Source organism: Scyliorhinus torazame, chromosome 7 (genome assembly GCF_047496885.1).
Source record: "Scyliorhinus torazame isolate Kashiwa2021f chromosome 7, sScyTor2.1, whole genome shotgun sequence".
NCBI classification, from domain to species: domain Eukaryota; kingdom Metazoa; phylum Chordata; class Chondrichthyes; order Carcharhiniformes; family Scyliorhinidae; genus Scyliorhinus; species Scyliorhinus torazame.
The window spans coordinates 211,551,079-211,780,613 of record NC_092713.1 but is presented as its reverse complement, the minus strand read 5'-3'; the positions used below and the strand labels follow the sequence as shown (position 1 = coordinate 211,780,613).

At 50.6% G+C, this 229,535-nt stretch overlaps 2 protein-coding genes and 1 non-coding gene across 3 annotated transcripts; all 3 read right to left on the bottom strand.

The window, feature by feature from the left end:
* Positions 1–14,961: 14,961 nt before the first annotated feature.
* Positions 14,962–127,560, bottom strand: LOC140427388 (T-cell immunoglobulin and mucin domain-containing protein 2-like). Its single transcript, XM_072512930.1, has 5 exons — positions 127,434–127,560; positions 124,156–124,503; positions 68,415–68,494; positions 60,255–60,363; positions 14,962–15,450 (listed from the first exon to the last, which is right to left on the bottom strand). Exons 1-5 carry the CDS (start codon positions 127,558–127,560, stop codon positions 15,419–15,421), a joined length of 696 nt encoding a protein of 231 aa, XP_072369031.1. The 3' UTR covers positions 14,962–15,418.
* trnan-guu (transfer RNA asparagine (anticodon GUU)) lies at positions 47,771–47,844 on the bottom strand. The gene has a single exon. It is a non-coding gene; the product is annotated as a tRNA-Asn (tRNA).
* Positions 127,561–145,227: 17,667 nt separating the features above from the next.
* Positions 145,228–212,186, bottom strand: LOC140427437 (hepatitis A virus cellular receptor 1 homolog). The gene is made up of 5 exons (XM_072512963.1): positions 211,898–212,186; positions 210,222–210,569; positions 191,700–191,776; positions 155,311–155,419; positions 145,228–145,752 (listed from the first exon to the last, which is right to left on the bottom strand). Exons 1-5 carry the CDS (start codon positions 211,947–211,949, stop codon positions 145,733–145,735), a joined length of 606 nt encoding a protein of 201 aa, XP_072369064.1. The 5' UTR covers positions 211,950–212,186; the 3' UTR covers positions 145,228–145,732.
* Positions 212,187–229,535: the final 17,349 nt, after the last annotated feature.

Below are 229,535 nucleotides of genomic sequence, written 5' to 3'. Positions count from 1 at the left end.
AGTGTCACAAGTAGACTTACATTAACCCTGCAGTGAAGTTACTGTGAAATTCCCCTTGGCACCACACTCCGGCACCTGTTCAGGTAGGGCAGCACAGTAGCCTTGTGGATAGCACAATTGCTTCACAGCTCCAGGGTCCCAGGTTCGATTCCAGCTTGGGTCACTGTCTGTGCGGAGTCTGCACATCCTCCCCGTGTGTGCGTGGGTTTCCTCCGGGTGCGCCGGTTTCCTCCCACAGTCCAAAGATGTGCGGGTTAGGTGGATTGGCCATGATAAATTGCCCTTAGTGTCCAAAATTGCCCTTAGTGTTGGGTGGGGTTGCTGGGTTATGGGGATAGGGTGCCGGTGTTGACCTTGGGTAGGGTGCTCTTTCCAAGAGCCGGTGCAGACTCGATGGGCCGAATGGCCTCCTTCTGCACTGTAAATTCTACACTGAGTGAGAATTCAGAATATCCAATTCATCTAACAAGCACGTCTTTCGGATCTTGTGGGAGGAAACTGGAGCACCCGGAGGAAACCCATGCAGACATGGGGAAAACATGGAGACTCTCCACAGACAGTGACTCAACAGTGCTACCCACTGTGCTACCATGCCACCCAAATATGTGTCACTCTACGACAGTATGTACCTTTATTTTCATTTTGCAGATTTAAGAGGAAAGAATTTTAAGAGGTCAGTTGTGCTGAATTTGGGTAACTGATTTGGAACTTGTGTTACCAATTCTCTGTAATTCTGACACCACTGTATTCTGCACAAGTCCACTCATTATTATATCTGTTGCAAATCTCATGAGAAATGGGAATAATGTGATGGATGCCTGGAAATCTGGCTGCACTCTTTAAAAAGTCAACCTTCACTGAAGAATAGAGCATCAGGTTGGGGGAGCGATCGGTAAGTGGGAAAATGTTGGGCAGAGTGAGTTATCTGCCAGGTCACTGTTTTGTTGCACTTCTGAAGAGTGGCTTCTAATGAGAGAAAAAGAAGGACACAGGGACAAAAATGAAGAGAGTGAGGAAGTGAGAGAATTTAAGAGCATAAGAACATATGAAATAGGAGCAGGGTTTACCGTTCAGCTCCTCGAGTTTAATCCACCCTTCAATACAATCATGGCTGGTCTTCTTCCTCAATTCCACAGTCCACATCAATTGATTTGCTGAGAAATGAAAAATCTGTCTATCACAGACTTGAATACATTCAATGTAGGAGCATCCACAATGGTCTGAGGTCGAGGGTTCCAAAGTTTCACAACCTTCTGACTGAAGAAATGTCTCCTTGTCTCAGTCCTAAATGATTGATTCTTTATTCTAAGGTCATGCCTCTGAGTTCTGGATTTTCCAGGACTGGAACATTATAAAACACAAAACAAAAGCCAGATCCAGACACCAAATCCTTTATGAAATCGTTGCGGAGGAAGGAGGTCGCATGACCAGTTTGAACTCTCTATCTCCAGTTGAGAACTCAGAAACAGGCCAGTCAGTTGATTTATTTCCAACCTGTAACCCTCCAACAGCAAAATGCCAGGCTGACCAAGCAGCCTGCAACATGCCATCCTGAGAGCCTGTATTTCTGGAAGCCATTGGCCACCATCTGCCAAGCAGACTAAGTGTCTGACTATCAACCTCATAGAATCATAGAATCATAGAAGTTTACAGCATGGAAACAGGCCCTTCGGCCCAACCAGTCCATGCCGCCCAGTTTTTACCATTAAGCTAGTCCCAGTTGCCCGCACTTGGCCCATAACCCTCTATACCCATCTTACCCATGTAACTATCTAAATGCTTTTTAAAAGACACAATTGTACCCGCCTCTACTACTACCTCTGGCAGCACATTCCAGACACTCACTACCCTCTGAGTGAAGAAATCGTCCCTCTGGGCCCTTCTGAATCTCTCCCCTCTCACCTTAAACCTATGCCCTCTAGTTTTAGACTCCCCTACCTTTGGGAAAAGATGTTGACTATCTACCTTATCTATGCCCCTCATTATTTTATAGACCTCTATAAGATCACCCCTAAGCCTCCTACGCTCCAGGGAAAAAAGTCCCAGTCTATCCAGCCTCTCCTTATAACTCAAATCATCAAGTCCCGGTAACATCCTAGTAAATCTTTTCTGCACTCTTTCTAGTTTAATAATATCCTTTCTATAATAGGGTGACCAGAACTGCACACAGTATTCCAAGTGTGGCCGTACCAATGTCTTGTACAATTTCAACAAGACGTCCCAACTCCTGTATTCAATGTTCTGACCAATGAAACCAAGCATGCCGAATGCCTTCTTCACCACCCTGTCCACCTGCGACTCCACCTTCAAGGAGCTATGAACCTGTACTCCTAGATCTCTATGTTCTATAACTCTCCCCAACGCCACACCATTAACTGAGTAGGTCCTGGCCTGATTCGATCTGCCAAAATGCATCACCTCACATTTATCTAAATTAAACTCCATCTGCCATTCGTCGGCCCACTGGCCTAATTGATCATGATCCCGTTGCAATCCTAGATAACCTTCTTCACTATCCACTGTGCCACCAATCTTGGTGTCAAAGGATGTGGAAGCATTGGAAAGGGTGCAGAGGAGATTTACCAGAATGTTGCCTGGTATGGAGGGAAGCTCTTATGAGGAAAGGCTGAGGGACTTGAGGCTGTTTTCGTTAGAGAGAAGAAGGTTAATAGGTGACTTAATTGAGGCATACAAGATGATCAGAGGATTGGATAGGGTGGACAGTGAGAGCCCTTTTCCTCGGATGGTGATGTCTAGCACGAGGGGACATATTTAAATTGAGGGGAGATAGATATAAGACAGATGTCAGAGGTAGGTTCTTTACTCAGAGAGTAGTAAGGGCGTGGAGTGCCCTGCCTGCAACAGTAGTGGACTCGCCAACACTAAGGACATTCACATGGTCATTGGATAGACATATGGGCAATAAGGGAATAGTGTAGATGGGCTTTAGTGTGGTTTCACAGGTCGGCGCAACATCGAGGGCCGAAGGGCCTGTACTGCGCTGTAATGTTCTATGTTCTATAGTGTAGATGAGTCTGTTCTTAAGGGCAGCACGGTAGCATTGTGGATAGCACAATTGCTTCATAGCTCCAGGGTCCCAGGTTCGATTCCGGCTTGGGTCACTGTCTGTGTGGAGTCTGCACATCCTCCCTGTGTGTGCGTGGGTTTCCTCCGGGTGCTCTGGTTTCCTCCCACAGTCCAAAGATGTGCAGGTTAGGTGGATTGGCCATGATAAATTGCCCTTAGTGTCCAAAATTGCCCTTAGTGTTGGGTGGGGTTACTGGGTTATGGGAATAGGGTGGAGGTGTTGACCTTGGGTAGGGTGCTCTTTCCAAGAGCCGGTGCAGACTCGATGGGCCGAATGGCCTCCTTCTGCACTGTAAATTCTATGATAATCTATGATTAATCTAGGACAAAGGTTCGGCACAACATCGTGGGCCGAAGGGCCTGTTCTGTGCTGTATTTTTCTATGTTCTATTCATGTTTTTGTCAAGATGCCCCTTAAATGTCACCATCGTACATGGTTAGAACAGGGACAGGAATGATTGTTGGAAGTTCCGGGGTATAGATGTTTCAGTAAGAGTCCGGAAGGTGGTAAAAGAGGTGGAGGAATAGCATTGTTAATCAAGGATAGTTTAACGGCTGCAGAAAGGCAGTACGAGGGGGATCTGCCTACTCTCACTACAGTGGCATCATCTTAAAGTAATTCTGTACCACTGCCTTCAGCATGGAACTCACCTGAACTGGAACTTCCTGCGAGGGAGCCCCCTCTGGATTTCGACTTTCTGCACTTTGGAAAACTCATGAGCTGATATCCATTTCTGTGGTTCTTTTTACAGTAAGGTCATCATAGTTGTGAAACCCCTCTTTTCTATCCCTCCTACTTCATGTGTGTGTGTGAAATTGTGATGGTTCCCTGAGTTTGAATGTATGAGTAAACTAAACTTCTGATTTAATCCAAAATGCATTTGCTGAAAGTTACTTTAAAGTGACTACACAGACCAAGGCTTATTGGGATAAGCATCACAGCCTATTTTAAGACAGAAAACACCTCTGTTTATGGACAGATGGCAAGAGAGCAGAAGAGTTCAGGTTTGCCTCTGTCTCCCGCCGCAAGGCATGTTTTCAATTTTGGTGTGCTCCGTCCCATATTAAACAGGAAGATGTATTTGCTGAGTTCAGACACTTCTACTCCCAGCCACCCTGCCATAAACTAGCATCCACTGAAGATGATGAAACATTGACAGTGTACCTAGCTGATCAGTGTGCCTTTGATCTTTGTCAAAGCTTTGACAAAGAGTCATCGGACTCGAAACATTAGTTCTTTTCTCTCCCTACAGATGCTGCCAGACCTGCTGAGATTTTCCAGCATTTTCTCTTTCATGACTGGTGATAAAGTTCATCCTCACTGCACCTGCTTATGTATAGGTTGAATAGAACACACGAAAGAGGTGTCCCTTTATGCTCTATCTTATCTATGAGCAGTTCTTCACAATATGAATTGACCAAATGGATGGGCGAATTGTTACATCCAGTTTTGAAAAGCTTTCCAGATACACAGCGAAGGATTCTTTCATATTACTATACCGGACTTGCATATCAATAGCGATGCTGTGTTCATGTGTTCATTTAACATTGCTGACTTATTCATTAATGAACCGCTCAAAGGAGCCATAGACCACTGTGGCATTACGTCGTTGCCACCTAGACCCACCACCATTGCCTGAATCAATATTCATGGAACTTATGAAGTCAGTAACATGCGCAATTGAGGTCCGTTTTACCAACGCCATATATGTCCAAATATACGGCATTGCCATGGGATCTTTTCTTGGCCCAGATGTCTTTTCTGGGTTCCACGCGAAACGTGTCTTTGATGGAATTACACCTAACCTCCTACCCCTTGCATATGTGCAATAGATAGATGATCTGTTTGCTATATTTAAATCTGCAGCTGCATCTAAGAATTTCTTTGCACAACTGAATGGGCTCATTCTGCATCCAAATTCAATTTTGCAATGGAGCAGTCCAATGAGCTCCCTTTCTTGGACATGCCTGTTGAGAAATCTGCCAATGGGGTCCCCACTACTGTCTGCAAACTTTTGTGGTCAATATACGCATTGCGATTCGTAAAGTTCCACATGCTGTAAGATTGACCTTATTGGCAACCTCATAAATAGAGTCCTTAATAATTTTCTCACCATGGAATATTGATGCTAAAATAGATGCATCAAAGCCATCCTGTGACACAAAGGTTACGCTGATCAGATCATTGCGATCTGTATATCGCACAAACTCATGAAGGGGTCTAAAGCTGTCACTTTCAGTCCTGAAAAGTGCCCAGTCTACCTCAGATTACCCTGGAAGAGCAAGGTATCTCAAAACTCTGAACAATAGGTCAAGCTAGCGGTTTCACACTGCTACTGTGCGGGAGCAACAACAGTGGTTTTTGCCTCTGATAGGATGCACTAGCAAGCCAAATATACTGCTTATCACACAAATGAGCAATGTGGTATATGAATTTCCATGCCAGTGTGCAACCAATATGCAGGCCACATGTCCCAATGAGTGGAAGATCATATCAAACAGCACATCCCTTCGGCTGTTTGCAACAGAAGTACTGACTGTGCCCAACCAGCAAGTGCTTGCAAAACACAAAACACAGTGTCCAAGATTAGGTGTGATTATGTGATTGGACAGCATTTGCTAAATAATCCAGATTGTGGCACGAATTAAACTGACACCAATTTAAGATTATCAGTCAGGCTGGCGGGATCAAGGGAAATGCCGATTTGGGAGAATCATAGATTTGAGGCAGGGAAGTGGGATGGGAGTTTTCGGAGATGGGAGGAGAAGCGAGTCAGGACATTAAAGGATTTTGTTTCTGGGAGGCTGGTTTGCGGGATTAAAGGAGCTGGGGGTGGAATATGGATTGGGGCAGGGGGAAATGTTTAGGTAAATGCAGGTACAGGTACATGGAGGGAAGGACGCCAACCACGTTCATATGTTTTGGTCCTGTCCAAAGCAGGAGGGGTATTGGAGGGACGTGTTCAGGGTCATTTCAAAGGTGGTACATATGAGGCTTGAGCCGGGTCCTCTGGAGGCCATATTCGGGGAATGGGATCGGCCGGGGTTGGAAGCATGTGCAGAGGCAAATGTTTTAGCCTTCGCCTCGATGATCGCCCGAAGGCGGATCCTGTTGGGTTGAAGTTAGTTCTGTGCCCTGACGTGGCGGGGGGATCTGTTGGAGTTTTCAACACTTGAGAAAGTGAAGTTTGAGTTGAGGGGAAGGATGGAAGGGTTCTCCAATTCATGGGCCTTGCTTGTAAAGCACTTTCAAGAATTGGATGACATTGAACATGGTTGGGGGGGGGGGAGAGACGCTGGGGGGGGGGTTAGATTGGGGGGTTCAACTGTGTATGTTGTTGGGGATTATTTTTGGGTGGATTGTGGATTTCTGAATCCTTTTTTTTGATGTTTGTATTTAAAACCGGAAGTGAAGCCCCGGCCTCGATTTGGAGCCGACCCGGACCTCGGAGCACCAAACCCGGCATAACTACCGATCGCCTTGCCCAGTCCCCGGAGCTCCCGACCCGACCTCCGACGGCAAGACCCGGCCCAACGCGATCCCCAGAGACCCGCCCAGCGACCCAACCTGGAGAGGTCCGCCCAGCGACCCGACCTACCTGGTGATGGAAGAAAGAAAAATCTACGTGGAGGCTCGACCGGGCCTACTTCAAGATCCAACCGCAGGAGCGCCCAGGGAATGAACAGACCACGGGACCCAGCCCAACCTGCCTCAGGATGCCCCTGCCCACGACCCAGGACCCCCGAAATGGCGGAGACCACGCACGAGGACCTGAACGCGCTGCAAGGTATTCCCACGCCCGCAGAACGCCGGGACCCATCCAGATCGCAAACATGCACCCCTAACAATCCCTCTACCTCAACCAGTGCCCGGGACCCTGCCAGACGCGACCCCAGATACGTAAACAGCGCCCGGGTCCCCGCCAGCACCCTGGACCCCGCCAGACGCAACCACCTACCTTCCACAAGAGCTGACATCGGCCATCGGATCCCAGGATCATCCAGCAGCAGCCGCCGACCGAGGAAACGAGGTGGGAATTCGAAGCTGGGTGGGGAGGAAGTGTTTTTTATCCCTGATAAGTGACTGGTAAGTAGTGTTTCTGTTTTTCTGTTTCTTTTCATTGGTATATTTATTTATTTTTTTCTTCATTGTTTATTTATTTATTTAAATTTTTTGGGGGGGAAATTGAAATTGTTGAAGTTAACCGAAGGTTTAAGACATGGCAGGAGATCTCAGACCCGTGTCATGCTCCTCATGTGCGATGTGGGAGCTCAGGGACACGTCCACTGTCCCTGGCTCCTTCATGTGCATGAAGTGTGTCCAGTTGCAGCTCCTGTTAGACCGCTTGACGGCTCTGGAGCTGCGGATGGACTCACTTTGGAGCGTCCGCGATGCTGAGGACGTCGTGTATAGCACGTTTAGCGAGTTGGTCACACCGCAGGTGAAAGGTACTGAGGGAGATAGTAAATGGGTGACCAAAAGACAGAGCAAGAGTAGGAAGGCAGTGCAGGTGTCCTCTGCGGTAATCTCCCTGCAAAACAGATATACCGCTTTGGATACTGTTGAGGGAGATGGCTCACCAGGGGAAGGCGGCAGCAGCCAGGTTCATGGCACCGTGGCTGGCTCTGCTGCGCAGCTGGGCAGGAAGAAGAATGGCAGGACTATAGTAATAGGGGACTCAATTGTAAGGGGAATAGACAGGCGGTCCTGCGGACGAAATCGAGACTCCAGGATGGTATGTTGCCTCCCTGGTGCAAGGGTCAAGGATGTCTCGGAGTGGCTGCAGGACATTCTGGGGGGGGAGGGTGAACAGCCAGCTGTCGTGGTGCACATAGGCACCAACGATATAGGTAAAAAACGGGACGAGGTCCTACAAGCTGAATTTAGGGAGCTAGGAGTTAAACTAAAAAGTAGGACCTCAAAGGTAGTAATCTCAGGATTGCTACCAGTGCCACGAGCTAGTCAGAGTAGGAATGTCAGGATAGAGAGGATGAATACGTGGCTCGAGAGATGGTGCAAGAGGGAGGGATTCAAATTCCTGGGACATTGGAACCGATTCTGGGGGAGGTGGGACCAGTACAAACCGGACGGTCTGCACCTGGGCAGGACTGGAACCGATGTGCTGGGGGGGTGTTTGCTAGAGCTGTTGGGGAGAGTTTAAACTAATGTGGCAGGGGGATGGGAACCGATGCAGGAAGTTGGAAGGTAGTAAAACAGGGACAGAAATAAAAGGCAGTAAGGGGGAAAGTGTAAGGCAGAGAAGCCATAGTCAAAAATCAAAAAGGGCGACAGTACAAGGTACAGTGACTGAGGGGAGCTCAGTGAATAGGACCAGGAATACTAAAAGAAATAAAACGGGAAGTGAAAACATTAATGGTAAGCGACGCGGCAGGTTGTTACAGGATGATGTGGGTTCGACGACAAGGAAAATTAGGAGAAAGGTTAAGAGGAAATATAACTTAGGAGAGGTTACTGATCGAGGTGTTAAGATTAAGAACAGAGGTAAAAAAGCCAACATAAGTGTACTTTACCTGAATGCTCGTAGTATTCAGAATAAGGTAAATGAGTTGATGGCGCAAATCATCGTGAATGACTATGATTTAGTGGCCATTACTGAAACATGGTTAAAGGATGGTCACGACTGGGAGTTAAATATCCGAGGGTATCAAACCTTTCGGAAGGACAGAGTGGATGGTAAGGGAGGTGGTGTAGCTCTGTTATTTAAGGATGACATCCGGGCAACAGTAAGGGATGACATCGGTGCTATGGAGGATAAGGTTGAATCCATTTGGGTGGAAATCAGGAATAGTAAGGCGAAAAAGTCACTGATAGGAGTAATCTATAGGCCACCAAATAGTAACATTATGGTGGGGCAGGCAATAAACAAAGAAATAACAGATGCATGTAGAAATGGTACAGCAGTTACCATGGGGGATTTTAATCTACATGTTGATTGGTTTAACCAGGTCGGTCAAGGCAGCCTTGAGGAGGAGTTTATAGAATTTATCCGCGATAGTTTCCTCAAACAGTATGTAATGGAACCTACGAGGGAACAAGCGGTCCTAGATCTGGTCCTGTGTAATGAGACAGGATTGATTCAGGATCTCATAGTTAGGGATCCTCTCGGAAGGAGCGATCACAATATGGTGGAATTTAAAATACAGATGGAGGGTGAGAAGATAAAATCAAGCACTAGTGTTTTGTGCTTAAACAAAGGAGATTACAAACGGATGAGAGAAGAACTAGCTAAGGTAGACTGGGAGCAAAGACTTTATGGTGAAACAGTTGAGGAACAGTGGAGAACCTTCCAAGTGATTTTTCACAGTGCTCAGCAAAGGTTTATACCAACAAAAAGGAAGGACGGTAAAAAGAGGGAAAATCGACCGTGGATATCTAAGGAAATAAGGGAGAGTATCAAATTGAAGGAAAAAACATACAAAGTAGCAAAGATCAGTGGGAGACTAGAGGACTGGGAAATCTTTAGGGGGCAACAGAAAGTTACTAAAAAAGCTATAAAGAAGAGTAAGATAGATTATGAGAGTAAACTTGCTCAGAATATAAAAACAGATAGTAAAAGTTTCTACAAATACATAAAACAAAAAAGAGTGGCTAAGGTAAATATTGGCCCTTTAGAGGATGAGAAGGGAGATTTAATAATGGGAGATGAGGAAATGGCTGAGGAACTGAACAGGTTTTTTGGGTCGGTCTTCACAGTGGAAGACACAAATAACATGCCAGTGACTGATGGATATGAGGCTATGACAGGTGAGGACCGTGAGAGGATTGATATCACCAAGGAGGTAGTGATGGGCAAGCTAATGGGGCTAAAGGTAGACAAGTCTCCTGGCCCTGATGGAATGCATCCCAGAGTGCTAAAAGAGATGGCTAGGGAAATTGCAAATGCACTAGTGATAATTTACCAAAATTCACTAGACTCTGGGGTGGTCCCGGCGGATTGGAAATTAGCAAACGTGACACCACTGTTTAAAAAAGGAGGTAGGCAGAAAGCGGGTAATTATAGGCCAGTGAGCTTAACTTCGGTAGTAGGGAAGATGCTGGAATCTATCATCAAGGAAGAAATAGCGAGGCATCTGGATGGAAATTGTCCCATTGGACAGACGCAGCATGGGTTCATAAAGGGGAGGTCGTGCCTAACTAATTTAGTGGAATTTTTTGAGGACATTACCAGTGCGGTAGATAACGGGGAGCCAATCGATGTGGTATATCTGGATTTCCAGAAAGCCTTTGACAAGGTGCCACACAAAAGGTTGTTGCATAAGATAAAGATGCATGGCATTAAGGGGAAAGTAGGAGCATGGATAGAGGATTGGTTAATTAATAGAAAGCAAAGAGTGGGGATTAATGGGTGTTTCTCTGGTTGGCAATCAGTAGCTAGTGGCGTCCCTCAGGGATCAGTGTTGGGCCCACAACTGTTCACAATTTACATAGATGATTTGGAGTTGGGGACCAAGGGTAATGTGTCCAAGTTTGCAGACGACACCAAGATAAGTGGTAAAGCAAAAAGTGCAGAGGATACTGGAAGTCTGCAGAGGGATTTGGACAGGCTAAGTGAATGGGCTAGGGTCTGGCAGATGGAATACAATGTTGACAAATGTAAGGTTATCCATTTTGGTAAGAATAACGGCAAAAGGGATTATTATTTAAATGATAAAAAATTAAAACATGCTGCTGTGCAGAGAGATCTGGGTGTGCTAGTGCATGAGTCGCAGAAAGTTGGTTTTCAGGTGCAACAGGTGATTAAGAAGGCAAATGGAATTTTGTCCTTCATTGCTAGAGGGATGGAGTTTAAGACTAGGGAGGTTATGCTGCAATTGTATAAGGTGTTAGTGAGGCCACACCTGGAGTATTGTGTTCAGTTTTGGTCTCCTTACTTGAGAAAGGACGTACTGGCACTGGAGGGTGTGCAGAGGAGATTCACTAGGTTAATCCCAGAGCTGAAGGGGTTGGATTACGAGGAGAGGTTGAGTAGACTGGGACTGTACTCGTTGGAATTTAGAAGGATGAGGGGGGATCTTATAGAAACATATAAGATTATGAAGGGAATAGATAGGATAGATGCGGGCAGGTTGTTTCCACTGGCGGGTGAAAGCAGAACTAGGGGGCATATCCTCAAAATAAGGGGAAGTAGATTTAGGACTGAGTTTAGGAGGAACTTCTTCACCCAAAGGGTTGTGAATCTATGGAATTCCTTGCCCAGTGAAGCAGTAGAGGCTCCTTCATTAAATGTTTTTAAGATAAAGATAGATAGTTTTTTGAAGAATAAAGGGATTAAGGGTTATGGTGTTCGGGCCGGAAAGTGGAGCTGAGTCCACAAAAGATCAGCCATGATCTCATTGAATGGCGGAGCAGGCTCGAGGGGCCAGATGGCCTACTCCTGCTCCTAGTTCTTATGTTCTTATGAAACGCGACGGTCTGCAGGTTAGACTGAAGCAACGCGGTTTCAAGACCCCTCTCCCCAGCATACTCCTGGCAAACGTCCAAGCGAGCGAAAACGAGCTGGATGAACTTAACGCCAGACTTACCTCTCAGAGGGAAGTAAGAGACTGCTGTGTGCTCTGTTTCACAGAGACATGGCTCACCCCTGCCTCACCAGACTGTGCCATACAACCTGAAGGCTTCTCAATTCACCGGGCTGACCGCACGGCATCATCAGGCAAAGCGAAGGGTGGAGGGGTTTGCCTCCTCATCAATTCCTCCTGGTGCTTGGATTTGACGACTCTGTTGGCCTACTGCTCCCCAGACCTGGAATACCTGGCCGTGAAGTGCCGCCCATATTATCTTCCACGTGAATTCACTTCAGCCATTATCACAGCAGTCTACATCCCACCCAGGCAGTAGTGAGGAAGGCGCTGGATGAACTATACACAGTAATAAACAACTACGAAACAGAACACCCGGAGGCCTTGTTCATCGTGGCCGGAGACTTCAACAAGGCCAAGCTCAAGAGTGTACTGCCAAAATTCCACCAGCACATATCCTGTCCCACCAGGGGCGACAACACTCTTGACCACTGGTACTCAAAAATCAAGGGCGCCTACCGTTCCATCCCCTGACCGCACTTTGGGAAATTAGACCATAAGACGGTGCTCCTTCTCCCGGCATACAAGCAGAAACTCAAGCGGGAGAATCCAGCTAAGAAGGTTATGCAGTGCTGGTCCGCGGAGACAGAAGAGCTCTTACGTGGCTGCTTAGTGATAGTGGACTGGTCCATATTTAAGAACTCAGCGACCAACTTAAATGAGTATGCCACCACCGTCACAACAGACTTCATCAGCAAATGTGTGGACGACTGCGTGCCAAAAAAAGCAGTACGTGCGTTCCCCAACCGGAAACCATGGCTCAATCGCGAGATTGACTCCCTACTGAAGGACAGGTCTGAGGCATTCAAGGCAGATGATCCTGACCTATACAAGAAATCCAGGTACGACCTCCGCAAAGGCATCCGGAATGCCAAGAGAGAATATCAAACCAAGCTAGAGTCACAGACAGACTGTCGGCAGTTGTGGCAAGGACTAAACAACATAACGGGCTACAAAGCGAAGCCGAACAGTATCTCTGGCAGCAGCGCACCCCTCCCCGATGAACTCAATGCATTCTATGCCCGGTTCGAGCAGGTAACCAACAATCCGCTGGCGAGTGCCCCAGCAGCCCAAAATTCTCCCATACCCACCATCACAGCTTCCGAAGTCAGATTGGCCTTCCTGAAAGTGAACCCTCGGAAGGCGACGGGCCCAGACGGGATCCCTGGTCGTGCACTCAGAGCCTGCGCGGACCAGCTGGCAGAGGTATTCATGGACATCTTTAACCTGTCCCTACTCCACTCCGAGGTCCCCACCTGCTTCAAGAAGACCACCATCATACCGGTACCAAAGAAGAACCAGGCAACGTGCCTCAATGACTACCGACCAGTGGTCCTGACTTCAGTCGTAATGAAGTGCTTCGAGAGGCTGATCATGAAGCGCATCACCTCCATACTCCCAGAACGCCTTGATCCACTGCAATTCGCATACCGCTGCAACTGGTCCACATCAGACACCATTTCCCTGGCCCTACACTCATCCCTAGAGCATCTCGAAAACAAGGACCCCTACATTAGACTCCTATTTATTGACTACAGCTCCGCCTTCAACACCATAATCCCAGCCAAGCTCCTATCAAAGCTCCAAAACCTAGGACTTGGCTCCCCACTCTGCAACTGGATCCTCGATTTTCTGACCAACAGACCACAATCAGTAAGAATGAACAACAACACCTCCTCCACAATAGTCCTCAACACCGGCGCCCTACAAGGCTGCGTACTTAGCCTCCTACTCTACTCCCTGTACACACACGACTGCGTGGCAAAACTTGGTTCCAACTCCATCGACAAGTTTGCTGACGATACGACCATAGTGGGCCGGATCTCGAATAACGATGAGTCCGAATACAGGAGGGAGATAGAGAACCTAGTGGAGTGGTGTAGCGACAACAATCTCTCCCTCAATGCCAGCAAAACTAAAGAGCTGGTAATTGACTTCAGGAAGCAAAGAACTGTACACACCCCTGTCAGCATCAACGGGGACGAGGTGGAGATGGTTAGCAGTTTCAAATTCCTAGGGATGCACATCTCCAAAAATCTGTCCTGGTCCACCCACGTCGACGCTACCACCAAGAAAGCACAACAGTGCCTATACTTCCTCAGGAAACTAAGGAAATTCGGCATGTCCACATTGACTCTTACCAACTTTTACAGATGCACCATAGAAAGCATCCTATCAGGCTGCATCACAGCCTGGTATGGCAACCGCTCGGCCCAGGACCGCAAGAAACTTCAGAGAGTCGTGAACACCGCCCAGTCCATCACACGAACCTGCCTCCCATCCATTGACTCCATCTACACCTCCCGCTGCCTGGGGAAAGCGGGCAGTATAATCAAAGATCCCTCCCACCCGGCTTACTCACTCTTCCAACTTCTTCCATCGGGCAGGAGATACAGAAGTCTGAAAACGTGCACAAACAGACTCAAAAACAGCTTCTTCCCCACTGTCACCAGACTCCTAAATGACCCTCTTATGGACTGATTTCATTAACACTACACCCTGTATGCTTCATCCGATGCCAGTGCTTATGTCATTACATTGTATATGTTGTGTTGCCCTATTATGTATTTTCTTTTATTCCCTTTTCTTCTCATGTACTTAATGATCTGTTGAGCTGCTCGCAGAAAAATACTTTTCACTGTACCTCGGTACACGTGACAATAAACAAATCCAATCCAATCCAATCCAAATGTTGAAGGTTATTTGGGGGTTGCTGAGAGGGAGGAATTGTTGGTCACGGGATTGTATTTGTTACCATTCATTCTTTGTTGTCGGTGTAAATTTGGATGAAAATGTGAAAAAGGAGGAGAATAAAAATATTTTTTTAAGAAAGATTATCAGTCGGGCTAGCAGAATGGCTCAGTTACGTGTGCTAGAAACTACATATATTAAAACACAGGGCCCTGTCCTTTGTAGACAGAGAGAATGTGTACACACATTGTGCCAAAACAAAATAGGCCACAGGCATTCCCTGGCTCATTTCCCAGGCCAATGCCTTGACCAATAAGAATCAACCTGCCTGGTTTGAATGTAAACACAGCTTGGCATTTAACTATTAGTTATCAGTTAGCTGCTGCGTTGTCTATGGCAATACCTCGACCAACAAGTCAATTTGCCAAACAATTTGCACTCTCTCCTCACCCAGTATAAATTGTTATCCTTTTAACAATTTGTTATTCTTGTAAATTGTTCTGATGAGTGCATGATGAAAAGTTTCAACAATGTGTGTCTTGTTTCAATAATACCATGGTTTAATTCATATATTAACCAGAATATGTAACATTTTCACAACAGATATAGTTTTTTTTGAATGAGTCAGTAGAAACAAAAGACATTACATACAGGTACAATGCACATTGCATTTACCATTAAAGTTAACTTCTATTTTGGCTGCACAATATTTTGGCTGAAATTCCCTGATCAAAAATACATTCGGCGCTGTAAAGTTTATGTTCTCCCATTAAAATCTTCACAAAGTCTTTCCCATGTCCATTTTAAATGCACAGCGCAGTGTTTATCAGTAGTATACTTCTGCTGCTGATTGTGGAATAATGCAGCATATCTTCCCAGGCTTGATCCTCTGGTTCAAACAGGTAAACCTGAGTTGCAGTAAGGTCACAGAACACTGAGGGAAGAACATCACATCGTTTGCTTGAATTATGCAGGATACGCAGGCATGGACTTAACCTGGAGAAAGTCTCAACTCCTTCAGAACAATGGAAATGTTTCATCATGACAATAGTTCCTTTGTCAAAAATGTACCTAAAGGTCAGAAACAAGAGTGTTAAACAACTCAGACACAGGTTAAACTTCGCAATATGATAGAGCTCAGTAAAACACCATACGGCTTCTCAAGCCTGTTCCGCCATTTACTCTGATCATGGCTCCATTATCTTGCCTGATTTCCAAATCCCTTAATTCTCCAAGTGACAGAAAATCTATCTTAGCCTTAATTGTATTCATCAATAGGTGAATAGATAATGGAGTAGAGAATTTCAAATATTCACAACCGTTTGAGTGAGGAAATATTTCCTCATCCCAATCCTAAATCATTAGCCTTTATCTTGAGGCTGTGCCACCCCTCCCCCTGTTTTAGATTTTCTGACCAATGGACGCAATTTCTCAGTGTCTGCCCTTTCAAATCCCTTGAGAACCTTGTATTTGTCTAAAGAAATCACCTCTCATTCTCCTGAGAATGTAAACTCCATTGTTATGGAGTATGAGCAGGAAAGTGGAGTTGAAGCCGAGCAGTGATCAGTCAGCATCGTATTGAATGGCAGAGGGAGCTCAAGAGGCTGAATTGCCTACTCCTGCTCCCAGTTCTTCTGCGGGGTTCTCCGTCGGTAGGATCCTCCACGCCAGAAAACGGGGCTGGCGAGGCGGAGAATCCCGCCCCTATGTTTGCTCAACTTATCATAGGACAACCCGCCCATCCCAGAGACTAATCTTGTGAATCTTTGCTGTACTGATTCTGTGCAAGTATATCCTTCCTGGTATATGAAGACCAAAATTTCATAAGGTAAAGTGTGTACAATTATAGCAGGACATCTTTATTCCTGTACTTGAATTTTATTTAACCTTTATTCAGCCAAGAAAACCAATTCTTATTTACAATAATGACCTAGCTAAGAGGCTAATGCTGCAGTGACAGAAATTACATGAGAATACACTAAAACACTAAATACTAAAAACAATAAATATAAATTAGCCATGAGAGAGAGTTAACAGTTTAGGAACTACAAATATCAGTCAACTGGACATCAACGCTTTTGTGAAAGGCATCCATAGTAATAATGTTAGTGAGCTTCAGCTTTAGTTATTCCTCGTTCTGGATATTGACAGCTGCAAACTGAAATTAATTAAACTGAAGACTTTATTCACTCTTGGAGCGTGCAATTTGATCAAGTCATATGACCTCAGATTATAAGAAGAGACAGTAAAATGTGACAACCTTTCCAACTAGAACAAAAAACAAAGAACAAAGAAAGGTACAGTACAGCAACCGGCCCTTCGGCCCTCCAAGCCTGCGCCGACCATGCTGCCCGTTTAAACTAAAATCTTCTACACTTCCGGGGTCCGTATCCCTCCATTCTTATCCAATTCATGTATTTGTCAAGATGCCCCTTAAACGTCACTATCGTCCCTGCTTCCACCACCTGCTCCGGCAGCGAGTTCCAAGCACCCACTACCCTCTGTGTAAAAAAACTTGCCTCGTACATCTCCTCTAAACCTTGCCCCTCGCACCTTAAACCTATGCCCCCTAATTATTGACTCCTCTACCCTGGGAAAAAGCCTCTGACTATCCACTCTGTCCATGCCTCTCATAATTTTATATACCTCTATCAGGTCGCCCCTCAACCTCCGTCGTTCCAGTGAGAACAAACCGAGTTTATTCAACCTCTCATCATAGCTAATGCCCACCATACCAAGCAACATCCTGGTAAATCTCTTCTGCACCCTCTCTAAACCCTCCACATCCTTCTGGGAGTGTGGCGACCAGAATTGAACACTATACTCCAAGTGGCCTAACTAAGGTTCGAAAGAGCTGCAACATGACTTGCCAATTCTTATACTCGATGCCCCGGCCAATGAAGGCAAGCATGCCATATGCCTTCTTGACTACCTTCTCCACCTGTGTTACCCCTTTCAGTGACCTGTACACTTAGATCACTCTGACTGTCAACTAGGCAAGTGTTTTCCATAACGAGGTTCAATTTTCTGCCTCTACATCTAAGACATTAATATAGATTGTAAATAGCTGAGACCCCAGCACTGATCTTTGCAACACACCATTAGTCTCAGCCTACCAACTTGAAAATAACCCAATTATGCCACCCCTTGATTTGTTAACCGATCCCCTATTAACATATTCTCCTGTCCTACCTTTGCCACTATTCACACTCTTCAGTCCCTAATGTCACCATTTGGAACCCCTTTGTCTCATGTCCATGACATATTTGTCAATCTCTCCTCAACCCTGACCTATCACTGACTTTCCATTCTGCCCCATTGAGACACGATCAATTGGACTAAAGACGATAGTTGAATCCGAACTGAGGCTTTATTGCTATCAGATGTGTGGCCTCCCACAGCAGCTGGCAAAATGTCTGCTCGCTGGAGGCCATGCATATTTATACCCCGCCACTTGGGCTGAGCCAGCAGACATGGACTACCGGTGAACCTGTAGTGCAGGTTCTACCGTACATCCTCTAATATAGGTACAACAGTGGTTTACCACATTCACCCCCTGTTAAAAATTGAGTCCGGTGGGGGTAGTGGATAACTATATACAATAATGAGATAATATTTAACAAAGCAAACAAATGTCCATTGACGTCCGGTGGATCGGTCAGAGGTCTAGCCGGTCTGGGGCCTTGATGTTCCTCTGGGAGCGACAAAGTGGTGTTGGCTATGTTGGTGCTGACCTGGTCGAAGGTGACTCCGGGAGCGTGCCAAAATCCTCTTCGTCGACGGGCGTGAGCAGGTGGGGGAGGTGCTGTTGTGAGCGACGGGGGAGGGGAGGGTGGCGCGGGGGGTGAAAGGGGTGGTGTGGGGGGTGGAATCTGCTGGTGCCAGGTCCCTGAGGGAGACAGTATCCTGGTGGCCGTCTGGGAATGCCACGTAGGCGTACTGGGGGTTTGCGTGGAGCAAGTGTACCCTCTCCACCAACGGGTCCACCTTGTGGAGTCGCACATGTTTACGGAGAAGCACGGTTCCCGGAGCTGTGAGCCAAGCCGGGAGCGACACCCCGGAAATGGACTTCCTGGGGAAGCCAAAAAGACGTTCATGGGGTGTATTGTTAGTGGCAGTGCAGAGTAATGAGCGAATGGAGTGGAGTGCATCAGGGAGGACCTCGTGCCAGCGGGAGGCTGGGAGATCTTTGGACCGTAGGGCCAGCTGGACAGCCCGCCACAGCGTCCCATTCTCCCTTTCTACCTGTCCGTTTCCACAGGGGTTGTAGCTTGTCGTTCTGCTGGAAGCGATACCCCTGCTGAGCAGGAACTGACGTAGCTCATCACTCATGAATGAGGATCCCCTGTCACTGTGGATGTAGGCGGGGAAACCGAACAGAGTGAAGATCGAATTGAGGGCTTTAATGACGGTGGCAGACGTCATGTCGGGGCATGGGATGGCGAAGGGGAACCGGGAGTATTCATCGATCACACTGAGGAAATATGTGTGATGAACGGTGGAGGGGAGTGGCCCTTTGAAATCCATGCTGAGGCGTTCAAAGGGGCGGGAGGCCTTCACCAGGCGTGCGCGGTCCGGCCAGTAGAAGTGCAGCTTGCACTCCGCACAGACTTGGAGGGGTGGGCCGTGCATTTGGGGGCGTAGGACTGGACGTTGCACAGAGCGACCATCATGGAGGCTAGCGTTTTAATCTCTGTGAGGTCGCGCAGGAGCCGCTGGCGTATGATATCTGACCCAATTCCAGTCACAAAGGCATTCCGCATAAGGAGGTCTGAGTGCTCCTTGGCCGTGATGTTCTGGCAGTCACAGTCCCGGATTAATGGGATTAGGGCCAGCCAGAAGTCTTCTATGGACTCACCAGGTAGTTGAGAGCGAGTGGCGAGTGCGTGCCTAGCGAAGAACGTGTTTGTCTTCTGCTCGTAGTTGTCCTTGAGTCGAGTCATGGCTTCGGCGTAGTTCGGCGCATCCTGGATTAGTGGGAAGACATTGGAGCTCAACCTGGAATATAAGATCTGGATCTTCTGAGCCTCCGGAACAGGGGTTGGTGCCGCGATGATGTATGCTTCGAAGCAAGCTAGCCAGTGCTGGAAGTCCTTTCTGGCGTCGCTTGAGTGCGGATCCAGTTGCAGGCAATCCGGCACTCTCTCCGATGTTGCTGCCAGACCTGTTGAGTTTGTCCGGTATTTTCTCTTCTCCTTTCAAATCATCCTATTTTATTTCCAAGGTAATATTACATACAGGAAGGGTAAAAACTACAGCAAATTGGGAAAACAATTTAATCACATGATTGGTCTCTTTTAAGAGTCTATATAATATAGAATGAAAAAATGTTTTTACATGAGTGGTTGCGGGCTCGAATGCAACGCCTGGAAGTTTACATAGAAACATACATAGAAAATAAAAGCAGGGAGAGGCCATTCGGCACTTCAAGCCTGCTCCGTCATTCATCATACGACCATAAGACATGGAAGCAGAATTAGGACACTCGGCCCATCGAGTCTGCTCCGCCATTCAATCATGGCTGATATTTTCTCATCCCCGTTCTCCTGCCTTCTCCCCATAATGGCTGATCATCAAGTTCAATACCATGATCCAGCCTCTCCCCCCCCCCCGTATATCCCTGGATCCCATTAGCCCCAAGAGCTATTTCGAAACTCCTTCTTGAAATTACACAATATTTAGGCCTCAACTACTTTCAGTGGTAGCGAATTCCACAGATTCACCACTCTCTGGTTGAAGAAATTTCTCCTCATCTCAGTCCTGAAAGGTTTACTCCTTATCCTCAGACAATGACCCCCCTCGCCTGGATTCGCCCACCATCTAGAATATTCTTTCTGAATCGACCCTGTCTAATCCCGTTAGAATTTTATAATTTTCTATGAGATCCCCTCTCACTCTTCTAAACTCCAATGAATATGATCCTGACCGACAGTCCCTTCTCATATGACAGTCCTGTCATCCCAGGAATCAGTCTGGTCAACCTTCGCAACTCTCCCTCCAAAGCAAGGACATCCTTTCTCAGATAAGGACACTAAACTGCACACAATACTCCATGTGTGGCCTCACTAATGTGCTATATAATTGCTATACTCTAAACCTCTTGCTATGAAGGCTAGCATACCATTTGCCTTCTTTACTGCCTGCTGTACCTGTGCGCTTACTTTCAGTGACTGATGCACAAGGACACCAAGGTCTCACTCAGTGTCCACCTCTCTCAATTTACACCCATTCAAATAATAATCTGCCTTCCTATTTTTGCTACCTAAGTGGATAACCGCATTATACTGCATCTGCCATGCATGTGCCCACTCACTCTGCCGGTCCAAATCCCGCTGAAGCATCTCTGCATTCTCCTCACAGCTCTCCCTTCCACCCAATTTTGTATCATCTACAAATTTGGAGACAATACATTTAATTCCCGCGTCCAAATCATTAATATATAATGTGAACAGTTGGGGTCCGAGCACAGATCCTTGCGGTACATCGCTAGTCACTGCCTGCCAATCGGAAATAGGCCCATGTATTCCAACATTTCATTTCCTGTCTGCCAACCAGATTTCTATCCGTCTCAAGACACTACCCACAATCTCATGCACTTTAACGTTGCATAGTAATTTGCCGTATGAGTGTGGTAGTCACTACTGTTGTATTGTATATACTGCATACGAGGGTATTACGGTAAGGCCCCTGTACTACAGATACGGGGGTAGATCCCTGCTTGCTGGCTCCGCCCAGTAGGCGGAGTATAAATGTATGGGCCCTCCGAGCTGCAGCCATTTTGGCAGCAGCTGCGGGAGGCTCCACATCTCTGCGTAATAAAGCCTCGATTACTCTCTACTCTCGGCTCGTCGTAATTGATAGTGCATCAATTTATTACACAGAGATTTTGCAACAATGGATCTCCGCATCAAGCCTGATCGCCTGCAACTGCACCCTGTGGTAATCACCACTGTTGTACATATTAGAAGATGTGTGGTAAGACCCTATGCTACAGGTACGGTGGTAGTCCCTGCCTGCTGGCTCCGCCCAGTAGGCGGAGTATAAATATGTGTGCTCCCTATACAGCAGCCATTTCGCCAGCTGCTGTAGGAGGCCACACATCTTAGAGTAATGAAGCCTCAGTTGTATTCAACTCTCATCTCTGTGCAATTGATCGTGCTTCACACCCTCAAGCAGACAACGCCAAGTCGGCCTTCGCACATTGGCTAGCTCGCTTTGAAGCATACATTGGATCTGCGACTGAACCACCCTCAGAGGCACAGAAGATCCAGATCCTCTACACGGGGCTGAGCTCCGATATTTTTTCCCTCATCCGGGACGCGCCGACCTATGCTGAGGCCATGGCGCTACTGAAGGAGAACTACGCTCAGCAGACTAACAAAATCTCTGCTGGCACCTCCTGTCCACGCGGCATCAACTCCCCGGTGAGTCTGTGGAAGATTTCTGGCGTGCCCTGCATGTCCTGGTGAAAGACTGCGATTGCCAGGCCTTTTCGGCTGCTGAACATTCTGACCTGCTACTTAGAGACGCGTTCGTTACGGCAATAGGGTCGGCCTATATCTGCCCGCGCCTCTTAGAAGGGGTTACCCTCGACCTCGCGGCGACCAAGAAATTAGCGCTCTCACTCACAGTCGCCTCACGCAATATAAAGGCGTATGCCCCCGACCGCACGGCCCACCCCTCCTGGGCATCGTGGACCCCGCCAGCGAACATCCCACCATGGACCCCATCAGCGACCTCCCCCAGCCAACCCCAGGCCTGCGCCGCGCGGCAGCCAACCAACCCCGGGGGACCCAAGTGCTACTTCTACAGACAGCCAAAACACCCCTGGCAGCTCTGCAAAGCCTGCGGGAAGAAAGAACATTTCGCTGCTGTGAGCCAGGCCTGCTCGATCGCCACTATCGTCCCTGCACCCCCCACGTGCGACCCGTGGGCACCGCTATCTTCCTCGCCTCAGACCACGTGCGGCCCATGGGCGCCGCCATCTTGCTCCCCTCACAATACGTGCGGCCGGTGGGTGCCGCCATCTTGCTCGCATCACAACATGTGCGGTCCGTGTGCGCCGCTATCTTTCTCACCTCAGGACCCCTGCTCGTCGGGCACCTGATCGTCCTGCTCATCGCCAGCACCCGCAGCCGACCAGCCATGTCTGGCCTCCATCACGATCGACCAGTCCCGACCGCACAAACTCGCGACCGCGTCGACGACAGTGAAGGTCGGCGGGCACAAGATGTCCTGCCTTCTGGACTCCGGGAGCACTGAGAGCTTCATCCACCCCGATATGGAAAGGCGCTGCTCCCTCACGGTACACCAGAGAATCTCCCTGGCCTCCGGGTCCCACTCCGATCCTCTATTCCCATCCTATTCATGTATTTGTCAAGATGCCCCTTAAATGTGACTATCGTCCCTGCTTCCACCACCTCCTCCGGTAGCGAGTTCCAGGCACCCACTACACTCTGTGTAAAAAACTTGCCTCGTACATCTACTTTAAACCTTGCCCCTCTCACCTTAAACCTATGCCCCCTAGTAATTGACCCCTCTACCCTGGGGAAAAGCCTCTCACAATCCACTCTGTCTATGCACCTCATAATTTTGTAGACCTCTATCAGGTCGCCCCTCAACCTCCGTCGTTCCAGTGAGAGCAAACCGAGTTTATTCAACCGCTCCTCATACCTAATGCCCTCCATACCAGACAACATTCTGGTAAATCTCTTCTGCACCCTTTCTAAAGCCTCCACATCCTTCTGGTAGTAGAAGGTAGTAGAATGAAATGAAAACCGCTGATTGTCACAAGTAGGCTTCAAATGAAGTTACTGTGAAAAGCCCCACATTCCAGCGCCTGTTCGGGGAGGCTGGTACGGGAATTGAACCGTGCTGCTGGCCTGCCTTGATCTGCTTTCAAAACCAACGATTTAGCCCAGTGTGCTAAACCAGCCCCTTGACGACCAGAATTGAACACTATACTCCAAGTGTGGCCTAACTAAGGTTCGAAAGATGACTTGCCAATTCCCATACTCAATGCCCCGGCCAATGAAGGCAAGCATGCTGTATGCCTTCTTGACTACCTTCTCCACCTGTGTTGCCCCTTTCAGTGACCTGTAGGCCTGTACACCTAGATCTCTCTGACTTTCAATACTCTTGAGGGTTCTACCATTCACTGTATATTCCCTACCTGCATTAGACCTTCCAAAATGCATTACCTCACATTTGTCCGGATTAAACTCCATCTGCCATCTCTCCGCCCAAGTCTCCAAACAATCTAAATCCTGCTGTATCCTCTGACAGTCCTCATCGCTATCCGCAATTCCACTAACCTTTGTGTCGTCTGCAAACTTACTAATCAGACCAGTTATATTTTCCTCCAAATCATTTATATATACTACAAACAGCAAAGGTCCCAGCACTGATCCCTGTGGAACACAACTGGTCACAGCCCTCCAATTAGAAAGGCATCCTTCCATTGCTACTCTCTGCCTTCTATGGCCTAGCCGGTTCTGTATCCACCTTGCCAGCTCACCCCTGATCCCGTGTGACTTCACCTTTTGTACTAGTCTACCATGAGGGACCTTGTCAAAGGCCTTACTGAAGTCCATATAGACAACATCCACTGCCCTACCTGCATCAATCATCTTTGTGACCTCCTCGAAAAACTCTATCAAGTTAGTGAGACACGACCTCCCCTTCACAAAACCATGCTGCCTCTCACTAATACGTCCATTTGCTTCCAAATGGGAGTAGATCCTGTCTCGAAGAATTCTCTCCAGTAAGTTCCCTACCACTAAAGTAAGGCTCACCGGCCTGTAGTTCCCTGGATTATCCTTGCTACCCTTCTTAAACAGAGGAACAACATTGGCTATTCTCCAGTCCTCCGGGACATCACCTGAAGACAGTGAGGATCCAAAGATTTCTGTCAAGGCCTCAGCAATTTCCTCTCCAACCTCCTTCAGTATTCTGGGGTAGATCCCATCAGGCCCTGGGGACTTATCTACCTTAATATTTTTTAAGACGCCCAACACCTCGTCTTTTTGGATCTCAATGTGACCCAGGCTATCTATACACCCTTCTCCAGACTCAACATCTACCAATTCCTTCTCTTTGGTGAATACTGATGCAAAGTATTCATTTAGTACCTCGCCCATTTCCTCTGGCTCCACACATAGATTCCCTTGCCTATCCTACAGTGGGCCAACCCTTTCCCTGGCTACCCTCTTGCTTTTTATGTACGTGTAAAAAGCCTTGGGATTTTCCTTAACCCTATTTGCCAATGACTTTTCGTGACCCCTTCTAGCCCTCCTGACTCCTTGCTTAAGTTCCTTCCTACTTTCCTTATATTTCACACAGGCCTCGTCTGTTCCCAGCCTTTTAATACTTACAGATGCCTCCTTTTTCTTTTTGACGAGGCGTACAATATCTCTCATTATCCAAGGTTCGCGAAAATTGCCGTATTTATCCTTCTTCCTCACAGGAACATGCCGGTCCTGAATTCCTTTCAACTGAACTTGAAAGCCTCCCACATGTTAGATGTTGATTTGCCCTCAAACATCCGCCCCCAATCTAGGTTCTTCAGTTCCCGCCTAATAATGTTATAATTAGCCTTCCCCCAATTTAGCACATTCACCCTAGGACCACTCTTATCCTTGTCCACCAGCACTTTAAAACTTACTGAATTGTGGTCACTGTTCCCGAAATGCTCCCCTACTGAAACCTGGCCACACATCTTCTTGCAATAGATCCACAGTTGTATGCAACCTGAGTTTTTGTACAATTGATCGTGCATCAATTTATTGCAGTAAGATTTTCTAGAAGGTGGACCTCTGAATCAAACCAGATCGCCTGCAACTGGACCCGTAGTCTAGCGACACCAGAAAGGACTTTAATCACTGGCTAACCTGCTTCGAGGCCTATATCAACTCAGCGACCACCCCTCTGACAGAGGCTCAGAAGATACAGATCCTGTACTCAAGGTTGAGCTCCAGCTTCCGCTGATCCAGGACGTCCCGAACTACGCGGGACGCCATGGCGCTCCTCAAAGAAAACTACGCACAGAAAACGAACACGCTCTTCGTCAGGCATGTACTCGCCACTCGCTTTCAACTCCCTGGTGGGTCCATTGAAGACTTCTAGCGGGCCCTAATCCCACTCATCCGGGACTGTGACTGTCAGGCCGTTACGGCCACCGAACATTCCAACCTTCTTATGTGCGATGCTGTTGTAACGGGGATTGGGTTGGACGTCATTCGCCAAAGGCTGCTTGAAGGGGCCATGCTCGACCCAGCGGGGTCTAAGAAGCTAGCACTCTCTATGACGGTCGCCTCAAGTGATGCTCAGGCCTACCCCTCCGGCCGCGCGGCCCACCCCTCCTATCACTCGTGGACCCCACAAACGGCCACCCCAGTGGGGGCCTTACCCAGCCAATGCGCCTGCACCACACGCCAATCCGCGCACCCCGGGGGTCCCCGATGTTACTTCCGCAGCCAGCAGAAGCACTCTCGCCAACGCTGCCCGGCCCGCACTGCCATTTGCAAGGCTTGCAGCAAAAAGGGCCACTTCGCTACGGTGTGCCAGGCCCGTGCAGTCGCCGCTATCGCCCCCTCCCCTCTGTCCCACACATAATGGGTGCCGTCATCTTAGTCCCGAGCCACGCGCGGCCAGTGGGCGCTGCCATCTTCACCTCCCGGGGCCACGCGCGGCCAGTGGGCGCCGCCATCTTCACCTCCCGGGGCCACGCGCGCCCAGTGGGCGCCGCCATCTCCCCCCCGCAGTCCACGAGTGGCCCATGGGCGCCGTCATCTTGTCCAGCCCCTGCAACGTGCGGCCCATGGGCACCACCATCTTGTCCAGCCCCCGCAACGTGTGGACCATGGCCGCCGCCATTTTGTCCCCCGCAGGATCTTCAGGCGCCGCCATCTTGCCTTCCCCACGGGGCATGGACGGCGACAACATTCCACGACCTGGGCCCCCCACACTCTCCATCTTCGAGCGCCAGCGACGACCAATCGCAGTTCGCCTCAATGACGCTCGACCAGTCTTGTCCACATAACCTGGCACCCGCCTCGACTACGGTGAAAATCAACAGCCATGTGACCTTTTGCCTGCGGGACTCTGGGAGCACCGAAAGCTACATCCACCCGGATACGGTAAGGCGCTATGCACTCGTGGTCCACCCCGCCAATCAAAGAATCTCCCTGACTTCCGGATCCCATTCCGTCCCGATCCGGGGGATCTGCACGGTCACTCTCACAGTCCAGGGCGTAGAATTCAGCGGCCTCCGCCTCTACATCCTTCCTAATCTCTGTGCTGCACTACTACTAGGCCTGGACGTCCAATGCAATGTCCAGAGCCTCACCCTCAAATTCGGCAGGCCCCTACCACCCCTCACTGTGTGCGGCCTCGCGACCTTAAAGGTCGACCCACCCTCCCTCTTTGCCAAGCTAACTTCGATTGCAAACCCGTTGCCACCAGGAGCAGATGGTACAGCACCCAGACCAAGACCTTCATTAGGTCCGAGGTCCAGCAGCTGCTTCGGGAGGGCATCATCGAGGCTAGCAACAGCCCCTGGAGAGCTCAAGTGGTAGTAGTTAAAACTGGGACAGAATGGTCGTGGACTACAGCCAGACCATCAATCGGTACACGCAGCTCGACGCGTACCCCCTCCCATGCATATATGACATGGTTAACCAGATTGCACAGGACCGGGTCTTCTCAACGGTGGACCTGAAATCCGCCTACCACCAGCTCCCCATTCGTAAATCAGACCGTCCATACACTGCTTTTGAGGCGGACGGTCGTCTCTATCACTTCCTCAGGGTTTCCTTCGGCGTCACTAACTGGGTCTCGGTCTTCCAAAGGGAGATGGACCGAATGGTCGACCAGTACGGTTCGCGGGCCACCTTTCCGTACCTAAGCAATGTCACCATCTATAGCCATGATCAGCAGGACCACGATGCCAACCTTGCCAAATTCCTCCGCACCGCCACTCTCCTCAACCTCACCTACAACAAGGAGAAGTGTGTGTTCAGCACAACCCGCCTAGCCATCCTCGGCTATGTGGTCCAGAACGGAGTTCTGGGGCCCGATCCCGACCGCATGCGCCCTCTCATGGAGCTTCCCCTCCCCCACTGCCCCAAGACCCTCAAACGCTGCCTGGGGTTCTTCTCCTACTATGCCCAGTGGGTCCCAAACTACGCGGACAAGGCCCTCCCACTCATTCAGTCCACGCACTTTCCCCTTACGGCCGAGGCACAGCAGGCCTTCGCCCGTATCAGAGTTGATATCGCCAAGGCCGGGATGCACGCAGTAGACGGGACACTGCCCTTCCAAGTAGAAAGCGACGCATCAGACGTCGCACTTGCCACCACCCTCAACCAGGCAGGCAGGCCCGTGGCATTCTTTTCCCGCACCCTTCATGCCTCAGAAATTCGGCACTCGTCCGTCGAAAAAGAGACCCAAGCTATCGTTGAAGCTGTGCGGCATTGGAGGTATTACCTGGCCGGCAGGAGATTCACTCTCCTCACTGACCAATGGTCGGTGGCCTTCATGTTCAGCAACACGCAGCGGGGCAAGATCAAAAATGATAAAATCTTGCGGGGGAGAGTCGAGCTCTCCACCTATAATTACGAGATTTTGTATCGCCCCAGCAAGCTCAACGAGCCCCCAGACGCCCTGTCCCGAGGTACATGTGCCAGCGCACAAGTAGACCGACTCCGGGCCATACACGACAACCTTTGTCACCCAGGAGTCACACGGTTGTACCACTTCATTAAGGCACAAAACCTGCCCTACTCCGTCGAGGAAGTACGGACAGTCACCAGGGACTGCCAGGTCTGTGCGGAGTGCAAGCCGCACTTCTACCAGCCGGACCATGCGTGCCTGGTGAAAGCCTCCCGCCCCTTTGAATGCCTCAGCGTGGATTTCAAAGGGCCCCTCCCCTCCACCGTCCGTAACACTTATATTCTCAGTGTGGTCGATGAGGACCTCAGGTTCCCATTCGCCATCCCCTGCCCCTATATGACGACTGCCACCGTCATCAAGGCCCTCAACACAATCTTCGCTCTGTTCGGCTTCCCCGCCTACGTCCACAGTGACAGGGGATCCTCATTCATGAGTGATGAGCTGCATCAGTTCCTGCTCAGCAGGGGTATCGCCTCCAGCAGGACGACCAGCTATAACCCCCGGGGAAACGGGCAGGTAGCGAGGGAGAACGGGACGGTTTGGAGGGCCGTCCAACTGGCCCTACGGTCCAGGAACCTCCCAGCCTCTCGCTGGCAGGAGGTCCTCCCTGATGCACTGCACTCCATCCGGTCACTACTGTGCACCGCTACGAATAACACACCCCATGAACATCTTTTTGCCTTCCCCAGGAAGTCCACTTCCGGGGTGTCACTCCCGACTTGGCTCGCAGCTCCAGGACCGGTCCTGCTCCGTAGGCTCATCTGACTCCACAAGGCGGACCCATTGGTGGATAGGGTGCACTTGCTCCATGCCAACCCCCAGTATGCCTACGTGGCGTACCCCGATGGCCGCCAAGATACTGTCTCCCTCAGGGACCTGGCACCAGCAGGTTCCACTCACACACTTCCCCGGCCCGGCGCCCCCCCCCCCCCCCCCCGGCGCTCCCAACATCAACCCCACCAGGACCATCCCTCCTTCCCCTGCCCAACAAGAGGATGAAGAGGATTTTGGCACGCTCCCGGGGTCACCCGACATCAGGCCAGCACCGACGTCGCCAGCATCGACATCGCCGCCACCGTTACATCGCTCCCAGCGGAACGTCAAGGCACCAGACCGGTTGAATCTCTAACTGGCACCAGACTTTCAAAAGACATTTTCTTTCTCTCCTAATAAAACATGTACATAAATTCACTACTGTATATAGTTCTCCACCAGCCTGGCCGGACTCATTTTTAACAGGGGGTGAATGTGGTAAACCACTGTTACACCTGTATTAGGTGATGTACGGTAGGACCTGTACTACAGGTTCGCCGGTAGTCCCTGCCTGCTGGCTCCGCCCAGTAGGAGGAGTATAAATATGCATGTCCTCTATTCAGCAGCCATTTCGCCAGCTGCTGTGGGAGGCCACGCATCTTACTTCAATAGAGCCATAGTTGTATCCAACCTGAGTCTTTGTACATTTGATCGTGCATCAAGCGGCATCTGGCTCTACGTCCTCCCCAACCTCTGCGCTGCCTTGCTACTCGGCCTGGACTTCCAGTGTAACCTCCAGAGCCTAACCCTGAAATTTGGCGGGCCCCTACCACCCCTTACTGTCTGCGGTCTCACGACCCTTAAGGTCGACCCACCTTCCCTGTTTGCGAACCTCAACTCGGATTGCAAACCCGTCGCCACAAGGAGCAGATGGTACAGCGCCCAGGACAGGACCTTCATCAGGTCGGAGGTCCAGCAGCTGCTGCAGGAAGGTATCATCGAGGCCAGCAACAGCCCCTGGAGAGCCCAAGTGGTAGTTGTGAAAACTGGGGAGAAAAACAGGTTGGTCGTTGACTACAGTCAGACCATCAATCAGTACACGCAGCTCGACACGTACCCCCTCCCACGCATATCTGATATGGTCAATCAGATTGCACAGTTACGGGTCTTCTCGACAGTCGACCTGAAATCTGCCTACCACCAGCTCCCCATTCGCAAGACGGACTGCCAGTAAACCGCGTTTGACGCGGACGGCCGTCTTTACCACTTCCTTAGGGTTCCCTTTGGCATCACTAACGGGGTCTCGGTCTCCCAACGGGAGGTGGACCGAATGGTTGACCGGTACGGACTGCGCGCCACTTTCCCATACCTGGATAACGTCACCATCTGCGGCCACGACCAGCAGGACCACGACGCTAACCTTTCCAAATTCCTCCACACCGCCAAACTCCTCAACCGAACCTACAACAAGGAGAAGTGCGTGTTCAGCACAAACCGATTAGCCATCCTCGGCTATGTGGTTAAGAACGGAGTTCTAGGGCCCAACCCCGATCACATGCGCCCCCTCATGGAACTCCCTCTTCCCCACTGCCTCAAGGCCCTCAAACAATGCCTGGGGTTCTTCTGGCACTACGCCCAGTGGGTCACTAATTATGCGGACAAGGCCCGTCCACTCATCCACTGCACCATTTTCCCACTGACGGCCGAGGCTCACCAGGTCTTCAACTGTATCATGGCCGACATCGCCAAGGCCGCGATGCACGCGGTCGACGAGACGCTCCCCTTCCAATTCGAGAGCGATGCATCAGACCTCGCTCTAGCCGCCACCCTCGACCAGGCAGGCAGGCCCGTGGTATTCTTTTCCCGCACCCTCCATGCCTCCGACATTCGGCACTCCTCTGTCGAAAAGGAGGGCCAATCTATCGTTGAAGCTGTGCGGCATTGGAGGCATGAGGCACGATCAATTGGACAAAGACGATAGTTGAATCCAACTGAGGCTTTATTGCTATCAGATGTGTGGCCTCCCACAGCAGCTGGCAAAATGGCTGCTGGCTGGAGGACACGCATATTTATACCCCACCTCCTGGGCGGAGCCAGCAGGCAGGGACTACCGGCGAACCTGTAGTACAGGTCCTACCATACGTCACCTAATACAGGTGCAACAGTGGTTTACCACATTCACCCCCTGTTAAAAATTGAGTCCGGCAGCGGTGGTGGATAACTATATACAACAATGAGTTAATATTTACAAGACTTGAGCAAACAAAGGTCCTTTGATGTCCGGTGGACTGGTCAGTGATTTAGCCAGTCCGGGGCCCAGATGTTCCTCTGGGAGCAACGCAGTGGTGTCGACGATGTTGGTGCTGATCTGGTCAATGGTAACTCCGGGAGCATGCCGTAATCCTCTTCATCGTCGGGCGACTGCAGGGGGGGAGTGGATGGTCCTGGGGGGCTGCTGTTGGGAGCGATGGGGGAGGGGAGGGTGGCGCCAGGGGCGGAGTGGGTGTAGGGGTGGAACCTGCTGGTGCCAGGTCCCTGAGGGAGACAGTACCCTGGCAGGCGTCGGGCAATACCACGTAGGCGCACTGGGGGTTTGCGTGGAGCAAGTGCACCCTCTCCACTAACGGGTCCGCCTTGTGGAGTCGGACGTGCTTACGGAGACGCACGGTGCCCGAAGCTGCGAGCCAAGTCGGGTGCGACACCCCGGATGTGGACTTCCTGGGGAAGGCAAAAAGACGTTCCTGGGGTGCATTGTTAGTGGCAGTGCAGAGTAATGACCAAATGGAGTGGAGTGCATCAGGGAGCACCCCCTGCCAGCGGGAGGCCGGGAGGTTTCTGGACCGTAGGGCCAGCTGGACAACCCTCCATACCGTCCCATTCTCCCTTTCTACCTGTCCGTTTCCTCAGGGGTTGTAGCTTGTCGTTCTGCTGGAGGCGATACCCCTGCTGAGCTGGAACTGATGCAGCTCATCACGCATGAATGAGGATCCCCTGTCACTGTGGATGTAGGCAGGGAAACCGAACAGAGTGAAGATTGTGTTGAGGGCTTTAATGACGGTGGCAGACGTCATGTCGGGGCATGGAATGGCGAAGGGGAATCTGGAGTATTCGTCGATCACACTCAGAAAATATGTGTGACGGTCGGTGGAGGGGAGGGGTCCTTTGAGGTCCACGCTGAGGCATTCAAAGGGGCGGGAGGCCTTTACCAGATGCTGTAGCCACCTGGGTTGGCCACTTCCCGACTTAAAATGGAGAACCGCAAAGGGTGAAGGGAATTTCAGCCAATACAGGCAAAGACTAGCAAATACAGAAATCATGTATATTGGAACCTGCAAAACAGCCAGACAGCACTGAAACCAGCAGCCACCTGCATAGTAATGCAGCAGCCCTCTACATAGTAATGTGCGATTCCCAGGCACAATGGCAACAGTTAAGGTAACCAAAGCCAAGCCAGACTCCTCGGCGCCAGCAGGAGCCAAGACAAAGGAAGGCCAACGGACACTTAGGGACCGCCCAGCGATCAGGGAATCGCTCCAGCATTGGAGAAATCGATCCAAGTGATCAGAAAGTAGTTCAGTCACTTGGAACCAGGTACAGGGTCCGCCCCGAAGGGCGGGAAGCCCCTGGGGACTATAAAGTAAAGCCCCCAAGTTCAAATCGTTCTTCTTTGGCAGGGTCACTCAGCAACTTGAAGCAACTCGTGACAGTGACCTGTCTCAGCTGCCGCCAAGCAAGTAAATCTCCAGTCAACGCTCGCTACGAGGTAGGCGCTCCTAGCTACCAGTCTATACCAGCTTTTGAATCCCGCAGACTCAGGACCTGAACGAAAGGCCATTTGTTCCCCTGACCTGGTGGGCCAGTCCGAAGCTAAGTATAGGCCTTTTAATGATAAGAATAGCCTAGAAAATAGAGTTCATGCATGAGTAGTGATTTACTGTGTATAATAAATGTGTTTTGATTTGAATCTTACTACTTGGTATGTTGAGTCATTGATCATTACTTGAACTTGAACCTCGTGGCGGTATCATAAAGATACCTGGCGACTCTAGAGCAAAAGTTATAAAACAGAGCCAATTGAACCAACCAAAAGTTAGCAACATATTACTGGCGACATCCTGACGGGACCCAATCTAGAAGTGGCTTAACCACTCCGGGAGAACCCAAAAATTTGAATTAGAAATCCAATTGGGAACAGAGAAAAACCACAAGTGTTCAAGCAGTTCTGATCAATCCTCATAATTCGGAAGCGTGTTAATGCATGCGTAACTAACAGGGCTATAAGGTAAACTGATAGATTTTTGTTGCGACAAAACTGTCGGGAGTTTGTATTCCAGAAAATAGCGAAAGCCGTACCCGTAATTACAGCACCGCCTTAGTCCCCCTGTTCCAAATTTTAAGAGAAGTATTTAGAGAGGAAAGATGGCAATGCCGGCAATGCAACGCCTCATGAACCCTGAGGAATTTGTGGTCGCAGCGACCAGCAGTAGAGTAGGACAGTGTCCCGTTTGGGAAGAGGAAATCAGAAAGTACCTCAAAGGGAAAGGATGGACCCTTTGGAGCAAATTCTGTGAAAATGAGGAAACAGGTCCTGGGAGTATAGGACATACTTGGTGGGAGAACCTGAGCGAAATCCATAAGAAAAGCTTGGGAAACGCTCGCAAGCCGATGGCAATCGTGTCCTGTTTGGCACAATTGTGAGGCACAGAGGAGGTCGTTCGGATGCTCCGTAAAGAGATAGAGGAGACACATCAAATGAGTAAGGTCGGTGTGGGCGAGATAGAGAAAGAGAACCTAGAATTAAGAAGGAAGTTAGCAGCGAAGGACGGAGAGGTGGATGATGCCAAGGAGGCACACCAGTCTTGTCTGGCGCATTTAAGCAGCTTCCAGACACAGTACGAAAAGGCCTATCAGGACACGCAACGTGCAGTCCTGGTAAGAGAGGAAAGCACTCCAGAATATCACCACGGAGCACAGATAAAGCTCATTAGATCACACCAAGTGCCGGAAGCATATTGCAGAACTACAGTCTTTACTTTCAGTTCAAAATGGGTTCCAGAACACCTTTGGATCCAAATTAGATGAGGAAGACGGCCCGGATTGGGAAGAATTAAATGAGACCTCGCATAGATACGTTCAAGGAACATGTGCGCAAGGAAAGCCCCAGAAGAGAAAAGCGCCCCAACCCCCCACAGAGCATATAGTTCAGGCACCAATGAACCCAGGAACCACCCACCGCACAGTCACGTCGGACGGAGATACAGAATTTCTTTATACCACCCCCTTAACCATGACCCAATTACGGGACGCGTGCGAGAGAACCACACCGTTCCTCCCCACCTCAGACCCCCACCACTTCTTTGCCAGAGTAAAGCAGCAGGCGACCATGTACGACCTGGATGAGCGTGAGCAAGTGAAGCTCACAGTTTTGAGTTTAGACCCTTCGGTCATAGCAGCCCTTCCCGACCCACAGAATATAGGAGGAGGCACCCTTGCAGAGATGCACACAGCGATCCTGGACGCGATCGGCTACAACAGAGGTGACCCCGTAGAAGGCCTGAATAAATGCAGGCAGAAAAGGACAGAACACCCCACAGCGTTTGCTGGACGCCTGTGGATTCATTTCACAGCAGTTTTTGGAAATTTAGAACGCGCCCATTTGTCCCAAGACGGTATGGCCAAATGGACCCGCACCCTTATCTCCCATGCCACAGAAACAGGACAAAAAGCCTGTGCGAATTATGACCCCTCAGAGGAAGCCCACAATGAGAAATGGGTTTTAAAAAGATTGTCCCGCACCTGAGAGCAGTCTGTACAAAACAAACCCGCAGTTAGGAAACCCGAGGAACAGCAGGCAGAAGCAGACATCCAAGCGGTGAAAACGCACCAGAACCCCACCGAAGGGGGGTTGGGTGAACAAAGGCACGAACTGCCCCCCACAAAAGCCACAGGAGTGTTGCAACTGTGGAATTTAGGACACTTTGCACGAGAATGCAATGCCCCACGAAAGCCACAGAGAGCCCAGCAGGCAGGCACTCTGAATAAGAATAGGACAGAGCCCATACATAGTGTGAGCACCTGTTCAGACCAGACAGACCTGAACGGAACGGACTGACGGTGTTCGGGCTCCCCCAGTTGGGTCTGCGACACCCTTTGGGATAGGTCCGGCCGACCAGTAGTTGCAGCAAAGATACGGGAACAAGCCCATTGAATTTCTCTGGGACACAGGAGGGTCCCGCACCACAATATATTCCTCCACCATATTCAAGAAAGACACGTGGCCCACGACAGCCACGATCGCCCTCAGCGGCTTCATAGGCCACTCACAGCAGGGACACATCACAGCCCCTGTACCCATTCAGATTGGCAATATCACCACCAAGCACCCCATTGTCTTAGTCGATCTACCCCACACAGCAGAACACATTTTGGGAATTGATTTCATGAATTCCCACAACCTGTCCTTTGATCCAGTCAACCAATGTCTTTGGAGAATGGCAAAATCCGCAAGAGCCCTCGCAACGTTCACAATAGGAGAATATGCAAACAAGATAAGCGCAGTCAGCGAATTTTGGTTTGACCCGACCACAATTAGCACAGACAAGCAGGTTAGGGCAGTTCTGCAGAAGCACAGGACAGCATTTGTGACCCACAAACACGACTGTGGCCGGATGACTGGTTCCGTTCAAATCACAGGACCTGACCCTAGACCCCAAAAGAATTTCCACAAGAGGCAGAGGGAGAAATCGCAAAAGTTATCGACAGCTTATTAGAGCAGGGCGTACTCAGATCAGTAGCCTCCACTAATAATGCCCCGATTTGGCCAGTGAGAAAGCCCGATGGATCATGGCGACTGACCATCGATTACCGGGAACTCAACAAAGTCACCCCCGCAGCAGCCCCCACGGTAGCCACAAGTCCTGACGCCATGCTCAAACAGGGACTCAACTCACAATATTTTACGGTTTTGGACGTCAGTATTGAATTCTGGTCCATTCCATTGGCAAAAGCATGCCAATACAAATTTGCCTTCACTTTTAAAAATCAGCAGTACACGTGGACATGCCTTCCACAAGGATTCCACAGCTCCCCCTCCATTTTCCACCGACAGCTGGCAAATGGATTATCGAAATGTTCTCGCCCCGAATGTCTGGTCCAGTATGTGGACGACCAATTACTGCAGACAGACACAAGGCAGAGCACATCGAGCTTCTCGCTGAACTCCTGGAATTCCTACAGAAAATTGGTTGCAAAGTAAACCCCAAATAGGCCCAAATTTTGGAAAACAAAGTGATATATTTGGGTACGATTATCACGCACGGTAAACGCGAAATCGAGCGCAAAAGAATTGACTCGATTGCCAAATTGCCCCTTCCCCAGAATGTTTCAGCCCTCCGGTCGTTTTTAGGACTGGTTGGCTACTGCCGAAACTGTCATGATATTCAAACACACACATCATGATAGACACACCAACAGACAAATCAGAACACACAACACCACAACCAATGACAGAAAGATATAAAAGCACAGACACGACCCCCGGTGGTCAGTATTAGCTGAGAGGAGAACCAGGACACATCTATTGCCAAACACACTCAGGGAGACAGCACGTGCAGAGTATCCAGAACGAACTGTATTATAAGAGTTATAATAAAATAGAGTTGTACCACATACAACTGTGTTGGCTCATCTGTGCACCAGAGCACCCAACACCACATGGTACAGGAGTGGATCGATACCTGCCGGCATACCTCAGTGTACAGAGACAACCAGCAGTGCCCAGGCATGATGTACGAGCTCCCGGTTCCGCAGGCGCTCCAGTGCGACGGCGACCTCCACGAAAACTGGCGGCGATTCCGGCAAAATTTCGAATTGTTCCTGGTGGCAGCTGAACTCAAAGACCTGGATGATAGGGAAAAAATTGAATTTCTCCTCACCGTCGCCGGTGCAAGGGCAAGAGCAATATTCAGAAGGTTCAGGTTCTTCAGGAGGCAGCAAAGGTACGATTACCAGGCAGTCCTGGGCAAATTCTCCAAGTACTGTGAAGAATACGCAATCCAATGGGCACTTAAAGGTAAGAAAAGCTGCAGTACTCACCTCGTGGCTGGGATCCCGGAGCCCGAAATCCCGGGCCTGAGAAAAGGCTGGGTCGAGGTCGGCGGCCATCTTGCTAAAGGTATAACGCTAGCACAGTTGCGCGAGAAGTGCGCAGAACCGGAAGTTTCGTTTGCGCATGCGCGAGATGCTGCGCATGCGCAGTCAAGAAAACGGCCATCGGTAAAGGAACAGCGATCTGAGCATGCGCAGTCGCTTCCTACGTGCTACATACCGAGCGTCAGGATGTCAGAGGCCCCAGACTGCACCAATTTAAAAGGGAAATGTCCCAAATCCAATTTAAAAGGGAAACGTCCCAAATCAAAAAAACAAAAATCTGTTAAAGCTGTAAAACAACCTTCCCTCACCTGGAATGACAGCACAGTGCCGCAAATTGACCCAGGAGATGAATTTGACCTCCGAAGAACCCTCCGACAAGCAGTTACCTACGCACAAGCCGATGATTCCGACCTTGAATACTTCGATGACGATTTTTACAGGGTTTCCGGACCTCGCGAGCCCAATGATAGCTCCGTGGTCCTATATGACTATGACTCGGACGAACCTTTCGTGTTGCACATTGGCGGCCCCCACATTGAATCCGACGCAGATGCGGATTCATTTTTCGGATTTGAGGATCTTCAATCCAGCAGATATGACGTTCCAACTTATCAGTACCGGATGATGCTGCAGCCTGACATTAACAGACAGGGAGCGGTGCAAGCACACGGAGAGTGCCCTGCTGCCACACAGAGCGTGGTCCACGTCCCGCTCAACGTTCCCGACTCTATGAAAGAAGACATGCAAGACTCCAGAGTGCAGTCCTCGCATGAACCAGAAGTGACTCCAGTGTCACAAGCTTCCACAGCAAGCTCGTGGACAGACTCCACAATTGCAGAAATGCAAGACTCCAGAGCGCAGTCCTTGCACGGACAAGAAGTGACTCCAGTGTCACAAGCCTCCACAGAGAGCTCGTGGACAGCCTCCACGATAGAAGCAACGCAAGACTCCAGAGCGCAGTCCTTGCACGAACAAGAAGTGACTCCAGTGTCACAAGCCTCCACAGAGAGCTCGTGGACAGCCTCCACGATAGAAGCAACGCAAGACTCCAGAGCGCAGTCCTTGCACGAACAAGAAGTGACTCCAGTGTCACAAGCCTCCACAGAGAGCTCGTGGACGGACTCCACGATGGAAGGAACGCAAGACTCCAGAGCGCAGTCCTTGCAGGAACAAGACCATGAGGGTCTAGCAACCTCTCCTGACCAACCAGCGGCAGACGATGCAAGTCTGCCATGCTCACGTGAACAGCAAGAAGGCTATAACAGCCTACCATGCTCCACTACACAGCAGCATGACCATGACGGTCTCTCATGCTACAATGAAGGGCACAGCGCTGAAGACTGTTCAAGCCCAACTGAAGACAAGCCAAAGGAATCGCCTCGTCCAAGCCCGAAGAAAAAAGGTTTATGCGCTGACCTTCAGGATCATTGTAGCCGAACAGAGATTAATAATGCTGCACGGCCACAGAAGGATGCTGAGGATTTGCTAACGAAATTAATTGAATGTTTAACTTGCAAGGAGCAGACTGAGAATTGCCAGTGTTTTAGTACGGATCGAAAAAATGGACAAGACATTGATCCTCAGGTAATGGAAATAACACAACCTGAATCATATCTACAGCAGGGACAAATGTCTCCCTTCAACACAATGCCGCAAAATCCCAACTTCGGAGACCAGCAGTTAGTCAGTAATGACTCTTCAAACCTGGAGGGGAACATTAATTGCATTGAACCTATACACACTCCACTGATTATTGAGCAGAACATTGGAGCAAGAATCCTGAGGACACCGACATCGAGTAGCCAGATAACGAATTTGAAACCCACAGCAGTTTCAAGTGAACCAAGTGTGCTTTCCACTAATGGTGAAGATGCAGATAAGGTCGACCCGATTATCCATTGTACCACACTAACCCCAGTGATTAAGCAGTTATGTATGGGGAGTATAATGTGGGCAATTGAGAACAGTAAAAGAGAGACTGTGACCATGCCAGTCCCAGCAAAATCAGACCCAGAGACCATGAAGGCATGTACATTAAACAAAGTTACATATGAGGTACCTGAGAAGAAAAGTGAAACGGAATGTTCTTTGGAAAATGGTACAATGTCGATAGAAACAGTGGATCCTATATTCGAGACCATACATATGGGAGAATTTGGGGGTAATAAACAAGGTTCTGCAATGTCTGGGGGAAGATTTAAAGTTCCAAAGAAGAAAAGCCCAAATGAAGGACAATGGCAAGACAATGACAGTCCACCGACATGGTGTGCACCACCAGATGAAAACTCTGACAATTTACCCAACCCTAGTGAACAGCAAGCTGCTAATGACGATCTATCCACGGGATGTGAGACGAGTGACGACAGCATCCCACTTCCCATGCAAAAGGTGCAAGGTGACAGACCTCGCCTAGTGCGTACCGAGGCACTCGACGATCACGGTGGGACCACTGACGACTGCGGTGGCGGCGCACCGCTTCCACCCTCGATGGCTCGAGCCTCTCCACTGGTTGGTGCATTCCTGCATGTTCCGACTCCAGAAGTGCAGCTTCAGGGAATCTCGGCTGCCTCCAGTGAACCTGTTGGGACTCCGGACGGGGGGCATCGACGGAAGGCAGACCGGACTCCAGATGGGGAGCAGCCAAGCGCCCACTCTGATTTGCGCACGCCAGACCTCGCTCCGGACGGGCGGGATCGCGGCCTCGGTGATGGCACGCTCAGGGTGACGGCAGATGCCACGGCGACGGAATGGATCGCGTGGCAGTCCCACTGGGTCGGCAGTGGCAACCAGCACCGGCGGTCCAAGATGGACACACCAATTCGCGCCATCGCCAGACGTTGATGCGAGCAACAATTCTCTCTCCAAGGCGACATGCTTCGACGTTTCTCTGCGGAGTCGCCCTTCCGGCACAGCAGGTGGCCGGAACCAGCGTACACGGTCTCGGCCAACTTCCACATCTGGCACAGTCATCGCCTTGCATGATATTAGTGATGGTGCTACTTCGATGGCAACGACCCATCGGCTACAAGATGCCGTCCACCACAAACATAAAAAGAAAACAGACTCCACCTTGTTCCTGGCATGCAGGGCGGATGGATTGGTGCGTAGGCGCAATCAGCGGGCTTTGTGCCGCCTTCCACGCTCGCAACTGCACCGTACGCACACGCCGGATCCTCCACTGGTTCCCAAGGATGACTTCGTGGAGATGCCACGGATCATGCCCCTTCCATCGCCACCAGAACCAAACCACAGCCAGGGCACCACTAACAAAGATGTTGAATGTTATATTTGCACGAATGAAAAAACCAAGCACTGCACGGAGTACAACAAATGGTAAAGTAGAGACTTCGGCAACAGCATCACCTCCAACAGTCCAAGGTGAACCAGTGTGACCCCAAATCTCCACAGCTGAACCGGCTTGAGGACCAGCCCATTCTTGAGGCGGTCACCCATTAGACTGGACTTATAACGCTGTTCATACGTTCAAAAAGTCAAACACTTCTGTATTATAACCTGTTGTTGTTTATTGTTCCAGATATCGTCTGACCGGACCAATGTTCAAGTTTTTTTTTCTCTCGCATCCAAGTTTTGTTATGGTACAACCTTGTTAGTGTGACGCACCCGACATCGCCCCATGTAAATAGTTACGTCATAAACACACGCTGTACACAACACAAACACACACTCTTAGATGCACTCACGACACAATTATATTTATAACCACGTAGGCACTTATCTTTGTAAAAAAGGGGGGATGTCATGATATTCAAACACACACATCATGATAGACACACCAACAGACAAATCAGAACACACAACACCACAACCAATGACAGAAAGATATAAAAGCACAGACACGACCCCCGGTGGTCAGTATTAGCTGAGAGGAGAACCAGGACACATCTATTGCCAAACACACTCAGGGAGACAGCACGTGCAGAGTATCCAGAACGAACTGTATTATAAGAGTTATAATAAAATAGAGTTGTACCACATACAACTGTGTTGGCTCATCTGTGCACCAGAGCACCCAACACCACAGAAACCACATTGACGGTTTCGCAAGCAAGGCAGCGCCCCTCTCAGACCTCCTAAAGAAAGGAGCCCCTTGGGAATGGCTTCCGCAGCATACGGATGCTGTGGATGCTTTGAAATGAGCCCTCATTGCAGCCCCCGCACTACAAATTCCAGACCCACTTTCCCCTTATGCTATAGAGATAGCTAGTTTCGGCCGTGCTCCTCCAGGAACGGCTTACGCCTCCAGACTTTTGGATCCTGTGGAGCAGAGATTTTCGGCCTGTGAAAGGCACCTGCTCACAGTTTCCTGGGCAGTTCAGTATTTTTCTTACAGAACCGGACTAAACCCCATCACAATCTTCACAGAACACACTCCCACCCAACTTTTACTTGACGGACGTCTCAAGGACGGTACAGTTGGTCAAATTAGAGCAGCTAGATGGACCCTTCTTTTGCAGGGACGGGACATCACTGTAAAAAGGACCAAGACCCACACTTTTTTAGCCGATAACCTTCAGTACCCAGGCACCCTGCACGAATGTGAAATCATCTCACCGCACCACAACACAGGCCCCTTTATTGCAAAAACACCCCCCAGAAAGATAGGTAGTTCACCCCAGAGCCCCCAGCACACAGACACGTGTGCACCTTGAAGGATATATGTGGATGGTTCTTCCACGATATTAGAAGGGAAGCGCATTATAGGATGCGGCATTTATGTTGGGGATGCGCAGGGACCCACCCCAGAAGAGATCTCCTTAAAGCTACCAGGCCACTTAGGCGCGCAGGCGGCAGAACTAGCAGCCGTTGCACACATTGTGGACCACCCAGATTCCTTCCCCAGCCCGGCAGACATATTCTCGGACAGCCTCTATGTCTGCAATAGCCTTACAGAATTCCTACCCCTGTGGAAAGCAAGAGGATTTGTTTCCGCAGACGGAAAACCCCTCCCTTCAGCCCCATTGCTCCGTCACATTTTAGGAAAAGCACAGAACAGGACATTCGGAATTGTCAAAGTTCGAAGTCACCACTGTTCCTCCCCCCCTGGAAATGTAAAAGCCGACGCACTGGCAAAAGCAGGTTCCAGGCATGGATATTTTGGGACACCCCCGAAAGCGCACCGGTGAATGCAGTTCAGGTCTCGCAGACTATTATCAAGGATTTAGTGCAGGCCCAGGAGCAGGACAGCAATCTCAGGGAGATTTTGCAAGGAAACTATCCAGCCCCCTATGATAGATTTAAAAATGCACTGACCACACATGACGGTGTGGTGTTAAAAGACACCCTTTATGTGGTTCCTGAACATGACAGGAATCAACTTATTTGTTTATTCCATGACAGTCATGGACATCAGGGAATTGATCCCACTACAGCCCACCTCAGGCAGCTCTGTTGGTGGCCAAGTTTAAAGGACGACGTAACGCACTACGTTGAGAATTGCCTTATCTGTGCCCAGAACAACCCGGACAAATACGCAAAGAAAGCTCAACTTAGTCACACCCGCCCCGTTAATGGCCCCTGGACTAACCTCCAGATCGATTTTATAGGACCATTGCCCCCTTGCAGGAATGGTTACAAGTACGTAATAGTCGTCATAGACACTTTTACAAAATGGGTAGAAGCATTCCCATCCAGAACGAACACGGCAAAGACCACCGCAAAGATCTTAACCCACCACATCTTTACGAGATGGGGACTCCCCCGCAGCATTGAGTCAGACCAAGGTTCCCATTTTATAGGACGTGTCATGAAGAGCGTCCTCACGATATTTGGCATTACCCAAAAATTCCACATCGCATACCACCCCCAGTCAAGTGGTATCGTGGAGCGCATGAATCGGACCCTAAAATCCACCCTCAGAAAAATGGTCCAACAGAACACCACTTGGGATTCAGTCCTCCCTTTTGCGCTGATGTTTTTAAGAAATACTGTCTCGACATCCACAGGTTACAACCCACACACTCTCATGACCGGACGCCCCATGGAAGGCACAGAATTTTTATTAGAATTGGACTTGACCAGCCCCGAAATGACGGCCCTCACACACGAGAACGCAGTAAAGCAGTTAGTGGAAAATGTAAAAATGGCTCAGCTAGCAGCCGCAGTAAGATTAGGCAAAGAAAGAAACAGAGCAAGGCCTGTTTTGATAAGACAGTGCATGCGACTGAGTTTGAGGTAGGACAGCAGATCATGTTCTCAATTTACAACCCCAGCACATTCCTGTCACCGAAGTATTCGGGTCCGTACTCCATTGCGGACAAAGTAAGCCCCTCCGTCAATAAAATGAAGTACCCCAACGGAAAGACTGTGTGGTTCCATATTAATCAGCTTAAGGCATATGGCCCACAGTCCAACCCACGTCATGCTCGACGCAGCAGACCACACCCAGCCCACAGCCAACGTATACCTACCCTCCCCCAACACGCCCACCACATCCACGGACTCGCCCTCGACTCCACCCCCGAACTCTAGACTCCGCCACGGAATGCACACAGACAGCAGCAGCAGCGACAGCGACTGTGACTCAGACAATAGCTACAGCACGCTTCCCTACTGTCCCCATGCAACAGGACCCACACCCAGCGAATCTGACCACGATTCGAGTGATCCCTTCCCCATCACTTTCCTCAACAAACGCCACCAAACACCACCGCCCTATGATGACGATTCCGTCCCCACAGAACTAGCATCACCTTTTGGCACCGCAACAACTCATTCAGGCTCCTCCGGAATGACAAGATGGACCCCAAATCACACCATGCAGCCCTATCAGCACTGATACATTCGAGAGTATGGCATCCGGGAGAAGATGACGACTTTGAGTCTGACTCCCAAAGCGAGAACCCCTTTGCGACCCTGTTCGCAACCGATAACTGAGGTGTCCAGATGATGTTTTATAAAGGAACCGCTTGGGAGAAAATGGTGTCCTTTCTGATGGAACCTGCAGCATGTTAAATGTTGTTTGTAAGATCGGAATTTTTTTTTCCACGGCCCCACGCCTTATTTGTCGGCAGAAACCTTTGAGAACTTGCCAGCACACTCATCGGCCGAAACCGTTGAGAGCTTGCCAGACCCCCGTTCATAACTGCTCTTCTGGTTCGAAGGAAGAACCAATAAGGCAATCCCCCACGATGACTACATTTTTTGCCCATTCTTGCCGGTTGCTCAGGCAGTGGAGAAACGGCATTGGTCTCCGCCCTGCCTGAGGACCCCCCTTCTGGTCAACTACGCTCGGGTAGAGCACACAAGGCATTGGTCGCCGTCCTACCCGGGGATTCCATCCAAATCTTACCCGTCGCGGCCCATACGCACCTCATTTCGGCACTCTTGGTTCAAAAAGTTTTGTTTTGTTTTCCGGCAACCCTTAGGTTGCCATCCCTATGCTATTTACATCCTCAAACATTTGGATGGTAAATCGCACAGCCTGCGAGACGGCTCGCACGGTTTCAGTATTTTCAAGTGTGTCTTGTCCGGAATATTCGGTTTAAAAAAAAAAAATGAGGGAGTCACACATGGTGACAAATTGTAAAGGGAGAATTGGCACCAAAGGACAGACATACTAACAGACGAGATGTTAAACCAAGATAGCAACAGACACTATGCTTGATCCCACAGAACCCCAGAAGCTCCAGGAAAAGAGACGAAACGGAAAGGAAGAGAAGAGAAAAGAAAGAAGAAGACAACAATGAAGATGGCATACGTGTTTTTCGTTATTGCAATTTGTACCCGGTTGCGCGCGAATGCGAACCCACTGAACCCAACGCCCCCCAGCCATTAATGATTCACTTCCCCATAGCACCCCGTGCCCAGTAACAGGCAACACCACACCATCATGGTGTGATAAGCTCATAACATGGTACTCCCTTTCCTATGTAGTCGAATCCCTATTAGTGTTGGCGATACTCTGCAGCATCGTGCAGACTATCCGCAGGAGGAAATGGAGAAGGAGAGCCTACCGCGCTCGCACCCCGGTATACAGAATAAGATCCCCTATGTTCAGTTATCCCCAGGACCCCGAACCCCTCAACCTATAATAAAGGACATGCGTATGCATTCTTTTTGTAAATAAAGAAATGGAAAGATTGTACACCCCGTGCTTGACTGCCAAGCCAGGAAAAATGTAAATGCTGCTATTAATTTTGTATTGTTTAGGAAGTTAGTATGATTGAATGTTGAGTAAGTGTAGTTTATTGAGGACAGTTAGAGGTACCGTTTTTTTTGTTTTGTAATGCATGTCCCTGTTTTGACATAGCGCCACTTAGAATGTTAGTTAAAAAAAATTCTTGCATAGTTATGGTCAGTGTAGAGGCCATAGAAGAGTGCTCGCTGGGTCAGGGAATGAAGACAATGCAGTTATGTGATCCTTCACGCTTCGCGTTAGGATCACAAGGAGGGCGTGTAGCCACCTGGGTTGGCCACTTCCCGACTTAAAATGGAGAACCGCAAAGGCTGAAGGGAAATTCAGCCAACACAGGCAAAGACTAGCAAATACAGAAATCATGTATATTGGAACCTGCAAAACAACCAGACAGCACTGAAATCAGCAGCCATCTGCATAGTAATGAGCGATTCCAGGGCACAATGGCAACACTTAAGGTGAATAAAGCCAAGCCAGACTCCTCGGCGCCAACAGGCGCCAAGACAAAGGAAGGCCAACGGACACTTAGGGACCGCCCAGCGATCAGGGAACCGCTCCAGCATTGGAGAAATCGATCCAAGTGATCAGAAAGTAGTCCAATCACTTGGAACCAGGTACGGGCTCCGCCCTGAAGGGTGGGAAGCCCCTGGGGACTATAAAGTAAAGCCCCAAGTTCAAATCGTTCTTCTTTGGCACTCAGCAACTTGAATCAACCCGTGAGAGTGACCTGTCTCAGCTGCCGCCAAGCAAGTAAGTCTCAAGACAACGCTCGCTACGAGATAGGTGCTCCTAGCTACCGGTCCATACCAGCTTTTGAATCCTGCAGACTCAGGACCTGAACAAAAGACCATTTGTTCCCCTGACCTGGTGGGCCAGTCCAAAGCTAAGTATAGGCCTTTTAGTGATAGGAATAGTCTAGAAAGTAGAGTTTATGCATGAGTAGTGATTTACTGTGTATAATAAATGTGTTTTGATTTGAATCTTACTACTTGGTGTGTTGAGTCATTGATCATTACTTGAACTTGAACCTCGTGGCGGTATCACAAAGATACCTGGCGACTCTAGAGCAAAGGTTATAAAACAGAGCCAATTGAACCAACCAAAAGTTAGCAACAGCGCGTGCGGTCTGGCCGGTAGAAGTGCGGCTTGCACTCCGCACAGACCTGGCAGCCCCTGGTGAGTGTCCTTATTTCCTCGATGGAGTAGGGCAGATTTCGTGCCTTAACGAAGTGGTACAACCGTGTGACTCCTGGGTGACAAAGGCTGTCGTGCAGGGCCCGGAGTCGGTCTACCTGTGCGCTGGCACATGTACCTCGGGATAGGGCATCTGGAGGTTCGTTGAGTTTGCCGGGGCGATACATAATCTCGTACTTATAGGTGGAGAGCTCGATTCTCCACTGCAAGATTTTATCATGTTTGAACTTGCCCCGCTGTGTGTTGTTGAACATGAAGGCTGCCGACCGTTGGTCAGTGAGGAGAGTGAATCTCCTGCAGGCCAGGTAATGCCTCCAATGCCGCACAGCTTCAACGATAGCTTGGGCCTCTATTTCGACGGATGAGTGCCGAATTTCTGAGGCATGAAGGGTGCGGGAAAAGAATGCAACAGGCCTGCCTGCCTGATTGAGGGTGGTGGCAAGTGCGACGTCTGATGAGTCGCTTTCTAGTTGGAAGGGCAGTGTCTCATCTACAGCGTGCATTGTGGCCTTGGCAATATCAGCTCTGATCTGGGCAAAGGCCTGTTGGACCTCGGCCGTCAGGGGAAATTGAGTGGACTGTATGAGTGGGCGGGCCTTATCCGCATAGTTTGGGACCCACTGAGCGTAGTACGAAAAGAACCCCAGGCAGCGTTTGAGGGCCATGGGGCAGTGTGGAAGCAGGAGCTGCATGAGGGGGCGCATGCAGTCGGGATCGGGCTCCAGAACTCCGTTCTGGACCACATAGCCGAGGATGGCTACGCGGTTCATGCTGAACACGCACTTCTCCTTGTTGTAAGTGAGGTTTTGGAGCGTAGCAGTGTGGTGAAATTTAGCAAGGATGGCTTTGTGGTCCTGCTGATCATGGCCGCAGATGGTGATGTGTCTAGGTACGGAAAGGTGGCCCGCAACCCGTACCGGTCGACCATTCGGTCCATCTCCCTTTGGAAGACCGAGGCCCCTTGTGTGACGCCGAAGGGGACCCTAAGGAAGTGGTATAGGCGGCCGTCTGCCACGAGGGCGGTGTATGGCCGGTCCGATTTACAGATGGGGAGCTGGTGGTAGGCGGATTTCAGGTCTACCGTTGAGAAGACCCGGTACTGTGCAATCTGGTTAACCATGTCAGATATCATAGATTATCATAGAATTTACAGTGCAGAAGGAGGCCATTCGGCCCATCAAGTCTGCACCGGCTCTTGGAAAGAGCACCCTACCCAAGGTCAACACCGCCACCCTATCCCCATAACCCAGTAACCCCACCCAACACTAAGGGCAATTTTGGACACTAAGGGCAATTTATTATGGCCAATCCACCTAACCTGCACATCTTTGGACTGTGGGAGGAAACCAGAGCACCCGGTGACCCAGCCGGAATCGAACCTGGGACCCTGGAGCTGTGAAGCAATTGTGCTATCCACAAGGCTACCGTGCTGCCCCAAATATTTCATCCTTGGGAGGGATATCATTTCGTCTCTGGGTGGGATTGAACCACCAACGTTTCGGTTAACAGCCGAACGCGCTAACCGATTGCGCCACAGAGACGACAACTAGGCGTAGTTGTCCTATGCGTGGGAGGAGGTACCCGTCGAGCAGCGTGTACCGGTTGATGGTCTGGCTGTAGTCCATGACCATTCGGTGTTCCTCCCCAGTTTTAACTACTAACACTTGAGCTCTCCAGGGGCTGTTGCTGGCCTCGATTATGCGGTCTGAAGCTTTCGGTGCTCCCGGAGTTCAGCAGGCAGGAGGTTACATGTCCGTCGACTTTCATGCTGGTGGATGCGTTGGTCAGGTTATGCGGATGAGACTGGTCGATTGACATGGAGGCGAGTCTTGGTTGGTCGGCGGGTAATGGGGCGCCTGGTAAGCCCGGGTCCTGGAACACTGGTGGTGCCCATGTGCTGAGGAGTAGATCTTGAGGCGCCCGAAAATCTTGAGGGTTACAAAATGGTGGCGCCCATGAAACGCACATTGCGGGGGTGGAACAAGATGGCGGCGCCCATGGAACGCACATGTCATTGTCCGTGACCGAGGGGGGTGTGGGTGATAACGGCTACTGAGTGGGCCTGGCACACCGCGGCGAAGTGGCCCTTCTTCCCGCAAGCTTTACAAAGGGCAGTGCGGGCCGGGCAGCGTTGGAGGGGGTGCTTCTGTTGGCCGCAAAAATAGCATCGGGGGCCCCCGGGGTTCGCTGGCTGGCGTGCAGTGCAGGTGTATTGCGTGGGCAGCGCCCCTGCTGGGGCGGCTGTCTGTGGGGCCCACGAAGTGTAGGAGGGGTGTGCCACGCGGCTGGGAGGGGGTAGGAGTGGATGTTGTGCAGGGTGACCTTCATGGCGACGCTAGCGTTTTATTCTCTGCGAGGTCACGCGTGGCCCCTTCGAGGAGTCGCTGGCGTATGAGATCTGACCCAAATCCAGTCACAAAAGCGTCCCACATAAGGAGGTCTGAGTGTTCCGTGACCATAATGGCCTGACAGTCACAGTCCCGGACTAGTGGGATTAGGGCCCGCCAGAAGTCTTCTATGGACTCACCAGGGAGTTGAGAGCGAGTGGCGAGTGCGTGCCTGGCGAAGAGCGTGTTCGTTTTCTGTGCGTAGTTGTCCTTGAGTAGAGTCATGGCTTTGGCGTAGTTCGGCGCGTCCTGGATTAACGGAAAGACTTTGGAGCTCAACCTGGAATATAAAATCTGAAGCTTCGGAGCTCCGGAACAGGGGTTGGTGCCGCGTTGATATACGCTTCGAAGCAAGCTAGCCAGTGCTGGAAGTCCTTTCTGGCGTCGCTTGAGTGCGGATCCAGCTGCAGGCAATCCGGTTTGATACGGAGGTCCATCCTTAGAAGATGATAGCAATAAATTGAGGCACGATCAATTGGACAAAGACGATAGTTGAATTCAACTGAGGCTTTATTGCGATCAGATGTGTGGCCTCCCACAGCAGCTGGCGAAATGGCTGCTGGCTGGAGGACACGGATATTTATACAGGCAGGGACTCCCGGTGAACCTGTAGTACAGGTCCTACCGTACATCACCTAATATAGGTGCAACAGTGGTTTACCACAAGGCATTACCTGGCCGGCAGGAGATTCACTCTCCTCACTGCTGCCCTGGCATCACCCTCCCTCCCCCCAGCGCAACCCACCACAGCCCACGCTCCAGGATGATCCATCCTCCCCTTGGTCCCACCCGGGGATGAAGATGAGGTCGACACGCTCCCGGAGTCACCGACGACCGAACCGACGCCTGAATCACCACCAGAACTGTGGCGCTCGCAACGACGGACCAAGGCGCCCGATCATCTAAATTTGTAAAGTATTTCTAAAATTATTAACAACCTGTATGCAAATAGTTTTCCACCACCCCCGCTGGACTCTTTTTTAACAGGGGGTGAATGTGGTAGTCACCACTGTTGTATATACTGCATACGAGGGTATTACAGTCAGGCCCCTGTACTACAGGCATGGAGGTACATCCCTGCCTGTTGGCTCCGCCCAGTAGGCGGAGTATAAATGTGTGTGCTCTCCGAGCTGCAGCCATTTCGGCAGCAGCTGCGGCAGGCTACACATCCTGCGTAATAAAGCCTCGATTACTCTCCACTCTCGTCTCGTTGTAATTGACAGTGCATCAATGAGGCCTTGTCGATAGGCTTCCAAAAGTCTAAATAAACCACATCCACTGGTTTGGTGGAGGCAGGTTCAAATGTGGCATTCAAGAGGGCATGAGATGATTATTTGAGTAGAAACAATGTGTAGGTGTATGGGGAAAAGACAGGGGAATGGCACTCAGCCATGATGCTTGTTTGGTGAGCCAGTACATACGTGTGGGGTCAATAGGCCTCCTTCTGCACCATAACGATTCAGTGATTCTGTGCTTACCAGTCAGGATCTCATGATGGTATGGCCTTCCTGTGATCTCGACTTATCACTTTGGTTTTCTTGTCATGAAGGTGCATTGGCATCCTGTGTGTTGTCAGAGTGTTGATTGTTTTCGTACTAGTCTTCCACAATTTCACTTTCCGAGTTAAGTCCCGTACCAGCCTCCCTGAACAGGCGTCGGAATGTAGCGACTAGGGGCTTTTCACAGTAACTTCATTGAAGCCTACTTGTGACAATAAGCGATTTTCATTTCATTTCATTTCAAGTTAGGATGTTCAAATGCAATTTGAATGCTGGGTGTTATTCGGTTGTTCAACTTAGCTGGCTTTTGTTTCTCCTTGACATCATTCTGTGCTGTGACCTCATAGGATCAAGGTTCACTGTACCCTTTGGATACTTTTGCAGGTTACCAGATTCTCTTGGAAGGTACAACCTGAATCTGTTGTCCTACACACAGAGTAGGAACTGATCTGCATGCCGGCCGGGTGCCGTATTCATTCTCCCTGTTTTTCCAGAAGTGTTTCCTGTATTTGTGGGAGTTGGGGCAGGTGATGGCTTCTCCTAATCTGCCTTTCAAATATATTTTACGGCACTAGCCACCATAAAGCATCTAAGTTTAAGGCTGCATTTCCTGCCAATGTCGGCCCCCCGTAGTTCCTGCGTGTTGCTCCGTGACATCATGTGAAGCGACAGGACCAAAGATGGCGTTGGCCAAATCATCACACCTGGGCTGAGGTAACCTTTTAAAGTGAAATGGAGAAGAGGAAAGGAAACGAGAAAACAGGCTTCCCAGCCATTGTTCCCAATTGCAGTATGTCCGGTCCACAGGACACCCTGTCGTAATTCACAACGCTTTTTTGTGAAAAAGAAAGTTTCACACACATTGCATCGCCAGTTCTGAGGAGACAGTGACATCCCCTTTGTTGTATTGCAGAGAATGGGGACGAACAGACAACATGGGTAGTGAATTAAGCTCTTTCAGAATAATCTTGCACATGGCCACAGGTGGCATCAACAAGCTGGCGAGAAGTTTTACCTTCCACTTTGCAAACTGCAGCAAATGAAACACCCCAATTAATACCTTCTGTGAAGTTCGACAAGAAACTTCTTGGGTTGTGGCATTGTGAAACACGCATCACTTCTGACATTGCATGTCTAAGTGATTTGAACACAAGTTGATCATCCTCCTGTCGTACATATGGAACATCCTTCCTTAAGAGTTCTTTGTGCTGACGCTCAATTGACAAAGTTGGGTATGGATGCCACTATGAAGTTGAAAAATCCAAGCCATTTTTGCCCTGGGTAGTAAGCATGTTTTGTAGGTCGTCCAGTTTGCCAGGGTCAGGACAGATCCCAAAACGTGAATAGACAGTACTGAAAAAGTTAATCTAAGCTGCACTCACCTGGCATTTGTACTGCTGAAGATGAGTCACAATGAGCTGCTGCCATCAGTGAGTGTAGATTTCTGTCATGCTCTTTGGTTTGGCTCGTCACCATGGTCATCGGCAATGCACACACATCCAGGGACAACTTCTGTAATTCTTGTCCACGTGCACTGCTGTAACAGATCCTGACTGATGAATAAGCCTAAAGGTGCAGTATCTTTCACATGCTATCTTGAACGTAGTGACTTCTTGAGATCCTTCTGCCAAATGGGCCAACCAATATCGTGTTTAGCGTCCAACTCGGAGAAGAACTTTGCTCCTGTGAATTTGTGAATAAATTCTGTAATGTTGTAATCTTGTCTGGGCATCTCCTTATAAAGCGAGAATAAGATGTACTGTGTGCATGCCTAGATTGTGCCATCTTTTATCAATACGTACCATGTTGGAACTGGAGCCAGATTTCTCAGGCGAGTCTGATGTCCTTTTACACCTCGTACCTCGCAAAGATCTTGGAACACAAGACAGCTTTGTGTTGGACACAAATAAACCACACTTTCCACATGACTTGCTTGCTCTCTGTGTCCTAGCTACTGCACCATCACTGGCCGTTGCGTGTAATGCTAGTGTTGTTAACAGCCAAAATGGCTTCATATTTTCTGCCATCATTTAGCGCTGTGCCAATATTGTGGCCTCTCTTTTCCTCCAAGTAGCCTTTTTTGGAAGTCTTTGATCGGAGCTATAACCAGCTCCATTATCTGTTCAGGTAACTCGGCTTTGAAAAAACAGCAGTTCTTCCTGATTAAACTGATTAATTGATTCTTGTGGCTGTTGTCTGCAACATGAGCTCCAAGGAGTAAATGAATCCTGAAGTTTGCTGTCATACAAAGCTGATCTTCCAGCATGTTCCATACTTTAACAGAGTCCCTCTGATCCTCCTCAGAAAGGCCCAAATTGTTGAATCTGTGCAACCCCTTATATCCAATGGGTATCTTTATTTTCATGGCATGTTTATCCGGTTCTGTGACTGATAAATCTAAAAAGCAAAGTTCCAACCTTTGTTTAAAAAGCCTTAACTTGAATAGGACATCTGTGGACTTGCAATTCAACCTGGGGAATTGGGTTGCCTGGTTCCTGATGTTCCCTGGCTTTTACGAATGCTCCCGATGTGTTGGGATTTCTTAACCTCTGCTGTGTTTTTTTCTTCTCTTTCCTTTTTTTTTGGCTACAGTTTAGGTATTTTCTGTTTTGCGTACTTTTATCTTTTCCCAAGGGATGGCACCCGAGAACATAGCAAAGTTCCTGCAGCTTGTACTGCCCGATTTAAAACCGACTTCAGAGCATGCCTCTGAACTGATTTATTGCTCTCATTAACCACTGATCTGGCTATTTCACAGATAGGGGACGGGATTCTCCAACCCCCCGCCGGGTCGGAGAATCGCCGGGGGAGTGGCGTGAATCCCACCCCCGCCAAATTCTCCGGCACCGAAAATTCGGCGAGGGCAGGAATCGCACCGCGCTGGTTGGCGCGCCCCCCCCCCCCCCCCCCCCCCCCCCAGCGATTCTCCGGCCCGAAGTCCCGCTGCTGTCATACCGGTCCCGCCAGCGTGAATCAAACCACCTACCTTACCGGCGGGACTGGCGGCGCGGGCGGGCTCCGAGGTCCTGGCGGGGCGATCTGGCCCCGGGCGGTGCCCCCACAGTGGCCTGTCCCGCGATCGGGGCCCACCAATGCGCGGGCAGGCCTGTGCCGTGGGGGCACTCTTTTCTTTCCGCCTCGGCCTTAGCCTCCATGATGGCCGATGTGGAAGTGACCCCCCGCCCTGCGCATGCGCGGGGATGACGTCAGCAGCCACTGACGCTCCCGTGCATGCGCGGACTTCCGCCGGCCGGCGGAATCCCATCGGCCCTGGCTGGCGTGGTGCCAAAAGCCTTTCCCGCCGGCCGGCGGCGCACCAACCACTCCGGCGCGAGCCCCTCAAGGTGAAGGCTTAGCACCTAAAGGTGCGGAGCAATCCGCACCTTTGGGGCGGCCCGATGCCGGAGTGGTTCCCGCCACTCCATCCCGCCGGGAGCCCCCGCCCCGCTGGGTAGGGGAGAATCCCGGCCCAGGTACTCACTGTTCTGGAAAGCACTGTCCATAGAAAGACTCGGCCTCACAGGGTTTCAATGCATTTACAGCTTCTCGGTTACACCAAAATTTGTCTGTGGCTCCCCCTATGATCTTCAAACATATATCACATGGTGGGCGGTATGGTAGCACAGTGGTTAGCACTGTTGCTTCACAACTCCAGGGTCCCAGATTCGATTCCCAGCTTGGGTCACTGTATGTGCAGAGTCTGCACGTTCTCCTCATGTCTGCGTGGGTTACCTCCATGCTCCAGTTTCCTCCCACAGTCCAAAGATGGCCAGAGGTTAGGTGGATTGTCCATGCTAAATTGTCCTTTGTGTCCAAAAATGTTAGGTGCGGTTACTGGTTTACCGGGATAGGGTGGAGGTGTGGGCTTAGGTAGGGTGCTCTTTCCAAGGGCCGGTGCAGACTCGATGGGCCGAATGGCCTCTTCGTCACTGTAAATTCTCCGATTCTATGATTACTGCTACCATGTTGTGTTTGTGTGTGAAAATTACCAACCTCAAACCAGGACTGATAAAGTATACATTGGTCTGGTTTATTTGAAGGTCGATTATAATAATCATAATCTTTATCAGCGTCATGAGTAAGCTCACATTAACACTGCAATGAAGTTACTGTGAAAATCCCCTAATCCCCACATTCCGGCGCCTGTTCGGACACAAGGAGGGAGAATTCAGAATGTCTAATTCACCTAAAAAGCACGTCTTTCGGGACTTGTGGGGGGAAACCGGAGCACCAGGAGGAAACCCACGTAGACACGGGGAGAACGTGCCAACTCCGCACAGACAGTGACCCAAGCCAAGAATCAGACCCGTGTCCCTGGCGCTTTGAGGCAACAGTGCGAACCACTGTGCTACCATGCTGCCCATGTTTACACCCAGTTACACGCGCAAGAGAGAGCAGGAAAACAAGGATAGATTAGGTGAATGAGTGGCTGGAGAGATGGTGTAGCCAGGAGGGATTCAGAGTTTGAGGCACTGGGACCGATTTTGGGGAAGGTGGGACCTGTACAAACTGGACGGGTTGCACCCGGGCAGAGCGGGACCAATGTCCTTGCGGGGGCTTTTGCTAGTTCTATTGAGCAGTATGAACTAGTGTGGCAGAGGAATGGGATCCCAGGGGTAAGATGAGATCGGCCAAATTCAGGGGCGTCATTCTCCGACCCCCCAGCGGGTCGGAGAATGGCCGTTGGCCGCCGTGAATCCCGCCCCCGCCGGTTGCCGAAGTCTCCGGTACCGGAGATTGGGCGGGGGCGGGAATTGGGCCGCGCCGGTTGGCGGGACCCCCCGTTCAATTCTCCGGCCCGAATGGGCCGAAGTCCTGCCGAGAAATTGCCTGTCCCGCCGGCGTAAATTAAAGTAAGTATTTACCGGCGGGACAAGGCGGCGTGGGCGGGCTCCGGGGTCCTGGGGGGGGGCACGGGGCGATCTGACCCCGAGGGGTGCCCCCACGGTGGCCTGGCCCGCGATCGGGGCCCACCGATCCGCGGGCGGGCCTGTGCCATGGGGGCACTCTTTCCCTTAGAAATAAAAAAGGGGAAGTCACAGTCCTGGGAGTACACTGCAGACCCCCAAATCTCTGCCTAAAAGAACAAGAGGGCAATAATAGTTGGAAATTTTAACTATCCCAATATCAACTCAGATTCAAACAGTGTAACGAGACTTAAGGGAGAAAAATTCATGCACTGCGTCCAGGAAAATATTTCAACCAATTAGTAACAAACCCAATGAGAAGAGATGCAATTCTAGACCTAGACCTGGGGAATGAAGAAGGGTAAGTGCATGAAGTGACAGTTGGCGACCATATCGGGGATTGCGACCACAATTCAGTTGGATTCAGTATTACCATGGAAATGGACAGAGATAAAGCAGGAGTAAAAATTTTGAACTGGAGGAAGGCAAATTTTGCAGAAATGAGAAAGGACTTGGCTGAGGTGGACTGGCCAGCACTGCCAGAGGATAAATCTGTGGACAGGAGAAAAAGGGAGGCATACGACAGATATTGAGGGCTTAAAACAGAAAAAGCCCAAGAGGTGTATAGAATGTGCAAAGGGAAACTTAAAAAGGAAATTAGGAGAGCAAAAAGGGGACATGAAAGGATACAGGCAGGTAAAATAAAGGAAAATCCAAAGTTGTTTTACAAGTACATTACGGGTAAAAGGATAACTAGGGAAAGAGTAGAGCCGATTAAGGACCACAATGGTAATTTGTGTGTGGGGCCGGAGGATGTAGGTAGTATTCTAAATGAATACTTTGTGTCAATGTTCACTCATGAGAGGGACAGTGTGGGTATAGAAATCAGGGAGAAGGACTGTAATAAAATTAAAGAAATTAACATAGACAAAGAGGTGGTTCTGAGTGGCTGGCAGGCTTAAAGGTAGACAAACACAGGGCCAGATGAAATGTACCCCTGGCTGCTGAGTGAGGCAAGGGCAGAAATAGCAGGGGTGCTGGCAATAATTTTCAATTCCTCTCTGGCCACAGAAGGGGTGTTGGAGGACTGGAGGATAGCCAATGTGGTACCATTATTCAAGAAGGGAGAAAGGGATAAACCAGGAAATCACAGATCAGTCAGTCTAACCTCAGTGGTGGGGAAACTATTGGAAGCAATTCTGAGAATCAGAATTAATCTGCATTTGGAGAGGCAGAGATTAAACAAGAACGGTCAGCATGGTTTTGTTAAGAGGAGGTCATGTCTGACCAACTTGCTTAAGTTTTTCGAAGAGGTAGCCAGGTGTGTCGATGAGGGAAATGCATTTGACGTAGTCCACTTGGACTTCAGCAAGGCTTTTGATTCGGTCCCACGTGGGAGACTGATAGCGAAGGTAAAAACCCATGGGAATCCAAGGAAATTTGGCAAATTGAATCCAGAATTGGCTGAGTGGCAGAAAGCAGACGGTGACGGTCAAGGGGTGATTTTCTGACTGGAAGCCTGTGTCCAGTGGAGTCCCGCAGGGATCAGTGTTGGGGCCCTTGATATTTGTGGTTTATATAAATGGTTTAATGTGAATTTAGAAGGGTTGATCAGTAAGTTTGCGGATGATCCAAAAATTGGTGGGGTGGTAAATAGTAAGAAGGATATAGATGGGCTGGTCAGATAGGCTGATCAGTGGCAAGTGGAATTCAATCCGGATATGTGTGAGGTGATGCACTTGAGCAGGACAAAGAAAGCAAGGGAATACATGATAAACGGCAGGACCCTGGGAAGCACCGAGGATCAGTGGGATCTTGGTGTGCATTTACAGCGGTCCCTTAAGGTATCAGAGCAGTTGGATACAGTGGTTAGTAAGGCATATGGTATATTTGCCTTCATTAGCCGAGACATAGTGTTTAAGAGCAGGGAGGCTATGCTGGATTTGTATAAAACGTTAGTTAGGTCACAGATAGAGTATTGTGTGCAGTTCTGGAATCCACATTATATGAGGGTCAAGAAGGAGGGTCAGGAACGGTCATCACTGGAACGGGTGCAGAGGAGATATGCCAGGATGTTACCTGGGCTGGAGAATTTTAGAGATTGGATAGATTTTCCTTGGAGCAGAGGAGACTGAAGGGGGACATGATTGAGATGTATAAAATTATGAGTGGCATAGATAGAGTCAACAGGAAGAAACATTTCCCCTTGCTGGAGAGGCATAGATTTAAGGTAAGGGGCATGAGAGTTAGAGGGGATGCGCAGGAAAACCTTTTACCTAGAGGGTGGTGGGAGTTGAGAATCTTCTGCCTGAAAGGGTGGTGGGAGCAGAGACCCTCATAACATTTAAAAAGTATTTAGATGTGCACTTGCGACCCCAGGGCATACAAGGCAATGGCCCAAGTGCTGGAAAATGGGATTAGAATGGTAAGGTGGTTGTTTTTGACCGGTGCAGACGTGATGGACCTGATCAACAGACTGAAGAGATTGAAAGGTGCTAAGCACTGACCATCCAGCAGGATGGCTTCAGGAAAGGTGTTTATGATATTCCGAAACATCATAAAAAGGACAAGATCGAAGAGTCTGGCACTGCAGTCAAAAAGGAGGGTCAGGAACGGTCAACCTGACTCGCGGACCTATAAATCTGGCCAGAAGGCCAACTGCATAGGGGATTGTAAGTGAGCAGCCAAATCTGAGAGGTATTAGGGCTCAGACTGTGAAAGTACATCCAAATTCCAGGGGGATTTGGGTTTGAATTGAGGAAGGTTTATGGAGAAATGTGAGGTTTTGCCTGTGTTTATTAAGTTGAGTCTTTCTGATAAATTGTGACAATTTTATGTTTGAAGTGAAAGCCGAGGTTAAATTGTGGAAGGATTTAAATCAGACTAACCAATTGACTGTTGTGTAGCATCATTTACTTTATGTCTGAGCTCTTTGTATTTGGGCATTAGGAGTTTAACAAACAACAAGTTTGCAATTGAACCAAACCCTGTGTCTGTATAAGTTTGTCCATTATAAAATCCGAAAGTCAATAACCATCAATAAGGAGAAATGGAAGTGTGAACCTCTTACAATTCCTCAAACTCTTGCGTAGTGTCAGTGGGCGAAATTCTCCCCCAACGGCGCGCTGTCCGCCGACTGGCGCCCAAAATGGCGCCAATCAGACGGGCATCGTGCCACCCCAAAGGTGCAGAATGCTCCGCATCTTTGGCGGCCAAGCCCTAACCTTGAGGAGCTAGGCCGACGCCGGAGGGATTTCCGCCCTGCCAGCTGGCGGAAATGGCGTTTGTTGCCCCGCCAGCTGGCGCGGAAATGACATTCGGGGCGGCGCATGCGCGGGAGCGTCAGCGGCCGCTGACAGTTTCCCGCGCATGCGCAGTGGGGAGAGTCACTTCCGCCTCCGCCATGGTGGAGGCCGTGGCGGAGGCGGAAGGGAAAGAGTGCCCCCACGGCACAGGCCCGCCCACGGATCGCCCCGCGCCCCCCCCCAGGACCCCGGAGCCCACCCACGCCGCCTGGTCCCGCCGGTAAATACCAACTTTAATTTACGCCGGCGGGACAGGCAATTTCTGGGCGGGACTTCGGCCCATTCAGGCCGGAGAATTGAGCAGGGGGGTCCCGCCAACCGGCGCGGCCCGATTCCCGCCCCCGCCCAATCTCCGGTACCGGAGACTTCGGCGGGCGGTGGGGGCGGGATTCACGGCGGCCATCGGCCATTCTCCGACCCGCTGGGGGGTCGGAGAATGACGCCCAGTATTCCTCCAATTATGAATTTTATGAGCTGTTTAGCTACCAAATAGGAGTTATCTAATGAAACATGTTAGTATCGTTAAAATATTACTAAATATTTTATGGGTGCAAATTTGTAAAAGGCAAGTCCAGTCCTGCAGCCAGATATCACACGTTTTTACACATAAATAAATCATTAACTGAATTAAATGAAAATCGCTTATTGTCACAAGTAGGCTTCAAATGAAGTTACTGTGAAAAGCCCCTAGTCGCCACATTCCAGCGCCTGTTCGGGGAGGCTGTTACGGGAATTGAACCGTGCTGCTGGCCTGCCTTGATCTGCTTTCAAAGCCAGCGATTTAGCCCTGTGCTAAACAGCCCCAGGAACACAGTAAGAAGTCTTACAACACCAGGTCAAAGTCCAACAGGTTTGTTTCAAATCACTAGCTTTCGGAGCACTGCTCCTTCCTCAGGTGAATCCTGAGGAAGGAGCAGTGCTCCGAAAGCTAGTGATTTGAAACAAACCTGTTGGACTTTAACCTGGTGTTGTAAAACTTCTTACTGTGCTCACCTCAAGTCCAACGCCGGCATCTCCACATCATTAACTGGAACAGTACTGAGAAAACGACGGGTTGGATTCTCTGTCGCCCGACGCTGAAACCGTGATCGCTGATCAGGCAGGTAATGGATTCCTACGCCGGAATCATGGCGGCCAGGATAGACGCCAGTCCGCCATGCTCCGCCCCCTCCAGCAGCATCATTGGGACGTATGGCGCGCGCCATTTCAATGCCGTTGACACGTCATTGGCCGGGCAACCCGCGATGCTCCGCCTCCAGATTGGACGGGTTCCTGTCGGCGAGGGCCACATGTGGACCCAGAGGTCAGGAACCCAACGTGCTTAGCGCCGCCACACTCGTCCGGGATCCATGCCACTGGCCGTGGGGGGGGGTCTTCTGCCAGGGCTGGGGGGACCGGTGGGGGGTTTCCAGGGGGTAGATTGTGGAGTCACGGTTGGTTAGGGTTTGAGCACGGCCGGCACCATGTTTTACAGCACGACCAGCGCAGGTCGTCAGCCCTGCGTATGTGCAGCCCAGGACCCGCCTGTTTTTGGCGCGATCCGCGGGAGTTTCACGCGGCGCTGGTGCTAGCCCCTCACCGGCATCGGAATCAGTGAGGGGTTCGCACCAATTTTCCTGTTGTGAACTTCACACGGATTCTCCATTCATGCCAACACTCAACCTCAGAAACAGAGAATCCAGCCCAACATGTTTCCATAGAAGGGTGAACCAGTACAGTCTACATGTCATCTCTTTCCTCTGGTTATCTTGGTGCAGAATCAAAACATAACACATGTGAAAAAATAAAGTGCCTGTATAAAAAAACTTCAAGTGTTTGCGGATTTAGGCAGATTATTAAATGGTGGTACTTACATTTCCATTTACACAGGAACACAGTGATTACAATGAAGCAGATTAAAACTGAAGCACGAAAAGCCAATAAAACTGGACCAACCAGGCTGCGAGCGAACTCTTCTGGTGCCTGAAGCAGAGAAATAGAATCAGAGAACAGGAGCTTTCTTTGCAATATGAAAAACCACTGTCATGAATATCAGTTTACAAAGTGATTTTAATTGACCATTGAGCTTTACTTGGGGTCATTTTATCACCGAGCATCAGAGTTTCATATCAACCATGTCAATGGGATGTAACGTAGTCGATACCAAGTGATGCCCATGGTATGATTAGCCGAAATTCAGCATATTCTGCCATCTCAGTTTCACTTCCCAGTTTCAAAGGTCTCTCTCATCACATTCTTATCTATTGCCAAGTCCTTCGGCCTGGATTTTCAATAAATCCACTCAGAAAGGTTGGAGTGGCACTTCCATCTGTTTTCTGAATCAGGAGCTATTGCACATGAGATGGGAGGGTACACAGTGGAATCACTAGCAGCAACAGTGAGTTTGCCATTCATATCAGGTGGTGTGGAGAAAGGAGACGGACTATTAAGGAGGCAGATGGGCTCCTTAAATTGGGTTAGTAAGGCATATGGTATATTTGCCTTCATTAGCCGAGACATAGAGTTTAAGAGCAGGGAGGCTATGCTGGATTTGTATAAAACGTTAGTTAGGTCACAGATAGAGTATTGTGTGCAGTTCTGTTAAATGGTGAGACCCAAGGAGCTGGTCAGCCGGGGGTCCTGCTCTTTGGTGTTCACAGGTTGGATGTTAAGCAACAGACTCCGTGTGAGGCCAAATATGTAATGTCAATAACGTCCAAAAAGCCAAAGGCATGAGTCATGTGACATGGTCCATTAATGAGCTGATCGCAGCTTAAAAATCAGTTTATAAGGGGTCTGAACAATGAGGTGTGAGATTCTGAGATAAGAATTATTTTGTTCTTGTAATTGCTGCTGGAACTTTCCAGAAAATATTGTCAAGCTTGTGGTCAGGTGGCCTGTAGCAGCCAGCTTATGATTTAGCAAAGTCTATTTTCAAAATACCAAAAAGTAATAAAACTTGAAGTACACATTTTTTATTTATTTCATATCTACTGGGCATGATATTTCCTTTGACTCTTCTTACCCACTTCCCCATTTCACTTGCTCAAACTCTATTATATGTCAAAACAAAGAACAAAGAAAAGTACAGCACAGGAACAGGCCCTTCGGCCCTCCAAGCCCGTGCCGACCATGCTGCCCGACTAAACTACAATCTTCTACACTTCCTGGGTCTGTATCCCTCTATTCCCATCCTATTCATGTATTTGTCAAGGTGCCCCTTAAATGTCACTATCGTCCCTGCTTCCACCACCTCCTCCGGTAGCGAGTTCCAGGCACCCACTACCGATGATTCCTCAGCTCTGATGGGAGTCATTGACCCTGAAGCATTAATTCTGTGACTCTCCACAGGTCAGCTATAGGTGTTTCCAGCATTTTCTGCCCTTATTTCAGATTTCCAGCATCTGCAATATTTTACTTCTGCCCTGGTCATCAGAGCTAGCTCAACCACCGAAGAAAACATTTTACCACACCCCCTCTAAAGACAAATAATCTTATCACCTGCAGGCCATCATGGGGGGTTGGAGCCGGAGTCCTTTCCTGTGCTACAACCAAATGAGAACCCTACCCTGCACATCTTTGGGTCGTGGGGGCGAAACCCACGCAGACACGGGGAGAATGTGCAAACTCCACACGGACAGTGACCCAGAGCCGCAATCGAACCTGGGACCTCGGCGCCTTGAGGAAGCAGTGCTAACCACTGTGCCACCGTGCTGCCCTAAGAAGTAAACATTTAAGGTGGTGGATGGGGTGTCAATCAAGTGAAATGCTTTCACATGGATGGTGTTGAGCTACTTGAGTCTTGTTGGAACTCTGTTCAGCCAGGCAAGTGGAGAGTATGCCATTACACTCCTGACTTGTGCCTGGGAGATCGTGGTAAGTCATTGAGGTGGCAGAGAGTAAGCAACTCATTGCAGAATACCTAGCCTCAGGTCTGTTCCTGTAGCTACAATGTTTGCATGCCTCATACCGTTCCGTTTATGCTTAACATTACGTGACCCCAGGATGTTGGTGATGAAGTATTCCGAGATGAGTACCCCATTGAAAGTCAAAGGGAGGTGGTTAGACACCTGCTTGTTGGAGGTGTCTATTACCTGGCACATGTGTGATTTGAATGTTGTGTGAAAATCAACATCCTGATATCCCTCTTAAATCTCCCTTTTACTAATTGAATCTCATGTCTCTTTATTCAAGTCTCAATTTAATTTGGAATAATATTCTGGATTTACCTTTCCATTAGCATCTAACATACCTCCAGAAGTTCACTCTCACATGTCTCCTTTCAAGCACAAGTTTCCACAATCTTTCCTCATAGATCGGGCAATACAGTTCAGTAATGTCCCTCTTCATAGTGCCCTTGGTGCTTGCTTATCTATTTACTATAAACTACTTGTACCAAAGTCAGCACTCTGCTATTTCAGCAGATGTTTTAATTGATTCCTACAATATCACAAACTTTAATTGATATCTTTTAACCATTATTGGCAACCCACTTGATAAAAGTACGTAGAGAATAAACTTCCAGTCTAAAATGATTATTTCATGTGCTGTGCTTTTTGTCCACAGTAAAATTGTCAAGAGCCATGCAGAGAAATGGGGATTAACATTTTACGCAACAAGTGGTTAGGATTCGGAATGCACTGCCTGGCATGTGTAACAGTGGAAGCCTTCAAAAGGGAATTGGATGAATACTTGAAGGGAAAAAACTTTGCAAAGTTACAGGGAAAGAGCAGGAGAGACGGAATAATTGGATCTCTTGTGAAGAACCCACACGGGCACTGTGGGTCAAATGGCCTCATTCTGTGCTGCAAAATTCTATGATTATATTCATGCACATTTGATGCAGTTCACAGTTATGTCCATTTTTGTTCAACCATTGCTGCTCTGAGTAATATCTAGGCATTTATGCCATAAAAGGGATTCCTTACAAGACTTTTCTTGTCTACTGCAGCTTCACTACTTAATGGAAATTATGAATGAAATAACTTGTGATAACTTAACAGAATACCCTGGTTGCCCAGCGTCGCATTTAGGGTGTACGCCAATAATGCGCTGGGGAATCCCTCCAGGAAGTTCCCATGTAAGGGTTTACCATCCAATTGTCCAGAAGCGCTAATATCTCCTGAACAATTGCACTGGGCTGAGAACCATCCAATAAAAGCGATTTAAATCGCAGATTTCGTATGGTTCTTTCTGATAGTTACTCTGAAGGAGATAGAAGGGACAAAATCAGTTCAAATTCAGTGTAACAATTTAAACACCTAGACTGAGCCTCACACGGAACACTTCGCACACACACGAACCCCCAGCAGAACCCCCACACCACCCCCATGCCAGACCAGATACCTCCCTCCCCCTGCCCTCCCGGCCTGACCCTCCACCCTGGCCCGACCCGACCCGACACAGCTTGAGTGAGAAAGGTTGGGTTTGAAATTTCAGTGATGGTAAGTTCCTCCAGAGTGGCAATCACCAGCAGAAGTTACGGGCTTGGAATCAAGAAGATTAATGTAATAGGGTACCAACTAAATGGAACTGGGACAATGCATTTAATAATCTGTCCTTTAATGAATAGAGCCAATTTTTTTCACTATCCCTTTACTTTTCAGAACTCTACAAAAAAATCATCTTTTCTTTGGTGATCACTCACTACCGAGTATGATGGTCCACCTCGGAATCTCTGTGTTACTGATCATGGGTTCTGTGGGTCCTTGTGTGGCTGATGAACCCGATCCTAGAGCCGCATCTTCAACCACACACTTGGCAAGTGTTTCTGGGAGGTGGAGTCAGTGGACTCTAGGTCGCTGGTATTCCTTTCTCAGGCTCCTCTTCTAGGTCTCCTCTTGCATCAGGTGCCCTTGAAGAATTGTGCCCCTTCAATCAGGGGGTTCTTCCAAGTTTTTCTGAGCAAGTGTCTTCCAGGTGTTGACAACTATGTTGCGTTTCTTGGGGTAAGCCTTCAGGGTGTCTTTGTCACGGTTCCTTTGTCCTCCTCTTGTTTGGAAGTCTCCCTTGAGCTGGGCAAAGAACATTTGCTTTAGCAGTCGGAACTCTGACAACCTAAGCATGTGGCTGGCACAGAAGAGTTGATTTTGGATGATCATGGCCTTGATGCTGGTGCTCTTGGCTCCTTCAAGGACACTGATGGTAGTGTGCCTGTCCTCCCAGCTGATGTAGAGAATCCATCTGAAACAGTGTTAATAGTACCTCTCTAGGACATTGAGGTGGCGTCTGTATGTGGTCCAAGTGTCAGAGCCATATGGAAGAGTTGGGAGGATGACTGCCTTGTACATGGGGATCTTGGTGTCAGCACGAATGTTACGGTCATCAAATACTCTCATCCTTAGGCTTCCAAACGAGCTGCTCGTAGGTTGGATACGATGTTTGATCTCCGCATTGATGTCAGCCTAAGATGAGAGGTGGCACCCCAGGTAGGGGAAATGTTCCACGTTTGGGAGGGTTTCTCCATTGATCTTGGTGGAGGGAGAGACCAGGGGCTGGATTCTCCCGTCGCCGACGCCGAAATTGCGTTCGGCGATTGGCCGGAGAATCACAGTTCCCGACCAAATCGGGGGCGGCACCGCTTTCGCGATGCTCGGCCCCCTCCAAAGCGGCATACTCGGAGAATACGTGGCGTGACGTATCGACGGCTTCAGCACATTGCCTGAGGCCCGCCCCCCGATGCTCCATCCCCGATCAGCCGGGTTCCCAATGGTGTCGGTCGCATGTAGTCTTATCCATCGTCAACTCGGCGTGGCAGTTGCGGACTAAATCCAGCATCGCCACAATCGGAGGAGGGCCAATCCGCGTGCAGGGGTGACTTTATCAGGGCTGGGGGCACTGTGGGGAGGTGGTCCGGGGCGCGCAAGCTGGCCAAAGGGGGGACACTATTTGGCGGGCCCGGTCCACGAGCGGCTGCCGCCATGTAGCACAGCAGGACCGCTGCAGGCGGCCACCGTGTGCATGCGCGGCCACGGACCCGGCAATTCTCTGAGCCATATCGGCAGCTAGAGCCGGGTGTCAAGTGTGACTTGGAGATTCACTTCTGAGATTGTAGACAAAATCATCCACGTACTGAAGTTCGACAAGCAATGACCGTGTCATTTTCTTCTTAGATTTCAACCGGTTCACAAGGCAAACAATGATGGCGATTAAGATGGAAAAAACGGTGGGGGCGATGACACATCCCTGCTTGACTCCAGTCTTGACCTCGAGTCTTATTTCCATTGGTGAGGACTGTCACTGATATTTTGTGGTGGAGGAATCGGAGGATGTCGATGAATTTCTCTCGACAGCCGGCCTTTGACAGAGTCTTCCATAACACTTCCCAATTGCCTGAGTCAAAAGCCTTGGCCAGATTGATGAAGGCCACGTAAAGTGGTTGATGTTGCTCCTGGCATTTCTCTTGAAGCTGACAAGCAGTGAAAATCATGTCTGCTGTTCCACGGTTTGGTCAGATGTCACACTGGCTTTGCAGAAGGATTTATTCAGGGACTGGAAGAAGGTGGCTGGCGAGGATTCAGGCAATGATCATCCTGATGATTGAGAGTAAGGAGATTCCTCGGTAGTTCCCACTGTCCACTATGCCTCCTTTCATGAAGATGGTGGTGATGGCGGCATCTCTAAGGTCGGCAGGAATTTCTTTGTCCCAAGTTCCAAAATAACACTGGAGCCTGTCCACTCTGCGGCTTTTCCATTCTTCATGTGTTTATGGCAGCTTCGACTTTGTCCAAGCCCGGAGCAAGTTCATGATCATCTTTGATGGGGAGTTGGGGGATTTTCTCAAACACATCCTCATCTATGCTTGTATCACTGTTTAGGAGTTCTTTGAAGTGATCTCTCCATTGGAGGCTGATGTTTTCTCCATCTCTCAAAAGTGTTCCATCCTTTCTACCCACAGTTTGAAGCCTAGGGTGCTGGGTACATATATTGCCTTGGTGGCACTGAAGAGGCCCGGGTGTCGTGCTTGTCTGGGAGGAGTTGCAGTTCTTTAGCTTTCTTAATCCATTATTGGTTCTTGATTTCCTTAGTTCTTCTTTGTACCTCCACATTTGATGATTGATGAGCTTTCCTCTTTGCCTTACTGTTTATGCCGTTTTGCCAGCCGCGGAGAGCCTTCCTCCTCTTGTTGATGAGGTCTTGGATCGTGTGGTCTTGGTGTTTCCTGGTCTTGTAGCTGATTGTTTCTTAATTGTTTGAGATGATAGCTGTCTCCAGCTCTTTCCAGGTTTTTCCACTCCATTAGAATGGATACTTTGGAGATTTTGGAGAAGATATTGTTGGAAGCAGTGTGTGTGTTGTCTGTGTGTGTGTGTGGGTTGGGGGGAGGGGGTAGATACCTGGTGCAGGACATCTTTTAACGTGGATATGCCTTTGCAGATCAGCAGATACATGGTCCTTGACAGAGGGTAGGTCCAGTTCCAGTGGCAAAGGGACCTCAACGACTGGGGATCTCCCTACTGCTGCAGCCTTATACCTATATCGCAGTCATTGATACCATGAGAGTATTTTCTGCCTGAACTGCCTTTGAGCACATGTTTTGGATTACGCTTTGTCTTTTTCTCCGATTCTACCATCATAGGTGACTCTGCCAGGAGTTCAAGACTCCCAACAGCATTGTTCTCAGGATCAACGAAACGTTCAAGCCTCTCCACCACAGCAAGGTGGCAATCCAAGGAAATGTCTACATCAAATACCCCACCCCCAATCCTCAGCTCTTTCCTTTACCAAATTCATCTTTTTCCAAAACAGCTCAATAATTTATAGCACATCTCACATCCTTCTTTCCTCCAATTACACCCACGTGATCTCCAAACTAACATATAAACACTTACTATCACCAGGATCATTCCATTCCTTCTTGTCATGATGATGGACCAAAGCCCGAATTATGTACGGACGTATTGGCCTTTTAATTAAAACATGTATTTTTTTTAATGGACTTACGAGCCTTAGACGGCTGAGAATTTAAATTCTGAGAATGTAAAATTCAGCAACTGTCTGAGAGGTTTCTGTATGGGTGATACGAAGAGAGAGACATAGGAATGTCACACACTTTCCCAGACCGACATTTCAAAGAAGGAGCCATGCAACAGTGAACTGCCATCTCCTGTGGAGATAACAGAAGCTGATTTTCATCTCAGCAGGAATCTCATCCTATAAGTTATATGCCTGACCAGTTTGGGGATTTCAGCCTTCCAAGAGCACAATAGGAGACTGGGATAAAAAGCCAGCCTCAGACCTGGTCAGCATGGACTAGTGCTGGGTGTGTCAGAGTGTGTGACACAGAAGCAAGGAACGAGAGCAGCAGTCACCCCTGTTCTGGCAGGTAAAATAAAAGTCCCGCTCTCCCTCTGATTGCTGAAAGCAACCAAATCAGCAAAGCCACAGCTGAAAAGGAAGCAGGACAACTCCCCTCAGTTAAACTGCAGAACCCTGGTATCGGGCAACCAACTATTCAAGTGCTGAAGTTAACATTGCTGGAATCACGAATCTCAAACGGCCGTAACGTTTCGCCATCTGCTCTAACAGACGAGACAGACTGATTCATATATATTTTAAAACCTATTTATAGATTCACTTCTCATTTCAAATCTGTGTGAATGTATATACATGTGATATTTTTTATTTCCTCACTTTTTGTAGCTAATAAACTCGCTATTTCTTTAATTCAAGAAAGCTTGATTAAATTATCATAAATACTGGGAGAGAAAGCCTCCTTTTGAAGGGATTTTGTTGCGACCAACTGAGGACGTCGAACAAAGAAACGGAGCCAGTTCATCGTTCCTCACCAGAGGCATAACAATTTGGGGGCATCCCATCCAGAATTTAACAAATTGAAGCTCACGCTGAGACAGCTCGCATAGAGGGGATGGAGGGTAATAAACTTGGGCACCTCATCCAGGAAACAGGCATAACACTTACCCAACATTGTATCCTCTGACAGCCTATCTGTACTGGGGCAGGAGATCGACCAGCAGCAAATAAATACAGAGACAACTAAAGTAGAAGTACATTGAGAAAAGGTAATTGCTCACAGTTGAATGTGGAGTTTGAGTTGAATTTTGCTTAGTCGGTGAGATGGATGGTGTGTTAGTGGAAGATGAAAACTTGTTACCTGAAAAAAAAGAACAAAAAAATGATCAGGTGTAAATGATCCAGAAATCCTGACAAATGGCAACTCTCTCATCCACACAGCGCTGGAGGATCCCTGAACCTGAAAAAGCAGGAAGCTGAACAAGCTGTTATCTCAATTGGATATGGGAATAGGGCCGGAAAGTGGGAATGAGATGGAAGATTGTTGCCTTTTCTTCTTATACTCTTTCACTCGGGCCTTTCTGTGGCGCTGTTCCAATTATGGGATTCAGTGAATTTTCCCTTCTTTCTATGTTATCTATGTTCTAATGCTTAGAGTCGCCAGGTATCAAATGATACCACCACAAGTTTCAACCAGCTATCGATCAAAGAGCCAAACACCAGTTAATTAGTTCAAGGTTATGGGTACTTTATTTGCACACAGTTAGTCATGCAACATAAACACTACTACTTAACTACACCTATCGACTAAGACAACCTGTACTTAACTTCGGGCACCCGGCTTAGGTCAGAGAAACAGTGGCCGCTGTTCGATTCTGGATCTATCGAGTCCGAAGGAGTAACTGCTGCTCAGCTGGGCTGATCCGTCTGGTAGTGAGCGTTGAACTTGGACTTGCTTCTGGTGTTGTTGCACTTGGAGATGGCTGTGACCGGGGTACCAGGTCCAAGAGAGGACGGACATGTGGCGAACTCTTCTTCTTATACTTGGGGGTTTTCGCGCTCTTTTGGGCGGTCCTTCAGTTTGGGCCCTATTAATTGGGTGATCCCTGATCACTCCGTTCAATTCCTAACCAATAAGTGGGCAGGGATCTGGATGGCTGGGCGTGTCCCAAGCGGTCACTGACCCCGTTGTTTGCATTTCCCTTGAACAGGGAGTGGCGCCGAAATGTCTGGGGCTGTCCCGGTTGCTTGAGTACCAGTCCTTTGTTTTGGTGAAGATGGGCCATCAAATGCTAATCAACCCCATTAAAATGCTAATTTGTCGTAGTTTTGATACCGTCTGGACTTTTTGCTTTAAAATATGCATTTCAGGCTCTGAGCCTGCCTGAGTCTTGGCTTGTCCATTTTACCCGCTAGGCTTTGCGAGTTTCTCTGTACCTAGTTGTAAGTGGCCATCCCAGGTGGCTACAAGATCCGTCACCTTGTTAGATGACAGAAGGGCTCAAGGTGCTTGATGATCTACTCCTACTCTTATATCTTACGTTCTAATCGCTGGGTTGGATGGGATGGTTCCTTCCAACATAGGCTTCATTTGACAGGATTATTCATTCCCATTCCACAGAGCCAGAGTGAATGGATCCTTTAACCAGGAACTAATTAGATAATGTGAGCTTCTTTTTTACTGCAGGTACAAATGTGCTGCAATGGATCACAGAAGCACATCACCATAAGTGACATTATCACTGTACTAACTCATTGACAAGGCCACTGATGCAGCTTTCCACTATCCTGTTTCACAAGAATGGCCTGCTGCATGAAATCATTTGAAACTTCATCCTTCTGCCCGTTGACACTTTATCTCACCTTAAACTTTTGCTGTTTAATTAGCAAATTGTCAGAATCATACCTTTTGAATTAGTATTTTCTTTTAAAATATGGTAAGCCAGTACATGGTACTGTAGTAGCATGGTAGCACAGTGGTTTGCACTGTTCCTTCACAGCGCCAGGGTTCCAGGTTCGATTCCCGGCTTGGGTCACTGTCTGCATGGAGTCTGCACGTTCTTCCTGTCTCTGCGTGGATTTCCTCCGGGTGCTCCGGTTTCCTCCCACAAGTCCCGAAAGCCGTGCTATGAGGCAATTTGGACATTCTGAATTCTCCCTCAGTGTACCCGAACAGGTACCGGAGTGTGGCGACTCGGGGCTTTTCACAGTAACTTCATTGCAGTGTTAATGTAAGTCAACTTGTGACAATAACAAAGATTATCATTATTATCACTATTTGGACACTGGGATTTTAATTTAAAAGGGTTATTTGGGTCCTTTGGGTTGGGAGCAAATCTGCCTTTTCCAAGAATTCACCTGACCAGCATGGTACCTTGATGGGGGAGAGCTCTTTGCTTGTTTGCACTGCAATTATTTTAGTCAATGGAAAAAACTGGTTTAAAAACAAAGACCCGTGATTTACTGCATACACATGACAAAGATGAGCTTTCAGTTTTGAACGTTTTTTCAAAATTCAGTTCGAACTGAAGTAGGAAGGGAAAATGCTAACTACCTTGCTTGCTCTTCGCCTTACCTGAAACTGTGTGATTCTCAGTATCCAGCTCGGAATCCTCATCTCAGTGGAACCTGTCTGTCTTTGGAACCCCAAGAGGCTGAGATAAGAAGCATTGATCTGGCTCTATTTCCCTCCATGCCAATGTGTCATTGATGATAAGAGCCAGGCCTCCCTTGGGACTAGTGACCTGGCTTCACATGGAGAAGCTCTAGATCAGCAACATCAAAACCCTGTGAACTTCATCCATTTTTTATATAAAGTCAACTCTTCAACTGCCATCTCTGCGGAGACCCCTATCTGTTTATTCTTTGTTTGTTTTCATATTTCAAAAGGAATAGTTAGTTACACCCACAGGTGACAAACTGTGCGTTAACCAGTTCTTGCCACTTGATTTAAAAAATAAGTTTTGTTTTATAATAAATCAATCATTTATTGAAAGACGCCTGGTTAAAGTAAAAGGAAATAACTGGCCATTTTGGTGAATGAATTAAACTTTTAAACTAATGGTACAACCTGTGGAGTAGTGGGGCTAGATAAACTGCACACTCCTCTCATCGGGTCATAGCAATATGTGATCTTTAAAATGACTATTCCTTGAGAATAGTCGCATAAAATTTCCCTTAAAATTCGATATCAAATGTCTAAATTTGTGGTAACGGTTCAACAAATACAATCAATGTATTTGTTCTCATTGCATTTGTTATGCTCACCGTGTTCAGCAGTATGGGTCATATCAGTGATTGGCGGAATCGTTACTGGGGAAGAAGCTGTGATAGATTAAAAAAAGATATTACTGACAATCACTTTAGCAACAATTTAAAACTATGGTGGCCTGAAGCTCTACCAATACTATTCATCTATGTCTAAAATATACCCGTGTATATATATATATATATATACCAGCCAACTGGAAAGACAGAGGAAATGGTAAAGCAAGTGGAGTTGCCTTGATAAATAATGGTGATATCACTTCAATTACAAGAGAGAATGTAACAAGTAGTAAGTGGGCAGCAGAGAATTGATGGGTAGAATAAAGCGATAGAAAATTATTTAGGACTGTAGTAGGGATGATATATAGGTACCAAGTCATGGCTGTGAAGTGATATCTGGCACAAATGCTAAGATTAAACAAGCATGTAGCAAAGGAAGAGTCGTTTTAATGGATAAGTTTGACTTCCAAACAGATTGGAATAAGCAGATTAGTGCATGACATGTCATGAGCACAGCTAATTTCTTGAGTGTAAATGGTGAAATCCAGTAATGATTCTAGTCTGCAGTGCAGTTTCCCTCAAAACTGCACAGCTGTCTGGAGCCTATCCAGCTGGGGACAAACAGCCCGCATACAATCTGCACACCAAGAGTAGTCCCTTTAAGGTGTGTCTAAGTGTGTCCACATGGAAATCTTAAAAGGGACTGCAACAAATGGACTAAGCACCACAAAGGGAAATTAAAGGGAACATTGCTCCTGGTCCTAATTTCCACCATCCTTTCTGACAGTCTATTAAAGAACATATCAACCCCCTGCATAAAAAATACTCTGCAGGTCGCTATAGTTCTTTGGCAATTGCCTTATTCTATGTCTTTGGTATCTGACCGTTCTGGTATTAGAAACAATTCTTTCCTTATGTATTCTTTCAAGACCCTTCAAGATTTTGAACACCTTTACCAAACCTCAGCTTAATCTTCCCTGTTCTAAGGAGAACAATCTCAGGGTCCAATTCTCAGCACAAAACTGAAGTCTTTCATATCTAGCGTTGTTCTAGTAAATCTCCTCTGCACCCTTGCAAAAGGCCTTGACTTTACACCCTTGCCTGTGGTATGCAGAACTGGCTACAATACTATTGCTGGTGTCTGATCAGTAATTTATTATGGTTTAACATAGAACATAGATCATAAAACATACAGTGCAGAAGGAGGCCATTCGGCCCATCAAGTCTGCACCGACCCACTTAAGCCCTCATTTCCACCCTATCCCCATAACCCAATAACGCCTTCTAACCTTTTTGGACACTAAGGGCAATTTAGCATGGCCAATCGACCTAACCTGCATGTCTTTGGACTGTGGGAGGAAACCGGAGCACCTGGAGGAAACCCACACAGACATGGGGAGAATGTGCAGACTCCGCACAGACAGTGACCCAGTGGGGAATCAAACCTGGGAACCTGGCGCTGTGAAGCCACAGTGCTAGCCACTTGTGCTACCGTGCTGCCCGGTTTTCTAATTTCTGCCCATAATTTCCATGGTTTTGTACTTTATATATATATTCATAAAGACTGTGTGCCTTTTGACAGCCTTTTGACAAAATTTAGAAAAAAATGTATAGAGAGAAAGAAACGAGAGACAATAATCCTGTGAGGCAAGAGCTGTGGCTATAAGTTTAAAAAAATAAAATTTATGTTAAAAAAATGAGAGTTGCTGCAAAGTTTTTTTTAAAAGTGCAGACAGAAAGCAGCAACTTGTACTTCTACCTTCAACGGTTTTAGCGCACACACATCCATTTTCACAGTTCCTGTACCCCCTTTAAATTGTTCCATTCTATTTTACTACATTCCCTACCAAACTGAAGTAAACTGTGAAGCAGACTTCAGGAGGACAGACAAAATGAAGTACTTCACTGTCCTCATTAAATTTCATCTGCGCAGTGTGTGCTCATTTCAATGATCTGTCTGTGCTCCTAAAGTCTGCTTCACAGTTTACTACATTCCTGAGTTTTATGCCAACTGCAAACACTAAAGTCATGCTGTGGTGATTGTCCCTTTAAGGAAAGCACTGCAGGGTAATGGCTACATGGTTTTATGGATCAACTGGGACTCAGAGTGGGTCATCACCCCAGGCGGTGGAGTCCTCTTTGGCAGGAGGCATGTTGGGAGCTAGGTGCAGCCATGAGGCTGCTATTTCTTATTAAAAAATACTTTTTGTGTTCATAAACAAAGAATATAAAAGTGCATCTTTACATGTAGCCCTGAGAATAAAATTATCAAGGCACTGCCTCTGGCCCGACACCTATGAGTATCCTGTTTTAGTCAAAGTCTGAACAAATACTCAACAGAATGCCTCTCTTTGGGCAAATATAGCCATTTGAGATGTTGAGATATTGCAAGCCCCTGAGTAATATAGAATCAGAAAAGATGGACAGTTACAAGACGCATGAGCAACAGAGAGAACACAGCAAGGTCTCTTGGTTAGAATCCACAAGAAGGATGAGCGAAATGCAGAAATGTACTTCCTCTTACATTCTAGACTAGGAGATGGTCCGGGAGGTTCAGTGCATTGGAAAGACTGAGGGCCAGACACAGAACAAGCCTGAATTGGCTGGCACAGTCAAACGTTTAGAAAACATGTATAGAGAGAAAAAACAAGAGAAAATAACCCTGTGAAGCATGAGCTGTGGCTTAAGTTTAAAAATTAGAACTTAAGTTAAAAATAACACAGTTGCTGCAAAGTAATTTTTTAAAAGAGCTCAGAGAAAGCAGTGATTTATGTTGGAAAACTGCAGGGAGATGTCTCAAAATACAAGAAAAATCACGGAGCCGAAACTGACAAGTTCCCAATGTGCAGGAATAGACCCTGTGGGGTTCTGTGGCAACAATCGGCTGCACTGATGTGCTTTAAGAAAAAGAAGAAAAGTTCTCAATCTTTTAAAAAATAAGCTAGCAAGCGTTAAAAGAAACAACAGGCCCGATTGGGCCACACCAGGGGCGTCATTCTCCGACCCCCCGCCGGGTCGGAGAATGGCCGTTGGCCGCCGTGAATCCCGCCCCCGCCCCCGCCGAAGTCTCCGAAGGGAGAAAAGTCGGCGGGGCGTTAATGGCGCCGCTGCCGCGGAGAATGTCACGGGTCTGCGCAAGGCAGCCGATTTTCGGCCTGCCGATATTCTCCCTTCCGGATGGGCCGAAGTCCCGTCGACGTGATGACCGTTCACGTCGACGTGAATCAAACCTCCTTTTCATCGGCGTGACCCGGTGCTCCAGGCTCACGCCGACCAGCGAGGAGGTGAGTGACGGCCTGGGGGGTTGGCTCTGGGCAGGAAATGGCGTGGCCGCAGACTGATTGCCTGAGGAGAGGTGTGTCTCGGCTTGTGTGTGTGTGCGGCGGGGGGGGGGGGGGGTGGTTAGAGTAGGCTGGGCTCCGGGGGAGGGCCGGGAGGGGGTCCGTGCCGGGGTGGAGGTTGGGGGTTGTGGAGGGGGTCCGTGCCGGGGTGGAGGTTGGGGGGGGGTCCATGCTGGGGTGGAGGTTGGGGGTTGGGGAGGGGGTCCGTGCCGGGGTGGAGGTTGGGGAGGGGGTCCGTGCCGGGGTGGAGGTTGGGGAGGGGGTCCGTGCCGGGGTGGAGGTTGGGGAGGGGGTCCGTGCCGGGGTGGAGGTTGGGGAGGGGGTCCGTGCCGGGGTGGAGGTTGGGGGGGGTCCGTGCTGGGGTGGAGGTTGGGGGTTGGGGAGGGGGTCCGTGCCGGGGTGGAGGTTGGGGGGGGGTCCGTGCTGGGGTGGAGGTTGGGGGTTGGGGAGGGGGTCCGTGCCGGGGTGGAGGTTGGGGGGGGTCCGTGCTGGGGTGGAGGTTGGGGGTTGGGGAGGGGGTCCGTGCCGGGGTGGAGGTTGGGGAGGGGGTCCGTGCCGGGGTGGAGGTTGGGGAGGGGGTCCGTGCCGGGGTGGAGGTTGGGGAGGGGGTCCGTGCCGGGGTGGAGGTTGGGGAGGGGGTCCGTGCCGGGGTGGAGGTTGGGGAGGGGGTCCGTGCCGGGGTGGAGGTTGGGGAGGGGGTCCGTGCCGGGGTGGAGGTTGGGGAGGGGGTCCGTGCCGGGGTGGAGGTTGGGGGGGGTCCGTGCTGGGGTGGAGGTTGGGGGTTGGGGAGGGGGTCCGTGCCGGGGTGGAGGTTGGGGGGGGGTCCGTGCTGGGGTGAGTGTTGGGGAGGGGGTCCGTGCCGGGGTGGAGGTTGGGGGGGGGGGGGTCCGTGCCGGGGTGGGTGATGGGAGGGCAAATGAGTTGGTCCACCTGGCCAGGTGCCAGCCTCCAACAGTTGGACCCATGCGGTCCATGCCACCTGGCTGGGGGGAGGAGGGGATATGGGCAATGATGACATGTCGTCGTTCCCCTCCCCCCCACCAGGCCGTCATGTTTTCAGACCATCCAGTGATGTTGGCCGCCGTGGTGGCAGCCGCTCATGTCTATGTTGCCCTGGATGAGGAGGAGGAGGAGGAGGAGCGTGCCAGAGAGGCGGCGCAGGCTGCCGCAGAGGGGCAGGCGGCAGCCGCCCAGGCTGGAGGGACACCTGACCGACAGGACGAGGAGGGGGAGGAGGACGTCGCGGCCCCACGGCAACGGAGGCACCCGAGGGCGCCCCGTGTGTACCGGCCCCGGCAGTCATACCAGGACCTCACGGACCGGGAATGCAGGAGGAGACTCCGGATGAGCCGGGAAACCGTGGCACACATCTGCCACCTGCTGGCACACCTGTCACCGCGTGGCACTGGCGGGGGACACCCTCTCCCCGTGTCCGTCAAGGTTACGGTGGCCCTGAACTTTTATGCAACGGGGTCATTCCAGGCACCGAGTGGGGACCTGTCCGGCATATCGCAGACATCGGTGCATCGGTGCATCCGGGCAGTGACAGATGCCCTTTATGCCATGGCGCACCGCTACATCCGCTTCATCGTGGACCGGGCCAGCCAAGATGCCCGGGCCGTGGGCTTCTCTGCCATTGCCGGGTTCCCCATGGTCCAGGGCGCGATCGATGGGATGCACGTCGCCGTGCGGCCACCTGCAGATAACAGGGCCGTGTTCACTAATAGGAAGGGGACCTATTCGATGAACGTACAGGTGGTCTGCGACCACCGCATGATGATCCTGCACGTCTGCGCCCGTCACCCAGGCAGTGTACACGACTCATTCGTGTTGTCGCGGTCATCCATCCCCGGCATGTACGAGGGACGCCATCCCCGGCTGAGGGGCTGGTTGCTGGGCGACAGGGGCTACCCATTGCGATCGTGGCTGATGACGCCTATACGGAGGCCACGCAATGAGGCGGAGAACCGCTACAATGATGCCCATGTAGCGACAAGGGGAGTGATCGAGAGATGCTTTGGTGTGCTGAAGATGCGTTTCAGGTGCCTGGACCTCTCTGGGGGCGCCCTCCAGTATCGGTCAGATAGGGTCGGCCGCATCATTGTGGTGTGCTGCGTCCTGCACAACATAGCCCAGCAGAGGGGCGATGTGCCGCAGGCAGAGGAGGGCGGAGTGGAGGAGCAGCAGGAAGAGGCCCAGTCCTCCCCAGATGAGGGGGATGGGGGCAATGGTCAGGGCAGACGGGGTAGACACAGACGGGTGGCTGTCCACCGTTACCGGCTGGCCCAGCGGGCACGGGACAGACTGATAGACGCCCGCTTCACTGACTAGATGGGCGTGGGAATCGGGTAGTATGGCCACAGACCGCACACCATGACAACAGCCGACCACCCACACCCCCCACCCATCCACCCACCCAGCACCCTCACCCCCCTCCCCAACCCCACACACCCCACCCGCATGCACACCACCCCCCCACTCCCAATTGCCGATCCACCGGCGGCACAACGGGCCGGGCTCACCCAGTTGCGGGTGGACGCGTGTCTATCGCAGGCCATGGAGAATGATGACAACCCGCCTCCGATGAGCTCCTGGCTCTACATCGTTGGACTATGTCTGACCCATGGCCACAGTACCACCATCCACCCGGACCATCCCTGCATGCGGCTGTGACACTGCAGCGCACGGTCCCGTCCTCTGCCCGGGGGATGTTGATGGCGGCCCAGGGGGAAGGGGGCAGACTCACCTGGGGCTGAGGTAAGACCACCCCTCACACACACACTTGCGCTCAACGTACATGACACCCCCGCACACTTTGGACAGAGCACAAAGGCAGCTTCGGTAGGTGTAACATTGACTTTAATAACCAAAGGAGTTCATGCACGTGCCCTAGCGCCTAAAACTCATCTGTGCCCTGCACCCGTGCCAACTTACTCAGTGTCTAATTGTTTGGCCTTACGGGCCCTTTGACTACGTCTACGTGGTTCCCCAGACGGTACAGCAGAACTGGAGGTGGACTCCTGTGATTCCTGCCCTCTGACACTGGATCCCTTTGGCGGCCGTTTCCTGGGGCGTCCTGGCCTAGATGGGCCAGGCTGCGGCCCGGGCGACTGGAATGGCGAGCTGCCAGCCTGTCCTGCCCGTTGCCCACCCGATGCACCTGGGACGGAAGGGGGGGAGTCCGAGGTGTCGCGGTGTACCGGGACCTCCCCTACAGAGGGAGCCGGGACGGACCACACCACCTCCTCCTCCCTCGGGGTGCCCGATGGCCCCCAGGCCTCTACATGGGTGGGGGATGCGAACGGACTGGCCATCCGACGCGCCCCCGACATCTGGCGCTGCCAGTCCTGGAGGCCCGTGCTGGTATCGACAGGGGTCTGCAGGTTTGCAGCCATGGAGCCCAGGGGGTTGTCGAACCCTGTCTGCGACAGTGCGACGCCAGCTCGCACATGGCCACTGGCGCCGATGCCCTCAGCGATGGCCTGCTGAGACTGGGCCATGGCCTGCAGAGACTGGGCCATGGCCTGCAGAGACTGGGCTATGGCCTGCTGAGACTGGGCCATGGCCTGCTGAGACTGGGCTATGGCGTTGAGCGCCTCTGCCATCTGGCGCTGGCACTGGCTCATGGCCTCCTGTGAGAGGGCAGCCATTTCCTGGGCCACAGACGCCGCCTGCACGGAAGGCCCCAGGCCTCGCAAACCATTCCCCATGTCTGACACCGTCGCACCCATTGCCTCCACCGCGGACGCCACCCGTGCGGTGTCAGCCTGGGTGGCACGCATGACCGGGACCACTCCCAGCTCCTGGACGCGGGTGGACTCCTCCACCTGCGACCGCAGCCGCCGCAAGCCACCCGTCACCCTATTCGCTCGTCTCCGTGTCGGTGGTTGCATCGGATCTATGTGTGGGTGTGGTAACTGCAGGAACCCGGGATCCATCTGGGCGGCAGATGTTCGCTTGGCCTGGGCTGCCCTCCGACCGCCCGGTCCCTCTGCTGCTCCTACCTCCACCTGCTGTACCGGGACGGCTGTGTTGTGCGCACCAGTGAGTGTACCAGACGCCTCATCACTAAAGTGCCCAACCGTGGTGAGTGTTTCTGCGATGGTGGAGGGTGTTGGTGACAGCAGTGGCGTTGTGTCGTGCTCTTCGTCCCACTCTGAGTCCATGGCACTTTGGGGTGGGGGTTCGTCTCCACCCATCCACTCTGAGTCACTGTCCGGTATTTCGTCTTCCCGGGTAGGGGTGTCCTGGGTAGTGCTGTCCCGGGTAGTGCTGTCCCGGGTAGTGCTGTCCCGGGTAGTGCTGTCCCGGGTAGTGGTGTCCCGGGTAGGGGTGTCCTGGGTAGTGGTGTCCCGGGTAGGGGTGTCCTGGATAGTGGTGTCCTGGCTCGGATGTGACGGGGGCCTGTGGCTGCCCCCCTCATCGCTGGGTGGTCGCTCCCGCACGTGATGGGGGTGTCGTCTCCCTGTTGCTCCAGGTCTCTCCGTCTCCCGTGGTCTCCGAGGGGCATCCTGCGGGCGTCGCATGCTGGAGGGTTCGGGTCTCTCCGTCTCCCGTGGTCTCCGAGGGGCATCCTGCGGGCGTCGCATGCTGGAGGGTTCGGGTCTCTCCGTCTCCCGTGGTCTCCGAGGGGCATCCTGCGGGCGTCGCATGCTGGAGGGTTCGGGTGTCTCCGTCTCCCGTGGTCTCCGAGGGGCATCCTGCGGGCGTCGCATGCTGGAGGGTTCGGGTCTCTCCGTCTCCCGTGGTCTCCGAGGGGCATCCTGCGGGCGTCGCATGCTGGAGGGTGCGGGTCTCTCCGTCTCCCGTGGTCTCCGAGGGGCATCCTGCGGGCGGTCTGCATCTGCGGGGATGGGTGCCTGGACGTTTGGTCCTGCGATACACAATGAAGCATGCATGGTTAGACATCAGGCAGTGATCAGGTGATACGGGAGAGGGGGATATAGGGGAGGGGGGTTATGGGGACGGGCTGTTGGTGGCTCACTTGCTCGTGGGGCCCCGACCTCTGCATCAGCAACCTCCCGGTCCTCAGGTCCGCCAGCCAGTTCCAGGGCCCTTTCCTCGCGTACGGTCAGTGGCCTCTCATCAGCGGGCCCTCCTCCAGTCCTCACATGCTCCCTATTGTTGTGTGCGCAACAGTAAAAGGCAACAGTGTTAGGCAGGTATATGAATGCACGCCATCGGTTGCGCGTGCATTGCAGAGGTTAAGGTTAGGGCTGGATTCACTTGGGGATATGGGGGATATGGGGGAGGGGGGGATATGGGGGAGGGGGGATATGGGGGATATGGGGGAGGGGGGATATGGGGGAGGGGGGAATATGGGGGATATGGTGGAGGGGGGATATGGGGGATATGGGGGAGGGGGGATATGGGGGATATGGGGGAGGGGGGATATGGGGGAGGGGGGATATGTGGGAGGGGGGATATGGGGAGGGGGGGATATGGAGAATATGGGGGAGGGGGGATATGGGGGAGGGGGGAATATGGGGGATATGGGGGAGGGGGGATATGGGGGAGGGGGGATATGGGGGAGGGGGGAATATGGGGATATGGGGGAGGGGGGATATGGGGGATATGGGGGAGGGGGGATATGGGGGATATGGGGGAGGGGGGATATGTGGGAGGGGGGATATGGGGGAGGGGGGGATATGGGGAATATGGGGGAGGGGGGATATGGGGGATATGGGGGAGGGGGGATATGGGGGAGGGGGGAATATGGGGGATATGGGGAGGGGGGATATGGGGGATATGGGGGAGGGGGGATATGGGGGAGGGGGGATATGGGGGATATGGGGGAGGGGGGATATGGGGGAGGGGGAATATGGGGGATATGGGGGAGGGGGGATATGGGGGAGGGGGGAATATGGGGGATATGGGGGAGGGGGGATATGGGGGATATGGGGGAGGGGGGGATATGGGGGAGGGGGGATATGGGGGAGGGGGGATATGGGGGAGGGGGGATATGGGGGAGGGGGGGATATGGGGGAGGGGGGATATGGGGGATATGGGGGAGGGGGGATATGGGGGAGGGGGGGATATGGGGGAGGGGGGGATTTGGGGGAGAGGGGTATGGGGGATATGGGGGACGCTCACCCTGCCTGCTCTGACGAGGTCGTTCACCTTCTTGTGGCACTGGGTGCCTGTCCGTGGTGTTAGGGCCACAGCGGTGACGGCCTCTGCCACCTCCCTCCACAGACGCCGGCTGTGGCGTGGGGCAACTCTGCGGCCGTGCCCGGGATACAGGGCGTCCCTCCTCTGCTCCACCGCATCCAGGAGCGCCTCCACATCGCGTGACTCGAACCTCGGGGCTGAGCGACGGCCAGCCATCAAGTCGGGTGTTGCGGTCGGCTGTTCCGGTCGGGTGGGGGGGAGCTGCGCGGCCTTATGAGCCGTCACGCCGTGCAGCGCGTATGACGCTGCACGGCGTGAACCACTGCGCAAGCGCGGATCCCGTTACGTCGCTGCTAGCCCATTTCGGGCCGCAGACTATCGGCCCATTTTTATGACGTGACGCAAGTGGGATTTGCGCCGTTTTTTGCGCCGATTGGCGGAGTTTCCGCCGATAACGGAGAATTTCGCCCCAGGTCTCCAAGTGAAATAGAAAGTCGGCAGCTGCTGACAGCTGAGTGAAAAAGTAATTAGTCTTAAAGCGGTAATACCAATAAAGGAGCAGTACAATTAAAGTGGGAATGCACTTAAAGTGGCAACCACAATGGGGAACAAATGGCTATAGACAGGAAAATTGGAGAAGACCCCAGATAGACGACAACTCTCAAAGAAGATCCATAAGCAATGAGAATCTCAAGGAAGAGGTGATGGAAGACCACAGAGGAGGCAATGAAGCCCTCAAAGAAGAGGCAAATAAGGCCTCAGCAAAGAGGTAATAGAACACCCCAGGAAGTGGGAAAAGAAGGCCCCAGAAGGAAGGCAATGACAGATCCCAGAGAAAAGACAATAAAACACCCCAGAAGAGGGCAATGAGAGAATTGCAGAATGGAAACAAGTCAACACTTCATCGGGGACAGACCTGACCAACAGTGAAGCCAAAAAGGGTTTGGCTAAAGTTAAGACAAGAAGAAATGAAGGTTTAATTTGTGAACTGTATATGTCCAGTAAGAATATGATGGATTCTCCTCGGGAGAAAAGCAGAATTAGACTTCAAAAGAAACTAGGAACTATTGAACATAAAGAGGAACCAGCAAAAAGAACTAAAGCTGTAGAGAAGCCATTTAAAGAACAAGATGAAATGACTGACAGCAAACTTGGAGAATAAAGAAGTTGCAAAAAAATGACAAGGTGAAATAGAAGGAGAACTTAATGAGACAATGGAGAATAAGATGAACTCAAGGAAGAGCAACTAGAATATAAGAGCAATTCCAGTGAAGTATTGAATCGGAAGAATAAGAGCTTGAAGAAGAGAAGCTTGGCAATGAGAAATTAACTGAAGAGGTAAAATTGGCAGCAGAATCAGCAATTCAGACACAGAAAGAAACTGAGATTAGAGTGCCTTGGACAAAATTTCTGCAATGGTCAGACTAATAGAACAGCACAGTAAGCAATGTGATAAAATGGTCAATGAAAAATATGTTAAATTAAAATGCTGGAAAGAGACTTCCAGGTGCGGCTATGCAGAGCTAGGTCGCATATTCGGTAGCTCCTGCTTGGAACGGACTTTTGGGCTCGTTACAGGGCCCCCACGGCATTTGTTTGCCATTTCCCGGTGTGAGAAGAAGGCTGCAGCATTCCCCCGACAGTGTCCCCCAGGAAGGGTATGTCTCTTGGTTGCGAGACACGGCAGAAACAGTAAAAGATTTGGCTGCAACTGCAGGATAAGTAGGGCCTCTTCCAGCATGCAGGCGGGGGAAGGGCAAGCTTAAAGCTGCAAGCTGACCTGAGGGCCTGTATCAAAGGTGAATTCTAGCAGCAGAGGGAACAACTGTGAAAAGATCTCATCAAGGCCACTGAAGGGACTTCCGGTTGCGGTGATGCCTAGCTAGCCGCACGCTTCGGCGGCTCCAGCTCCGACGGACCTTCGGGCTCTTTTAAGAACCCCAATGGGGAATTTTTCGACGACGCAACCCGGTGTGGGTTGTGTGAGAAGGGAGTCCCCCCCAAACGAAGGAGGAAAAAACCGGCGGCGGCGGCTGCAGCGCGAGGAATCGTCGACCAAAGGGTCAGAAAGAGAGAAGTACAGGATGGCGGCGGAGAAAGCGCAGAAGACATGGGGGCCTGAGCAGGATGAAATTGTGAGACGGTGCGTGGAGCTGCTGAAGAGGGAGGTGCTGACCCCGATGCTACAGGCAATTGAGGGGCTCAAGGAGACATTAAAGACCCAGGAGACTGAGCTCCGCGTGGTGGAGCAGAAGGTGACAGATATTGAGGACGAGATCCTGGGCCTGGCGGTTAAGCCTCAGATGCATGAGGCACTTCATAAAAAGTGTACTGAAAGGATCGAGGCCTTAGAAAACGGAGCGCGAAGGAAGAACCTTCGGATACTAGGTCTCCCTGAGGGTGTGGAAGGAGTGGACTGTGGAGAGTATGCAAGTAAGATGCTGAGCTCACTGATGGGTGCTGAGGCCCCTGCGGGCCCCATGGAGGTGGAGTGGGCAAATCGGATTCCGGCGAGAAGACCAAAAGTGGGAGAACCACCGAGGGCGATAATCGTGCGATTTTACCGCCTTAAGGTCAGAGAAGAGGTCCTGAGATGGGCTAAAAAGGTGCGGAGTAGCAGATGGGAGAATGCTGTGGTACGGATATACCAGGATTGGAGTGCGGAGGTGGAGAGAAGGAGGGCGAGCTTCAACCGAGCCAAAGAGGTGTTGCATAAAAGGAAGGTGAAGTTTGGGATGCTGCAGCCGGCAAGACTATGGGTCACGTATCAGGAGAGACACTATTATTTCGAGACGACAGAGGAAGCATGGTCCTTCATCAAAGAAGAGAAATTGGACCGGAACTGAGGGACTGATGCTGCAGGAAATGTTATTGTTATTGTTTTTGTTAATGTTACAGTGGAAGTTAATTGAGAAGTAAACAGGGAAGGGGGGAGACATTGGGGAAATGTGGGCGCCGGTGAGGGGGGAAAGACGGGACATAGTTGGAGAATGGGGAAGGAGGGGGGAGGGGAAAGGGAGCTGCGCCATAAGAGGCGGGTCAGGTAAAGGGATGTTCCCGTGCCAGAAAGAATAAGGCGGGAAGACAGGCGCAAGGCGGATGGGAGTTCCCCCACACGGGGGGGGTCGAGGAGTGAGCAGGGGTAGCCGGGGTCAGTTGAAGTCAGCTGACTTACGGAAGTGATATGGGGGGAGCAATCAAGCTAGATAGGGATCTAGCGGGGAGGGGGAGGGGGGAGGGGGACAACTGGGTTGCTGCTGCGGAAATCCAAAAGGAAATGGCTAAAGAGTGGGTGGGCGGGGATGGTGTGCGACGCTGGGGGAGCGAGCGGGAGTGCGGAGGCGGGATATGGGACTGGCCTAGAGAAGGTAATGGCTAGTCGACACGGGAGGGGTGCAGGTAGCCCCCTAGTGAGGCTGATCACGTGGAACGTGAGAGGCCTGAACGGAGCGATAAAAAGAGCCCGAGTGCTCGCGCATTTGAAAGGACTAAGGGCAGACGTGGCTATGCTCCAAGAGACGCACCTAAAGGTGGCGGACCAAGTTAGGCTAAGGAAAGGATGGGTGGGACAGGTGTTCCACTCAGGACTGGACGCAAAGAATAGAGGGGTGGCCATTTTGGTGGGGAAACGGGTAGCATTTGAAGCAAAGAACATCGTAGCAGATAGCGGAGGTAGATATGTAATGGTGAGTGGTAGGCTGGAGGGAATGGAGGTCGTGTTGGTTAATGTGTATGCCCCAAACTGGGACGATGCGGGATTCATGAGACGGATGCTGGGGCGTATACCGGACCTGGAGGCAGGAAACTTGATTTTAGGAAGGGACTTTAATACGGTGCTGGACCTGGGGCTAGATAGATCCAGCTCAAGGACCGGAAGAAGGCCGGCAGCGGCCAAGGTACTTAAGGGGTTTATGGACCAAATGGGGGGAGTGGATCCATGGCGATTTCTTAGACCTAGGGCTAGGGAGTTTTCCTTCTTCTCCCATGTCCATAAAGTGTACTCCCGGATAGATTTTTTTGTGTTGGGAAGGTCGTTGATCTCTAGGGTGGAAGAAGCTGAGTACTCAGCCATAGCGGTTTCGGATCATGCCCCACATTGGGTGGACCTGGAAGCAGGAGAGGAAAGGGAGCAGAGAACACTCTGGCGATTAGATGTGGGACTGATGGCGGATGAGGGAGTGTGTGCAAGAGTGAGGGGGTGTATTGAGAGATACCTGGAGGTCAATGACGACGGCGAGGTCCCTGTGGGAGTGGTCTGGGAAGCATTAAAAGCGGTGGTCAGAGGAGAGCTGATCTCTATTGGGGCCCACAAAAGGAAAACAGAGGCCAAGGAAAGGGAAAGATTACTGGGGGAGATTTTAAGGGTGGATAGGGAATTTGCAGAGACCCCAGAGGAGGAATTGTACAGGGAGAGGAGACGACTCCAGACGGAGTTTGACCTTCTGACCACCAGAAAGGCGGAGGTACTGTGGAGGAAGGCACAGGGGAGGAGGTATGAATATGGGGAAAAGGCTAGTCGCCTGTTGGCGCATCAATTGCGAAAGAGGGCAGCAGCGAGGGAGATAGGAGGAATTAGAGACGAAAGGGGAGACACGGTGCGAAGGACAGGAAAGATAAATGAGGTGTTCAAGACCTTCTATGAGGAACTGTATAGCCTCAACCCCCAGAGGGAGAGGAGGGGATGCGGCAGTTCCTGGACCAATTGAGGTTCCCGAAAGTGGAGGAGCAGGAGGTGGCAGGCCTGGGGGCGCCGATTGAGGTGGACGAGGTTATTAAGGGACTGGGAAGCATGCAAGCAGGGAAGGCCCTGGGGCCAGACGGGTTCCCGGTGGAATATTACAGAAAATATGTGGACTTGTTGGCCCCGTTGATGGCGAGGACGTTCAATGAGGCCAGGGAAGGGGGGACTCTACCCCCGACGATGTCGGAGGCGACGATATCGCTAATTTTGAAGAGGGACAAAGATCCGTTGCAGTGCGGGTCCTATAGACCTATTTCACTATTGAACGTGGACGCCAAATTGCTGGCAAAGGTACTGGCATCGAGGATAGAGGACTGTGTCCCGGGGGTGGTGCACGAAGACCAGACAGGGTTCGTAAAAGGGAGACAACTGAATGTTAACGTGCGACGACTATTAGGGGTGATAATGATGCCCCCAGTGGAGGGGGAGGCAGAGATAGTGGCGGCAATGGACGCAGAGTAGGCATTTGATAGGGTGGAGTGGGAGTATTTATGGGAAGTGTTAAGGAGGTTTGGGTTTGGGAACGGGTTTATTAGCTGGGTTAGACTTCTTTATGGGGCTCCAACGGCAAGCGTAGTTACAGGTCGACATAGATCGGAGTATTTCCGATTATATAGGGGAACAAGACAGGGATGCCCGCTGTCTCCATTGTTGTTCGCGTTGGCAATTGAACCTCTGGCCATGGCATTGAGAGACTCCAGGAAATGGAGAGGGGTGATTAGAGGGGGAGAAGAACACCGAGTCTCGTTATACGCAGATGACCTATTGTTATACGTGTCGGACCCAGCGGGGGGGATGATAGAGGTTATGCGAATTTTGAGGGGGTTCGGGGAATTCTCGGGGTATAGGCTAAACATAGGGAAGAGTGAATTATTTGTGATACATCCAGGGGACCAGAGTAGAGAGATAGAAGGCTTACCGCTAAGGAAAGTGGAAAGAAAATTCCGATACCTGGGGATTCAGATCGCTAGGAGCTGGGGAACCTTGCACAGACTTAATCTGACACGGCTGGTAGAACAAATGGAGGAGGACTTCAAGAGGTGGGACATGCAGCCTCTATCGCTGGCGGGCAGGGTGCAGGCAATTAAGATGATGGTCCTCCCGAGGTTCTTATTTGTATTTCAATGTCTTCCTATACTAACCACCAAGACCTTTTTTAATAAAATAGACAGGAGCATCATGAGCTTCGTGTGGGCAGGGAAAGTTCCGAGAGTAAGGAGGGGGTTCCTTCAGCGTAGTAGGGACAGAGGAGGACTGGCACTACCGAACTTGGGTGATTACTATTGGGCCGCCAATGTGGCAATGATACGTAGATGGATGATGGAAGGTGAGGGAGCGGCGTGGAAAAGACTGGAGAGAAAGTCCAGTAAAGGGACGAGTTTAGAGGCGCTGGTGACGGCGCCGCTACCGTTCTCACCTAAAAAGTTTACCACGAACCCGGTGGTGGCGGCAACACTGAATATCTGGGGACAGTGGAGGTAACAGAGAGGGGTGCGGGGAGCCCTGGTGGGGTCCCCTATCAGGAACAACCATAGGTTCGCCCCAGGAAGAATGGATGGAGGATTTCAGAGCTGGTACCAGTTGGGAATTAGCAAGGTGGGAGATTTATTTATAGATGGGACTTTTGCGAGCTTGGGAGCATTGGAGGAAAAGTATAAGTTGCCCCGGGGAAATTTCCTGCGATATATGCAGGTGAGGGCGTTTACTAGACAACAGGTGAGGGAATTTCCGTTGCTCCCGACACAGGGGATACAGGACAGGGTGCTTTCAGGGGTGTGGGTCGGAGAGGGCAAGGTGTCAGAGATTTATAGAGAGATGAGGGAAGAGGGGGAGGAGTCGGTGGGCGAACTAAAAGGAAAGTGGGAAGAAGAATTAGGGGAGGAGATAGAGGAGGGTATGTGGGCTGATGCACTAAGCAGGGTAAATTCCTCTTCCTCATGCGCCAGGCTTAGCCTGATTCAATTTAAGGTGCTACATAGAGCACACATAACGGGGGCAAGATTGAGCAGGTTCTTTGGAGTGGAGGACAAATGTGGGAGGTGTGGCGGGAGCCCGGCAAACCACGCACATATGTTTTGGGCGTGCCCGGCACTGGAAGGGTATTGGAAGGGAGTGACGGGAGTGATTTCGCAGGTGGTGAAGGCCCGGGTCAAACCAGGCTGGGGGTTAGCTCTATTTGGAGTTGCGGAAGAGCCGGGAGTGCAGGAGGCGAAAGAGGCCGATGTCGTGGCCTTTGCGTCCCTAGTAGCCCGGCGCAGGATCCTACTCATATGGAAGGAGGCGAAACCCCCCGGACTGGAGGCCTGGGTAAATGATATGGCGGGGTTCATTAAACTGGAGCAGATAAAGTTTGCCCTGAGAGGATCGGCTCAAGGGTTCACCAGGCGGTGGCAGCCATTTCTCGACTACCTAGGGGAACGTTAGAGGGAAGACAGATGACCAGCAGCAGCAACCCAGGTGGAGGGGGGGGGGAGGGGGGGGGGGAGGTTTAGTTTAGTTTAGGTCAATAGACAATGGGGTTTTGTTACCTGTGTATTGTTAAAAATTTCTGTTTTGTTATTGTTTCGTTTGCTTTGTAAGAGGGAAAAATTGTTGTTTGGAAAAAAATTTCAATAAAATATATATTTTTTTAAAATAAATAAAATGCTGGAAAGAGACAAAACCAGAATCAGAGCACCACAATCCACTCCTTCGCACGTGTCAGGCCACGATTGCGAAAGAACTGTCAAGAGAAAGGAAGGATTCTCTGCTCTTGGGATTAAAGTGCAGAATTTGTGACGTTCCACGACAGCAAAACTGGCGCTGCACCTGGACCAATTCAGCAAGTGTTGAGGGGCTAGCACCGGCACCACGTGGAACACAATCGATTCCAATGGGAAACGGTGCCAGATTCGCCGGTAATGTGATTTACACTCAGGAGGCTGACAAGCCACATATACACATTGCACTCCGCACGCACACCATCCCAGCCAACAGGATGGCAGCGAGGAGAGCGGTACCACATTTCACGGATGCCAAGCGGGAGACCCTGCTGGACGAAATGGAGGATAGGCGAACCATACTGTACCCCAGCCCGGGATGGAGGCTGCCAGCCACCACCGTCCGCCCTGCTTCGACGCAGATGGCAGAGGCCATCAGCGCCTCGAGCAACACCATCCGGACAGGCCTGCAGTGCCGTAAAAAACTGCACAACCTCCTCAGGGCAGGCAGGGTGAGCAGGCAACACTGTGCCCCTTGCACAAACCCCTGTCCCACACACTGGTAACCCTAAGACCCCCCCCCCCCACCCAGAGGGTGGCCGAACCCCCACCCTACATCACATGCCGGCACCCATATCGGCCGCCATGGCTGGGTGCCCTGGCCACTGATGCCACCAGCTACCCACCCACTGGGCTGCATGGTCGGACTGTCTAACACTGTCATAACACCGCATGGGTGGCATCCACGGTGGAGGCATTGAGGGCAAGGGCTTGGCCAAGGTCTGGGGAATTCTGTGCAGGTACTGGCCGGGTTACCGCCTCACAGGTAGCCACATGCCCGAGCCACCTGGAAATTGCAGCGGTGCTCCTGAGCATGGGCCAGTCACAGCAAGCCATGGCTGAGAACGTCGGCGGCATTGCCCAGGTTTGGATGATGTGGCGCAGATACAGAGGGAGGTGATCCAGTCCCAGAGGGAGATGCATAGTCACTGGCTTATGTGACACAGGCCCAGGAGGTGGTGGCACAGTCAATGGGTGATATGGCGTAGTCTCAGACGGAGATGGTCCACTCCCTGTGCTCCATGTCCGTGAGCGTGCGGATCCTGATAGAGACCAGAGCAGACCTCCAGGAGCCGCAGTGTCATGTGGTGGGGGTGCCTCAGGGGATAGCTCCACTCACACCAATAGCAGTCGCATATTAGAGTAGCTCTGTAGTATCTTAGTGTAAATTAGTGTTAGTAATAAATAGTTTTATTGTAAAACAAAGTCAATGTTCTTTGTTAACACTACCACATCAAGATTCAACATCAGCAAAATCAAAGAACTTTACAGTCACCACCAGCGTCACCCCAGGTATTTGATGGGATCATGTGGTGGAATGGCCAGCTTGCATGCAGGGATTACCCAGGTGGACAGTGGAAAGTGCTAACGTGGGCTGGAGTCAGACGTTGTCAAGCCATGTGGAACATCAGAGCTCATCACAGAGCGGGTTGTCACCATCCTCCATCCAATGGACCAGACGCAGGATCCGCACCCTGTAGTGCATAGGTATGTGTCTTGGAGGAGGTTGTAGGTGGGGGGGGGGGGGGGGGGGGTTTCCAGGGATGGGGGGTTGGGGGAGGGGATGCAGGGGTGGGATGATCTGGCAGATATGTCGCCCTGTCTCCCTGCTCAGACGTCATGCCTGGTCCGGCAGATCCTCGAATGACAGGCTCTGCCGGTACACACAAGGCCTCATGCGATGCCTCCTTTGCACCTCCTCTTCAGCCTGTTGGGCGGTCGGCTCTCCATCCTGGGCGGCTTCCACCTGTTCCTCTGCGGCATGCTCTGTTGTTGCACAGTCTGCTGTTGCAGCTTCCGCCTCCTCGAGCATTTCCAGCTCATATAGCCACAGTACATCTCCCAGGGCTGCGGAGACAGCAGGAAGATCACCATTGCTGATTGAATTCCAATATCCATTGTCTGCAGGGGGTGAAAGATCGACATGTTGCATGGTGCGTACCCCCGTGCCCAACCAGGCCCACCGGCTACATGGTGGTCCCGGATGGCACTATGGGCTCAGCTCCCGCAAGCCCCACCCCCCCCACCCACCATCTCCGCACCTTTGGCCCCATTGGTGCCCTGCGCGATGCGGGCCTCTGGCCTTAGCACCTGTCTCAGCTGCCAGGGGTACCCTTGCCAGTGGTATGCTCCACAGCCCCTGTCCGGCACTCCCGTAGGGGCTACAGTGGGTGCTGCCCTGGTTGGACCGCCTGATGACCCGCCGGCATTTGGCGGCTGGTTGGGTGGTGGGGGTATGGCGGTGGATGGGGTGGAAGCGTGTGTGGTGAAGGGTGGGGTGTGGGGGCGGGGAAGGCGATGGCACCCATACAGCTGATGTCACTCTGCAGAACCAGGGCCCAAGGTGGTTGGTCAGTGGGATGCGCAGCAAGATGGCTGTCTTGCAGGCCACGACAATGGCGGTCCATGCCTGAGCACCACCCAGTTCCATGGGGAGTCACCCCAGCCTCATGGCCCTTATCCTTCATCATCCCCCCCATTCCGGTCCTGGCACAGCAAACCCTTCCAGCCAGTCCGGCCAGTGTCAGGACTGGCAGCCCACGATCGCGCCTCTCTGTGTCCTACCTTCTCTCTCTCATCAACCACAATGCTGGTTTCTAATTTCTGATTTTTAAAAGCACAAGTGAACCGCGCCATCAGGAATTCAGCCCATCGGAGGAGGAGAATCGTGGAGGCCCTGGAGAATACCAGGTCAGGTCCGCCAATGATATGCAAACGATGTTTACTGTACATGCGTTCCGGAATGCATTACGCTGCTGTCGAGGCAATGGAGAATAGTGATTTGGTGTCAAATCAACTCCCGCCCAATTTCGGCGCCAGAACTGCTTCTTCGCCCAATCACGTTTCCTGAATTCGGTGTCGGCCGACGGAGAATCCCGCTCAGAGACTTTGTTATAATGTTGATGCACGATCAATTGCACAAAGACTAAGGTTGGGTACAACTGTGGCTTTAGAACATAGAACATAGAACATAGAACAATACAGCGCAGTACAGGCCCTTCGGCCCACGATGTTGCACCGAAACAAAAGCCATCTAACCTACACTATGCCATTATCATCCATATGTTTATCCAATAAACTTTTAAATGCCCTCAATGTTGGCGAGTTCACTACTGTAGCAGGTAGGGCATTCCACGGCTTCACTACTCTTTGCGTAAAGAACCTACCTCTGACCTCTGTCCTATATCTATTACCCCTCAGTTTAAAGTTATGTCCCCTCGTGCCAGCCATATCCATCCGCGGGAGAAGGCTCTCACTGTCCACCCTATCCAACCCCCTGATCATTTTGTATGCCTCTATTAAGTCTCCTCTTAACCTTCTTCTCTCCAACGAAAACAACCTCAAGTCCGTCAGCCTTTCCTCATAAGATTTTCCCTCCATACCAGGCAACATCCTGGTAAATCTCCTCTGCACCCGCTCCAAAGCCTCCACGTCCTTCCTATAATGCGGTGACCAGAACTGTACGCAATACTCCAAATGCGGCCGGACCAGAGTTCTGTACAGCTGCAACATGACCTCTCGACTCCGGAACTCAATCCCTCTACCAATAAAGGCCAACACTCCATAGGCCTTCTTCACAACCCTATCAACCTGGGTGGCAACTTTCAGGGATCTATGTACATGGACACCTAGATCCCTCTGCTCAGCCACACTTTCAAGAACTTTACCATTAGCCAAATATTCCGCATTCCTGTTATTCCTTCCAAAGTGAATCACCTCACACTTCTCTACATTAAACTCCATTTGCCACCTCTCAGCCCAGCTCTGCAGCTTATCTATATCCCTCTGTAACCTGCTACATCCTTCCACACTATCGACAACACCACCGACTTTAGTATCATCTGCAAATTTACTCACCCACCCTTCTGTGCCTTCCTCTAGGTCATTGATAAAAATGACAAACAGCAACGGCCCCAGAACAGATCCTTGTGGTACTCCACTTGTGACTGTACTCCATTCTGAACATTTCCCATCAACCACCACCCTCTGTCTTCTTTCAGCTAGCCAATTTCTGATCCACATCTCTAAATCACCCTCAATCCCCAGCCTCCGTATTTTTTGCAATAGCCTACCGTGGGGAACCTTATCAAACGCTTTGCTGAAATCCATATACACCACATCAACTGCTCTACCCTCGTCTACCTGTTCAGTCACCTTCTCAAAGAACTCAATAAGGTTTGTGAGGCATGACCTACCCTTCACAAAGCCATGCTGACTATCCCTGATCATATCATTCCTATCTAGATGATTATAAATCTTGTCCCTTATAATCCCCTCCAAGACTTTACCCACTACAGACGTGAGGCTCACCGGTCTATAGTTGCCGGGGTTGTCTCTGCTCCCCTTTTTGAACAAAGGGACCACATTTGCTGTCCTCCAGTCCTCTGGCACTATTCCTGTAGCCAATGATGACATAAAAATCAAAGCCAAAGGTCCAGCAATCTCTTCCCTGGCCTCCCAGAGAATCCTAGGATAAATCCCATCAGGTCCCGGGGACTTATCTATTTTCAGCCTGTCCAGAATTGCCAACACCTCTTCCCTACGTACCTCAATGCCATCTATTCTATTAGCCTGGGACTCAGCATTCTCCTCCACAACATTATCTTTTTCCTGAGTGAATACTGACGAAAAATATTCATTTAGTATCTCGCCTATCTCTTCAGACTCCACACACAATTTCCCATCCCTGTCCTTGACTGGTCCTACTCTTTCCCTAGTCATTCGCTTATTCCTGACATACCTATAGAAAGCTTTTGGGTTTTCCTTGATCCTTCCTGCCAAATACTTCTCATGTCCCCTCCTTGCTCGTCTTAGCTCTCTCTTTAGATCCTTCCTCGCTACCTTGTAACTATCCATCGCCCCAACCGAAACTTCACACTTCATCTTCACATAGGCCTCCTTCTTCCTCTTAACAAGAGATTCCACTTCCCTGGTAAACCACGGTTCCCTCGCTCGACGCCTTCCTCCCTGTCTGACCGGTACATACTTATCAAGAACACGCAGTAGCTGATCCTTGAACAAGCCCCACTTATCCAGTGTGCCCAACACTTGCAGCCTACTTCTCCACCTTATCCCCCCCAAGTCACGTCTAATGGCATCATAATTGCCCTTCCCCCAGCTATAACTCTTGCCCTGCGGTGTATACTTATCCCTTTCCATCATTAACGTAAACGTCACCGAATTGTGGTCACTGTCCCCAAAGTGCTCTCCTACCTCCAAATCCAACACCTGGCCTGGTTCATTACCCAAAACCAAATCCAACGTGGCCTTGCCTCTTGTTGGCCTGTCAACATATTGTTTCAGGAAACCCTCCTGCACACACTGTACAAAAAACGACCCATCTATTGTACTCGAACTATATCTTTTCCATTCAATATTTGGAAAGTTAAAGTCTCCCATAATAACTACCCTGTTACTTTCGCTCATATCCAGAATCATCTTCGCCATCCTTTCCTCTACATCCCTAGAACTATTAGGAGGCCTATAAAAAACTCCCAACAGGGTGACCTCTCCTTTCCTGTTTCTAACTTCAGCCAATACTACCTCGGAAGAAGAGTCCCCATCTAGCATCCTCTCCGCCACCGTAATACTGCTCTTGACTAGCAGCGCCACACCTCCCCCTCTTTTGCCTCCTTCTCTGAGCTTACTAAAACACCTAAACCCCGGAACCTGCAACATCCATTCCTGTCCCTGCTCTATCCATGTCTCCGAAATGGCCACAACATCGAAGTCCCAGGTACCAACCCACGCTGCCAGTTCCCCTACCTTGTTTCGTATACTCCTGGCATTGAAGTAGACACACTTCAAACCACCTACCTGAACGCTGGCCCCCTCCTGCGACGTCAAATCTGTGCTCCTGACCTCTATACTCTCATTCTCCCTTACCCTAAAACTACAATCCAGGTTCCCATGCCCCTGCTGCATTAGTTTAAACCCCCCCAAAGAGCACTAACAAATCTCCCCCCCAGGATATTTGTGCCCCTCAGGTTCAGATGTAGACCATCCTGTCTGTAGAGGTCCCACCTTCCCCAGAAAGAGCCCCAGTTATCCAAAAATCTGAAACCCTCCCGCCTGCACCATCCCTGTAGCCACGTGTTTAAATGCTCTCTCTCCCTATTCCTCATCTCACTATCACGTGGCACGGGCAACAACCCAGAGATAACAACTCTGTTTGTTCTAGTTCTGAGCTTCCATCCTAGCTCCCTGAAAGCCTGCCTGACATCCTTGTCCCCTTTCCTACCTATGTCGTTGGTGCCAATGTGGACCACGACTTGGGGCTGCTCCCCCTCCCCCCTAAGGACCCGGAAAACACGATCCGAGACATCACGTACCCTTGCACCTGGGAGGCAACATACCAAACGTGAGTCTCTCACGCTCCCACAAAATCTCCTATCTGTGCCCCTGACTATAGAGTCCCCAATTACTAATGCTCTGCTCCTCTCCCCCCTTCCCTTCTGAGCAACAGGGACAGACTCCGTGCCAGAGGCCCGTACCCCATGGCTTACCCCTGGTAAGTCGTCCCCCCCACAAGTATCCAAAGCGGTATACTTGTTTCTCAGGGGAACGACCGCAGGGGATCCCTGCACTGACTGTTTTTTCCCAGTCCCTCTTACAGTTACCCACCTATCTCCAATCTTTGGTGTAACTAATTCCCTGAAGCTGCTATCTATGACCCCTTCTGCCTCCCGAATGATCCGAAGTTCTTCCAACTCCAGCTCCAGTTCCCTAACTCGGTCTTGGAGGAGCTGGAGATGGCAGCACTTCCTGCAGGTAAAATCAGCAGGGACACTAACTGCATCCCTCACCTCAAACATCCTGCAGGAGGAACATTGTACTCCCTTCCCTGCCATTCCTCTAACTTTCTACCAAGATCTGGCTAACAACTAAATTAAATTTTTATAAAAAATAATAATAATATAATAAAAATATGGTACTTACCTCAGACCAATGGGTTTTATTATTAGGTTAGAGGAGGAGGGCGGGTGGGAGACACTACACGTGCTTTATTGCAGTTAGATGCGTGACCTCCTGCTGCAGCTGGTGGAATGGCAGCTGAATGGAGGACACGCATATTTATGCTCCTCCTACTGGGTGGAGCCAGCCGGCAGGGGCTACCGGCGAACCTGTAGTACAGGTCCTACCTTACATCCCCTAATAAAGGTGTATAGTGGTTCACCACATTCACCTCCTGTTAAAAATGAGTCCGGCAGGGGTGGTGTGGAACTATATACAGTGTTGAACATGATTTACAGTGTCGTAGAAACAACATGAAGAGAGAGAGAGAAAAAAAAATTGTCCGTTTTGAATGTCCAGTTAATGGTTCAATCTGTCTGGAGCCTTGACGTTCCGCTGGGAGCAGCGTAACGGTGGCAGCGACGGTGGTGCTGGCAGTGCTGGCGTGCTGTTAGATGACTCCAGGAGCGTGCCGAAATCTTCGTCGTCCTCTTGCGTGGGCAGGGGAAGGAGGGATGGGCCTGGTGGGGACAATGATGGAAGCGCCTGGGAAGGGGAGCATGGCGCCGGGGGAGTGTTCGGTTGGAACCTGACGGTGCCAGGTCCCTGAGGGAGACAGTATCTTGGCGGCCGTCGGGGCATGCAATGTAGGCATACTGGGTGTTGGCGTGGAGCAAGAGTACCCTATCCACCAACGGGTCCGCCTTGTGGAGTCGGACGTGCCTACGGAGCAGGACCGGTCCTGGAGCTGCGAGCCAAGTCGGGAGTGACACCCCGGAAGTGGACTTCCTGGAGAAGGTAAAAAGACGTTCATGGGGTGTGTTATTTGTAACGGTCCACAGTAGTGACCGGATGGAGTGCAGTGCATCAGGGAGGATCTCCTGCCAGTGAGAGGCTGGAAGGTTCCTGGACCGTAGGGCCAGCTGGACGGCCCTCCAAACCATCCCGTTCTCCCTTTCTACCTGCCCGTTTCCCCGAGGGTTGTAGCTGGTCGTTCTGTTGGAGGCGATACCCCTGCTGAGCAGGAACTCACGCAGCTCATCACTCATGAATGTGGATCCCCTGTCACTGTGGATGTAGGCGGGGAAACCGAACAGAGCGAAGATTGTGTTGAGGGACTTGATGACGGTGGCAGACGTCATATCCGGGCATGCGCTGGCGAAGGGGAACCTGGAGTGCTCATCGACCACACTGCGAATATACGTGTTACGGTCAGTGGAGGGGAGGGGCTCTTTGAAATCCACGCTGAGGCGTTCAAAGGGGCGGGAGGCCTTCACCAGGCACACACGGTCCGGCCGGTAAAAGTGCGGCTTGCACTCCGCACAGACCTGGCAGTCCCTGGTGACAGTCCGTACCTCCTCGACGGAGTAGGGCAGGTTGCGAGCCTTGATGAGCTGGCACAATCGTGTGACCCCCGGGTGACAAAGGCTGTCGTGTAGACCGGAGTTGGTCTACTTGTGCGCTGGCACATGTACCTCAGGAGAGGGCGACTGGGGGCTCGTTGATCTTGCCGGGGCGATACAAAATCTCGTAATTATAGATGGAGAGCTCGATTCCCCACCGCAAGTTTTATCATTTTTGATCTTGCCCCGCTGCGTGTTGTTGAACATGAAGGCTACCGACCGTTGGTCAGTGAGGAGAGTGAATCTCCTGCCGGCCAGGTAATGCCTCCAATGCTGCACAGCTTCAACGATAGCCTGGGCCTCTTTTTCGACGGATGAGTGCCGAATTTCAGAGAATGAAGGGTGCGGGAAAAGAATGCCAGGGGTCTGTCTGCCGATTGAGGGTGGCGGCTAGGGCGACGTCCGATGCGTCACTCGCTACTTGAAAGGGCAGTGTCTTGTCTACTGCGTGCATCCCTGCCTTGGCTATATCAGCTCAGATACGGGCGAAGGCCGTGAGGGGGAACTGGGTGGACTGTAATAGGGGTGGGCCTTGTCCGCATAGTTTGGGACCCACTGAGCGTAGTACGAAAAGAACCCAAGGCAGCGTTTGAGGGCCTTGGGGCAGTCGGGGGGGGGGGTGGGGGGGAGCTCCACGAGGGGCGCAAGCGGTCGGGATCGGGCCCCAGATCTCCATTCTGGACGACATAGCCGAGGATGGCTAAGCGGGTCGTGCTGAACACACACTTCCCTTTGTTATAAGTAAGATTGAGGAGAGTGGCGGTGCGGAGAAATTTAGCGAGGTTGGCATCGTGGTCCTGCTGATCATGGCTGCAGATGGTGACATTGTCTAGGTACGGGAACGTGGCCCGCAAACCGTACAGTCGACCATTCGGTCCATCTCCCTTTGGAAGACCGAGACCCCATTAGTGACGCCAAAGGGAACCTTAAGAAAATGGTAGAGACAACCGTCCGCCTCGAAGGCAGTGTATGGGCGGTCGGATTTACGGATGGGGAGCTGGTGGTAGGCGGATTTTAGGTCAATCGTTGAGAATACCCGGTACTGTGCAATCTGATTGACCATGTCAGATATGCGTGGGAGGGGGTACGCGTCGAGCTGCGTGTACCGATTGATGGTCTGGCTGTAGTCCACGACCATTCGGTGTTACTCCCCAGTTTTAACGACTACCACTTGAGCTCTCCAGGGGCTGTTGCTGGCCTCGATCACACCCTCCTGAAGCAGCCGCTGGACCTCGGACCTGATGAAGGTCTTGTCCTGGGTCCTGTACCGTCTGCTCTTGGTGGCAAACGGGCTTGTAATCTGAAGTAAGATTGGCAAAGAGGGAGGGGGGGTCGACCTTTAGGTTTGCGAGTCCGCGCACAGTGAGGGGTGGAAGGGGCCCGCCGAATTTGAGGGTGAGGCTCTGGAGATTGCACTGAAAATCCAGGCCTAGCAATAGTGCAGCGCAGAGGGGAACAAAATGGCAGCACCCATGGGACGCACGTTGCGGGGGTGGGACAAAATGGCAGGCCCGTGGGCTGCACATTGGTGGAGCAGGACAAGATGGCGGCGCCCAGGGGCCGCACGTGGACAGAGGGGGAGAAGATGGCGGCGCCCACTGGTCGCGCGTGGCTTCGGAAGGTGAAGATGGCGGCGCCCACTGGCCGCGCGTGGTCCATGGGGGTGAAGAGAGCGGCGCCCATTGTGCGTTTGGCAGGGGGGAGGGGGCGATAGCGGCGACTGCGCGGTCTTGGCACACTGCAGCGAAGTGGCCCTTTTTACCGCAAGCCTTGCAAATGGCGGCGCGGGCCGGGAAGCGTTGACGAGTGTGCTTCTGCTGACCACAGAAATGGCATTGGGGTTTTGCGTGTGGTGCAGGCATATTGGCTAGGCAGGGCCCCAGCTGAGGCGATCATTTGCGGGGTCCTGGAGGGATAGGAGGGGTGGGCCGCGCGGCTGGAGGGGTATGCCTGAACATTACGGGAGGCGACCGTCATGGAGAGCGCTAATTTTTTTGTCTCCGCTAGGTCGAGTGTGGCCCCTTCCAGCAATCGTTGTCGGATGAGGTCAGACCCAATCCCCGTTACGAAAGAATCGCGCATGAGGAGATTAGAATGTTCGGCGGCAGTAACGACAGACAGTCATAGTCCCAGACGAGTGTGATTAGGGCCCGCCAGAAATCTTCGATGGACTCACCAGGGAGTTGAGAGGGAGTGGCGAGTACGTGCCTGGCGAAGAGTGTGTTCGCTTTCTGCACGTAGTTCTCTTTGAGGAGCGCCATGGCTTCTGCGTAAGTCGGGGCGTCCTGGATCAGCGGGAACACGCTTGAGCTAACCTGGAATACAGGACCTATATCTTCTGAGCCTCCGTCGGTGGGGTGGTCGCTGAGTTAATGTAGGCCTCGAAGCAAGCTAGCCAGTGATTAAAGTCTTTTCTGGCGTTGGTCAATTGCGGATCCAGCTGCAGGCGATCTGGTTTGATGCGGATGTCCATCCTGTAGAAAATCTGACTGCAATAAATTGATGCACGATCAATTGTACAAAGGCTCAGGTTGGATACAACTGTGGCGTTATTGCAGCCAGATGTGTGGCCTTCTGCTGCAGCTGGAGAAATGGCAGCTGAATGGAGGACATGCATATTTATACTCTTCCTACTGGGCGGAGCCAGCCGGCAGGAGCTACCGGCGAACCTGTAGTACAGGTCCTACCTTACATCCCCTAATACAGGTATACAGTGGTTCACCACAAATATGATGATATGTATTTGCATGCACTGCATTGTCCGTAGGTGGGGGATGTGCGGCAACCTCAAGCTCACTTAGAGATCGGGGCACTCTTTCTAAATGGCGCCCCAATGTCTGAGGAGTCGGTTTCACTGGCGCGTCCAGCTCCCCACCGCTGAAATCATTTCTCAGTGCGGGCTAAGCCGACGAGAAACTCCCCAAGGCCCAGAGAAATGACTAGAGTCGTGATCTATCGGCTGCACCGCGCCGGTCGCTAATCCGAGTGAGCCGTAAGATTGTGGGAGAGCCCGAAATCGGGAACTGCGTCAGGCGCCGAACAATTTCCGATCTAACCGGCCTGCTCCCGTTGACGAGATCTGGATCCCGCCGTGGTATGGCAGGAAACCAACAATTAAGGCTAATTAATGGGAAGGACCCTGTCTAAAGGCCTCCCGAGATATAACCAGCTCCCCAGCAAGCAGTCACATTGGTGCCATTTAGCGCACCTATTTAAAAATGTGAAGCTAGCAAAATGGCTGCAGTGGGTCTCGCAGGAGGCGAGAAGCCATCTTGGAAAATGGGCTGTCAGCCCGGGACACTGGAGAGGCCACCCTAGTGCCAGAGGGTTGGTTGGGGGGGGAGGGGTGGGGGGGGCGGCTGCCATTGGTGGGGGGGTCGCCCCTGTGCTGGGGGAGCGAGGGGCTCAGCACCTGTGGGTCCGACATACTACCCCCAGAATCACGTGTACCCATATCAGGGGCAACTTCAGCTTCTGCCTGATCATCCCACCGAACACCCCCAGGAGAGAGCTGATCCCAAGATGCGCCACTGCCAGGAGGAGGGGGCTCAGGAGAGCTGGTGACCACAGTCGTCTCCTTGTAGGATGGCTCCGGGTCATGCTCCAGTGCTCCCTCCTCCCAGCCGATGCCTGTAGGGCCCTGGGGGTCACCCTGGGATCGAAGGGCAGCTAGACTGAGTTCCAGAGATCCCTGCATCATCTGGCACTGCCATGCTTGGCGGCTCCCCACTGTGTGCACCATAATGTTGATGCTCTCAGCGATGCCCCTTTGTGACCGGTCCATACTCTGCAGTGTCTCACCAATGTCTATCTGCATGCGGGGCATGCTCCTCAATGCCCTGCAATGCCCAACTTAAACTGGGATGTGTTCCGCAGGACCCCCGCAATGTTCACTTCTGACTGGGCCCCGGCCCCCAGCGACTGGGAAATGCTCTGGAGCGCCTGGGCAATGCTCACCTGAGACTGGGAAATGCTCTGGAGCGCCTGGGCAATGCCCAACTGAGACAGGGACATGCGCCGCAGCACCTCAGCAAAGTCCACCCACGTCAGGGACATGTACCCCCGGCAACCAGGACATGCAGTCAAGGTCCTCATTGACTGAGCCACGCCTTGGACACCACCACTCATGGTGCTGATGTCATGCTCCAGGCTTTCTACTACGATCGCCACCCTAGCAGTGTTGCCCTCAGTGCCACGCATTGTCGGCACCCGTCGCCTTTGGGACTCCTCCAATCGGCTATGGACCCGCTGGACTGTCACTGACATCGCCCTCTGAACATCATGGTCGCGCCCTAGTGTCTGCATCAGCTCTGGGATAATCTGGTCCAGAGGCTGAGCATTTGACTGGGACGCAGCAGGGTCCTGGGGTCCAGCAGTGATTTTTCTGCCTTCACACGAATCAGTAACATAGAACATAGAACATGGAACATACAGTGCAGAAGGAGGCCATTCGGCCCATCGAATCTGCACTGACCCACTTAAACCCTCACTTCCACCCTATCCCTGTAACCCAATAACCCTCTTTTGTGAGGGCCACAAAGGATCCAGCACGAGTTTTAAGGATACAAAGAAATAACATTTATTTACTGTGTGGGTGCTCATCGGATTGTGCCCCAGAAGACTGTTCATTACTTTTGCTCAGCGAGGTGTGTGTCTCTGCACTGGTGGAGGTGGGAATGACAGCTGTGATGCCAGGGTGTGTTGGAGCACAGATGTGGTATTGTGTTTGGGCGGTTGGGGGAGGGGTGCTGGTGGGTGCTAACCGCAGGGCGGTGGTGAGGTGGGCAATGGGCATGTGGGGTGGAGTGGCAGGCGGACCAATGCGGGGTCTCCCGACTGTTATCAGCTACACTGCGACGGAGCGAGCTGCTTTTTGGGCGCAGCCTGGTCATTGGATCACACCCTGCACCATTTTGGGGGTGAATCGCGCCTGCAGTTAGCTTTGTGAAGATTAATCTGTTGTATAGAAACAGACTTGTACCACTTTTCATGACCGGCAGATGTACTTTTGAATTGTGTTTGTTGTTGTAATGTAAGCAAAATGGCAGACCAACTTACATCCATATACAGTAATGTGATGTTGGACAAATAATCTGTTTTTTTGCAATGTTGACTGAGGGATAAATATTGGCCAGAAAACCAGGCTTAACTCTCTTTGAAACTGTATCAAGAGTTCTTTTACATTGAATTGACAGAGCAGACAGAGCCCCCATTTGACATCGCATCCAAAAGGCGACAGCTCCAATGGCGCAGGAATCCCTCAGCGCTACTCTCAGTCGAGATTTTTGTACTCAAGTCCCAGAGAGGAACTTGAACTACAACATTCCGACTCAGCAAAATCGCTGTCAGCTAAACCAGAATTGACACGGGTGACCTGCTGTCCTGTGATTGTAATTTGCTGATGTCTTTTTTTTTAAGTCACTCATGTGCAGGGTTATAGGGAAGAAGCCAGGGTGTGAAACTGTGGTGCCGGATAGAATTGGACAGCTCTTTCAAAGAGCTAGCACAGGAATGGCAGGCTGATTGGCCTCCTGCCTGGCTGTAAAAGTTTCAACATGCATTTAAGTCCTGTGCTGTCGCTTCACCAGGATAGCACTTCATCAACAGATATACCTGATGCTGCTCCTGACATGCTTTTGTGTACCCGTTGCACCAGAGTTGGTCACCTGGCTTGTCGGCATCAATTTCAAGACCATGGGCGCGATTTAACGGGAAAAACAGAATGCCATTTTGGGTGCGGGTAGCAGGTTGCTTCTCGGCATGCCGAGAACGACCCCGCTATCAAACGGGACTCGGCAAGGGAGAGAGAGAGAGAGGGAGAGAGGGGGAGAGAGCTGATGTGCTGAGCTTGTCGATGCAGGAAGAAGTGGGGGTGTCCTTTTTTTTAAAAAATATTTTTATTGAACTTTTAACATTTTATACAAATCAAAACAAAGCAACAGGAAAACATGTATCAATGCCCAAAAAGACAAACTCCTATCAATAACTATAATAACCCCCCCCTAAATAAAACCTAGAACATCCCCCCTCCACTACACCCTACCCCACCCTGCACTAACAGCTAACAGTGCTTCGAGGCCTACCTCGCATCTTTCAATGAAGACTTCACGGACCTCCAGAGAAGCAGGTGCTCCATGCACGGGTGAGCCCAAGAGTCTTTAACCATTTCAGGGACGCCCCCTCGTACGCGGAGGCGATAACGCTGCTAAAAGGACATTATGTGAAATCCGTCAACCAGGTATATGCGAGGCACCTCCTCGCCACAAGACGCCAACGCCCTGGGGAATCACTCGCGGAATTCCTGTGCGCCTTGCGCATCCCCTGTCAAAACTGTGACTGCCGGGCGATATCGGCTATCCAGCACGCAGATCTGCTGATCAGGAACACCTATGTCACGGGCATGAACTCGAACTATATCCGCCAGCATCTACTAGAAGGGGGGACCCTCGGCCTCCCAGAGACAGTACAACTCTCCAACTCACTGGAGATGAACTCCCAGAACATGGGGACCTACACCTCCGACCGCGTGGCACCCTTGTGGGCCTCATGGGCACAGCCATCAACCGACCCGGGCGCAACGCAAACCTGCGCCGCGCAGCGGCCCCCAACGCCGGAGGCACGAGGTGCTACTTCTGCTGCCAGGGTACTCACCCCCGACAATGGTGCCCGGCACGGAATGCGACTTGTAACGGCTGTGGGAAGAAGGGCCACTTCACAAAAGCCTGCCAGGCCCGACCCCCCCTAAAGCTTCTAGGCCCAGCAGCGCTGCCTGCTGCCGGTCGGGGCCACCCCCAGCTGCCGCGCTACCCGCCATGTGCGACTCGTGGGCGCCGCCATCTTTAATCTCAGCTGACACGTGCGACTCACGGGGGCCGCCATCTTGGACACCATCTTACACCTCGCCCGCCACGCGCGACCCACGGGGGGCGCCACCTTGGACGCCATCTTGCACCTCGCCCACCACGTGCGACTCATGGGGGCCGCTATCTTGGGACCCCTCCACTACCTCCCGGGAACCCAGCTCACCCGACACACTGGCCGCCGCTACCACCAACCGGTCCGCTAACCGTCTTCCGACACTCGGCTCCGTCACACTGGACCAGTCCCAGCCGCACCACCTCGCAAAGTCTACAATGACCGTCCGGATCAACAGGCACGAGATGGCCTGCCTTTTAGACTCCGGGAGCACAGACAGCTTCATACACTCAGATACGGTAAGGCGCTGCTCCCTCCCCATCCTACCTGCGACCCAGAAAATCTCCCTGGCTTCTGGATCACACGCAGTGGAGATCCGGGGGTACTGTGTCCTCCCCCATCTCTGCGCTGCCCTATTACTGGGGCTCGACGTCCAGTGCCACCTCCAGAGCCTTACCCTAAAGTTCAATGCCCCCCCCTCACCATCTGTAGCCACGCAACCCTTAAGGTCGGCCTACCCTCCCTCTTTGCAAACCTCACCCCGGACTGTAAGCCCGTTGCTACCAGAAGCAGACGCTACAGTGCCCAGGACAGGACCTTCATCAGGTCGGAGGTCCAGCGACTCCTGCGAGAGGGGATCATTGAGGCTAGTAACAGCCCCTGGAGAGCCCAAGTGGTGGTCATCAAGACTGGGGAGAAGCACCGCATGGTCATCGATTATAGCCATAGAAGTTTTTAGAATTTACAGTGCAGAAGGAGGCCATTTGGCTCATTGAGTCTGCACCAGCCCTTGGAAAGAGCACCCCACCCAAGCCCACACCTCCACCCCATCCCCACACCTCCACCCTATCCCCGTAACCCCATCTTACCGCAGCTTTTTTTTTTTTTGGACACTAAGGGCAATTTAGCATGGCCAATCCACCTACCCCTGCACATCTTTGGACTGTGGGAGGAAACCGGAGCACCCGGAGGAAACCCACGCACACACGGGGAGAACGTGCAGACTCCGCACAGACAGTGACCCAGTGGGGAATCGAACCTGGGATCCTGGCGCTGTGAAGTCATTGTGCTAACTACTATGCTACCATTCTGCCCTTCAGCCAGACCATTAACCGGTACACGCAGCTCGATGCGTACCCCCTCCCCCGCATATCTGACATGGTCAATCAGATCGCACTGTATTGAGTCGTCTCTACAGTTGATTTGAAGTCTGTGTACCACCAGCTCCTTATCCGCCCAGAGGACCACCAATACACTGCCTTCAAGGCAGACGGCCGCCTCTATCACTTCCTCAGGGATCCCTTCGGCTTCACCAACGGGACCTCGGTCTTCCAAAGGGAAATGGACCGAATGGTTGACAAGTACGGGCTGCGGGCCACGTTCCCGTACCTAGACAACGTCACCATCTGCGGCGGTGACCAGCAGGACCATGACGAGAACCTCCGGCGCTTCCACCACACGCCGAAACTCCTGAACCTCACTTACAATAGAGAGAAATGCGTCTTCCGCACAACCCGCCCGGCCATCCTCGGCTACGTCGTGGAACACGGAGTCCTAGGGCCCGGCCCTGACCCCATGCACCCCCTCCTGGAACTCCCCCTTCCATACTGCCCCAAGGCCCTGAAGAGATGTCTGGGATTCTTCTCTTAATATGCCCAGTGGGTCCCCAACTACGCGGACAAGGCCCGCCGATTGACCAAGTCCACCACGTTTCCCCTGGAGACTGAGGCCCGACTGGCCTTCAATCACATCAAAGCAGACATCGCCAAAGTTGTGATGCACGCTGTGGATGAGTCCATCTCTTTCCAAGTGGAGAGCGATGCGTCGGACTTTGCTCTGGCCGCTACACTCAACCAGGCGGTAGGCCCGTGGCTTTCTTCTCCCGTGCCCTCCATGCCTCCGAAATTCGACATTCCTCCATCGAAAAAGAGGCCAAAGCCATCGTAGAAGCTGTGCGACATTGGAGGCATTACCTGGCCGGCAGACGATTCACTCTCCTCACTGACCAACGGTCGGTAGCCTTCATGTTTAGCAATACACAGCGGGGCAAAATCAAGAACGACAAGATCTTGAGGTGGAGGATCGAGCTCTCCACCTACAGCTATGACATCTTTATATCGGCCCGGGCAGCTCAATGAGCCCCCAGATGCCCTCTTCCACGGTACATGTGCCAGCGCACAAGTAGACCGACTCAGGGCCCTCCACAATAACCTCTGTCACCCGGCTGTCACCCGCTTTTTCCACTTTATCAAGGCTCGCAACCTGCCCTACTCCATCGAGGTGGTCAGGTCTGTGATCAGGGACTACCAGGTCTGCGCGGAGTGCAAACCGCACTTCTATCGGCCAGACAGAGCACATCTGGTAAAGGCCTCCCGCCCTTTTGAGCACCTCAGCATGGACTTCAAAGGGCCCCTCCCCTCCACTGACCATAACGTGTACTTCCTCAACATCGGTGATGAGTACTCCAGATTCCCCTTTGCTATCCCCTGCTCTGACATGACATCTGCCTCCGTCATCAAGGCCCTGCACAGCCTTTTCACCCTGTTCGGGTTCCCCGCCTATATCCATAGTGATCGAGGCTCCTCCTTTATGAGCGACGAGTTGCGTCAGTTCCAGCTCAGCAAAGGCATCGCCTCCAGTAGGACGACCAGCTATAACCCCCGGGGAAACGGACAGATGGAGAGGGAGAACGCAACGGTCTGGAAGGCCGTCCTTCTGGCCCTACGGTCGAAACGTCTTCCAGTCTCCCGCTGGCAGGAGGTCCTCCCCAATGCGCTCCACTCCATCCGGTCGCTTCTAAGTATGGCCACTAACCAGACTCCTCATGAACGTATGTTTGCCTTCCCCAGGAAGTCCACCTCCGGGGTCTCGCTTCCGTCCTGGCTGACAGTCCCGGGGCCCGTTCTTCTCCGCAAGCATGCGAGGAGCCATAAAACTGACCCCCTCGTCGAGAAGGTCCTGCTGCTCCATGCGAACCCCCAATATGCCTACGTGATACACCAGGACGGGCGGCAGGGCATGGTCTCCCTCCGGGATTTGGCTCAAGCAGGCTCCCCGGCGACAATCACCACCATACCCCACCCTACACCGTCTCCCCCCATCTCCGCCCACCTCCCTCATGAACTGACTCCCGCAGGCCCACCGAGGACAAGCAACACCACCCCCGCCCATACACCGCCCCCCCCCCCCCCCTCCCTTCGCCGACTCAACTTCCGGATGCGCAGGCCTCGACGCCGGCGCCCACACCACAGCCGGGACTGAGACGGTCACAGTGGAAGGTCAAGGCCCCCAACAGACTTGACCTTTAACACCACTTAACCCCCGCCGGACTTTTTTTAAACAGGGGGTGAATGTTGTAAACCACCTTATTGTGTTCATTGTATTATATTCACTGTGCTGTGTTGTACATGCCTGGGCTTGTCCAGGCTGGCTCCGCCTGTGGCTCCTCCCCTCAGGGCTTCTGGATAAAAGTGGCGACCCAGTTCGGGTCCAGAGGCAGGAGGCTTACTGTTTAGTGTATTAAAGCCTCAGTTACGTTTATCACTCGTCGTCTATTATTGATGGTGTATCACTACTCAAGGTACAAAAGCTCCACCAAATCACTCAGCCACAATGCAGCATTGGGTGACATCGCCTGCCTCGAACTCAGCAGAATCCGCCGCTGAGCCAACAACGAGGAAAAAGACAAAGCATCCACCTCCCACACCCGTCCTCAATTCCGCTGGTCAGACACCCCAAATATCACTACTAATGACAGGACTCCAGATCCACTGTCAAGAGTGTTGTTGAAAAAATACCCCAAAAACCCACCAACTTGGGGCAGGGGCAGAACATGTACGTTTGTTTCGCAGGCCCTCTCGAGCACCGCTCACACCTATCCTCAACCCCCTTAAAAGATCGACTGATTCTGGCCTTGGTGAGGTGCGCCCTGGCCACCAGTTTTAGTTGTATCAAACTTAACCTCGCACAGCATGACGTAGTGTCAAACCTGCAGAGGGATTCACTTCACACCTCCTGCTCCAAAATGGGTCCCACTTCCTCTCTTCACCTGGTCTTCACCTCCTCAGCCAAAACCTGGTCTTCACCCATGATTCATCCGTACATCCCGGACATGCTGTCCTCCTCCGAACCCACACAGGAGAGCGGCTCCTCTGGAAACATTGAAAAAGTCGGCCGAACCCAGTGACAGTACCTGAACATATCCACCCACAAGTCCTGCTTTCTCCCTCAGCACATAATAATAATAATAATGATAACAATAATCTTTAATAGTGTCACAAATAGGCAATGAAGTTACTGTGAAAAGCCCCTAGTCGCCACACTCCGGCGCCTGTTCTGGTACACTGAGGGCGATTTCTGAATGTGCAATACACCTAACAAGCACGTCTTTCAGGACCTGTGAGTGACATTCCGGCTGTGCCCTCACCAGCCTGGCACTGCCACTCAGGTGCCCTGGTAGGTATGCCCTGGCAGTGCCGGAGTGGCACTGCCCAGTTGACCAGTTGACACTGCCAAGGTGCCAGGCTGGCAATGCCAATTTGTCAGGGTGGCAGCAGGAGTGCCAGGGTACCACCCTGCCTAGAGCCCGACCACCCGAGGGCCTCCGATAGTCTGGGAGACCCCCCCAACTGCTGTTATGCCTCATCCACGTTTGTGTGGACAAGTGCTAAGCGGCACCCTGGTGAAGTCTCCCAGGTGCATGCGTTTGATCCAGGCCTTGGGAGAAGCATAACTGCTCACTTAAATATGCAAATCTGGATCCCACCCAATGAGGGATCACGTTAGATCTTGCGAGGCATCCGAGCGTTGCAAATCTCGCATGAGCCCTCTCACGGGATTTAATGGCCTCGTTGGGCGTGACAGGTCTGTTCAATTGGGCCCATGTCTATTCACACTTCCTCTCGACACATGTCTTGTTTCTTGATTTGTCCAATTATGGGCCCTGCTGCTTCTCCTGTTTCTGGACCTCTTCTTGCCACCCCCACCTATAACCCCTTTAAACCTCCCCATCACATCCTTCGCGTGCCCAGATTTGGGAAACATTGCCATATGTTTGGGGCTATGATTTGATTGTAGTTAGGTTTGGGTTAACCTTTATGGCAACCTGACAAGGCTTACTTTTGAGCCCGATTAAATTGGATATCCTAAATCAAAGAATTGAACACTTTAAATTTAACTACAGTCCAAACCTAAGGCAGGCTGATGGGAATTTGGACTTAAAAGGCACAATACACAGACCAACTGCCAGAAACATGTCTGGAACAAACTTGTCAATCACCCAATAGGAGGTCATCGCACCCTATTAATATGCACCAGTCTATTGTCGGTAACCCAGATCGAGCCAGACGCTCAGGCCCACCGAGCTCCTGCCATTGCCTTATATAGCAACAGGTTATGTGCCAGCAACACCACCGGAGATGGGCACCTGGGGCTGTCACAATATACACCAGTATATCATGGTGCAGACACACACACTGATGGACACACAGCAAGACCAATCAACACACACACCATAGCCAATCACCAGTTAGAGCACACTCACTATAAAGACAGAGGACATCAGAGTTCCCGCTCATTCGGGATGCAGCCTCTCAGAAGGACAGAGCTTACAGTACAGATCTTCACTGAGTGCATTGACTGGTTAGGACAGGCATAGGTCTGGTCATGCGAGAGTGCCTTTAAGAACTGGATGTTTCAGCAATGTACCTTTAAGAAAACAGTGATGTCAGAGAGTGGGTGGGGTTGAGTTCAGTTCAGCAATTTTGCAGTTTGCTTTTGCAATTTAAAAAGTGCTGGCTGGTTTTGCTGAAAGCAGTTTAAAAGTGCCTGGTTGTTTTGCTGTGATCAGTTTAAAAGTAGAAAGCCAGTTTGAGACAGCAGCTTGAGAACTTCTGGTTTGCTGTGAGTGCTTGAAAGGAGAAAGCCAGATTTGAGAAAGCAGCTTGGGGTGTGCCTGTGTGTTTCCAGAGAGTTTGCAGGAAGAAAGCAAGGTGCTGGAGCTGAAGTCGCCCAAGCTAATATATTTCTGCCATTCTACAGAAAATATATATATCCTTTAACCCGATGTGATACTGTTTAAAGGTGTTAAGCCTCATGGAAGTTTGAAGGAACATTTTAAGGAGTTATTTACTGTTGCAATATTTTCTGAGTTATCTTTGAAGTAAGGGGTGTTAAGAGATCCAATGTTTATTTAAGATGTTAAGTTGAGTTCATGGAATAAACAGTGTTTTGTGTTTAAAAACCCATGTGTCCATAATTGTAATCCCACACCGAGGGAAAAAGCCGTGTGCTCGGAAAAGCAACAAATCCATGAAAGGGAGAGGTTGGTTGAACTCCATGATACATTTTGGGGTTTGAAAACGCCTCGCCCATAACAATTGGGGGCTCGAGGGGGATAAAAGTCTATCTATTGGATTGGCTTTTGTGAACTTAGACAGTGAAGGATTGTTGCTTTTCCAGTGTGGTAGTTTAGTTTAAGTGGGGAGAGTGTTGTGAACAATGGCTCTTTCAGAGGCTCAGAAGTTTGTGGGGGTGGAGAATGTCACACGTAGTACTTTACGGACAGAAACGAAATGCAGACTGTTAGATTTGGCAAGAACATTGCAGTTAACATTACCTGACAAAATGCGAAAAGTGATGTAATTATGGCGGTGGTTAAGCATTTAAAGTTGCCTGAGATAGAGTTTGACTCATTGGAAATGGCAAAAATTCAGTTGCAAATTAAACAAATGGAACATGAGAAAGAATGAAAGCGGCTGGAATACGAGAGTGAGAGAGAGGAAAGAGAAAGAGAGAGAGAGGAAAAAGAAAGAGAAAGAGAGAGAGAGGGAAAAGAAAAGGAGAGAGAAGAAAGGAGAAAAGCAAGAATAGCCCTAGCAGAACAAAAAGAAAAAGAAAGGGAGATACAGATCAGGGAAAAAGATAAAGAGAGGGAGTTTGAACTTCAGAAAGTGGCCTTGGAACATGACAATCAGTTAAAATTGGCAGACGTAACGGGAAACATACAGTTGGATGATAGTGATGAGGATAGTGAGAAAGAGCGTCATAGTCGAAGGCTTGGTGGGGATCTATTTAAATATGTCCAAGCATTGCCAAGGTTTGAAGAGAAGGAAGTGGAAGCCTTTTTTATTTAATTTGAGAAGGTAGCTAAACAAATGAAATGGCCACAGGACATGTGGGTGTTACTGATTCAAACAAAGCTGGTAGGTAGAGCTAGTGAAGTGTTTGCATCACTACCGGCTGGAACCTTTGAGGAGGTGAAGAAATCCATCTTAAGTGCATTTGAGCTAGTGCCTGAAGCTTACAGACAAAGGTTTAGAAATTTAAGGAAAGAATTTGGTCAAACATACATGGAGTTTGAAAGGCTCAAACAGAGTAATTTTGATAGATGGATACGGGCTTTGAAAATAGACCAAAACGTATGAAGCTCTCAGAGAAATTATACTTTTGGAGGAGTTTAAAAATTCAATTCCTGATGTAGTGAGAATTCATGTGGAAGAACAGAGGGTTAAAACTGTGAGATTAGCAGCGGAAATGGCAGATGATTATGAATTAGTTCATAAATCAAAGATTGGTTTCCGACATCAGTTTAAGCCGGTGAGGACATGAGAAATACTCAAGTGGTAAACGTAAAGGTGATCTGATGGGAGACAATAAAGAGAGTGTACCTCAGATTAAAAAAGAAATCCAGGAGGGTGGAAAAGAAATGAAAAGTTTCAAATGTTTTCACTGTAATAAACTAGGCCATGTAAAGTCACAGTGTTGGTGGTTGAAGAAAAGCACTGGGAAGGCTGATGTGGTAAAACAGGATAAGATAGTGGGGTTTGTTAGAGTGGTCGAGGAAAGCCCAAGGGAAGCGAAGGAGGTGCGAACGATTGTACAGCCTGTTCAAGAAGTAATTGTTAAGAAGGTGCCACATGTCTTTAAAGAATTTACCTGTGTGGGTAAAGTTTACTCATGTGTATCAGGAGGAGCAGGTAAAGAAGTCACAATTTTAGAGATACAGGGGCTAGTCAATCTTTAATGGTAAGAGATGAGGAATTATGTAGTTTGGGAAGAATGTTGCCAGAAAAGGATGATATGTGGAATTCAGGGTGAGAGGAGTAGCGTTCCATTATATAAGGTAAGGTTGGAAAGTCCAGTGAAGCGTGGTGAAGTGGTAGTAGGAGTAATAGTTAATCTATCTTGTCCAGGATTACAGTTTATCTTGGGTAATGATATAGCTGGATCGCAGGTGGGAGTGATGCCTACTGTGGTTGATAAGCCAGTGGAAAATCAGTCAACTGAAGTGTTGAAGGACGAATATCCTGGGCTTTTTCCGGATTGTGTAGTAACAAGGTCGCAAAGTCACAGATTAAGACAAGAGGAGAAATCAAAGAGTGAAGATGAAGTTGAAGTGCAATTATCAGGAATGATTTTTGATCAGATGGTTGAAAAAGAACAAGAACAGGTGGAGGATGAGGCGGATATTTTTAGTTCAGGAACATTGGCGGAGTTACAACAGAAAGATGTAGAAATAAAACAGATATATCAGAAAGCATATACGGAAGAGGAATCTGAGAGTATACCAGAGTGTTATTACCGTTAAAATTATGTCTTGATGAGAAAATGCAGACCTATACATATGCAGACAGATGAAAAGTGGGCAGAAGTTCATCAAGTAGTATTGCCGGTAGGGTATAGAAAGGAGGTGTTGCGAGTTGCACATGAGGTACCAGTGGGAGGTCATTTTGGAATAAGGAAAACTCAAGCTAAAATACAGAAACATTTTTATTGGCCTGGACTACATAAAGATGTAGTTAAATTTTGTCAATCATGTCATCCATGTCAAGTGATAGGGAAACCTCAAGCAGTGATAAAACCAGCACCCTGAATACCCATTCCAGCATTTGAGGAACCTTTTACAAGGGTCCTAATCGATTGTGTAGGACGACTTCCGAAAACAAAAAGTGGGAATCAATATCTTTTGACTATAATAGATGTGTCTACTAGGTTTCCAGAGGCCATTCCAGTACGTAATATTGCAGCTAAAAGGATTGTGGAGGAGTTACTTAAATTCTTTACTAGATATGGACTACCCACAGAAATTCAATCGGATCAAGGAACACATTTTACTTCAAAGTTATTCAAAGAAGTTATGGATAGCTTAGGAATAAAACAATTTAAATCAACTGCGTACCATCCAGAATCACAGGGAGTGTTAGAAAGGTGGCATCAGACATTAAAGACAATGTTGAGGGAGTATTGTTAAGATTATCCAGAGGATTGGGATAAAGGAATCCCATTCGTATTGTTTGCAATTAGGGATGCACCTAATGTGTCTACCGAATTTAGTCCTTTTGAACTAATTTTTGGTCATGAGGTGAGAGGACCACTTAAATTGATTCAGGAAAAATTGGTGGGTGAGAAATCGGAAATTACACTATTGAATTACGTGTCAAATTTTAGGGAACGATTAAATAGAGCAGGTGAATTGGCTAGACAACATTTGAAAGTTGCACAAAATGTGATGAAACGGGTAGCGGACAAGAAATCCAAAGTTCGTAGTTTTCCCAGTGGGGATAAAGTTTTCGTGTTGTAGGGGAGCCTTTAAAAGCTAGGTTTTGTGGACCGTATCAGATTGAAAGGAAATTAAGTGAGGTGAATTATGTGGTAAAAACACCAGATAGAAGGAAGACTCACCGAGTGTGTCATGTGAATATGCTTAAAAGGTACTTTGAAAGGGAAGGAGAGAAAAAGGAGGTTTTAATGATTCCAACTCAAAGTGATGAACCAAATCCAGATGACTGGGAATTTGACATACCTCAAACTAAATTGGAAAATGAGGATGTTCTTAAAAATTGGGATGAATTGTTAAGTTACCTTCCAGAGGAAAAACGAACTGACCTGAAAGAGTTATTGATATCACATGGGCAAGTTTGAAGAGATAAATTGGGAAGTACTAAAATAGCTATACATGATGTAGATGTGGGAAATGCTATTCCGATCAAACAACATCCATATAGACTTAACGCTTTAAAATTAGCACAGGTTAACAAAGAGATTGAGAGTATGCTGAAGAATGGCATAATTGAAGTGGGTTGCAGCCAATGGAGCTCACCCGTAGTGATGGTACCTAAACAAGACGGTACCCAACGGTTGTGTGTGGACTATAGAAAGGTGAATGCAGTTACAAGAACGGACTCTTATCCTATCCCACGTTTGAAGGATTGCATTGAGTAAGTGGAACAATCTGCTTTTATTTCCAACTTCCAGACATGGAAAGAACATTTTAAACATCATATGGAGTTCTTCGATCGACTTCAGGAGGCGGGTTTGGTGATGAACCTAGCCGAAAGTGAATTTGGAGAAGCCCAAATCACTTTCCTTGCGGAGTTTCCGATACCCTCAGGACAAAGGGAAATAATGCGATTTCTTAACATGAATGAATTTGATCGAACCTTTGTGCAAAAGGTGGCGTGATTACTCCACTGATGGACTTGCTAAAGAAACCCAAAAAATTTCAATGGACAGCGGACTTTCAACAGGCTTTTGACTGCTGAAAGCTGTGATCACCAATGCTCCTGTATTGGAGAATTGTAAGGGACTCTGTGGTCAGATTGAACTAAATTATCTGATTCTGAAGAGAAATGCCGAGGAGTAGAGGAATGGATGGATCGTGCAGAGACTTTGCTCAAAGAGACTGTCAATCGAGAAGGATTTCGGTTGGAGGAAGAAGAGCAAAGAAAAATGGTCATGAAAAATGGTTATTATGCCTGTTTGCGTGTGTTTTTTTTTTAAACGTAAAAGTATTTTTACTGTGTACATTTCTTAGTGGATAGTGCAAAATTGAAAATTTGAAACCATCTTGAAGTTGATGGTTAATTTTTTTTTCTTGGGGGGGTGGTGTCATGCGAGAGTGCCTTTAAGAACTGGATGTTTAAGCAATGTACCTTTAAGAAAACAGTGATGTCAGAGAGTGGGTGGGATTGAGTTCAGTTCAGCAATTTTGCAGTTTGGTTTTGCAATTTAAAAGTGCCGGCTGGTTTTGCTGAGAGCAGTTTAAAAGTGCCTGGCTGTTTTGCTGTGAGCAGGTTAAAAAGAAAGGAAAATGGGGACAGAGATGGTTTTGTGATGGATTGGGATAACGGTTGGGATGACGGTCAGAAACCCCCAGCGACGTGGTTTGGAATGTGCAGGGGCTGAATGGGCAGGTGAAATGACAGAGGGAGATTGTGAAAAGTTTGAAGGCGGAGATAGAGTTTCTTCAGGAAACACATGACGCACTATCAATTACGACGAGACGAGAGTAGAGAGCAATCGAGGCTTTATTACGCAGAGACGTGGAGCCTCCCGCAGCTGCTGCCGAAATGGCTGCAGCTCGGAGGGCCCACACATTTATACTCTGCCTACTGGGCGGAGCCAGCAGGCAGGGATCTACCCCCGTACCTGTCGTACAGGGGCCTGACTGTAATACCCTCGTATGCAGTATATAATATAACAGTGGTGACTACCACATTCACCCCCTGTTAAAAAAAGAGTCCAGTGTGGGTGGTGGAAACTATTTACATTCAGGTTGTTGGAAACTATTTACATACAGGTTGTTAAAAATTTTTTGAAAGAGTCCACAAATTTAGACGGTCGGGTGCCTTGATCTGCCGTTGCAAGCGCCGCAGGTGTGGTGTTGATGCTGCCATTGGTTCGGTCGTCGGTGACTCCGGGAGCGTGTCGACCTCATCTTCATTCATGGGTGGGACCAAGGGGAGGGTGGATCGTCCTAGAGCGGGGGCTGTGGCGGGGTGCGCCGGGGGAAGGGAGGGTGGCGCCGGGGCGGGGGCCAGCTGGTGCCAGGTCCCTGAGGGAGACTGTGTCTTGGCAGCCATCGGGGTACGCTACGTAGGCGTACTGTGAGTTTGTGTGGAGTAGCTGTACTCTCTCAATCAACGGGTCCGCCTTGTGGAGCCGCACGTGCTTGCAGAGGAGAACGGGTCCTGGAGCTGCCAGTCATTTTGGGAGCGAAACCCCGGAGGTGGTCTTCCTAGCGAAGGCAAAGAGACGTTCATGGGGAGTTTCGTTAGTCGCAGTACACAGGAGCAACCGAATGGAGTGAAGGGCGTCGGGGAGGACCTCCTGCCAGCGGGAGGCCAGGAGATTTCGGGACCGTAGGACCAGCTGGGCGGCCTTCCAGGCCGTCCCAATCTCCCGCTCCACCTGCCCATTTCCCCGGGGGTTGTAGCTGGTCATCCTGCTCGAGGCAATGCCCCTGTTGAGCAGGTACTGGCGCAGCTCCTCGCTCATAAATGAGGATCCCCGGTCGCTGTGGACGTAGGCGGGGAAACCGAACAGAGCGAAGATGGTGTTAAGGGCTTTAATGACAGTGGCAGACGTCATGTCGGGCATGGGATGGCGAAGGGGAATCTCGAGTACTCGTCGACCACATTGAGGAAGTATGTGTTACGGTCGGTGGAGGGGAGGGACACTTTGAAGTCCACGCAGAGGCGTTCAAAGGGGCGGGAGGCCTTCACCAGGTGTGCACGGTTTGGCCGGTAGAAGTGCGGTTTACACTCACCACAGACCTAGCAGTCTCTGGTGATAGACCTGACTTCCTCGAGGGAGTAGGGCAGCTTGCGGGCCTTTATGAAGTGATAAAAGTGGGTGACCCCTGGGTGACAGAGATTGTCGTGCAGGGTCCGGAGTCGGTCCACTTGTGCGCTGGCACATGTACCTCGGGATAGGGCATCGGGGGGTTCGTTGAGCTTACCGGGGCGATACAAAATCTCGTAATTGTAGGTGGAGAGCTCGATCCTGCACCTCAAGATTTTAGCATTTTTGATCTTACCCCGCTGTGTGTATTTGAACATGAAGGCAATCGGCCGTTGGTCTGTGAGGAGAGTGAATCTCCTGCTGGCCAGGTAATGCCTCCAATGTCGCACAGCTTCTACAATGGCGTGGGCCTCCTTTTTGACAGAGAAGTGCCGAATTTTGGAGGCATGTAGGGTGCGGGAAAAGAATGCCACGGGCCTGCCTGCTGGTTGAGGGTGGCGGCCAGAGCGACGTCTGATGCATCGCTCTCGACTTGGAATGGTAACGTCTCGTCGTCCGCGTGCATCGCGGCTGTGGCGATGTCGGCCTTGATACGGTTGAAGGTCTGGTGAGCCTCAGCCGTCAGGGGGAAAACGGTGGAGTGAATGAGTGGGCGGGCCTTGTCCGCATGGTTTGGGCCCCACTGGGCGTAGTATGAAAAGAACCCCAGGCATCGTTTGAGGCCCTTGGGGCAGTCGGGGAGGAGGAGATCCATGAGGGGGCGCATGCGATCAGGGTCGGGCCCTAGAACTCTGTTCTGGACCACATAGCCGAGGATGGCTAATCGGTCCATGCTAAACACACACTTCTCCTTGTTGTAGGTTAGGTTAAGGAGTTTGGCGGTGTGGAGGAATTTGGTAAGGTTAGCATCGTGGTCCTGCTGGCCGTGGCCGTAAATGGTGACGTTGTCCAGGTACAGGAAAGTGGCCCGCAGTCCGTACCGTTCAACCATTCGGTCCCTCTCCCGTTGGAAGACCGAGACCCCGTTTGTGACGCCGAAGGGAACCCTAAGGAAATGGTAAAGGCGGCCGTCCGCTTCAAATGTGGTGTACTGGCGGTCCACCTTGCGAATGGGGAGCTGGTGGTAGGCAGATTTCAGGTCTACTGTCGAGAAGACCCGGTACTGTGCAATCTGATTGACCATATCAGATATGAGAGGGAGGGAGTACGCGTCGAGCTGCGTGTACCCATTAATGGTCTGACTGTAGTTAACGACCATCCTGTTTTTCTCCCCAGTTTTTACCACTACCACTTGGGCTCTCCAGGGGCTGTTGCTGGCCTCGATAATACCTTCCCGGAGCAGCCGTAGTAGGCGACGGGTTTGCAATCCAGGGTGAGGTTCGCACACAGGGAAGGCGGGTCGACCTTAAGGGTCGCGAGGCCGCAGACAGTGAGGAGTGGTATAGGGCCGCCGAATTTGAAAGTTAGACTTTGGAGATTACACTGGAAGTCTAAACCTAGGAGTGTGGTCGCACAGAGGTGGGGAAGGACGTAGAGCCGGTAATTTTTAAACTCCCTTCCCTGGACTGTGAGGTTTGCTACACCAAGCCCCTTTATATCTACGAGTGAGAACCGGAGGCCAGGGAGATTTTTTGATTAATGGGGTGGACGAGGAGAGAACAGCGCCTTACCCTGTCGGGGTGTATGAAGCTCTCCGTGCTCCCAGAGTCGATTAGGCAGGACGTCTCGTGCCCGTTGATAAATACAGTCGTTGTAGCAGTTGAGAGTGTTCAAGGCCGGGACTGATCCAGAGTCACCGAGGCTAATCGCAGCAGTTGAGTGTCCTCTTCGGGCAGTGTGTGGTCAGCCGAGCTGGGGTCCTGGGGGTCCATCAAAGATGGCGGCTCCCATTAGTCGCACATGGCTGGGGGTGCACAAAATGGTGGCGCCAATCCATCTAACGTGGCGTCTGCGGGACAAGATGGCGGTGCCCAGGGGCCGCACGTGGCCCTGGAGTAGGAAGATGGCGGCGCCTGCTGGCCGCACAGGGACCGTGGAGAGGTTTGTGGTGGCGGTCCGCATTCGCCGCCAGAGACTGCGGCAACCGCACGGGCCTGGCATACCACCACGAAACGGCCCTTTTTACCGCATCCCTTGCAGGTGGATGCGCAGGCCGGGCAGCGCTGGCGGGGGTGCTTGGCCTGCCCGCAAAAGTAGCAGCGGGGCCCCCCGGGGTTGCCAGGCTGCCTTGCAGCACAAGCTTGTGGGGGAATGGGGGATGTCTCGGGGTCGGCTGCGGAGGGGTTCCACACTGCCCAGGGGGCTGCCGGGAACATAATCGCAGGCGTTTCTGGAGGCCACATCCAGGGAGCCTACAAGGACCCGTGCCTCCTTGAGACTTAGAGTGTCTTTTTCTAGCAATCGCTGGCGGATTTGGGAGGACAGCATACCTGCCACGAAAGTGTCCCGGACCAAGGGTTCAGTGTGTTCGCTCGCCGAAATTTGCGGGCAGCTGCAGTTTCTCCCCAACACCAGGGGCGCACGGTAAAATTCTTCCAGCGATTCCCAGGGATTTGTCGCCTCATTCCTAGCAGATGTCGGGCGTAGACCTGGTTTACCGGGCGAATATAATGTCCTTTTAGCAGCTCTAATACCTCTACTACCACACAGGGCACTTGGGGACAGGAAGGAGAGGGCCGCTCAGCAACAGTTGATCGACTCCATAGTGGATGTGGATCGGCGGTACTCCACAGCCCCGAACATGGAACTACTCGTAGAGAGGAAAAAGCTACAAATGGAATTTGACCTGCTCTCCATCGGGAAAGCAAAGTACCAACTCCACCAGACACGAGGGACAATTTATGAATGTGGTGGTATGTATTAGGGGTAATACGGTACACCATGAATGCCGAGGAGCTATTGGAGGACAGATTGGATCTGCCGCCTACTGGGCTCCACCCAGATAGGCGGGGTATAAGAACCCGGTTTACTCCCCGCAGCTGCATTCTGTGACTGAGCTGCTGGGGAACAAGTGTTGCTCTTATTAGCCTATGTTTTATTAGCTCTAATTCTGTCACCTTTGCTCACGAGTCGCCAGGTATCTTTCTGATACCGCCCCGTGGTTCAAGCTCAAGTAATGATTAATAATACAGCACACCGCTTAGTAAATGTTAAATCAACGATCATTTATTATATACAGCAATAAATACTTACACAATAATACTACCTCTAGACTATTACCTACCACTAAAGGCCAATACTTAACTTTGGTGATGGCCCACCAGGTCAGGGAAACGAATGGCTTATCGAATTGGGTCTGGCCTGCGGGATTCAAAAAGGCTGGTATGGGTCGATAGTCTGGAACACCTATCAGGTAGCGATCGCTGGAGTAAGACTTACTTGTTCTTTCGTTGAAGGGTCTCGAAGGTTGCGAGTAGGAGAAGAAGGGTCGATCTGAACTTGGTCCCTATCTTTATAGTTCCCAGGGGCTTCCCGCCTCTCGCGGCGGACCTTGACCCTGGTCCCAAATGATTGGACTTGGTCCCGATCACTGGGTTCGATATGTTCCAATAATGGGGCGATTCCTTGATTGGGGGGGTGGTCGTTCACCTTTCTTTGTCTCGGCCACTGCTGGCGCCGAGAGGTCTGGATCGGTTTTCAATTGCTAATTTGTAGCAATTGTTCCCGGGGATAGCCGATTAAACTGCAGATGGCTGGGTTGATGTGCTGCTAATGGTTGCATAAATCGGTCTGGACCGACTTCCCCAGAGCCGAATTTACTGTTCTGTCTGCAGCTGTCTGTTTGAGTCCTGTTGGCTGATTTTCGCATCAGCCTTTTCAGTTCGCCATTTTACATCGGGGTTTGGCCAAATTAATCGGGAATCAGCCATTTTAGGTGGCTACACAAGTCTGCTCAATAAAGCCTCGATTGAAGTTCTCTACGTCTCACCTCGTGTGTGATCGATGGTGCTACAATGAACATGGAGAAAAAGCCAGCCACCTTCTGGCTAACCGGCCGAGAAAGCAGGTAAAACACAGGAACGGCAACCTAGTCACAGTGTCTGGAAATACGAGCGGTAGGAAATCATGGAGAGTATCAACTCAATGCAGTTGGGGAAGGCACTGGGTGGGTCCACACGGGTTCCTGGCAGACTTCTATAAGACAGCACTGGCCCCGCACCAGCGGGAGATGCTCAATGACTCGCTATCAGTGAAGAGCCTGCCACCCACGCTGTCAAAGGCTTCAATATCACTGTTCCCTAACAAAGACAAGGACCCGTGAGTATGGGTCATACAGACCCATCTCACTCTTAATCACTGATGCCAAAGTCTTGGTGAAGGCCCAGGCGAGGTGACTGGAGAGTTGAGTGCCAGAGGTAGTCGCGGACGGTCAGCCATGCTTTGTCAACGGCAGACAACCACCAGCGAACATCAGACGCCTGCTGAATGTGATTATGATACGACCCAGGGTGCAGAAACCAAAAGTGATCAGCTCCCTGGATGCAGAGAAGACCTCTGACAGAGTCAAATGGAGGCACTGGAACGTTTAGGGTTTGGGTCAAGGTTCACCTCATGGGTGAAACTACTGCAAAGCAGTCCCATGGCGAGTATTTGGATAAACACCACCAGCTTTGAATACTTCCAGCTGCACAGAGGTACAATGCAGGAATGCCCATTATCCCTGTTGATATTTGCCCTGGCATTGAGCCACTGGCCATTGCTCTCAGATCAGCGAAGGGGTGAAGAGGCATCCAGAGGGGGGGGTCAGAGAGCACAGATTCTCATTCTGTGTGGATAACCTGCTCCTCTATATCTCAAATCCCATAATCAGGATGGGAGGAATAATGGAACTCCTGCGGGAGATCGGAACCTTCTCAGTTTACAAACTCAACCTGAGCAACAGCGAAATATTCCGCATGAGCCTGTGGGAGAGGCGGGATCAGAGCTGGGAAACTTGCCATTCAAGCTGCCCCAAACTAAATTCTGATACCTGGGTATCCAAATAGCCTACGACAAGATATAGATCTAGAAATAGAACCTGTCGAGTCTGATGGAGGAAGTAAAGAGGGACTTACATTGGTGGGGCTCACTCCTGCTCCCCCTGGTGGAGAGAGTGCAAACAATCAAGAGGAATGTACTGCCTAGGTTACTCTTCCTGTTCAAACCCCTCCCGATCTTCATCCCCATGTTCCGGTCTTCGGGGGTATCAGAACAGCCAGAACTCTTTACGAGAGAGGAGTAACCGGGTCACCCGCTGGAGACTCCTACTCGGCCGGAGAGTGGCAGCGCCACCCAAGGCCGCAGGCTAGCTATCTAACTTGGCGGAATTCCTTAAATTGGAAAAAATAAAATTCTCCATTCGGGATTTGGAGGACGGCTTCCACAATACGTGGAAGCAATTCACCAGCCTGTTCAAGACCTGTTTGGAACCAACAACCAATCGGGGGTGTGGAGACTAGGACAGGAATGGATAACCGAACAAATGAAAGGGGTGAGGGTCGGAGGGAGGGTAAAAGGGTGAGTGGGAGAAAGGGAGGGGGAGAGACACCAATTAGGGTGAAGGGCAAGCAGGGCAGAGGAGCCATAGAGGACAAAAGGCAGGGAGACACATGGGTGCGATTTCACCAGAGTGCACCCAGTTGGCACCACACATGCACCTGGTATGTTTTAATACCAGGAGGCAAGAGGTACAAAGTAGGTGCGACACAGATGGGATAGCCAAGTACAGGGGGCCTGATGCCAGGGCACCCGTACCGGTATCTGTACACACGTTACCCTCATATCCATACCTGTGTTAGTTCCGATTGTCTTTTCATTGTTTTGTTTTTTATCCTTTTCTCTTTGCTATTGTGTATATATATATATATACCCATTCTGTTGATATCTCTGTATTATTGTGTAATTTCCTTGCAATAGTATTATAAATGCAAACCAATTAAACTAAAATTTACAAAAGGAGTATGTAGAGTTCAATCAGAGTGCCAAGGTCTCGCCCTCCACCATTTGGGAGGCTTTGAAGGTGGTGGTACGGGGGAAGGGGGTGTGTGATCTCATACAAGGTCCATAGAGACAGGGTGGAGAGGATGAAGAGGCAGCGATTGGTGGATGCAATTTTGTAAGTCGACCGGCGTAACTGTATGGTCCCGATCTGGGAGATCTTAACGGAGCGGAAGAAGCTTCAGGGGGGGAATATGATTAGTTGATGACAGGGAAGGCGACGGGCTAGCTTCGGAGACTGAGGGAGCTTCTGTATGGGGAGAAGGCCAGCCACCTGTTACACATCAACTGAGGTAACATGTGGCCGCACAGGTGCAGGTGGAGGAGATGTCTTGTATGGGGGTAAGTTTGAGGGCTCTGCCTAAGGACCCCCTTCCGTTTGCCCCGGTGAGATAACCCGTGAGTCTGGTTGTGGCTTCATCCTTAACAGTCTGGAACCAGGTAAGGCAGCATTTTGGTGTGGGGGAGGGGTATGTCAGGGCTGGCTCCTATTTGCGGGAACCACTGATTCTCCCAGCAGTGTTGGATGCGAGATGGTGGCACGGAAGGGGTGGAACGGGTGAGGGGCTTGTTAGTGGAAGGAAGGTTTACAAGTTTGGGCGAGTTACAGGAGGAATATGAGTTGCCAAGGCAGGGGAAGATCAGGTATATACAGTTACGGGATTGTGTGTGGACAGAGGTGCCCCTGTTCCTTATGCTGCCACTGCATACTTTGTTGGACAGGCTGTTGTTGCCAGATGAGTTGGGGGATGGGAAGATTGCAGATATTTATGGATGGCTGCTGGATACAGGGAAAGTACAAATTGAGGAGGTGAGGATGAAGTGGGAGGATGAACTGGGCATGGAATTGCGATGGGGGGGATGTGGAGTGAGATTATGCACTGGCTGAATGCAACGTCGTCCTGTGCTATGATGAGCTTGGTACTGTTCAAGGTGATGAATAGGGCTCGCATGACACAAGCGCTGATGAGTGGACTCTTTTTAGAGGTAGAGGATAAGTGTGAGAGATGTGGAGAGGAGCCGGCAAATCATGCCCACGTGTTTTGGCCATGTCCGAGATTGGTAGTGTTCTGGGGCCCAATATTTGAAGCATTATCGAAAATTGTGGGGATGGAGATGTCGCCGGGCCCCCTGGTGGCGATGGTTGGGGTGTCGGAGCTGCCAGAGCTGTTGGAGGGGAGGGGGGCTGATGTAGTGGCCTTCACCACTCTGTTGCACGGCGGTGAATTCTACTGGGGGTAGTGTTCGGTGGAGCCACCGAGGGTGTTGGCATGACTGGGGGATGTAACAGAATTCCTGAAGTTGGAATAGATTAGGTTCGCCCTTAGATGTGTGGAGGGAGGGTGGTTCCGGGCAAGATGGAGGTTGTTCTTGCCCCCGTTTGAGGACTTGTTTGTTGCCAGCAGGTTGGGGGGGGGGGGGGGTGGGGGGGGTTAAGGGGAGAAAAAAGGGAGAGGTTGGCAAACTGTGGGGATTGTGTTAAATTTTTGCATGATTATGTGTTCATGTTTGTGTATGCTCTTGTTTGAATAAAAATATTTTTTAAAGTCTTTGGATACTGAGGGGCAATTTAGCATGACCAATCCACCTCACCAGCACATTTTTAGACTGTCGGAGGAAAGCAGAGCAAACCCACGAAGGCAGGGGAGTGAAAGTGCAAACTCCACACAGACACCCAAGGCCAGAATCGAACCCTGGTTCCTGGTGCTGTGTGAGGCAGCAGTGCTAATCACTGTGCCACCATGCCATCCTTTGACTTTCCACTATTCATTTCGGCCCCTGAATTTCTGCCCACGTTTCAGGTTTTGGATTACTGAGCCCACCAGTCAGGATTGAGGTGATCAACATTCCCTTAGGAATGTACCACACATCAAAGGGCAATTAGAGGGGATATTGGAGGTGGCCCTAAACTTGGGAATACATTGTTTATTCCCCCTATAACTACCAAAGCCTTTGACATTCAGCAGATTTATCAACGATCAATCTGGTTGCAGCATGTATACTGGATAAAAAATGACATTAAACTGACTTACCCTCCAAAATCAGCAGATTTGAATAGTCTATATGATCATTAAAAAGGCCGCGAATCTCAACACGGCAGCAATACCTGCCACCGTCTTCTTCACCCAGGTTGTCCACGGTGAGCGATACATCCCCTTCCTCTATCTTACCATCAAGGTGGTATTTTAGGGAGATTTTCGAAGTTACAGTTTTCCCATTTGTTGTAACCAGTGTCTCTGAACAGTAGGTGTTCGTGCACCATCCCCTGCCCCAGCACATTTCAGATTCACCATTCAGTCTGACAGAGTAGCTGCACGGCAGTGTGACCGACTGTCCCAGGAATCCTCGCACTTCAGATCCTCTTACAAAGGTGACTGGACCTGAAAGATTTCAAGTAAAGAGAGTAAAAATCCAGTGTCCATTGCAGTGGCAGAGAAAGTGCACAGACTATGGACAGACAGCACAGTACAAAACTATCAGCTGGATTGTCTCAGTAACATACTGGCACAATATGTTATTGCATTGAATTAATTTGTATTAACTTGCTACAATGTAAGAAAATGTGTGTTTTAAACTCAAAAACGTACCTAAAAGAACAATTAGTGCAATCAAACGAGCGACAACCCCAATAGCAAACATCGTGCTGGACACTGCGGGTTGGAACTATCTAAGTTACCGTTGGTCAGTTGAACGTTCTAATATTAGATCAGTGTGTGGTTAAGAGTTTCCTTCAAACTTGCAAGGCGGTGCTTCCAGTAATATAGGGCCACGAGGAAAGGGAAGGGTTTATCAATCATTTATTTTCTGCACTGGCTTTCCGTTCACAAGGTGTGGGCCCACTGACTGGGCCAGCATTTAATGCCTATCCCTAAACACCTTGAGCAGATGGTACTGACACACATTCTTGAACCACTGCACGGGGTGACCAACTTGCATGGAGAGAATTAAGGGACTAGCTGCCATGGGCGTCCATACAAGCGGGTGGGGGATTGTGCACTGCCAGAGCTGTGTGGGGGTGGCTGATGCCACTACTGACTGTGCCACTGCTGTGAGATCATGCAAATATCAGGGCCGGGATTCTGGCGACTGCCTTCCATATTCTCCGCCGCCGATTCTCGGGACTCGCGCCGGTCGAGGGCTGTTGACAGCGCCTCCACCCCCCCCCCCCCCCCCCCGACGATACTCCCGGCCCCGATGGGCCGAGTGGCCGACAGGTTTGGCCGAGTCCCGCCGGTGTAGGTTACTCAGGTCCCACACAGCGGGGCCTGGAAGGTGAGCATCCTGGAGGGGGGGTGGGGGGATCCAACCCGGGGGGGGGGGGGGGCCACAGTGGCCTGGCCCGGGATCAGGGCCTACCAATTGGCGGGCGGGCTGGATCCGTGCTGGGCCTATTTTACTCCGCCGGACCCCTTTAAGGCTCCGCTATATTGCCCGGGGGCCAGTGCAGAGAAGGGAACACCCGCGAATGTATGGAAATACGCCGTACCATGCATGCGTGGAATCACACCGGCTGTTCCGCGCATGCGCGAACCTGCACGGGCCATTCCACGCCGGCTGGAACTGTGGAGACCACTCCGGCGCCAGCCTAGCCCCCTAGGAAGGGGAGCATTCCCCATTATTGGGGACGGTTGACACCGGAGTGGTTGGCGCCGCTTTTATCACCGGCGTGGGGACATAGCCCTATTATTAGAGAGAGCAGGTACTTCATTTGAACGAAATTTAATGTTCAAATTACAGAATAAACATCATTCCAGCCCTATACAGCCTGTGACACAGTACAGTGCACTCAGATGCCAGAAAATCCTGATGTACTATCAATGACCACGAGACAAAAATGGTGAAACTATTAAGGCTTTATTGCACAAGATGTTGAGCCTCCTGCAGCTGGAACCAGAATGAGAGCAGCGCAGGAGAGCTTACACTTTTATACATTGCCTGCTGGGGGGAACCAGCAGGCTGGGATTTACCATGTTACCTGTAGTACAGTGGCAGTACCGTAATACGCGTAGTGTGTTACCAGTGGTGTTTACCACATTCACCCTCTGTTTAAAAAAGTCCAGCAGGGGTGAAAACAATGTTACAGATTGAGTCTGTTGGGGGCTCTGACCCTCCGCCGCGATAGCCTCAGTCCTGGTGGTGATGTGGGCACCGATGTGGTCACCTGTGACTCCGGGAGCGCGTTGTCCTCTCCTTCGTCACCCCTTAGTGGATCCGGTGAGGGGGTGGATACTGCTGGGGTGGGGGATGCAGTGAGGTTCGCTGGTGAGAGGGTTGGCGGCGCAGGGGCGAGGGGGGCAACCAGAGGGGGAGGGGACGGTACCAGGTCAAGGGTGGTGACGGTTGTGGGTGGGGACCCAGCGGGTGCCAGGTCCCGGAGGGAGACTGTGTCCTGTCGCCCGTCGGGGTGTGCTACATAGGCGTACTGTGGGTTTGCATGGAGGAGATGGACTTTCTCGACCAGGGGATCCAATTTGTGACTCCTCACATGCTTCCGTAGGAGGACGGGCCCAGGAACTGTCAGCCAGGTTGGGAGAGAGACCCCGGAGGTGGACTTCCGTAGCAGGGTGGATGAAACACCGGAGTCAAAGAGACAGGTCGTCTCGTGCCCATTGATCTTTACAGTCATCGTAGCGGTCGCGAGGTTGCCGGGCTGAGACTGATCGAGGGTGATGGAGGCGAGCGGCGGAAGATGTTGGGAGATGCTGGGCTGATCAGCGGGTGGTGGAGGTATTGGCGGGCCCTGGACGGCCGGGTGAGCAGGGGTCCTGAGGCGGCGCCCACGGAGCGCACATGGCAGGAGACATCCAATATGGCGGCGCCCACGGGCGGCACGTGGCACGTGGCGGAGAAGATGGCGGCGCCCCTGGACCGCACGTGGGGGGTGTAGCAATGCTGGGCCTGGAAACGGCAGCGACCGATCGGGCCTGGCAAACGGAGACGAAGTGGCCCTTCTTTCCACACCCGTTGCAGGTCGTGCTCCACGCCGGGCAGCGCTGCCTGGGATGTTTGCTCTGGCCACAGAAATAACATCTGGGCCCTCTGGAGTTGGCTGGCTGCTGCGCGGAGCAGGCTTGTGGTGTACCCGAGTCGGCAGATGGTGGGGCCCATGATGCCCACGAGGGTACCGCGCGGTCGGAGGTGTAGGCCTCCGGATTGCGGGAGGCCACTTCTAGGAAGTTGGCAAGCTGCACAGTCTCTGTAAGGTCCCGCTGGCAAACGTAATTAGACTTAATGCCCGTGACATAAGCGTCTCTGATTAGTAGTTCGGTGTGTTGGACTGGAGACACTGTCTGGCAATTACAGTTCCTACCGAGTATCCGTAGAGCCCGCAAGAATTCGACCTGAGACTCCCCCGGGTGTTGGCGTCTCGTGGCCAGGAGGTGCCTGGCGTACACCTGATTCACAACCTTGATGTACTGTCCTTTTAGTAGCGTCATTACTTCTGTGTAGGTGGACGCGTCCTGGATGAGGGGAAGAACTTGTGGGCTCACCCGCGAGTAGAGGATCTGGAGGTTCTGCGGGTCTGAGAGTGTTTCAATGGCTGCTCCGAGGTATCCTTCAAAGCAGGCTAGCCAGTGCTCGAAGGTGGATGTGGCGTCGGCTGCGTGAGGGTTCAGCTGAAGGCGATCAGGCTTGATTGAGACGTTCATCTCTAAAAATCTTGTGCAATAAATTGGTGTACCATCAATGACCACGAAACAAAAATGGTTAAACTATTGGGGCTTTATTGCACAAGATATTGAGCCTCCTGCAGCTGGAACCAGAATGGGAGCAGCGCAGGAGAGCATACATTTTTATACGTCGCCTGCTGGGAGGAGCCAGCAGGCTGGAATTTACCGTGTTACCTGTAGTACAGTGGCAGTACCGTAATATGCGTAGTGTGTTACCAGTGGTGTTTACCACAAATCCCATAAAGGATCATTGATCACCCTGCTGCTGTGGTCCGTGTGGTGTTGGTAAACAGTTCTCTAGCAGGGTTTTTCAAACTGTGGGTCGCAACCTGCGGGTGGGTCATGGGCAACTGTCAGAAGGATCGTGGCATTCCCAATCACGGGAGAAGCGCCCAAAGGCCGCAACCGGCTTTTAAGAATGCTGCCAGCGACCGGCTTTTAAGTTGTGAATGCCAGCCGTGATCGGCCATTAAATGCAAACAATACAGTCTTCCCACCAGAAGCAGCGGCATAGAGCAGGTCACGCACCCGGCATGTACACTGACATCATGCGGCCTGTGTGTCCGTTCTTTTAGTGCGAAATCACCGAGGAGAGAGTCCTCCATTTTCTAGCTGCCAGCAAGCAAGCCCAGAGGATTGTAAAGAGCTGAGGATGGATTGTTTTGTTATAGGAAGAGAGGGCTTGGGAGATAAACAAGGCAAACAGGAGAAATCAGTGCTAGTGTGAGCTGTAAACAGAGCTCCAGGACCTCTGGTAAACAGCTTACTAAAAAGAAACTGAAATTGGGAACAAAGCAGTACAAAGATGATTTCTTGAAGTATGGCTTTGTTAATTGTACCGATGCAAAGCCTCTGTGTGATGTGGTACGAATAAAGTAATGGCATGATGGGAAAACTGGTCAAAATATTTGATACAACGTAAGAAATGCTGCCGTAACCATTTCAGACCCTTGTAAGACTAATAAGGCCGACTCTGCATAACTTGAAGTATGAATAAGATCAGAGAAGGTCAAGCCATTCCAAAATACCGGACCTCGGCAACTCCTGATAAGACTAACTCGTCATAACCTAGGGCCGTAGGAATAAGACAAGATAAGGTCAGGAAGAAATAAGTCTCCTCCGACCTCTCAATGTTCCCTCCAAAGACAAGATAATGGTATGAGTGATGCGACAAAGAGCCCAATAAGGTCAGCAGGCATTGCTTCCGTTTCTACTTCCGATCGAAGTCCTAAGCTGTAGTCACGCAATCTTGATAATGAGAATGTATAAATACTGAACTGATTTTCTGTAAAAGCGCGGACTTGAGAAGGATTCAGCAAGTTTCACTAACTGCTTTCTGACCTCAAGTTTCAGCCATTAGTGCATGCAGTCGTTTTGAAAATAAAGCCTTGTTATTTTGTCTCAATGAGCGTTGTTGAATCTTTCTACTACAGAAGCAGGAAAATATTGACTACAACATCTGTATGTTATATGCAGGGAAGTACTGTCAAATTTGGAGGCTAACTATGTCTTACCTGCAGACATCTTTTCAATTCTAAATTAAATGAACCTCAAATTACAAAGGAAAGATGATGATTGCGTTTGGCATTGTGAAGAAGTAATGCTTTCTAAAAGCCATTTAAGGTTTGGCAAGTGTGAGTACAAAGCCAAAACTACCACATGCTCTCCACACTGCTACGACACATCGAAGAAAATAGTGTTAGTAATGGAACTGTCACGAGACTGGCAAGCCTTATTCAGTCGCATCTGGCTGCGCTGATTAACAATTTTCGTCACAACTTTCCAGAGGAGAAGTTTCAACTTTTGAAGAAGAGATGGGTGAAAAATCCTTTTGAGTTTGAGACCCAAGAGTCAATTATTTAAAATATATATTTTTTTATTTAGAAAAAAAATCAATATAACATCATAACACCTAATACACAACAAATACTATTACAGACTCAACCTCACCCCCACCCCTCGTCCCAAAAGGGAAAAGCAACCGAATCAAAACCAGAAACAAATCTAGGAAGCACCTCCTCTAACATCTGGCAGTGACCGACTCCCTAAAAAAGGAAATAAAAGACTGCCATTTCGAGGAGAACCCTTCTGCCAACTCCCCCATGGTATACTTGACCTTTTCTAAGTGCACAAACTCCATAAGGTCACTCAACCAGGATAAAGCACTGGACAGAACAGGAGGCCTCCACCCAAACAAAACTTCGTCGCCGTCTGCAGCTTCAGCGTACCTGAGCCAAAGATAGCCACCAACAGGCAAGGCGCTGACTCAATCCCAAGAATCCAGACATGGTGCTGAAGAAAGAGACCCATAAGCTCATAAATTTAAGACATGACCGGAACATATGCATATGATTCGCCGGACCCAGTGAACAAGGCTCGCACCTATCCTCTACCTCTGGCAAAAATCCACTCATCAGTGCCCTGGTCTGATGTGCCCTATGCACCACCTTGAAGTGAATCAAGTTGAGTCTAGCACATGAGAAGGTGGAGTTGACCCTGTGAAGAGCCTCATTCCACACCCCTCATCAAAAACCCAGCTCCCTCCCCCACTTCCTTTTTACCTCATCCAATGAAGCTTGCTCGATCAACACAAACTGACTATAAATATCCAATATCTTCCTCTCCCCTAGCTCAACTGCTGAAAGGACCCTATCCATCAAAGAGGGTGAGGGTGACAAGGGGAAGGAAAGAATCTCCTTCCATACAAAGGTACACACCTCTCCGGTGACGGGGATGTGCTGAGTGGATGCACGAAAGGTGGCTCTCCTCCTGGAGGCTTGAAATTAGGCATTTTTAGCTCAAAAATAGACCGCTAAACCTGGGAGAGAAAAACCTCTACCCTCCTCCAACACCACCACAATGAAGGAGCATGCCAGGCAACAACCCAAGGAGCCGAAAAGATGGCACAGCCAGTAAAAGTCTGGAGAGGAAGATTGAGTCAAAGGTGTACACGTGGGGTGACGAGAATCCAGCCACATCTGTGTTAGACGTTTAGCTGCTGTTGTATAAAGAGTCAAAGGGACTGCTCCTTTTTACAAACATCTTTTTTTCACTTTAACAGACTCTGCACAAAACTCTATCTTCACATCACCTGACACAAAGGCCACCTGAAGCCTCTTCACATAGCAGTGTCAATTATTGGATACTTAAGATAAATGAGACTACTAATTGGAATGTCTCTTAACCCATTACTTAAGTCTCCCCTTCCTTGGAGAAAAAAAATAATGAGGTGAAAACAAAATTACAAGAAACTCAAAAACACAAACCCAATTTCCCCCCTTCTCTTTTTTTTCTTTTTTTTGAACAGTCACAGAAACAGGCGCCCTTCATTAACAATATCCAAAAGTTTCTGTGAACTAGCCCCTCTTTTTGTAAAACAGTCTGACAATTGATAGCTACTGTCGATCCATTCAATTTTTGCTATCTCCCCTCTGTCCAACATCTGCTTCAAACTTGCAATGTCTATCCTGAACCTTTTTTTATTGATACTTTTTGCAAAATGCACATTTTCCCACAGGGAATTATTGATATTCAATAGGTATATTACCCAAATCCCCTAATCTCAAAATTTCTGTCAATATCTGAGATATATAAAAGGCCTTGTCCATCGCCTCTACAAGGCTTAATGTCTCAGCAGCCAAAGTGCTTTTGACCACTCTCCTTATTTTCTTTGTTTCCCACACAAGAGGGCAACATTTACCATTGTTCCCCAAAAGGAAAATTATAAAACCCCTTGCGCTTGAAACCCCATCAAATAAATTTACATAGGACGCATCACTATAAACGATGAGTATCAAGTGCCCAAGGTCACCCAAAACCAGGAACCTCAAAACACACTCCTGCGTTTTTAATTCGACCAACGCTTTATTTGCTTTTATTATGTCTTCCACTTTGGGATCATTCATTTTTGTACTAAACTTTTAAGACGTCAAAACTCACGTCCGGTCTAGTCTGTCCGCCTAACCAATTCAGTTGGTTAATGACGACACAGTGGATGCTAAGGGGAAAGTTCTATCACTAAGAGAATTAGTCACGCCGCCAAAACCTCCGCATTCTGGGTCTACTGGAGGGTACTTGAGGGCAGTAATCCTACGGAGTACGTGGCACAGATGCTGGGCAAGCTGGTTGGAGGGGGAAGCTTCCCCAAGTCCCCAGAAGTAGACAGAGCCTACAGGTCACTCTGGCCAAAGTCCAAGGCCGGGGGGCAGCCGCGAGCCATCATAACGAAACTGCACTGGTAACAAGACCGGCAAAATATCCTGAACTGGGCAAGACACACACAGTGCTGTAAATGGGAGGGACACTCAATCCGTGAGTACCAGGACATTAGGGCAGATCTGGCCAAACACAGGCGTTACAAGAACAATGTGCAGTTATGATGCTGTACTCCACCAAACACTGAGTGACTTTCCAGGGTAGAGAGTACTACTTCACCGCACTGGCAGAAGCAGATGAATTAATGCACAAGCACAGGCTGGAAAGGCAACAACAGCAACAATGAACCAGACTTCTAATCTCATCGGTCAAAAAAAAGATGAGACTATTTGTGCGGGACTGATCTGCCTCGTCTTCGATCTGACAATGAGGCGCAGAAAGGAGGGGGTGAGAACAGCAAGACACAGAAGGGGGTAAGGAGGGGAGAGGAGGGAAGAGAAACACAATGGTCGGGGCAAGTTGTGGATCAATCCTGGGAGGGGGGGTACCGTATTAGAGGGCGAGCTAGCAGAGGGAAGTATGAGTGAGGGGAGGTCCACAGGACAACTCCTAATGGGGAGAGAGTGCCTGGCAGCCAGGGTGGGGAGGAAAGCCCACAGAGGTATGGCGGGGGGGAAGGTGGGGGCGAAGACAGGCCCAGGGGGATAGTCGAGAGGTAGGAGGGGAGAGGTAGAAGGCTGGCAAGACAGATCATACACAGCGGCAACGGGAACAAGGGCACCAAAAACAGACTTTTTGGAGTGCCACCAAACAAAGGGAAACCACGGAGTGCAGGGCACACCCACATGGCGTACACAATGATGGCAGCCATTTTGGTTGGCCCCTGGACAAAGGCAAACTCTGGATCGCAGTGGCACAGTCACATGCTGAGTATGGTGACCACGGCCATCTTGGATGGCCCCCAAACAAAAGGATGCCCCGCAGTGCAGGGGCGCACCAACAAGGTAAGTATGGTTGACCCTGCAGGAGGAGAGGAACAGAAACCACTCATCAGAATAGTCAATTGGAACGTCAGGGGACTTAACGATCCAGTGTAAAGATCCAGAGTCTTCACCCATCATAAAAGTCTTCTTCCAGGAGACCCACCTGAGGGAGAAGGTCCGACTACGGTTAAGAAAGAGCTGGATGGGACAGACTTACCATTCGTGCTACGGGCCAAGGGCTAGGGGCTGGCCATAGTGCTCAATAAGAGGATAGCATTTACTGCGACAAAGACTGTTACGGACCAAGAGAATAGTACATCATGGCTAGTGATGTCCTGGAAGAGGCCTCGGTAGTCCTTGTATACTGGGATGATGCGGAATTCATGAAGAACACCATGGCAGAATCCTCGACATAGGCACTCACCGACTCATCATGGGGGGGGGGGGGGCGACTTTAATTGCGCACAAGACCAAGGGGCTGACAGATCAAACCCCAAGTCAGGGAGAAAAATCAAAGATGGCAAAGGAATTGAATGTTTTCATGGAACAGATGGGGGCAGTGGACCCATGAACACATCCAGGGATAAGGAGTTCTTCTTCTCCCAGGAATGCAGGGTAGATACTAGGATCGGCTTTTTTGTGGTGGGTAAAGTGGTGCTTCCAGGGGTATTAGGAGATAAGTACTCCACAATCGTAATCCCGAACCACGCTCCACACTATGTGGATTTGAGCCCCCCCCCATGGAGGCGGGACATGGCGCTCCAAGAGAATGGTGCATCATGGTTAGTGATGTCCTGGTTGGAGATGGGCCGGGCACAACGCCCCCCCATGGAGGCTGGATATGGCGCTCCTGGCCAATAAGGCTTTCTGCGAATGGATATCACAGGCCACAGACGGGTACGCTAGCAACAACCAGAATGGGGAGGTCTCACCCTCCACATTCTGGGAGGCGCTGAAGGCGATGATAAGGGGGGAAATTATTGCGTATAAGGCGTACAAAGATAGGACGGAGAGGGAGGCCAGACAACAGCTGGTCGACTCCATACTGGAGGCAGTACTCCTCGACCCCGACCGTGGAACTACTGACAGAACGATAACAGCTACTGATGGACTTAGACCTGCTCTACACTGGGAAAGCAGTGCACCAGCTCCGCCAGACACGGGGACCTTTTACGAACATGGAGACAAAGCCAGCTGGCTCACCAGCTGAGAAAGCAGGCAGCCACGAGGGGGATAGCCCTAATCAGCGAGAATCAACATGTGGTCAATGAGGTAAGGATAATTTTGTCTGACATGAACAACCCACTTGAGACAGGTCATCTGGGTGAAGTGGGAGTGGATCCTCACCTCTGCGGTGCAAGCGAAGCTTGCTGACTGCTCTCTTCTTGAACAACCCTGCAATTTCTAGGGCATGTTCCTCATAGGGGGTGAGGACTCTGATCTCTGGTACTCTGTCCCCAGCTTGGCCCTTTCCTGCTTATTGTGGGTTATCTTCTCCTGCGGGGACAAAGAGTTGGCTTTGTGAGCTGCACGCTTGATGGATCGGGGGTTCTATATCAGGTGGAATATGATAGGGACGGTAGCAGTAGGCTAGTCACCACGTCAGAAAGGGTTAACGAGGCCTTTGCAACCTTTTACCGGGGGCTGCACACTTCAGAGACCCCCAGGGGTACTCAGGGATGAAGCAGTTCTTTGACAGACTGGACATGTCAGTTGTGGGGGAGAAAAGTGATGGGGCCTGGGAGCACCACTCGAACTGGGAGAGGTCATGGAGAGTATCAACTCCATGCAGGCGCAGAAGATGCCAGGGCCAGATGGATTCCCGGCGGACTTCTACAAAACATTTGCACCAACATTGGCCCCACACCTGCAAGAGTTGTTCACACACTCGCTAGTAAGGGGTTCCCTGTCACCAACAGTGGCACAAGCATCAATATCGCTGATATCGAAAAAGGACAAAGACCCAAATGAGTGTGGGTCCAACAGGCAGCCAACATCGAATATCAGGCGCCTGCTGAATGTGATAATGACCCCGTCTGGAGAGGAAACACCAGAGATGATCAACTCCCTAGATTCATAAAAGGCCTCCGACAGGGTTGAGTAGAAGCACCTCATAGAGACACTGGAAAGGTTTGGGTTTGGACCAGGGTTCACCTCCTGGGTGAAACTACTATACAGTGCTCCCATGGCGAGCATACGGACAAACTTACAGCTGAGCTGCACTGAGGCACGAGACAGGGATACCCACTATCCCCACTGCTTTTTGCTCTGGCAATCAAGCCACTGGCAATCGTCCTCAGAACAGCGAAGGGGTGGAGAGAAATACAAAGGGGGAGACAGAGAGCATAGATTCTTACTGTACGCGGCTGACCTGCTCCTCTACATCTCAAATCCCCAGACTAACATGGAAGGGATAATGAAATTCCGAAAAGGAGCCTTCTCGAGTTATAAGCTTACCTGAGCAAGAGCAAGATCTTCCCTGTGACCCACAGGGGGGAGGGACAGAAGTGGGGGGATCGCCGTTCAAGCAAGCCCAGTTCTAATTCCGCTACCTGGAAATCTAAATAGCCCACTACTGAACAAGGGTCCACAAGTGGAACCTGACGAGTCTGGTAGTCAAAAGGGACCTGCAGAGGTAGAGTCAGCTCCCACTCTCCCTGGATGGGAGAATGCTGACGATCAAAATGAACGTACTGCCCAGGATCATCATTCTGTTTAGCTCCTTCCCGATCGACATCCCCAAGGCCTTTTTCAACACAGTCGACAAACTAATCATGACGTTTGCGTTGGGGGGGGGGGGGGGAGGATGTAGGGGAGAACCAGAGGATCCAAAGGAAAGTCCTACAAAGGAAAAGAAGCATGGGGAGTGTTATAACCTGCCTGCTTACCACTGACTGGGACTAATGGCAATCCCACAATCCTCTGGGAGTATGAGCTTCCCCAATGAGAGGGGGGGGAGAAATCATTAGCAGATTCCCTGCATAAATAAAGCTGGCCAGTTTGGAACCGGCTAGAGGAGAGTCAGCAGCAAGGGAAGTTGCTGCTGCTGCTGTTGTGTATGTATGTTATTGTAAATAAATGTTATTTCTTTCTATCCTTCAACTCGTGCTGGATTCTTCGTGGCCCTCACAAAAGGAAGCCTGGCCCTCCCAAACCTACAGTTCTACCACTGGGTGGCCACTGTAGAAAGAGTGAGTGGATGGGTAAAGGAACCAGGAGCAGAGTGGGCGAAGATGGAGGAGAGTTCCTGCATAGGGACGTCACTCTGAGACCTAGTCACAGCCAGTCTCCCGCCCTCCCCAACCCTCGGCCAAACATTCGAGGAGTCCAGTGGTAGTAGCCACGCTCCAGGCATGGTACCAAATGAGGTAGCACTTCGACCTTACCAAAATGTCCACCATGGCCCCAACCTGCAACAACCACAGGTTCACCCCCACAATAATGGACGCCACCCTCAAAAGGTGGAGGCAGGACGAGGGGACTTTGTTCGGGACATGTGCAGGGACGATAGAGTAGTGGCCCTGGAGGAACTCAGTTACCAAGAGGAAACAACCTAAGATACATTCAGGTCAAAAACTTCCTCTATAAGCAAACAACACCCCCCCCAAATACAAGGACACTCATCACTCATTAGTGGAAGAACTGCTGGACGCGGGCGACCTCGGGAAAGGAATCTGGGCGGGGGGTGGGGGGGGGGGGGGGGGGGGGGGGGGGCACGGGACAAAGAAGAAAAGGAAAGGGGAGGAAATGGGGGGAGGGGTGAAGGCAAGCAGAGAAAACGAGAGGGACAAGGGACAAAGCCGCAGGGACTGATCCAAAGGCAATCTGAAGCCCAAACTAACCTGTAAATAGATACCTGTAAGTACGGCTCTGGCCATACTGGGGATTGTAGCAGATGGATGCTGACTGAAGGGGGAACATGGCCACAGCCAGAGGGAAGACAACTGCCTGTAAATATATGTGCTGATTCCGGCTTGTCTTTTATCTTCCTTTTTGGTGCAGTTTTGTAATATATAACTTATGGGGCTGGAATCTCCCAAATGGGACTATGTCCCCATGCCGGTGTAAAAACGCTTGTGTTTTACTCTGGAGATTCCTGGAAAAAAATACAGCTAATTCAACGTCCCGCAGGGGGCTATCAGAGACCCGGAGTGATTCACGCAGCATTGGTTGTAGATACAGCATGATCCGTGGCAGATTCGGACCACAGAGACAGACATGCAAATTAGACGCCCCCCCCACCACCCCCCCCCCACCCCGATCGGCCGCCTATAAGGCACACCCCAGTGTCCGATCTCCCCCGCTCCCCCCCCATCCGGGCTGAGACCACAGCATCCCGACCGTCAATACCATGTTAGTTCCACGCCGTCGGGAACTCGGCCAGTCGGGAGCGGAGGATCGCTGGACTGGCCTCTGTCAATGGGTCCTCAGCCGCGTGGAGTACTTCACCATCACGCCGATTCTCGTGTCCCGCAGAATCGCCGGACCCCCGCCGGGTCCCGCTTTTGGCTTGAAATTGGATTGTCTGCCCCTGCGCCGAACGCAATTTCGGCGCAGGGCTGCAGAGAATCCAGCCCATGAATTGTGAAATATGGGCTGGATTCTCCCAAAATGGGACTGTGTCCCCACACCAGCGTAAAAACGCTGGCATTTCACTCTGGAGTTTCCTACAAAAAAGGTCAGCCAATTCACTCCCTTGCAGGGGGCTAGCAGTGACCCAGAGTGATTCACGCAGCTTTAGCTGCGGATATGGGCCCCCGCACGGCAGCGGCTCCAGCGGCCACGCTGAGCGCCATGGCGGACTCGGACCGCGGAGGCAGATGAAGCATTAAGCCCCCCCCCCCCAATCGGCCGCGTGCCCGAAGATCCGACCGTCCCGATCTGTTCCCCGGACACCCATAAGTCCCCACCTGGTGTCCGATGCCCCCCGCCCCCCACCAGGATAGCTGCAAATTGAGTTTGCAGCCGCCACACGAGCTTCCCGAACGGCGATAGGTTGTGAGAACCACGGCGTTAGGAACTCAGCCACGCAGAGTACCCTGCGAACACGCCAATTCTGGGGTCCTGGAGAATAGCCGGACCGGCAGCGGGCCCAATTTTGGCTTGAAATTGGATTCTCTGCCCCCCGCGCCAAACGCGATTTCGGCGGGGGGCTGCCGAGAATCCAGCCCAAGATGTGAAAACCCAATAAAAACACATCTTAAAAAATAAGTTACACACCCGATAATACCTAAACAAATTAGTTCTCGGAAGCTGGAATTTACTCAACCACTTCTCAAAACCAGCGAACTTCCCTTTCTATAAATATGTCACCAAACCGTTCCAACCTCCCCGCTCCACCAAATATAGCTTTCCTCACTGTCTCATAATCTCCAGCCCTTTCCTCTGATAAGGACAAATACACTTCATAAGCCCTACCCATAAGTTTAGCCTGTAAGAGAAGGGTCAAACAATCTTGTGGCAATCTCAACTGTTCAGCTATTTTCTCAAAAGCACAAAAGAATGTTTTGCTATCTCTCTCATTGAATTTCGGTGGAGCTTGTACATATTGGAACATCTCCCCATTAGGTTTCCTTCTCGAACCACCTTCCTCCGCCGTCTGCTCTAACCTTTCAGTTGCTGCTGCCTGTGTGCAAAGTTGGACATCTCTCTCTTTCCTCCCTGCAACTTTTTCCATTTCCTGTTTAAACTCCCTCGCTTCTCGTTCTCGTTGAAACGCTCTCTCCCTCTCTTTTTGCTGCATCTCTAACTTCTTAATTTCTATGTCTCTTTGTAATTTGGGATCCCGCTAACCCCTCTCGTATATTTAAATCTGTTGCTAGGCTTTCAATCTTTTCAACCTCAGTTCCTGTCGATAAAGCTATTTCCAATTTATCTGCCAATTCCATTAATTTGGTTTTAAACACACTTTCCAAACTTGCTACGGTTACATTGTCTACTCCCAGGTAAGATCGAGCTGGATCAAGAGCCATTTTCTGTAGCCTTCTTACTTATTATAACAAGTTCTTACTTGTTTCTCATTCTCCTTGCATTCAAAAGTCACAAATACCCTACACCCAAGGAATGAAACCTTTTTATGATCCCAGACAAGAGCTCCCAATCTTTTGTCACTAAACACGCTGATGTTATCTGTGAGGGTATCCCAACTTGGAACACCAGTTTGTGGGGGTGTATTCTTTTGTTTTGTTTTGATGCGGGGAAACAAGTGAAACCCCAGTGAGAATAAATAGCCCATCGTCATGTAACAATTATTAAAGACTATTTATAGAAGTAAAGACAAATACACACAAACAGAACTACTCTACTCTCATGCAATTAGAATTACTAACCTACCGTTTAAATGAAACATATCCCTTGTTACAGGGGTGGCACAGTGATTAACACTGTTGCCTCACATCACTCGGGAGCCAGGTTCGATTCCGACCTCGGGTGACTGTCTGCGTGGAGTTTGCACATTCTCCCCGTGTCTGCGTGGGTTTCCTCCGGGTGCTCCGGTTTCCTCCCACAGTCCAAAGATGTGCAGGTTATGTGGATTGGCTATGCTAAATTGCCCCTACATGGGGTTGCGGGGATAGGGTGGGAGATTGGGGCTAAGTAGGGTGCTCTTTCAGAGGGTCGGTGCAGACTTGATGGGCAAATTGGCCTTCTTCTACACAGTAGGGATTCTATAATTCTAAGTTATTCTATGATCTACGATACCTGAACTCTGTAAGACTTTCCCTGTTCCCCCTGCAACTTTCTGATGCACTATCAATTACTACAAGATGAGAGTAGAGAATAATCAAGGCTTTATTAAGCAGAGATGTGTGGCCTCCTGCAGCTGCTACCAGAATGGGAGCAGCTCTGGTGCGCACACACGTTTATACACCGCCTACTGGACGGAGCCAGCAGGCAGGGATTTACCTCCGTACCTCTAGTACAGGAGCCTTACCGTACTACATCTAATATACAATTAGTGGTGACTACCACATTCACACCCTGTTAAAAAAAAGAGTCCAGCGGGGGTGGCGGAAACATTCACAGTTCAGGCAAAATCTACAGGTTCAGTCGGTCGGGTGCCTTGATCATCCGCTGTGATCGCCTCGATCCCGGTGGTGATGCGGGTGCCGACTTGGTCGCCTGTGACTCCGGGACGTTTTGTCCTTGACTTCACCCCTGAGTGGAACCAGTGGGAGGACGGATCGTCCTGGCGCGGGGGCTGTGGTGAGGTGTGCTGGGGGAGGGGGAGTGGCGCTTGGGCAATCGGAGGAGGAGATTTCGGGTGGTGGGCCGTGGGTGGGGGTCCAGCTGGTGCCAGGTCCCGGAGGGAGTCTGTGTCCTGCTGCCCGTCGGGGTGCGTCACAGAGGCGTACTGCGGGTTCACGTGCAGTAGTTGTACTCTTTCGACCAACGGGTCCGCTTTGTGGGTCCGCACGTATTTGCGGAGGAGGACGGGTCCAAGAGCTTCCAGCCATGTTGGGAGCGAAACCCCGGGTAGACTTCCTGGGGAAGGCAAGGAGACGTTCATGGGAGGTTTCGTTACTTGCAGTGCAGAGGAGTGATCGGATGGAGTGAAGCGTGTCGGGGAGGACATCCTGCCAGCGGGAGTCCGGGAGATTTTTAGACCATAGAGCCAGCAGGATGGCCTTCCAGACTGTCCCATTCTCCCTCTCCACCTGCCCATTTCCCCGGGGGTTGTAGCTGGTCATCCTGCTCGAGGCAATGCCCTTGCGGAGCAGGAACTGACGCAGTTCATCGCTCAGAAACTAGGATCGCCGGTCGCTGTGGACGTAAGCAGGGAACCGAACAAGGCGCAGATGCTGTTGAGTGCTTTAATGACCGTGGCAGAAGTCATATCAGGGCATGGGATGTCAAATAGAAATCAGGAGTACTCATCGACCACGTTCAGGAAGTACGTATTTCGGTCGGTGAAGGGGAGAGGCCCTTTGAAGTCCATGCTGAGGCGTTCAAAGGGGCGGGAGGCCTTCACCAGGTGCGCTCGGTCTGGCCGGTAGGAGTGCGGTTTGCACTCCGCGCAGACCTGGCAGTCTCTGTTGACAGCCTTGACGTCCGCAATGGAGTAGGGCAGGTTGCGGGCCTTTATGAAGTGAAAGAACCGGATGACCCCCGGGTGACAGAGACTATCGTGTAGGGCCCGGAGTCGGTCCACTTGTGCGCTGGCACATGTACCTTGGGATAGGGCATCGGGGGGGTTCGTTGAGTTTACCGGGGCGATACAAAATCTCGTAATTGGAGGTGGAGAGCTTGATCCTCCACCTTAAGATTTTATCATTTTTGCTCTTGCCCCGCTGTGTGTTATTGAACATGAAGGCAACCGACCATTGGTCAGCGAGGAGAGTGAATCTCCTGCCGGCCAGATAATGCCTCCAATGCCGCACAGCTTCCACGATGGCTTGGGCCTCCTTTTTGACAGAGGAGTGCCGAATTTTGGAGGCATGGAGGGTGCGGGAAAAGAATGCCACGGGCCTGCCTGCCTGGTTGAGGGGGGCGGCCAGAGCGACGTCCGATGCATCGCTCTCAACCTGAAAAGGGGGGGACCCGTCGACCGCATGCATCGTGGCCTTAGTGATGTCTGCCTTGATGCGGTTGAAGGCCTGGTGGGCCTCAGCCGTCAGGGGGAAAACTGTGGAGTGAATGAGTGGGCGGGCCTTGTCCGCATAGTTAGGGACCCATTGGGCATAATAGGAGAAAAACCCCAGGCATCGTTTCAGGGTCTTGGGGCAGTGGGGGAGGGGGAGTTCCTTGAGGGGGCGTATGCGGTCGGGGTCAGGCCCTAGAATTCCATTTTGCACAACATAGCCAAGGATGGCTAAGCGGTTGGTGCGGAACACGCATTTCTCCTTATTATACGTGAGATTAAGGAGTTTGGCGGTGTAGAGAAATTTGAGAAGGTTAGCATCGTGGTCCTGCTGATTGTGGCCGCAGATGGTGACATTATCTAGGCACGGGAAGGTGGCCCGCAGTCCGTACCGGTCAACCATTCAGTCCATCTCACGTTGGAAGACCGAGACCCCGTTAGTGACGCCGAAAGGAACCCTAAGGAAATGATAGAGGCGGCCGTCTGCTTCGAATGCAGTGTATTGGCGGTTCGCCTTGCGGATGGGGAGCTGGTGGTAGGCAGATTACAGGTCCACTGTAGAAAAGACCCGGTACTGTGCAATCTGATTGACCATAACAGATATGCGTGGGAGGGGGTACGCATCGAGCTGTGTGTACCGATTGATGGTCTGACTGTAGTCAATGACCATCCTGTGTTTCTCCCCGGTCTTTATCACTACCACTTGGGCTCTCCAGGGGCTGTTGCTGGCCTCAATGATGCCTTCCCGCAGCAGCCGCTGGACTTCAGACCTGATGAAAGTCCTGTCCTGGGCGCTGTACCGTCTGCTCCTGGTGGCGATGGGTTTGCAAACAAGGAAGGTGGATCGACCTTAAGGGACGTGTGTCCGCATACGGTGAGGGATGGTAGGGGTCCGCCGAATTTTAAAGTTAAGTTTTGGAGATTGCATTGGAAATCCAGACCGAGTAACAGGGCAGCGCAGAGGTTGGGAAGGACGTGGAGTCGGAAGTTGCTGAACTCTATGCCCTGGATGGTGAGGGTCGCGATGCAGTACCCCTGGATTTCCACGGAATGGGATCCGGAGGCCAGGGAGATTCTCTGGGTAATGGGGTGTACCGCGAGGGAGTATCGCCTTACCATAGAGGGGTGGATGAAGCTTTCCGTGCTCCCGGAGTCAAGAAGGCAGGAAGTCTTGTGCCCATCAATTTTCACCGTGGTTGTCACGGTTGCGAGGTTGTGAGGCCGGGACTGGTCGAGGGTGATCGAGGTGAGCTGCGGCTTGTGCTGGCAGGCCCCGGGCTGGTCGGCGGTGGTGGCAGGTGATGAACGGCCAGACGAAGTTCCCGACGAGCAGGAGTGCTAAGGTGCCGTCCAAAATGGCGCCGCCCACGGGGCACACATGGCGGGCGGCGTTAAAGATGGCAGCACCCACGGGCCGCACATGGTCTGCAGGGACGAAAATGACAGCGCCCACGGGTTGCACATGGGGGGTGTAGGAACGCTGGGCCTAGAAACAGCAGCGATCGACCAGGCCTGGCACACAGCAGCAAAATGTCCCTTCTTTCCGCAGGTCTTGCAGGTTGCGCTCCGCGCCGGGCAGCGCTGCCGGGGGAGTTTGGTCTGCCCGCAGAAGTAGCATTTGGGCCCCCCGGGGTTGGCTGGCTGCTGCGCGGCGCAGGCTTGGGGTGGGCTGGGGGCGGTAGCTGGTGGGGCCCACGATGACCATGAGGGTGCCGTGCTGTCGGGAGCGTACGACTGTACGTTACGGGAGGCTACTGTTAGCGAATTCGCGAGCTGCCTGATTGCCGCAAGGGGAAGCGTACCCCCTTCCAATAGGCGCTGGCGGATGTACGCCGACCCCATGCCCGTAACAAAAGTGTCGCTGATTAAAAGTTCTGTATGCTCGACTGCCGAAACTGCCTGGCAGTCACAGTTCCTCGCCAGGTGTGCAGGGCACACTGTCTCATGGACAGGAGGTGCCTGGCATAGAGCTTGTTAACCGGCCGAACGTAATGTCCTTTCAGGAGCTCCATTGTTTCAGTGTAAGTGGGCGCATCCCGGATAAGGGGATAAATATCAGAGCTCATCCGTGAATAAAGGACCTGGAGCTTCTGTGCGTCCGAGGGTTGTTCAGCCGATGATCGGAGGTAGCTTTCTAAGCAGGCTAGCCAGTGGTCGAAGGCCGACGTGGTGTTGGCTGCTGGAGGGTGCAGCTGTAGGTGATCTGGCTTGATACGAAGTTCCAACACTGTAAAATCTAATAAATTGATGCATTATCAATTACTACAAGACGAGAGTAGAGAATAATCGAGGCTTTATTAAGCAGAGATGTGTTGTCTCCTGCAGCTGCTCCCAGTTTTTTTCCTGGTCCAGACAAGATATTTTAAAACTGCTGTTCGGAAGGTTTTTTGCACTGCCTTGGGCCTAAGACTTAGAAGCATGTTTGTTGTAAACTTGGCCTTTTGCCTTAGTGGCTGAAAACTGACCTGTCTGCTTTTGCAGACTGCTAGATGGTAACTGCCTCTCCTGGATTCTCAGGGTCTGGGAAATTACACCTTTGTTTTTAATTTATTATGCCCTTTAGATATTGTCTATTGCTGTCTCCAGGCAGATCCATGACAAGGTGTTACAGGATTTTAATTCTGTGACAGTGAAGGAAAGACAATATAGTTCGAAGTCAAGGTGGCATCCTACTTGGGGCCGTGTTCCCATATATCTGCTGCCCTTGACCTACTGGGTGATGTAGGTCCCGGGTTTGGAAGGTATTGAAAGGGCCTTGGCAAGTTGCTTCAGTTTATCTTAACGTCAGGCGTGGGGTGACAATCAAGCCTGTCTGTTTTGTTCTGGACGGTGTTGAGCTTCTTGAGTGTTGTTGGAGCTGCACTCATCCTGGCAGGCGGGGAGTATCCTGTTACATTCCTGACTTGTGTCTTGTAGATGAACAGAATTTGGGGGGACAGAATGTGAGTTACCACCTGCAGAATTCCCAGGATCTGGTTTGTTCTTGTAGCCACAGTATTTACATTGTTGGTCTGCTTCAGTTTCTGGTCAATGGCAACCCTCTTGATGTTGATGGAATGGGATTCCACAAGGGTCATATCATTACCAATCATAACCGGGCAGCACGGTAGCGTGGGCAGCACGATAGAGTAGTGGTTAGCACTGTTGCTTCACAGCACCAGGGTCCCAGGTTCGATTCCCGGCTTGGGTCACTGTCTGTGTGGAGTCTGCATGTTCTCCCTGTGTCTGCGTGGGTTTCCTCCGCGTGCTCTGGTTTCCTCCCACAAGTCCTGAATGACATGCTATTTGGTAATTTGGACATTCTGAATTTTCCCTCCGTGTACCCGAACAGGCGCCGGAATGTAGCGACTAGGGGCTTTTCACAGTAACTTCATGTAATGTAAGCCTACTTGTGACAATAAAGATTATTATTATTAAATGTCAAAGGGAGGTGATTCTCTTTTGTTGCAGATGGTCATTGCCAGGCACTTGTGTGACATGAGTGTCATTTGCCAACTTTCAACCCAATGAATGTTGTCCAGTGCATTCATTGTCAATGGACTGCTCCATTATCAGAGGAGTTAAGAATGATAGTGAACATTGTGCAGTTATCAGACAACATTCCCATTTCATTGGCATGGGATTCTCATTGTTCATTTTTTGTCCATTCATTGTGCCCCAGTGACCCAATACAAATAGATGCAGGAAAAGATCTCCCAAATAACCCAAATGAACCAATTTATGGTACAATTTCACAACAAATGTTTAATGACCTTTGAAGGACTCAGCAGAAATCAAAGACATGACTGTCAGTTACTGGGTCCTAATGCATATTGCAAAATTGGTGCACCATTAAAATTAACAAATGGTAAATCACAGGCAGATTCCCATTACAAGTATCTAGACTGAACATACACTGAGCACTATAACACTAAACTTCTCCTGTTAAAAGCTTTAAGGGGAGTTTCCCCATATCCATGATAAGTGTGCATTGCAGTGTTTATCAGTAACACTATAATATACTGGTGCTGCCTTTGGATACAGTCCGGCTGGCATATTTTTCTGGATTTGATAATGTTCTTGTTCAGACAGGTGGAGGATGGGCTTGGGTTACGGAGAGATCACGACACTCGGGTGCAGTTTCACATTCTTTGTATCAATTGCGTGGGTTAATTGCGCATGGATTTACACTGAGAAATCTCAAGCCATTCAGAACAAAGGAAGTGCTTCTGCCATAAGTGGCTCATTTTGCTGGATATTGACCTGAGGATCAGAAACAAGAATATTAATTCCTCTACTGGTTTGAGTTCACAATCTGACACAGCAGCAGAGTAAAACACCAAGTTGTGGTACCCTCAATAACGAGGCTTAGAGTGTAAACGGTAAAGAAGGCTTTAACAAGCTAAGAACTAGCCTGGTGCCGAGACGTGTGCTAACTGGGGTGGTTGAACGTAACTGGGGTTGGCGTGGGGTAATCGGACCTGCTTGACCAGGGGGTCCGTTTTATGGCTCCTCTTTTGCCTCCGGAGAAGAACATGTCCCGGAGCCATCAGCCAAGGTGGAAGCGAGACCCCGGAGGTAGACTTCCTGGGGAAGACAAACAAGCGGCTGTGAGGGGTCTCATTTGTGGTCATGCAGAGGAGCGACCTAATGGAGTGTAGGGCATCGGGCAGGACCTCCTGCCAGCGGGTAGTTGGGAGACTTCTCGACCGTAGGGCCAGTAGAACAGCCTTCCACACTGTCGCGTTCTCCCTCTCCACCTGCCCGTTTCCCCGCGGGTTATAACTGGTCATTCTGCTCGAGGTGATGCCTTTGCTGAGCAGATACTGACGCAGTTCATCGCTGATGAACGCTGTACCCCGGTCGCTGTGGATATACGCGGGGAAACCGAACAGAGTGAAGATGCTGTGCAGTGCCTTAATCACCATGGCTGAGGTCATGTCGGTGCAGGGAATGGCGAATGGGAAGCGGGAGAACTCATCGATAATGGTGAGGAAATAGGCATTACGATTGGTGGACGGGAGGGGCCCCTTGAAGTCCACGCGCAGTCACTCAAAGAGCCCTGAGGCCTTCACGAGCCGAACCTTGTCTGGCCGGTAGAAGTGCAGTTTGCACTCCGCACAGATCTGGCAGGCGCTGGTCATGGCCTTGACCTCCTTGGTTGAGTAAGGTAGGTTGCGGGACTTGATAAAGTGGACGAGCCGGGTAACCCCCGGGTGGCAGAGGTCATTGTGGATGGCTTGCAGGCGGCTGTCCTGCACGTTGGCGCATGTGCCGCGGGACAGGGCATCTGGCGGCTCGTTGAGCTCCCCTGGACGATAATTGATATCGTACGTGTAGGTGGAGAGTTCGATCCTCCACCTCAAAATGTTATTATTTTTTATTTTGCTCCGTTGCGTGTTATCGAACATATAGGCGACCGACCATTGGTCGGTGACGACGGTGAACCTCCTACCGGCTAGGTAGTGCCTCCAGTGCCGTGCAGCCTCCACAATGGCTTGTGCCTCCCTCTCGGCTGCAGAGTGTCGAACCTCAGAGGCGGTGAGGGTTCGGGAGAAGAACGCTACTGGTCTGCATGCCTGATTGAGGGTAGCAGCCAGGGCGATGTCTGACGCATCGCTCTCTACCTGGAAGGGGATAGTTTCGTCCACCGCGCGCATAGCGGCCTTGATGATATCGGCCTTGATGCGGTTGAAGGCCAATCGAGCCTCAGCCGAGAGGGGAAATGTGGTGGTCTTTATGAGTGGGCGGGCTTTGTCCACATATTTGGGGACCCACTGACGTAGTAGAAGAGCCCCAAGCACCGTTTGAGGACCTTGAGGCTGCGGGGGAGGGGAAGTTCCTTTTGGCGGCGCATGCAGTCGGGGTCGGGACCTAGGACCCCATTTCAATGACATAGCCGAGGATGGCTAGCATTTTTCCTCATTATAGGTCAGGTTAAGGGCTCGGACCGTCTGGAGGAACTTTTCGAGGTTTGCGTCATGGTCCTGCTGGTCATGGCCGCAGATGGTGACATTGTCCAAGTACGGGTATGTAGCCTGCAAACCGTACTGGTCATCCATTTGGTCCATCGCCCTTTGAAAGACGGAGACCCCATTTGTGACGCCGAAGGGGACTCTGAGGAAGTGGAAGAGCCGGCCGGCTGCTTCGAAGGCAGTATAGGGGGGGTCTTTTGGTTGGATGGGGAGCTAGCGGTAGGCGGATTTGAGGTCGACCGTGGAAAATACTTGCTATTGGGCGATCCGATTTACCATTTCCGCGATGCGAGGAAGGGGTATGCATCAACCTTCGTGAATCGGTTTATGGTCTGGCTATAATCCACGACCATCCGCTTCTTATCCCCGGATCGGACTACCACCACTTGTGCTCTCCAAGGGCTGTTGCTAGCCTCGATAACCCCCTCTCCCAGTAAACGCTGGACCTCTAACTTGATAAAAGTCATGTCTTGGGCACTGTACCGCCGGCTCCTGGTGGCGACGGGCTTACAGTCGGGAGTGAGGTTCACGAATAGCGAGGGGGGTGTGACTTTCAGTGTCGCAAGGCTGCATACCGTGAGGGGGGGCAAGGGTCCGCCGAACTTCAGTGTCAGGATTCGGTGGCTGCACTGGAAAACCAGTCCGAGCAGTAGGGGGGCACAGAGGTGGGGAAGGATATAAAATTTGAAACGGATGTACTTGGCGCCCTTGATCGAGAGATCCGCTACACAGTACCCCTTGATTTGTACCGAGTGGGACCCGGATGCGAGGGCTATGGTTTGGGACGTGGGATGGGTGCACAAGGTGCAGCGCCTTACCGTTTCAGGATGGATAAAGCTCTCCGTGCTCCTGGCGTCGAAGAGGCATGCAGTGTTGCGCCCGTTGACTTGGACCTTCATCATCAAACTTTGCAGATGTTTTGGCCGAGTTTGGTCGAGGGTGATCGCTCCCACTCACGGGTAGTCCGAGTCCTCAGCTGAGTCGGACTCGTAAAATGGCCGCCGCCAGCGGTTGCACGTGTCGGGTCGATAAGATGGCCGCCGACAAGATGGCCGCTCCCATGATTCGCACGAGGCTGATGACGCGTCAGAAGGGGGGGTGTTGGGTCGGTGCACAGCCGCATTGCGGGGTCTGCGGGCCTGAAAGCCTGATTTTCGGGCCAGCTGTTCTTTGTTCTTCGGGCCCTTGGGTCTGACCAGGCAGACCCTCGCAAAATCCCCCTTCTTCCCGCAGTCGCTGCAGATCGCGGAGCGGGATGGGCAACGTGGGCATGGGTGCTGGCCCTGCCTGCAGAAGTAGCATGGTGTGCCGCCATGATGAGCGGGTCACCGTGCAGCGCAGGCCCGTAACGTGGCTGAGTCTGAGGAAGTCCGAGGGGGGCTCGCAGAGTCCGTGGGGTACGTACCCAAATTATATCGGGCCACCTCCAGCGAGGAGGCGAGCGTTAGCGTGTCCTGGAGATCTTTGCCCCGTTTTCGAGCAGCCGCTGCCGGATGTAGGTCGAGCGGATGCCAGACACGAAAGCGTCTCTGATGTGCAGGTTCATATGGACTTCCCCTGTCACATCCTGGTGGTCACAGTCCCTGGCAAGCGCGGTGAGTTTTTCGACGAATTCGCCTAGCGATTCCCCCGAGCGCTGCCGGCAGGTAGAGAGCAGATGCCTGGCGTGCACCTCGTTGATGGGTTTGACGACCCGCTTGCGGAGTAGCTCGACCGCCTCTTCATAAGTCGTCGCCTTTTCGAGCGTGGCGGAGATTCTGTGACTCACCCGGGCGTGGCCCCAGCCGAGCAGCAGGGGGGCAAGTGAAAAACACATTCCCGTTTTATGTGAACTGCATATTTAAAAATGCAGTCCTCAGATCTGAATGTTAATTTTAGTAAATTTGGACCCAAGTTTAGCCACCATTTTCTTTACAGCAAATGACATTGATTAGAAAGGCAGAGTAGTGTTTATGTTACTGGACATGTAGTCTAAAGGATTTGGCTAATTATCTAGAGGCATGAGTTCCAGTCTCATCACAAAAGCTGGACAATTTAAATTATTCTGGACTAAAAAGCTTCTATCAGTAAAGTTGACCATGTAACTACTGGATTGTTATTGTCCTTACCTGGTCTGGCCTATATGTGACTCGACCCACAGCAATGTGGTCAGTCCTTAACTTCCTTCTGAAATGCCTAGCAAGTCACTCAATTGCGTTCAAGGATGCAGTTCACCACCAGATTTGACAAGCAGCTTAGATCCTCAAATTGTAGCGATGTTGGACACTTTCCCTGTCCCCTCGCCTTCCCTCAGCAGCCACGGCGCCTGTTTCATGATTTTTGAAAGCCCAAGTGAGCCTCACCGTCGGGAATTCGAGCAATTGGAGGCAGAGAATCGCGGAGGCCCCGGAGAATACCGGGAATACCGGGTCGGTAATGATATGCCAATGGCGTTTACTGTACGTGTATTCTGGAACGCATTGACGCCTCTGTGGAGGCAACCGAGAATTGCGATTTGGGGTGAAATCGGCGGCGACCGCAATTTCGGCATCAGAACCGATTCTCCACCCAATCGCTTTTTGCGATTCCAGCGTCGGCTGACAGAGCATCCCGCCCACGGATTTTGCTACAAAATAGGAGTTACCTGATGAAATTTGTCACCATCACTGAAAGACTATTGAATCATTCAAAGGCATGGGTACAAATTGGTACGAAGTAAGCCCAGCACTGCAGGGACGGGGGCGACAATGGCACAGTGGTAGTGTCACTGGACCAGTAATCCAGAAGACCAGGCCAATCCTTCGAGGACTCCGTCACCTCGAAAACGGTGTCAATGCATTTCACTCTGTACGTACAGTAGACACCGTTTGCATATCATTAGCGGGTCTAACCCGGTATTCTCCGGGGCCTCCATGGCGTAGTTCACTTGAGCTTTTAAAAACCGTGAAAATGGCATGGCAGTTGCTGAGGGAGAGAGAGGGGGTGTGGAAAGTGTCCAACATGGCCATAGTTTGCTGGCAATTGTGCTGCTGGCCGGGTGGCCTCTGACAGAGCCGGGGGGGGGGGGGGGGGAGGGGGGGGTGGCCAGGAGGTGGGCTGTGGGGTCGGGATGGGTGGACACAGAGCACCATTGCCGCAGCCAGCAAAGCAGCCATGCATCTGCGCACACCGCTAACAGCCCACTTTGAATTTAGTGCCACAGGTCATATAGGTTTCCCCCCCAGGACACGCCCCCCTGCGTGCCCTCTGGCCTCAGCCGACGCATCAGCTGTACGGGCATGCTCCAGCACAACCATTGCCATTTGTTGGCTGTGATGTGTGCGTCTGGGGAGTGTAATGTCTATGTGCAGCTGCATCTTGTCAGCCTCCTGAGTGTCAATCATGGATCCGGCGAATCCCGCACCGTTTTTTATTGGAATGGATTGTGTTCCACATTGTGCTCGCCCCTCCACGGTAACGGAATCGGTCAGGTTCGGCCCCGGTGCTAGCCCCTCCACGGTAACGGAATCGGTCAGGTGCGGCCCCGGTGCTAGCCCCTCAACGGTAGCGGAATCGGTCAGGTGCAGCCCCGGTGCTAGCCCCTCCACGGCAACGGAATCGGTCAGGTGCGGCCCCGGTGCTAGCCCCTCCACGGTAACGGAATCGGTCAGGTGCGGCCCCGGTGCTAGCCCCTCAACGGTAGCGGAATCGGTCAGGTGCAGCCCCGGTGCTAGCCCCTCCACGGTAACGGAATCGGTCAGGTGCGGCCCCGGTGCTAGCCCCTCCACGGTAACGGAATCGGTCAGGTGCGGCCCCGGTGCTAGCCCCTCCACGGTAACGGAATCGGTCAGGTGCGGCCCCGGTGCTAGCCCCTCCACGGTAACGGAATCGGTCAGGTGCGGCCCCGGTGCTAGCCCCTCCACGGTACGGAATCGGTCAGGTGCGGCCCCGGTGCTAGCCCCTCCACGGCAACGGAATCGGTCAGGTGCGGCCCCGGTGCTAGCCCCTCCACGGTAACGGAATCGGTCAGGTGCGGTGCCGGTGCCAGCCCCTCCACGGTAACGGAATCGGTCAGGTGCAGCCCCGGCGCTAGCCCCTCCACGGTAACGGAATCGGTCAGGTGCAGCCCCGGCGCTAGCCCCTCAACGGTAACGGAATCGGTCAGGTGCGGTGCTGGTGCCGGCCCCTCCACGGTAACGGAATCGGTCAGGTGCGGTGTCGGTGCTAGCCTCTCAACGGTAGCGGAATCGGTCAGGTGCAGCCCCGGCGCTAGCCCCTCCACGGTAACGGAATCGGTCAGGTGCAGCCCCGGCGCTAGCCCCTCCACGGTAACGGAATCGGTCAGGTGCAGCCCCGGCGCTAGCCCCTCCACGGTAACGGAATCGGTCAGGTGCAGCCCCGGCGCTAGCCCCTCAACGGTAGCGGAATCGGTCAGGTGCAGCCCCGGTGCTAGCCCCTCCACGGTAACGGAATCGGTCAGGTGCGGCCCCGGTGCTAGCCCCTCCACGGTAACGGAATCGGTCAGGTGCGGTGCCGGTGCCAGCCCCTCCACGGTAACGGAATCGGTCAGGTGCAGCCCCGGCGCTAGCCCCTCCACGGTAACGGAATCGGTCAGGTGCAGCCCCGGCGCTAGCCCCTCAACGGTAACTGAATCGGTCAGGTGCGGTGCTGGTGCCGGCCCCTCCACGGTAACGGAATCGGTCAGGTGCGGTGCCGGTGCTAGCCCCTCAACGGTAGCGGAATCGGTCAGGTGCAGCCCCGGCGCTAGCCCCTCCACGGTAACGGAATCGGTCAGGTGCAGCCCCGGCGCTAGCCCCTCCACGGTAACGGAATCGGTCAGGTGCAGCCCCGGCGCTAGCCCCTCCACGGTAACGGAATCGGTCAGGTGCAGCCCCGGCGCTAGCCCCTCAACGGTAACGGAATCGGTCAGGTGCAGCCCCGGCGCTAGCCCCTCAACGGTAGCGGAATCGGTCAGGTGCGGTGCCGGTGCCGGCCCCTCCACGGTAACGGAATCGATCAGGTGCAGCCCCGGCGCTAGCCCCTCCACGGTAAGGAATCGGTCAGGTGCAGCCCCGGCGCTAGCCTCTCAACGGTAGCGGAATCGGTCAGGTGCGGCCCCGGCGCTAGCCTCTCAACGGTAGCGGAATCGGTCAGGTGCAGCCCCGGCGCTAGCCTCTCAACGGTAGCGGAATCGGTCAGGTGCGGTGCCGGTTTTTCTGTCGTAAAAGTCCAGGAATCTGCGTTGGCGCCAACACTTAGGGCTGGATTCTCCGATTTTGAGGCTATGTCTGGAGCATGTGTCCAGTCTTACGACCAAAATTTCGGCACCACCCCCGCACCGATGCTCCGCCCAGTGGGAGGCTAGCAGCCGCGCTACATAAAGTCCCGGCTTTACCTGCAGATACGGACGGAGAATTGCCGGGTCCGTGGCCGTGCATGAGCACAGCGGTGTCTTGCAGCGGTCGCGCTGTGCAACATGGCGCCAGTCCCACGCAGAACCAACCTGCCAGATAGTGCCCTCCTGTAGCCCCCCCCTCCCTGTAGCCCCCTCGCCACGGCCGGACCACCCCCCACAAGTCCTCCCAGCTCCCGTGAAAGCCCCCCTGGCCAGCGGAACAGTTTTCCCCCCCAACCGTGGCAGCGCTGAACACAGTCCGCAGCCACCACGCGAGGCCCCCGAAAGTTGTGAGTATATGCGCCCCATGCCGTCGGGAAGTCGGCTCATCGGGGGCGGAGCATCGGGGAAGTCGGCTCATCGGGGGCGGAGCATCGGGGAAGTCGGCTCATCGGGGGCGGAGCATCGGGGAAGTCGGCTCATCGGGGGCGGAGCATCGGGGAAGGGCCTCAGGCGATGTTCTGAGACCGTCCCAATGGTGTGCATCGTAATCAGCGATGATACCGTTTTTGAGAGGGCGGAGCATCCGAAAACAGCGCCGCCCCCGATTTTAGTGTAAAGCGGATTCTCCGGCCAATCACCGAAAGTGATTTCGGCATCGGCAATTGGAGAATCCAGCCCCAAGTCTCCGAAACAGAGAATCTCACTCTATGTTCTCCCGCTGGAGCTGAATTGCACCCGATTTGTGTTCACGCTGGGAGCGCAAATCAGAAAGCAATTCCCAATCCTTTGCCATTCAAATGTTTGCATGCTCAAGATTGCGAGGGATCTCTATCAAACAGAATTAAGTGCTTTCTGTTAGTTTCACTGCTGACTTCTTCAAAGTCACGCAAGCATGAAGGAAGATAAATGGAAAGCACTTAACTCTATTTGATGTGGCCCAGGAGCTGTTAATCAAAACTTGATATTTATAAACAAAGCGTTATTTTCACAGCTGACCACTTCAAAGTCACTCAAGCAGAAAGGGAGATGAATGGAACAAGTTGACACCTGGGGGTGTGTGGAAGCTGCAAATCAGTCTAGTAAAATCAATATCAAAGTGAAATGAATGAATGGTTTGCAGATTAAAGATCTGAGGGGGTTTAAATCCAGCTGACTGTTTTTCTCGTTCCAGGAATTGACAGGTGCTGCTTCCTTTGCCTGAACCAGCAGGGGCATTTGCCAGGTGAGTTTTAAAGTTGTAATTTTTTTTCGCTGCCTCTGTCGGGACTGCTCTCTAGCTTCCAGGCGGGGGTCTGCCATCCGGGGCTTCCAGACAGGGATCTCTCTTCCAGGGGGCTTCCAGGCAGGGGTCTCTCTTCTGGAGGGGTCCAAATACTTAGGAGTCTCAGTGGGGTCTTTTTAATTAGCGAGTCTCTGGTGGGAGGGCGGTGGGCCGGGTCTGGTGGGCAGGCATGTATGGCATTGTGAGGGGGAGGATGGCCCTCCAATGGACTTTGGGGCAACTCTCTCAAAGAGTAACCTCCTTGGCCCACCCCATGGTCCATCACATCAGGTACACGCTTGTCAAGACTTGTATCAATTTTCGCCCAGACAATTCCCGGCCCAGAGGACTGGAGAATCAAGAGGTCATGGAAGATATGGTACCGGCCCATTAATAGGATGCAAATGGGTCTGAATGATCCATTTATATCCTCCCGCTGGAGCGGGACTCAAACCTCGATCCTGACGGCAAGGGGGATCTGGAGCATCAGCGGCAGCGATCCCGTTTTCTCCCCAACCCTGGATTCTCCGCCGCAATGGGAACTCCGCTCTGGTGGCTTGGAAATCCAGCCCAGCATCTGTGTAGAAGAAATTTCTAGCTGCGTTTGCTGCCAATGTTGTGCATGCAAAGTTCTATTACGGGATTCTCCATCAGGTGGATCCTCCTCTTCGCCGGCAGCGCACCACGCCCGCGAGTTTCCTGATGGTGTGGGATGGCCACAATGGGAAATCCCATTGACCGTCTGCGGGAACGGAGAATCCCGCTGCCGGCGGGGGCTCGTCGTGACTGAAAATAGGGCTCGTGGGATGAAAAATCCCGCCCCTAGTGTTGCATTCAGTTAAATTGTGAATGGCAGTGTAAGCTGTGCCCCAATGTGTACAGGTTTTTGTAACAGTGGAAGAACATTTTCTAAAAGGGGAACAAAAATCAGTGGAGCCCAATTCGCTGCCACTGCCTCCTTAGAGACATAAAAATAAAATGATTTTGATAAAATGTAACTTTAGAAAAATGGATGTTGAGTTATGTTAGCCAGAGATTTAAAACTTGTGTGAAGCAACAAAATAAAGTGGCTATAATTGGTGCTGCACCCTGATTCGTGGGACTGTAGGTAGAAAGCAATCTGGTACACTTGAAGTTTCGGGAATAATGTGTTAGGAGACTATTAGAACCCAGCGGAGTGGCATCATTGAATTTCTGTGCATGCATGGGCCAGTGTACATCTTATCAAAGTGAACATTTTATCAAAGTGTTTTGAGGATCAAGGAAGATTATAAGATGGTGAAACTTACATTTCCATTGACACAGGAGCACAGTGATTGCAACAAAGCAGATTAAAACTGAAACATGAAAAGCCAACGAGATTGGAGAAATCAGGGTGTGAGCAAACACTTCTGGTACCTAAAGCAGAGAAATAGAATCAGAGAACAGGAACTTTCTTTGAAATATGAAAAACAGTATACATTTAAGAATGTTATCTTTAAAATCCCTATGGAACAAAGCGATATTCATTCACCATTAAACATCACTTGGCCATGTGACCCAACACGGTCCAGAGTTGGGTATTAATCATGAGAGCAAATTAAAGGTGCTTGAGTCTGTATCAGGTGCCGCTCATAGTACGATCATCTCAAATTCAGGATGTTCTGACACCCCTGCCTCGTTTCTACGTGATCAGATTTCTCTCTCTCTGATCACAATCTGTTCCCAAAACATTGCAAGTGGATTTTCAATAAATCCATCTCAGAAAGGTTCGGGAAGGACATCGACCCCGACGTTGTTCCAGTTTCTCAGTCACAAGTTATTAAATATGCAATGAGAATTCACAATAGCATCCCGAGCAGCAACAGCGGGTCAGCTACTCAATTTGAGGTGAGACAGTGGCATAGTGGTAATCATAGATTATCATAGAATTTACAGTGCAGAAGGAGGCCATTCGGCCCATCGAGTCTGCACCGACTCTTGGAAATAGCACCCTACCCAAGGTCAACACCTCTACCCTAGCCCCATAACCCAACACTAAGAGCAATTTTGGACATTAAGGGCAATTTAACATGGCCAATCCACCTAACCTGCACATCTTTGGACTGTAGGAGGAAACCGGAGCACCCGGAGGAAACCCACGCACACACGGGGAGGATGTGCAGACTCCGCACAGACAGTGACCCAAGCCGGAATCGAACCTGGGACCCTGGAACTGTGAAGCAATTATGCTATCCACAATGCTACCGTGCTGCCCCTGGACAATGTCACTGGACAAGTAATCCGGAAGCCCTGACCAATGATCTGGGGGACAAGGGTTCAAATCCCATGATGACAACTGGTGGAATTTAAATTCAATTAATAAATCTGGAATTAAAAGCTAGTCTCCGATGACCATGGAACCATTGTTGATTGTTGTAAAAACTCATCTGGTTCACTAATGCCCATTTAGGGAATGAAATCTGTTGCCGTTAAGTGGTCTGGCCTACATGTGACTCCAGGCCCACAGCAATGTGATTAACTCTTAAATGCTTAGCAACCCACTCAGTTGTGTCCAACCACTACAAAGTCTAAAAGTAATGAAACCATATTGACCATCTGTCATTGACCTAGGCATCAGAAACAACAACGGAAAACCCAGCCCCGTCAACCCTGTAAAGCTTGGGGGCTTGTGCCAAAATTGGGGGAGCTGTCTCACAAACTAGTCAAGTAACAGCATGACACAGACATTGTGTTCACAGAATTACAGACACTGCCATCACCATCCCTGGGTATATCCTGTCCCACTGGCAGGAGAGACACACTAGAGATACAGCGCAGTGGTACAGTCAGAAGGAAGTTGCCCTGGGACATCACTCTGGTCCCATGAAGTCTCATGACATCAGGTCAAACATGGGCAAGGAAACCGCGTGCTGATTACTGTCATAATATCCACTCATGTATATAATGAGATGCAGACAGGCAGCGATTGACACACAGGATAACCAATGAACACACACAACACACAACAACCAGTCACCAGACAGGACACCACCACTATAAAGCACACAGGGCATTAAGACTCTCCCTCTCTCTACAGGACCCAGCTACTGAGATAGTAAGAGTGCACAAGCCAGTGAGCACTATCACCATGAGGTAGAGAGTTAGTCTGGTCAAGCCAGTAGGAGGTTATCAGTTAGATTGATAGAGTGTCAACTCACAGCAGACTATGTACAGCAATCAGGAAGTTCAATAAAACAGTGTTGGACCATCTCCTGTGTCAGAAGCCTGTTTCTAGTTTCATTGCATCCAGTTGCAGTCAACGTTGAACCAACTTACTTAACACATCATGGTACCAGAGTGATATTAATCCTAACAAACCTACCTCGAGTGCATCTGCAATGACCAGCAAGCAGCCATCCAGCGGCATGGAAAGGATCCAGCCTCCTTCGCAACTCCGGATCTCCGGCAACCTCGGCGCCAACTGGAAAGTCTTCAAACAAAAGTTCCTCCTGTATATCGAGGCCTCCGACCTCGAGGCAGCATCGGATGCCAGGAAGATCGCGCTGTTCCTGTCGACTGTGGGGGATCACGTCATCCACATCACATCTATAACTTGCTTATGTTTGCCGATGGCGAAGACAAGACAAAGTTCAAGACAGTTCTGCTGAAATTCGACAGCCATTGCAACATTGAGGTGAATGAGAGCTTTGAATGGTACATCTTCCAACAGAGGCTTCAGGGTAAGGATGAACCTTTTTAGTCCTTCTTGGCCTATCTCCGCATCCTAGCGCAATGTAATTATGACTCGACGACTGATTCCATGATCCGGGATCAGATCGTTTTCGGGGTCCAGTCCGACTCCCTGCAGGAGCAGCTCCTCAAAATCAAACAGATGAGCTTCCAGTTGCGGTGATGCCTAGTTAGGTCGCAAGTTCGGCAGCTCCTGCGGTGAATGGACTTTTGGGCTCTTCGGAGGGGCCCCAACGGCAATTGTTCAAAGGCTTCCAGTGTGGGAAGGTGACAGCAAGGTTCCCTCGACACTCTATGGACTGGACCAGGAGTGGAGCGGTTAAAAAAGTGATCCTGGTGCAGCGGAAAGTGCGAGGGAGGAAAAGCAAGATGGCGGCGGGTGGAGACCAAGCAGCGTGGGCGCAGTGGTCGCAGGAGCAGCAGGAGTTTCTTAAATGCTGCTTTGAGGATCTGAGGACAGAAATGCTGGTGCCAATGAAGGCTGCGATTGAGAAGCTTGTGGGGACCCAGAAGACCCAAGGGGCGGCGATCCGGGAGGTGTGGCAAAAAGCCTCGGAAAACGAGGACGAGATCTTGGGCCTGGCGGTGAAGGTGGAAGCGCACGAGACGCTGCACAAGAGGTGGGCGGAAAAATTCGAGGATCTGGAGAATAGGTCGAGGAGAAAGAATCTTCGGGTTCTGGGTCTCCCTGAAGGAGTGGAGGGGCCCGATGCCGGGGCATATAGCACGATGCTCAATTCGCTGATGGGCGCGGGAGCTTTCCCGAGGCCCCTGGAGCTGGATGGGGCTCATCGGGTCCTGGCAAGGAGACCCAAAGCCAACGAGCCGCCAAGGGCTGCAGTGGTGAGGTTTCACCGCTTTATGGACAGAGAGTATGTCCTGAGATGGGCCAAAAAAGGGCGGAGCAGCAGATGGGAGAACACGGAGATCCGAATTTACCAGGGCTGGAGTGCGGAGGTGGCTAAGAAGAGGGCTGGTTTCAACCGGGCTAAGGCGGTGCTCTATCGGAAGGGGGTGAAGTTCGGGATGCTGCAGGCAGCGCGATTGTGGGTCACGTTCCAAGATTGGCACCACTATTTTGAAACGCCTGATGAGGCATGGAACTTTATACAGACTGAAAGGTTGGACTCAAATTGAGGGTTTATCGTGGGGGGATGTTTACTGTGTTTACTGCATTTGGGGAATGTTCTTTTTGTTTTGAGTGCTGTGTGGGGATGGGTGAATGGATTTGATGTGGGGGCTGTGGGAGAGTGTGGGCATCAGTGTTGGAGGGGCAGGGCCACGCGGAGTGAGAGGGGGGGTGGAGGCCCAGGGATGGGGAGTTGGGGTAAGGCCGCAAAAAGGAGCTGCGCCAGAGGGGCCGGGGCCGGCTCAGGAAAGCGCGGGCTTTTTCCCGTTTTGGGGACGGATGGGGGCGGGGGCGGGGGAAGGGCGGTGCTGGAGAGGAGCGCACACTGGCTGCCAAGGGGTGGGGGGATTCTCACACTGGGGGGGTCGATGGAATGGCGGGAGGCGCCGGGGTCAGCAGGAGTCAGCTGACTTACGGGAGTGTCATGGGGGGAGCAAAATGGCTAGAAGAGGATCTAGCGGGGGGAGGAGGAAAAACTGGGTTGCTGCTGCATTGGCCAAAGGGGAGCTGGAAGTAGGAGAGGTAGTCGGGGCGGGGGTCCGCCACCTGGGGGAATGGAGGGTGCGGGAGGCGCAGGCACGTGGCTGGCCTAGAAAAGGAGATGGCTAGTCGGCGGGGGGGGGGGGGCGGCGAGTAGCCCCCCGATCCGGCTGATAACCTGGAATGTGAGGGGCCTGAACGGGCCGGTCAAGAGGGCCCGGGTGTTCGCACACTGAAAGGGACTGAAGGCAGACGTGGTCATGCTCCAGGAGACACATTTGAAGGTGGCAGATCAGGCTAGGCTGAGAAAGGGATGGGTCGGGCAGGTCTTTCATTCAGGGCTGGATGCAAAGAACAGAGGGATTGCAATACTGGTGGGGAAGCGGGTGATGTTCGAGGCACTGAATATTGTAGTGGATAATGGAGGTCGATATGTGATGGTGAGCGGTAGATGGTGGGTGGTACTGGTGAACGTATATGCCCCGAATTGGGATGATGCCGGATTTATGAAACGCATGCTGGGTCGGATTCCGGATCTGGAGGTAGGAAGCTTGATAATGTGGGGGGACTTCAACACGGTGCTGGACCCAGCATTGGACCGTTCTAGGTTCAGGACGGGTAAGAGGCCGGCTGTGGCCAAGGTGCTCAGGGGGTTTATGGACCAGATGGGGGGAGTGGATCCATGGAGGTTTGCCAGGCCGCTGGCCAGGGAATTTTCCTTTTTCTCCCACGTCCATAAACCTTACTCCCGGATAGATTTTTTCATTTTGAGTAGGGCACTAATCCCGAAAGTGGAGGGAACGGAATATTCGGCCATCGCCATCTCAGACTACGCCCCGCATTGGGTGGAGCTGGAGTTGGGGGAGTAGAGGGACCAGCGCCCGCTGTGGCGCCTTGATGTGGGACTGTTGGCGGATGAGGGGGGGTGCGGGCGGGTGCGGGGGTGTTTTGAAAGATATTTGGAGGCCAACGACAACGGGGAGGTGCAGGTGGGGGTAGTCTGGGAGGCGCTGAAGGCGGTGGTCAGGGGAAAGCTAATCTCCATTAGGGCCCACAGGGAGAAGAGAGAGGGGAGGGAGAGGGAGAGGTTGGTGGGGGAAATATTAAAGGTGGGCAGGAGGTATGCAGAGGCCCCCGAGGAGGGGCTACTCAGGGAGCGACGGAACCTCCAGACGGAGTTCGACCTGTTGATCACAGGGAAAGCGGAGGCACAGTGGAGGAAAGCGCAGGGGGCGATGTATGAGTATGGGGAGAAGGCGAGTCGGATTCTGGCACATCAGCTTCGTAAGAGGGAGGCAGCGAGGGAGATTGGTGGAGTTAAGGATAGAGGGGGGAATACGGTGCAGAGTGCGGTGAGAATAAATTAGGTATTTAGGGACTTCTATGGGGATCTGTGCAGGTCTGAGCCCCAGCGGGGGAGGAGGGGATGCGACGATTCCTAGATCAGCTGAGATTCCCGAGGGTGGAGGAGGAGGAGGTGGCTGGTTTAGGGGCGCCGATTGGGCCGGAGGAGCTGGTTAAAGGATTGGGGAGCATGCAGGCGGGGAAGGCCCCGGGGCCGGATGGGTTCCCGGTTGAATTCTACAGGAAATACGTGGATCTGCTGGGCCCGTTGCTAGTGAGGACTTATAATAAGGCGAGGGAGGGGGGGGGGGGGCCTTGCCCCTGACAATGTCCAGGACGCTGATTTCTTTGATCTTGAAGCGGGACAAGGATTCATTGCAGTGTGGGTCGTATAGACCGATCTCGCTCCTCAATGTTGACGCTCAGTTGCTGGCGAAGGTGCTGGCTACGAGAATTGAGGACTGTGTCCCGGGGGTGATTCATGAGGACCAGGCGGGATCTGTGAAGGGTAGGCAGCTAAGTACAAATGTGCGGAGGCTCCTCAATGTGATTATGATGCCCCCGGTGGAGGAGGGAGCGGAGGTAGTGGCAGCTATGGACGCGGAGAAGGCCTTTGATCGGGTGGAGTGGGAGTATCTTTGGGAAGTGTTGCGGAGGTTTGGGTTCAGGGAGGGGTTCATCAGTTGGGTCAGGCTGCTATATAGAGCCCCAGTGGTGAGTGTGGCTACGAACCGGCGGAGGTCGGAGTACTTTCGGCTGTACCGGGGGACAAGGCAGGGGTGCCCCTTATCCCCCTTGTTGTTTGCACTAGCAATTGAGCCACTGGCCATGGCACTGAGGGAGTCCAGGAAATGGAGGGGACTGATCTGGGTGGGGGGGCGGGGAAGAGGAACACCGGGTGTCATTGTATGCCGACGACCTGTTGTTGTATGTGGCGGATCCTGTGGAGGGGATGGCGGAGGTCATGCGGATCCTTAGGGAGTTTGGGGACTTTTCGGGGTATAAACTTAACGTAGGGAAGAGTGAGCTCTTTGTGGTGTATTCAGGGGACCAGGGAAGGGGGATAGACGAGCTACCGCTGAAGAGGGCGGAAAGGAGCTGTCGGACCTAGGGATCCAAGTAGCTAGGAGTTGGGGGGCCCTGCACAAGCTCAATTTGATGTGGTTGGTGGAGCAGATGGAGGAGGATTTTAAAAGATGGGATATGCTGCCACTCTCACTAGAGGGTAGGGTGCAGCCGGTCAAAATGACGGTCCTCCCGAGGTTTCTCTGTGTGTTCCAGTGCCTTCCCATTATGATCCCCAAGCCCTTTTTCAAACGGGTAAGTAGGAGCATCATGGGTTTTGTGTGGGCGAATAAGACCCCGAGGGTGAAGAGAGTGTTTCAGGAGAGTAGCAAGGACAGGGGGGGGCTGGCGCTGCCAAATTTGTGTGGCTATTATTGGGCAGCCAATGTGGCGATGATCCGTAAGTGGGTAATGGAGGGAGAGTGGGCGGCGTGGAAGAGGCTAGAGATGGCGTCCTGCGTGGGCACGAGCCTGAGGGCGCTGGTGATGGCACCGCTGCCGCTCTCGCCGACAAGGTACACCACGAGTCCAGTGGTGGCAGCAACAGGGGCGAGGTGGGAGCCTCGGTTTGGTCCCCGATTCGGGAGAATCATCGGTTCGTCCCGGGAAGGATGGATGGGGGGTTTTGGAGCTGGCATCGGGCAGGGATTAGAAGAATGGGGGACCTGTTCATCGATGGGACGTTTGCGAGCCTGGGGGCGCTGGAGGAGACGTTTGGGCTACCCCCGGGAAACGCTTTCTGGTACATGCAAGTGAGGGCGTTTGTGAGGTGGCAAGTGAGGGAATTCCCGCTGCTTCCGGCACGTGGGATTCAGGACAGGGTGATTTCGGGTGTATGGGTTGGAGAAGGCAAAGTTTCGGCGATTTACCAGGAGCTGAAGGAAGAGGAGGAGGCCTCGGTGGAGGAGTTAAAGGGCAAGTGGGAGGAGGAGCTTGGGGAGGCGATAGATGAGGGTCTGTGGGCTGATGCCCTGAGTAGAGTTTATTCTTCCTCCTCTTGCGCCAGGCTCAGCCTAATACAGTTCAAAGTTACTCACAGAGCGCATATGACAGGGGAGAGGTTGAGTAGGTTCTTTGGGGTGGAGGACAGATGTGGGAGGTGCTCGGGGAGCCCGGCAAACCACGTCCATATGTTCTGGTCGGCCCGGCGCTGGATGGGTTTTGGAGGGGTTTTGCGAGGACTATGTCCAAGGCGGTGAACGCCCGGGACAAGCCGAGCTGGGGAGTGGCATTATTTGGGGTATCGGACGAGCAGGGAGTGCAGGAGGCGAAAGAGGCTGGTATTCTGGCCTTTGCGTCCCTGGTAGCCCGGCGGAGGATTGTGCTGCTACGGAATGATGCGAAGCCCCCTAGTGTGGAAGCTTGGATCAATGACATGGCAGGGGTCATCAAGCTGGAGAGGATAAAGTTTGCCTTGCGAGGCTCTGTGCAAGAGTTCCTCAGGCGGTGGCAACCGTTCCTAGACTATCTCGCAGAGCGCTAGGAGGAGGTCAGCAGCAGCCACCCAATGGGGGGGGTGGGGGGGTTCTTTCTTTTGGGGTGGCGTTTGGGTGAAGGTAGGGGGGGGGGGTTCCCTATTTGTGTTTTTCAATGTCATATGGGAGGGTTATTGTATATGGGGGAAATCCAATGTATAATTTCTGATTGTTATGTTCTTATTTCTTTCTTTTTGTTGGGGGGGACTTTGTTGAAAATTTGTTGAAAAATTTGAATAATATATATTTTTTTAAAATCAAACAGATGACCCACTCCGTCACCATCGAAACGTGCGTTGTCCATGAGCATGCCAGGAATCAGGGTGGCAGAAACTTCAAAACAGGCCTCCCACGAGGCAGAAAGGGTGCAGGCCACAGCGAAAATGCAAGGCCTGAGCATCGAGGAGACTGGCCGTTTCGCGCACTTTTCTCGGGTCCCCACGCATGCGTGCAACGACCGGGTGGACGATGAGGCCGAAGACCGAGGCGCATGCGCGAACGTCGGCCGACCGCACTGTGCATGCGCGATGGCGCACAGAACGTGCTGACGTGAACGTCATGATGTGTCCGAATTGTGGTTCCGCCCATTTAAAGCGGCAATGTCCAGCCAAAGGTAGGCGATGTCTACAGTGTGGAAAGCCTGGCCACCACGCGGCCTTCTGCAGGTCCGTTCCACCGAACAGCCAGCGATCCCAGCTGCAGCGCAGACGTGTCCGCTGCGTACAACAAGACATGCAGGATTCTGATCCAGACAGCCCAACGGACCCCAATGCTGACTGCCTCGAGTCTCCATATCGGGTGGGCATCATCACCACATGCGAGTGGGTCTCTACCGTGCCTGCCAACCACCTTTCCATCCTCAGTGTGGATCCTGACGCCGAATGGAGTGCCGTCATCACAGTCAACCAGTCTCGCATCCAATGTAAATTGGACACTGGCGCGTCTGCGAACCTCGTATCACAGTCGGACCTCAACAGCATCCGACACCAACCTAGCATTCTTCCACCAGCCTGCCAGCTCCTTGACTATAATGGTAATGCCATAGCTGCCAGTGGGTTGTGTCAGCTAGGTGTCTCTCACAAGGCAATCCAGGCGACGTTGAGATTCAAGATCGTCCGGCCTGACAAGGCATCCCTGCTCGGTGCTCGCGCATGCAAACTCCTAAATCTGGGACAGCGCGTTCATGCCATGTCCTCGACACCGGCGACGGCCTCGCCCAATGCGAATCTCCAGGCTGAGACAGACAACATCCTCACACAATACCACAGTGTGTTTGATGGGATGGGCACGCTCCCATATTGCTACAAGATATTGCTCAAGCCGAATGCCACCCCAGTCATCCATGCACCACGCCAGGTGCCGGCTACTCTCAAGGATCATCTGAAAACGTAGCTACGAGAGCTCCAAGACCAGGGCATCATCTCAAAGGTGACAGAACCCACAGACTGGGTCAGCCCCATGGTCTGCATCAAGAAACCCTTGGCGAACTCCGCATTTGCATTGATCCCAAAGACCTGAATCGCAACATAATGCGAGAGCACTACCTGATCCCGAAGCGTGAAGAATTGACCTGTGAGATGGCTCACGCCAAATTCTTTACCAAGTTGGATGCCTCCCGTGGCTTCTGGCAAATTCAGCTGGACGAGTCCAGTCGGAATCTGTGCACTTTTAACACTCCGTTCGGCAGGTATTGCTCCAACCGCATGCCTTTTGGAGTATTGTGTTCAGTTTTGGTCTCCTTACTTGAGAAAGGACGTACTGGCGCTGGAGGGTGTGCAGAGGAGATTCACTAAATTAATCCCAGAGCTGAAGGGGTTGGATTACGAGGAGAGGTTGAGTAGACTGGGACTGTACTCGTTGGAATTTAGAAGCATGCGGGGGGATCTTATAGAAACATATAAGATTATGAAGGGAATAGATAGGATAGATGCGGGCAGGTTGTTTCCACTGGCGGGTGAAAGCAGAACTAGGGGACATAGCCTCAAAATAAGGGGAAGTAGATTTAGGACTGAGTTTAGGAGGAACTTCTTCACCCAAAGGGTTGTGAATCTATGGAATTCCTTGCCCAGTGAAGCAGTGGAGGCTCCTTCATTAAATGTTTTTAAGATAAAGATAGATAGATTTTTGAAGAATAAAGGGATTCGGGAATGTGGTGTTGGGGCTGGAAAGTGGAGCTGAGTCCACAAAAGATCAGCCATGATCTCATTGAATGGCGGAGCAGGCTCGAGGGGCCAGATGGCCTACTCCTGCTTCTAGTTCTTATGTTCTTAATTCAAGATGGTGAGTGACTTGGAGGGGAAACTCCAGGTGGTGGGGTTCCCAGGTATCTGCTGCTTTTATCCCTCTAGATGGCAGTGGTCATGGGTTTGGAAGGTGCTACCTAAGGAACCTTGGCGAGTTCCTGCAGTGCATGTTGTAAATGGTACACATGGCTGCCACAGTTTGTCGGCAGTGGAGGGATTTTAGATTTCTGGAAGGGGAGCAATTCAGCAGGCTGTTTTGGCCTGGATGGTGTTGAGCTTCTTGAGTGTTGTTGGAACTGCACTCATCCAGGCTAGTGGAGAGTATTCCATTGCGCTCCGGACTTGTGACTTAAAGATGGTGAACAGGCTTTGGGGGGTCAGGAGATGAGTTACCCCCCTAGGATTGTTAGCCTATGGCCTGCCCTGGTAGCCACAGTATTAATATGACAAGACCAGTTCAGTTTCTGATCAATGGTAAACCCCAGGATGTTGATTGTGGGGGATTCAGCGATAGTAATGCCACTGAATGTCAAGGGGTGATAGTTAGATCCTCTCTTGTAGGAGATGGTCATTGCCTGGCACTTGTGTGGCTTGAATGTAACTTGCCACTTGTCAGCCCAAGCCTGGATATTGTCCAGGCCTTGCAGCATTTGGACATGAACTGCTTCATTATCTGAGGAGTCGCAAATGGTGCTGAACATTGTGCAGTCACCCACAAACATCCCCACTTCTGACCTTATGATGAAAGGGAGGTCATTGATGAAGCAGCTGAAGATGGTTGGGCCTAGGACACTACCCTGAGGAACTCCTGAAGTAACGTCCTTGAGCTGAGACGTGTTGCTATATTTACTCACTATAAATATGGCAGTCAATAAGGTTGCCCTTCTTTTGTCTAGATATTGATATTATATTGCTCTCAGAGTCGCCAGGTATCAACTGATACCACCACAAGGTTCAACCGGGTATCGATCAAAGACCCAACAACCAGCTAGTTAGTTCAAGTTCAATAATACTTTATTTACACATGATTAACTTACAAATGCAACATAAACACTACGAACTAAATTACACCTAACACTATAACAACCTGTACTTAACTTCAGGCACTGGGCTTAGGTCAGAGGAACAGTGGCCGTTGTTCGAATCTGGATCTGCTGGGTCTGCAGAAGTAACTGCTGTTCAGCTGGGCTCATCCGTCTGGTAGCGAGCGTTGAACTTTAACTTGCTTCTGGTGGTGCTGCGATTGGAGATGGACGTTGCCAGAGAGCCAGGTCCAAAAGAGATCGAACACATGGCAGCGTCTCTCTTTATCCTTGGGGGTTTTCGCACTCTTTTGCCGGTCCTTAGGTTTGGACCCAATTAATTGGGCAGTACTCGATCACTGCCTTCAATCTGAGCCAATAAAGGGGCGGGTGCCTTGATGGCTGGGCGTGTCCTAAGCAGTCATTGACCCTGTTGTTTACGCTTCCTGAGTACAGGGAGTGGCGCCGAAATGTCTGGGATTGTATCGGTTACCTGAGTATCAGTCCTTTGTCTTACGGAGATGGGCCATTAAATGCTAATCGGTTGGGGGTTTCGATGCTGTCTGGATTCTCTGCTCACGAATATACATTCAGGCTCTGTGCCTGCCTGAATCTTACATTGTCCACATTTCCCTTTAGGCTTTGCGAACGTCCATGTTTCTTATTGTAAGTGGCCATCCCAGATGGCTACAGGTGATTGACCTCCAACCACCACAACCACCTTCCTTTGTGCCAGGTATGATTCCAGCCAGCAGAGTCTGCCTCCTGATTTACATTGACTCCAGTTTAGCTAGGGCTCCTTGATGCCATACTCAGTCAAATACTGCCTTGATGTCAAGGGCAGTCACTCTCACCTCACCTCCAGCATTCAGCTTTTTTGTCCATGTTTGAACCAAGGCTGTAATGAGGTCAGGAGCTGAGTGACCCTGGCGGAACCCAAACTGAGCATCCTGAGCAGGTTATTGCTGAGTAAGTGCTGCTTGATAGCAATGTTGATGACTCCTTCCATCATTTTGCTGATAATGGAGAGTAGACTGATAGGGCGGTAATTGGCTCAGTTGGATTTGTCCTGTTTCTTGTGTACAGGACACACCTGGGCAATTTTCCACATTGCCGGGTAGATGCCAGTGTTGTAGCTGTACTGGAACAGCTTGGCCTGGGTGTGGCAAGTTCTGGAGCACGTCTTTATTACTATTGCCAGAAAATAGTCTGGGCCTATAGCCTTTGCAGTATCCAGGCCTTCAGCCATTTCTTGATATCACGTGGTGTGAATCGTGTTGGCTGAAGACTGACATCTGTGATGCTGAGGACCTCCGGAGGCAACTGGGATGGATCATCCACTCGGCGCTTCTGGCTGAAGATTATGGTGAATGCTTCAGGTTCGTCTTTTGCATATATGCGCTGGGCTTCGCCATCATTGAGGATGGAGATATTTATGGAGCCTCCTCCTCGAGTAAGTTGTTTAATTGTCCACCAACATTCACAGCTGGATGTGGCAGGACTGCAGAGATTTGATGTGTTTGTTGTGCGATCGCTTAGCTCTGTCTATTGCTTGCTGCTTATGCCCACAAAGGTGCACTCTTCATTGTCAGGGGTGGTTGTGGGCTGGAGTCAGGCCAGCCAACCTGGAAATGAGAACGGGAGCAACCACTAGCCTGCTGAATGCTGAGGTGGGCTATATAAAAGGCATGGCTTGGTGCTGGGGGCTTCATCCCAGTGAAAATAAAAACAGAAAGGCCCCTTACCCCCATACACTTCCCACACACCACTCATATCATCTCATGTATCTGCCCACCTCTATGACCCCTCATACAACCCTGCCAAGCTATGGCCAACCCGTAAGGAGGACCTCTTGAACTCACTTTATTAAAGGTCCCCTCATGCAAATTAAGGTTCATGACTCCTCTGAGGGGTCAGGAACCACAACTCTTTACAAATCTGTTCCGACTTTCTGAAAGTTGCGGAGGAGTAGGACATGCCTACCTCAGCAATAGAGTCGGCCAGGTTCAGAGAGCTGGATGTGGGGTTTTGACTAAAAACAGCCTGCAACCTTTATTAATAATAATAATAATAATATTTATTATTGACACACTGCAATGAATAAAGGTACTCCCGAAAACCGGACAGCCTGGGAATGGGGTCAGGAATCCCAGCATCAAGACCTGCCCGCCATATTTAAAGAGCTCCCTAGTCAACCCAATTGGATAAAAATCTAGCCCAAGCTGTTAAAACTGTCACTCCATTTCAATGTGTTTCTCTTTGCGTTTTCTCACCTCGCAGATATGGGCATGTCTTCCAGCTGAGATTTTTCAGAAATTACTGTTTTGCCTTAAGTTATAGGGGACATTTTAAAACATACCCACTTTGTAAAGTTCAACATTCATGACAGAATACATCAAAATATTTTCGGTCAGTTAAATACAGATATTGCTAAGGCTGCAGACATGCTGCCTTGAATGAAATGGGCAGTATGTCTGGCCTTATTTTCTCCATGAACAAAAATGTAGCTGTCGCCCCCGAAAGGTTATATTATTTTCTAATCTGCAGACTGTATTTGTCAAAATTGCTGCCATGCATCTGGTACACACCACAGACACTATGCATCATTGATGGAGTGAACGACTGTTTTAAGGTGGTGGATGGGGTGCCAATTAAGTGGAAGTCAGGTTTCTTCAGTCTTATTGAAGCTGCACAATATTAGCAAGTGGAGAGTATTGCGTCACACTCTTGACTTGTAGCCTCAAACTATGGTTAGTCTTTGGGGTGTCAGAAGATAAGTTACTCATTGCAGATTACCCAATATCTGATCAGCTCCTGTAGCCATAGTGTTTGTGTGGCTCATAGAGTTACATTTCGAATCAATGGTAGCCCCAAGATGTAGTTAGTGAGGGATTCAGCAGTGTCAATCCCACTAAAAGTCAAAGGGACTCTTTCTTGTTGAAGATGGTCAGGTCGTGACCCGACTTTAACGTTGTATGAGGAATGACATTCAAGTATCACTCTTAAATTTCCTTTTCACTCATTGAATGAATAAATAAGTAAAGTCGCCATAGTCCCAGATGTCCATAGGCTGCGTTCCCCTTTGAGGGGGAAAACTGACTGGCAGTGATTTAACCTGAGGATCAATACACCTCAGACAAGGGAGATGGTTGAAAAGGTGGGCCTTCATGAATAAATGGAACCCTCGCTGTTGCCCGCGCTCTGCATCACGACCCAGCTGTCGAGCCAACTGAGCTAAACCAGCTCACTAATTGAAACTGAAGGATTCGGGGTCTAGGTTCCCTCCACTTTGGGCTGCTCAGAACAGAACAGACTCCATCTTGGACATCACATGAGAACAGGCTCAGTTTAGAAAGCTTTCCTCCTTACCTTCCTTTCACACTCCCAGAGAAACTCAGACCATCTGACAATGCTTCTTACATTGAGAACAACATTTGTCTTCAGAAATAAATCATAGATAACAGACATGCGATTCTGCTTGCAATAACAGGAATCACTGTGCCTGCAGATGCTGGTGGGCAGCGGAGGGGGGGGGGGGGGGAAACAGAATCACAGATGTTCATTATATGCTAGCCTATCTTATAAGTGCTACAAAGAAGCAATTACTCTAACCTTATGTTGTGTTTGGTCCTTTGTACTTCACAAAGGAACTCTCCAAACACTATGGTTTGTCCAAACCAAAATCTTTTGTTGAGTCTTGTGTGGTAAGATAGCAATCTGATACAGAGCACGTTATCATGGAGTCTGCTGACTACTTCTCTGGAACTTGCACCTAGCATTGACCATTCACATGTATGTCTTATTTCTCTCTCAATCTTCTTCTGAAGATGGCCGGGTGTGTCTCCCTTTATATTGTAGTCACAGGTCACCAGACCGTAGTCTAGAGACCGCATGGTATGTCTGTACCGCCACCTGCTGGTTGAAGGTTGCACACCTTCCAACTGTGGTATAGCCCATAGGCATTGTGGTAGTCACCACTGTTGTATTATATTGTAAATACTGCACTGCATACGAGGGTATTACCGTAAGGCCCCTGTACTACAGGTACGGTGTACCCCCTCCCACGCATATCTAATATGGTCAATCAGATTGCACAGTACCCCAGTTTACTCATACATCATGCCCATTCACTCCTTTATATCTTTGTGAGGCTACAACCAAGGTAATGACCTTAACCAGGCAGGCCGGTGTGCCCAGCAGCCCACTGACCTGCAGGTTAAGCAGCCGCCTCTCCCACTCGGACAGTGTTTCAACCAGCAGCTGTTGCTCTTGTACCTCCGCCACGCTAGTACTCAGGCTCATGTAACACCACTCACCTTCCCGCTGCTCATTTCCCCTCCAGTGGCAGGTTGTTTCTCCCCCCCTGCTTTCTGCTAATAGGCTCAACCGCATCATGCAAATGCTGTGAACACAGGAGAGAAACAGCCTGCGATTGGAGGAGCAGCGAGCAGCAGGAGGGTGAGTGTTGGCGCAGGAGCCTGAGTGTAAGAGACACTTGCATTTGGGAAATCCTGGAGTTCGAAGAGGGGATGGCAGAAGTCAAAATCAATTCTCATCCTTGAAAATCCACCATTACACAATTAAGAGGAAAGTACCCTTTAGAGACATGTGCCATACCCCCAGTGGTGCATGTACTCCACTTTGGGAACCAGTGCTTTCATCTTAGATAATTAATTGGTAATGCGCAGCTAATTGAAAATATGCAAGGAGCACAATTCCAGTCTAAAATACGTATTTCATGTTGCTACCCTTTTGTTTCAACAGTTAAAATTATCAAGGGTCATAAGGCAGCACAGATTTACGGCGATTGACAAAAACAGCAAAGAAATTAGGAAAAATATTTTGCGCAATGAGGCATGCCAGGAGTATTAAAGGTAAAACGGATGAGTTAAAGGCGACGATGGACATGTGTAATTATGGTATTATAGCTATCACAGAGACATGGTTGAGTGAGGGGCAGGATTGGCAGCTCAACATCCCGGGATATAGACTCTTCAGGCTGTCTTAATATCCACGCATGTATATAATGAAGTGCAGACAGGCAGTGATTGACACACAGGATGACCAGTAAGCACACAGCACAGTGCAGCCAATCATCAGACAGGACACCACCACTATAAAGCCAGAGGGCACTAGGTTTCCCGCTCTCTCGGGACCCAGTCACTGACACAGTCAGAGTCCACGAGCTAGCACAGTGCAAACACCATGCGGTAGCTAGTAAGTCTGGTCAGGCTAGTACAAGGTCTCCAGTCAGTTCAGTATTGTGTCGACCCACAGTTAAATATGTATGTTAATTCTATCGTTCAATAAAACCATGTTGGAGACTTGAAAACGAAGAGGGCAACAACGAGTGTCTGTAATTCTGGAGTCTGGCTGAACTAAGTGCTTGTCTCTGTGAGCCACAGCTCCCCGTGGCTGGGTCAGCAAGAGTGAGTCACCACAACAATGACTCTCCTTTCAGATCACCCACAGCTTTAATTTACATTTAATTGTCCTTTAGAAAGGAATTTCAAAATGTATTTCATTGACGTCACAGAACCAAAGTTTCGAGAATGCTTAGAAACATTTTGTAGCTCAGTTAATCGGAGCCTCGATTTATTTGGTTTTGACCATTACAAATTCACAAATCATGAATTAGTTTACACTTCATTAAGAATGGGCAATTTAAATTGGAGTGCACTTTCCTTTTGTGTCCTGCACAATTTTTTATAATTGTCCCCATGTGGATTTTATTCGTATTGCTTTTTCATCCCGGCGCTTGCTTTTTTTAATCTAAATTATTTTCTTGTGACAACCCGAGAACGTGTTGGGTGTCCAGTGACACCACCTTCGTTGACCCATTTAAGCATTACCGCTCGAAACGGTCCCTGCTCCAACGCTGAAATAACACCATCTTCTCCACACCTCCGTCAGATGATGGTGTTTAATATTCCTAAAGTGCCAATAAACATATTGAATAAGAGTTCCTCTGTACAAAATGTACAGAAAAGCATTTGAAAAGAAGGAATTTACCATTTTAGTGCACTGAGGGCACAGTCCCAACCCAGGGCTGAGCTTTATGCACCCCCCAAAGCGGGTTCTGAACTGGGGGGGGGGTGGGCGTAAAATTGAATGGATGGGATTCTCACCCACCCAAATCCAGTTGCAATTTCACGCTTGGGCAGGTGGGCCTCATTATGTTCTATGATATGGCCGTTGCAATGAGGTACACAGAACATCGAGTTGTTTAACCAAAAAGATGATTTATTAACACACATACGTGGAAAGATAACTGACGGACTACTGTACAAACAATAACTACTAGATGAATTCAGTGAACTCTAACTGTGACTATCCTCTCGTACGTCCTACTATCAACTGCTGGGTGTCTCCAGTCACGTGATGGATGTTTGGTGCCACCAGCTGGTTGGAGGTCGCATGACTAACTATCTACAAAACTATGCACAGGCGTATCACCACAGGCCTCAGGCGCAAAACTTGCCCATTCACCTATTAAGAGCCATAAATGGTCAGTTAATGGCCTTTTCTAACCCAGCCTCCATTTTTAGGATGGCGGGAATGGGTAGGATGGGTAAGTGACAAAAAAACATGTTCCCATCTCGGCGAAGCGCCTCACTCCGAAGGTCCCCTCAGAACTGGGGCACCCTCCCCTCTGGAATGCTGGAACTCTGGAATCTCTTCTCCACGACCCGCCCCGTCCCATGCCATGATTGCTGCCTCCCGACCTCCTGCGAAAGCCATCTTTCCAACCCCTCAGGATGTCCCTTACCCTCCCGCCCCCATAATCCTAATCCGAAATTACAATTAGATTACGTGCAATTTTATTTTTAGTTTGACTAAACTATTTTGCATAATAGTTAGTGTTTAAATTAACCACTTTTGCATAATAAATATTGCTTAAATAAACCCCCAAAAAAAAATAATTTAAAAAAATAAAACCATGTTGGATCTTCTACAATGTTAGAGGTCTGTTTCTCGCATCGCTGCATCAAGTGTAGTCCACACCGAACCGACCTGCTTAACACATCATCGTACCACGGAGTGATACTGAAAATTGACGGACCTACCTCGAGTGAATCAGCATCAACCAGCAAGCAGCCATCCGGTGACATGGAAAACATCCAGCTTCCTCCGCAGCTCCGCATCTCCGGCAACCTCAGCGCAAATTGGAAGCTCTTCAAGCAAAAGTTCCTCTGGTACATCGAGGCCTCCAACCTCGAAGCAGCATCGGATGCCAGGAAGATCGCGCTATTTCTCTCCACCGCGAGGGACCATGCCATCCACATCTACAACTCCCTCACGTTCGCTGACAGCGAAGACAAAACAAAATTCAAAACAGTCCTGCTGAAGTTTGACAGCCACTACGACATTGAGGTGAATGAGAGCTTTGAATGGTACCTTTTCCAGCAGAGACTTCAGAGTAAGGATGAACCTTTTCAGTCCTTCGTCACCCATCTCTGTATCCTAGTGCAGTCATGTAACTATGACTCGACGGCTGATTCCATGATCCGGGATCAGGTCGTTTTTGGGGTCCACTCCGACTCCCTTCGGCAGCAGCTCCTGAAAGTCAAACAGTTGACCCTCTCTGTCGCTATCGAGACGTGCGTTGTCCATGAGCATGCTAAGAATCGTTACTCCCACATCAGGGCGGCAGAAACTACGAAGCTGGCCTCCCACGAGGTGGAATGAGTGCAGGCCATTGCACAAATGCAGGGCCTGAGCATCAAGGAGAGTGGCCGTTTTGCGTGCTTTTCCCGGGTCTATGCACATGCGCGCCCCAACCGAGTGGACAACGAGCTCGACAAACCGAGTGCGCAGGTCCATACGTCAACCGACCGCACTGCGCATGCGCGATGGCGCACGGAACGCGCTGACGTCGGCGACATGACGTGTCCGAATTGTGGCTCTGCCCATTTAAAGCAGCAATGTCCGGCAAAAGGACGCCGGTGTCTACAGTGTGGCAAGCTTGGCCACTACGCAGCTCTTTGCAGATCTGCTCCACCGCTCAGCAGCCAGCGATCCCAGCTGTGGCGCAGAAGTGTCCGCTCAATACAACAAGGCATGCCAGATTACGATCCCGACAGCCCAACGAACCCTGATGCTGAGTGCCTCAAGTCCCCATACCGGGTGGGCATCATAACTACACATGTGCTGCCTTCCACCACACCTACGCAATGCCTCTCGATCCTCAGTGTGGATCCTGACAACGAGTGGTGTGCTGTCCTCACAGCTAACAAGGCTCGCATCCGATTTAAACTGGACACCGGCGCATCGGTGAACCTCATCTCGAAATCCGACCTCGACACCATCCACGCCAAACCAAGCATTCTTCCACCGGCCTGCCAGCTCCTTGACTACAATGGCAACGCCATAGCTGCCAGTGGCTCATGTCAACTGGGAGTATCCAATAAGGCGATTAAGGCGACGCTGCGGTTTGAAATCGTCGGGCCTGACAGAGCAGCTCTGCTCGGTGCTCGTGCCTGCAAGCTCCTGAACCTTGTTCAACGGGTCCACACCATGTCATCATCACCGGCGACGACCTTGCCCGACGGAAACTTGCAAGCCGACATAGATGACATCATCACGCAGTACCACAGCATGTTCGACGGAATTGGCACGCTCCCATACCGATGCAAAATCCTGCTCAAGCCGAACGCCACCCCTGTAATTCACCTCGCCAGGTGCTGGCGCCCCTCAAGGATCGTCTGAAGAAGCAATTACAGGACCTCCAAGACCAGGGCATCATACAGAGCCCACAGACTGGGTCAGCTCCATGGTCTGCGTCAAGAAGACGTCAGGGGAGCTTCGCATTTGCATTGACCCTAAGGATCTAAACCGCAATATCATGAGGGAGCATTACCCGATACCAAAATGAGAAGAGTTAACCAGTGAGATGGCTCATGCCAAATTCTTTACTAAGCTGGACGCCTCCAAGGGTTTTTGGCAAATACAGCTGGACGCGTCCAGTCGCAAGCTGTGCACGTTCAACACCCCGTTCGGTCGCTACTGCTACAACCGGATGCCTTTTGGCATCATATCTGCCTCCAAAGTATTTCACTGCATCATGGAACAGATGATGGAGGGCATCGAGGGGGTGCGAGTGTACGCTGACGATGTCATTATCTGGAACACATCGCTCGCCTCAAAAAGGTATTCCAAAGAATCCATGAACATGGTCTTCAGCTCAACAGGGCCAAGTGCTCATTTGGTCAATTGGAGATGAAATTCCAAGGTGACCACATCTCGCAGCAGGGCATACGGCCAGACGCCGACAAGGTCTCGGCGATCAACGCCATGAAGTCCCCAGAGGACAAAAAGGCGGTCCTCCGCTTTCTCGGAATGGTCAAATTCCTTGGGAAATTTATTCCCAATATGGCATCCCACACCACGGCCCTCCGCCACCTCGTCAAAAAGTCGACGGAATTCCAGTGGCTGCCCACGCATGATGAGGAATGGCGTGAACTGAAAGCAAAACTCATGACAGCCCCAGTCCTAGTATTCTTCGACCCAACCAAGGAAACCAAGATACCAACTGATGCAAGCCAGGACGGCATTGGGGCGGTGCTCCTTCAGCGGGATGACTCCGCATTCTGGGCTCCAGTGGCATATGCCGCCAGGGCCATGACGCCCACTGAGCAACAGTACGCTCAGATTGAGAAGGAGTGTCTGGGCCTCCTAACAGGGATAGTCAAGTTCCACGACTATGTTTATGGCTTGCCGAAATTCACGGTAGAGACGGACCACAGACGGTCCAAGAAATGGCTGATGAAATTCAACGTGGGCAAGTGCGAGGTCTTGCACTTTGGAAAAAAGAATAGAGGCGTGGACTATTTTCTAAACGGTGACAAAATTCATAATGCTGAAGTGCAAAGGGACTTGGGAGTCCTAGTCCAGGATTCTCTAAAGGTAAACTTGCAGGTTGAGTCCGTAATTAAGAAAGCAAATGCAATGTTGTCATTCATCTCAAAAGGCTTGGAATATAAAAGCAGGGATGTACTTCTGAAGCTTTATATAGCATTAGTTAGACCCCATTTAGAATACTGTGAGCAATTTTGGGCCCCACACCTCAGGAAGGACATACGGGCACTGGAGCGGGTCCAGCGGAGATTCACACGGATGATCCCAGGAATGGTAGGCCTAACATACGATGAACGTCTGAGGATCCTGGGATTATATTCATTGGAGTTTAGGAGGTTGAGCGGAGATCTAATAGAAACTTACAAGATAATGAATGGCTTAGATAGGGTGGATGTAGGGAAGTTGTTTCCATTAGCAGGGGAGACTAGGACCCGGGGGCACAGCCTTAGAATAAAAGGGAGTCACTTTAGAACAGAGATGAGGAGAAATTTCTTCAGCCAGAGAGAGATGGATCTGTGGAATTCATTGCCACAGAGGGCGGTGGAGGCCGGGACGTTGAGTGTCTTTAAGACAGAAGTTGATAAATTCTTGATTTCTCGAGGAATTAAGGGCTATGGAGAGAGAGCGGGTAAATGGAGTTGAAATCAGCCATGATTGAATGGTGGAGTGGACTCGATGGGCCGAATGGCCTTACTTCCGCTCCTATGTCTTACGGTCTTATGGAAATCCTCTTCATCAACGGGGGTGGGCAGGGGGAGGACGGACAGTCCTAGGTGGGGTGATGGGGGCGGAACCTGCTGGTGCCAGGTCCCTGAGGGAGACGGTATCCTGGCGGCCATCGGGGAACGCCACGTAGGCGTACTGTGGGTTTGTGTGGAGCAGGTGTACCCTTTCCACCAACGGATCCGCCTTGTGGAGCCGCACATGTTTACGGAGAAGCACGGTTCCCGGAGCTGTGAGCCAAGTTGGGAGTGATACCCCGGATGTGAACTTCCTGGGGAAGGCAGAAAGACGTTCATGCGGTGTACTGTTAGTAGCAGTGCAAAGTAATGAGCGAATGGAATGTAGTGCATCAGGGAGGACCTCTTGCCAGCGGGAGGCCGGGAGATTTCTGGACCGGAGGGCCAGCTGGACGGCCCTCCATACCGTCCCATTCTCCCTTTCTACCTGTCCGTTTCCCCGGGGGTTGTAGCTCGTCGTTCTGCTGGAAGCGATACCGCTGCTGAGCAGGAACTGGCGTAGCTCATCACTCATGAATGAGGATCCCCTGTCACTGTGGATGTAAGCAGGGAAGCCGAACAGAGTGAAGATAGAATTAAGGGCTTTAATGACGGTGGCAGACGTCATGTCGGGGAATGGGATGGCGAAGGGAAAACGGGAGTATTCATCGATCACACTGAGGAAATACGTGTGTCGGTCGGAGGAGGGGAGGGGGCCTTTGAAATCCACGCTGAGGCATTCAAAGGGGCAGGGGCCTTCACCAGACACGCGCGGTTCGGCCGGTAGAAGTGCGGTTTGCACTCCGCACAGACCTGGCAGTCCTTGGTGATCGTCCTTACTTCCTCGACGGAGTAGGGCAAATTTTGTGCCTTAATGAAGTGGTACAATCGAGTGACCCCTGGGTGACAAAGGCTATCGTGCAGGGTCCGCAGTCGGTCTACCTGTGCGTTGGCACATGTACCTCGGGATAGGGCATCTGGGGGCTCGTTGAGTTTGCCAGGGCGATACTTAATCTCGTAGTTATAGGTGGAGAGCTCGACTCTCCACCGCAAGATTTTATCATTTTTGATCTTGCCCCGCTGCGTGTTGTTGAACATGAAGGCTACCGACCGTTGGTCAGTGAGGAGAGTGAATCTCCTGCCGGCCAGGTAATGCCTCCAATGTCGCACAGCCTCAATGATAGCCTGGGCCTCCTTTACGACAGATGAGTGCCGAATTTTGGAGGCATGGAGGGTGCAGGAAAAGAATGCCACGGGCCTGCCTGCCTGGTTGAGGGTGGCGGCAAGGGCGATGTCCGAAGCGTCGCTTTTTACATAAGAACATAAGAACTAGGAGCAGCAGTAGGCCATCTGGCCCCTCGGGCCTGCTTCACCATTCAATGAGATCATGGCTGATCTTTTGTGGACTCAGCTCCACTTTCCGGCCTGAACACCATAACCCTTAATCCCTTTATTCTTCAAAAAACTCTGTCTTTATCTTAAAAACATTTAATGAAGGGGCCTCAACTGCTTCACTGGGCAAGGAATTCCATAGATTCACAACCCTTTGGGTGAAGAAGTTCCTACTAAACTCAGTCCTAAATCTACTTCCCCTTATTTTGAGGCTACGCCCCCTAGTTCTGCTTTCATCCGCCAGTGGAAACAACCTGCCCGCATCTATCCTATCTATTCCCTTCATAATCTTATATGTTTCTATAAGATCCCCCCTCATCCTTCTAAATTCCAACGAGTACAGTCCCAGTCTACTCAACCTCTCTTCGTAATCCAACCCCTTCAGCTCTGGGATTAACTTAGTGAATCTCCTCTGCACACCCTCCAGTGCCAGTACGTCCTTTCTCAAGGAGACCAAAACTGAACACAATACTCCAGGTGTGGCCTCACTAACACCTTATACAATTGCAGCAGAACCTCCCTAGTCTTAAACTCCATCCTTCTAGCAAAGAAGGACAAAATTCCATTTGCCTTCTTAATCACCTGTTGCACCTGAAAACCAACTTTTTGCGACTCATGCACTAGCACACCCAGGTCTCTCTGCACAGCAGCATGTTTTAATATTTTATCATTTAAATAATAATCCTTTCTGCTGTTATTCCTACCAAAATAGATAACCTCACATTTGACAACATTGTATTCCATCTGCCAGACCCTAGCCCATTCACTTAGCCTATCCAAATCCCTCTGCAGACTTCCGGTATCCTCTGCACTTTTTGCTTTACCACTTATCTTAGTGTCGTCTGCAAACTTGGACACATTGCCCTTGGTCCCCAACTCCAAATCATCTATGTAAATTGTGAACAGTTGTGGGCCCAACACTGATCCCTGAGGGACACCACTAGCTACTGATTGCCAACCAGAGAATCACCCATTAATCCCCACTCTTTGCTTTCTATTAATTAACCAATCCTCTATCCATGCTGCTACTTTCCCCTTAATGCCATGCATCTTTATCTTATGCAACAACCTTTTGTGTGGCACCTTGTCAAAGGCTTTCTGGAAATCCAGATATACCACATCCATTGGCTCCCCATTATCTACCGCACTGTTAATGTCCTCAAAAAATTCCACTAAATTAGTTAGGCACGACCTGCCCTTTATGAACCCATGCTGCGTCTGTCCAATGGGACAATTTCCATCCAGATGCCTCGCTATTTCTTCCTTGATGATAGATTCCAGCATCTTCCCTACTACCGAAGTTAAGCTCACTGGCCTATAATTACCCGCTTTCTGCCTACCTCCTTTTTTAAACAGTGGTGTCACGTTTGCTAATTTCCAATCCGCCGGGACCACCCCAGAGTCTAGTGAATTTTGGTAAATTATCACTAGTGCATTTGCAATTTCCCTAGCCATCTCTTTTAGCACTCTGGGATGCATTCCATCAAGTCCAGGAGACTTGTCTACCTTTAGCCCCATTAGCTTGCCCATCAGTACCTCCTTGGTGATAACAATCCTCTCAAGGTCCTCACCTGTCATAGCCTCATTTCCATCAGTCACTGGCATGTTATTTGTGTCTTCCACTGTGAAGACCGACCCAAAAAACCTGTTCAGTTCCTCAGCCATTTCCTCATCTCCCATTATTAAATCTCCCTTCTCATCCTCTAAAGGACCAATATTTACCTTAGCCACTCTTTTTTGTTTTATGTATTTGTAGAAACTTTTACTATCTGTTTTTATATTCTGAGCAAGTTTACTCTCATAATCTATCTTACTCTTCTTTATAGCTTTTTTAGTAGCTTTCTGTTGCCCCCTATAGATTTCCCAGTCCTCTAGCCTCCCACTAATCTTTGCTACTTTGTATGTTTTTTCCTTTAATTTGATACTCTCCCTTATTTCCTTAGATATCCACGGTCGATTTTCCCTCTTTTTACCGTCCTTCCTTTTTGTTGGTATAAACCTTTGCTGAGCACTGTGAAAAATCACTTGGAAGGTTCTCCACTGTTCCTCAACTGTTTCACCATAAAGTCTTTGCTCCCAGTCTACCTTAGCTAGTTCTTCTCTCATCCCATTGTAATCTCCTTTGTTTAAGCACAAAACACTAGTGCTTGATTTTACCTTCTCACCCTCCATCTGTATTTTAAATTCCACCATATTGTGATCGCTCCATCCGAAAGGATCCCTAACTATGATATCCTGAATCAATCCTGTCTCATTACACAGGACCAGATCTAGGACCGCTTGTTCCCTCGTAGGTTCCATTACATACTGTTCTAGGAAACTATCGCGGATACATTCTATAAACTCCTCCTCAAGGCTGCCTTGACCGACCTGGTTAAACCAATCAACATGTAGATTAAAATCCCCCATGGTAACTGCTGTACCATTTCTACATGCATCAGTTATTTCTTTGTTTACTGCCTGCCCCACCATAATGTTACTATTTGGTGGCCTATAGACTACTCCTATCAGTGACTTTTTCGCCTTACTATTCCTGATTTCCACCCAAATGGATTCAACCTTATCCTCCATAGCACCGATGTCATCCCTTACTGTTGCCCGGATGTCATCCTTAAATAACAGAGCTACACCACCTCCCTTACCATCCACTCAGTCCTTCTGAATAGTTTGATATCCTTGGATATTTAACTCCCAGTCGTAACCATCCTTTAACCATGTTTCAGTAATGGCCACTAAATCATAGTCATTCACGATGATTTGCGCCATCAACTCATTTACCTTATTCCGAATACTACGAGCATTCAGGTAAAGTACACTTATGTTGGCTTTTTTACCTCTGTTCTTAATCTTAACACCTCGATCAGTAACCTCTCCTAAGTTATATTTCCTCTTAACCTTTCTCCTAACTTTCCTTGTCGTCGAACCCATATCTTCCTGTAACAACCTGCCGCGGCGCTTACCATTAATGTTTTCACATCCCGTTTTATTTCTTTTAGTATTCCTGGTCCTATTCACTGAGCTCCCCTCAGTCACTGTACCTTGTACTGTCGCCCTTTTTGATTTTTGACTATGGCTTCTCTGCCTTACACTTTCCCCCTTACTGCCTTTTATTTCTGTCCCTGTTTTACTACCTTCCAACTTCCTGCATCGGTTCCCATCCCCCTGCCACATTAGTTTAAACTCTCCCCAACAGCTCTAGCAAACCCCCCCCCCCAGGACATCGGTTCCAGTCCTGCCCAGGTGCAGACCGTCCGGTTTGTACTGGTCCCACCTCCCCCAGAACCAGTTCCAATGTCCCAGGAATTTGAATCCCTCCCTCTTGCACCATCTCTCGAGCCACATATTCATCCTCTCTATCCTGACATTCCTTCTCTGACTAGCTCGTGGCACTGGTAGCAATCCTGAGATTACTACCTTTGAGGTCCTACTTTTTAGTTTAACTCCTAGCTCCCTAAATTCAGCTTGTAGGACCTCATCCTGATTTTTACCTATATCGTTGGTGCCTATGTGCACCACGACAGCTGGCTGTTCACCCCCCCCCCCCCCCCCCCCAGAATGTCCTGCAGCCGCTCCGAGACATCCTTGACCCTTGCACCAGGGAGGCAACATACCATCCTAGAGTCTCGATTGCATCCGCAGAACCGCCTGTCTATTCCCCTTACAATTGAGTCCCCTATCACTATAGCCCTGCCATTCTTCTTCCTGCCCAGCTGCGCAGCAGAGCCAGCCACGGTGCCATGAACCTGGCTGCTGCCGCCTTCCCCTGGTGAGCCATCTCCCTCAACAGTATCCAAAGCGGTATATCTGTTTTGCAGGGAGATGACCGCAGAGGACACCTGCACTGCCTTCCTACTCTTGCTCTGTCTTTTGGTCACCCATTTACTATCTCCCTCAGTACCTTTCACCTGCGGTATGACCAACTCGCTAAACGTGCTATCCACGATGTCCTCAGCATCGCGGATGCTCCAAAGTGAGTCCATCCGCAGCTCCAGAGCCGTCAAGCGGTCTAACAGGAGCTGCAACTGGACACACTTCTTGCACACAAAGGAGCCAGGGACAGTGGACGTGTCCCTGAGCTCCCACATCACACACGAGGAGCATGACACGGGTCTGAGGTCTCCTGCCTTGTCTTAAACCTTTGGTTAACTTCAACAATTTCAATTTCTCCCCCAAAAAATTTAAATAAATAAATAAACAACGAAGAAAAAAATATATATATATATACCAATGAAAAGAAACAGAAAAACAGAAACACTACTTACCAGTCACTTACCAGGGATAAAAAGCACTTCCTCCCCACCCAGCTTTGAATTCCCACCTCGATTCAAATTCCCAAACTCACTCTTGGTTCTGTCTCACTCTGGCTGTGTCTTCTCTGGCTCACTGGGAGAACTCACTGGGAGTGAGTTTACAAGTGGCTCTTTTTAAACTGTCCTGAATTGACTCCCCTCCCCCACCTGCTTTTAGATCAAAATAGATTAAAGTGACTGACACTTAACTGCCAACCAGTTATGTGAGTGGGTGGGGCAGCCCTTGTTAACCTACAATACTAGCTTAATTTAAATTAATTTAAACTCCTGAAATTTAAAAGGAGCTGCCTTACTGATTCAATTCAATTCAATTCCCACCTCGATTCAAATTCCCAAACTCACTCTTAGCTGTGTCTCACTCCTGGCTCTGTCTTCTCTCTGGCTCACTCTGGCTTTTACTTGGAAAGGAAGCGTTTTGTCTACAGCGTGCATTCCAGCATTGGCAATATCAGCTCTGATCCGGGCGAAGGCCTGTTGGGCCTCGTCCGTCAGGGGGAAATGAGTGGACTGTATGAGTAGGCGGGCCTTGTTCGCATACTTTGGGACCCACTGAGCGCAATACGAGAAGAACTCCAGGCAGCGTTTGAGGGCCTTGGGGCAGTGGGGGAGGGGAAGATCCATGAGGGGGCGCATGTGGTGGGGATCGGGCCCCAGAACTCCATTCTGGAACACGTAGCCGAGGATGGCTAAGCGGTTTGTACGGAACATACACTTCTCTTTGTTATACGTGAGGTTGAGGAGAGTGGCGGTGCAGAGAAATTTAGCGAGGTTGGCGTCGTGGTCCTGCTGATCATGGCCGCAGATGGTCACATTGTCTAGGTACGGAAACGTGGCCCGCAAGCCGTACCGCTCGACCATTCGGTCCATCTCCCTTTGGAAAACCGAAACCCCATTGGTGACGCCGAAGGGGACCCTAAGGAAGTGATATAGCCAGTCGTCTGCTCGAAGGCGGTTTCTGGCTGGTCCGATTTGCGGATGGGGAGCTGGTGGTAAGCGGATTTCAGGTCCACCGTTGAGAAGACCCGGTACTGTGCAATCTGGTTAACCATGTCAGATATGCGTGGGAGGGGGTACGCGTCGAGCTGCGTGTATCGGTTGATGGTCTGGCTGTAGTCCACGACCATTCCATTTTTCTCCCCAGACTTAACCACTACCACTTGAGCTCTCCAGGGGCTGTTGCTGACCTCGATGACTCCCTCCTGAATCAACCGCTGGACCTCGGACCTGATAAAGGCCTTATCCTGGGTGCTGTACCGTCTGTTCCTGGTGGCGACGGGTTTGCAATCTGGAGTTAGATTGGCAAAGAGGGAAGGAGGATCGACCTTTAGTGTTGCGAGGCCGCACACAGTGAGGGGTGGTAAGGGTCCGCCGAATTTAAGGGTCAGGCTCTGGAGGTTGCACTGAAAATCCAGGCCAAGGATAAGTGCAGCGCAGAGGTTCGGGAGGACATAAAGGCGAAAAACGTGGAACTCTACGCCTTGGACTGTGAGCGTGACCATGCAGTACCCCCGGATCGCTACGCGATGGGATCCAGAGGGCAGGGAGATACTTTGATTGGTAGGGTGTACATTAAGGGAGCAGCGCCTTACCGTATTTGGATGTACAAAGCTCTCGGTGCTCCCGGAGTCCAGTAGGCAGGAGGTCACGTGGCTGTTGACTTTCACGCTGGTGGATGCGTTGGTCAGAGTGTGTGGTCTGGACTGGTCGATTACCATGGATGCGAGTCGTGGTTGATCGTCGGGTGATGAGGCGGCCGCTGCGTCGGGGTCCTGAAACGCCGTTGGTCTCTGTGTGCTGCGGAGTGGATAAGATGGCGGCGCCCGGAGGTCCTGGGGGTCACAAAATGGCGGCGCCCATGGAACGCACGTTGCGGGGGTGGAGCAAGATGGCGGTGCCCATGAAACGCACATGTTGTACGGGGGAGAAGATGGCGGCGCCCATTTCTCGCACATGGTCTGGGGAGGAGGGGAGGATAGCGGCGCCCATTGTCTGTGACCGGGGGGGGTGGGGGCGACCGCTGCCGCTGAGCGGGCCTGGCACACCGTTGCGTAGTGGCCATTCTTCCCGCAGGCCTTACAAAGGGCAGCGCGGGCCGGGCAGCGTTGGCGGGGGTGTCTTTGTTGGCCGCAAAAATAGCATCGGGGCCCCCCCAGAGATCACTAGCTGGCGCGTAGTGAAGGCGTACTGGGTGGGTAGCGCCCCCGCTGGGGCGGCTGCCTGTGGGTCCCATGAAGCGTAGGAGGAGTGGGCCAAGCGTTTGGGGGCGTACGACTGTACATTGCGCAGGGTGACTGTCATGGAAAGCGCTAGTGTTTTAGTCTCTGCGAGGTCACGCGTGGCCCCTTCTAGGAGCCGCTGCCTGATAACATCAGACCCAATCCCAGTTACAAAAGCGTCCCTCATAAGGAGATCTGAGTGCTCCTTAGCTGTAACGTCCTGGCAGTCACAGTCCCGAACTAGTGGGATCAGGGCCCTCCAGAAGTCCTCGATTGACTCACCAGGGAGTTGAGTACGCGTTGCGAGTGCCTGTCTGGTGAAGAGCGTGTTCGTCTTCTGCTCATAACTCTCTTTGAGTCGAGCCATAGCGTCAGCGTAATTGGGCGCATCATGGATCAGCAGGAAGATTTTAGAGTTGAGTATGGAGTACAAGATTTGAATCTTCTGAGCCGCTGGAACAGGGGTCGGCGCCGCGTTGATATACGCTTCAAAATAAGCTAGCCAGCGCTGAAAGTCCTTTCTGGCGTCGCTTGTGTGTGGATCCAGCTGCAGTCGATCTGGTTTAATCCAGAGGTCCATCTTCTGAATCAGATACTAATAAATTGAGGCACGATCAATTTGGCTGGAGACGAAGTTGAATTCAAACTGAGGCTTTATTAGTCTCTGAAGTGTGGCCTCCTACAGCAGATGACGAAATGGCTGCGAGCTGAAGGCCACGCATATTTATAACCCGGCTCCTGGGCGGAGCTAGCATGCAGGGGCCCAGGTGAACCTGTAGTGCAGGTTCTACCGTACACCCCTTAATATAGGAACACAGCAGTTTACCACAGGTCCAACGGCTACTGAGGGAAGGGGTCATTGAAGCCAGTAACAGCCCCTGGAGAGCTCAAGTAGTGGTGGTAAAGACCGGGGAGAAGCATAGGATGGTCATTGACTACAGTCACACCATCAACAGGTTTACGCAGCTTGACGCGTACCCTCTCCCCCGCATATCCGACCTGGTAAACAGGATCGCGCATTGTAAGGTCTTCTCCACGGTGGATCTCAAGTCCGCCTACCACCAGCTCCCCATCCACACTAGTGACCGCAAATACACTGCCTTTGAGGCAGATGGGCGGCTCTATCACTTCTTAAGGGTTCCCTTCGGTGTCACTAACGGGGTCTCGGTCTTCCAGCGCGAGATGGACCGAATGGTTGACCGGTACGGTTTACGGGCAACATTCCCGTATCTGGATAACGTCACCATCTGCGCCATGACCAGCAGGACCACAACACCAACCTCCGAAAATTTCTCCAGACCACTAAAATCCTTAACCTTACGTACAACAAGGATAAATGCGTGTTTGGCACCGACCGTCTAGCCATCCTCGGCTATATAGTGCGAAATGGAGTTATAGGCCCTGACCCTGAACGCATGCGCCCCCTTATGGAGTTCCCCTTCCCTCATTGCTCCAAGGCCCTGAAACGTTGCCTCGGGTTCTTTAGCTACTACGCCCAGTGGGTCCCCAACTACGTGGACAAGGCCCGTCCTCTGATCCAATCCACAGCTTTTCCCCTGTCGATAGAGGCCCGCCAGGCCTTCAGCCGCATCAAAGCAGACATTACAAAGGTCACGATGCACGCCGTCGATGAGTCCCTCCCCTTCCAAGTCGAGAGCAATGCGTCCGACGTAGCTCTGCCGGCCAGCCTCAACCAAGCGGGCAGACCCGTGGCCTTCTTCTCTCGTACCCTCCACGCTTCCGAAATCCGCCACTCCACAGTCGAAAAGGAAGCCCAGGCCATAGTAGAAGCTGTGCGACATTGGAGGCATTACCTGGCCGGCAGGAGATTCACTCTCCTCACTGACCAACGATCGGTTGCTTTCATGTTTGATAATGCACAGCGGGGCAAGGTAAAAAACAAGATCTTGCGGTGGAGGATCGAATTCTCCACCTACAACTACAAGATCTTGTATCATCCCGGGAAGCTAAACGAGCCACCTGACGCCCTGTCCCGCGGCACATGTGCCACCGCACAAGTGGACCGCCTCCGAGCCCTCCACAAGGACCTTCTCAACCCAGGGGTCACTCGCTTTTTCCATTTTGTCAAGACCCGCAACCTCCATCGAGGACCTCCATCGAGGAGGTCAGGACAGCCACTAGGGACTGCCAAATCTGCGCGGAGTGCAAACCGCACTTCTACCGACCAGAGAATGCGCACCTGAGAAAGGCTTCCCAACCCTTTGAACGCCTCAGCATGGACTTCAAAGGCCCCCTCCCCACCACCGACTGCAACACGTACTTCCTGAACGTGGTTGACGAGTACTCCCGGTTCCCATTCGCCATCCCCTGCCCTGACATGACCGCAACCACCGTCATCAAGGCCCTCCATAGCATCTTTGCACTGTTCGGGTTCCCCGCTTACATACACAGTGATAGGGGGTCCTCCTTTATGAGCGACGAACTGCGTCAATTCCTGCTCAGCAAGGGCATCGCCTTGAGCAGGACGGCCAGTTACAGCCCCCGGGGTAACGAACAGGTACAGAGGGAGAACGGAACGGTCTGGAAGACCGTCCTACTGGCCCTACGGTCCAGGAACCTCCCCGTCTCCCGCTGGCAAGAAGTCCTCCCGGATGCCCTCCACTCCATCCGGTCACTGCATTGTACGACCACCAATCAGACACCTCACGAACGTCTCCTTGTCTTCCCCAGGAAGTCCTCCTCTGGGGACCTTGCTCCCGACCTGGCTGGCAGCACCCGGACCCATCCTGCTCCGAAAACACGTGCGGGTGCATAAGTCGGACCCGTTGGTCGAGAGGGTCCACCTGCTCCATGCTAACCCCCAACACGCCTACGTGGCGTACCCCGACAGCCGACAAGATACTGTCTCTCTACGGGACCTGGCGCACGCCGGAACCACACGCACATTCCAGCCGCCAGTCCCACCTTCCCCTCCACCGCAGCACCTTATAGGAGGATCGGTCCTTCCGCCGGCCCCGTCTAGGCACCCCCCCCCCCCCCCGACGCCCCCCGCAGGCGCTCCCGTCCCAGGTCAACCGTTTTCCCCACCAGCGCCGTCGAGGGGTGCCGAAGCTGCCATGGTGATCGAAGCCACGCTCCCGGAGTCACAGACGCCCGAGCCTCCACCGGAGTCACCACCGAAGCTCCGACAATCGCAGAGGACGACCAGGGCCCCCGATCGACTGATTGCTTCATTTTAATTGTAATCTGTAAATTAAACCATCAAATGCACATAGCTATCAGAATTGTAAATAGTTACTAAACACTGTACGGAGGTATTACGGTACCTCCATAACTAATTATACCATGTTGCCATGTTTTGTAGTTTCAGGCCACCACCCCCACCGGACTCTTTTTTTAACGGGGGGTGAATGTGGTATCATAGATATTACGCTACCTGACAGGCTAAAGCACCATTGGTGGAAACTGTATGCTTTCTATTGGTAGAAAGTATGATAGCTCCGCCCTGATAAACGATGGTATAAGAACCCGTGCAGCCCCAGCAGCCTTCATTCTGTACCTGAGCTGCTGGGGGAAACATCTAGCTTATTAAAGCCTTCAGTTGGACTACAACCTCGCTTTAGTGGTCATTGATCGTGCATCAGTCTGGTCCTCGGTGACTCCGGGAGCGTGCCAAAATCCTCTTCATCCTCAGGCGTGGGCAGGGGGAAGACGGATGGTCCTGGGGGGGTTGCTGCTGGGTGCGCCGGGGGAGGGGGCTGGAGTCAGGCTGGAGGGGTGTGTGTGTGTGTGTGTGTGTGTGTGGAACCTGCTGGTGCCAGGTCCCTGAGGGAGACAGTATCCTGGCGGCCGTCAGGGTACGCTACGTAGGCATACTGGGGGTTAGCGTGGAGTAACTGCACCCTTTCAACCAACGGGTCCGCCTTGTGGAGTCGGACGTGCCTATGGAGGAGCACGGCTCCTGGAGCTGAGAGCCAGGTCGGGAGTGACACCCCGGATGTGGACTTCCTGGGGAAGGCGAAGAGACGTTCATGGGGTGTGTCATTAGTCGCAGTGCATAGTAGCGACCGAATGGAGTGCAGTGCATCGCGGAGGACCTCCTGCCAGTGGGAGGCCGGGAGATTTCTGGACCGTAGGGCCAGTTGGACGGCCCTCCAGACCGTCCCGTTCTCCCTCTCCACCTGCCCGTTTCCCCGGGGGTTATAGCTGGTCGTCCTGCTGGAGGCGATACCCCTGCTGAGCAGGAACCGTCGCAGCGCATCACTCATGAATGAGGATCCCCTGTCACTGTGGATGTAGGCGGGGAAGCCGAAGAGAGCGATCATTGTGTTGAGGGCTTTGATGACGGTGGCAGACGTCATGGCGGGGCATGGGATGGCGAAGGGGAATCTGGAGTATTCATCGACCACACTGATGAAATACGTGTTACGGTCGGTGGAGGGAAGGGGCCCTTTGAAATCCACACTGAGGCGTTCAAAGGGGCGGGGGGCCTTCACCAGACACGCGCGGTCCGGCTGGTAGAAGTGCGGTTTGCACTCCGCACAGACCTGGCAGTCCCTGGTGATTGCCCGGACTTCCTCGACGGAGTAGGGCAGATTGCGGGCCTTTATGAAATGGTACAACCGTGTGACTCCCGGGTGACAAAGATTGTCGTGCAGGGTCTGGAGTCGGTCTACTTGTGCGCTGGCACATGTACCTCAGGATAGGGCATCTGGGGGCTCGTTGAGCTTGCCAGGGCGATACAAAATCTCGTAGTTGTAGGTGGAAAGCTCGATCCTCCATCTCAAGATTTTATCATTTTGATCTTACCCCGCTGTGTGTTATTGAACATGAAGGCTACCGACCGTTGGTCAGTGAAGAGAGTGAATCTCCTGCCGGCCAGGTAATGCCTCCAATGCTGCACAGCTTCAACAATGGCTTGGGCCTCTTTTTCGATGGATGAGTGCCGAATTTCGGAGGCATGAAGGGTTCGTGAAATGAATGCCACGGGCCTGCCTGCCTGATTGAGGGTGGCGGCTAGGGCGACGTCTGATGAGTCGCTCTCCACTTGAAAGGGCAGCGTCTCACGTACTGCGGCATCACGGCCTTGCCGATATCAGCTCTAATACGGTTGAAGGCATGTTGAGCCTCGGCCGTCAGGGTGCAAAGGGTGGACTGGATGAGTGGGAGGGCCTTGTCCTCATAGTTTGGGACCCACTGGGCGTAGTATGAAAAGAACCCCAGGCAGTGTTTGAGGGCCTTGGGGCAGTGGGGAAGGGGGAGCTCCATGAGGGGGTGCATGCCGTCGGGATCGGGCCCCAGACTCCGTTCTGGACCACATAGCCGAGGATGGCTAAGCGGTTCGTGCTGAATACGCACTTCTCCTATTATAGTTGAGGTTTAGGAGAGTGGCTGTGTGGAGAAATTTGGCAAGGTTGGCATCGTGGTCCTGCTGATCATAGCCGCAGATGATGACATTGTCTAGGTACGGGAAGGTGGCCCGCAACCCGTACCGGTCGACCATTCGGTCCATCTCCCTTTGGAAGACCGAGACCCCGTTGGTGACGCCGAAGGGAACCCTGAGAAAATGGTAGAGGCGGCCAGCTGCCTCGAAGGCAGTGTATGGGCGGTCCGCCTTACGGATTGGGAGCTGGCGGTAGGCGGATTCGAGGTCTACAGTTGAGAAGACCCGGTACTGTGCAATCTGATTGACCATATCCGATATGCGTGGGAGGGAGTTCACGTCGAGCTGCGTGTACCAATTGATGGTCTGGCTGTAGTCCACGACCATTCTGTGATTCTCCCCAGTTTTCACCACTACCACTTGGTCTCTCCAGGGGCTGTTGCTGGCCTCGATGATGTCTTCCCGAAGCAGCCGCTGGACCTCGGACCTGATGAAAGTCCTGTCCCGAGTGCTGTACCGTCTGCTCCTGGTGGCAACGAGTTTGCAATCCGGGGTTAGGTTTGCGAATAGGGAAGGTCGGTCGACCTTTAGGGTCGCGAGGCCGCACACAGTAAGGGGTGGTAGGTGCCCGCCGAATTTCAAGGTTAGTCTCTGGAGGTTACACTGGAAGTCCAGGCCGAGTAGCAAGGCAGCGCAGAGGTTGGGGAGGATGTAGAGGCGGAAGCCGCTTAATTCTACACCCTGGACCGTGAGTGTGACTATACAGTTTTTTGGGTAATTTCTAAAGTGGTGCACGTGAAACTGGACCCGTGCCCCCGGGAGGCCATATTCGGGGTGTCGGACCAGCCAGGGTTGGAAACGGGTGCGGAGGCAGATGTTGCAGATCCGCTCGAAGGCGGATCCTGATGGGTTGGAGAGCAACCTCTCCACCCTGTGCCCTGGCGTGGCGGGGGGACCTGTTGGAATTCTTGACTCTTTAGAAGGTTAAGTTTGAACTGAGGGGAAGGATGGAGTGGTTCTACAATTCATGGGCATCATTCATTATGCACTTTCAAGAATTGGATAACATCGAACATTAGTTGGGGCGTGTGGGTGGGAGGGTTGGGGGGGAGGGGGGCTGTGTGTGTTAATGGCGACTATGGGTGATCCCTAATTCCTTTTTGTTATTTGTTTGTGTGACATGCAGGCCAATGTTTGGGGTTTGGTGGGAGGATGGGATCGTTGTTGTTGATATGGGGATTGACATATTTGTTCCTGATTATTGTTTATTGTTGGTGGGTGTAAATTTGGGAGAAAATGTGAAAAAGGAGAATAAAAATATTTTTTCAATAACTAAAGCATAAGTATATTGAGAAAAGGGAATTACTCACAGGTGAATTGAGTTGAGTTGAAATTCGCTTATTCGGTGAGATGGATGGTAAGGTCTCGCGAGTCGAAATCTTGTGACCTGAAAGAAAAAGCAAAATATGTTTAGGTTTAAAGCAGAGGGACCAATGATCCAGAGATTTAGTTCAGTTGCCATCTCCCCATTGATAAAGCAGAATTGTTACAGCACAGGTGGAGGCCATTCAATCCATCACATCTGAACCAAATGAGCTTGCAGAACAGGCAATTATCCTAGTGCCAGTCCCCTGCCTTCTGCCCGTAATCCTGCGCATTCTTCCTTCTCAGATAAGTCTAATTTCCTTTTGAAGGCCTCAGTTGAACCTTCAGCACACTCCAAACCTTAACCATTCACTGCATGTAAAAGATTCTCCTCACGTTTGACACTGCATCTTTGGCCAATTACTTCAAACCTATGCCCTCTCATTCTCGATTCTTTCACAAGCGGGAACATTTTCCCCCTGTCTACCCTGCCCAGACCCCTCATGATTTTGAATGCCTCCATCAAATTTCTCCTCAATCTTCTTCACTTCTCCAAGCAGAACAATTCCAGCATGTCTAATCTATCCTGATAACAGAAGTTCCTCATCCCTGGAACCATTCCTGTGAACCTTTCCTGCACTCTCTCCAATGTCCTCACATCTTTCCTAGACTACGGTGCCCCAAACTGGATGCAATACTCCACATGAGGCTGAACTAATGTTTTACACAAGTTGATTATAATCTCTTTGCTCTCGTCCGTGATGCTAAACATACAAAAATGCGAACATGCAGAACGGAGTCTGGGGCCCGATCCCGACGGCATGCACCCCCTCATGGAGCTCCCCCTTCCCCACTGCCCCAAGGCCCTCAAACACTGCCTGGGGTTCTTTTCATACTACGCCCAGTGGGTCCCAAACTATGAGGACAAGGCCCTCCCACTCATCCAGTCCACCCTTTGCACCCTGACGGCCGAGGCTCAACATGCCTTCAACCGTATTAGAACAGGGGTAGGTCATTTGACCCCTCGAGCCTGCTCCACCATTCAATGAGATCACGGCTGATCTGATTATGTCCTCAATCACACAGTCCGCTTACCTGTGGTAACCTATGACTCTCTTGTTAATCAAGAATCTAGCTACTTCTGCCTTAAAAATATTCATTAACCCTGCCACTGCTGCTCTGTGCCGAAGAGAATTCCAAAGATTCACAGCCCTCCGAAAGGAAAAGTTTCTTCTCATTTTCATTTTTAAAGGAAAGCCCCTTCTTTTCAAACTGTGTCTCCTAATCCTAGTCTCTTCCACATAGGGAAACGAACATTCAATATCCGCCCGGCCAAGATCCCTCAGGACCTTGGCTGTTTCAATAAGATCATCCCTCGATCTTCTAAACTCCAATGGATACATGCCCAACCTTACCTGGTGAGGTAACCCCTCACAGGTGTCAGTCAAGTGCAACCTCTCTGAACAGCTTCCATCACATATATATCTCTCGCTTAAATAAAGAGGCCAAAACTGTGCACAGTACTCTAGATATGGATTCATCAATTCCTTCCAACAGAGGGCAATAGAGCAGAGCCGCTGATCGGCTGTTGCGGGGGAAATTTGCATAAGTCCGTTGTGCTCACCCTAACTTGATGGTGTACCTGAGCAAGAGACCCTAGCTGTTCAAGTGAAGACAAGCATCCAGCAGAGGGCAGTAGGGCGGAGCTACTGATTGGCTGTTGCGGGGGAAAATTTACATACGTCTGTTGTGCTCGCCCTAACTTGAAGGTGTACCCGAGCAAGTGACCCTAGCTGTTCAAGTGAAGACAAGCATCCAGCAGAGGGCAGTAGAGCGGAGCTGCTGATTGGCTGTTGCGGGGGAAATTTGCATACATCCGTTGTGCTCACCCTAACTTGAAGATGTACCTGAGCAAGAGACCCTAGCTGTTCAAGTGAAGACACGCATCCAGCAGAGGGCAGTAGAGCGGAGCTGCTGATTGGCTGTTGCAGGGGAAATTTGCATACATCCGTTGTGCTCACCCTAACTTGATGGTGTACCTGAGCAAGAGACCCTAGCTGTTCAAGTGAAGACAAGCATCCAGCAGAGGGCAGTAGGGCGGAGCTACTGATTGGCTGTTGCGGGGGAAAATTTACATACGTCTGTTGTGCTCGCCCTAACTTGAAGGTGTACCCGAGCAAGTGACCCTAGCTGTTCAAGTGAAGACAAGCATCCAGCAGAGGGCAGTAGAGCGGAGCTGCTGATTGGCTGTTGCGGGGGAAATTTGCATACATCCGTTGTGCTCACCCTAACTTGAAGATGTACCTGAGCAAGAGACCCTAGCTGTTCAAGTGAAGACACGCATCCAGCAGAGGGCAGTAGAGCGGAGCTGCTGATTGGCTGTTACAGGGGAAATTTGCATACATCCGTTGTGCTCACCCTAACTTGAAGATGTACCTGAGCAAGAGACCCTACCTGTTCAAGTGAAGACACGCATCCAGCAGAGGGCAGTAGAGCGGAGCTGCTGATTGGCTGTTGCGGTGGAAATTTGCATATATCCGTTGTGCTCACCCTAACTTGAAGGTGGTTTGTGGAGGGGCTGTTGTCAAGTGACACTTGACAAGAGGAAGGCTCGAGGGCAGGTAGAAGTAGAAAGAAGTTTAACCGTGACGTCACAGCCTGCAGGTAAGGGATTGGCTGGTGACTGGAAAGTAGTTTTTCTTTTATTTTCCCTCAGGTTTTATCGTGCGGGGCGCAGAGGTTGCTGAGTGAGTGCTTGCTGAGAAGGGGAGTGAATAACAGGTAAGCCCTTTCTTTCTTTTTCTTTTTTTATCTAGAGGGGATGGCAGGGAAGGTAGTGCAATGTTCCTCCTGCAGAATGCTTGAGGTGAGGGACGCCGTCAGTGTCCCTGCTGATTTCATCTGTGGGAAGTGCACCCATCTCCAGCTCCTCAGAAACCATGTTAGGGAACTGGAGCTGGAGCAACTTTGGATCATTCGGGAGGCAGAGGTGGTCATAGATAGAAGCTTCAGGGATGTAGTTACTCCGAAGAACAAAGATAGATCGGTGACGGTGAGAGGGGCTGGGAGGAAGCAGTCAGTACAGCGATCCCCTGTGGTCGTTCCCCTTAGTAACAAGTATACCGCTTTGGATACTGTTGGGGGGGGGGGACTTACCAGGGGTAAGCCATGGGGTACAGGTCTCTGGCACAGAGTCTGTCCCTGTTGCTCAGAAGGGAAGGGGGGAGAGGAGCAGAGCATTAGTCATTGGAGACTCCACAGTTAGGGGGATAGATAGGAGATTCTGTGGGAATGAGAGACTCGCGGTTGGTGTGTTGCCTCCCAGGTGCCAGGGTGCGTGATGTCTCGGATCGTGTTTTCGGGATCCTTAAGGGGGAGGGGGAGCAGCCCCAAGTCATGGTCCACATAGGTACCAACGACATAGGTAGGAAAAGGGATAGGGATGTAAGGCAGGAAGTCAGGGAGATAGGGTGGAAACTTAGATCTAGGACAAACAGAGCTATTATCTCTGGGTTGTTACCCGTGCCACGTAATAGCGAGACGAGGAATAGGGAGAGAGAGGAGTTGAACACGTGGCTACAGGGATGGTGCAGGAGGGAGGGTTTCAGATTTCTGGATAATTGGGGCTCATTCTGGGGTCGGTGAGACCTCTACAAACGGGATGGTCTACACCTGGACCAGAGGGGTGCCAATATCCTGGGGGGGAAATTTGCTAACACTCTTCGGGAGGGTTTAAACTAGTTCAGCAGGGGCTTGGGAACCTGAATTGTAGCTCCAGTATTCAGGAGGTTGAGAGTAGTGAGGTCATGAGTAAGGTTTCAAAGTTGCAGGAGTGTACTGGCAGGCAGGAAGGTGGTTTAAAGTGTGTCTTCTTCAATGCCAGGAGCATCCGGAATAAGGTGGGTGAACTTGCGGCATGGGTTGGTACCTGGGACTTCGATGTTGTGGCCATTTCGGAGACATGGATAGAGCAGGGACAGGAATGGTTGTTGCAGGTGCTGGGGTTTAGATATTTCAGTAAGCTCAGGGAAGGTGGTAAAAGAGGGGGAGGGGTGGCATTCTTAGTCAAGGACAGTATTATGGTGGCAGACAGGAAGTTTAATGAGGACTCGTCTACTGAGGTAGTCTGGGCTGAGGTTAGAAACAGGAAAGGAGAGGTCACCCTGTTAGGGGTTTTCTATAGGCCTCCGAAAAGTTCCAGAGATGTAGAGGAAAGGGTTTGCAAAGATGATTCTGGATAGGAGCGAAAGCAACAGGGTAGTTGTTATGGGGGACTTTAACTTTCCAAATATTGACTGGAAACGCTATAGTTCGAGTACGTTAGATGGGTCCGTTTTTGTCCAATGTGTGCAGGAGGGTTTCCTGACACAGTATGTAGATAGGCCAACGAGAGGCGAGGCCGTATTGGATTTGGTACTGGGTAATGAACCAGGACAGGTGTTAGATTTGGAGGTAGCGACCACAATTCGATTACGTTCACTTTAGTGATGGAAAGGGATAGGTATATACCGCAGGGCAAGAGTTATATCTGGGGGAAGGGCAATTATGATGCGATGAGGCAACACTTAGGATGCATCAGATGGAGAGGAAAACTGCAGGGGATGGGCACAATGGAAATGTGGAGCTTGTTCAAGGAACAGCTACTGCGTGTCCTTGATAAGTATGTACCTGTCAGGCAGGGAGGAAGTGGTCGAGCAAGGGAACCGTGGTTTACTAAAGCAGTCGAAACACTTGTCAAGAGGAAGAAGGAGCCTTATGTAAAGATGAGACATGAAGGTTCAGTTAGGGCGCTCAAGAGTTACAAGTTAGCTAGGAAGGACCTAAAGAGAGAGCTGAGAAGAGCCAGGAGGGGACATGAGAAGTCTTTGGCAGGTAGGATCAAGGATAACCCTAAAGCTTTCTATAGATATGTCAGGAATAAACAAATGACTCGGGTGAGAGTAGGGCCAGTCAAGGACAGTAGTGGAAAGTTGTGCTTGGAGTCCGAGGAGATAGGAGAGGTGCTAAATGAATATTTTTCATCAGTATTCACACAGGAAAAAGACAATGTTGTCGAGGAGAATACTGAGATTCAGGCTACTAGACGAGAAGGGCTTAAGTTTATAAGGAGGAGATGTTAGCAATTCTGGAAAGTGTGAAAATAAATAAGTCCCCTGGGCCGGATGGGATTTATCCTAGGATTCTCTGGGAAGCTAGGGAGGAGATTGCTGAGCCTTTGGCTTTGATCTTTAAGTCATCTTTGTTTACAGGAATAGTGCCAGAAGACTGGAGGATAGCAAATGTTGTCCCCTTGTTCAAGAAGGGGAGTAGAGATAACCCAGGTAACTATAGACCAGTGAGCCTTACTTCTGTTGTGGGCAAAATCTTGGAAAGGTTTATAAGAGACAGGATGTATAATCATCTGGAAAGGAATAATTTGCTTAGAGATAGTCAACAAGGTTTTGTGAAGGGTGTCTCACAAACCTTATTGAGTTCTTTGAGAAGGTGACCAAACAGGTGGATGAGGGTAAAGCAGTTGATGTGGTGTATATGGATTTCAGTAAAGCGTTTGATAAGGTTCCCCATGGTAGGCTACTGCAGAAAATACGGAGGTATAGGATTCAGGGTGATTTAGCAGTTTGGATCAGAAATTGGCTAGCTGGAAGAAGCCAAAGGGTGGTGGTTGATGGGAAACGTTCAGACTGGAGTCCAGTTACTAGTGGTGTACCACAAGGATCTGTTTTGGGGCCACTGCTGTTTGTAATTTTAATAAATGACCTGGAGGAGGGCGTAGAAGGATGGGTGAGTAAATTTGCAGATGACACAAAAGTCAGTGGAGTTGTGGACAGTGCGGAAGGATGTTACAAGTTACAGAGGGACATAGATAAGCTACAGTGCTGGGCTGAGAGGTGGCAAATGGAGTTGAATGCAGAAAAGTGTGAGGTGATTCATTTTGGAAGGAATAACAGGAAGACAGAGTACTGGGCTAATGGTAAGATTCTTGGCAGTGTGCATGAGCAGAGAGATCTCGGTGTCCATGTCCATAGATCCCTGAAAGTTGCCATCCAGGTTGAGAGGGTTGTTAAGAAGGCAAACGGTGTGTTAGCTTTTATTGGTAGAGGGATTGAGTTTCGGAGCCATGAGGTCATGTTGCAGCTGTACAAATCTCTGGTGCGGCCGCATTTGGAGTATTGCGTGCAATTCTGGTCGCCGCATTATAGGAAGGATGTGGAAGCATTGGAAAGGGTACAGAGGAGATTTACCAGAATGTTGCCTGGTGTGGAGGGAAGATCTTATGAGGAAAGGCTGAGGGACTTGAGGCTGTCTTCGTTAGAGGGAAGAAGGTTAAGAGGTGACTTAATTGAGGCATACAAGATGATCAGAGGATTGGATAGGGTGGACAGTGAGAGCCTTTTTCCTCGGATGGTGATGTCTAGCACAAGGGGACACAGCTTGTTCAAAGTTCTATGTTCTACAACAATCCGCAACCATCCCTCCACCGCGGCCCCTTGTCCCCGACCCTTAATCAGAGTCATTTTTCGGCCTGAACAAAGGCCCACGCCTCTTCCGGGGACTCTAAATAATTGTGTCGGTCCTTATAAGTGACCCACAGAGGCGCTGGCTGCAACATACCGAACTTCACCCCCTTCCTGTGCAGCACTGCCTTCCACCCACTTCCTGTGCCGCACTGCCTTCGCCCGGTTGTAACCGGCCCTCTTCTTCGCCACCTCCGCGCTCTAATCCTGGTAGATCCGGACTTCCGCATTCTCCCACCTGCTGCTCCGCTCCTTCTTGGCCCACCTTAACACACACTCTCGATCAGCAAACCGGTGGTACCGCACCAGCAACGCCCGCAGCGGCTCACTGGGCTTGGGCCTCCTCGCCAGCACACGGTGGGCCCCCTCCAGCTCCAAAGGCCCCTGAAAGGCCCCTGCTCCCATCAGCGAATTCAGCATAGTGACCACATAGGCCCCCACGTCCGATTCCTCCAGCCCCTCAGGGAGACCCAGGATCCGCAGGTTCTTCCGCCTCGACCGGTTCTCCATCTCCTCGAACCTCGCTTGCCATTTCTTGTGGAGCCCCTCGTGCGCCTCCACCTTCACCGCCAGGCCCAGGATCTCGTCCTCGTTCTCCGAGACCTTCTGCCGGACCTCCCGGATCACCGCCCCCTTGGGCCGTCTGGGTCTCCAGCAGCGTATCAATTGAAGCCTTCATAGGCTCCAGCAGCTCTGCTTTCAGTTCCTTAAAACAGCGCTGGAGAAGCTCCCGCTGCTCTTGCGCCCACTGCCTCCACGCTGCCTGGTCTCCGCCCGCTGCCATCTTGGTCCTCCTCCCTCGCACCTTTCTTTGCTTCAGCGCCACTTTTTTAAAATCGCCCCGCTCCTGGTCCAATCCATACACTATCGAGGGAATGTTGCTGTCCCCTTCCCACACCGGGAAACGTCGAACAAGCATGGCCCTAAAAAGAACCCAAAAGTCCATTTTTAGCGGGAGCTGCCGAACGTGCGACTTAGCTCTGCATAGCCACAACCGGAAGTCCGTTTCGTTAGATAATTGAGCAGCCATGTATTCAATCCCTTCACCCAAGTAATTGACACAAGTTGTAAATAGATGAGGCCCCATTACTGCGGCATTCCACTCTCAACGCCTTGCCAACCTGAAAAAGACACATTTATCCTGACGCTCTGCTCCCTCTCAACAAAACCAATTCTGAATCCATGCTAACATTGTACCCCTAATGCCCCTCTTAAGAAGTCCTATTACCAGAAGACCCGGGAATCCAGGAGAAGAAAGAGGCAGAAGTCCTGGCCTTTGCTTCCCTGGTAGCCCAGAGACGGATACTATTAGCATGGAGGGACTCAAAGCCCCCGAAGTCGGAGACCTGGCTATCGGACATGGCTAGCTTTCTCTGTTTGGAGAAAATTAAGTTCGCCTTGAGAGGGTCACTGTTAGGGTTCACCCGGAGGTGGCAACCGTTTGTCAACTTCTTTGCGTGAAATTAACCCATCAGCGGGGGGTGGGGGGTTGGGGGGGTAGTTTAGATTCGAGTAGAGGGTCAATAAGGGTGGGAACTGTACGAGAGGTAAATGGCTTTTGCACTATGTTTATAGTTTCATGTATATTGTTTATTTTGTTGTTGTTACTATACCAAAAATACCTCAAAATAATATTTTTTTTAAATGAAGGCCTGTTACACTGTATGCTTTATTAACCTCACTCTCAACCTCTCCTGCCACCTTCGGTGATTTCTGCCTAAAGACACCCAGGTCATTCTGCTCCTGCCTTCTTTTAGAATTGTATCATTGATTTCATAGTCTCCCCATGTTCTTTTGCCAAAATCAATCACTTCCAATTTCTCTGCATTGAACTTCACCTGCAACCTGTCCACCCAGTCCACCAACTTGTCCATCTCCTTTTGAAGTTTTATACTCTCCTCCTGACAGTTCATAATGCTACCAAGTTTTATTATCTACAAATCCTGAAATTGTGCCTGCACACCAAGGTTCAGGTCGTCAAGAAGTATCAGGAGTACATGTCCCAAGACTGACATTTCGAGAACTGCACTAGAAACCTTTCTCCAGCACTTATAACATCCATTAACTCTCTGCTTGCTCTCACTCAGCCAATTCCGTATCCATGGTGCTACTGCCCCTTTTTATTTCATGAGCTATAACTCTTGTTACAACACCCCAGGCTAGTGCGCGGTCAATTCCAGTCCTGCTTGACTTGGAATCGCAACACAATTTTTGTGTCTGTCTTACCAAAGACTTCCAGGACAGAGTCCTGTTCTTGGTTAGATGGTGATGGTCACTTTAACTCCCTTTAGCTGTGAGCAGCCACCAGCTGCACAACTGAAGGCTATTGCTAATAACGAATTGACATTGTTATTTGTGAGAGCACTTCACAGCTGCGGGTTGTGTTTGCTGCTTGTTCCTACTGGTGCAGCTGATGCCTGGAGGCTGCTGTTGCTGTTTCTTTTCTCTTTTGTAGCCAGAATGAAGGATAATGATTTCTAAGATACCTGGGTCCTGGAACACGGGGCTCAGGGGAGCGTATGAGTCCAGAAGGCAATCTGGTTTGAAGGAAGAAGACGCTGCGGGACCTGGTGCATGACATTGATTCAAATAGGCCACCCGCTAACGTCGTTGAAAAAATGCTCTCGCAGAATGCTGATGCTGTCGTGGTGAGTACTACATGTAACCGGCACATCACCAGGGGTACAACACGCTGGATTTCAAGGATGTTCAACTGTACCTTAATGGAATATGTGGATGCCAGGATTTGGTTCCGGTGAGATTGGGCCGTGTTGGCCAGCCTGCACAGCTGCGGCTCCTGGACGGAGAATGGCACCGACACATGGAACAAGTAACACATTGAAGGACAGATTATTGCTACGGCAAAGTTCTGGACATGATAATACATTCTCAGACTTATCCTCTGTGGTGAACCACTGTCATAAGAGATGTAAGGTAGGACCTGCACTACAGGTTCGCCGGTTGCTCCTGCCGGCTGGCTTCACCCACGGAGAATTGTATAAATATGCATGACCTCCAGTGCCCTGCTATTTCGCCAGCTGCAGCAGGAGGCCACACATCTGACTGTAATAAAGCCACAGTTGTACCCAACTTTAGTCTTTGTGCAATTGGTCGTGCATCATCCTCCGTTTCTGTTGTGGAACCTGCGAGGGGTGATAGTAATCTGCTATGTGATACCCTGTCGAAAGCCTTCTGAAAGCCTAAATAATCCACTGGTTCTGCCTGGTTAACTCTACCAGTTACATCTTCAAATAATTCTAGTAGATTTGTCAAGCATGATTTTCCTTTTGAAAATCCATGCTGACTTTGTCTGATTACACCACTGCTTTCCAAATGCTGAGCTATGAAATCCTTGATAATGAACTCTAACAATTTCCCTACTACCGGCGTTAGGCTCACTGGTATATAGTTCCCTGTTTTCTCTCTAGCTCCCTTTTTGAGTGTCAGAGTTATTTTAGCTACCCTCCAATCTTTAGGAACCATTCCAGAGTACAAAGAATTATGAAAAATGATCACCAATAGATCTACTATTTCTAGGGCCACTTCCTGATGTACTCTGGGATGAAGATTACCAGGCCCTGGAGATTTATCCGCCTTCAATCCCATTAATTTCTCCAAAAACCATTTCTTTACTAATACTAATTTCTTTCAGATCCTCACAAAAACTTGTGTTTCTCAGAACTACCAGTACATTATTCATGTCTTCCTTTGTGATTTCCCCAACAGATCCAGAATTTCCCACAGGCTCCATTGGATTGGCGACATACAGCAGTAAATCATTGGTATACAGTGACACCCTATGTTCTCTACCCGCCTTCATAATCCTCTGCCAGTCATTCGAGTCACGGAATACAATCGGCAAAGGCTCAATGGGGGCAGAAATCCCCGGTGAGGATCGTGACGTGGAATGTGCGAGGGTTAAATGGTCCCATTAAGCAGTTTGGGCACCTAAAGAGTTTGAGGGTAGATGTGGTTTTCCTGAAAGAAACACATTTATGAGTGAAGGATCTGATGTGGTTAAGCAAGGGATAGGTGGGGCAAACGTTTCACTCTGGATTCGATTCTAAAGTCGAGGGGGGGGTTGCGATCCTGTTTAGTAAAAAGGTGTTATTTGTGGTGACCAGGGAGGTGCGGGACCCGGGGGTTGAGGTTTGTGATGGTGGGTGGTGTCCGATACCGTCTGTTCCACCTCTTGGATCTTCACCCCTTTCGACCTCAGGTGCTTCTCCACACGATCCAAGGTCCTGCAAAGAAGGGCTACCGCTCCCTCAATCGCACTGAACCAGTCTCCCTGCATCTCCTTTCATTGTTCCTGAAATACTCCCTTTATGGAGTCCATCAACTGCTCCACAGGCCGTGTGGCAGACGACAACCCATCCCCTCCATCATTTTTTCCAATAGTGCTGTGCCATGAGCGTCCTCCAACTCCTGAGCTAGGGATTTAATCGACTTTTGTTGTGTCTGATAACCCGACGACATTCCACTCTTGTGGAGAAACCACCAACTTCCTCTCAGTTCACTCTTTATTTCAAAAAAACACCCATTAACTGGGCAGAAAGGAGGACAGCCGGTGGCGCAGATGTGTTGAGAAGTCACACATCAGGTGGCTCTCCTCCCAAGAACCTGGAAAGTAGGCTCTATTTGCCTGAAAAACACCCACTACACCACTACCAACTACACGGCGGAGAGAGAAAAATTCCAAACAGCAGCCACTCCAGAGGACAGGTGAAAACCAGGAGCGGAAAAAACCTGGACAAGCAGACGACCGAGCCAGCCAACACACGAGGTGGCAACACCCGGGCCTCGCCAGAGCGAGAGGGACCAGCCCGCTGTACAAGACGCCCCCGCCTCCCCTCCACCCCCCTCCCCAACACCAGGGGATGGGTGGAGGGTGGTTCTCTCAAGAGAATTGAGAGCACATCGGGAAGAGACAAAGTCGTACATTTAAGCTGCGGAGAAGGGTGCGATTGCCGAAGCTCTGGTGACCATGCAGGTGGCTCTGAATAAGGCGAAAAGGCGATTGAAAGCCCAGGAGGAAACAATCGAACAGCGGAAATAAGGGGACAACTAGGGGAACAAACAGGAGGAAAGGAGAAGGGGGCAGCTATAGGGAAGGGAGGAGAGAGAGCAGAGGGGGGAGGAACTGATGTGTTTGGTGCTCTGGATCCGTGGAACACACACAGGCCACTAACACTTAAAATAGTACAACACTATTTTATTAAGTCAGAAACTGTTGAACATACTTTCACTGTGGGTTAACACGATGTTAGATTAAACTGAAGACCTATGCCTGTCCTAACAAGTCTATGCACTCAGCACATGGTGAAGATCTGTGCTGTACGCTGTAAGCTCTGTCCTTCTGAGAAACTGCATCCCGAATGAGCGGGAACTCTGATGCCCTCTGTCTATATAGTGAGTGTGCTCTAACTGGCTGCGGTGTTGTGTGTGTTGATTGGTCTTGCTGGGTGTGCATCAGTGTGTGTGTCTGCACCATGATATACTGGTGTATATTATGACAGGAACCACACGGGACAGATAGGTAAAGAAAGACTGAGGGCATTAGGGTGGCTACAACAGGCCACACGTGGCGACTTGGAACCAACAGGCACTGCAAGCAACCACTTTGGAGGGTCCCTGAACAAAGGGAAACCCTGGAGTGCAGGGTATCACCCACAAACTCACAGTTGTCGGCCATGTTGGGTGCCCCCGGGCAACCTTGGAAACCCTGGAGCGGAGTGGCCTTTCCTTATGGGGAGAACAGTGCCTGCAGCCACCTTGGATGTCCCCCTAACAAAGGGAGACCCTGGAGTGCAGGGGCGTATCCACCAGGTAAGTATGGTTTATCCCGCATTACTGGGGGATGAAAAACTCCCATCAGGATGGTCACCTGGAACGTCAGGGGACTTAACGGCCCAATGTAAAGATCCAGAGTCTTCGCCCACCGGAAAAGTATGAAAGCTGATCTAGTCTTCCTCCAAGAGACGCACCTGAGAGAGAAGGACCGAATGCAGTTAAGGAAGGGCTGCATGGGACAGACCTACCATTCTTGCTATGGGACGAGGACCAGGGGGACATCCATACTGCTAAATAAGAGGATGATGTTTACTGCATCAAGGACGGTTACAGACCCAGGGGGACGGTACGTCATGGTCAGCGGGTGTCCTGGATGGGGCACCGGTAGTCCTGGTGAACATGTACACTCCCAACTGGGATGACACGGAGATTGTAAAGATGACCATAGGGGAAATCCCCAATGGCAACATACACCGACTGATCATGGGGAATACTTTAACTGTGTGGAGTTTGCACTTTCTCCTCGTGTCTGCGTGGGTTTCCTCCGGGTGCTCCGGTTTCCTCCCACAGTCCAAAGATGTGCAGGTTCGGTGAATTGGCCATGATAAATTGTCCCTTAATGTCCAAAAGGTTAGGTCGCGTTACTTGTTTATGGGGATAGGGTGGAGGCGTGGGCTTATGTAGGGTGCTCTTTCGAAGGGTTGGTGCATCCTCAATCTCCGAATGGCCTCCTGCTCTTTAATTCTATGATTCTATGATCCCTCTTCTCCTAAGTACACAATGTATATTCACTGATCGACTTCTTTGTAGTGGGAAAATCAGTGCTTTCAGGGCTGGTAAGGGCGGAATACTCCGCGATCGTAATCTCCGACCATGCTCCACACTACATGGACGTGAGGTTGGAGGTGGGCTGTGCCCAACACCCCTCATGGAGGTTGAACACGGCCCTCCTGGCCGACAAGGCCTTCTGCGAAAAAATATCACAGGCCATAGACGAGTACATTACTAATAACCAGAATGGGGAGGTCTCACCCTCCACGTTTTGGCAGGCGCTGAGTGTGATCAGGGTGAAATTATTGCCTACAAAGCACAATGAGACAGGGAAGAGAGGGCGGCTAGGCGACAGCTAGTCGATTCCATACTGGAGGTAGATCGGCAATACTCTGATGACCCGATCATAGAACTCCTGGCTAGAGGAAAAAGCTACAGATGGACTTTGGCCTGCTCTCCACGTTTAAAGCAGTGCACCAATCCTCCCAACAAGTGGGAACCTGTACGAACACGGAGACATAGCCAGCCGAGAAAGCAGGCAGCCAAAATGGAAATAGCCCAGATTAAGGACAGCAAAGGCATCTATGTAGAAGGCATCTATGTAGCGGAGCCGGATAATGTCAGCAAGGCATTCGGGACCTTCCACCGGGGGCTGTACACCTTGGAGACCCCAGCAGGGGACTCGGGGATGAAGTAGTTCCTCGATGGGCTGGACATGCCGGTTGTGGGGGAGGATAGGAGACTGGGCCTGGAAGCACCACTAGAACTGGGAGAGGTCAGGGAGAGTATTAGCTCCATGCAGGAGGGCAAGGTGCAGGGAACAGACGGTTTCCCAGCGGACATCTACAAAAGATTCGCGACAGCTCTGGCCACGCACCTGCGAGAAATGTTCACAGACTCACTGTCGAGGGACCATGCCGCCTACGCTATCACAAGCCTCAATCTCACTGATACCTAAGAAAGACAAAGACCCAACAGAATGCGTGTCCTACAGACCCATCTCACTGCTAAACGCAGACATGAAAATACTGGCCAAAATCCAAGCCAAAAGATGATAGACCAGAGGTGATAGCAGAAGACAGTTAATAATGAGCATCAGACGCCTGCTAAACGTGATCATGGCCCCATCAGAGGAGAGAACACCTGAGGTGATCATCTCACTGGATGCAGAAAAGGCCTTCGACAGAGTCGAGTGGAAGTACCTCATAGAGGTACTGGATCGGTTCGGGCTTGGAACTGGGTTCACCACCTGTGTGAAACCCCTGGACAACGCTCCCATGGCGAGCATACGGACAAACAACACCAGCTCCCAGTACTTCCAGCTGCACAGAAGCACAAGGCAGGGATGCCCGTTATCTTCGCTGCTGTGCGTCCTGGCGATCGAACCACTAGCGATCGCGTTTAGGGCGGCAAAGAATTGGAAAGGGATCCGGAGAGGAGACAGAAGGCACAGAGATTCACTCTATGCAGATGACCTTCTCCTCTGCATCTTGGACCTGCAAAGCAGAATGGAAGGAGTCACGGCGCTCTTGAAAGAGTTTGGAGCCTTCTCGGGCTACAAACGTAACCTGTGCAAAAGCGAGATCTTCCCGGTGAACCGCCAAGGGGGAGTGGCAGAGCTGGAGAGATTGCCTTTTAAACAGGCCCAACACCAAGTTCCGCTACTTGGGGATCCAAATCGTTCATGACCGGACAGGGATCAACAAGTGGAACCTGACCAGCCTGACGGTGGAAGTAAAAAAGGACCTGCAGAGATGGAACACACTCCCACTCTGCTTGGTGGGGAGGGTGCAAAGGATCAAAATAAGTGTACTGCCCAGGTTTCCCTTCCTGTTTAGATCCATCCTGATCTACATCCCCAAGGCCTTTTTCAAATCACTAAACAATCTGATTATGCCGTTTGTATGAGGGAAGGGGTGGGGGGAGAGAGAATGTAAGGATCCCAAAGAGAGTACTGCAGAGAACGAGATCCATGGGGGCCTCGTCCCCCCAAACTGCAATATTATCACTGGGCAGCAACCACAGAGAGGGTAAAGGGGTGGATAAAGGAGCCAGAAGCTGAGTGGGTGCTTCTGGAGGAGGGCTCCTGCAGAAGGACCTCTCTCCGGGTTCTAGCCACAGCGGCACTCCCATCCCCACCTAATAAATATTTAATGATCCCAGTGGTGGTAGCAACACTCTGGTCGTGGAGCAAACTACGAGAGCATTTTGGGCTAACCGAAATGTCCGACCAGGACCCCATCTGCAACAACCACAGGTTCATGCCGGCGACCATTGACGTCTACTTCAAAAGGTGGAGACAGGACGGGGGGACACTAACAGTTAGGGACTTTTACACTAACAACAGGCTGACAAGGAACTGACAGAAAGGTTCCAGCTGAGGGGAGGGGGGGGGGATGAACTAAGGTACCTACAGATCAAAAACTTCCTACGAAGGGAAGGAGGACGTATCCACGACCACCATGACAATCACTGTTGGACGCGGACATCCTAGGGAAAGGGATTTCTGGTGGCATGAATGGGCGACTGCAGAGGTGGGCCAACACACAACTGGATGAGACAAGGGAGAGGGGGGAGAGAACTTGTGGTTTGAAATAGGGTGGGACTCTGGAGCGAAGCACTGCACAGAGTCAACTCCACCTCCACATGCGCAAGGCTAAGCCTAATGCAGCTAAAAGTGGTACACAGAGCCCACTTAACCAGGACCCGAATGAACAGGTTCTTCCGGAGGTGGAGGACAGATGGAAAAGGTACCAAGGAAGCCCGGCCAACCATGCCTACATGTTCTGGTCTTGCCCCAGATTTGTTGGGTACTAGACAGCCTTCTTCGAGGCAATGTCCAAGGTGGTAGGGATGAAGATGGTGCCTTACCCAAGAGTGGTAATCTTTGGGGTATCAGAAGAGCCAAATCTGTTCATGGGGAAGAGGGCCGACACCCTTGCCTTTCCTCCCTAATCGTCCGCTGGAGAATCCTGCTCGGCTAGCGGTCAGCAGTACCACCCAAAGCTGCAGACCGGCTGTCCGACCTGCCGGAAATTCTCCAAAATGGAGAAAATTAAATTCGCCACCTGAGGGTCGGAGGAGGACTTCCACAAAACGTGGGAGCCATTCACCTGTGTTGCCAATTTAATGGAATACTATAATAATGTTGCTCTTTAGAGTCGCCAATATGATACTGAGGCTCGTTTTAAGATATGATGTTATGTCCCAACAGCGTCACCAATACTGTGGGTGTTTCTATTTCTCTTACTGAACTACAAGGCTTTCCCGTATATCGGTCAAATGACCACACAATCAGTGAGTCAGTTCAAGTTCAAAGATGGTTTATTTACACACAAGGGTTACTTCGACATGCAAGCACAATATACTACAAGTTAAACTACACCTATCAACTACAATAACCTATACTTAACTTCAGGCAACCAGCACTGTGCAAGTGGATAAGGCCTTTATCTTGATCACGTGGCTGGTTTGAAGAAGTGGCTCTGTCTCTGCTGGGCTCATCCGTCAGGTAGCGATCGTTGGTCTTGAACATGGCTGTCTGGTCGTTCTTCTGCAGTTGGGCTGGCACAGGCCGGATTCAAAGGAGGCTGGCACAGGCCGGGCCCAAAAGAGGCTGAACACATGGCTGTGTCCCCTTTTAAAACCTCTGGGATTTCGCGCTCTTTGGGGCGGTCCATAATCTTGGACCCAATAATTCGACAGGCTTCGATCACTGCCTTTGATTTTAGCTAATAAAGGGCCGGGTCCCTTGGTGGCTGGGCGGGTCCTTAGCGGTCATTGATCTTGGCGGTTGGGCTCTCTAAGTAAAGGGAGTGGCGCCGATCAGTCTGTGGCTGTATCGGTTTCTTGAGTGCAGTCCTATTGTTCTGGGGAAATGGGCTATTAGAATGCAAACGAGCGGGGGTTTCGATCAGGTCTGCAAATACACACAAGCTCTGTATCTGTCTGAGTCCTGGGTTGGCCATAATTCCCATGGTCCTTTGCAGATGGCCATCTCAGATGGCCACACCTGGTTGTCCAAGATCTGTTTGTAACCAACAACTAAGAAGTCAAAGAACAGGAGAGGGTAGCCACGACACAGCAAGGAAGGCAGGGGGGGAAGGGAGTGGGAGGGGGTATAGGGAGACATGGAATGCAACCATGCCCAACAAAAGAAACATGAGAAGCAGTGCCGCACCAATATAACAGGAGCAAGACACATGCACAGATGAGGGAAGACGGCAAGACAAAAGGGGGGGGATGGGGAGTGGGGAGGAGGAAAGGAGAAGAGGGAAGGGGGCAGGGGCACAGCCAGAACCAAATAAAACCAATGGGGAATGTAAAACAGGAAATCACAACTACCACTGTAAATAATACAAGAGAAAGAACAACGATGTATGTATGTAAATAATTGAAACCGACCAGTGTGTAAATATTTTTCGTTATCCTCTACTTCCTACTGTTTCTCCACACTTATCTTTGTTTTTTATACCACAAAAAAATCAATAAAAACATTTTTTTTAAACTGGGCAGAAAGGACCAAAGCTAACACCTCCAAGCAGGAGCCACCTGTGTGCGACCGATCAAACCATAGCCACCAGCGGAAGCTACAATGTTAATCCCTTAACATTAGTTAATTCCCTAACTTAACATAATAACCCTTAACTGCAACCTTTATTTCCACTCAAACAACAAAACCATCTCAGGTTTCAATCTACTTTTAAATCCAGTTGGCAGACTTGGGAATACTTGCAGTAAAGAGATGTCTTGAATACTCCACTTTGAGAAAGAATTTTTTTTTAAAAACTGCTTGAAAGAATATCCTGTCAGAATAATGCAGAATCTCTGGTTGTATTCTTAAGAAGCCTTCTCAGCTCCCCTTACAGCCAAAAACTAACACTGAAAACCTCAACACCTGACTGCGTCAGCCCCAGACTCCTCCCATTAATTATCTATTCTCCAAGGAACCTTCTTAATAGAAATATAAATAAAAGTCCGTTCACCCAAACGTTTACGATGCTTTAATTGCACCTGTCTTCAAACCAGGATTTTTTAAAACATGACTTCAGCAGTCACACACTACCCCAGGCTTTAACCCTTACTGCACCAAATACATAAAATACAAAATATCTGAAATTCCCACATTTATCACACTTCTTACAAAGAAAACAGTGTGGCTGGCAGTTATTACAGAACTTACAAATATGGAACTGAGGCCTTACATTATATTAAATGCAAGTCATCAGTTAGAGTGGTACCGCTGCCAGTCACCGGGGTCAGCAATGCTTTGGGAATAACATGCTTCAGGAGGCAGGCCAAATTTTTGGTTTTCTCTGTTTGTACTGCACCACGGCGTTTGTACATTTAGCAGAGGCCTTAATATTCAACAGAGATATCAACAATAAATCTAGATTAACTGTTTAGGTGTCAGAAATACAATTGATAGATAATATTGAGCTGACTTACCCTCCAATACCAGAAGATTGAACTGCATTTTCTGATCATTAAAAATGCCGGGAATCTCTACACGGCAGCAATACCAGCCATTGTCTTCTTCACCTAGATCGGCCACGGTGAGCGATACATTCCCTTCCTCTAATTTCCCATCAAGGTGGTATTTTGGGGAGATTGTCAAAGTTACACTTCTTCCATTTGTTCTAATCAGAGTATGTGAACAGCTGAATGCAGGGCACCAACCCCTGCCCCAGCACATTCCAGTTTCACCATTCTCTCTGACAGAGTAGCTGCACGGCAGTGTGACCGACTGTCCCAGGAATCCTCGCACTTCAGATCCTCTTACAAACGTGACTGGACCTGAAACAGTCGAGGAAAACATTAGCATTCATTACAGTGAGAGAAAGTGCATGGGGCATGATCAGACGGGCGCAGGAAATTGCGAATACCACCCCATGTGCATCGCAGGAGCAAGAGTAGGACATGTAATAATGGAGCCTGTTCCAGCAATCGCTTAGATCAAGGCTGATCTATTCTAGCATTCCATTTGCCCACCTTAGCTCCACATCTTTTGATATCCTTGCCTAAGAAAATCTGTTCATCTTAATTCTGAAAACACCCAGGATCCAGGATCCAAACGTTTTTGGGAGAAACTTTCAAATTTTTGTTGCCCTTTGTGTGGGCAGGATGGTGGAGGTAAGACCATGATGGGGTCTGCCATCATCGTATTGAACGGTGGAGCAGGCTCGAGAGGTTAGTTCAGATGCTCCTAGTTCATATGTTCTAAGAAAGAACTATTCTACCTAATTCCACCTTCCAGGTTCTTGGTCTCTAGCCCTGTAGGTAACAGCACCTCAAGCACAAATCTGATGTTCTTAATTAAAAGGGGATTTCTTGATTAATAAGGGGATCAGGGGTTATGGGGAAAAAGCAGGAGAATGAGGATAAGGAACATATCAGCCATGGTTCAATGGCGGAGCAGACTTGATGGGCCGAATGGCCTAGTTCTGCTCCTATTTCTTATGGTCTTATAACATTCCTCCTCAGTTCACTCTTAAATGTAAGATTGTGCGTCCCCTTCAATTCATCTGCCTGAGAAAATAGTTTCTTGTATTTACCCTACTGAATTCCGTACAAATTTGAAAAACCTTGATTAGATCACACCTCAACATTCTAAATGCAAAGGAACACAAACATGGCTTACTTAACCAACCTTCTATATTCAGCTATCCTTATTCCGTAGGTTATTGCTGCATCCTTTTATCATAAATCATAGAATTTACAGTGCAGACGGAGGTCATTCGGCCCATCGAGTCTGCACCGGCCCTTGGAAAGAGCACCCTACTCAAACCCACACATCCACCCTATCCCCGTAATCCAGTAACCTCACCTAATCTTTTTGGACACTAAGGGCAATTTAGCGAGGCCAATCCACCCAACCTGCACATCTTTGGACTGTGGGAGGAAACTTCGGAGCACCCGGAGGAAACCCACACAGACCCTGGGGAAAAGTGCAAACTCCACACAGCCTGTCACCCTAGGCCGGAATTGAACCGGAGTCCCTGGAGCTGAGGCAGCAGTGCTAACCACTGTGGCTTTGTTAAAGCCAGAATGTATTTTTAAATAACGTATATTTTGTTGACATGATGCAATGCAGTAAAATTCACTTTTTAAATTCTGAAACTTACCCAAAATAAGAATTAATACAGTCAAATGGGACACGACCTCAGTAACGGGCATCCTGCTGAATATTGCAGCCTGAATGGTTTGAGCGAATGATATAAATCGTCCGGCTGGAGTTGAACTTGTGATTCTAATATTAGTTGTGTACTGACGTAAGAATTTACCTCCAGTGCCCGGACTCGGGCTGTGCTTCTCGCCGAGTGCAGGACATAGGACACTCCCCCCTGCCCCAGCACTGCAGTGTGACCGAAGGTCCCAGGAACCCTCACAATTCCTATCCTCTTACAACGGTGGCGGGACCCGAAACATTCCAGGTAAAGATAGTAAAATGTCCGTGTTCATTGCAGTGAGAGGAAAAATGTACAGACTATGGACGGGCACAGGATGCAATTCATCAGCAGGTCTGTATCAGTCACTCGCAAACACACCACATTAGTTGTGTTCAATGAGGTTATGTCAGTGTGATACAATACAAGAATATTTTTTTTAAGCCCAGAAACTTCCGGAAAAAGAACAATTTGTGCAGTCACATAGACCACAACCCTAATTTATCCTCGACGTTAGTTGCGGACTGGAACAATGTAAGTTGCATCTGTTGTGGTTAGTTGGTTGGCCATTAGGTTTCTAATTTTATTTCCAAGACTGATACAATTTTCCTTCACGTATTCAGTTTGTTCCTGTAGTAATGTGAAATAAGACAAGTGATAATCAATCATATATTTCTACATTGGCTTAACCCCCAATATATCCAGCTGCCACAACACTGATTTATATTCCACGTTCTTCACATTAGAGATATTTAACATTCTATTATACCCCTTCAGTTTGTGCTTGGAGCTTTAAGAGGAAATCATAGAATCTCTACAGTGCAGATGGAGGCCATTAGGCCTATTGAATCTGCACTGACCCTCTGAAAGAGCACTCCACCCAAGCTCAGTCCCCCACTATGTCCCAGTATACCCTTACCCTAACCTAGACATCTTTTTGGGACACATTTTTTAAGGAGCAATTTATCATGGCCAATCCACCTAACCTGCACATCTTTGGACTGTGAGGGGGGAAACGGAGCACCCGTAGGAAACCCATGCAGACACGGGGAGAATGTGCAGACTTCACACAGTCACCGCGGCCGGAGTTCAACCCTGGTCCCTGGCACTGTGCCACCATGCCACCCCAAATGTTATGCCAGGTTTGCAGTACTGAGTGTGATTAATGTAGAAATTGTTAATGTAGATATTATATTTTATAATCGGTTGCAGAAATGTTATTTAACAACTTGGTTTAAAATGCATACAGGCAGTGTGTCTACTAAAGCTGTAATTAAAGAGTTGTAAAAAGTGAGGTAATCATTCATTCCAACTTCTTACATGGGTACAGATAAAGGGCTAATGTAACATTGTTTATATTTTGGATAGTTCCCTGGAGCATAGATAATTTATGAGGAATTTTATTTAGTCCTAGCTGAGCAGGCCTTGGAACTTAGTGGGATACAGATGATGCAATTAATGGGAGGAGTCAGGTCTGTCTGTAGTTTCGCAGTCTGTTATAAGATTTTAAGTTGGACAGCAGTTCACCATTGGTTTTGAGTCTGACAGGACAGAAGTGCACTGGATCTGCTCTTGAAAAGAACTCTCTCACTTCCGGGTGGGGCTATGCAGAGCTAGGTCGCATATTCGGCAGCTCCTGCTTGGAACGGACTTTTGGGCTCTTTTACAGGGCCCCCACGACATTTGTTTGACATTTCCCGGTGTGGGAAGAAGGCTGCAATATTCCCCTGACAGTGTCCCCCAGGAAGGGTATGTCTCTGGGTTGCCAGACACAGCAGAAACAGTAAAAGATTTGGCTGCAACTGCAGGATAAACAGGGCCTCTTCCAGCATGCAGGCGGGGGAAGGGCAAGCTTAAAGCTGCAAGCTGACCTGAGGGCCTGTATCAAAGGTGAATTCTAGCAGCAGAGGGAACAACTGTGAAAAGACCTCATCAAGGCCACTGAAGGGACTTCCGGTTGCGGTGATGCCTAGCTAGCCGCACGCTTCGGCGGCTCCAGCTCCGACGGACCTTCGGGCTCTTTTAAGAGCCCCAACGGGGAATTTTTCGACGACACAACCCGGTGTGGGGTGTGTGAGAAGGGAGTCCCCCCCCAAACGAAGGAGGAAAAAACCGGCGGCGGCGGCTGCAGCACGAGGAATCGTCGACCAAAGGGTCAGAAAGAGAGAAGTACAAGATGGCGGCGGAGAAAGCGCAGGCGACATGGGGGCCTGAGCAGGATGAAATTGTGAGACGGTGCGTGGAGCTGCTGAAGAGGGAGGTGCTGACCCCGTTGCTACAGGCAATTGAGGGGCTCAAGGAGACATTAAAGACCCAGGAGACAGAGCTCCGCGTGGTGGAGCAGAAGGTGACAGATATTGAGGACGAGATCCTGGGCCTGGCGGTTAAGACACAGACGCACGAGGCACTTCATAAAAAGTGTACTGAAAGGATCGAAGCCCTAGAAAATGGAGCGCGAAGGAAGAACCTTCGGATACTGGGTCTCCCTGAGGGTGTGGAAGGAGTGGACTGTGGAGCTCACTGATGGGTGCTGAGGCCCCTACGGGCCCCTTGGAGGTGGAGTGGGCAAATCGGATTCCGGCGAGAAGACCAAAAGCGGGAGAACCACCCAGGGCGATAATCGTGCGATTTTATCGCCTTAAGGATAGAGAAGAGGTCCTGAGATGGGCTAAAAAAGTGCGGAGTAGCAGATTGGAGAATGCAATGGTACGGGAATACCAGGATTGGAGTGCGGAGGTGGCGAGAAGGAGGGCGAGCTTCAACCGAGCCAAAGAGGTGTTGCATAAAAGGAAGGTGAAGTTCGGGATGCTGCAGCCGGCAAGACTATGGGTCACGTATCAGGAGAGACACCATTATTTCGAGACGGCGGAGGAAGCATGGACCTTCATCAAAGAAGAGAAATTGGATCGGAACTGAGGGACTGATGCTGCAGGAAATGTTATTGTTAATGTTATGGTTGAAGTCAATTGAGAAGTAAATTGAAAGGGGGGAGACATTGGGGAAATGTGGGTGCCGGTGAGGGGGGAAAGACGGGACATAGTTGGAGAATGGGGAAGGGGAGGGGGAGGGGAAAGGGAGCTGCGCCATGAGAGGCGGGTCAGGTAAAGGGATGTTCCCACGCCAGAAAGAATAAGGCGGGAAGACAGGCAAAAGGCGGATGGGAGTTCCCCACACGGGGGGGTCGAGGAGTGAGCAGGAGTAGCCGGGGTCAGTTGAAGTCAGCTGACTTACGGAAGTAATATGGGGGAGCAATCATGCTAGAAAGAGATCTAGCGGGGAGGGAGGGGGAGGGGTGGGGGGGAACAACTGGGTTGCTGCTGCGGAAATCCAAAAGGAAATGGCTAAAGAGTGGGTGGGCGGGGATGGTGTGCGACGCTGGGGGAGCGAGCGGGAGCGCGGAGGCGGGATATGGGACTGGCCTAGAGAAGGTAATGGCTAGTCGACACGGGAGGGGGGCAGGTAGCCCCCTAGTGAGGCTGATCACGTGGAACGTGAGAGGCCTGAACGGACCGATAAAAAGGGCCCGAGTGCTCACGCATTTGAAAGGACTAAGGGCAGACGTGGTTATGCTCCAAGAGACGCACCTAAAGGTGGCGGACCAAGTTAGGCTAAGGAAAGGATGGGTGGGACAGGTGTTCCACTCAGGACTGGACGCAAAGAATAGAGGGGTGGCCATTTTGGTGGGGAAACGGGTAGCATTTGAAGCAAAGAACATCGTAGCAGATAGCGGAGGTAGATATGTAATGGTGAGTGGCAGGCTGGAGGGAATGGAGGTCGTGTTGGTTAATGTGTATGCCCCAAACTGGGACGATGCGGGATTTATGAGACGGATGCTGGGGCGTATACCGGACCTGGAGGTAGGAAACTTGATTTTAGGAGGGGACTTTAATACGGTGCTGGACCCGGGGCGAGATAGATCCAGCTCAAGGACCGGAAGAAGGCCGGCAGCGGCCAAGGTACTTAAGGGGTTTATGGACCAAATGGGGGGGAGTGGATTCATGGCGATTTCTTAGACCTAGGGCTAGGGAGTTTTCCTTCTTCTCCCATGTCCATAAAGTGTACTCCCGGATAGATTTTTTTGTTTTGGGAAGGTCGTTGATCTCTAGGGTGGAAGAAGCTGAGTACTCAGCTATAGCGGTTTCGGATCATGCCCCACATTGGGTGGACCTGGAATTAGGAGAGGAAAGGGAGCAGAGAACACTCTGGCGATTAGATGTGGGACTGATGGCAGATGAGGGAGTGTGTGCAAGAGTATGGGGGTGTATTGAGAGATACCTGGAGGTCAATGACGACGGCGAGGTCCCTGTGGGAGTGGTATGGGAAGCACTAAAAGCGGTGGTCAGAGGAGAGCTGATCTCCATTGGGGCCCACAAAAGGAAAACAGAGGTCAAGGAAAGGGAAAGATTACTGGGGGAGATTTTAAGGGTGGATAGGGAATTTGCAGAGACCCCGGAGGAGGAATTGTACAGGGAGAGGAGACGACTCCAGACGGAATTTGACCTTCTGACCACCAGAAAGGCGGAGGTACTGTGGAGGAAGGCACAGGGGAGGAGGTATGAATATGGGGAAAAGGCTAGTCGCCTGTTGGCTCATCAATTGCGAAAGAGGGCAGCAGCGAGGGAGATAGGAGGAATTAGAGACGAAAGGGGAGACACGGTGCGAAGGGCAGGAAAGATAAATGAGGTGTTCAAGACCTTCTATGAGGAACTGTATAGGTCTCAACCCCCAGAGGGAGAGGAGGGGATGCGGCAGTTTCTGGACCAATTGAGGTTCCCGAAAGTGGAGGAGCGGGGGGTGGTAGGCCTGGGGGCACCGATTGGGGTGGACGAGGTTATTAAGGGACTGGGAAGCATGCAAGCAGGGAAGGCCCCAGGACCAGACGGGTTCCCGGTGGAGTATTACAGAAAATATGTGGACTTGTTGGCCCCGTTGATGGTGAGGACGTTCAATGAGGCCAGGAAAGGGGGGACTCTACCCCCGACGATGTCGTTAATTTTGAAGAGGGATAAAGATCCGTTGCAGTGCGGGTCCTATAGACCCATTTCATTATTGAACGTGGACGCCAAATTGTTGGCAAAGGTACTGGCATCGAGAATAGAGGACTGTGTCCCGGGGGTGGTGCACGAAGACCAGACAGGGTTTGTAAAAGGGAGACAACTGAATGTTAACGTGCGACGGCTATTAGGGGTGATAATGATGCCCCCAGTGGAGGGGGAGGCAGAGATAGTGGCGGCAATGGACGCAGAGAAGGCATTTGATAGGGTGGAGTGGGAGTATTTATGGGAAGTGTTAAGGAGGTTTGGGTTTGGGAACGGGTTTATTAGCTGGGTTAGACTTCTTTATGGGGCTCCAACGGCAAGCGTAGTTACAGGTCGACATAGATCGGAGTATTTCCGACTATATAGGGGAACAAGACAGGGATGCCCGCTGTCTCCATTGTTGTTCGCGTTGGCAATTGAACCTCTGGCCATGGCGTTGAGAGACTCCAGGAAATGGAGAGGGGTGATTAGAGGGGGAGAAGAACACCGAGTCTCGTTATATGCGGATGACCTATTGTTATACGTGTCGGACCCAGCGGGGGGGATGATAGAGGTTATGCGAATTTTGAGGGGGTTCGGGGATTTCTCGGGGTATAGGCTAAACATGGGGAAGAGTGAATTATTTGTGATACATCCAGGGGACCAGAGTAGAGAGACAGAAGGCTTGCCTCTAAGGAAAGTGGAAAGAAACTTCCGATACCTGGGGATTCAGATCGCTAGGAGCTGGGGAACCTTGCACAGACTTAATCTGACACGGTTGGTAGAACAAATGGAGGAGGACTTCAAGAGGTGGGACATGCAGCCTCTATCGCTGGCGGGCAGGGTGCAAGCAATTAAGATGATGGTCCTCCCGAGGTTCTTATTTGTATTTCAATGTCTCCCTATACTAATCACCAAGACCTTCTTTAATAAAATAGACAGGAGCATCACGAGCTTCGTGTGGGCAGGGAAAGTTCCGAGAGTAAGGAGGGGGTTCCTTCAGCGTAGTAGGGACAGAGGAGGATTGGCACTACCGAACTTGGGCGATTACTATTGGGCCGCCAATGTGGCAATGATACGTAAATGGATGATGGAGGGTGAGGGAGCGGCATGGAAACGACTGGAGAGAAAGTCCTGTAAAGGGACGAGTTTAGAGGCGCTGGTGACGGCGCCGCTACCGATCTCACCTAAAAAGTTTACCACAAACCCAGTGGTGGCGGCAACATTGAATATCTGGGGACAGTGGAGGCGACAGAGAGGGGTGCGGGGAGCCCTGGTGGGGTCCCCAATCAGGAACAACCATAGGTTCGCCCCAGGAAGAATGGATGGAGGATTTCAGAGCTGGTACCAGTTGGGAATTAGGAGGGTGGGAGATTTATTTATAGATGGGACTTTTGCGAGCTTGGGAGCATTGGAAGAAAAGTATAAGTTGCCCCGGGGAAATTTCTTGAGATATATGCAGGTGAGGGCGTTTACTAGACAACAGGTGAGGGAATTTCCGTTGCTCCCGACACAGGGGATACAGGACAGGGTGCTTTCAGGGGTGTGGGTGGGAGAGGGCAAGGTGTCAGAGATTTACCGAGAGATGAGGGAAGAGGGGGAGGAGTCGGTGGGCGAACTAAAAGGAAAGTGGGAAGAAGAACTAGGGGAGGAGATAGAGGAGGGTATGTGGGCTGATGCCCTAAGCAGGGTAAATTCCTCTTCCTCATGCGCCAGGCTTAGCCTGATTCAATTTAAGGTGCTACATAGAGCACACATAACGGGAGCAAGATTGAGCAGGTTCTTTGGAGTGGAGGACAAATGTGGGAGGTGTGGCGGGAGCCCGGCAAACCACGCACATATGTTTTGGGCGTGCCCGGCACTGGAAGGGTATTGGAAGGGAGTGACGGGATTGATTTCGCGGGTGGTGAAGGCCCGGGTCAAACCAGGCTGGGGGTTAGCTCTATTTGGAGTTGCGGAAGAGCCGGGAGTGCAGGAAGCGAAAGAGGCCGACGTTGTGGCCTTTGCGTCCCTCGTAGCCCGGCGCAGGATCCTACTCATGTGGAAGGAGGCGAAACCCCCCCGGACTGGAGGCCTGGGTAAATGATATGGCGGGGTTCATTAAACTGGAGCAGATAAAGTTTGCCCTGAGAGGATCGGCTCAAGGGTTCACCAGGTGGTGGCAGCCATTTCTCGACTACCTAGGGGAACGTTAGAGGGAAGACAGATGACCAGCAGCAGCAACCCAGGGGGGAGGGGGGAGGGGGGGGTGGTTTAGTTTAGTTTAGGTCAAAGATAAAGGGGTTTTGTTACTTGTGTATTGTTAAAAATTTCTGTATTGTTATTGTTGCGTTTGCTTTGTAAGAGGGGAAAAATTGTTGTTTGGGAAAAAAATTTCAATAAAACATATTTTTTTAAAAAAAGAAAAGAACTCTCTCCAAAAGTCTCTACACAGATAAGCAAATAATCTGTTTTGTTAACTTTATTTATAAGTGGCATTTGAACTGTATTAGGTTGCTTCATTGGAATTAGTAGCAGGCATAGATAGTAAGTTCAAGTTTTTCCTTTTAATTAAGAACTGTTTGACTGATAATTGCAAAGCTATTTCTTTGATGTTAATGTGGTTAATTCTGTGTTTAAATTAAAGTTTGTTTTAACATAAAAGATATCTATTGGTCATTACTCCTGGGGTGAAATATCCTTTACTCACAGTTTTACAAATAGAAAAATTGTTTGGGGATCTATTCCGGTATCTTAACAAATGTTGGGGTCTGGTCTTGTATCTTAATATGAGGGAGTGTTTGGTCTCTTTCAGTTTTGAATGAATTCTATACTCTGACCATATTGTCTTGTCCTTAATAAAGAAAAGGTCACCCAGAAACAACAGCAACAAATCAACATAGGCCTTTCAATACATATGTGGAGTAGGAGGCTCCACAAGTACTAGGCAGACACACTCAGGTAGGAAGGTTAATGGAGTTTGAAAGGTTGGAGGAAAGCTGTCAGGTCCAACATTGTAATGGGATGGTTTGAGTGGTTACAGTCTCCAGATGTTCTTTGAACATATTTGAATTACCTCGTTTCATTCATCAGAAACCTCGGAATTGCGTGGTTGGTACTGTGACACAGTGGTTTGCGCTGCTGCCTCGCGGTGCCAAGGACCCGGATTCGATCCCACCCCCGGGTCACTGCCCGTGTGGAGTTTGTAAATTCTCCCCGTGTCTGCGTGGGTCTCACCCCTACAATCCAAAGATGTGCAGGATAGGTGAATTGGCCAGGCTAAATTGCTCCTTATTGGAAAAAAAAAATTGGATTCTCTAAATTTTTATTTTTTTTTAAACTCTGAATTGCAAATTAATATGCATCTTCCTAAAATTAATGACCGTGGTGCCCCTTACAGAGAGGAGAATCTAATTAGCAGTTTAGCAACTCCAGAGATTCCATTCCCTTAATCACTGATCAATTAGCTCAGGTACAAGAACCTGGGAAGATGTACATGGTGAGACAGAGAGTATAAATATCACAGAGTGAAACTCACAGAACCTGTGAGCAGGAAGAGCTGTGGTGGAATCATCATAGAATCACAAATAGCACAGCACAGAAGGAGGTAATTCAGCCCTTTGCCCCATTCCTGCTCTTTATCTAATGCTTTGTGCAGGTTGTGATTCGAGTTCCTCCAGGGATAAAAATCTATGTTGACACTCCTATGCAGTACATTGGATCTGTATTCACCACCTATCAGGCAGTATATTCCAATACAGAGCTGCTGTCTGCTTTTTATGTAAATCTGAGTCCCTCATACTCCCCACTGCCTTCACAAAAACTTTGTTCATCCATAGAGGTGGGATGTCGGCACACACGATATTGCCTCCATTTCCTCCGTTCCGACCCGATTCAGGCAATGAAAGTCCAGCCCATGCTCTCTCATTCTTCTAAATTCCAACAAGTGTAGGTGCAACCTGCTCCACCTTTCCACACTAGACATGATCTTTTCTAAAAACTTCTCGATTAATGTCATGTGAATTAGTTAATTGGCAGCGATCACCTACAGTAGGGTTGATGCACAACAACTTACAGAGTTCTGTCCTCCTCCTCCAGGTACCATGTCCTAAGAGGGAAATGGTGACCATGGATTTCCATTGGATTGGTCAATGATTATATTTGCAAAGTACTGCAGTATGTATAACACAGTTAGGAAATATCTATCATTTTCAGTAATTTACATTTATTTTTGTAGGTACTAGAAATAAGATATAGCTTTAAGTAAGCTTAATTTGTGTTTCTATATTTATGTGTTAGGGAAGGGTTCAGAACTTCAGTTTAATTTCAACATAATAATAATCACTTATTGTCACAAGTAGGCTTCAATGAAGTCACTGTGAAAAGCCCCTAGTCGCCACACTTTGCAATGCGGGTTTACGACCCTAAATCAAACACAGAGTATTTAAAAAAAGGGATGTTGCCTAGCAACCAAGGGCCTACACAGAAAAGCCAATGCCTAGTTTGAATTCAGTTGGAACAAGGTAACCCAAAAGCAAGGAGCTTTTCACAGACACTGCCAAAACAGGGATATGAAGAGAGTCTGCAGAGAGAAGGCCCAAAATTAAAGAACATAAAAGTCTCAGAAACTAGGGAATGGGACACAAAAGAGTTCCAGGAAGACAGTAAAGTCTAGAAATGAGGAACAGGAATCTAGAAAACAAGCCCTGTTCTGTGAAGTTAAGATAGTGGTTCCAAGTTAAGAAAAAGACAAAGCTGCAGAAAGCATATGGCAACGATTAAAAATGAAGTGGGCTTGCGAGAAGCCAGAGATTCAAAGTGATCCAAAGGTTGGTGACTCCTTACTGTGGGTCTGTGAAGCAGTGATATTTTGTTGACATAACTGGTTATCTGAGAGATTGCTTGAAATACAAAGCTTGAATGCACATGGCGATCCATGGCAGAGGAACACTGAAAGGAGAGGTTGAAACCATGGAGGTGGACATGTTCTCGGAGTACAGAGATTGGAAACACTCATGTGAAAGTAAGAATTCCAGTGTGACCAGATGCCTCACAACATGACAAGCCTCTGGGGAGGAATTGATGAGAAATCCACAGAAGTTGTTTTGGGTGGCATCTGTCACTTGGTTTCAGAGTGTGGGATATCCAACCATAGTTTTCCTATTGGCTTACATGGACTGTGTATTTACTGAAGACATTAGATTATAAGATTGATTTTGTAACTTGTGTTACCCTTAGAAATCTGTATGTGTATATAAGTTATAGTTGGGGTGAAATAGTAGTATGTCATAGTTCATCTTTTCTTGTTTAATAAATGTTTTATTATTGTGTTAAAAATTCATCAGCTGACTCCGTCACTCTGTTCAGTAGCCACCTTTCGTGTATCAACACAAAAAATAAAAGACTTGACTTGTCCAGTTGTAACATCAGCCGAGGAGTGGAGGAGAAAGTTATTGAACTCAATGGTCACATTTCTTCCTCTCTTTTGTTCTGATGAACAGCCAAAGGGACTTGAAACATAAACTGTTTTCTCTTCCGATAGATGTTGTCAGACCTGCTGAGTTTTCCCAGCATTCTCTGCTCTTGTTTCAGATTCCAGCATCCGCAGTATTTTGCTTATTTTCCGTAGAATCCATGGAATCCCTACAATGCAGAATGAGGGCATTCGGCCCATCAAGTCGACACCAATCCTCCGAGAAAACACCCTACATAGGTTTGCTCCCCCATCCTATCCCTGTAATCCCACAATCATGATATGCAGACACACACATAATGATATACAGACAAGCAGCTAATGGTCACAGAGAACAGGACATGACCAATAAACAGGCAGGACACTCAGGGTTGGGATCTGACTATAAAAGACACGAGGCACTCCCACTCCGCCTCTTTCCACTGATGAACATCTGGAGAGTTAGTCAAGGGTGTTGTTACAATCTCACACCTCCACCACGTGGCTAAGAGCTAGTCTGGTTCAGACAGACAGAGGAACCACACTTAAGTTAGCAGAGAGTCGAACTCACAGAGAACTGTGCTAACTGTGCTATTAGTTCAATAAACCTGATTAAACTAACTTCAAGGTCTGAAGTATCTTTCTGATCTAAGCTGCATCCAGTTGCAGCCAGTGTTAGACCAGTGTACCTAACACGACATGATACCAGGTGACTACTAATTTAAGGTGGCTTACCTCAGTCCATTCTGTGACGACCAGCTCCTCACCAGCTCAGGACCTCCGGCAATCTCAGTGCTAACTGCCGGATATTCAAGCAAATATGCTGTACATTGAAGCCTCCGACCTCAAGGGTGCGTCTGATGCAAGAAAGATTGCGCTTCTCCACTCAACAGCGGGTGATCAAGCCATCGAACTCTTCAACTCATTTAACTTCACCGAAGGCCAGGACAAGACAAAGTTTCAGATCATCCTGGACAAGTTCGATAGTCACTGTGAAGTGGACACCAATGAAATCTTCGAGCGCTACATATTCAAACAACGTCTTCAAGGTAAAGGTGAATCTTTCAATGCCTTCTTAACTAGCCTCCGCCTGCTAGCACTGTCCTGCAACGTTGGTGATATTGCTGACTCCATGATCAGAGACCAAATCGTGTTTGGAGTTTACTCTGATCCTCTGAGGGAGCAGCTCTTAAAAATCAAGCATATGACCGATTGAAACATGTACAGTGCATGAGCACGCAAAAAATCGGTATTCCCAATACAAATTGGCTGAAAATAAGAAACTTGCCTCCCACAAGGCAGTGACTGTGCAGGCCATCTCCCGGATGCAGCGCCTCAGCATTGAAGACAGCGGCCATCTTGCGCGCTTTTCCCGGAGCCCCACGCATGCGCGATGCAAAAGGGATAACGAAGCGGCCGACACCCACACTGCGCAAGTGCAGACGTTTGCTGACTGCACTGCGCATGTGCGACGATGTACACTGCGTCACAACGCCGACGTCATGATGTGCCCGAACTGTGGCAACGCCCACTTAAAGGAACACTGCCATGCAAGAGTAGTTTCTACTACGGGAAGCCAGGACACTATGCAGCCTTGTGCATGTCTGCACCACCAGTCAGAGGCCAGCGCTCCAAATTCCGATGACGGCACGTCCAGAATGTGCGACGACGATTACAGGATTCTGATCCTGGCAGCACAACGGATCCAGAGGATGAGTGCCTGGAGTCCGCCGACCAAGTGGGCATCATTACCACACGTGAACATGCCACACCTTACTCATCTCGCATTCAGTCCATCCTCTCTGTGGATTCGGAGGAGGAATGGCGTGCAGTAATGCAGGTCAACCGCTGCTCCATCCAGTTCAAGCTGGACACAGGTGCTTCTGCCAACCTCGTAGGGCAGCACGGTAGCATTGTGGATAGTACAATTGCTTCACAGCTCCAGGGTCCCAGGTTCGAGTCCTGCTTGGGTCACTGTCTGTGCGGAGTCTGCACATCCTCCCTGTGTGTGCGTGGGTTTCTCCGGGTGTTCCGGTTTTCTCCCACAGTCCAAAGATGTGCAGGTTAGGTGGATTGGCCATGATAAATTGCCCTTAGTGTTGGGTGGGGCTGCTGGGTTATGGGGATAGGGTGGAGGTGTTGACCTTGGGTGGGGTGCTCTTTCCAAGAGCCGGTGCAGACTCGATCGGCCGAATGGCCTCCTTCTGCACTGTAAATTCTATGACATCCTCTCACAGGCAGACTTCAAACGCATCAAGAAGCCCCCCCAAGGTCCTTCCAGCAGCCTGCCAGCTCCTGGACTATAACGGTAATGCCATCACGGCACTGGGGTCCTGCCATCTACTCGTCTCCAACCAGAGTACCCACGCACGGCTAAGGTTTCAAATTGTCAAGCCAGATAGGGCATCCCTACTGGGCGCGCATGCCTGCAAATAGCTAAACCTGGTGCAGCGGGTTTATTCAATGACATCCTCCAACGTGGATCTTCAAGCTGGCATTGACGACATCCTCGCTCAGTATCCAGATGTGTTTGACGGGATGGGTACTTCTTGCCTTATCGGTACCAGATCCTATTACGACCTGATGCCAAGCCAGTGGTCCATGCACCACGCCAGGTCCCGGGTCCGTTGAAGGAGCGCCTGAAGGAACAGCTCAAGGAGCTACAGCAGCAGGGGATCATTTCCAGGGTAACCGAACCGTGTTAATGTAAACCTACTTGTGACACCAATAAAGATTATTATTAATTAATTACCAGCACCATTGGACAGAACACTTTTTCCCGCATACAACTTTTTGATGCTGGTATACTTGTGAAACTTGAGTTAATGTGCTCCTATAACACAAATGCACAATTTAAACCCATGTGGTAATCAGTTTATTTTAACATACCTCCACTGAAATAGAAGAAGTAGGAATGGTGTACAAAATATTGCCAAGTGATTCCTGTGGGTTACAAAAACCCCATCTTGTGGACAACTCGTGCACCAACAAGATTTCACATTAGTTGTAAACATTGGCCTGAAATTCACTATGATACTGGTGAACAGCAGTTAGAGCGGTGTGCACACTGATCACACTGTGGTGATTTAACCAAAGTTGCTGAAGAGTTGATGACAATATGCTGCAGCGAGTATGGCTGAATGAAAAGCAGGGGAGTCAATGTATTAATCTGCTGTTAATGGTGCAATTGGTCAGTCCAAATATCTGAAAACTATTGTGAGAGATCTGATATTAGTTCTATTTCAAAAGGTACTTGTTTGGAGCAGTGCCTCAGTTTAATTAATCAGTTACTGATTAATTAAAAGAACTGAGTATGGGTGTAGATATTTAGTTCCTGGTATCCGCGCTATGTAGCCTATGAGCCCCTTCAGGAGAGGGGTTTCAGTGACCTCTTGCAATAAAGGGTTAATGGAGGTAGGAGACAGTCTCAGAATACTTTTCAAGTTGATAGCTTTCAATTAAGTGTAAGATCCGGGTTGCTTAGATCGGTTCCTGATAAAGCTGATTGCCTGCCAATTTGGGTGAATAGTTGTGAGTTACTGAGTGACTGTGCTCAGCTCTGCTCCGTAATGACTCCCAAACCTTGGGAAACGAACCAACCTGCTTCAACTATAAGTCCACTTATCAAGTCTCCAGCACTATTGGTCCGGATTTTGATCAGTGGTGGTTGCTCTTGCATTGGCCCTTAAACCTGCAATGGTTTTTTTCCCTGCAAGTCCTTTTATTGAAAAATGCACAGAGCCCTCTACAGAATATGATCAGGTCAAGAGAGCAGCTCCTTAACTATACTGAAGAATAGTTAATGAGCAGTGCAAAGTCTGAACCAAGGTCAATTCATATATTGAATTTAATGCCAAACAATGTACCAAATGGCGAGGAAAAAGAAAAAATGATTAAAGTTAACAAAATATTTTAATAGTTTGATAAGAAAATATGAGGAATGGCTCTCCACACTTTTCGTGCCAGAGAGGCTGTTCTTGAGCAATTAACACTTATCACAGATTTAAAAGTTTTTCTTTTACACAGTAATGGATAGGACCTTACATTTTCTGGTGAATTTAGTCAGTCTCTATGAGCTAAGCACAGTAACTTGAAAATGAAAATCGCTTATTGTCACAAGTCAGCTTCAAATGAAGTTACTGTGAAAAGCCCTTAGTCACTACATTCCGGCGCCTGTTCGGGGAGGCTGTTACAGGAATTGAACCATGCTGCTGGCCTGCCTTGGTCTGCTTTCAAAGTCAGCGATTTAGCCCTGTGCTAAACAGCCCCTAGTCCCTAACTTCATGCCGTTCCATGTATTCCAATGGCAGGTTGCCCCAAGAAATATCGACCCAGATCTTCCAGCATCCATATCGCTGAAATTGGAACTTCAGTTGGAAGATGGACATCAGAAATCCTGATGCGCACGTGTGCCGAAATTGCCCGGGAAGTTTAAAATTCCAACTGCATACTTACCCTGAAGATATTACGTGGTTAATACCTGGTCCAACTCAGTGACTAGCCAGCATAACTGAAGTGAGTACCACAACCAACTCTCCTAATCAACCACCAACCCGATCTGACTACCCTCTCTGACCTGAGTGCCCCCTGCTGACTACTACTATCCCCCCCCACCCAACTCATGACCCACTCTCCCACCATCACCACTCAGACCCGACTATCTACCCCACCCTCTCTCCCACCACCATCTCATTGCCTAACAAACCCAACCAGACTCTCTCCCACCACCAAAATCGCAGCAACATCAAGGGTGACTGGCAAACAACAAATTAACAGATGCCATTGAGTTTAATGGGGGGTAGAGTCTCCTTATTGCAGAAACCAATATAATCCATGGTTTTCACTCCACTACTCTACCTGGGAATCTGTTCCTGTACTGATCACTCGCTGTGAAGAAACCTCTGTTATCAGCCTTAAATTTATAGCATTTACAGTGCAGAAGGAGGCCATTTGGACCATCGAGTCTGCACCGGCCCTTACAAAGAGCACCCTACTCAAGCCCATGTCTCTACCCTATCCCCGTAACCCCCACTTAACCTTTTTGGACACTAAGGGAAATTTCGCATGGCCAATCCACCTAACCCGCACATCTTTGGACTGTGGGAGGAAACCGGAGCACCCGGAGGAAACCCACGCAGACACTGGGAGAGCGTGCAGACTTTGCACAGACAGTGACCCAAGCCGGGAATCGAACGTGGGACCCTGGAGCTGTGAAGCAATTGTGCATAACCTCCAACAAGTTTCAACATTTACTGCCTTGTCCTTGTAGTGATCTGTACATCTGTACTTACATCTGTACATACACCAGGGTCTGCAGATGTAACAGCCACAGCATCACTAGAGGGCATCAGAGACTGGTGTAATGGGTCCAGCCCAAGGTAGGATCCGCCTCTTTCAGAAGCACAGGGCTAGTGAGCAGCAGCACACAGAGACAGCTCAGCATAGGCAGTTTACCTTAGCGTCACTGGTCATACCTCTTGACTGCATTATATCTAGTTAAGCTCTGGAAACAGAACAAACCCATTGAATAAAGTATTTGTGATAACTGGAAGTCTGCAATCTTTATTTAGACTTAGAGAATAACATATGATACCAGGAGTGATTTCAGAAAGCTAGCTAGACACCAGCAAGAGAAGAAAAACGTAAACTGGATATTCGACTGTGGAAGGCTTCGAAGCAAATGGATCCTCGACGGCTAACTGATTCGATGGAACTTGGTGGAACTCCATGGCAGCTGGAAACAGCCGGTAATTTAAGTTATAACTGGAAAATGTTTGAACAGCTATTCCAAATATTTATTACAGCTAATGATTTAAGCACTGCCTCTGACGCAATGAAAATAGCCCTACTACTCTCAACAGCAGGGCATGAAGCTAGAGAAATCTATAATTGCTTTAATTACTTAGAGGGGGAAGACAACACCATATTAGAAGTTATACTCAAAAAATTTGATGAATGCTGTAACAGTCCGTCTGGTGAGATGCTGGAAAGATTTAACTCTTGTCAGAGAAACGGAGGGCCCATCTCTGATTTTATTACAAATCTCAAGTTAATACCACAAGGCTGTGATTGTGCTGATTTCAGAGACACTGTGATAATGCATCAATTAATTTCTGGACTAGCTGATTGATGCACGATCAATTGGACAAAGACGAGTTGAATACAACTGAGGCTTTATTACTCTAAAATGTGTGGCCTCCCACAGCAGCTGGCGAAATGGCTGCTGCACGGAGGACACATATTTATACTCCGCCTACTGGGTGGAGCCAGCAGGCAGTGACTACTGCTGTACCTGTAGTACAGGGTCTTACCATACATCTCCTAATATATGTACAACAGTGGTTTACCACATTCATCCCCTGTTAAAACTGAGTCTGGCGGGTGTAGTGGAGAACTATATACAGCAAGTTTGAGTTTAAGGTACAGTATTGCAAGAAACAAAATTATTTTGAAGTCCAGTGGGTTATCAGTCCCGAACCAGCTATAGGTTTAGTTGGCCCGGGGCCTTGATGTGCCGCTTGGAGCGACGTAGTGGTGGCGGCGATTCCGATGTTGGTCTGGTCCTCGGTGACTCCGGGAGCGTGCTGAAATCCTCTTCTTCAACCTCGGGCGTGGGCAGGGGGAGGAGGGAAGATCCTGGGGGGGTTGCTGCTGGGAGCGCCAAGGAGGGGGGGTGGAGCCAGGCCAGAGGTTTGTGTGTGTGTGGAACCTGCTGGTGCCAGGTCCCTGAGGGAGACAGTATCCTGGCGGCCATCAGGGTACGCTACCATAAGACATAGGAGCGGAAATAAGGCCATTCGGCCCATCGAGTCCACTCCACCATTCAATCATGGCTGATTTCAACTCCATTTACCCGCTCTCTCTCCCTAGCCCTTAATTCCTCGAGAAATCAAGAATTTATCAACTTCTGTCTTAAAGACACTAAACGTCCCGGCCTCCACCGCCCTCTGTGGCAATGAATTCCACAGACCCACCACTCTCTGGCTGACAAAATTTCTCCTCATCTCTGTTCTAAAGTGACTCCCTTTTATTCTAAGGCTGTGCCCCCGGGTCCTAGTCTCCCCTGCTAATGGAAACAAATTCCCTACATCCACCCTATCTAAGCCATTCATTATCTTGTAAGTTTCTATTAGATCTCCCCTCAACC

What these genes read in the sequence shown, in the direction of transcription:
- LOC140427388 (XM_072512930.1), bottom strand. Translation starts at nt 127,560, where the DNA reads ATGACGCTACTAAAAGGACAGTACATCAAGGTTGTGAATCAGGTGTAC. An exon ending in AAATCTGCTGATTTTGGAGG is followed by an intron (nt 68,495 to 124,155) that starts GTAAGTCAGTTT and finishes CTTTTTTTTCAG; the next exon opens with GTAACAAGTTTTCATCTTCC. An exon ending in GTTCCTGTGTAAATGGAAAT is followed by an intron (nt 15,451 to 60,254) that starts GTAAGTACCACC and finishes TCTGACCTTTAG; the next exon opens with GTACATTTTTGACAAAGGAA.
- LOC140427437 (XM_072512963.1), bottom strand. Translation starts at nt 211,949, where the DNA reads ATGCCCGTTACTGAGGTCGTGTCCCATTTGACTGTATTAATTCTTATT. An exon ending in CAATCTTCTGGTATTGGAGG is followed by an intron (nt 191,777 to 210,221) that starts GTAAGTCAGCTC and finishes TTTTTCTTTCAG; the next exon opens with GTCACAAGATTTCGACTCGC. An exon ending in CAACTCAACTCAATTCACCT is followed by an intron (nt 155,420 to 191,699) that starts GTGAGTAATTCC and finishes TCTCTGCTTTAG; the next exon opens with GTACCAGAAGTGTTTGCTCA.